Source organism: Lissotriton vulgaris, chromosome 12, assembly GCF_964263255.1.
Source record: "Lissotriton vulgaris chromosome 12, aLisVul1.2, whole genome shotgun sequence".
Classification (NCBI taxonomy): domain Eukaryota; kingdom Metazoa; phylum Chordata; class Amphibia; order Caudata; family Salamandridae; genus Lissotriton; species Lissotriton vulgaris.
This window is the reverse complement of record NC_141700.1, coordinates 681,618,111-681,906,468: the sequence shown is the minus strand read 5'-3', so window position 1 is coordinate 681,906,468 and position 288,358 is coordinate 681,618,111.

Genomic DNA, 288,358 nt, shown 5'->3' with positions numbered 1-288,358 from the left:
AATGAATTGACAGGAGTCTGATCACTTAGTCATGTTGTGTCCCTTAGGGGTTGGAGGCTGTTATGATAAATGTGGGAAATATATAAAATTCGAAGTCAGAAATGCTGGACTTATGATTTGCTTTGTTTTGCTAGCCTCACATCATTGGGATATTTGCTTTGTAAAAAACTAATATAAATGATAAACTGGCTAACAACGAACACCAAAATTGTGTGAAGGTAAAGAATACACAATTGGGAAGCTTGTGTTATGTAAATGTGGTTTTAATTGACAAAAGAACCCTTTCTTGTTCTGATATTAGTTACGTGAATATAGTTTGTGTTTGTAGTCCTGAAGAAGCCTCTTATGAAGAGAAAATACGCGTTGGCTACTTGAAAAATCAGATTTTATGAAGATTTGAATAAAGAGGTTTTAAAAAAAGATGTATTGCACATGTACAGGGAAGTAAAATTGTGTGTGCTGGTCACTCTTGTGCAATATTATTAGGAGGAATACTCCTGTGAGGAAAATTAGGAGACTGTTCTTGCTGATCAAAGCATCACATCAGTTTAACCAATTTCACTACATGTGATAGGTGCGATTTCTCTTGCCTCGTTTTCATTGTTTATATATCACTCATAATTACGTACGTTAACACAACCTCCACCACGTACGGCCTTTGGCAATGGGTGACGGGGGTGGCCCACAGAGCCTGGCAGGTGGGGTATGATGTGTGAGTGAGTAGGTTGCGCAGTTCCTCCGCGGATACCCGTGGATACCCACGGATCTGCGTCCTTAAATATCCATAAACGTCTTTAATAACACACTAACTAGTAAACCAATTTACACAAAGTTACAAACGTTCTCTTTTTAGATCAAGATCTACCTTTCTGTAAAATTTGGTGCAATTCCCTTTTGCGGTTCGGGCTGTAGTCTTGTCTAAAAACTGCAAAATGCCAATAGACATTTGAAAAAGACAAAGTTTCGATATCTATGGCCATGGTGGGTTCGCGAACCCTCCCGACCATGAGCTTCATTCTCATTGGCTGTCAACATTCCAAACCAGGAAGTGTTGGCAGCCATCTTGTGACTCGTTGGACCGAGTCAAAAGAAGACAGTAAAAAAACATTAAAAAAGAAGAAAAGGGGCGGGGTAGAAAAACCCTGACCACCTAGGGTTGCTCAAGGGGTCCCACAAGGACCCCTAGGGCAAAAAACCCAATTTATTTTTATAATTTCAGGGGAATTCACACTGGGGTCCCAAACCCCAATGAAATTATAAAAAACAATGAAGTGCGGGCTCCTGCGCTTCATTCAAATGAGGCCCCCGGGTGGGCAAGGTCCCGGGGGCTTTGCCAAAAAATAATTGGGGGGCGTGCGGGGCCCCCACAGCCCCATGAACTGCCATCTCCCAAGGGCATATTAAATCCAATGCAGGGGGGCACGCACCCCCCACTGCCCGGGTGACCGCCACCTCCCCTGGGCTTTTTTAATAAATAAAGCAAGGGGTCCCACCCCCCCATGCTGCCCCGGGGACGGCCACCTCCCTGGGCCTGTAATTAATAATTAGTGCGGGAGGGCTTGAGTCCCCCCACATTGCCTAGGGGACCACCACCTCCCCGGGGCTTTAAACGTGGGGGGCACGCAGCCCCCCTCATGGAGCCCTTGATGGCCCTTGGGGCCGTCATCCTCCCGGGCCAGCTTCTGCTGTGTCCCAGGGTGCCCACCCCAGGACACTGCTGTTTGCTATGCCAGGACGGGAGCCGTGCAGCTCCTGCCCTGCCATAGCAACCTCTGCTTTGCTTCACTTGAAGCGATAGCAGGGAAACCTGCTCTCGCTTCAATGAAGCAAAACTGGATTGCTTTTCCACAAGGGGAGCTGCATGTCAGCAGCTCCCCTTATGGAAAAGCAATGCCGGCTCCCACAGAACGCGGGGAGCCGGCAGGATCGTGGGGGCATTGGGGCTCCCCCCACGGTCCCCAACAGAAAAGGCCAGTCCTGGGGGATGGGGTCCCTAGGTCCAGAAGTGGTCTGGGAGGGGGGCCATGCAGCCCACCTCCCCGATTAAAAACTAATATATATATATATATATATATATATATATATATATATATATATATATATATATATATATATATATATATATATATATATATATATATATATATATATATATATATGTATGTATGTATATATATATATATATATATATATATATATATATATATATATATATATATATATATATATATATATATATATATATATATATATATCCGCAGTATTCCCTTTGGCGAATTCATCAGAATCCACAGAATCTGCAGTGACCATGACTCTCTGGCCACATGCCTTGAGGAATCCAAACAACGTTTCCTGAGAAGAGGGTACTCTATAACTATACTTGATCAAGCTTTGGCCAAAGCTTCATCAGTAGATAGAGTCTCACTACTTACACCAAGGGAGCCTACCACTGTTAATACCAAAAATACCCAGGATGACTCTCAGCGCACTGTCAGATTAATAACTACTTTCAGCTCACAGGAGCGAAAAATTAGGCGCATCATTGGCACTGAATGGCCTATCATTCGGACGGACCCCATTCTTGGCCCAATGCTACCTGAAACACCTACCATCACATTTAGACGTGCGCCTTCCATGCGTGACGCTCTTGATAGAACAGCACCAGAAAATCCACCCAAACTCACTAAGATTACCAAAATGGGCTTTTTTAAATGCACTTCCTGTCGTGCTTGTAATTTTGCCACCAATACTACTGAATATGTCACTGCATTTAGCGACACACCTATTCCCATCAGAGAATATCTAACATGTAGATCGGAGTTTGTTGTCTACAAGCTCAGATGTACATGTGATCTGGAGTACATAGGCAGCACCAAGCTGCCTGTTCACCAAAGAATACTTCAGCATATCAGTGCCATCGTCAACAGTGATAGTAATTACCCTGTGGCGAGGCACTTTGAGGCAGTCCATGACAAAAAGCTGAAGGACTTGCAATACACGGTACTTTGCTCGGTGTCTCAACCCAGTCGCGGTGGGGACCGCGAAAAATTACTGAGACAGCGCAAATCTCAACTCATTATGTCCCTCGATACCAAGGCCCCTAATGGGCTTAATCTGAGTGAGGATTTGAAAAGTTTCCTGTAATATCTAAACTGTAGATCTATTTTGGTCTTGGTCCCTGTCGATCTTTTTCTATACCTGCAATTATTATGTTCCTTTTTCCTTCTCTTGTTCAGTCAATGCGTCATTTATCGGTCTTGGCCTACTGCCACTCATTTGTTTTGACGCCTGCTCATAGTCATTTTTATGATAAAATGTTTTGACTAAGCATTCATGTCACTTTAATCTTATCTCGAACCACACATTTCTCTATTTCGCCTCAGCTGTTACTATTTTCCTTTTGCTTCTTTCTGGATCCCATTTTATTTTCACACATTTTAGGTTGGGCTTCTGTATCTTTTATCATTTTTTTCACTTTCAAATCTATCGTGTTTTCCCTATACACAGTTATTTTATGCTTTGCACTGTCTATGCAGTACATGACTTGTACCACTATTGTTGGCTTTCCTGTGAACATGGCGGTTTTTTATTTTAGCAACAGTGGCGTTATTGGGATATTCAGGCACTATGTCTTGAGTTGCTGGCATTCTAGGTTTTTATTATGTTGCTGGCTTTTATAAACCCCTGGAAAGCACATCCTACTGACTATGGCACTATGCCGTCACACTTGCTATTTTGCTTGTTTTTGTGCTTCCCTTATCACTCCTTTTTTGTATTTTATGCTAGCCAGCCATTTTTGAATTTATATGAACGCTTATGGTCAATGCTTGTATTTAACAGCTCTCATTGTAGTATCCTTGTTACATGTTTACCCGTCATACTGTGTATAAAGCTGTTTAAAATTGCCATGACCAGTATATAACCTGATACTTTATATAAGGTACATGTTTCTGCATATGTTAAATTAACATGTTTTACTTTTGCACTGTTTCTTTATTATAGCTGATTGGCTCTCCGGTGTCTGTCAACATTCTAAACAGTCCGGAGCGGACGCCATCTTGTCTCTCGGTAGGATCGAGAGAGAAGAAGAGGTGGAAAACGAAAGGGGAATTTAATGAAAGGGGGCAAGGTATCCCCCTCTTGACCCCCTAGGAATGTTGTTGGGGTTATTAAAGGGTCCCGTGGGGAAAATAAAAAAAAAATGATTTTTCACGGTAGAAGCGCGGCCGCGAACTGGTAGCGAAACGGGAATTCGCCATTTTGTGCTTCGTTAATTAAATTACTAGTTATAAGTGGGTGCGGGAGACGTATCCTAATCCCCTATGTTTCCTGAGGGTGGCTGAGGAGGCTGATATATGTTGATACATCTCTTCCAGCGGCTGTGCGTGAGCTTTTTTTTTTTTTTGCTGCGTGACAGTCCGGAGCGGCCGCCATCTTGTCTCTCGGTAGGATCGAGAGAGAAGAAAAGGTGAAAAACTAAGGGGGAATTTAATGAAAGGGGGCAAGGTATCCCCCCCTTGACCCCCTAGGAATGTTGTTGGGGTTATTAAAGGGTCCCGTGGGCAAAATAAAAAAAAAATTATTTTTCACGGTAGAAGCGCTTCACGGGCCGCGAACTGGGCCGCAAACTGGTAGCGAAACGGGAATTCGCCATTTTGTGCTTCGTTAATTAAAGTACTAGGTATAAGGGGGTGCGGGAGACGTATCCTAATCTCCTATATTTCCTGAGGGTGGCTGAGGAGGCTGATATATGTTGATACATCTCTTCCAGCGGCTGCGCCATCTTGCCTTTTTTCGAATGCCACAATTTTGTCGTGCACGGCAGCCATTTTAGATGCCAGGCTGGTCCCAGGCTATCACCTAACCCTGCGGATGTAGTTTATGGCCCCAGCTGTAGAGAATTCAGACATGCCAATCCTCCTGATTCAGGCGTGTGAGTACTGATTTCAGTGCTAGTCTCCCGCCTCCCGATTTCTGCAAGCAAAAACCCGGGGGCATATTACGAACAACTACCGATAATTTTTGTCTCTAACTTGTTTAGAGACAAAAATTATCGCCGCACATCGGCGATTTTTATCGCAGATAAACCTTGCTATTATCGCAGAAAAGTCAGCGATATTCATGTATTATCGATCTAATGCTCTTAGCCATGTTATCCACCTCCCATTGGATAACATGGCTAAGAACTGCTCAGGGCAGGTGAAAAGTCAGCGATATTCATGTATTATCGATCTAATGCTCTTAGCCATGTTATCCACCTCCCATTGGATAACATGGCTAAGAACTGCTCAGGGCAGGTGTTAGATTTTGGAGATATTCGCGCTTAGCGCGAATATCTCCAAAAGTTGGTAATAGAAGGTAGCGATGTTAGGGACTGTTTCCAGTCGCTAACATCTTGGCACGCCACTTTGCATGTCATTAGTGATAAGTATCACTGACATGCAAAGCGGGGCCCAAGATGGTCGCTATCTCCTTTTAGCTGTCACTAACTGGTGTTAGCGACAGCTTGGTAATAGGGAAATAATTTTATCTCCACTTTCATGGCTTTTAAAGCCAAAAAAGCGGAGATAAACCCCCTTGATAATATGCCCCACGATTCCTTGGGGGTTTCAGCTGACAGGGCTTGGTATTGTGTTACATGGTAATTTTTCCATGAAACGTCAGAGGGTCGATGCAGGGGTTCTAGAAGAGGTGATAAACCATTTAAGCCTCATGAACAAGCGCATGGTCTTTTAAAGATTTGTGAAGTACTCGGGGCGGCGGTGTGTGTGTGTCCTCTTTCAGGAGCGGGCGGGGGGGCACTGCCAGCAACTTGCCAGGTCAGGTAGTGTTCAACACGTGCATCACCCTTTCTCTGCCTGCTATTGCGCTCCATGCTTCGGAAAGGTAAGAAAAAGAACGTGCATTTGAGTTTGAAATGTCCGATCCTGCAGCAGCACACTTCCAAAGCCCACACATGACAATAACCCGATTCAAGGCCCCATTCACCCGTTTTTAAAAAAATAGATAACACTCCAACAAAGTAAGGTTATAAAACTTTATTAACTACTAACTTTAACGAACGGAACAAAAACTAAAAACATTTAAACATTTCTCAACACAAAAAGCAACAATGGTTAGAAGCTGTCTTTTGTGCGAATAGTCCCAAGGCAGCACAACGTGCAGAGTTCTGGACGGCACCCAGGTGATGTCGCCTGGGTGCCGCACTGGTTTAGGGATCCTACAATGCTGCTCCGAAAATTTGCGTGGGGCGTCCCGGGTGGGGCGGGGGGAGGCCTCGTCAGTAGCGGTCTGTTGTGCGAATAGTCCCAAGGCAGCACAACGTGCAGAGTTCTGGACGGCACCCAGGTGATGTCGCCTGGGTGCCGCACTGGTTTAGGGATCCTACAATGCAGCACAGAAAAACAGCGTGGGGCGTCCCGGGTGGTGCGGGGGGAGGCCTCGTCAGTAGCGGTCTGTGTCCAGTGTCACATGGCTGACACAACATGTACGACAGGCACCCAGGTGATGTCCATTAAACTGCCGCACTGGTTTTGGTATCCTACAATGCTGCTCCGAAAATTGGCGTGCGGCGGCCCGGGGGGGGGCGTGGGGGAGCCGGCGTGAACGGGCCTCCCCAGGTGGCGGCCATCTAGCTGAGTTGCGCTCGCTCTTGCGGCCACAGCGTCTCGCTCACCATGTTGTTGAGTTGCTCCCACTCTTGCAGTGCAGCGATAGGCGGCTGCCACATGGCTCTTAAAATGGCGGACAGCTCCTCGGTTTTAGGCCTGGTCCACTGAAATGGTCCTGGGACACTTTGGAACTCGGACGCTTGCCTGCTAGGGCTTGGGCTCCATTCTCGAAAAGCGTCCCCTCAGCCGTGAAGATTGTATAAAAGTCTTGGGGGCCCCCGACTCCCGCAGGCTTCCGGTGGGGAGCGGCTGCCATGATTGCTCGCGGAATGACCACGACAGAGCCACGAGATGGTGGTGCTCTCATGCTGACGCCAGCTTCAGTCTGAATGATCCAGAAACAAGGTGGGGCTTTCATCGTTTGGGAAAAAAAAATGTTCTAAACCAATGAAAAGTGTTATTTTTAGGTCATATGACCAAGCCTTCCATCTTTAGGAAACCAAAAGTAAAATGAACCAATGAAAAGTTTTATAAACAAGTCACATGACCTGTTATGCGGCATAGGGCTACAAAAAGCGTAGAAAATCCGTTGGCACGTGAGGCGGCGTCAGTAGCGGACCGATGTGCGAATAGGCCGAAGGCAGCACAACGGGCCGAGATCCGGATGGTACCGAGGTGGTGTCCAGCAAATTGCCGCACTGGTGTGGCCATCCTACAATGCTGCGCCGAAAGACGGCGTGTCCAGCTGAATTGCGGTCACTGTTGCGGTACAGTGACTCGAACGCGCCGAGATCCGGATGGCACCGAGGTGGTGTCCAGCAAATTGCCGCACTGGTGTGGCCATCCTACAATGCTGCGCCGAAAGACGGCGTGTCCAGCTGAATTGCGGTCACTGTTGCGGTACAGTGACTCGAACGCGCCGAGATCCGGATGGCACCGAGGTGGTGTCCAGCAAATTGCCGCACTGGTGTGGCCATCCTACAATGCTGCGCCGAAAGACGGCGTGTCCAGCTGAGTTGCGGTCACTGTTGCGGTACAGTGAGTCGAACGCGCCGAGATCTGGATGGCCCCGATGTTGTGTCCAGCAAGTTGCCGCACTGGTGTGGCCATCCTACAATGCTGCGCCGAAAGTCGGCGTGGGGTGCCCCTTTGGCTTATGAGGTGATGTCAGTAGTGGACCGATGTGTGAATAGGTCGGAACCAGCACAAGGCACCAAGATCCGAATGGCAAGTCTTGGATGTTGAGTGCCTCAGTTGAGAGTTCTGAGCAGTGCTTGTAAGACTGTCTGAAGCTTATTTGCACCTGCTGCAGCTTCACTAGGTCCGGCGGAACTTTTTTCCTTTTCCTTTCTGCTTCTTTTCCTACAATGCGTTTCATCTGAAGACACGACCAGGTCCCTGAATGTGTGCAGGGGGACGCTATTGATTGAATGAAAATGGCGGCTTGACACAAAGCTGACTCAAGCGTTACTGTTGGTGCTATACAGACAAAAATTGGTTTTCAGTTTGTACATTCTTCAGGTTTTTTTTTTCCATCCAAGTCTGATTGAGAGTTTGTAGAAAAATGGCTTCAGATTTTCCACATACTACTCTTCAACATTCTTCCTAAATGTAACAATGTGAAACTCACTAGGAGAACGGCTGTTTCTGTTTCCTTTCAAAATGCTGCCACCAATATTTTCTGAATGGAAGACACCATCTTGTAGCATAAAGGGCCGAAAGGGGTTCTGGTCTGGCCGATGGTTGGTGGAGACATTTTGACTATATCTTGGACCTGCCCGGCCTCGCCCAAAATGGCGCCGGTATAAATGGGACTCGTAACTCCTTGCCCGCAAATGTATATCTAGAAAATGTTATTGTAAGTGGCCCTGTCGTATTTTAATTACAAAATGTACGTCCACCGATTCCGCAACTGTTAGACACCTTTGTTCTTGTCACCTAATGGCCCGCTCGTTACGTTCTTCTACAATGTAAATGTCTCCTCATCATATACGATTTCAGTTTGCTCCGTGGCCGGCCCACGTGGTTATAGGCCCGTATTTGTATACTGACATTTTCACAATAAAGGTTTTTAAAACAAAACACGGTAGTAGTATTTACATTTGTAAAGTTTTTACTTTTAGTGACTGTTTTCGAATCAGTAAAAGGCAAGTGAAATAAAGCAGTCCAATTACATGACGGATAAAAGGTATAATATGTAGGAACGCAGTAAAGATAAATGGTCAAGGGCAGTTGTGTTTTTCATGTCTGCAACATAAAGTGATCGATAAGAATCTGATAATCAGGCGTATCGGCGACTAAGACAGCAGGCCGAATCTCTTTTACTCAACGGCTCCGTCATGGAAGGAAGAAACGCCCTTTTTCTCGAAAAAGGAATATATTTTACTTGCAAGACAGTTGTAAATTTTCCGGGAAAGTACATTAGCCTGGAATATTATAACATATGTTTGAAAAAAAAATATTGTTCGAAAATAATAAAAAGCGTAATTTTTAGGTCATATGACCAAGCTTTTCATCATTAAATTAACAAAAGTAAAATGAAGCAATGAAAAGTTTTATTAACAAGTCACATGACCTGTTATGCTTACGTTACGCGCTGCGCGCCGCGCCTCGGATCACTTCCGGGTGCGCTAACGCGGCGTGTCATAAAACGCATTACGCGACAACGTAGGTCAAGAATATAGTCTAAATGTCTCCACCAACCAGCGTTCAGAACACAACCCCTTTCAGCAGTCCAAAAAGTTCTGTTAAATGACAACAGAGGGGACAGGCAACAAGAACCATCAGTCAAAGAGGGGAGGGCAAGTTCTTCTCTTCCGGGTCATGTTGGGGCGCTACCGGAACTGATCGAATTGGTAGTCTATAGTGTTTCTGGATGTTTCAGACTAAAGCTGGCGTCAGCATGAGACCACTACCATCTCGTAGCTCCGTCGTGGCCATTCCACGAGCAATCATGGCAGCCGCTCCCCACCAGAAGCCTGCGGGAGTCGGAGGCCCCCAAGACTTTTGTAGAATCTTCACGGCTGAGGGGACGCTTTTCGAGAATGGGACCCAAGCCCTAGCAGACAAGCGTCCGAGTTCCAAGGTGTCCCAGGGCCATTTTAGTGGACCAGGCCCAAAACCGAAGAGCCGGCCGCCATTTTGAGAGTCCTGTGGCAGCCGCCTATCGCTGCAGCGCAAGAGCGGGCGCATCTCAACTACATGGTGAGCGAGACGCTGTAGTCGCAAGAGCGGGCGGTAAACAGCTGAATGGCGGAAGAGGCACAGTGTAGCAAAAGCGGGCGGAATGGCAACTAAAACGATAAAGGGGCGCCCCACTACAGCTTGTCTTCAGGTCAAACGGATTGTGGGACAAGGTCCAGAATTGAAGAGTCATCAAAAGGCAAAAAGTTCCGCCGGACCCCGGGAGCCGGCCGCCTATGTCGGGGGCGATCTCAGGCTACACCAGTGCTATAAGACTTGGGGAGGGTGTCGGAGCCAAGCGTCTTCTCCGAGTCCATGGCCATCACACCGCCCCTCAGGGGCCTCCGTCAAGCTGTTTAGGAAGGTAACATATCACATTGTTTTCTAATGCAGTCAGGTCCACAAACGACACTCACTTACTTTGAGAATAGTGAAGCTGCAGTAGGTGGAAATAAGCTTCAGACAGTGTTACAAGCACTGCTCAGAACTCTTAACTATGGCACCCAACATCCAGAACTTATGCTATTTGAGAATGGTAGTGACATCGAAGCATCTCAGGGACCAAAACCATTAACGTACTTTCACGTATGAAAATCTTACTTGGGGAGGGGGCAGGAGCGAAGCGCCCCCTCCCAGTCAGCGCCACCACACCGTATGTTGAAAATCTGAAGCCATCGTTCTACAAAGTCAACCAAACTTGGATTGAAAAATCTAGAAAAATGTACAAACTGAAAACCAGTTTTGATCTGCATAGCATCAGTAGCAACGCTTGAGTCAGCTTTGTGTCAAGCCGCTATTTTGATTCAACAAAGCACAGGCATTGAAAAAGGCTGAAATTCAGAACTCTAAACTATGGCACCCAACATCCAGGAGCTTGCCATCTGGATCTTGGAGCCTTGTGCTGTTTTCGATCTATTCACACATCGGTCCACTACTGACATCATCTTATAAACCAACGTTATGTAAATAGTTATTTAATAAAATGTTTTACCCTGTTTCTTTGCTGGTGTGTTGTCTATATTTTTAATATTTGCATAGGGTTTGTCGTTATTTTGTGCGGGATGGGTGATGGAGCCGAGCTGTCTTGCAGCCCTCATGGTGTGGAGCTCAGTTCATCTCACTATTTTCGTATTTCTCATGAAGGGTTGTTCCTAATATTTCTATTTTAGCGAGGTCAAAAAGAGATCCAATTAGTGGCCTACTGATTTTGCTCGATTACTTTTATTTTTTTACACGATTTTTCACTATCTGCAAAGACTAAACAGAGTATTGCGACTTTGTGCTTGTTTGTAAATAGAGAATGATCCAAAGAGAACCAATTCTAAAACAGTAAATGCTTGGACAACAATCAATCAAATGGAGAGACAAGGAGGCACGACGGATTACAACGGTGGTAAAGGCCTGCGTTAACTACCCTTCAGTATCTGCAAAGAGAGAGTACTACTAAGACAAAAGAGGGGAGGGGGGGGGGTGCAGCGTTCAAAGCACATCAGCGTGCATAAATACGAAAATGTTTTTATCTATCACGTACTTGACATTTTAAAGCTTTTCATATTTGCTATTAAAAAACCAATGAAATTCACAGAAAAAAACCATAGGTTATAGTGGATATATAGTTAGGAATTTGCATTTAGAAAACCTTGAAAATTCAATGAAAAAACCATTGGTTTTAGGCCATATATAGTTAGGAATTAGCATTTACAAAACCTTATTTTACTCGCATAAAACCATTGAAATTCCATATATAGTTAGAAGCGCTAACTATATATCGCGCACCCGCAATCCACTGCTGATGATGTCACATATTACATCATTCATGACATGGTCAGTGACATCACTGATGACATCACTGATGACATCTCAAATGACATCACTGATGACAACTCAAATGACATCACTGATGACATCTCAAATGACATCACTGATGACATCACTGATGACAACTCAAATGACATCACTGATGACATCTCATTTGTCATCACTGATCACATCACTTATGTGATAATACAATGAACCTCTTCAGACTCTAATATAACCTTACATACACTCAGTATAAACAGACACTCACAGACTGTCACTCATCCATGGAGTTACTCACACACCTAGTCAGTCATGCAAAGAATCAATCACACCTCCATTTCCTCAACTATAAAGTTATACACATCTTACTTATTCAAACATATAATAACACATATTTATTCTCTTATATAATCCCTGATACAAGCTCACAGTGATCGATACAGCCACTCACACATTCACTGGCTCTTATGTTCAGTTATTTATATATCTCAACTCTCACATGTATTGTGTTTTACATACGTACTTACTTGCACATGTAGCAATGAGAAATCCATTCACTCACCAACACACCCATGCATAGTCAACCGCCCATATAGCTGTTTCCACATGCACTCTTGAACTCATACTCCTAGTGAATCAACTGCTTACACATCTATGCACAGAGTCACGCACCTCCCAGCCACCCACACACACACTCAGCCTCCCATTCAAATACTTGGGCAACCAATCAATAACCCATATGGCCACTCTTATAGCTACTGATCAACACATGCAGCAGCTTACACAACAACAAACATACTGATGCACAAATTAAGACAGTTTAGTCACTAACCCATGCACTCAGTGAGACACATTTAATCACTCACTCATACAGTCAGTCATGCACCTACTAAATCCTTCATCCAGACACTTATACATCCACTCATTATTCAATATGTAAGACATATTTTAACTTTACAGAAACATACAGTCAATGGATGTTGTCATCAGTGATGTCATCAGTGATGTCATTTGAGATGTCATCAGTGATGTCATCAGTGATGTCACTGACCATGTCATGAATGATGTAATATGTGACATCATCAGCAGTGGATTGCGGGTGCGCGATATATAGTTAGCGCTTCTAACTATATATGGAATTTCAATGGTTTTATGCGAGTAAAATAAGGTTTTGTAAATGCTAATTCCTAACTATATATGGCCTAAAACCAATGGTTTTTTCATTGAATTTTCAAGGTTTTCTAAATGCAAATTCCTAACTATATATCCACTATAACCTATGGTTTTTTCTGTGAATATATATATATATATCTCCAAAACAAACCTCCCTCATGAAGAAGAAGCAGGAGCCCGAGGGGACAGGCAGGAAAGGCTTTATTTTCCAGATTACAGCTCCAGCGGTGGCGAATGCATTTTGGATGTCTCCTTCCTCAGCGCCCAACACCAGACAAGTGAATTACAGTGCATTCTTCCCTGCTGCCTGTAAGTAGTTGACATGGGTCCGCTCCTCCCCCTTACAATTGTGCTCACCTGTTGCAGGCCGTTCGTGATACTGCGAACTGCAACTCCCATGATGCACCATTAATATAGCAACTCGGGTCGGTGCAAATGAAGGGGAGAGTTAATGTGTAGAAAATTCACTGCTGCTATATATATATATATATATATATACATTACCTACTGACGGTCGCCAGTAGGTATATATATAGTTAGGACCTAGTTTCCATAGGAAATACGCAACATTCTATTGAGAATAACTTTGGCGCCGGTTGATGAATCTCCGCAAATGTCTCAAAGAAGATGGCCCGCTCCGCTCCGCTGCTTCCCTGAAAGTTAGGGGGGGATTCGTCAAGTGGGGGCTGAGAAAAAAGGGGGGGTCCCAAAACTTGTTTTCCCCATGTTAATTTCCATAGGACGTTTAGTCACGGCTACAGCCCGAACCGCTGAACGGAATTACACCACACTTACCAAAATAGTAGGGACTGGTACGCAGTAGGGCCTTTTGTTTAAATGGTGTAAATCCCTCCAGTAGTTCCTGAGAAAATCAAAAGAGAAAAAATGTGTTTATCTATAGCAGCTTACTGTAAGATTACTGTAAGCTTACTGTACTCTGTACCTTTCCGAGCACGAGCTGAATGCTAATTGGCTGTCAACTGTCTGTCAACACTCCAAACCAGAAAGTGTTGGCAGCCATCTTGTGCCTCAGTAGACTGAGGCACAGGAAAGCAGAAAAACAAACGTGTAGAACTCAAAAAGGGGGCAGGGTAGAAGCACCCTGACCCACTAGGCCATCATCAGTCATGTCATTTGAGATGTCATCAGTGATGTCACTGACCATGTCATGAATGATCTAATATGTGTCATCATCAGCAGTGGATTGCAGGTGCGCGAAATATAGTTAGTACAACTAACTATATAGGAACAATTTCAATGGTATATATATGTATATATATATATATATATGTTCAATGAAAAAACCATTGGTTTTAGGCCATATATAGTTAGGAATTAGCATTTACAAAACCTTATTTTACTCGCATAAAACCATTGAAATTCCATATATAGTTAGAAGCGCTAACTATATATCGCGCACCCGCAATCCACTGCTGATGATGTCACATATTACATCATTCATGACATGGTCAGTGACATCACTGATGACATCACTGATGACATCTCAAATGACATCACTGATGACATCACTGATCACAACATCCAGTGATTGTATGTGTCTGTAAAGTTTAAATATGTTTTACATATTGAAGAATGAGTGGATGTATCAGTGTCTGGATGAAGAATTTAGTAGGTGCATGACTGACTGTATGAAAGAGTGATTAAATGTGTCTCACTGAGTGCATGGGTTAGTGACTAAACTGTCTTAATTTGTGCATCAGTATGTTTGTTGTTGTGTAAGCTGCTGCATGTGTTGATCAGTAGCTATAAGAGTGGCCATATGGGTTATTGATTGGTTGCCCAAGTATTTGAATGGGAGGCTGAGTGTGTGTGTGGGTGGCTGGGAGGTGCGTGACTCTGTGCATAGATGTGTAAGCAGTTGATTCACTAGGAGTATGAGTTCAAGAGTGCATGTGGAAACAGCTATATGGGCGGTTGACTGTGCATGGGTGTGTTGGTGAGTGAATGGATTTCTCATTGCTACATCTGCAAGTAAGTACGTATGTAAAACACAATACATGTGAGAGTTGAGATATATAAATAACTGAACATAAGAGCCAGTGAATGTGTGAGTGGCTGTATCGATCACTGTGAGCTTGTATCAGGGATTATATAAGAGAGTAAATATGTGTTATTATATGTTTGAATAAGTAAGATGTGTATAACTGTATAGTTGAGGAAATGGAGGTGTGATTGATTCTTTGCATGACTGACTAGGTGTGTGAGTAACTCCATGGATGAGTGACAGTCTGTGAGTGTCTGTTTATACTGAGTGTATGTAAGGTTATATTAGAGTCTGAAGAGGTTCATTGTATTATCACATGAGTGATGTGATCAGTGATGACAAATGAGATGTCATCAGTGATGTCATTTGAGTTGTCATCAGTGATGTCATCAGTGATGTCATTTGAGATGTCATCAGTGATGTCATTTGAGTTGTCATCAGTGATGTCATCAGTGATGTCATTTGAGATGTCATCAGTGATGTCATCAGTGATGTCACTGACCATGTCATGAATGATGTAATATGTGACATCATCAGCAGTGGATTGCGGGTGCGCGATATATAGTTAGCGCTTCTAACTATATATGGAATTTCAATGGTTTTATGCGAGTAAAATAAGGTTTTGTAAATGCTAATTCCTAACTATATATGGCCTAAAACCAATGGTTTTTTCATTGAATTTTCAAGGTTTTGTAAATGCAAATTCCTAACTATATATCCACTATAACCTATGGTTTTTTCTGTGAATTTCATTTGTTTTTTAATAGCAAATATGAAAAGCTTTAAAATGTCAAGTACGTGATAGATAAAAACATTTTCGTATTTATGCACGCAGATGTGCTTTGAACGCTGCACCCCCCCCCTCCCCTCTTTTGTCTTAGTAGTACTCTCTCTTTGCAGATACTGAAGGGTAGTTAACGCAGGCCTTTACCCCCGTTGTAATCCGTCGTGCCTCCTTGTCTCTCCATTTGATTGATTGTTGTCCAAGCATTTACTGTTTTAGAATTGGTTCTCTTTGGATCATTCTCTATTTACAAACAAGCACAAAGTCGCAATACTCTGTTTAGTCTTTGCAGATAGTGAAAAATCGTGTAAAAAAATTAAAGTAATCGAGCAAAATCAGTAGGCCACTAATTGGATCTCTTTTTGACCTCGCTAAAATAGAAATATTAGGAACAACCCTTCATGAGAAATACGAAAATAGTGAGATGAACTGAGCTCCACACCATGAGGGCTGCAAGACAGCTCGGCTCCATCACCCATCCCGCACAAAATAACGACAAACCCTATGCAAATATTAAAAATATAGACAACACACCAGCAAAGAAACAGGGTAAAACATTTTATTAAAAAACTATTTACATAACGTTGGTTTATAAGATGATGTCAGTAGTGGACCGATGTGTGAATAGATCGAAAGCAGCACAAGGCTCCAAGATCCGGATGGCAAGCTCCTGGATGTTGGGTGCCATAGTTTAGAGTTCTGAATTTCAGCCTTTTTCAATGCCTGTGCTTTGTTGAATCAAAATGGCGGCTTGACACAAAGCTGACTCAAGCGTTGCTACTGATGCTATGCAGACCAAAACTGGTTTTCAGTTTGTACATTTTTCTAGATTTTTCAATCCAAGTTTGGTTGACTTTGTAGAACGATGGCTTCAGATTTTCAACATACGGTGTGGTGGCGCTGACTGGGAGGGGGCGCTTCGCTCCTGCCCCCTCCCCAAGTAAGATTTTCATACGTGAAAGTACGTTAATGGTTTTGGTCCCTGAGATGCTTCGATGTCACTGCCATTCTCAAATAGCATAAGTTCTGGATGTTGGGTGCCATAGTTAAGAGTTCTGAGCAGTGCTTGTAACACTGTCTGAAGCTTATTTCCACCTACTGCAGCTTCACTATTCTCAAAGTAAGTGAGTGTCGTTTGTGGACCTGACTGCATTAGAAAACAATGTGATATGTTACCTTCCTAAACAGCTTGACGGAGGCCCCTGAGGGGCGGTGTGATGGCCATGGACTCGGAGAAGACGCTTGGCTCCGACACCCTCCCCAAGTCTTATAGCACTGGTGTAGCCTGAGATCGCCCCCGACATAGGCGGCCGGCTCCCGGGGTCCGGCGGAACTTTTTGCCTTTTGATGACTCTTCAATTCTGGACCTTGTCCCACAATCCGTTTGACCTGAAGACAAGCTGTAGTGGGGCGCCCCTTTATCGTTTTAGTTGCCATTCCGCCCGCTTTTGCTACACTGTGCCTCTTCCGCCATTCAGCTGTTTACCGCCCGCTCTTGCGACTACAGCGTCTCGCTCACCATGTAGTTGAGTTGCGCCCGCTCTTGCGGTGCAGCGATAGGCGGCTGCCACAGGACTCTCAAAATGGCGGCCGGCTCTTCGGTTTTGGGCCTGGTCCACTAAAATGGCCCTGGGACACCTTGGAACTCGGACGCTTCCCTGATAGGGCTTGGGTCCCATTCTCGAAAAGCGTCCCCTCAGCCGTGAAGATTCTACAAAAGTCTTGGGGGCCTCCGACTCCCGCAGGCTTCTGGTGGGGAGCGGCTGCCATGATTGCTCGTGGAATGGCCACGACGGAGCTACGAGATGGTAGTGGTCTCATGCTGACGCCAGCTTTAGTCTGAAACATCCAGAAACACTATAGACTACCAATTCGATCAGTTCCGGTAGCGCCCCAACATGACCCGGAAGAGAAGAACTTGCCCTCCCCTCTTTGACTGATGGTTCTTGTTGCCTGTCCCCTCTGTTGTCATTTAACAGAACTTTTTGGACTGCTGAAAGGGGTTGTGTTCTGAACGCTGGTTGGTGGAGACATTTAGACTATATTCTTGACCTACGTTGTCGCGTAATGCGTTTTATGACACGCCGCGTTAGCGCACCCGGAAGTGATCCGAGGCGCGGCGCGCAGCGCGTAACGTAAGCATAACAGGTCATGTGACTTGTTAATAAAACTTTTCATTGGTTCATTTTACTTTTGTTAATTTAATGATGAAAAGCTTGGTCATATGACCTAAAATTACGCTTTTTATTATTTTCGAACAATATTTTTTTTTCAAACATATGTTATAATATTCCAGGCTAATGTACTTTCCCGGAAAATTTACAACTGTCTTGCAAGTAAAATATATTCCTTTTTCGAGAAAAAGGGCGTTTCTTCCTTCCATGACGGAGCCGTTGAGTAAAAGAGATTCGGCCTGCTGTCTTAGTCGCCGATACGCCTGATTATCAGATTCTTATCGATCACTTTATGTTGCAGAAATGAAAAACACAACTGCCCTTGACCATTTATCTTTACTGCGTTCCTACATATTATACCTTTTATCCGTCATGTAATTGGACTGCTTTATTTCACTTGCCTTTTACTGATTCGAAAACAGTGACTAAAAGTAAAAACTTTACCAATGTAAATACTACTACCGTGTTTTGTTTTAAAAACCTTTATTGTGAAAATGTCAGTATACAAATACGGGCCTATAACCACGTGGGCCGGCCATGGAGCAAACTGAAATCGTATATGATGAGGAGACATTTACACTGTAGAGGAACGTAACGAGCGGGCCATTAGGTTGCAAGAACTAAGGTGTCTAACAGTTGCGGAATCGGTGGACATACATTTTGTAATTAAAATAGAACAGGGCCACTTACAATAACATTTTCTAGATATACATTTGCGGGCAAGGAGTTACGAGTCCCATTTATACCGGCGCCATTTTGGGCGAGGCCAGGCAGGTCCAAGATATAGTCAAAATGTCTCCACCAACCATCGGCCAGACCAGAACCCCTTTCGGCCCTTTATGCTACAAGATGGTGTCTTCCATTCAGAAAATATTGTTGGCAGCATTTTGAAAGGAAACAGAAACAGCCGTTCTCCTAGTGAGTTTCACATTGTTACATTTAGGAAGAATGTTGAAGAGTAGTATGTGGAAAATCTGAAGCCATTTTTCTACAAACTCTCAATCAGACTTGGATGGAAAAAAAAAACCTGAAGAATGTACAAACTGAAAACCAATTTTTGTCTGTATAGCACCAACAGTAACGCTTGAGTCAGCTTTGTGTCAAGCCGCCATTTTCATTCAATCAATAGCGTCCCCCTGCACACATTCAGGGACCTGATCGTGTCTTCAGATGAAACGGATTGTAGGAAAAGAAGCAGAAAGGAAAAGGAAAAAAGTTCCGCCGGACCTAGTGAAGCTGCAGCAGGTGCAAATAAGCTTCAGACAGTCTTACAAGCACTGCTCAGAACTCTCAACTGAGGCACTCAACATCCAGGACTTGCCATTCGGATCTTGGCGCCTTGTGCTGGTTCCGACCTATTCACACATCGGTCCACTACTGACATCACCTCATAAGCCAACGGGGCACCCCACGCCGACTTTCGGCGCAGCATTGTAGGATGGCCACACCAGTGCGGCAACTTGCTGGACACAACATCGGGGCCATCCAGATCTCGGCGCGTTCGACTCACTGTACCGCAACAGTGACCGCAACTCAGCTGGACACGCCGTCTTTCGGCGCAGCATTGTAGGATGGCCACACCAGTGCGGCAATTTGCTGGACACCACCTCGGTGCCATCCGGATCTCGGCGCGTTCGAGTCACTGTACCGCAACAGTGACCGCAATTCAGCTGGACACGCCGTCTTTCGGCGCAGCATTGTAGGATGGCCACACCAGTGCTGCAATTTGCTGGACACCACCTCGGTGCCATCCGGATCTCGGCGCGTTCGAGTCACTGTACCGCAACAGTGACCGCAACTCAGCTGGACACGCCGTCTTTCGGCGCAGCATTGTAGGATGGCCACACCAGTGCGGCAATTTGCTGGACACCACCTCGGTGCCATCCGGATCTCGGCGCGTTCGAGTCACTGTACCGCAACAGTGACCGCAACTCAGCTGGACACGCCGTCTTTCGGCGCAGCATTGTAGGATGGCCACACCAGTGTGGCAATTTGCTGGACACCACCTCGGTGCCATCCGGATCTCGGCGCGTTGTGCTGCCTTCGGCCTATTCGCACATCGGTCCGCTACTGACGCCGCCTCACGTGCCAACGGATTTTCTACGCTTTTTGTAGCCCTATGCCGCATAACAGGTCATGTGACTTGTTTATAAAACTTTTCATTGGTTCATTTTACTTTTGGTTTCCTAAAGATGGAAAGCTTGGTCATATGACCTAAAAATAACACTTTTCATTGGTTTAGAACATTTTTTTTTCCCAAACGATGAAAGCCCCACCTTGTTTCTGGATCATTCAGACTGAAGCTGGCGTCAGCATGAGAGAACCACCATCTCGTGGCTCCGTCGTGGTCATTCCGCGAGCAATCATGGCAGCCGCTCCCCACCGGAAGCCTGCGGGAGTCGGGGGCCCCCAAGACTTTTGTACAATCTTCACGGCTGAGGGGACGCTTTTCGAGAATGGAGCCCAAGCCCTAGCAGGCAAGCGTCCGAGTTCCAAAGTGTCCCAGGGCCATTTCAGTGGACCAGGCCCAAAACCGAGGAGCCGTCCGCCATTTTAAGAGCCATGTGGCAGCCGCCTATCGCTGCACTGCAAGAGTGGGAGCAACTCAACAACATGGTGAGCGAGACGCTGTAGCCGCAAGAGCGGGCGCAACTCAGCTAGATGGCCGCCACCTGGGGAGGCCCGTTCACGCCGCCTCCCCCACGCCCCCCCCCCGGGCCGCCGCACGCCAATTTTCGGAGCAGCATTGTAGGATACCAAAACCAGTGCGGCAGTTTACTGGACATCACCTGGGTGCCTGTCGTACATGTTGTGTCAGCCATGTGACACTGGACACAGTCCCATCAACATCTCAACGCGTTCTGCTGCCTTGGGACTATTCGCACAACAGACCGCTACTGACGAGGCCTCCCCCCGCACCACCCGGGACGCCCCACGCTGTTTTTCTGTGCTGCATTGTAGGATCCCTAAACCAGTGCGGCACCCAGGCGACATCACCTGGGTGCCGTCCAGAACTCTGCACGTTGTGCTGCCTTGGGACTATTCGCACAAAAGACAGCTTCTAACCATTGTTGCTTTTTGTGTTGAGAAATGTTTAAATGTTTTTAGTTTTTGTTCCGTTCGTTAAAGTTAATAGTTAATAAAGTTTTATAACCTTACTTTGTTGGAGTGTTATCTATTTTTTTTAAAACGGGTGAATGGGGCCTTGAATCGGGTTATTGTCATGTGTGGGCTTTGGAAGTGTGCTGCTGCAGGATCGGACATTTCAAACTCAAATGCACGTTCTTTTTCTTACCTTTCCGAAGCATGGAGCGCAATAGCAAGCAGAGAAAGGGTGATGCACGTGTTGAACACTACCTGACCTGGCAAGTTGCTGGCAGTGCCCCCCCGCCCGCTCCTGAAAGAGGAAACACACACACCGCCGCTCCGAGTACTTCACAAATCTTTAAAAGACCATGCGCTTGTTCATGAGGCTTAAATGGTTTATCACCTCTTCTAGAACCCCTGCATCGACCCTCTGACGTTTCCTGGAAAAATTACCATGTAACACAATACCAAGCCCTGTCAGCTGAAACCCCCAAGGAATCGTGGGGCATATTATCAAGGGGGTTTATCTCCGCTTTTTTGGCTTTAAAAGCCTTGAAAGCGGAGATAAAATTATCTCTCTATTACCAAGCTGTCGCTAACACCAGTTAGTGACAGCTAAAAGGAGATAGCGACCATCTTGGGCCCCGCTTTGCATGTCAGTGATACTTATCACTAATGACATGCAAAGTGGCGTGCCAAGATGTGAGCGACTGGAAACAGTCCCTAACATCGCTACCTTCTATTACCAACTTTTGGAGATATTCGCGCTAAGCGCGAATATCTCCAAAATCTAACACCTGCCCTGAGCAGTTCTTAGCCATGTTATCCAATGGGAGGTGGATAACATGGCTAAGAGCATTTGCTCGATAATACATGAATATCGCTGACTTTTCTGCGATAATAGCAAGGTTTATCTGCGATAAAAATCGCCGATGTACGGCGATAATTTTTGTCTCTAAACAAGTTAGAGACAAAAATTATCGCTAGTTGTTCGTAATATGCCCCCGGGTTTTTGCTTGCAGAAATCGGGAGGCGGGAGACTAGCACTGAAATCAGTAGTCACACGCCTGAATCGGGAGGATTGGCATGTCTGAATTCTCTACAGCTGGGGCCATAAACTACATCCGCAGGGTTAGGTGATAGCCTGGGACCAGCCTGGCATCTAAAATGGCTGCCGTGCACGACAAAATTGTGGCATTGGAAAAAAGGCAAGATGGCGCAGCCGCTGGAAGAGATGTATCAACATATATCAGCCTCCTCAGCCACCCTCAGGAAACATAGGGGATTAGGATACGTCTCCCGCACCCCCTTATACCTAGTACTTTAATTAACGAAGCACAAAATGGCGAATTCCCGTTTCGCTACCAGTTTGCGGCCCAGTTCGCGGCCCGTGAAGCGCTTCTACCGTGAAAAATCATTTTTTTTTATTTTCCCCACGGGACCCTTTAATAACCCCAACAACATTCCTAGGGGGTCAAGAGGGGGACACCTTGCCCCCTTTCATTAAATTCCCCCTTAGTTTTTCACCTTTTCTTCTCTCTCGATCCTACCGAGAGACAAGATGGCGGCCGCTCCGGACTGTCACGCAGCAAAAAAAAAAAAAAGCTCACGCACAGCCGCTGGAAGAGATGTATCAACATATATCAGCCTCCTCAGCCACCCTCAGGAAACATAGGGGATTAGGATACGTCTCCCGCACCCACTTATACCTAGTAATTTAATTAACGAAGCACAAAATGGCGAATTCCCGTTTCGCTACCAGTTTGCGGCCCAGTTCGCGGCCCGTGAAGCGCTTCTACCGTGAAAAATCATTTTTTTTTTTTTTTCCCACGGGACCCTTTAATAACCCCAACAACATTCCTAGGGGGTCAAGAGGGGGATACCTTGCCCCCTTTCATTAAATTCCCCTTTCGTTTTTCACCTCTTCTTCTCTCTCGATCCTACCGAGAGACAAGATGGCGGCCGCTCCGGACTGTTTAGAATGTTGACAGACACCGGAGAGCCAATCAGCTTTCTGCGCGCAAAGTTCCGTTTCGCGAAAAGTAAGCGGACCGGATCGCTGCCCAGAGCGCTGTTACAGATATATATCTTGATTTGAACGTTAATTTCTCAAAATCCACTGAAGCACATATATTGAGACCTAGCAAAGGCACATCGGGCTAACAGTCCCTACAATTTTGCCAAGTTTCGTGCAAATCCATTCAGCCGTTCGAGCTAAAAGTGAGTCCAACCGCCCTATGGAAATTAACATGGGAAAAACGCGTTTTGGGACCCCCCTTTTTTCTCGGCCCCCCCTTGACGAAACCCCCCCAAATTTTTAGGGGCTGCTCAGAAACAAAATGTGCCATTTTCCTGAAAATTTCAGCCGATTCCGTCCACAAACGCCAAAGTTATTAGACATAGAATTTTCAGAAATGCCATAGGGAATTAATCCTAACTATATATACCTACTGGCGATAGCCAGTAGGTAATATATATATATATATATATATATATATATATATATATATATATATATATATATATATGTACATATATATATATATATAGAGAGAGAGAGAGAGAGAGAGAGAGCAGGCCCGGCCCGTGCAGGGCGTTATACCGGGCGGTGACGTCAGGCGGGGGAGGGGCAGGGTGGGGGGTTTTAAAATGCGGAATATGGACCATTACTGGTAAGTAACGAAAAAAATAAATAAAACGAATTTCGTTGCCTACCCTGCATCACATTTGGCGATGCAGCGCTGGCAACAAAATTTGTTTTATTCATTTTTTCGTTACTTACCTGTATTGGTCCATATTCCACATTTTAAAACCCCCCACCCTGCCCCTCCCCCGCCTGACGTCACCCCCCGGTATAACGCCCTGCACGGGCCGGGCCTGAGAGAGAGGGGCACAACCCCCGGGTGATGGGGGCCTTGGGGCCAATAATGGCCTCAGGAGGGGGGCTATGACATCCTCCTCCTTAAATGTATTAAACATGTGGCCATGCCCCGGGAGATGGGATCCTCTGGGGCCAGTAGTGGCCAGGAAGGGGGACCACGTTGCCCCCTCCACAAGAAATAAAAAAAATAAGGAAAGGCCGGCCCCGGGGGATGGGGTCCCCGGGGCCATAAGTGGCCTTAGGAGGGGGGCTAAGTGGCCGCCCTTGAAAATATTTCTTTGTAAAAAAAAATTTAAAAGCCATACCCCGGGGGATGAGGTCCCCGGGCCTAAATTGGCCTCGGAAGGGGGGCCATGCGGGCTCCTTCCCAATTTATTTAAAAACAGCAAAAAAGGGCGGTCAGGCCCTGGAGGATGGGGTCCCCAGGGCCACAAATATTGTAAAAGAAGAAGGACCACACAGCCCCCCTTAAAAAAAATGCATCTTGCGTTTGGCCCCTCCCCCTCCCTGCAGCACTCTGCAAACACGCCCTCTGGCGCGTTCTAAGTTGGGATATTAAGTCCGCTTGAATACTGAGGGTCCCTGGGCGCAAACTCGCCCATCAGGTACCTCCAGTATGTGCCAGAGAGCTGCACTGCAGAGAGGTGGTCTGAGGCCAAGCCACTTTTTACACCTCCCTGCAACTCAGCTCTGTGGCGCTCTCTGCAGGACCTACCCATTCCAAGCTCCAGCACTTAAAAAAAAAACTGACTTGAATCAGACTTATTCTAGTATCTTTTAGCAACAATTCTGTTTTTTTTTGTGTTTACTTTTGCACAAGAGATTCTGCTTTTACCATTCTTATTTGTAACTGTGTGACCTCTTTTATATGAAAGAGCAATACACCAGGCACTAGAGTTTCTAAAAAGTAATCCAATGCTGTGTGGGAAATAAAGAGAGTAGAACAGTGCCATATTTTGCTCCATAATAAATAAGACGTGGCGCTGTTTTCCTCTCTCCCTGTGCCAACTGCCATGAGCCATTGCATTTACACTTGCGCCATAGTGCTAGGTTTATGCATTCGGTAAGGAAAAGTTTCCAGTCTTCCAGTATAAAAACGATCCTTTAACACTGCTTCTGCTTTACATGTTTACTATACAATGCAGCACACATGCAAAATAGGTATCAAAATGAGGAAAAATGCAAACCTTTATCTGCTGTGCGCCTGTATCGACAAAGCATAGGATTATGGTGCAAATACCTGTCTCTGATTGTTTGTAAAAAGGGATTTGTGTTCAAAACGCATGGGTAGTGGTATGGGAATGCCCATGCACCACCCGCGGAATGCCCCTTTGATGCAGTGTAGTACAAAGCACAGCACTGAGTAAATTTGCCTTACTTTGGGAAAATATCCTATGCAAATTCTGATTTGCATAGCATAGTAAATCCCAATATGACACTTTGCTTTGGGTTTACATAACAAAAGCAGTGTACATCAGGTGCAAAGCATTAGTAAATCTGGTTCTAAAGATTGAAGTATTTTGTGGGAAAGGGGATGGTGTAACCATGGATTATCAGAGATAAAGTACCTCCTGAAGTACACTGTAAGGATAATTCAAGTATCTCGGCATTCTATTACCTTGTAAAGGAACTCAGCCTTCGGCCTCGTTCCTCTATATGGTCACAGAAATCCTCAATGACATTCAATACCTTATAATGTAAGGCAGTGGGTACTCTGTCTTTTATATATATAACTATATATCCATACTAGCAGCCCGCCCGACGTTGTCCGGGGGCAATGAGGCCCAGTGTGCAGTCCTCCGGAGCGCAACAGCCACCTTCAGGGCCCCAACAGACCTCCGGCAGCATGTCGCGTCTCGAATCCCAGTTGGCAATGAAGCTCAGTGTGCAGTCCTCCGGAGCGCAACCACCACCTTCAGGGCCCCCACAGACCTCCGGCAGCATGTCGCGTCTCGAATCCCAGGCCCCCAACCACCTGTGCAGCCGTGGGCCAAAGACCGGGTGACACTCACCGCTGCCGCCGCTCCTCAGCCTCGCGCTCCTGGCCGCTCCTCCTCGCGCTCATGTCCGCTCCTCAGCCTTGCGCTCCTGGCCGCTCCTCCCCGCGCTCCTGGCCGATCCTACCCCTGGGCATGTCGGACCTCTACCTTAGCCCATCGCGGGCGCCGCCGCTCTTCAGCCTCGCGCTCCTGTCGCTGCTCCTCGCGCTCCTGGCTGTTCCTCCTCGCGCTCCTGGTTTACTACCTGAACTTTACCAAAATGTCTGACGGTGATGTCAGCACGTTCTTCGTTAGCGCACACGCCCACCTCAGACATGGCACTACTTCCAAGGGACTACTTTGGCAAAGAACGTACTTTGCCCTTGTAACATATATTTTTTGCTGATATATGGCCTATGACCATCTGCTTACCCTGACCTTTCCCACGCTGTATTGGGTGTTTTGATTGGCGCAGTGGTTCCCGAGTTTACCCGCCTCAAAGGTTCACAGTTCTCTCTTTATAATAGTAGTATAGATAACTGCACTCATTGAAAGCCATAAATAGCTAAATTAACTTGTGTGGTGCAGGTAGATGCATGTATAAAAGTGTCAGTCCGCCAAGCTTCAAATAGAAGGTTGACAAATCGCTTAGACTAGTCCAACAGACCGACACTTGGTTCTTGCTGTGAAATTTAGATGTATGGGCTGACAATCAGATTTCAATTGGCAAAAATATATAAATGCCATTTTCTATTCGGTTGCACAACCCCGCGGTACTACAGCACTATGCCAATGAACGGCAAAGAAAGTGCATGCAATGCAGTTCAAGAAGGCTGTATTCCTCAGTGCAAATATAGGTCATTAATGAGTACTTTCCAGCATCTGTAACACTCTGTTAGACACGATCAATACCATATGTTTTACAAAATGGGATAATGCGCTTCTTCCATCTGCCCACACAGGGGCAATGAAGCATGGCAAACAGGGAGGAGCGGTTACTGAGCTCAGATTATGACTAACCTGATTGAGGAAGAGATTCCTAGACTCGAAGACTGTGCAGTGGCTCAAGTACACAAATTACAAAAGGAACACGTCTTTCTGAAAGCTCTCCGGCACCAGGCTTCTCTCAGATGTCGAAAATCAGTGGTTACTGACAAGCTGAGGAGGCAAAGCAATTCAGTATGCTTTCTATGGCAAGAAGGATGGTTGTAGCAGAGAAACATATTACATTTAGATCTATGTTGACAATAAAAACTGTTGTACTTGATCATATGTGCTGTTTAGAATTGCACAAAATAAAGTACAGGTTATAGTGTGTTGGAACAGAAAAAGCCTTCTGCCTTGAGTTCACCATAACAAAGTTCTGTAGGTTCTTCACTGTCGCCTCAGCAATCTTGACAATTATGTGTGAACTGAGGGCTTCCGACATCACAGAGTGGGGCTCCAGGGTGTGGAGGGGCACACCATAGGCACCCTGCTTTTGGCTGAGCATAACTACTGTGAGTTTACCAGATTGCTGAGGGCTCACAAGTGTGGCAGTGACAACACTAGAGTGGCAGCACAGAGTTGTTACCTACTGGTCTGCTCTTTTTTTACAAAAAATGAGTTTCCACTCCTCTGCAAACTGGTCCTTAGCTCCATCCATCTGGGACCTGTATTAGACATGTGTCGTGTTACTTCTATGCGTAGAGCCTGTGGACAGGTTATGATGCCTATTACACATGGTTGTGGTTACAAAAGATTCCAAAATCGAATTTATAATTATAAATGCACAAAAATGTCTAGTAACAATACAGTTATTAATAATGTATTAATATTTGCATAACACACAAATAAAATGTCTGACAAAGCCACATACAGAAGATCTCAGAAAGTAAAATGAGTATAAAACCACCTGGGATAGATGTACAGCAAAGAAAGTACAAGAAGTGAGAGAGCACGCTGGAAATGCAAAAAATATTATTCTAATGATTGTAACAGGAGACTAACTACAAACAAGTATTTGCAATGCAATCCGTCTCGCCTTTTGGACCTTATAAGCATTTACCTATGCAGCACATTAGCCTGAGTGCTGAAACATCTAATGCTCTTTAACATGGAGGGAAAGTAAGCACCAAAGTGTGTGACACACATGGAGATAAATATTGCCTTACAGCAGGAAATGGCAGAGTGAAGCTTGCAATGAGCGGAAGGGTGGACGCAGCATGAAGCTTGCAGTGAGAGGAAGGGTGGAGGCAGAGTGCAGCTTGCAGTGAGCGGATGGGTCGAGGCAGAGTGAAGCTTGCACTAAGAGGAAGGGTGGAGGCAGAGTGAAGCTTGCAGTGAGCGTAATGGTGGCAGGAGATTGAAGCTTGCACTGAGCGGAAACGTGGAGTGAGAGTGAAGCTTGCATTGAGCAGAAGGGTGCAGGCAGAGGGAACCTTGCAGTGAGTGGAAGGGTGGAGGCAGAGTGAAGCTTGCAGTGAGCGTAATGGTGGCGGGAGATTGAAGTTGCACTGAGCGGAAGCGTGGAGGTAGTTGAAGCTTGCATTGAGCAGAAGGGTGCAGGCAGAGTGAAGCTTGCTGTGAGCGTAATGGTGGCGGGAGATTGAAGCTTGCACTGAGCGGAAGCGTGGAGATAGAGTGAAGCTTGCATTGAGCAGAAGGGTGCAGGCAGAGTGAAGCTTGCAGTGAGCGTAATGGTGGCGGGAGATTGAAGCTTGCACTGAGCGTAAGCGTGGAGGGAGAGTGAAGCTTGCATTGAGCAAAAGGGTGCAGGCAGAGTGAAGCTTGCAGTGAGCGTAATGGTGGCGGGAGATTGAAGCTTGCACTGAGCGTAAGCGTGGAGGAAGAGTGAAGCTTGCATTGAGCAGAAGAGTGGAGAGAGAGTGAAGCTTGCATTGAGCTGAAGGGTGGAGGCAGCAAGAAGTTTGTAGTGATCAGAGGGGTGGAGGGAGAGGAAATACCTTTTTAAGCAGGCAGGAGATGGCAGAGCAAATCCTGTAATAAATGGACAGTAGAAAGCAGAGCGAAGTCTGTAGTAAACAAATCAGAGAAAATATAGTGAAGCCTGTAGTAAGTGGATGGATAATCAGAGTGGTCTTAATAAGCGGACTGAAAGACGGAGTGAAGTCGATAGTAAGCACCAGGAGATGGCAGTGGGAAGCCTGTAGTAAGTGGATGGAGAGATGGTGTGAAGCCTGTAGTAAGCGGACGAAAGTGACAGAGTGAAGCCCATAGTAAGTGGGCAGGAAATGGCAGAGGGAAGTCTTTAGTAAGAAGACGGGAGAAGGTAGAGCAAAGCCTGCAGTATGTTGATGGGAGAAGCCCAGTGGGGAGCAGCTCATTGAGTTTTGTAGCTAGTTCACACTTCACAGCCATCAGTCTTCCACTTCGCCGAGGTCCGGGCACACATTTTTTGGATGTGATTCACCAACTGCAAGAGCATTTGCCTCAACTGAGACATAACAGTGAGTGCAGGCTGCCCAGACAACAAACACAAGAGCTGCCCCTGTATTTCAAGTCTGCGACAGATAAAAAAATAAAATAAAGTAAAAATATACCTTGTTGGGAGGAAAAGAAGCTGCAAATAAGCTATCACTGCCACGATCGGTGTGGAGTGCATGTGGTGTACAGTTGGCCATCGGTCATCGGATCATTGCATTGTTGTGACCCGCTCCAGGGGTGGCGATTACAATCCCCCATGTGCATAACAGAATAGAAGTGGCAGGCGTATGCCTGCGAAAGAGTCTAAAGAGCCCAGGGTTTGTCCGGCCATGGTAAGTTGCGAGACCACCACCATACCTTCTGGTCCATATTGTCTTTCTGGTGCACGCTGCGGAGGCCTGCGCGCAACACTACATTGGTGACAAGGGGGCAACGGTGCCTGCGTGTGTCCTCTCTCCCTCCCGCACCACCAGCAGCGGTCTGCAAGGTCCCAGCTTCCCGCCAAAGTGGCCGCTGCATCTGACACTCTCGGGCCGTAGCGGGTGGCGCTTCTTCTGTTCTGTTCATGAAGCATCCCGGCCCACCAAGCTCAAAGGGTGGGCCCTCTCATCATGACAGCCAGTCCTGCTTCCCCTCCACGGCCATGCCAACACGGCACCAGCTGCCCAGACCGTCAGGGAGCTCAGCTGCATGCAAACTCATCCAATGTGCCACATTGGGCTTGCGAGAAAGAATTAAGGAAAAATAGTAACACAAGAATAAGTAGAACACCAAAAATGAAGAAAGGAAATACACTACAAGCTTAACCAATAAAAACAATAATTTGCAATGCAATAGGACTCTCATTTACACGAGACCTATTGCATTGCAAATGGGAGTGCGGGCAAGCGAGAAGGCACGAACAACGGGGGCGGGCGTGAAGGTACAGACTGTGGGAGGGGGCACAGGAAGAAAGCAGTGCTGTGCAACACTCGAGGTAAAGGGGTCAGTAGCCATGGAAGGACACAAATGACGACATGGCCATCATCAGGAGGGACTAACAAGCCTAAAACCAATCGTAAGGCAGTATTTAGGATACAAGCTAATGAACAAGATGGGTGGAGAGTGGGCGGAGCTTCGACGGGGGTTCCACTCCATACTGAATACTCCATGCCTCGCAAAGCGAGCAGAGCATGTGGGCTGCCGCTCTAGGTTCGACCTAACAATGACGTTGAAAATGTTGTAGAGCATAATCAAACCCCCAACATTACAGAAATAGAAGTAAGGGAAAGATGTATAACCATTGGCATTAGCGCCTCGCAAATTGCGAAAAATTGCGAGTCGCAATTTGCAACTCGCTAATGCCAATGTATGACAGGGTCAGAGACACTGTTTGCACTTCCCAATAGGGTAGCAAATTGCTTGGCTCATCAATATTCATGAGGCACTCGCAATTTATGACCCCATTGGGAATGCCTGGCCCTCCCAGGTATGGTGGCCTGCTAGGCTCAGCAGACCTCCATGTCTCGGACTGCTTTAAAATAAAGCAGGTTTTTAGGTCTCGCCTACGCAGTGTGCATTCGCTGCATAGGAAAAAGACCTGTAGCAATCGCTTTGGTTTTTGTCCCAAAAATGTGCACATGTTGCATTGCCTTCAATGGCAACGCTTGCAGGTTTGTCGATTCCCTTGGGGGAGCGAGCTTGACGCCATATGTTTGTAAGTAACTTGCAAACAGATGCTGCCCCTGGCTCGCTCCCGCAAGGGAAACGCTTTGTGAGCTCTCGGCCGCACTTCCCTCAACCCTCCCACTTTTAGCGGGAGGCGCGCACGCTTAGCAACCCGTCGCAAAGTATACCAATCCTACAGGCGCAGGGCTGGAAGATTTTTTGTAAAGATACAACAGCCCTCAAACCTCATTCTGATGCAAGAGAACTACTCCTTACAGGTCTCCAACAGCTTGGCTATCCCTGGGTGGATACAGTCTTGGCAAGCCTCCATTTTATGATCTTAGAGATACCGTTCCTACCAGTGAGCTGTGTTGAACTGTCTTCTATAATTTTTTTTAATTCTTTTAAAGCAGGCTTGCTTTAGCCGGAGCGACAGTTCACGTTTTATTGCCTTGCGACTAGTTTTAGAACTAAACCAGCCTTGCCTTTAAGTCAGGCCCCAGCCACATTTAAACTTAGATGGGAGTCTCGGTATTTGTGCCACATCTGTATGTGTCCTGGTGAACTTGACCTATCAACAACCAACTTTCAGAGCCAAGGGTGGAAACTACCCCTTGTGCTGGGATGCGCAAGTGAAGGTGCAAAGCACTGAGACATATACCACCGCGTTCCCCATAAACAGTGAGAGCAAGGCCTTAAAGGCAGTCTGATGTGCACACACGGAAGGACTAAATTAAGCGAGAGGGAGATAAAAAGTGCAGCCCCTGGGGAGGGGCAGGGAAGGTGGGAAGTGTGCCATCCCTTGCAGGCGGGCAAGAACCACCACATCAAAGGCAGCACGTGAAGCACAATGGTGGAGGCTAGCGCGTTCATGGCGGGGAGTCTGAGAGGGCCTGAGGCAGAAGAGTGACAGGTAACACCCAGAAAGTCTTCATACCAAAGGCACCCAACATCCATGAGCCCCCAAGTAAAGGTCATCAAATTAGCAGTGCGTCATCAAAAACACCAGACATTGCGTCAAGGACGCTGCCTTCCAGTCACGGACTTTCATTTCACACCGCTGATGCATTCTGGGAGTTGTAGTCGTAGATCACATCAGCTTTGACAATTTTCATTATATAATGACTTTGTAGAAGGAAAATGCGGAATGTTATATGGAGTGCTCCACAACATGGCGTCATCGTGTAACCTTAATCCAAATGCATCATCACGACCAGGTGCCCGATTAAGTCTGAGTTTGGTGTTTCTCTCCAACCAAAACACTGCTAGCAAACTTTCAGCTGGATGTTATGGGAAGTAAGATCTGCCAGCTTCATTGGTGAAGGTAGTAGATTTGCGAGTGGCACACTCCCCTGCACCCATTACTTCTTTCTCAACACATTATTAAAATACTCCCACTTGTTACTGTACTTTCTTCTCAACTTCTGTCAGCAGGCGCAAAGAGACACAGAGAACACGTTCCACCTCTAAAAATACCCTGCTGGCGATCACCACATTACATATGGGCCCACGCTGGTCCTCAACTTTTGTTTGTCATTACTTGATATATCTACAGCACAAACTGCCACTTGTGTGCCTTCAGGGAGCTTTGATGCAGTCGATGAAAGTGGCAGATTCACGTAATGGGACATTCAGTTAGAAACTGAAAACTGAAACACAACTAATGTGGAAAAAGTGGATTCAATAGATGAGCTTGACATACAAAGTTTAACTCCATACAATGTTGTCCACAATGCCACAATCAAATATGGAGGCGCCCCTCCATCGCACTGATTAATTGCTGCATCGAAATGTCACTTGGGCGGTGGTGCCAATTTATGGGAATGTAAGAGGATATAAAACTGTTAAGAACAGCAAAAGGCAGAGGGTTTCTTAGCCTTTGATCACGTTACAAGGCCTTTCTTTTACAGGCCTGAAGACTCTGGTTATGGCTCAGCAAACTATCCATGTTCTGCGTCCCCCATGGTAAGTGGCTAGGGGCTGAAGAGGTCTGCTTTTCCACAGCAGAGCACCACTCCCGCTGGAACCAGAGACATGTGGCTTTGGTTGGTCTAGCAAAATACAGTGACACACATGCTCCCTAATGTTCCGCACTCCATGATGTCAGGATTGGAGATTCCATAACTGCCAGAGCCTACATTTAATTATCCACTTCTGTCTTTAAAGACTAATCCTGAAATCAGACCACAGAACATGATTACATTACTACCTGCCAATGGAGAGACAGAACAGATTTATGTTAGAAACCAACAGGATGAGCTAGAAACTTCCAGTCTAAACATCATCTTCCGATGTATCTTGGTAGAGCTAACTGTTTAAGTAAAAGTGTGGGCTGAAAGCAGGCCTGACAGGGCAGTTACTGAGCACTTCTAGTTGATGGCAACTTAGTTAAATAACCATGCAGTACTTACCATTACCAATTACATCAACATGAGGTGGTACAACTACTGACTGCCTGACTCTTGACAGCTTTTCCAATTGAAAAGCTCCAATCATCAATTGCTCCAAATACACCATGAATGGTATGTGGGTCATTACCTTGTGTTGCCTTCTACATTATAGCACATCACTACATTTCCGGTATCCAGGGCAGTACAATATTCAACCAACACACAAATCAAGAAATATTTTTCAATAAGTGAGGACCGGAGCAATATTTTGACACTAGGGAATGGCTATATTGCTGCTCTTTGTAGGTTCTGTAGTTCTAAGCTAGCCACAGTCTTGGTTTATCTGATCCTAAATCAGGGTCTTATCTTCTTCGTGAGGGGGGTTAATTAATTGTCAGATGTCAGCTACAACATTTGTGTTTAAAGAACGTTTTTACGAGCTCAGACAGTGAGTGGATAAGAGCTAATTCGATCCTGCACAGACATGACAGTTTATATAGCTGTGGCGAAATTCTTGGGATGGGCTTGGACTATCAGAAGTAGAATGCTAGCAGATTAATATGTACTCATGGTGACAAATTAAATCCCTTATTTAACGTGCAGTAATTGACTTTTAATTGTGTAATGGATTTATGACTTTTAAATATAAATATGTGTATTTTTAACATTATTTATATTTCCTAAACTTGTATTTACATGTACAGTTGCTTTTATGACAATCGTCGAATAAAGCTTGTTTGACTTGACTTGAGTTGATAAGAGCTGGGAGTTAATTAAACGCCTTTGGAACAGGGGCAAATTTTGTGGTGGGGTGGGGGGGCAGAGAAAGATGTGTGGGAGGACCGCCAAAGAGCTCCTATGTGAAAAAAAAGTAAAACAAGCATTGGCATAGCCAATAGGTCTCCCCTTTGGCTAAACACTTATAAGGTCCCAAAGGCGAGACCTATTGGCTATGCCAATGCTTGTTTTAAAATGCAGCTTGTTTTCCTTAAAGGAAAATGGGATGCATTTAAAATAAGAAAAATTAAACGTTTTTGTTTAATATTTTAAAGTACAGGAAGTGGTCCCTGGGACCAATGCCTGCCACTAAAAAATATTTTCCCCTGCACTCACAAAGGAGAAGGGGTCCCCTTCCCTTTTGATAGTGCTTTCCACTCTCTTGAAGAGGGCGGTAAATTGAAAGTGCTTTTGGTCGCAAAACATTCTTACATAGGGTAGTGAGTAGCTATTTGGAAGGGATACCCTTGGAACGCTCCTTCCTAATTGCCAGTCGCAAACCCTATTTAGCGAATCGCAAAAAAATGGTGACAAACTAATTAGGGTTTGTACATGGCCCATTGGAATTTTTGCAAATCGCAAAATAATTGTGACAAACTAATTAGGGATTGTACATGGCCCATTGGAATTTTTGCATGCGCAAACGGGTTGCAAACCCGGTTGTGCATGCAAAAATGGGTCATACATCTGGCCCGAAGCAATGGACTGTAAGAACTCAAGGAAGTTAGTAAGAGTCCACCGCCACAATTTAAGAAAATATAATCCACAGTGTTCCAGATTATACCCCAGGCCACCTCCCTGAAATTTAGAATTTAAAAAGACTTATAGCCAGAACTAGAAAAGCAATTAGGGAAACACTTGCTGCTCCAAAAATGTCCAGTTATATAAATATCTCTGAAAAAGTAAACTTAACACACACAAATGACACTTTCCTTCCATCCAATAATGATAATAATGAGAAAAGATTAAACATTAATGCTACCAACAATAAACTACTAAACTTAACATGGAGCATAAAATGGATGATGGATAGCACGTTCAAATTATGCCCTCTACCATCACACACATCTATACAATCCATTAAGTATACCAAAACTCCAAAATCCCCTAGTTTACACGAAGTAAGGATCGACTTTGAGTAAGCAATGATTTCTACCATTATAAAAATATTCACAATTCATTTATTTTGTAACATTATTTTAATATGGTACAATGTCCTTTATCAATTGACCAAATAAGGTCTCTGAGGACAGTAAACACAAGGTCTGCCTGTCTCTAAATGAGGTGGGCGGACTGAAGGTTTGTCAGGCAGGTATTCGGCGGCATTTGCGACAGAGTACCCTGGCCGCAGTACCTGATGATCTGATTACTACTTTGGAAGCCTGCTCCTGCATTTCCAAACTTGTGTACGTACTGCCTACCAAATTAGGAATTTCCTTGTGTCTGGCAGGAATTTTGGGTTGTTCCACAGCAATGCCTCTGAAAATGGGCACAGCAATGGTAATGTCAAAAAGAGTTCCTGCATTGCATGGTATGTAAAGTCCATGCCGTGAAGCACTGGGGTGCATGCACACATCGGAATACAACATATACTCCTCTGCATGCACCCCATGGCCATGAGGCAACAGGGTGCCTGCAGGCCCCTTTTTCTTTCCTTTGAGCCACGCTTTTCATGGAGTAGGAACTGCCATGAAGACCATGGCTGAGAGGAAATATTTCTTCCTCAAGACCGCTGCGCCACCGCCAGTGAACTGCCTCCCTGGTGGCTGCGACAGTACAGTGGTGGTCCAACCACCAAAGTTATAATTAGGCGGTCAGACCTCTGGTGCACCGGTAGCTAGACCAGAACTACTGCAGGTCGGGTGGTCCTCGGACGATCAGACTCAAAATCAGCCCCTTCATCAGGAGCTTAATATTTTTTGGGGAGGGGTCGGAGAGTTTTATATAGCGCAAATTAGACCCGAAGGTATCAGAGCACTTTACATGAGCACCAGTTGCGTTACAGACAGACACATTCATTTTTGGGGTGGAACCGGGAGATTAATTGACTTGCCCAGAATCATAGGATATTGAGCATCCCTGCCGACACTCAAACCCGGTTCCCGAGCTTCAATGTCTACCGCCCTCGCTGTTAGGCCACATCCTCAATATATCTTCAAGCTCTACATATCTGTAGTTGGATTTTGTCCCTCTATTGAGAAGATTATATTACTGCAATGCAATGACTCCCTTCTATCTCCAGTAAAGATCTGACAATTTCACACTACCTGTGCTATCATAATTGCAATGTTTAGGAACTGGCTTCTGCACAATGTCCAATCCCAACTTAAAATTTCCTATGAAGTATGATGGACTGTATGCATGTTTTAGATAGGCCACAGTTAAGAATTGAATCTTTTTTAACTAAATCTGTAGGAAGGTGGCATTTATTCACATCCCCCAAAAATATTGGAACATTGGAATGTTTAGAACTCCACTGAAGACTATTCAGTGGTTCAGGTCAAATATTTGCTGCTACAGGCAATTGCTCCAACATTCCGATGATTATCTTCCTGTAGGTAAAATGTTACAATAGCTTTACTCCTCATGCTATAACTCGAGTTCGAGCCTTTAACAACTGTTATTGCCTGCAGTTCTCTCCCATTGTTAATTCTACTTATGGTATTTATTTATTTCTAAACAATGTCCTACAGAAATCACCGAACGAAGGATTACTTTTAGGTTGAAGTTTTATAGGCACGTTGATTGAAAATACATTGGCTGGAATAAAATGCATTCTTTGTCTGAATTTCCTTTCAACGACAAGGGCGACTTAAAGTGGTCTCATTTTTATTTCAAATGCATGTTTTTCATTGTCACAAAAGCCTTAACCGTTAGGCCTTCCTTTTACTTAAGAATAGGATCACACAGAAGATTTGTACACCTCAACACTAGTTTTTATGAAATGTTTTAGCATTTTTGCTGCTTTTACAACATGACAGCTTTAATTCAGGAAATGAACAATTGAAAGTTTCAGAAGTGCCATCTGCTGCATGACGGCTGAAATGCTCTGAGCCATCTTCCTTCTCCTCGTTGCCTATCTCAGCTTCACTTTATAGTTAGAACTAGCAGCGCGCCCCAGCGTTGCCTGGGGCAGGAGGGGGCTGGGGGCAGTATTTCAGACTTGCGTGCACTCCCGCCCCGGCCCCCGCCCGCCACAACATTTTCTGTGTCTCGGACAATGTTGTGGCGGGCGGGGGCCGGGGCGGGAGTGCACGCAAGCCTGAAATGCTGCCCCCAGACCCTGAGCCTTACCGAAGTTGTTCCGGGCCAACCTCCCACACCGGCTCCCTCCCGTCCCGTGTCCCAGAGTCTTACCTGAGCCGCCGCTCCTCCCCGAGCTCCTCACTTCACCGCCGCTCCTCCTCGTCATCACGTACGTTGCGGCCAGCGCTACTTTCAGGGAACTACTTTGTTTTTTAAGTTATATTTTTAAATTTACGTTTTATTTTTATTTTCTATAGCCTATGTCCATCTGCACACCCTGAGGATTACAACAATGTATTGGGTGTGTGGATTAGCGCTGTGGTTCCCGAGTTTACCTTGCCAAAAGGTTAGTGTTCTCTCTTTATAATAGTAGTATAGATATATATTATTTGCTTTCAGCACCTGAACCGACACATGACCTTTAATTTTATTTTAACAAATTTCCATGGCGTTGTTTGCGACGCAGCTAGAGAAGACATAATATAAAAGCTGGCATGATGGTTTTGTGAGTTAAGCACCCGCTGTTAATATATGTGAGGGGCCACCAGCCCAATTCCTGCTAAGGCCAATTCAGCCGGTTTCATCCTTTAATCTTCATATTTTAGTAATATTAACTTGCCTAATAATATTGACTCCTTATTTATTTTCATAACTGTCCACTAAAGCGACAGGGCTCACTTTGTATTAACCACTACAGCATAACACAATCATAACCTGAAAAAACATAATACGACAGAACCAAATGGTAAAATGTCTTTAAAAATATTGCACTCACTTGACTTTTCTATTTTCCTTCTTAATCTCAATGTAAGTATTAGAAGTCAAACACAGACTTTAAAACAGCATTTCACAACAATGCATTCCTGCATAGTGGACCTGAATGCTACTTATTTGTTTAGGGATTCGGTTGTGTACCACTCGTATTCTGGCTGTACAGAGTGCGAGGTATATTGACATTTGTAGCAGAAAACCAGAAACCTTACTGCTATCGTTTGGTTGCTGCCCTGACCATGGCAGGATTTAAGCTGAACGCTGGCTACAATTGATCAGTCTTGAAGAATGTTTTGTAGCAGAGATGCTTGAATCCCCTTGCCCTCTGGCCTGGGCTCTATTCTTTGAAGAGTGTGGGTCTCTGGATGCCCACTTATCTCCATCCATTTGTTCTGCAACCTTAAAACAAGCTAACTAGCCAGATATAAGTTGCCTGCACATAAATAATTTTCAGGGATGTAATGGGCTGCCAGGGGCTCAAATAGCCATGAGCTGAGCTTGGTTAAGTTTCTTAAGTATCATGCAAAGTTTTGTAAACTTGATTGACTCCATATTGCACTTAATGAGTGCTTAAAAATACTTTTTTTTACGTGGTCTAGATAATGCAATGTTTATACTTTGTAGTGTAGTTTCTCCTGAGATTTTCTGAGAGAACTAGACTTTGGCAATGCTCTCTATGTAAGAATCACTGCACGCCTCCCACAGAGACTTCAAAACATATAGGAAGCTGCAGCCAGACTCAAATCTTTGGCCTCCCCCAATGAACCCACATCACGGCCCTTCCAACTGTAACCAATGTCCAGTGTGAGTGAGTGAGAGAGTAAGTGAGTGAGTGAGTGAGTGAGTGAGTGTACAATTTCTGCAGGTATGGCCAATTTTGGGTCGACCACTGTGGTGGAGGTAGAGCTGGCCCTTAGCTCAAGGAACATTTAGAAAGGAAGCTTGTCAGGGCCTATCTTATCGAACTATAAAATCTCTTTTTTCTCTGCTCTGAAAGCTAGATGAGCATGTAGATATTGAATAATAGGGGACACTGACAACAGCCCTCTGGGACACAAAGTGGCAAACCTCATACAGTTGATGTATCCAATCCAATGTGCACTTTCTGGCATCTGTCCAAGGGAAAGGACCAGGTACTGTGACACCTGCTATCTGAGGCCACAGCAAGGAGTATCACCGTGTGCTGCTTGCCTCATTTAGGGTGATGAGGAAGCTCTGCCCGCTGTTACCCAGTGGGGTTCAAATTAGACGTAAGCACCAGAAGCCTAATTGTGGGCTTTGCAGGAGGTGAATCTGTTTTATGTATTTTTGTAGCTGATTTTTCACCTCATTCAAGACTTTGCTGTTTAGGATTTGCTTTGTAATTAGCTAACTCATATGGGCTGGCTGATGTTTCTTTAAGAAGTAAATGATGACCTGCGTTTCATCATGCAGGTGGCGTCTCCTGCAAGCGTTGAAAAATTTGTCATGTGGTCTTCAGGGATTGGTTCAACTCACAAGTTATGGGAGAGAGGTAGGGACTGTTTTTCATGTGCTAATAGTAGCCATGCAGCCTTTTATGGTATCTACTGGATGTCAATGGCATGTATATTTCCACTAAGATGTGGAACGTTTTAGGTTGCAGGCCACACTGGTATGTTCTGATATCTGACGGTCTGTTTCTTATCACATAGGGAGTTAGCATTTTATTTTAATTGAGAAGTCAGTTGGATTAACTCACTATAGTTCTACCTTTTGAATATGGATGTGTGAGTTAGCACAATTACTTTGTAGTGTAATTCCTATATTCCCAATAGGCTTTGCGGATTGGAATAATATATCCTATAGATGTGACGTAGGACTGAGGTCTACTAGGTCTCTATAGAATATATTAGACTTAATTGTGAGTACCAGCTAGCTCAGAGATCACTAGAAACTTTCTCGAATACACAAAAAGGGATTAGTTTCAGATAACCGCATAAACATGACAACTTTGTTTCCCAAGAATATGAAATGTATCTCTAAAGTCGGGAACCAATAGATAGTTATTTCACTCAGTCAATCGTGCATGCTTCGTTTCACCAGAGGTGCAGAGAAAATAGAGAGACGGGCGTATTTAACCCTTTCGATGCTCATGACGGAACGGGTCCGTCATGAGCATCGGTTGAGCTGTGCTCATGATGGAACCGTTCCGTCATGACCACGCCCGTTTTCATTAGGGCTCAGCACCCGGCGGTAAATCGTACCGCACGGATGTGGTTAATAAAAGGGTATTTATTGAACAGTCTTCTTTCTCATGCAGAGGAAATGAATTGCTACAATCGTAATACTGGTAGCAAAGTACAATACGTACAGTACAAAGAGTATTATAAAATAGTACTGCAAAAGCATGATATGGTTTCTAAGCCATAAAATACATAGAATGCATACATTAATAAATAAAGACTAAAAGTACTCAATTGGTGCTTCTAAAATACGCCTACCCCGGTGTACCTAACCTAGGTCTAGGACAAGGGAAGAAGTAAGTGAGGTGTAGCTTAGTTTTAGTATTCTTTGCCAAGAATCTATCCAAGAATTCTCAAAGGGTCTAATCAGCTCCGTACCTTGGTTTGGAATGAAGGAGGTCTGGTATCTCTCTCTCAGGACTCGATTTCCCAGCAACCCGCAAGGGTAGCCTGGAAACATTGGAGATGGATTTCTCGGCAAGAGAAAAGACAGCGTCTCTCTCAGTGCGTCTGCTGGAGGGTCGGCTTCCTTCGGCACTTGCTGCAGCGAGATGTGTCGGGCAAGTAAATAGTCGAACTGCTCCAAACCACCGTGTGTTTGCCTGGGCATATTTATACCTTGAAGGTGCCTAGTTTGACGTAAGGTTGAACATAATAACGTCATCAAAGACTCAGTTATTTGAAAACTCCATTAGTTTTTGGATACATCAATTTTCAAGCAAGGGGAAGTCCCTGACTGCTGAAGGTGGGTTTTTCCAAGAAATCGTTGTGGATTTTCAGAACTAGTAGAAGTAGCCATGCCGTATTTGGACTGCATAGGCTAAGTCTAAATATGGTTATGATGTCTATGCCTATATAAAGATAGGGTGATTTATACCTATATATGGGCATGAATCGGGAAAAGTACACTAGGGTCCTAAATTCATATACAACAACTTCTTCACTAAGGTAACAGTAATTGTCACAACTATGAAAACCATGCGAAATACCCTCATTTTCGATTGATGGCCACTTTTGCATGAAAATGGGGACTTTATCTCTAATTCTTTTTAATGGAAGTTTTAAATATGGTGTGTTGCTCACAAGGAAAAGCCAATTAAGTTATGCGCTCTTTTACAAAATGCTTGTCCATCTGTAAGACACCATTTTTTAGCACTTGGCAAGAAAAGCTAAGCAAGTTATGCATTTGAATGCACAAATCTCTCTGCTTACCATTGTGACATGGTTCCTAAGTATTCATAAGAAAAGGCTAAGCAAATAATGTTTGCAAATCTGTGCCAACATTCACTTTCAGGAGAAACCTATCTGAGAGTGTAGGTGTAGTCAAAATAGAAAATGCTGCAAGCGGTCTAATGTTTAGGAACTCTCCGAGACTACACCCTTGAAAGAAAATGTTCACATAATTTTCAGTCATACATTTTATTTTTCACTACTGTACATAATGTATTTATACAAAAATATAATAAGGTTGATGATTCACAGGTTGCTACAAATACCTGTATTTATTGCAGTGACTTGAAATTATTCCAAAACGTAATTTAATTGATACAGCAGTGACAGTTCCCAGCCATAGCACATCTTGAATTGAGTCAACATTTATTGTAGAAACCAATGTACCGAAAGCAGTTCTGGGAACTTTAACAACCATCTGGCTCCAACATTGCATAGAAATTCCTTATTTGCATCTTATGGTGTCTTATTTGTGTACTCCCTTACCATATGAAACCTTTGAATAGATATATCCCCTAAAGTCGCATGTAGCATATGTGACAAGAACTGTTGCTAAATAAGCTCATTTTTCAGATCGAAATCATGATTTGGAAGCAACTACCATCCAAGAACCCAATTCAATCACAATTATTTAAATTCCTATCCATGGCACATCCTAATAAAAGTTTGCTGGGTTTTCATCGACTGCGATCTACCAGAAAAAAATGGAAAGGAAGGGATTGAACCAGCGATTGCAGATGTTTTTGCGTGGCCTGGGTCAACAATTTCATGTGGTTATCTCATGGCCCCAAAACCTGTAATTAAGTATAAAAATGCTATACTGTAGGTAAAGATAAGGCATTGTAATCAAGCACCTGCTAAATCTATTGTTGTTTGCTGCCTTGTAATGGGTAAACAGTGCAGGCTTAATTTAAAATCCATAAATAATTGTTTTTTTTTAAATATTTTTTATTAATGACACAAGCAAAAGGGAAAAACAGAGAATCAATTACATAGACAAGCACGTAAATAATCCCAGAATCGTAATTTGATATAAACTTATCATTTTTGCGTAAAAGACAAGCAAAAAAAGAGAAAGAAAAAAAAAAAGAGCAGCCATTAAATTCATAGCGGGAGAAAAGTTCCCCAGATTTTATCTAATTTCTTAATCGATTGTGTCCTTCTTGTTTTTGCTAAAGAAAATTCCATGTCATAAATTTCATTCACCAAGAAAACCACCATTCAGTAACATAAGGTGGATTTGCTAGGATCCATGCCCTTGCAATAACCAATCTTGCGCATGAAATCAAAATGAAGAGCAGATCCGTAAGTAAACAAGTGGAGAACGAGATTCCAAGTAATACCATCTCAGCTGTAATAGAGATAGAGAGTTGTAGTTTCTGCCTCAAAATAGTTTCTATCTAATTCCAGAATACACGGAGCAATGGGCATGAGTAGAGCATATGCTCCAGATCCGCACCAGCAAGGTCGCATTTGGGGCATTTAGTACGGTCACTGGTATTAATGTTTCCAGACCACTTAGATATTTTTAGGGGGGTATAGTATAACTGACAAACCGTTTTATAAGCTTGTAGTTGAGGGCTAGAAGAATGAACTAAACTATTAATACGTTGAAAGAATGTTGAGATGTTGTTAGAGAGTATACGCCTCCCCATTCTAGATGTCCATTTCTCAGCAAGATGCGGGCAATCATCAGTCCTGCACTGGCTGAGACATTTGTAACCTACGATGATTAGGGCTTTGTTTTTCTCTCTATAAATACAGGATCAAACCTCAGAATCTATTAATTGTTTTAATTTCATTTTGCCTAACAGAAAGTCTCGGAATTTGTATATATTTAAATCACATTTGTTCTGGTATTTTATAGAGTAGTTTAAGTGTCTCAAACTCAAGTAAGCCTGTTGTGCCATATAAATCTCCCAGCCTGGTCACCCCCCAATTAGCCCATGATCTCCCTGCTTTTTTGCTAAAAAAGCCTGGCAATCCCGGGTTATCCCAAAGTGCCAGATTAGGATGAAAGAGGGAGGCTGCATCAAAAGCCAAAATTGCGATCCAAATGCGAACGGCATCCCTGGCGGTCTTGAATTTTTCTCTCTTGAAGTAATTCGGATCGTTAGTTCTGGCAAGAAATCGTATGGAATCTGGTCCTAGCATGAATTGATGAAAAAAAAAGTGGGTTATCTGAGTTGAAAAAGCTGCGCAATTGACCAAAAAGGTGGCATAAAAATAAATTCTAAAATCAGGAAAATTGAGCCCACCTTTGATAAAGGATAACTTCAAAAAAGATAATGCTCTGCGATTTTTTTTATACCCCCATATATAGCTGCCCAAAATTCCGTCAAGCTTTTTGAAAAAAGAATTATTCACAAGCAGGGGGATAGACCTAAATAAATAAAGACATTTGGGAAGAAAATCCATAAATAATTGTAGCTGCACGAGCATTGGGCTCTAAAGCTGCGTGCGCCTGGGAACAATACCCTTTCTGCGTCTCCCTTTTGACAACTCTGTATGTAGCCTAGGTACTTTCATATAAGTGACTCTCCTGTCTTTCAGTCGCATATCTCTGCATGATGTTAGACATGTCAGCCTTAGGGTGATCTTCCCCCAAACGTGTTGCCTACTTACCTCCATTTTTGGTGCTGGCATTAGTTTTTTTGGGCCTGGGACTCTTTGCACTTTACCACTGCTAATCAGTGCTAATGTTCTTGTGCTCACTCGTCTAAACATGGTTTGATATGCTTACACCTAATTGGTATATTCAATTTACTTATATGTCCTATGCAGAATGGTATACCATATACCCAGTCCATGTAAATTAAATTCTTCCAGTTGGCCTCAGCACTTATTATGCCACCCACTTAAGTGGCACTGTAAAACATGACTCAGGCCTGCCATTGCAGCCTGAATGTAGTCTTAAACTGCCAATTCAAGTTGGCAATATAACCCTTTGCCAGGCCTTAAATTCCCCTTTTATTGCTTAGAGGCCCCCCCTAAGAGTGGGTGGAAGGTAGCCAATAGAGCAGGGTGTATTGTAATTAAATGGTTGGGCATGTATGTTTAAGATGTGCATGTTCTAGTAATGAAACTTTTCTAAATTCGTTTTTCACTACTGTGAAGCCTACCTGGTCCGTAGGATAACATTGGAATTCCTTATTACGTTCAATAAGAGCTAACTTTTGAATAGGACTTGTATCCAGTTCATGTTTGGTATCTATAAAAGTGTAGTGAAAAATCATCTTTAATGGCAAAGTCCGATTTTGAAACACAATCTTTAAAAGCCACTTTTGGAAAGTTCAAATCATAAATGAGGGAAGGAAGAAACAGAGGTTTCCCTCAGCTTTCGACATTTAGTAATCAATAGGAGGTAATGACCCACACTAGTCTGTTTACCAAAGTCTTGAGGAAGATAGTTCCAGAGACCCTCAACCACACATGCACAGGTAGCGGTGTATATTATCTCCTCTCATGTGGTTTGGTGGAAAGTGTCATCATCAGCACAATCGCTTGCGTGTTCTGTTCTTCAATGATTCAACATACTCCACCAGGAGGGAAACTGTCTGGTAATTGATAGTGGTATAGCACTTAACATTATCTCCTATCTAGTGAGGGAAGTTTGAATATGAAGAAACTGGATAGGGATAACTTAAAAAACGGGATGGTGTATATGTGGATAGGTCACTGGTCCTCAACCCCTTTGGATCAGGTCGACATGTTTCGGCTAGTATTTTGCCAAACGGGTCTATGACCTTCGTCGGGACTGTATTTTGGAAGACCTAGATTATAGGAGCCTTCACTGGTAGTGTAGTTTCAAATATTTACTCACCAGTCTTTGTCTCAGAGCTCACTTTGCTCAAGACAAGATGGGGTTAGAGGTGCAGCTTTCAGCCTTTAACCAGGTGGGAATCAAAATAAAACATATTAACATAATTCAATGCATCTGTACATATAATAAATGATCCTCTGTGCACCTGGCATGACGCACATGAATGTCTAACTAGACGATTTCCAGTGACATTTATTCATAAATATATATTATGGTGTGAATTATTATGAACTACAATTTTGGCATAACTGCAAGCTACTCAGGAATATATGAGAACAAAATCAAAACAGAATATAATTTATCTTTAGCTTATGGTGTAAGCCACAAGGAAAAAGTACATTTACAAACATTAAAATCAAAAACATTCACTGTATTCAGTGTCATATTGCTCACAAATCTACATTACGGAATGAGTTATTCACCCACTAGGATTGGAGAGCACAAGGTTCGGCAAGGTTTGACCTCTAATGTGAGGACAAAAGGGAGAGGAAGGGAGCCTTAAAATGCCTATGGAGCAGTGAAGGGATTGTTGCAGTGTTAAGAAGCTGCCCTTTCCCTCACTTTACTGGGAGGCCATCCTATGCACTGTTACCACATCTCTCTCTCGTGCCAAATGTTGAAAATCAGTGTGTCAGGTGGAGCTTAAGAAGTGCTCCGAATAGCTTCTATCGGACCTCCTGCATAAAACCTGTGTCAGGTGGGAGATTAGAGGTTCTGATAACGTGCAGTGTTACTGCACGCCCAAAATGATGTTGAGCTGTTTTGGGAAGCAGGCAACTGTCCATGATTAAAAGGGACAAGGTAAATATTCAATCTGTAGGAATCCACACTAATATATCTCAGGTACTCAGTTTAATGTAAACAAAATTACAAATCTGATTACTGCTGTCATGAAGGAATAGTAGACTTAATAACAATAATTCTGTCTGTGAATACGGCTCATTATGCTTTATGCGTATCTATTATATTAATGCTAACGTACTGAAAAAATATATATCGATATACATCGAGTATGGTACTTAGTGTAAGGTTTATGGTGAAATATCGGGACCCTATGATGTTTTAAGGGAAAAATGCCATGTGTGCAGAGATTAGAGGGAGGCTTTACAAATAAGGAATTGGTTGGGATAGCTTGACAAGCATGTTAGTACCGGGTCTTTTTGTATGTTTGCCTCTATGTTAAAGGAGAGGGTGCGCAACACTTGGCATCTTGATGTGCCATTCCTGTTGTCTTTGAAGGGTCCTTTACAGCACTGGTAGCCTGACTTTCAAAATGTTTTCATCATGAGCCCAAAAATGCTCAGGTGGCAGTTTCGGAAAACATTCAGAAGGATGGTTTCACTTGAAATATCTATTTATAAGTTATGCCTTTAGATGTTCAGGTGGATGTTTCTTGGGTTCACTGAAAGTATTTTCCATATAAGTTATAAACCATTCTGTTATCGAAGCACATCTGATGCAGGATTGGTATCCTGTAGCATACAGAGGCTCATGTTGCCAGGGGTTATGAGAAAGAATATAAACTACGTCAGTGTGCAAAGGCAGAGATGTTCAGAGTGAGCATATAAAAACTGGTGATTAGAGTCCCATGGATTTCAACACTTTTAAGGAGTTTATTTTAATCGAATATTGAGTGGTTGACACATTTTGTATTGAAAGGGGTCTCGTTTTGATTAGGTACTGAACATTTGCATTAAATGTGGTCTTATCGGTTAAATGCGAACCAGGGAACAATATCATTTACCCCTTTGTCAAAGGTCCTGAGGCAGTAAACCCATCTTTGTTCTTTCTGAAACAGTACGCGTTCTGCGTTCTTGCTAGTGTCATATAGTGTTCCCAGGATCATCTATTCTAGGTCATTGGCTATGTGATGAAGAGAGAGGAAGTGTTACGTATCAGTGTGGTAATTTTCTTGCACCTGATATGAATGAATGAATGGGGATTTGTAGCGCGCAACTTAGCCCAAGGGCATCAAGGCGCGTAAAAACAGATATGAACGCGTCAGGTCTCAAAACACCGGGTCTGTGGTTAAGAATAAGCCTCTCGGAATATCCAGGTTTTCAGATCCCTTCGGAAGAGTGCAGGAGATGGTTGCCCTAACAAATGAGAGGGGAGGGAGTTCCAGAGCCTAGGAACCAGTGTGCAAAAGGCCCTGCCTCCCCATTTTGCCTTGGCAAATCTAGGGACTACAAGAAGATTTTTGGTGGAAGATCGAAGGGCTCTGCTGGGTAGGTAGGGAACTAAGAGAGACCTAATGCCCTCTGGGCCGGAACCATAGATAGCCCCATGGGCAAGGCAAAGTAGCTTGAAAGAGATCCAGGACTGAACTGGCAGCCAGTGAAGATCTTTCCTGGCCAGGGAGACTGAGGAGAGCCTAGGAAGATTAAGGACCAGCCTGGCCGCAGTGTTCTGGACCATCTGCAAACAGTAAACAAGACTCTTGTTCATGCCTGCATACAGTGCATTACAATAATCGAGTCTTGAGGAGACCAGAGCAACCGTGGCTTGCTTCCTTGCCTCAAGAGAGATAAGATCCGATCTTTCTGAGGGTCCTGATGATACCGCAGCAGGTGGACACTGTCTCACTGACCTGACGGTCAAAGGAAAGTGAGGTGTCAATCAGGACCCCCAGGTTCCTGGCAAAGGTTGAAGGGAAGGGAGAGGACAGTCCCCAAGGCAATCCGGCCACCAGTCTTTAGACCAGATATCCTGGCCACCTCCGAAGATCAGTACCTCAGTCTTTTCTCCATTCAGTTTTAGGAAGTTTTGGACCATCCAGCGGGAAACGGCCTCCATGCACGATCTAAAGTTGAGGGAAGAGTCATTCACCGACTGTGTTAGGGAGACCATGATTTGTGTGTTGTCGGCATACGACAACACCTCAAACCCATATGATCCCACTACCCTGGCAAGTGGGGCCACGTAGATATTGAAAAGAATGGGACTTAAAGAAGATCCCTGGGGGACCCCACAGTGCACAGGGATGGAAGGGGACAAATAATCTCAAAGTTTCACCCTCTGCTCCCTTTGATGGAGAAAGGAGGCTAGAAGACTGAGGGTGAGGCCACCGACACCTATCTCCCTAAACCTGGAAACCAGGACAGAGGGTGACAGGGTGTCGAAGGCAGCCGTCAGGTCAAATAGGACCAAAAGATTTATATGGCCCCTATCGACCTTCAAGCGGATGTTATTGGCCACTACAGTAAGGGCGGATTCCGTGCTGTGGGCTCGTCGAAAGCCATGCTGCAAACTGTCAAGCAAGTTCGAGTCATCAAGAAAGGTGGTAAGATGATGATTGAGGTTGACTTCCAATATTTTTGCAGGGGCTGGTAGCAGAGAAAAAGGTCGGAAATTTTTCAAGACTCTGGGGTCCAAAGAAGCTTTCCTCAAGAGTGGCTTAACCACTGCCAGTTTCCAGGAGAGGGGAAAAACACCCTCAGTGATGGCAAGGCTAAGCACCTCCAGAAGGTTTGCTCTGGTGTTCTCCTGTCCTAGTCTTAACATTTCTGCAGGTCATGCCAATGTATCTTAATATACAGGGACAGGTGATCACATAAATTGCATGTGTGGTGTTGAAATTTGTATGTCGCCTTAAGCTCCATTTGAGATTTTCTTCAAGTTGTAAGGCTTTTGTCACCTCTGTCAAATGGCATATCGCACACATGCCACATGGGAAAAGTCATATCACTGGTTTCAGGCCCCATGTAGTTAGGACTGTGTTTTTCGTGGCCTTTGTGGTTAGAGGTCGTGTACGGGCTAGTAGTTTGCAGATGTTACTACTTGTTTTGTGGGCAAATCTGGGTTTGTGCCATTGTAGATTGCTGGATGTTATTATACTGTAGAGTTTATTTACCGCTTTTTTTATCAGGTTATGAGGCCATACTGTAAGCTGTCACACATGTGAGGATGTTGTTCTCTGCGGTTTTTACTGTTGGTTCTAGAAAGTTTTCTTGATTTTGCTTCCTGGCGCCCTTTTGACATTTATTGATGATGCGTAGAGGGTAATCTCTCTCTTGTAGCTTTTTTGCTAGATCCTTTGCTTGCCTTTTAATTTCTTGTATTTCCCTGAAATGCTCACAAACTGCCATTATGGTAACTTTTCCCTCAGTGGTCGTGTGTGGAAACTGTTGAATGAGAGAAGATTGTTCTTGGCAGTGGGTTTGTAAAAAGTTTGAGTTTTGAGACTCGTGCCTTCAGCATAAATGGTAACATCCAAGAAGTCTAATGTAGTAGCATATGATGGATGTGTAAATTTGAGGAACTCATCACGTTCTGGTGTTCTGGGTGCCTTTGACACTAGGAATTCTGCTTCCTTTTTTAAAGTTCTAATAGTGAATCTCAGCTTCTTCTACCAGGTTGTTAATGATTTGACATAGTCTTGGAGTGGGACCCTCTTTCAGAGGTCTGTAGAACCTGTTGTCAGAAAGCAATTTGGTGCATTCTGCCTCGTAGTCAGTTCTCTTTAATGGGCCAATTTCTCTGCCCTTATCAGCCGGCTTTATGACCAGGTCTTGATTGTACTTCAATTCCTCTAGAGGGCTTGTTGTTCTTTTTTGTTTGTGTTGTGGAACACTTTCTTAGACTTAATGAGATTCTCGACTTCTCAACAGAGTGCCTGTTCAAACATGAGGATTTCCACTGCTATGGATGTTTGGAAGACAGAATATAGATTTACTTCTTAAGTTTGTTGTCTTCTGTTTGGGGGATGTCTTTATCCAGGAAGAATGCCTTGACTATGATCAGCAGCAAATTTTCAAAATTTTACAGTGAAGTTTGAAATTGTCCAGGGTTGGCATTGTCCCAAAGCCAAGCCCCTTGTTAAGGACTGATTGCTGATAGTCTGTAAATACAATATCAGTCAGGTTGAATACTAGCAACTGTTTATGCTTTTTCTGGGTTTTTCCTGGTCCTGGGTCATACTCCTTGTGTCAATGCCTTGGTCAGTGCCGTCCCACCTGACTTCTTTTTTCTTCTTCCCAAATGATTGGTTCCGGCCTCACCCTAAAAATGGGGGCCTAAACATGGCTGGAAATGTCGGTTGAGTTTTGGGCATATAGGGATTTAACCAAACACCAAAATGTGGCTGGAAGTAGGGTCCTGATTGTCCCCAAAAATTGGCCCTATCCAACCAGGTTGCCTACCATGTCCTCTGCCTCTTCCTCTACTTCGGCGTCTGTTGCAGTGTTCATTGCCACTGCTCTAGTCTGAAATTTCTGTGGATCTTCCACCTGAAGAGTCATAGTCACTCATATCTGTGGATTGATTTGTAGGAGGCATGTAGTCATCATGGATATATGGTTACGTCTTTTCTTGTGATTTTTTTTTCAAATATTTGCTTCGTTTTTGGGAGAGCGACAGATGCAGTAACATCGCGTAGGACGGCCTCCCAGTATGGTGCGTGAAGCGGCAGCTTTTTAGTACAGCAACAATCCCTTTTATTGCTCCATAGTGATTTTAAAAGCTCCCTTGGTTCCCCTGTTGTCCTCATTTTGGAGAACAAACCATGCTATACCTTGCTCACTCCAACCCCAGGGGGTGATTTAACTCCTTCAAAGTGCCAAACTTGAGGTTTTTAATAACTCATACCATTGTGTAGTTCCTAAAATTATATAGGATCAGTGAGATTAGACAATATAAACAAAGGGATGGTGTCCAGACTGATTACAGACACCCCAAAGGATCTGTCAGCCTTTAGGACAGTTAGCTCATAGTGCCACCATTAGCACCCTAACCTCACCAAGAAGCAAATACTTTCTGGCAACTATCAAACATGACAACCCTTGATCCTTCGAGGATCGTGGAAACCGTGCAGTACTTTGCCGTACTTTTCGCTCAGCCAATCGTGTTCACTTAGTCTCAGGGAGATACACAGAATAAACGATGGGGACATTTTCAATCAGCTCTTATTGAACCAGCTTCATTCTAGTATAAAACATGTGTGCTGTGGCAACCATTAGACAGAAACAGATGTATAAGATTACAAGCACTAACAGAGTAAGTAAAAGGTCGAATTCTATCATGGTGCTAAAACAATTAATATATGCAGGCATGTAGATACATGACAGTACTCAAGCATACTCCTAAGATGCTAACCCTCCCTAAGTGTACATACGTGTACCTTGCATGTATGTGGGTGTAAAGCCAAGAATCCCCTGGGAAAGAGCCAACTCCACTACCTGATGGGAAAGAATGAAGGACTTGACTTGCTTTTGAGTTGCATACCCCACAAGGGATGTCAGACCACTGCGTGCTGGAGCTTTAACAGGCTGGGACCTCAGTATCTAATATCAGCATGAAGCTTCTCCTCTGCCTATCTACTCTTGGTATGGTTTCCTTATACCAAAAAGATAGTCTTGGGGTTTCTTACATAATCGATGTGTTGTGAACACGATTATGCAAATGAGCTCAGAACAATACCTGTGAATATGCAAAGTAGTTCCTTAGCCCTAGGATGAAGATGACCATGACTTTTACGCAGAATGTGTTCATGTAGGTATGTATGTCATGTGGAAGGACTTTTCTAAGAATCTGCATGCATAATAAATGAGGCCAGCTACCAGAAAACTGATCAACATTTATACAGCACATAACTGGGTAAAAGGTTAGTGCTCGAACCATTATGCAGAGCAAGGTAGACAAAATCTAGGTAAAAGCCTGTGTAGCTACCTAGGACTAGAATGGGGTACATTGGGTAAATTACAATACCTTAATGTATATTTGTGAGTTATACGTCACTGTAAGAAGTACATATTTTTGATTTTATTGTCTGCAAATGCACTTTCCCCTCATGACTTACACAATAAGCCAAATATTAATTCTATTCTGTTTTGATTTTGTTCTCATACATTCCAGAGAAGCATAGAGTTATGCCAAAATTGTAGTTCATAATAACTCACATCATCAGATATATTTATGAATAAAAGTCACTGGAAATCATCTAGCTAGACATTCACGAGCGTCACACCTGGTGAAGAGGGGATCATTTATACTATGTAAAGATGCACTGCATTATGTTATTATGGTTTCTTTTTCTTTTGATTGTCTCCTGGTAAGGCCCAAAGTTGCACCTATAATCCCATCTTGTCTCGAGTAAAGTGAGCTCTGAGACGAAGACTGGTGAATAAGTAAACTCACCAGGGAAGTATCCTGTAATCTATGTTATCTACAATACGGTCCTGATGAAGGCCATTAGACCCATTAGGGCACATACTGATCGAAACATGTCAACTGATCCTAAGGTGTTTTGGACCAGTAACATATCCACATATACACAGACCCATTTTTAAACTTATCCCTATTCAGTTTCTTCATATTTAAACTTCCCTCACTGGATTTGAGATCATTTTAAGTGGTATACTGGTGTCAATATCCAGACAGTCTCCCTCCTGGTGGAGGTTGTTGAATCACTTGGAGAACTAAATACTCAACTGATAGACATTATGATGACACTATTCACCGAACCACACGAGCGGAGATAATATGCACTGTGAATGTGTGGTTGAGGGTCTCCGGAACTATCTTCCTTGAGACTCTGATGCACAGACTAATGTTGTTCCTTCCCTCCATTATTAATCATTGTTTCTTTTAGAAAGTTGTATATTCCTACCCTGACATGACAGGGTGTAGCTGACAGACTTTTGAATTCCTCACAGACAGCAAGACAATAGAGGAGTTAGGTGTGCCAGAGTGGGCCATCTGTTGGCAGGCTAGGGCATAGCTGAGCACCGCCCTACGTGCAAATGAACAGGATGTGCTCTGCCTTCACACAAAAGACCTATCAACTCTATATTGTCATTGCAGTCAGCTTGGAGCCAGGACAGGGAAGTGAGGAAATTCCATGCACTGCAAAGAACCTTTCTAGAAGCTTCTCCTTCCTTTAAGAGGAAGGGCACCAGGGTTTAAGAATAGGACCTTCAAACCCGCTCTTCAGTTCACTCCTGGACCTGTGGAAGGACTCTCAGGAGACTGCCTGCTGATGTGACCTGGTGTGAACCCTGCAATACTGTGTTGTTGTACCTGGATGGACTGTTTTGCTGCCTTGGCCAGCCCTGCTGTTGATCCCTGCATCTTCACCTGACTGGAAACCACAACCGGCCCTGGCAAAGTGTTTGGCCGCCCCCCCTCACTCCCCACTGGGGAGGGGGGGTTGGAGGTGCTGCCGAACTCTATGCCGTGCCGGTTTTCGACCGATTTGGTACAGGGCCGATTTTGCAGCTATGCTGCAAAAACGGTCCTGTAACAAAAACGGCCCCCAGGGGCCCAAAACCGGCCCCCACCTGTGCGGCGCACCGGGGGATTGCCCGGTGCTTGCTATGGCCAGTCCGGCCCTGAAGAGGGCAGTTGAAACCGTTTCTTGTAGCCCATACACTGGAGCTTTTCATGTTCGGCAGGCAGCATGCTGCTGAGCGTAATTCACTGAGGGCAGACATTTTGCCGGAATCCCCCTCATTATTGCCGTAGTAGTTGGACTGTTGAGGGTGTTGCTTAATTTACAAAGTGCATATGTGACCATACTCCAGTTGGTGTTCATTTTTTGTAGATGTAATGTCGATTTTCAAGTTTCGCTCAGCCATGCTCCAAGGTTGTTTTGTTTTGTACGCATTTTATCTTCTGTGACCTGAGCCACCATGTCATGGCCCTTTGCCTTGGGTAACGCCCAAAGGTCACAATTTTGGTTTTGCTTGCCTTAGCTATGAGTTTGTTCTTTATGTTATACTAGCAGCCCACCCCAGCGTTGCCCGGGGCAGAAGGGGACTAGGTGCAGCATTTCAGGCTTGCGTGCACTCCCGCCCCAGCCCCCGCCCGCCACGACATTTCCACTCCTCCCCGCACTTCACTCAGCCGCACACGTTCCACCTCCTCCCAGCGCTCCCGCGCTTCACCTACCTCAGCCCGACTTCACCGCTCCTCGTTCCGCCTCGTCACATCAGCCCAACTTCACCGCTCCTCGTTCCGCCTCCTCCCATCAGCCCGACTTCACCGCTCCTCGTTCCGCCTCCTCCCATCGCTTCTCTGAGCCGCACACGTTCCGCTCCTCCCTGCGCTTCATGTATCTCAGCCCGACTTAACCACTGCTGTCCGCCGCTCCTCCCCGTGCTAGATAATGTCAGCACGCACGTCCACGTTGTTAGCGCACACGGCCGGCGCTACTTCTTCTGGACTACTTTTTTTTATTGTTTATTTTTTTATAGCCTATGTCCATCTACAGGACCCCCCCCTTTCCAACTTTGTATTGGGTGTTGCGATTGGTGTTGTACTTTTCGAGTTTACGTGGCTCAAAGGACACAGTTCTCTCTTTATAATAGTAGTATAGATGTGTACAGGGTGTTATAGGCCTTTTGGAGCCCGACTTTTGTATGATCTAAAAGGACGAGGTCATCTGCATTTTGCATGAGGTTCATTTTCTTGTCTCTGATCCTCAGGATGGCTAAGTTCGCACCTGATAGAGCTGTGCCCAGGGCAGGTGTGTATAAGTTGAATAAAACTGAAGCCAACACACAGCCCTGTTTTAACTCTTGATTGGTGGTGATTTTTGCTGTTGCTGTGTTCCCCGAAAGCTTGACTCGCAAAAGTTCTGCTGTAAAGTGACATAATAGCACACAGTAATTTGGGGCAGATGTTCCACCTCTCCAGATTCTGCTAGATGATGTTCCGGACTACACCATCGAAAGCTGTGGCATAGTCGATAAAGCAAGTGAAAAGAGAGAGAGATGTATGGGGTTACAGATTGATGGGCTAAGTATGAGAGGGCGACAATGCTGTACGCTGTTGAACCTCCTGCTCGAAGCCCTGTTTCATAAAATGGTAGCAGCCCCTCGGCGGAAGTCCAGTTGGCTAGCTCCTGCAGTAGTACACTGGTATAGGCTTTGCCCTCAATCCCCAGCAGTGCTATTAGGCAGTAATTTGCCTCACAGTAGCCCACGACAGTCAGTGTAGCACACCAATAGTGACTTAGAAGCTGCTTCAATGACAGGGGAGTCAGGAGGATGAGAAGATGCGGCCTTCTGGCAAGAGCTGCCAACTTTGGAACTGGGGCACTATTTACCATTCCCAACGGTGGTTCAATGTCCTTTGATTCTGGGCAAATCCATTAATCTCCCAGTGCCTTAAAAAAATATGGCCCTGTGTAATGTAATCTGGTGCTCAAGAAAAGCACATTAAGGCCTGTGGGCTGAGTTCACCCTATAGAAAAACTGCAAAAAAATCATTCTCTTCCAAGGAGAATATAGGGGACTGTAAGTTTTGAAAAGTTGAGCAATATATCTCGCTTAAAAATAGCGGCCCACAGATCACAACTGTTCATATTCACTTTTGCTGCAACATTTCAAAACAAATATTGATCCCCAGAACAGAGGCCCACATGCATCAAGCACTTTTTCATTCGCAAACAGTGCGATTCCTTAAAATCGGCCGTTTGCGAATGCAAAAGTGCTTTTTGGGATGCATGAAGCAATTTTAGAATTCGCAACATTGTTGCGAGTTCTAAAATTGCGGGTGCTTTTAAGAAGTCGCAGATGTGCGACTTCTTAAAAGCAATGCATCATTACTTTGAGAAGTGGAAATTCGCAATTAGGGTTCCAAATTTACCGAGTGGTTGAACCACTCGGTAAATTTGGAAAAAGTGTTTAAAATGTTGAAAATGCTTTTTTTTCAACATTCATGTTACAGACACACATGTTCTTAGGACATGTGTGTGTGCAACATGATGCGAAAAATACATTTCAGGGGTGCATGGGGGGGTCCTTTGGACCCCCCCCTGCACCCATGAAATTTTCTAAGTGCCACTCGCAATTTGCATTGACTCCTATGGGCCTTTTGGCCCATAGGAATCAATGGGAATTGCGAAAATTAACTTAAGAATTCGGTATTTCTTTGGGATTCGGTAAAAATTGCGATTTTTACCGAATCACAAAGAAATACCGAAAAAAATGATGCGTAGCATTTTGCACTTCTTAATTTGCGATTCCTTATTTTTCGCAAATTAAGAAATGCAAAATGACACAATGATGCATGTGGGCCTAAATGTCGACTGGCATTGATTGTTTCAAATGTGTTTACAGTTACACAGTTGTGGGTGAACTAATTGCATTAAGCTATTGTATTGTCACTTGAATGTGTGCCCCTGTTTCTAACGCAAATGTTTCATCTTTACGGCTTACCTTTGGCGTTCGTTTTGACACTGAGCCCAGAATAACATTTTGATTTAGGAAACTGTTTTGAATTCTTCTAGATATCAAATTGCATTAACCAATAATGTATAAAGAGCCAGCCGACTGCTTTCTCACACAAAGTTGTAAGTAGTGAGGGCTAAACTCTTGAATTTGAGACCCAGGGACCCGGTTTTAATCTTGGCTTCACCACTTGACTGAAAATCATGTGATTCTCGGCAAATCACTTGCCTCCAATTGTAAATGTGTGAAATGTATGCAATTGTAAAATGTAATCTAAATATGTAAATACCTCCATGACAAGCACATGAATGAATGAGTCTCCTTTGCTTCAAACCTGGGCACACACTATAAAAATACCCATACATACAAATATCTAACTTATATTATGTAAGTCAAACTCATAAAGCAATTGCTATCTAATGTACTCTAAATACATACATACATATATATATATATATATATATATATATATATATATATATATATATATATATATATATATATATATATGTGTGTGTGTGTGTGTGTGTGTGTGTGTATATATATATATATATATATATATATATATATATATATATATATATATATATATATATATATATATATATATATATATACACTGACTCTTCTTTTGTTAGGTGGTGCTGACCTTAACCCTTTAAGAATGGTCAATGATTATTTCATAATTATTTCAGAGTCATTTTGCAATATTTGAATGATCTGCAATGTTTTGTTTTTTCGTACAAAAAAATCATTAAAGATGTAGCTCAAAGTTGGAACAATTTACAATCAATTGCCCTTGCGCGTGCAATATCTCATTCGTGTGAAATAAGAAGTGTTTTAGTTGTTCTGCTCCTGATCTGTGCAGAGCAGCGTTCAGCCTACCTTCAGAGACATAATTCAATTATTTCTCACATGTCCTTCTTCACAGTCCCTGGTCCACAATCCTGCAGGCTCTTGACCCCTAAACAATCCTGGAACAAATAATTTACCCCGAGGCACAAGTTACCTTGTTCCAGGCCTTGTGTTGACAACATACTAGAGTCATGCCTGCCTGGAGATACACCTCTGCTATTATGTGCAGATTTGGTTGGTCTTGTGCTCCTTGCATCACCCGTTTGAACTAACTGCGGAAGCACATTGGACATAATGATGTCGCGGTTTGTTCAGATGATGCACTCGGCGTTTCTGAATAGCTCTTGCAAGCGCCACCTGATAAACGAGGCCATTGTACTTAGCTTAGGAGCTCTTTGCCCGTCGATGCTGCCAGCATCTGTTTTAGAGCAGCACACAAGATGATAAAACATCGGGAGGCGCACGTCTCGTTTCTTTCAGCGAACAGCCCATCTGTTGGCGAGAGATTTGTGCCTTTCGGTGATTGTTCCATCAATTACCTTCGCGCAACTTTTCAGAGGGAGGCGGAGCACTGATCCAGCTCGTTATAGCCCTCGGTGTCTGAGAACAATGACTAACTCTTCACAAACGGAGACCCACCCCCCCCCCCCCCCCCCTCCCACCCCACCCACACACCCCTTCACCGTAGCGCACCTGTAGCTGACATCTGCAGAGGCGACAAACATTCTCTGGAAACTAGCTCAGGAAAACTTTACATGGCACTGCATTGATGGTGAGTGCCACATCTGGATCTGTTCACCAGTGTCTGGTCGTCTGGGATCTACGGGCTCGGATAGTCAACTCAGCATCTACCAGCTGGTCCAAAACCCATCAGGACAATGTCGAATCTCATCCTCCTTCAGATGTAGCTCAGCCCCAAGTTAACACACACCCCATAATGTTTATTGTGTCGCTGATTCCATGGGGGTGGTGGACTTTCCATAATACTATCAAGGAATGTGTACCTCTCAGACAGTCATTCGGTGCTGAGCTCCACCTCCGCGTGCCAGAGCTTACCAAAGGCAATGGAGCATGGGTCAGTGGAGGATTGCCCGTCATGGCCAAAGACATTGGGTGTTGTTTATTCCAGAAGGGTACAATAGGTGGCCTCGCCTAACAAACCTGATGCAGTGAGATGAGCACAACTACTATTTCCCACCTCTTCCTTCAAAGGTTTTGCTGATCTGCACCATACACTGAACATTCGGGATTTGAAGGTCTTTGCAGAGAAAAGGAACAAAAAAAGCAGCACAGATATACCCAGGGGCTAAAAAGTACTTTGCTAAGCAACATAGCAACCTACCTTGCCCAGTTTACACATGTACTTTGAAAGATCCCCTGCCTGGTGCACTCCAACCACTCAAGTATTCCACACTACACACCACAGACTCACATCTCCCAGTGAAGTGACAGCTCCCTATTATGTAGGACTGCGTTGCTTTACCAGACAGGACCAGTAGGCGCCCTACCCAATCTGAGGTGCAAGTAAAATTTCAAGTACCACACAATTATCAAGTAACTTCCGCTATAATACATGTACATAGAGATGCTAGTCACTGTTTCTAAAATGTGGACCACATTGGATGCTCGTCCTCTCCAGTTGAGTAATCTGGTAGGGAGAAACTTTTTTGAAAAACATGTTTGGCACTTGGCTGGGTTCTTGGCTGGGTTCTTGTGACACAGCTCCCTTGTAGCTGTGTTCACATATGCGTCTGTCACTTATGTTAAGCCCTTGCATGCGGCGCATATTTTCGCGCTGTGCGGGCAATTTGAATAGTGGGCAGAACTCGGATGGCCCCCAGCCGTCCTCCGCACACGACCACCGTGAAATCAGATTGCTGGGGCCATCCTGAGCATGCAAGGGGTTAAAACGAGGAAATGGTGGCATATGGTTACTGTGGTAAAGAATTTCAACCCTATTGCATTGCACATTTAAAATATGTTGAAATATAGTATTTGTTCAGGTCTACACGCTGACCCATAGTGAGGGTCCATGTCTTCTGTTGTCCAATGTAAAGGTGACTGTTTCCCGAAGCCAATATGTCACCACACATTTGAATATGTGGCAGGCAAGTGCCCTCTAGAATCTGCCATCTTCTTAGTAGGAACAAGCCAAAGGTGTGAAACCCTCCTTTCAGGACGAAATCTTCAAAGGATTGAGGAATACCAGGAATCTTGAATCCAATAATGGAACCCTTCAGGAATGACGAGTCAGGATCAGCAAGTGGAGGGAACGAGGAAGCATGTGAAGGAGCACAGCTTTATAGTGGTGCACCCTCCAACCAGATTAAAGTCTTTATATCGGAAAGGATAAGGAAAAGGAAATTACATTAAAGCATTGACTGGAAACTTAAATGAATGAGAAAATCAGGAAGAAACCAAGAAAGAAATAGCCATGATGGAAAAGGAAAATGAAAGATACAATAAACCTGATATGGGCTAGCTGCAGAGTAGCTTTAAAAGGCAGCTGCAAACCCTCAGACAGGTGACTACCATTTTGTAGCTGGAGGAGCAAAGAGCAGTAGCTAGGAGCTCTGGAGTATGAGGGAAGGCAGCCCCAGGTAAATGAATCTCACAGGGGCCAGCTTTGCTTTCATGGTTTAAAATATAAACATTTTACTACATTAAAATATTTATTTTTAAGTTTTAACTAACAGAATTCAATATTGCACAACTCTAACTCATTAAAATACCTGTGAATTAAATAATACATTATTGTAATTTATAAATAAAAATGGCAGCAATAATTAAAACACATTATTTCTTTTGTTAAAAGCTATGTGTTGAACACATTTGAAATTATTTACTTATTAAAAATAACGGTATACAAGTTAAAAATAAATATTTTACTTTAGCTTATTATTAGAATGTACAATAATACATATATTAATTATTAGTCACGTTTTATCCAACAAAAATATTTATATGAGTAATTTAAATGTCGCAATAATGTAAATCACTTACATTATATTCTGTCAGGTGTTATTTTATGTTCCTGCCTCCATTATTTTGTGTTCGTGTTGTCAGGTTTTTCTGAGTGTTAGCCGAAGAGTTCTGATGTCAACCTTCCTCATTCCTCAGAGTGTGTTCCGGTCCCTATTTGTACCGTAGAGGATGCACCTGACAGGGTCAAACACAGGCACGGCCCGTGCCGAACGTTATACTGGGGCGGTGACGTCAGGCAGGGGAGGGTCAGGGTGGGGGTTTGTAAAATACGGGATATGGACCATTAGAGGTAAGTACCGAAAAAAAAAAACCCAACGAATTTCGTTGCCCACGCTGCATCGCCAAATGTGATGCAGCGTGGGCAACAAAATATTTTTTTTTTCGGTACTTACCTCTAATGGTCCATATCCCGCATTTTACAACCCCCCACCCTGACCCTCCCCTGCATGACGTCTGACGTCACCGCCCCAGTATAACGCCCGGCACGGGCCATGCCGGGTCAAACACCGGAAGGCTAGAGGAATGGATAAGAGAGACAGAGGGAGACAAGCAGCATTCCAATTTCTTCTTTTGTATGGCTCTCTATGGTGTTTTGTCTCTCACCACAGTACAGTTACTCACAGAGACATTAAGGATGTTGCTTGGCTCAATAATCAAAAAAGTTACAAGCAGTGCTTTGGTGTTAATCAAAATAAACGATGTTTTGAATAAATATATAAAAAGTATGTATATTTACCAGCTTCAGAAAAGAACATGAACCTAAGCCAGGCAGAAATAAAGCTGAAAAGTCCCAAACTCAGGCAAACAATTGGGAAACATCTGAGCAGGGAAAAGCGGAGGGGAAAAGCCAAACAATGAAGCCACAACCGAGTTTAGAGATTATGATTAACATAACATGCAAGGGAGTCAGAGAGTCGTCTAGGTAAATCCACAGTAGAATGAAGGAGCCAAAGTAGGATATGAAAAGCAAGGTCAGAGCAAATTGTCAACGTCAATGGAAGAGTTTTAAATGGGAAAGACACAATAGTATGCCAAGGCCAAAACAGAATGCAAAGAGCAAGGTCAGGATATAAAGGCAAGGTACTGAGGAACCTTAAAGGGAGAAAATAACAAAGATGATTGACAGGAACCATGGCTGAACTAGCAAAAGCGAAGGTCCCAATGCAACACAAGGTTGCCATGCAGTTTCGTAGTGTCTTCCTGAAGTTTAAATCCTACCACTGCCTGTCGTGACCCACAAGTCCTGCCCTTGACCAAGGCTGGCTAGCCGCCTTAGGCCAGTATGCCACAGCCTGAAAGGCTATGCCCTACTAGTAGTCTTAAAGTCATCAGTGGCGTAACGAAAGTTGAGCCGCCCCCCCCTGCAAGGTACTCGGAGGGCCCCCTCTCCAGATTTAATACGGAACACTCAGCCTGAGTAGTGTGTTGAGAGGGACCCCCTGCAGCTCAGCCCCCCCTTCCCTACTGGGCAGGGGCTGCGGGGGCCTGTGTTACGCCCCTGGTAGACATTCTAAAAGCTCTGGCACCCTGCTGATTCCTGATATTACCCCCCTGATGCCTCCTCTTCCTGATGCTGTTTTCTTCTGGGTATTATGGAAAGAGGCCACTAAATTGAAGGTGTGAACTGAAGTTACTGGTTCCTAAGAGCGTGCTGCAGGTACAGATCACTTTAATGCTATCAAGTACTGTTATTGACTTTTCACTCTCATGGAGGCCACTATAGATTCTACCTCTAAATCTTGGCACCCATAACTAGTGGGGGAGGTGCTGATGGTTTGGATACTGCAGGTTTCATAATGGATACATAACACGCTAGGTGAACCATCCAGCCTATTGGGAGTGCTTAGACTACCACTGCTTGACCACCCAGTCAATTTATTGAGAATGGGCCTGCAAATGGATTGTCACAATTTGCTTCCTGTGCTCTCATACCCACCACCACGGGGCCACATAGTGGGACTTTCCAGTCTTCTAATAAGCTTCCAGACCCTCCCCTGCCGCATATCCTGACTTCCAGCCATTTGGACACTTATTGGGAACTGACATCCATTCCCAATCCATGCCGGGTTTTATGAAAGCCAGACTGCTTATACTTGAAGCCAGCCTACTCATGCCTGAAACTCTATTACCCAGAATTCCCTGCTCACTGCTTTGTCTCCACCGCTGAGGCCAAGGATGGGTGGAGTAATTCAGCTAACCTGTGGCTGGCTGCTGCTAGCCTGCTCACACCTGCTGCATGTGATTATTGTGAGCTCTTACAAGCCCCAGCTCCCTTCAAGCCAAGGTTGGTTTTTGTAGCTCTTTACCGGTGAGACCGATCCTTGTTTCCAGTGCTCCCTGAGCTTTTGCTATTCTTGTTTCCTGAGCTTTAGTTATGCCTTGTTACTGACCTGCTCCTGGTTGCCTTGTTCCTGAATTAGTACTGTCTGCAGTGCTGCCTTGACCCCTGAGCCTTAGTATTCCTTGTTCCTGAACTGCAGTAGTTTCCCTTCTCCTGAATTAGCACTGCTTGCAGTGCTACCTTGTTTCCTGAGTTCCTGAGCTATAGCTATTTCTTGTACCTGAATTAGCACTACTTGCAGTGCTACTTTGTTCCATGAGTTCCTGAGCTATAGCTATTCCTTGTACCTGAATTAGCACTACTTGCAGTGCTACCTTATTCCATGAGATCCTGAGGTATAGCTATTCCTTGTACCTGAATTAGCACTGCCTCCAGTGCTCTTGTTTCCCGAGTTCCTGAGCTATAGTTATTCTTTGTTCCTATTCCTGGGCTTCAGCTATTTCTTGTTCCTGATTTGCATTGCTTGCAGTGCTCTCTTGACTCCTTGTTTCCTGAGCTGTAGCTAATTCCCTGTTCCTGAACTAGCACTTCCTGCAGTGCTACCTTGACTTCTAAAGCCTTAGTAATTCCCTATTCCTGTACTAGCACTGCCTGCAGGGCTACCTAGACTCCTGAGCTTTAGCTCAAATCTTGTTCCTGCCCCAGCACTGCCTTTTATGCACTTTGTTTTCTTGATTCCATAACCTGCACTATTCTAGTATACCCTTGTAGCCTCTCCTTCTGTATATCCCTTTCCAGCCCCTGCCTTTCTTCCCAATTCCTTGGTTCCTGTTCCTAGTTTGCTGTCTTTCTATTCTGTTGTCTTGCTTCTGTTACCTTGTATGTTTGTTACCTGCTTTCTTCCAAGTGTGCCCTGTGAATTACTTTCTTTCCTGTTAAGCACTCCTCCTTGCTAGCTCCTTGTCTATTGTGCTTGTGTTTAGTTCTACCCTCTTGCTGTTACTGCCTTGCGTGTTCCTGTTTGATCACCAGGATCCGTGGGCACAGCTGACTACCTAGGTGGTGTTTCTTGTTCACTGTGAGTATTGTCTTTGAGTTACATTTATAACATCACCATAGGTATAAGCTCCACAGACCCTGCCTTTGCATGTATATCCTACATGTGGGTTTTTGCAGTCAGTATCTGTAACAGCAATTGTGGGTGAGAAACTTACTGAGCTTCAGTCTTACCGTGTGGAGCTCCTGAGTGCTTTACCCCACACTCCCCTTTATTGGTATTGTTGTATTATATATATGTCTTGCACGTCCGTCCTGCGTGTAGTTAGTCTGAATGCTAAATTGCCCCATGAGTGCCCTTCCTTTCTGAGTCTTATCCATCTCATTCACTTGTACAGGCTTCACCTTTGGATCCTTTTTTCTCCTCTGACTTCTTGTATGATCCTGGACAGCGCTGTACTCCTCTTTCTGTGTACCTTTTTCTACCCGCTTCCCAGTCCTTGCCCAAGTCCTTGACTGTGTTTCTCACATAGTCCTGGACAGTCCCTGACATGGATATAGGACTTTTGAATGAATACCAGGCATGAATAGAAGATAAGTTGGTAATCAAACCAAATCCCCCGCCTTAAATCTGGGTACCCTTTGTCTCCTATGTTCTGCAAATCAAATTCCATCTTCCATAGCTTGCTGTAAGGGTATGAAAGTGTTTGCATGTATAGTAGAAATTTCAGTTAGTTATATTCTAGCTCATTCAAGGTCAACCAAGTAACCCACTGGTCATGTTGGTTTATAGCATAGCAGCAGGAGAATTGTTCTGAAGACTTGTTGATTCTCTCCATCTACCCATCAGTTTTGGAATGATGACTGGCTGATTGAAAGTTGAGTATGCCCAAATGATGGATGTTCCAGAATTTCGAAGTGTATTGGAAACCTCTATCAGTCACGATTTCAGATATCAGGTCATGCAATCTTATAGTCTGCTTATGGAAAACCATGGCTAACTCTGGAACTGTAGGTATCTTGCACAGCAAAACAACGTTTTTATCAGGGACAAAAATCCATGACAACCAAGACAACAGGGTACATTTGAGATGATGGCAAATAGGACGTCCACTGAAATGTACTTGTACAGTCGATTTGGTGTATAGTGAGGAATTAAAGGACTAGGGGCTGTATTATAGAAAGTGTCATGGGGACACAATAGGCATGTGCGCCCACTTTGTGCTCCTCCGGGACACTTTAGTATTACAGAAGGTGCCGCAGATGCTTGTGCGGCCCCTCTGTAATACAAATAGCACTGGCACACATGAAGTGCCAGCTCTATCTCAAGTGGGCATTCCCTCATTTGCCTGGGTGTGTGGCCCTATGCATATGAGAAAATCTCTTTACCACTAATAAAGAAGCAGCGCAAAGGCAAATAAGCTGTCAGGGGGCGCAATTAGAATACACCACTAAAAGGTGTGCACACTGATGGCAGTCCTCTGGAGGCAGACATGGGGATCCTAGGATTCCAGTAGACATCCCCTTGTGGGCAGAAGCAGTCATTCACTGCACCCGCCGGCAAGGGGTAGTCTCTCCCCTCGTAAAAGTGAAGGTAGGTTGACATCTGCACAGTGAAAAATTGAGCTATTGCTTCAAAGCCGCTCCCTATTTCACATGAATGTCCTGCTCCCAGGCCAAAATGGGCTTTCAGCTACCCAGAGGGCAGTGTATTGAACATAATAGAGCAAATGTTTACTGTTTGCAAAATGTACTTCTGTTCAAAGGTGCGCCGTGGCGCAAACAGGGAAAGTGCAGCCTATATGTTATAGGACCCAGGAGTCTTTTGATTTATATGAACTCAAATATAACACTGCTAAACATAACTTTGAGCATCTTGTCTCACTGAAGGTCCTTAAAAATGTCTATTTACTTACTTTTGTGATTATTTTATAGATACAAATGCACTTGTTATTTGTTTTTTTGTCTGTCATTCGGCATGAATGAGTCACACAACATCAACATAACATACTTAAATGTTAAGGGATTCAGACACCCTTAAGAGTAAATACATATTTGAATACTTGGCCAGATATAAGTCTGAAATATGTTTACTCAAAGAGATATGAATTAGTGATAAGATCCTAGTTTAAATGAACAGAGGATGACTTTGGAATTTTGCATCATCCACAGCCATTGGAAGGAAAAACGGTGTTGCAATTTTGTTATTCCAAGAACTCTAGTTACAAATATTAGACAAATACCATGATCCAGATGGCAAATGTATGAATACTAAAGTTAAATTATATATAGTTAACCTAAAGTTGATTACCATTTATGGTCTAACTGCTGATGATTCAACCTTTTGGAATAATATCACTTCTGAAGTGATAAAGTTAGGTAATGTTCCTATTATTGTAGTTGGTGATTTTAATTTAATAAGAAATCCACAGGCTTCAATTCCATAAACAAAAATGCTCCTTTTTTCGAGCTATTATTGCTTACGACAGTGGAGAATATGGTTGCAGATGAGAGAGTGCTGCCGTGAGCGCTCCTCACCAATCATTAGGGAGATGGCAAGTGATAAAAAAAGAGACACTTTTATCCTGAAATAATCTGCTGGGAGTTCCCTGGGGTAAGGAAACTACCTTCGGCAGGTACGCTGGCTCATCCGCATCTCAACTAACTCCGACGAAACCTTCACCGCCGCCGAACACCTGCACTTCCAGATACACACTGACCCCAAGACCACCCTCCGTGGCACCCTCATCTACAGACCACCGGGACCACGCACACAATTCAGCGAAGACATCGCAGACTTCATCAGCCCGCACGCCCTCTCCTCCACCGACTACATCCTCCTAGGGGACCTCAACTTTCACCTGGAGAACAACAACGACAGAAACACCACCGCCCTGCTAAACAACCTCGCCAACCTCGGACTCAAGCAACTGGTGAACACCCCCACCCACTACGCCGGCCACACACTTGACCCCGTCTTCTCATCCAGCAAGCACATCTCCTTCAGCCACGCCACCGGACTCCACTGGACCGACCACAGCTGCGTCCACTTCAGCTTCAGAAGAACCATGACCCACCACCACCTGCAACAGGTCCCCCGCCGAAGCTGGAGCAAGATCACCTCCGAGCAGCTCACCGCTTCCCTGAGCCAGAACACTCCAACCAGCACAACGGACCCCAACGAAGCAGCCAGCAACCTCACCAAGTGGCTGACCGCCTGCGCCGATGACCTCGCACCACTAAAGAACCCTCCCAGCAGACCCGGCAGCAAGAAAACCCCCTGGTTCACCGAGGAACTCAAGGAATCCAAGAAGAACTGCTGCACCCTCGAGAAAGCCTGGCGGCTCGACCACACCACAGACAACAGGACCGCCCTCAAGCACGCCATCCGCAAACACCATCAGCTGATCCGCGCCACCAAGAAGACGGCACTCAAAGAACGACTGGACTACAACACCCACGACAGCAAGGAACTCTTCAGCATCGTCAAAGAGTTCTCCAACCCCAGCGCCGGAAACAACGACATCACTCCCTCGCAAGACCTCTGCAACTCACTCACCTCGTTCTTCCACCGCAAGATCGCCGACATACACAACAGCTTCGACGCACAGACCGCGCGCCCTACCACCGAACCAGCACCCGCCACCACCACCCTCTGCAACTGGACCCCGATCAGCACCGAAGACACCACCCGCACGATGAACTCCATCCACTCCGGATCACCAACCGACCCGTGCCCACACCACGTCTTCAACAAAGCCGACGCCACCATCGCACCCCATCTCTGAGACACCATCAACTCCTCCTTCCACACTGCCACCTTCCTGGAGAGCTGGAAGCACGCCGAGCTGACCGCCCTCCTGAAGAAACCAACGGCGGACCCCACCGACCTCAAGAACTACCGTCCCATCTCGCTCCTTCCTTTTTCGGCCAAAGTCATTGAGAAGACCGTCAACAAACAGCTTGCCGCCTTCCTCGAGACGAACGGATCCCTCGACCCCTCGCAGTCCGGGTTTCAGGCCAACCACAGCACCGAGACCGCCCTAATCGCAGCCACCGACGACATCAGAACCCTGATCGACAACGGGGAAACAGTGGCCCTCATCTTCCTGGACCTCTCTGCAGCATTCGACACCTTCTGCCACCGCACCCTAGTGAAGCGCCTCAGCAACGTCGGAATCCGACAGAAAGCACTGGAGTGGACCATCTCGTTCCTCACCGGAAGAACCCAGAGAGTCCGCCTCCCTCCGTTCAGATCCGAGGCCACCGAAGTCATCCGCGGCATACCACAAGGATCTTCACTCAGCCCAACCCTCTTCAATGTCTACATGAGCCCCCTCGCAGCCATCGCACGCCAGCACAACCTCAACATCATCTCCTATGCCGACGACACCCAGCTCATCCTCTCCCTCACCAACGACCCCACCACCGCCAGAGCCAACCTACACGAAGGGATGAAAGACGTCCCCGACTGGATGAGAAACAGCCGCCTTAAACTGAACTCAGACAAGACAGAAGTCCTCATCCTGGGATCATCACCCTCCGCCTCGGATGACTCCTGGTGGCCCCCGGCCCTGGGCACCACTCCCAAACCAACGAACCACGCACGAAACCTGGGCTTCATCCTAGACTCCTCCCTGTCAATGACCAGACAAGTCAACGCCGTCTCATCCCCGTGTTTCAACACCCTGCGAATTCTCCACAAGATCTTCAGATGGATCCCCACGGAAACCAGGAAGACCGTCACCCAGGCACTCGTCACCAGCCGACAAGACTACGGGAACACCCTCTACGCCGGAACCACAGCCAAACTTCAAGAAAGACTCCAACGCATCCAGAAGGCCTCCGCACGACTCATCCTCGACATCCCCCGACACAGCCACATGAACGGACACCTGAGAGACCTGCACTGGCTCCCCGTCAGCAACAGAATCAAGTTGAGACTCCTCACCCACGCAATAAAGGCTCTCCACAACCTGGGCCCCAAGTACCTCAACAACCGCATGACCTTCTACACGCCCACCTGCCAGCTACGATCGACCAGTCACGCACTCACCACCATACCACGCATCCGCAGAGCCACCGCCGGAGGAAGATCCTTCTCCTACCTGGCAGCCAAGACTTCGAACTCCCTCCCCACCCACCTTCGGCGAACCCAAGACCATCTCTCCTTCAGGAAGCAGCTCAAGACCTGACTGTTCGAGCAGTAACTTACCCCTCCCCCAGCGCCTTGAGACCCACCTGGGTGAGTAGCGCGCTTTACAAATGCTGTGATTGATTGATTGATTGATTGATTGATTGGCGGTAAACTTCGGTGGCAGACCTTGACTTCACATCAAAGTTCTGTATAGGCTTTCGAGCGAAGAGCCTTGGGCTTTCTGCTTTTCTCATTGATGAGACATTGTTCAAGAACTTTCCACCTGGTTCCCAACAAAGGAAGTTGGGCTCACACCAAAGAGGCATTAGCCAGGGATCGTGTTGCACTGAGAAGGTTTTCCTTCCATAGCAATAGCGGCAGCAGCAGTACTGGGCAAGTCTGCAAACACTGGCTGCAGGACAGTACGGTAAACTCAGGTTGTGCAGATAAAACTCTCCAAGGCGTGGGATGACCCCCAGGTGAGTGTACAATCAAAAATTAGTTAGCTGTTGCGCCAAGAATTTTCAATTCTATTAAGGACACGGAGGCGAGGATTATGCTATCTCTTTCTTTACTGTTAAAATCACAGTAGCCAATAAACACACAGTTTATTATGAAAAAACTACACTGTCCATGATGCTTAGCCTTAGCCACACCTCCTTAGCCCTCATAATGAGCCCTGGTAACAGTCCCAGCTTCCTCTTTCTTTGCTCGAACTTGCAGAAAAATTCCAACAACCAAACAGTCTTAATATTCTCCAACATGGAAATAACTGGAAATCAGATCCAACTCAAGTCTTCAACTGAAGAATCTTCATTCTTTTTGCTTGTCAGCGCCTAAAAAAAGCAAATATGAGCAACCAGTAACTTCTATCTAATATCAGTATAAGCTACGGCTGGTAAGCATGATCAAACATTGAACATACCGGGTGGGATAATCGTTGCATCTGTGTCCTTAATAGAATTGAAAATTCTTGGCGCGATAGCTAGCTAATTTTTTATTCTATTACAGGACCAGAGGCTTCGGAATATGCTAGTTCAACGCTTTATCAAAAACAACAGATGTAATGTCTCCCACCGGCTTATAATAAATATGCTTGAATGTCGACTCAGATGACCAGTCTGCACAATGCATAATATCTTGAATGTTAGCTCCTAACAAATATGACTTGGATGCCATTGCACCACATACCGAATGTGCCCCAGACAATTGAACATCAATACCAGCCTCTTTCATGATAAATTTGAGCCACCTGGCAATGGTGGCAGCTGACACAGGTTTGAATGCTTTTTGCACAGCAATCAAAAGTTGGGTGACACCAGTCGGACTCAGAGAACGAGTACATTCCTCGTAAGTCTTCAAGCATTGGGCCACACATAGTTTGGTATTATTGGGAAAAGCATTATATTCAACATGCCTAGATAGAGTTTTCGTACGACCAGTAATAGTAAAAGAAACTCCCTCCGGAGTAAATACTCTACCTGTAATCTCCAGTGCGCGAACATCCGATGTACGTCTGCAAGCCATCAAAAATAACAGCATAGCTAACTTTGCAAACAACTGCTTTCTTGATAGCAGGTTGTTAGAAGGCCAGGAATCGAAGAGTTTGATCACTGAGGAAAGATCCCAAAACCCAGAATACTTGGGTTTAGGAGGATTTGCCACTTGAATGCTTAAGTAGTTTGCATACCAAAAGATGCATCCCCACCGGTTTCCTGTAAAAGTGGGTGTGCCCCGCGGAAATGGCCGATTGGAAATTAATTACCGATCTATAGGTCAAACCACCTGCCGCCTTTTCTGACAGAAAATTTACAACAAGGGAAAGTCCTGCCCCCACGGGATCCAAGTCCCGTTCCACGCACCAACCCATCCAGCTCTTCCAGGCTGATGAATAAGGCTTCCTGGTGGATGCGGCCCAAGCCTGTTTGATGAAATCAGAAGCCGTTCCCGAAACTCCAAGCAAGTCCCACTGTTGCCTGAAAGCCTCCATGCCATCAGCGACAGTCGTTGTGACAGAATCAACTGATGCTGCTCCCCGAGAGGTCCCAGGAGAAGAGACTCCAACCAAGGGAGCATTCTGGGGAGGTCGCAGCACATCCCCAACAGAACCGGGAACCAAGGCTGCGACCTCCACAGGGGCGTCACTAACACAACCTCTGCTCTCTGCTTGAGAATATGAGAAGCCACTCACGGAATGAGAAGGAAAGGTGGGAATGCGTAGTTCACTGCTCCCGACCAATCCTGCAGAAATGCATCCGTCACTGCAGCCGCTGGGTCCGGCCTCCAACTGAAAAACCTGTTGAGTTGCCGGTTTAGCCTGGATGCAAACAAATCGATCTGGAACGGACCCCACAGGTCCCACAACCATTGGAACAGTCTGGGAAGAAGCTGCCAATTGCTGTAATCCCTGAGATGTCTTGAATTCCAGTCCGCTATGACATTGGACTGTCCTGGAATGTACTCCGCTATCACCATCGATCTGACGATTGAGGCAATAGTGCCAGAAGTCCTTGGCTATCTCCACTAACATGGACGATCTTGTCCCCCCAATTTGTTTATGTACCGTACCGAAGACACGTTGTCCATTCGAAGAAGAATGCAACACGAGGTCTGCTGGGGGGACAGGGACCGAACCGCGAACGATCCTGCGAGAAGCTCTAAACAATTTTTGTGTAAATCGAGCTCCTGAGGCGACCACCTGCCTCCTGTGGAAACATCGCCGCAGCGCGCTCCCCAGCCCCAACGGCTGACGTCGGACTCTATAACCACCTCGGGTTGAGAGCCGAAAATGGCTCTGCCGTCCCATGCCTCTACATGGCTCAACCACCAACGCATCTCGTCCCTCACCTCCTTCTACAGAGGAACTAGATCTGTATAAGCCAGACCTCTCTGAAGATGTTGTATCTTGAGCCTCTGAAGCGCCCTGTAATGAAGGGGACCCGGGAAAATTGCCTGTATGAACGACGCCAACAACCCCACTACTCTGGTGATCGGCCTGAGTGGGACCATCTGTTTGCCGAGAAGAGATACAATCTCCTTCTTCAGGTCCATTAACTTGGACTTGGAAGGCTCAACTGAGCCGAAAGGGAATTGATCACAAAACCCAGAAAATCCATCGACTGTGACGGGGTCAGAGCTGACTTGGACTGATTGATCACAAATCCTAGGTTGTGAAGCAATGAAATGGTCATCTGCAGATGTTGGGATACCAGCTCCGGACTGTGGGCCATGATCAGGATGTCGTCCAGATAAACTATCAAACGCACTCCCTGTTCCCGGAGATGTGCGACCAAAGGCTTCAACACCCTGGTGAAGCACCAAGGAGCTGAGGAAAGCCCGAAAGGGAGGGCCAAATACTCGAACCACCGACCGTTCCAGTGAAACTGAAGAAAACAGCGGTGAGGAGGATAAATGCGAATGGACAGGTAAGCGTCCTTGAGATCTAACCTGACCATCCAATCGCCTTGCTGCAGCAAATCTGCCAACAGATGGATCCCCTCCATCTTGAAATGGTTGTAAACCAGGAATTAGTTGAATTCCCTCAAATTCAAAACCAGCCTGTGAGTTCCACCTTTCTTCTGAACAAGGAAGATATTGCTGCAAAATCCGTGTGGCGTGTTTTCAAAGCAATTCCTTTATTTTGTTGTCTATAAAAACTCTCTCTTGTTGGGAAAAATGGAGATCCCTCGGTAGTACCTTCTGCCTGGGCGTTTTGTAAAAATCTAAGTGAAACCCCTGAACTGTCTGCAAAACCCACGCATCTTGAGTAAGAAAATGCCAGTTGTGAAGAAAAAACTGAATGCGACCCCCCAATGGTAAAAGGCAACAGTCTAGAGCGCTCACCTGATGAGTTCTGGGTGTGGAAACCAGCCCTGTCGCCACCTCCTTGGAACCTGCCTTTGGAAAATCGGCGCCGGGTGGGATAAAAGGTGCCTCCTCTCATAGAGTCCCAGTCTCCTCTACCACGTCCATATCCACCTCTGGGGGGACCCTGATTGGCGAAGCGGCCTGGTGAGCGTCCCCTGCCTCGCCCGACCTTGTTCAAAAAGGTCCTGCTTGAATACGCGCTTGATACCTGCGCTTTATCAAGGGAGGTGAAGGTGCCCACGTACTTAGAGACATCCTTCACAAAGCGCTCCCTGAACAGGTTGCCCTCGGCCAATGGACCTGGTTCTGCTGCCGCTAACTCAGTCAGATTAGTGTCCATCCGCATAAGTAAGGAGTTGCGTCTCTCAGTATTGAGCGCACAATTGGCATTGCCAAGCAAACAAATGGCCCTCTGGGTCCAACCAGCGAGAATGTCGGGGTCAATCGGAGTATGGGCTTCTTTGGCCGCCAAGGCCATCTCCAGACTCTTAGCTAGTGGACCAACCACATCTAGCATCTTGTCCTGACAACCGCGCCAGGCGCGGTCTATCCCCTTTTTTGGGTCATTGGCAAATTTATTTAAGAAGGTGAGCAAACTGACGTCAATCTCAGGCATCTCAGCTACCTTATGGACCAGATCTGGTCGAGGACACTCCAACCTCAGCCGGTTCCTAACCTCCTTATCAAAACCTTTGTGAAGGTTCTCTTGAAGATACTCTGCCACTTATGGCGCTGGAACCCAATCCGAAGATCCGAAGATCTGGGATGAATAATATCACTGGGATTAAAGGTAAAAGGGGTGTTAAGAGGAGGAGCAGAACCTGAAGAGGCAGTTTTCTTCGCCTTTGTTTTGGGAGGATCCTCCTCGTCGGTATCGGTAGTGTCAGGGCCTGTCATAGTGGTAGTATCCGTATCCACATAGACCTTCTGCTTACTTTTCGCCTTGCCGCTGGAAGCATATGCATGATCCTGACCCGGAACCTAAGGCACTAGTGTGAGGCCATTGACTATCCTTCCCTGACTCTGTAGCTGGTGGAGCATCTTTGCTAGCCATAGTCTTCGTAAACCCATGTCGTTTTGCAAAACTTTCAAGCTGCTTGGTGATCGGTTTCAGAGCAGCTGCCAATGCTTGATGCACAGTCGCAGGTACTGCGCTTTCAATTGCCTTATTGACTGAGGATTGGACTGAAGCATCCAGAGCCTCCACAATCTTATCCTCAACAACAGCCCCAGGCTGTTCCTCATTATATCCATCCTCCGCCTCCTCATCATAATACACCCACTCCTCCATAACCTACACTACAGTGGGGCAAGATAATATTAACAATGCTCACAGGAGAAAGGCAACTGGAGGAGTAATGGAGGGGGTGGGGGGGGGGGGGGGGGTCAGCCCAACTGCACACAATATATTAGAATAATGAAACCAGTACCAGACCCCCTCAGCAAAGCTGCAATCTAATTCTTGCAGCCCAGATGGGCGTAGGAGCCAAGAAACTAATATAAGGAGCATGTGCGCACTCCAGAATAGGCAATAAATACTGTGGCAACCAGTCAGGTGTCTTTCTCCACCAGCTCGATGTAAAAACGCGGTGAAAAGTGTGAAAACGGGCAAAGCCAGCGTGTGCAGCCCAATGCACACCCTCATCCTACCAAATACAAGCCAAATGGGCGCGTGTCATGCTGCACGTGCTGGCCGGGTGGTTTGCGGCTCCAGGAGTGCTTACGGGCGATTAGGGAGAGCCCACGCGCCACCTACTGAGCGGCGGACCCTCTAGCAACAAGGAAAAACGACTGCACCGCAGCCCGGTACTTTACGCGCTGGAGCACGACCTGGAGGGAACAGGAGCACAGACCGGAGCTCTGAATTTGAGTGCAGGAGCACTCATTAAGAAATGCCGTGCCCGGCGGTCCTCACATCAGATAAAGGCATTAACAGCGCGTGAAGCGCCCGCCACAAACATTGAGTAAGCACAAAACCACAATTGGATAATAACCATAACGGAGAATCGGGCAAACAATAGCACAGCAAAGCAGTGTCAAATATAAGCGCAAGGCGCTAGAATCCCACTACATACAGCAACATGCCAAAGTAAGATCATATAAGCAATAATGAGTCGAGCACTTATCTCTTGCTGTGAGTAGCAAAGGAAGAGGAAGCTGGGACTGTGACCAGGGCTCTTATGAGGGCTAAGGAGGTGTGGTTAAGGCTAAGCATCATGGACAATGTAGTTTTTTCATATTAAACTGTGTGTTTATTGGCTGCTGTGATTTCAACAGTAAAGAAAGAGATAGCATAATCCGAAGCTTCCGGTCCTGTAATAGAATCAGAGGAGCATTGCTGTATTTCGAGGACTGCTGGTTCTTAGTTTGTAAGTGACTTGTTTACTCCTGCTATAACTTATAAAGCAACATTGCGCTCAGAATCTGTCAAAGATAGTGGAAAGCTCATTCATTCTAATCATCCCAAGAATTTTGGCTCAGGTTCAAGTTGTTTAACAAAGGATATGATAGAAAAGAAGCGAGTAGCAAATATCTGATCCCAAAAGATGGTATTAGATGAGGTCCACAGGGCTAATGACAGAGGTTTTGGATGATATAAATAAGGCAGAGACTGCTATTAGGGAGTGGGCTGAGCAGGTGTTCTAAGATGTCATCATGTAAAAAGAGTATGAACTAGCCAAAAAACACTCAGGAGCGCCTTATACCAAGAAGAGCAACTGGAATAACAGCAGGACATTCTATCTGTAAGCCAACATAATCTTTGGGAACTTACTCTAGGCTCATAGGAACTTCCCGGCTAAATACCGGGATCCTGGAGGATAAAGTACAAACTGTAAGAGATAGAGATGGGCTTTAGATGGCAGGCAAGGATGGACTAATGAAGGAAACATAAAACAGAAAATGAGAAGGAGATGGGTGGATCTCTACTGGCAGAGAGGTGAGACTATGTATGGCTCAGATTCGGTAGATAAAAGTGGTGGGGGTAGTCAAGTACTGAGAGAGGTTAGAGACATGCAACAAAAGAAAGGCAGTGGCAGTTAGGCAAGAAAATGTGTGAGCTGCTGGCAATGGGGATAAAGGTTCAAATTTCCTGCACTCTTAAAGGTCATGTGGAATAACAAAATGCATGTTATCAAAAATGAGGAGCAAGGGAGCAGTCTGACCTCGTCCAAGATGGCTGACTTTCAGTGAAGCTCCTCGACAGCAGTGTGCCCTCCCACTGGCCTCTTTCCACCACGGGCATGTCATGATCATAAGGTTGGCCTAACGGCAAGGGCGCTCGACCTCGGACCTGGGGAACTGGGTTCGAGTCTCGGTAACGACGCTAAACATCCTGTGATTCTGGGAAAATCACTTAATCTCCCCGTGCCTAACAAAAATGAATGTGTGTCCTCATGTAACGTAACTGGTGCTCATGTAAAGCGCTCTGATACCCGATTCGGTTGCGGGTCAAGTTCGCGCTATATAAAACTACAAAAAAAAAAAAAAAAACATGACTGGAGCATGTAGGGCCTCAGCCAACACCTTGTGACCCTGTGTAAGAGGTCCTTGACACTATCAGAGCCTCCGGATTGGCTGCAGCCTGGACCCCGCCACTCCTAGTGATCATCGCAGCGCAACCTGCACCATAAGCATGCCATCTCTCTGCTGCGCTCTGGACCCCCGCTTCTCTCCACATCTTTTGCATGCATCCTGACCGCCACTGAAATTGGACATCTGGTGGGCGCACTTAATACCTGCACTTGATGTTATCCTCAGGGCCCACAGCAGCCCCTGCGCTTATCACAGTGTGACCTGTGCCACAGCCTCACTGTCCTGCTGTGGCACTCTGGGCATCCTCACCCCTCCACACATGTCACCCGCATATTGGCAGCTATTGGGAACCATATAGTGACCGCTCACACCTGCACTTGACTTCACCCTAGGGCCCTCACTGCAGCTTCTCGAATATTTTCACTACAGAGGAGGCGAGGGATGCCTTCTCTATTCATAGACTTTACAATTAGGCTGCCCCTGGGACACCCCCTCCTTCTGCTATCTTCTGCTCATCAGTGGCAAGTCACCAGAAGCAGTGAGCATCGTTGCAACATCACCCACCATAGCCCTGCACAGGACCAGCTGGGGATTATACTGGAGACTCCCACGCTCTTCAATGGACAATCCCTGGGGCGCCACTGGGTACTGTTACCCTGCTGTCAGCTCTGGTGACGGTTTCGTTGTGGATGCCCAGCGGGAACACTAGGTGGGGGCCTCTATTCTAGCCCACCCTCCCTTGAAACTTCTTGATTCCCTCATGATCACTTTGCTGCCCATATCTCTTTCAGGACTGTGCACTTGCATGCTGCTGCCTGTAATTAAAAGTAAGCCTGGGCAGAGTGACAAAACCACTCAGCCAAGCTATGCAGAGTTCCACAAGTGGCGCAGTGGGTTAACTTGCACCATTCACACTGATTTAAGTGCACAGTGCAAGAGGGTGCTGCTTCTTTCTGGCACTTAAGTAGAAGTTCTACTCAAGCAGCAGCTTCCTCAACGTGAGGTTTCTCAATGCAAGTGGAAGCGACCTTCCCCCACTGCACCGCGTTGAGAAATCTTGCTGGGAAGTGGTCTAGCGGTGCATTTTCCTCCGTCACTTTCAGAGTGCAAGCAGAGTTTTTAGGAACTCCGTGGACCAGGGAGTGCAAAAAACTCTGCAAACTCCTCGAGCGGAGCAGAGTTCACCACCCAGGCTTAATTAAAAGGATTACTCAACCTCTCTACCTCTCCCCCCCTTCTGTGATAATCTTGGTCAATGGCTCGAATGTCCAAGACTAAGTTCACGCATCAGCTTCTTTTCACAGATTTCATGACTGCTCGGTTAAAACGACTCCCGGCTACCATGGCTGAAGTTACTTTGGAAGTGCTCATGAAGGTGCTCATGAAGCTACTCACGAAGGAATTCCAGAGCATCACATCAGCTATGGATTCGATGCACAAAGACACTAAATCTGCAGCAGCAGAACTGAAATTGCTGCAGAGTGACCTCAGAACCTTTAGTATGTGGCTTGAGACCTGAGATCTCGGAGTGGAGGCCATGGGAAATCAGGGCCTGGAAATAGAGCATGCAGGCCTGCAATTGTCACCCCGGTTAGAACTCCAGAGGGCCACAGAGTATGCCTAAGAGGGGATATTTGTCGAAAAACTCATAGGGGAAGGGGAGGTCACATCCTTATGCTGCTTCCTGCCTGAGTACATCTTATGGGAACCTGCTGGGGATCTCACACATATATTTGGAGGGCACTGTTGTGACTGTTTGCCTTTGCTCCGGTGTATCCCACAGTGCCAATGTATAACTGAAGCTCTACCAGGGTTTGGCCATGTCTGGATTGGACCTGGATTGATGTTTGGTTGGTTTGTGTTGGGGGCACTGGGCGGGGTCAGGGTACGAAAAGTATACTCACCCATTTAAAGTAAAGTAAGTTAGATTGTTTTTCTTTTTGTTAGTTGCCTGGAGGCAAACTAGGTCATCCTCCTTTGCATCAACAGCCTTACACACTATACCAAATGGAAGAAGGTAGTCACTCATCTTGCTTCAAAATCGCTATGACATATTACTATTACAGGAAACACATATCTCGGCCGTGGAATTGGATAAGTTGCAGAGGGATTGGATGGGACGGGTTATTAGTAGCCACTAGCTCAAGGGCCCCCACTCGCACTCTGACACATCTGAACGCTTCTCATCCACGAAAACACAAAAGGTAGCCATTCTCATATGTAAAACCTCTGTGCCATTCTGAAGAGATGGACCAGCGTACAAGGTAAATATGTCTTTGCAAAACAGACGACTCTGAACAGAACCTTGGTAGTGGGGTTAGTATATTGCCCCGATTGGGACAGAATGCCCTTTCTTTCACTCCCCCCCCAGAGTTGTAAAACGATTCGGCAATGTCAAGGTGATTATAGGCTATTATAGGTGATTATAGGTGAGGTTTGTAACCTAAAGCTCATCCCCCATTTGGACAGATCTGGTCCCCCAGATAAGTCTAACGCATGAGACATCCTACTGGACCACAGCTTGACTGACCCTTGGCACCTAACATAGCAAGGGACAGAAAGCAAACTTTTCTATCCACAGGGAGACACAGCAGGGATGACCCTTATCTCATTGCTGTTTTTACTGGCCCTTGAACCCCTGGCAGCAGCATACCACAAGACAGAAAATATACTTTTCTAACACAAGGGGAAACGGCAGGGATGCCCCTTATACCTGGAAAACCTGGAGGCAGAAGTCGAGGAACAACATAGCTCAAATCCAGGTTACATCTGGAGAGATTTTCATGGACAGTATTGAGATTGGTAGAGCCTTTCAATAATTTTATCAGGAACTATAGATTGAGCAAATAAGGATGGGCCGCAAGAAAGGGAAACTTGGCTAAGATCACCAGATCTACCAATGTTGGCCCCAAATGACGAAGAAGACATTACACAAGAGATCTCAGAAGAGGTAATAAGGGACATTATAGGTAAATTAAAAAGAGGTAAAGCCCCAGGCCCAGATTGGTTACTGGGAGAGTTGTAAAAAATTGTAGACAAGAAAATAATATACATGTGGTTGGAACTGTTTAATTGTATCTTGTATAAGGGCCTGGCTCTTGGGGACAGGAAACAATAGTCGTTATCTGGAAACCAAATAAACCACCTTGCAAGTGCAAGTCTTCATTATTATATAGTAATTATAAAATCTTTGTTTGATAGACTCATCGATATTGGCCGATAGACCCACAAGCGTGGTGGGTGGGGAAATTGATGAGAGATGACCAGAAGGAGTTTATTTGGGTAGACAATTGAATGAATTGGACCATCGGATAATTAGAGTAATTGGTTTAGCCAGGACATTGCAAGTACTGAGTTTTTATGGACCATTCTAAAAAATCATAGGCTATTTTTAAAGTTTATTAAGGCTGTTAAAGACTTGCACAAAAATCCCTCTACTAGAATACCGGCCAAAAATACACTCATACGAAGTGTGGAGATAGGGAGAGGGACACGACAGGGTTGTTCTCTTTCACCTGTCCCTTACAGGCAATTAGGGAGGAGTAAAGGGTAGAGCCATTCGAGTATTATGGCTACAGGAAAAAGGTATCACTTTATGGGGACAATTTTATAATCTTTACCACTCCTAAAATATAGCTAGGACGATTTTTTAATTATTATGGAACAACAAAACATTCCCATTATCAGTCTCATTATGTATATCCAATGCCAATTCAATTGTATATTCTTCATCAGTATTCAAAGTAACAAAACCTGCTATTCTTGAATTAGATACTTTATTTCATGTAACTACTGTAGATTCTAAAAAGGTTTCCAAATGGTATGGTATAACTCCTCTGCTAAACCAGATTATATTATTATTTTTTGTGAATGTTTACTTTATGATCATTTATTACACTGATATGTGTCTATGTGGTGCATTTTGTATCTTTTTTACGAATTGCAACATATATTTTTTGGACCTTTATCAGATTATCATAGATATGAACGCTATTACAAGTGAATTTTAAATGTATTTCCAAATGCTTTACCTACCACAAACATTTCCGAATTGTAATTGTGCTAAGTTAGATTTAACATGACTGGACATACTACGCGAGGGAGATTTCGGTCGTGTGCAGCCAGATAAATGCACTTAGGCAGCCTGGCACAGAGGGGACTCTGCAGGATTGGGTATTGATCTGGGGTAGGCCTTATAATGATGGTGTACACAGATAGGGAAAGTCAGTGTGGTTTGCTGTCTTGTTTGCAGTGACATTCGGCTATGCACTTACGGAGAAAGCTGCCTTAGAGTGCAGATTTGCTTCCCCCTGGTCTACAGACACCTAATTTGTATCGAATTACTGCATAATCTGTTTAAAAAGGTCTGCAAAATCCAAATATATATTTATACAGCTTATGGGTCATCAAGGAATGTCATATTTCCCTTGCTGCGATGGGTTAATTACTTTTCACTGCAGCAACAGGAACAAAGGCTTCCCCTCACAAAAGGGGAAATTTAAAGTACTTGCATCAGGTCCTGTGAACTAAAGAGGTGGGGTGGATTGCAATGCATCAATCAGCCTACTGGCACCCTGTGCCAGGAAGGGGGCCTGTCCAAGCCCACTAGAATTTTTACTGGGGAAGTCCTTGTAGTGATGTCCATGACGGGTGGAGCTGAGACTCCCAGGGCAGATGTGGCAAGAGACTCCTGGGTGAAGCCATTTTTCAAATATCCCAGCAGGCCATGCAGGAAGGTTGGGACAGGGGCAGAGAGGTGATGTGGCAGCTCAGAATAGGCCAGAGGTGCATCCCTGCTGGTTCCTCCCAACCTCAATTAAATGGTCTAGTGCATGGGGGAGAGCTCTCTCTTGGTTGCCATGTGGACTAAGGACACTGACTTCAATTGATCCCAGAACCAGTAGGGGCTCTCCCCGGGACCAGTGAACCTGGCCCCCTTACACTCCCTGGGGACTAGTTGAGGGAAAGATTGGGCTTCTGCACAAGAAGGAGAAAGGCTGGAGAGAATACAAGGGGGAAGGCTGGCACAGGGAGCCAGTGAAACCAACTCCCCTCAATGTATGTCACCTTGGAGGCTAAGAGGCGTGTAGAAAGTGTTCCACGTGACTAGGGCTTGCCACCAGGAGCAAAACAAAACCAAGACCGTCTGTCTCGGCCCAATGGGACCCAAGATATGGTAGTATAAAATGTTGGTGATTTTGGGGCCCCAGTGAGGCCCAGAGCATGTGGAGCTCTGCTGCCAGAGCCTTTCTACCCCCTGGGGTTGGGTAGGGCTTGGGGGTCACCACAAGGAAACATCCTTTTCATAATGAAGCCTGGAGAGGGCCGGCGTAGTGCCCCCTCTGTGACTCTCTCGAGAGCCTGGGGATCTCAACCCCTAGGCTACTTTTATACTAGAGGAGCCCAAATCCCCCTCTCTGGGTCCCCAATCACCATAAATGTGGAAAAGCAATGCTGCACGTCCCCCACCAGAGGAAAGATGTTGAAGGGGCCAAGGACCTCATCCCTGGGTCCCGACAACCAAAGGCATTAGAAGGAGTACCACTGCACTCCCCCAAATGTGATTGGGACACCCCGTAATATGTGCCCGTTATTGGGGGAAGCAGGTGGCCACTACATTAGTTGGTGCCTGCCAGCAGGACCAGTTAAGCATAAAATAGCCAGCAAACAATACACTGCCAGTGTGGGGAACCAGTTAACCCCAGGCGGAGCAGGCGGAGTTGCCCTACGCAGAGCTCTACATAGCTAGGCAAAGAATCTGTGGAGCTCCAGTCCGCGCTTCCCACTCCCTGAAATAAATATTTTTAAATAAAAATTACAATTAAGGTAAAATAAAAGCCCACTTACCTTAATCACGGTATCTCTGGGCTGCCCTCCTCGCTGTAATCCCCTACATCAGATGTTATTCATGGTAGGACGGCATATGCGCACGTATGCGCAGTCCTACCATGACGTGCACCACTGTAACTATCTGTTGTAACCCAGACGTTCGGCCCCTTGACCCAGGCTGGCTAGCTGTTCATAGCACCCCTGCCGCCATAGGCATACACCAGAGTCTTAAAGGGATACGCCTCACCATTCTTCTCGTAGTCATTCTAAAACCTCAGATACACTGCTGATTCCTGACAAGTGGGTTGCAGCACCTGTGAATCAGCATGAGTGGTGCTGTATTCACTTCAAGGCTGAGCTGGAGTACCATTAGACCTGTTGTGACACCTTTAGTGCCACAATATCTTTAAAAGTGTACTTTATGATTATTAGAACATTGGAATGTTGGGAGCTCCATTGAAAACAATGGAGTGCTCTGGGCTTATAATGGCTGGTATAAGCCTGGAGCTCCAACATTCCAATGTTTCTTTGTTCACAGCTCTGGCTGTGAACAAAGGCTTCAGGGAGCTTGAGGGGATTCCAACCCCCTCACACTTCCAAAAGGCTTTGTTTTTTTGTTAGAACATTCTGTCCTCTAGTGACAGAATGTTCTAATAGCCTTATAGCCCTTCGTAGATGGGCTATACCGCTATTAAAGTCCCTCTCCCTTGTTAAAGGCCCTCGCCTTCGGCTCGGGGCCTTTAACGCTGGAGAGGGCCTTTAATAGCCGGTATAGCCCTCTACCGCGGGCTATAAGGCTATAGTAATGGTCCCACTTTATTGTGGGTGTGTGTTTATATTAGCAAAACCCTCCTAACATTTCCCTACCCCCTACCATTTATTAGTAAGTATTCCCCATTGTCCAGCCAATTCCCTCCACTTTAACTACTGAAATATAACCCACATGTGTCACAGAGAAGATAGGCAAGGCAGAGGTCTATGTTTGTGGCTAGCATTTCGCAGCGCGCAAGTAATACTTCTGTTGTACTACTTTAGGTAACCCAAAACATAGATTGTGAGTCGGCTCCAAAATGTTTTTCTGAGCATAATCAAGCTGCAAGATGGCAAATCTCTTTTTTTCAAGTCAAGCACCCCAAAGCACATGCTTTCAACAACTTCAGACAGTATAGCAGACTGCTGCTCACTTTGTGCTCGGCGCGCAGAAAAGGACACTCAACTCCACTTTGTGAAATCACAAGGCCCGCTCCTCATTGCAAGTATATCCTGCTCTGAAAGCCTTTTAAGTGACATTGCACTCACGGTCGCTCACCCTGCTTCAGGTGTTGTCAGTCGAGAACGATAAAAGTCAGTCATGCTGACATTGCCACATGTTATGAGGGTCATTCTGTCCTGGTGTTCAGCCAACAGCCCTGATCATGCTGCGCCTTGTAATCCCATTCTTATAATGGGAAAAGCAAATCTATGCAGCGCGGCGTGATTAGCACTGAGCACCGACTAAAAGGACAAGCTGAAAGTCACACTTGAATTTAATTTTATTTCGAATGGCCAACTAAATAAAATGCTTATCTGACTTGGAGACTTGGAACCAATGTGGACCTTTTTACTTAACACTAATCTATTGAAAAATAAAGTCACATTCGTGTTGTGGCCAGTGCCAGGGCCCTGCCTAGGGGTGGGTGGAATTTGCGTAATCGCATTACGCAAATCTCTGCAAAACGGTAAAAAATCTCTGTGAACATGCAGAACTTTCGCGAAGTCGTCCAACGCAGAATTTTGGGCAATTTCGTGTTCTCAGCTGAACGTGAAATTACCCAAATTCTGCAAATTCCGCGAGCGGAATGGAATTTAGCACCCAGGCTCAGCCCTGACCAGGAGGCCACTGCAGCTTGCACCACCCATTGCTCTGTCATCGCTCCCAAAACAATAACCATCTCTCTCACCTGCAAGTGAGACAGTTCAAATTCCAGGTCCCTAATGCTGAAGGAATGGCTGGGGAGGCAGGTATTAACATTTTTTAATGTGTATTGTATTCATAAACACCTGTTGTTATGCTTATCTCTAAATTTCATGAGCTTCTCCACCATGTGGCAGCCCGTGCTGTGTTGACAATTAAGTGCCAGCGAGGAGCACCAGAAGCCAATTAATTGGCGGTGCAGAGCACCGGAAACCACCGGCTCAAATTAAACATTGTTTTTTTGCTTCTTTAGTGGATATTTATGATTGAGAAATGTGTACATCATGGATGGTCACATCTTCCATACCAGGTAGCATCCTTTACTTAGTGGTAGATGTAGATAAATCGCTTCCACCAGGCTATAAGGAGCGATTCCACCATCCTTTATAAACTAATTTGAGAGCTAGATCTTCACTGGATTCTCATTCAGGTAAGAGCTTAATGAGATGTTAAACCAAACAGAGTTTAGTCACTTAGAGGGAGGTTCAATTTACATTACACTTTAAAACATGACAAGCAATGGACAAAAATGAGGAACAAATTAAGGGAGGAGTAGTGAGTTATCGGAATTCATTGGAGATGCATCAATATACACGTGCTGCATACGGCGAACTCACTGCCATGTTGCAAATTATGAATTGATATAAGTGTATTCCTAAAAATACCGCAAACATTACCACGCTAAAACCAAATTAGTTCACATCGCTGACATAGCCTATTAGGTTAGTCCGACTGATTTCCTCCTGTTGGTCAATCATCCCTCTCAAGCCCTTAACAGGCATTTTGGAACAACTAGGCTGAGTGTGAATCAAATGTCACTGTCATTACAAACTGCTGTGCATATTTGAAAACACATGACTTAATGATAAAACAGAGCGACAAAATCCCATGACTGACAGGTTGTCTGTACCAGAGGATGACAAGTCAAGTTGGTAAATTCATCATGTAATTTTAGCAAAGGGTACGATTGTGGTCACCTTCAATATTATGGATCAAATGTTTCACGGATGATGACTGCTACCCACTAAGACCATGGATGCTGATGCTAATTTATTCTCTTAATTAGGGTACAGCAAAGCTCAGTTGCATGAGGCGACGGAGTTGGACTTTTCGAGCAAATTAGAGAATTGAGCATCAAGATATTTTTCCAGTGATTTGCCGGTGGAGAGAAGCACAGTAATTGGGTTGTAATTAATGGGATAATCAGGAACAAGATTCTCCTTTTGCAAGAGTGGTGTACACACACCAATTTTCAATTCGGCTGATGCTTCTTCTGAGGTTTGGCTGTCATGAACAACATGGTAATACTCCTACCAAACAGTGTGCCAGTATGTGCAAAACAGCAGCTGGGTAAGGTCAAAGTGGAAAACTTGATCTGACCCTGTCAAGTCGCTCTACCAGAGGTAGCTGAGTTGCATCTCAGTCTTTGAGAGCTCGATGGCCTTTTCGAGTGAAGTATGACTTTTCTCAACAGAATTCCACCTGGCTAGAGTGGACCTTGATCTCTCATAAAGCTTCATACAACTAAGGATTTTTATGCGTGGGGACTCTGCTGGAGTATTGTTTTAGGTGCTACAGTAACTACGGTCTTATTCACACAAGCACGGAGCGGGTCAAGCATTTATTCGGGATCAGAACACTCAATCAGTGCAGAATCTTGTAAATTCAATCTTACCAGAGCTGTGTCTAGCTTTATTAGGCCCAGTCGGGCAAGGGTGGAATACGTACCTTATGCAGTTGAATTTCTTACCTTGAAATGGATTTTGTGCAGGGGCGTAACGCAGGCCCCTGTATCCCCCATGATGCAGGGAGACACCAAACCCTCCAGGGCGCGTCCAACCCTTCAAGGGAGGCCAATTCAGCCCAAGGTCAATGAACATCTGCGATATCAGAGATTCGGAGATCCCTCATTACATTCTGCAGGGGACCCCATCCTTACGTGTTATACCACTATTTCTGTGAAATTAATTAGATGGTGGTCTGCCAGGCTGGAATGTAAATGTTCATATTTTGGGTAGCTCTAGCACAGGTCCAAATTAAGTCAAATATATTACCTACGAGATGTGTGGCCTGGTCACTAGCTGGTTCAGCTTAAAGGAGACAGTGGGTTTTTCCACATCAATTACTGTATTGTCCAGCACAGCCCGTGCAGGTAAGAGCGGGAGGGATGTGTGGCCAGGTTGGGGGGAGATTCGGCAGACGACCACAAGGGAAAATTAAATACATAATTAATTTTCCCTCATCTGTCGAAATCCACCCCCCCCTCCCCCCCCCCGGCTAGGCCCCACCGCTCATACCTGCATGGGCTGCCGCTGGTATTGTTTAAAAGATCGTCTATGTGAAGTTTGAAATCCCCAAACACCACTTATGTACCAGATTTCAAACATATTACTCGGGACAAAGTGATGAGTCACTATAGCCTTATAACCAGCAAAGGCAGCTGATAACTAGCAGAGGGGTAATGAGTTGTGTGGGGGAGGGTTGACATGGCAAGTGTTTCACAATATGGAATAGGTTCCTCCATCTGCAGGGTGCCCTTTCATTGCACTGCCACCTTGTTTTCCTGTTCTGTTCAAAGATTATAATGTTAAGAATTGGAGAGGACAGGCTGTGAAGGTGCCTGCAGCAATTGTCTTTAAGCATTAAGATATCTCATAAGTGAAAGACCAGTAAATCACTGACTGGGTCTACTTTGAAAAGCCCCAATACTGGCCTTTACTGGTGGATGCAAAATGTTGTTTTGTCTCTACCCGGGTTGTAAGGTCTTGTCTCCAAACTACTTTATCCGGATCAGAAGGAAGATTAGCTTAAAGTTAAGGCCCTCCTACACTTCTGAGGCCTGGCTCGAGTATACAATGCTCCATGATTTCAGGCATCTAAAGAGTATAATTTTTATCATCGATAGTATGTCACAATATCAACCACAAACATATTGTAGCACAAAAATATTATGTCAACAAATATTTATCAAAAAAGAAAGGAGCTAAAGGGGGAAAAGGTGGAAAAAATGGGCACACTTCACTCAACTAGACACAACAACAAAATACCACTTTCCTAACATCCCAAAGAAATCTCTGATGTACACTGGGGGGCCTATTTACACGCCTCTTGCACCATTTGTACATCCCTTTCACCCACATTAAAAGTTACTTTCTGGTAGCGCAAGGGACTTGTGAATAAGCCCCTGGTGCCCTTGTTTATTATGACAAATAAGGACCCACTACCCCAACAAGGAGGATCCTTAAAAATGGACTCCATTCAAAAATTCCAAACAGATGTGGCATTAGGCGGTGACAGTCAGAATAATGTAACAACATGTAAAGAAAAAGTGAACAATGTTGATAAAAATATATATGCGATGCTTTACGTAGATAACCTCCATGGGCCTGTCTAAGAGTACCGACTGGCTAATATCTCATCATTGGCACTTTCCAACAGATGCAGAAAAATTTAAAGAAGGCCAATCCTCCAAAAACTACTTGCAGGGGGAGACCTAGGATGTATATTCAAAAGAACCACTAATACATTAGTGCATGTCTCCAAAAAGGTCCTCAAATGTACTGAAAGTACTATTGTCATTTACTTGGTCACATATGGCCAACAATACTGTTAAAAAACCCTTACACATGCCATCTGTTACTTTATGGTCTGATCATGTCTAGGAGCCAGATGCACGGCCATTACATTTTGTGACTCGCAAAGTGATAATTTTAGCGACTCCCAGTTAGTGAGTTGAAAAATGAAATGGGACCACTTCCAGCTCTTAAAAAACGTTTTTGCTGCTAGTCACAAAGGGTAAATGGGCCTCTACCCATTTGCAAGTGGCTTGCCACCTGCTTCAAGTATTTAGGGAGAAAGGAGTTAGGTCCTTAGATTATGGGGAAGGCTGGACCTTTTAAATATTTTAACACAAAAAATTACCGCCCCATTTGTTCCGTTGGCCCTTAGTTATAGGCAACACATCAACATTAGTTGGATATGTTAGGTATATTTATTTACCTTTGTTTTCAAATATTTTTATGAAAAAAATCATAGATTCACATGACAGAGAAGGAACACTGCACGTATAACATATAAGTACATCAACTGAAATACAACATTTATCAAATGAAAAAAATCACAAAGTGAAACATACATTGACTATACACAACAAAACAACTATACCAGTTTCAGACTGTTCAAAAAAGGCAAGTCAAATTTACAAGCCTCAATAACCATCAATGAATGAGATCTTAAGAACAGTATTGGACAAAGTCACATTTGCAAGGAGATATCACAATGCACAAATGATATAAATCAAAAGCTCTCAATGATGATGAATTTTATCTCCTTTCCTGCCGACGCGTTTCGAACTCCAAACAGTAGTTATGGGTTCTCTTCAGGGCCTTGTTACTTCTGTCTGTATGTGTGTAAGAAAAAGGTAACAGTGTGTAAGTGTAACTGCCTATGGCCTCATTGTATTATACTGCTTCTGGTATCCAACATCCAAATACCATAGTACCTTGTTTGTAGCCGGAGTTATCCTATGGGTGTTTGTGCATCATTTGGAACTGCAATCTAAAGGAAATTAAAATCAAATTGTCATTTTCTAGTAAGGTTCAGAGCTAGCCCTACGGTAACCTATTGCCAAAACACTGCTGGACGTACCTTTCACTGTTTTGTGGTCCGTGTATGGGCTCTCCCTATGGTACGGTGAAGTTTTTGGACCTGGGGGGAAGGCGGGGATAGTGTTACTATCGTTATGCTTATATCGTGGTCTCACTCGGTATAGTAGATTGTTAGAACAATCCTACCTTGTACGTGTGCACCGCGGGCTTAGGGAGCCGCTAGCTCCATTATCAGCTGTTAGCGCTCGGGTTCTGTTTAGACGAATCCCGTGTTTGGTCCCGTAATATCCTTTCGTGTCGCGCACTATTGAGAAAGGGGAGAATGAGTTTATGTCCCTGTGGCGGGGAACATTCTTTCATCCCGTAATCTCAAACCCTCTGTTGGCTCACCTCGTTCTTCGCGACTTGCTCTCGCTCAAACTCCGTTCACAATGGAAGGCGGCGGCCCGGTTACCTGGTAACTAAAAGCAGTTCCTGGACCGTGGGTGTTCTGGGATATGTAGTTAATTGAGAATGCGCTGAGCCCAGCACATTGCTGTGTGGCTTCCCCAATGTTCTACCCTTCAGTCAAAGGGGCCATCACACCCCCGTGGAGCCCCACGCAATTATGGCATTATAGCCTAGACACTTCAGAGAGTGAGTTTAGTCCATTTTGTGTGCTATTGAATTTTAGAATGAGGTATGCCTCTTTCCTAAGAAGTGTTTCTTCAATGTCAATTGGACCTTTATTGCCAGTTGGCGCTATTGTCCAGAGTACAGTCCATTTGAAGTCCATTTCACTGTGGTTTAAATCCAGGAAATGTTGGACCATGGGAGCGCTCAAAACTTTCCTCTTAATTCTTGATCTGTGTTGAGTGACCCGGCTATTTACCTGTTGGGTAGTTTTTCCTATATAGATCTTCTGGCATACGCAAATGATTGCGTAGACCACGTTTCGTGTTTTGCAATTAGAAAAACTGACATGTTTACATTTGACTCCCCTGTGTTCAAACTCAGGCCCTTCAATTGTGGAGTCACATGATATGCAATTTCCACACTTGTGGTGCCCTTCAATTGGCTTAAGGCCCCATATTGATAATAAATCGCTTTTGGGCTTTGGAGTTAACACGTCTGCTCTGATGACGTCCTGGCCAATACTTTTGTTTTTCTTATATGCGAACAACGGTCGCGGAAAGGGGCATTCAAGTCCTTCAAGTAGGTGCCAGTTTCTCAGGACCATTTGTCTTACTTTATGTGTGTCTGGTCCAAACGTTGTCACACAAACCAACCGGTCCATATCTTGTTTAACCGTTCTCTCAAGTAGGCACTCCCGAGGGGTATATTGTGCCCTTTTCTTGGAATTGTTTAGTAATTTCTTAGGGTAACCCCGATTCTTCATCTCATCGCAGAAACGAGTTGCATGTTTTTCATATTCTGTCACCTCGGAACAGTTTCTTCGGATCCGAAGCAACTGCCCGTAGGGCAGATTATCTCTCAAGCTTCTTGGATGTGCACTTCGGTGGTGGAGGATAGTGTTTTTGTCCATCTTCTTTCGAAAAAGAGAAGACTTCAAAAGACCATCCGTGCAACTTATCTCAAGGTCTCAGAATGTCATCTTCTCATTGCTGGACTCCAGTGAGAACTTAATATCACGGTGTCTACCATTAATCCACAGGTGGAAGTCCACCAACTCTGCGCGGCTCCCCTGCCACAGGAGCCACATGTCGTCGATGTACCTCAACCATTGTTTAATGTGTTTGCAGAAGGGGTTGTTGGAGTAGATGAATCTATTCTCATACTCCGCCATGTAGAGTATGGCCATCTCCGGCGCATACGGACAGCCCATGGCCGTACCTTTGATCTGCATAAAGAATTGGTCATTGAACCTGAAGTAATTCTTTTTAAGCGTTATTTCAGCTAATTTCAGGATAAACGAGGTGGGGACCTGATGGGGCCTGTCCCTCTTCTCAAGGTATAATTCTAGCACTTCTAGTGCTTCATCTTGGGGAATTTGGGTGTACAAGGACGTAACGTCCATTGTCACCATAAATTCAGTCATAGGGTCAAATTGTGTTCCCTCAATTTTTAGTAAAAAATCGGTGGTGTCCTTCAAATACGATTTTACATCACCAACAAAGGGCTTCAAAAAGAAATCAATGTATTTTGAAAGGGGTTCCAAGCAAGACTCGCACCCGGAGACAATTGGTCGTCCTGGGGGCTCTTCCGGGTTCTTGTGGATTTTAGGTAAAAAGTATAAAATCGGCGTTCTAGGAAATTTCTTTATTAAGAACTCACTTTCTTTTTGTCCCACAAATCCATCTTCCACACCGCACTTTATTATTTCACAGATTTGTCCCTGGATGGCCCGAACCGGGTCCTCCGGGAGTTCTCTGTACCATTCGGAATTATTTACCTGTGTAGCACCTTCCTTAAGATATTTATCCTTAGACCAGATCACCACCGCTCCGCCTTTATCCGCGGGTTTAATGACGACCGACGGGTCGTCTTTCAAGTTTTTGATGGCTATGCGTTGGCCTTTGGTGATGTTTGGTTTGGTATATTTCTTATTCTTTTCTAGTTTATTAATTGCTGAAAGCATGACCTGTTCAAACGCCACCACCTGCTTCGGGATGTTTTGGTAAGGAACAAAAGTGGATTTGTTCCTCAAACCTGTTACCTCTGCGTCCATACTTGGTGGTTTATTTGCAAAAAAGGCTCGCAGACGGATCTTCCTACAAAAGGCAATGGTATCTAGTTTAAGTCTGGTGAAGTCTGTTCGCTGACTAGGAACAAATTTAAGACCAAGGTTAAGGACAGCTTCCTCATCTCTAGTAAGTACTTTGGTGGAAAGATTCACTATTGTCGATGGTGTGGGTTCTAGGACTTGTAAAAGTTTCTGCGAGTGCGCATTTCCCATTGTGGTTTGAACCGAGTTTTTGCCTGCGGGCCTTTGTCTAAAAAAGGCCCTTTCTTGTTTGGATTATTCCCTCTATCCTCGGGGCCTGATGAGTTTGAGGAGGATGATGTATCAGAGAAAGTTTTATAGCGATTTCTTGATCGACCCTGGAAATTGTATAGGGCTCCACGTGACTCTGTTTGAGTGTAATAGTCCTCCTTGAGGAATGGGTAGGCCCTCTCTAATGTAAAAGCTTTTGAATCCCTCTCGTATTGTGCAGATTTAGAGTTGATAGTTATGTCTCTAAAAGTTTGAATATTTTTCTCAATTTTTTCGAGCAGTGCTTTGGCGTCAGAAACCGCTGGGCTTTCCTGAAGACTTTTAGTCAGAACCTCGATTTCTTCTAATTCCTTTGCACATAGTCTTTGAGCCGTTTCGATGGTATGGACCATCAGGTCCCGGCTGCACTTAGTGTTGATGCAACTAAAACCTTTTTTATATTCACTGTCCTCCGTAAATATAACAGGGACGTTTTTAACCTGAAGGCCCCATGGGATGGTCCCACCCCTAAGGTGTTTCAGGAGAAAATGTCCGTGAAGTTCGGTTCGAATGTGTTTTTTCTTAAGTCTGATAAGTTTGTCCAACTCGTTCTGTTGTTGCGCGGAGGTACTCAAGGTGATATTATCAAAAGCAGATGAGGCACATAGGTTCTGAATATGTGCTTCAGAGAAGGATAAAGTGTCTTTCTCTGCCATCACCTTGGGAGGACCTCAGGATCCCCCCACGATTATTGTGATGGGTAGTTAGGGCGTGAATTATATCGTTTCTGCGATGAGATGAAGAATCGGGGTTACCCTAAGAAATTACTAAACAATTCCAAGAAAAGGGCACAATATACCCCTCGGGAGTGCCTACTTGAGAGAACGGTTAAACAAGATATGGACCGGTTGGTTTGTGTGACAACGTTTGGACCAGACACACATAAAGTAAGACAAATGTCCCGAGAAACTGGCACCTACTTGAAGGACTTGAATGCCCCTTTCTGCGACCGTTGTTCGCATATAAGAAAAACAAAAGTATTGGCCAGGACGTCATCAGAGCAGACGTGTTAACTCCAAAGCCCAAAAGCGATTTATTATCAATATGGGGCCTTAAGCCAATTGAAGGGCACCACAAGTGTGGAAATTGCATATCATGTGACTCCACAATTGAAGGGCCTGAGTTTGAACACAGGGGAGTCAAATGTAAACATGTCAGTTTTTCTAATTGCAAAACACGAAACGTGGTCTACGCAATCATTTGCGTATGCCAGAAGATCTATATAGGAAAAACTACCCAACAGGTAAATAGCCGGGTCACTCAACACAGATCAAGAATTAAGAGGAAAGTTTTGAGCGCTCCCATGGTCCAACATTTCCTGGATTTAAACCACAGTGAAATGGACTTCAAATGGACTGTACTCTGGACAATAGCGCCAACTGGCAATAAAGGTCCAATTGATATTGAAGAAACACTTCTTAGGAAAGAGGCATACCTCATTCTATAATTCAATAGCACACAAAATGGACTAAACTCACTCTCTGAAGTGTCTAGGCTATAATGCCATAATTGCGTGGGGCTCCACGGGGGGTGTGATGGCCCCTTTGACTGAAGGGTAGAACATTGGGGAAGCCACACAGCAATGTGCTGGGCTCAGCACATTCTCAATTAACTACATATCCCAGAACACCCACGGTCCAGGAACTGCTTTTAGTTACCAGGTAACCGGGCCGCCGCCTTCCATTGTGAACGGAGTTTGAGCGAGAGCAAGTCGCGAAGAACGAGGTGAGCCAACAGAGGGTTTGAGATTACGGGATGAAAGAATGTTCCCCGCCACAGGGACATAAACTCATTCTCCCCTTTCTCAATAGTGCGCGACACGAAAGGATATTACGGGACCAAACACGGGATTCGTCTAAACAGAACCCGAGCGCTAACAGCTGATAATGGAGCTAGCGGCTCCCTAAGCCCGCGGTGCACACGTACAAGGTAGGATTGTTCTAACAATCTACTATACCGAGTGAGACCACGATATAAGCATAACGATAGTAACACTATCCCCGCCTTCCCCCCAGGTCCAAAAACTTCACCGTACCATAGGGAGAGCCCATACACGGACCACAAAACAGTGAAAGGTACGTCCAGCAGTGTTTTGGCAATAGGTTACCGTAGGGCTAGCTCTGAACCTTACTAGAAAATGACAATTTGATTTTAATTTCCTTTAGATTGCAGTTCCAAATGATGCACAAACACCCATAGGATAACTCCGGCTACAAACAAGGTACTATGGTATTTGAATGTTGGATACCAGTAGCAGTATAATACAATGAGGCCATAGGCAGTTACACTTACACACTGTTACCTTTTTCTTACACACATACAGACAGAAGTAACAAGGCCCTGAAGAGAGCCCATAACTACTGTTTGGAGTTCGAAACGCGTCGGCAGGAAAGGAGATAAAATTCATCATCATTGAGAGCTTTTGATTTATATCATTTGTGCATTGTGATATCTCCTTGCAAATGTGACTTTGTCCAATACTGTTCTTAAGATCTCATTCATTGATGGTTATTGAGGCTTGTAAATTTGACTTGCCTTTTTTGAACAGTCTGAAACTGGTATAGTTGTTTTGTTGTGTATAGTCAATGTATGTTTCACTTTGTGATTTTTTTCATTTGATAAATGTTGTATTTCAGTTGATGTACTTATATGTTATACGTGCAGTGTTCCTTCTCTGTCATGTGAATCCATGATTTTTTTCATAAAAATATTTGAAAACAAAGGTAAATAAATATACCTAACATATCCAACTAATGTTGATGTGTTGCCTATAACTAAGGGCCAACGGAACAAATGGGGCGGTAATTTTTTGTGTTAAAAAACCTGCTTCAAGTAGGCAGTAAACTGTGATTCTTTGCGACCGTATTCCGGTCACAAAATGATCATACATACCCTTCTTACCTGCTACTAGGAACAGATGCCCTTGGCATGTACCCGTTCCTAATAGCGACTTGCAAAACCTGGTTTGCTAATCAGTAATAGTTTACTGACTCACAAAATAGTGTTGATACATGCCAGAAGCCGTTTTAGTGGTCGCAAATGACCCGATTCTGGCCCTAAGTGTTTTTAAACATGCATCGAAGGCCCATCTATTAAAAAATGTATTTGTGTACTTCGGGCACATTTTGAATCGTAATGTTAATGATTTGTAAGCATGGGCGGAAAATCCGTTTCGCTCGCGGATTTTGCGGATTTTCGGTAGTTTCGCAATCCGCGAGGTTCGCGAATTTCCCGCAAAATCCGCGAGCGGAACGGATTAGGTCAAAAGTTCAAGCTGACTTTTTGTAACTATTTTAGAATGGCGCCGGCAAGCTGCCAGAGCCTCTAAAATAGTTACAAAAGTCAGCTTCAACAGGAAGCACTAATAGATAAAGTAAAGCAGGTGCTAGAGTTGAATCTCAAATTCAGTTACACAATCATTAGTCACCCCCAAACTTAGGGTGATTAATGACTGTGTAACTTAATTTGACCTTCAACTCAAGCACCTGCTTTACTTTATCTATTAGTGCTTCCTGTTGAAGCTGACTTATGGCTGAGGGTAGAAGGGCACAAAGTGGGACAGAGGGCATGAGTTAGGCAGAGGGCAGAAGGGCACAGAAACCAGTTGGGCAGAGGGCAAAAGGGCACAAACAAGAGTGGGGCAGAGAGCAGAAAGGCACAAAAACAAGTGGTACAGAAGGCAGAAGGGCACAAAAAATGAGAGGGTGGCAGTGATGAACCAGGCAAAAAAAAAACTGCGAACACGCAAAGCGCCCCGCGAATACGCAAAGTTCCCCGCGAACACCCGCGAACACGCAAAAATAAAAAATCCGCAAATTCTCACGAATTTGCGAATTTTGCAGATTGCGAATTCGCAAATCCGCAAATTCGCGGATCGCGAATTCGCAAAATTCTCCCGTACTTAATGATCTGTTATCCAGAGGTTAATGGTAGGTAGATAGATAGCTTTTCAGAAGCACTATAGACATGTACATCTTTGCCCTTTGCCCTGACGTTTCAGGAAAGAAAGTTCAGTGGTTTAATGTGACTGTTGCAGAAATCGATGTGATCTATATGTCACAAGTTCAGATTCCGTTCGAATACATGAATTAGTTCAGAGATGCATGTACAACCTGGAGTCACATGTTTGAATGCCAGCAGGATAGATCAGCAGATGAAAGCACCAGCTGCAGAGATCAGCGTGTAATTTCATAGTGAGAGATGTTAATTCTAACACGAAAGCTCAGCGGACACAAACTGGGGAGAGGATGTAGCCTTATGGCTAGAGCGGACAACCTCGAAGCTGGGGAACTGGGCTCCACAACGGCGCTTAACAACCTGTGATTCTGAGAAAATTACTTAATCTCCCCTTGCCTACCAAATATGATTGTGTCCATCTGTAACAAAACTGATGCTCATGTAAAGCGCTCTGATACCTGATGTTTTCAGGTCTAGTTTGCACTATATAAAACTCTAAAAAAAAGAAAAACAGCATGGGGCCTATTCAGAAAGGCATTTTGGAGTACGTAAAGGAGTACTCATACATGCCTTTGTGAACAGAACCCAAAACAGCCAAAATTTGACTTTCAGGAGCAGAATCACAAAGGCTCCTATAGAAATTACTTTCATAAGCATAAGTATTTTTGTGAACCACCTCCCTTATGCAGAAATCTGTACGTAACTTGAAAGAATCCGCAGGTAGGTGACTGAATCTTTCCTTTTTTGTGGTTGATCAATAGATATCATTCAGCAATTGCACCTCTATAGCATTGGAACACTGAGGGAAATGGATTTAGTGGTTTATGCGCTTTGAAAAGCTCAATAAGACTGATCTGAAACAGAATGGAGACCCCTCCATCCCTGACAAAATGCTACTGACCTGCTCAAAACTTTGTAAGGATCTTAACTTCTTAATTTTACTTTTTCACAGGCTTGCTACTTTCTTTCATGTCTAGAAATAGGAACCTTTTGATTGGCTTTTTGCATTAGACACTCACTTGTGCGTATTTGGTACCAAGATGCCTCTCTAGTTCCAAAGTTAGACATTCACACCTTGTTGTTGCTCCAGTGTTGTATATCTTTGTACGTTGTTATGCAACAGAAGCACCACCAGAATACAAATATTTCAATCACATCCCATAAAAATTATGAATTTTACCATGCATTACACTGCTAAATGCCATCTCCATAGCTGAAAAAGTTATTCTCAGAATGCAAAGACTACTGTCATGACTGCTTAATCCCAGCCAGCAATAAGGTCTTCACTACAATTTACTCACTAGACAGGATTTTCATCATGAAATTAACCAATATTCACATGCAGCAGGACATGAAGGCTGGTCCACGCATGTCGACAGTTGCACCAGCGACCACTCACCCACAAGCACAGCCCCACCGCCGAGCACTGCCGGACTTCGTCATGGCGTCCCACCAAGAAAGTCAGCTGGTTCTCCCCAAATCCTGAGACTCCAAAAGGACCTGCAGACAACTCAAAAAGCTATTGAGGAACTCCAAGACCCCAACAGACCTCGACAACTTCAAAACAGCTACCACCGCCCATCACAAACTCATCAGACTCTCCAGGAAGAAAGCCCTACTGGACAGAATCTCCACCAACGCACAGAACAGCAAGCAACTCTTCAGCATCATCAAAGAGTTTGCCCAGCTCAACAGCTAGACTACAGACATCCCACCCTCCCAGGACCTATTCGACAGACTCAGCAATTTCTTCCATCACAAAATCAAGACCATCTATGACAACTTTGACAACAATAACCCCCACAAGGAACCCCCTCCCACTGCTCCAAGCACCACGTAACCTACACTAGACAACTGGACCACCTTCCGCATCGAAGACACCCTGAAGATAATGAAGACCTTACACTCCTGGGCCCCCACGGACCCCTGCCCCTTACCACATCCAACGCAAAGCCACAGACATCATCACCCCATGCTTCAACAAACCATCAACCGATTCCTCAAGACCGCCTTATCTCCCAATGACTAGAAACACGCTGAGATCAACCCTCTTCTGAAAAAACCTTCACCGGACCCCACCAACCTCAAACATTTCAGACCAATCTCCCTGCTTCCTTATCCAGCCAATGTAATCGAAAAAGCAGTCAACAGCCAACTCACCACCTTCATAGAAGAAAACAACATCCCGACCCATCCCAATCAGGCTTCAGGAAGAACCACAGCACTGAAACCACTCTCCTGGCGGCAACAGACAACATCCACTCCCTACTACACAGGGGATGGTGGCCCTCATCCTCCTGATCCTCTCTGCGGCCTTGGACACCATCTACCACCGCACCCTAGCCCGCAGACTCCACAAAGCGGGTATCCGGAACAAGGTCCCCGACTGGTTTCACTCTTTCCTCTCCAGCAGAACTCAACGAGTTACACTCCCACTATTTCTCTCAGAACCAACCAAAACCACCTGCGGAGACTCAGAAGGATCCTCCCTCAGCCCGACCCTGTTCAACATCTACATGGCCCTGTTCACATCCATCATCAGATCACATGGACTTGAACATCACATCAAACAGACGACACCCAACTCATCCTATCCCTCTCCAATGAACCCAGCATCACCAGGAGCAACCTCCAAGATGGAATGGGAGTCGCCACCAGATAGAACAACTGCCTACAACTCGGACAAAACCGAAGTGCTTATCATTGGCCCACAACCCAACACCTGGAATGACACCTGGTGGCCCCTGCCCTTGGGACCCCCCCGGACCACGCACGCAATATTGAAATCATCCTGGAATCCAAACTCAAAATGAACCACCAGGTAAACGCCATAACCTCCTCCTGCTACCACACCCTCCGTCTACTCCGAAAGACTTTCAACTGGATCCCCCACGAACACAGAAAAGCCATCACACACGCCCTCATCAGTAGCAGACTGGACTACGGCAACACACTCTACATCGGGATCAACAAGAACCTCGCCCGCAATCTCCACAACGTCCAGAACACCACCACCAGACTATTCCTCAACCTACCAAGCCACTGCCACATCAGCCAACACCTATGGACCCTACACTGGCTCCCCATCGAGAAGAGAATCACCTTCAAACTGCTCACCCACACACACAAGGTCCTCATCAAAACCGGACCCACCAGCCCTAAACACTGACTCACTTCCCACGCTCCCCAACGTTCACTCTGCTTGGCCCAGCTCGCCCTCACGACAATACCTCGGATCAAGAAAACCAGAGCAGGAGGACGCTCCTTCTCCCTACTCGTAGCCAAGCATGTAACTCCTTCCGCTCCACCTCCGACAGACCACATCACTTCCTAATTTCCTAAAGGATCTCAAGACCTGGCTCTTCGATGAAACTCAGTGACCCTCCAGATTGCTGCGCCCCTTTCCCTCCACCCCCCCCTCCCCAGCGTCTTGAGCCCCTTCCGGGTGAGTAGTGTGCGCTATACAAGCCCATTGATTGATTGATTGGCATACTCTGTCGTCCTGAGATCAACCACCTCATGAATGACACCAGGAAGAGCAACGTGGTTTCCAAAATCAGAAAAGGAGCCCTACTTCTCTCTTACCTGATTGCAGACAGAAGTAAATCCAACACGTCAGTCCCTCCTGCTCCATCAAGAACAGGGTTCTCCAAAGTCGGTCCTGAAGGGCTGGATCCATATCAGATTTTAAGCATATCCTCTTTAGATAAATGTAGTTATCTTAAAAATATGGCATGGATCCGGCACTCTAAGACCGACATTGAAGAACCCTGGTCAAGAAGGACAATGCAGGTATCTGAATTAGACAGATAAAACAGGAGGAGGCAGTGGAGGGAGGGGTTGTTCATTTGTTTGGATTGCTTGTGGTTGGTGTATGATAGAGGCAGGAAATTAACATTCATTCTGAATTCAAGAGGGGCAGGGACGTGGAGGTAATGTATGTGTGTATCTATGAATGTATTTATTTATTTTAGAACACCGTCAACAACCCAAAAGAAGTTCTTGAGAAGGGGCACCCTCAAAAAGTCAGGTGGGCCGTGTATAAAGCTGTAGCGTGGCATGGATCAACTAGAGAGTAGCCAAGTCCACCTCAATGGACTTATTCACCTTGCGTGGTAAGTATTACTCAATACCTTATTATTTTCTTTCTTTTCTTACTTTTTTCAAGATCTGAATCTCAAACGAGGTCCACAGTCTATTTCAGCATTTTTTTATTACAGAGAAAAAAAACATTTTGCAAATAAAATATTTGAACAAAAACATTTTATTTCATAGCAGATCAGAACTACCAATTACCATCCTCACAATAAAACCTTAAAAACTGCTGGGTGCAAGAAGTGCTGTGCTTAATGGACAAAACAGTACAAGACTGGACAGACAGCAGACTTTTCATAAACAGAAATCCAAATCTACAAACGGGAATTTTCCCTAAAGGAGTCAATAGTCCGTTACTACTGTGCTCTACAATTAAGTGATAACACCCCCCTGATTCCAGAGTATTAAACTCGAGACCTATACGAACCCTACAGTAAAAGTGTTGGTACGTTCTAAGATAAGTTTAAGATTTTTTCTTTTAAATAGTGCATTGCATATAAAAACATTATATTTATTGCAGCAGTTATCAGAGAACGAATTTCCTCTACCGAACACACATTATGCTTAATAGTAAACAGTAAATCTTTCTTTATTCGATTTTCAAAGTACATAAAAAACCATAAAAGAGTTTCAACAATATATTCATACATTTCATTTATCTTTTAAAAACTACAAGTATTTATCCTAAAATTCACTTTAGAACCAGGTACCATACATAAAAAGACTATAAGGACCTTAGTCAAACCGAACGTTTAAATGACATTCCTGCTCTTCATCAAATGGCCAAGAGTTTTTATGTCAAAGATTTACTCTCTGTTTAAAAATACACTTTAAAAACGTTCTAATACATTTAGTCACCAGTTCAGATTCTAGGAATTGCAAGCGCAACATGGCTGGGCGGCATCTTCTGATGCCCATTGTTTTTAAAAGAGGAATCAACCAGAGTTTGCGATGAGAAGAGTAAAATTTGCAGAACAGGATGGTATGAATAGTTGACTGTTCTGAAACTTCATCGCATGGACAGGGCATTAAAACACGTTCCCTACTGTTTTTAACTGGGAACGCCACCAACCTGTGGAATATGTTCAATCTGAATCTAACAAGGAGAAAACGTTCAAATTGTGACTGAACATACATTAGATAGGGTTCGATCTCTAATGTGGTCATGATTGCCATAGAATGAAGAACTGCTTGCTTCCTTGCCTCCTTAGCAGCGCGCAGCTCTTCTACATGGCTCAAGGCCCGCATTTTTAAATCTTTCCTGGATATTTCTCTGATTTCTTCCGGATATAAATAATACCTTCCTAATCCCAGATCAACCAGAAAATTTTTCACATACAGAAGCCATTTGATTTTGCCAGAGTTGTCCAAAGACATACAGTCTGTAACTATCTGTTTAGTGAATAGATTTTCAGTGGAGGTACAAATACGCCTCCAGAGCAAGATTGGTTGTATTTTTGCCAAGTCCTCCAAATGAGAGATTCCCAGCTCTGCATGGCAGGCAAACGTAGAGACAGATTTGGGTGCCGCCAAAAGAAATCGTAGAAAGGTATTTTGAGCTACCTGTAGGGGGTTTGTGTTGATGTGCCCCCATAACCCTGCTCCATAAAGTGCGGTTGATTGGCATTTTGCCCTATATATACGTAATAACTCTACCGGGGGTCTCCTTCCTAGCTTCTGGGAGAAACTAATAAGTGCTGCAATAGCTCGAAGCAAGTGGTGCTTTCTTGCCTCAACAGCTGGTTTCCAGGACATTTTTTCATCGATCATAATGCCGAGGTAGGGATATTGGGCAGTAGATTCAACCTTTTCCCCATCAAGCAGCAGTGTGTTTCTCTTTTTCCTTCTGGATCCTGCTACCATAATATATGTTGTTTTTATATTTATACGCAGGTCGAGGGAGCCCATAAATCTAGAGTACCTGTCTAGCGCATTCTGCAGTTCTCGCGGTGTTCGGGCCAATATCACTGTGTCGTCCGCGTATAGTAGAGCGGGTATCGGTCGCTTTCGTACTTGGGGAAAATCCTGGCCCCCCCTCAACATCTCAACCTCAAGCCCGTTTGTATATAGAGAGAGAAGAGAAAGGGGGCCAGGACGCATCCCTGTCGGACGCCACGCTCCACTGCGAACGAATCAGAGAGTTCACCCTTTACACCGAAGCGCACCCTAGCAGAGGCGTTCGAATACAACTCTCTCAGAATTGTGATGAGAGAAGACTCTACTCCCATCTCCGCGAGAATCGACCATAATTTCGAGTGGGAAACGCAATCGAAAGCAGCAGACAAATCTACATACACCATATATAGGGAGCCCTGCTTTGCTGAGACATATTTACCCATCATTAATGCCAGGTTTAGTGATTGCTCTGTTGTCCCAAAGCCTTCCCGAAAACCAAATTGGAGATCGGAAAGGATCCCCCCATCGTCAGCCCACTGCTGGAGTCACTGGAGCACTACTCTCCCCACTACTTTGCCCAGCGAGTCCAGCAGCGAGATTGGGCGGTAGCAGGACACAGCCTCTCTATTTCCTTTCTTAAATATCGGGACCACAGTGGATTGGGACCAAGATTCAAAAACCCCGCACTTCATTACTGAAGAAAAAACCCTCGTTAAAATGGGAGCCCAAAGTTCTGTGTTGTGCTTAAAAAAATCCACTTGTACCCCGTCTGGTTCGGGGGCTTTCCCATTCTTACTCTTATTCAGTGCATCAAATACCTCTGCTAATTCGAATTCCAGAGGAATGGGATAAACTTTTGCGCGTGAACTGTCACTGCGCGCTCCCACTGACGATTCAACTTCCTCAGGGATTTTGAATATTTTGGAAAAATGGCTTACCCACACTGGACCCTCAATAGCCACCTCAACCGATGGCTGACTTTTTGAGTCAACCAGGAACGGGGCTTTCAGCACCTTCCAAAACGCCTCGTTATTTTTATTCAGTGTGCTTTCGTGCAGCTGGTCCCACAGTGCTTGCTTCAACTCCACCTTCCTAACCTTGCATGCAGTACTCTAACTCTTTCTCAGGGTCCTTATTTCACCATGATCTCTGACAGATTTTGCTAGGGCCGTCTTTAGTTTTTTGTGTGCTGCTGAGCACTTGTGGTCAAACCATCCTTTGTTTATGTCCCTATTTCCTTTCGGCTTAATGGTTAGGAGTTCATTAATTTTTTCTAGGATTAACCTAAAGTATGAAGGACATCCTCTTCCTGTGTATCTAGGTCGAGGCACTTCTCAATAGCTGAATATACAGTGTTTACCACCTTTTTAGTTATCTCGCCTGCATCTACCTTCCCCCACTTTAGGGCGTAACCGTTCAATTTGGACAAATGGAGATTGTTTTGGGCGAGTGCACTAGATGTAAAGTACAAGGAGCACTGTCACTGTTCAATAGTCAGCCCCACAGCCAGAGCGGAGTGATCGCTCAGAGTGTTAACTAGCACTCTGAAGTTCTCAACTCTGCTCACCAGTGTTTCTGAGGCCAGGATGTAATCCACTGTGGACTCACTTCCCCTCCCCAGATAAGTGGGGTCTAAATGCTTGGTAGTCGTGTTTATTTTATTTATAACCACCAGGCCCAACTCAGAAAGTGTTTCATTATGGTACTCTCCCACTATATTATGCGAGAAGTAGATAATCTGCTCTTCTTGCTCGCCCGCCAGCCCACAGATATTACTATCTCCTCTATCACATGGGTGCTGATTAAAATCCCCCCCCCCCAGATAATGCTTATCATTCTGTCCGGGTGCGACCTCGTCAACAACTTTATAAGTTTTTGGCGAAGTGCCCCGAGTATTTTGAGGGCATCAGCTTCCAACAGGTTATTATAGAAGTTTATGAGCAGGATACTCTCCTTCTTTCCAAGTGAGAGGTTTAGTAGCTGATAATTTGAGTCCAGATACAAGGGTAAGACCTTTAGCCCTGGTATGGTATTTGCCACAAATACAGATAATCCTCCCTTTGCTCTACCAGAAGTAACTGCAACCGCTGGGGTAAACGAAGTTTTATAACCCAGCAGATGCAGTTCAACAGTAGACCAGGCTTCCTGGAGGCAGATAACATCATGATTTTTGACAAAGCTAAGGGCACTTCCGTCCTCAATCTTTGGGCGGAGTCCCGCAATGTTCCAGGACAAAAAGGACAAGGTTTTCCCCTTCACAGGTTCAGGATGGAGTACTTCTTCCAAACAATTGGCCACTTAAATTTGGTCGTTCTCTTTTACCATGGGGCCTTCTCTGCTCGTGTGGGTTACATCTGCAGGCACCGCTTGCTTTATCGGGGCGATTTCTGCCTCCACTACCCTAATCGGGGTATGTTCTCTATGGTTTATGTCACCGGGTGTAGCTTTTTCACTAAGCTCACTCTCCTGTGTAGGTGCCCCTTTTACCTCAACAGATTCAACCAACCCTAGGTTTACTATAGTTTCTTGCTTATTTACCCCTCCCCTAGAAAACGGGGAGCGTCAATCCACATCATTCAGTCCATAGAGTACTGAGAAATGGTTTGCAGTGGGTAGGTTAAAACCCTGTTGAACAGGAAAAAATTTATTTGGGTGCCCCTGATACAACTGTGGTCCGTGGGGATAATTATAGAAGTTTTGAATTGGGGGTTGACATTCCAGTCCTCGCCACTTAAGAGGGTACCTTCCTGCTGCGCTTGCCCTCACCTGCGATACAGGCTCCCGTGGATAAAAGTAACTGACATGATGGGTGGAGATAGAATCACCTCCTCTCCCATCGTACCAGTCACCAATGAATCTCACGGCCCTATGATCTTTGAAGTTAACGATGACTACATCCCCCTTCTTATACTTTGGTCTTGAGCTTACCCATATTGCGCGCCTCACCGCTAAGATTTCTCTGTTGATATGCGCAGGGAGAGGTCTATTGTTAACCAACCAGTGTATTACTTTTTTTTTAAAGCTTGATGATCCTCCCTTAAGCCTTCAGTAATTTCTGGAACTCCTGACATAATGATAGCGTATGGTGCGGCCTCTGGCGGGAGATCTACTACCCGAAGGTTACTTCTCTCGTATTTCTGGGTAGGCTTCTCCCGGTTTGCTTTTGCTGGTGTAACTTGGACAGGCCTTAGTTGGATCCCCGTGGCCCTTTTATCTTCCAGCTGGGGAGTCCCCTTTGTTTCGGGGGATTTGATTCTGTTGGCTTTGTCTGTACTTGGGGGGTTGTTTTTTTAATAGTTTTAGCCGGGGATTTTTTCCCGAAAGCAACACCAGTTTTCGGGTTAATAGCGCTGGTCGAGGGTTTATCAGCACACAGGGCAGGGTTAACAGGAATACTCTCCGGGGTCTTTTGTGGTTGTACCCTTGCTAATTCTGCGAGAGAAATTGTATTTTCCCCCATCTGGTGGACAAGATGGTCTAACTTTGAGCTAATTATCCTAGTTCTCTCAAGGAGGGGAAGCAGAAGTGACTTCACCATGACTTCTATCATCCCTATTAGCCCTCCCTCTGAAGTGAAGCCATGGGGCGAGTCAGGGCGGTTCTGAGGAAGTGGGGAATCATCTATTACTACCTGTGGGACTGATGGGAGAGCTTCAGTAGGATCTATCTTCGTTATTTTTGCTTGGCGTTTCTTTAGAGGCCCCCCCCCTCTTTTCCTTGTATTACGTTTCGCCTCAACTGTGGGGTGATGGCTTATGGCTGGTGAAGAGGCGGTTAATACATTGGGTGAAATAGACAAACTAGTAATGTCAGCGTTTTGAGACAGGTTCTGAGAGGACGCATCGCTGCCAGAACTGAACAGCTCCTCGTCCCCGTCCCCTGCATTTGTAAGTTGGATTGCCTCCCCTAACTGAATTATCTGCTTTGGGGGGGCTGCTGGCCCTATCCCTCCCAAGGACTAGCGCTTTCCCCGTTATTAAGTCTAGCGAGAGTCGCTTTTCCACATCAAAAATCTCTTTTTCCAAGACAGTAGACACTCTTTTGAAGAATTGGTCAATGGTACCAATAGCTACTGTATTACAGGTTTCAAGGGTAACATTACGTTTTTTCGCCGTCTTAGATGCCATTGTTTCAAGGAAAATAAAAGAGCTATAATACTTTCAATTCATACACGCCCCAAAAGAAGTTAGTATTATCTAAGATAAATAGTAGCTAATTAACCATGCGAGCACAATGATGCCGTGTGGCAGTATTAGGGGGGTGGCCCAGCCCGGCCTTGTTTGGCCTTGGACGGCCGTAGACGGCCCGCCCTTTGCCCGGGCTTAGCCCGGCTAGTCCCGCGATGCGTCCCGCGATGCATTAGGGGGGGCGTGTAAATTATACAACAGTAGACAGGGACGTCACGGGAAGAGGCACCAGCTGCAGGTCACTCAGGAATGCTGGTCCTCGCAGTCCCGGCGTCCCGCTGCTGTAGTCCCCGAAAGCCAGGCACACGATTCCGCTGTCACCTCTGCCCCTCCGATGCTGTGGGCGGAACAAGGAGCATAAACAAAGGGTCCGGTGTGGAAACAGGCAAGAAATGTCAAAATGCTACTGCGAGCGGCGCCCCCGAAGCGGGAGCCGCGAGTAGTTAAGGGCTGGTGAAAGTAGGCGTGGACGTCACGGGAAGAGGCACCAGCTGCAGGTCACTCAGGAATGCTGGTCCTCGCAGTCCCGGCGTCCCGCTGCTGTAGTCCCCGAAAGCCAGGCACACGATTCCGCTGTCACCTCTGCCCCTCCGATGCTGTGGGCGGAACAAGGAGCATAAACAAAGAGTTCGGTGTAGAAACAGGCAAGAAATGTCAAAATGATACTGCTTAAAAAAGGTCTCCAATAAATATAACGCTGTTGGTGCAAAGCTGTGCAAACACAAAATGTGTGTTCTATATCATGAATGCAGTTGTGCCAAAGATCACACACTCTTACCTTTACCTGTAGCTTTTGCCACGCCGCAGTTTTACAATCCAAGGGTACAATGTCCAGTCTTACTAACATCATGAAACGCCGGGCTCCAGGATCAATATTTCCAGATAAATATTTTGAGGAGTCCTCATCATACATGAAGAGGATATTAATTAAAATCTATTCTATTCATTCAAAATCCCAGAATCCCTGGCCAAATTCAACCTCCCAGAGTCTTGTTTTAAAAAACTTTTAAATGACTAGCTGAACAAGTGAAATACGTTTCCTGCCTTATATGAAATAAATTTAAAGCAAAAATAAAATTCCTATAAAACGCCAACTTTTAACTCTGCCCTTCAAAAATGTCAGCACACAATAAGTACCTTAATGAATTTTCTTCACTTAAAATTATCTGATGGCCCAACGAAGCACTGCCGATGGGCTTTGCACATACGCACTAACTATCTCACATTTTAATCATCCATATTGCTTAAACAGTCTCTAATGTATTTAGGTTATAGGTTTTCCTTAAGACCTGACTCTGAATTTATTTAAATAGTACCATTTTATAACGTCAGTAGTTTCTACCGCCTACAGTAAGGTTGTAGGTACTTTAGCTCTAGATACAGATAACAGGTAGAAAAAGTGTAAGTGACCTTCAGCATTGTAAAAAGCTCATAGCCCACTAGGCTGAGCCATTACCCTACTAGATTTATTAGATAGGTGCTTCTTATCAAGCAAGCTACTAGTAAAATTCTTAAAATAAATAATTTTCACAGCTTCCAATGTTTTATTCTCAATATACCAATAAGTCTTATAGGGGTTCCCAGGCCTAATATTCTTAAAAAATTAAATGTTTCTTTTAGATGCATTAATTTAAAAAAAACTCACACTGGTAAAGCAGAGATGAACAGGTATTAACATATTTTGGCCTTAGATTTAGGATAACAATATAATCAGAATATAATAAACAAGGGAGAGGACCACTCCTATTCTTCAGGGATTCCCCCTTGCCGCTGTTAAGCACTTGAGGGAGCAAGAACTCTGATCTCCTGGTCGGGGACCTGCTCTCTCACCTGCTGCCACTGGCCCCGCCGCACCACCATTCATAGGTTTGAGTCTTCCCCTGGGATTGTGCCCGTTCTGGTTCCTTGTTTGTTTTTTGATTTTGCTGAATCTGATTGTGCCCGTTCTGTTCTCTTGTCAGTTTTTTGGTTTTCCTGCATTCTGCATTATTTTGCTTATTGTATTATGTCCGTTCTGTTCCCGTGCTTGTTTTTTGATTTTCCTGTATCTGATTGTGCCCGTTCAGTTCTCTTGTCTGTGTTTTGGTTCTCCTGAATTTCGGCATTGTTTTTTCTATTGTATTTATTCTGTTTCTGCTTGCCCCCTCAGTTCTGTCCTTCGTGCCTGCTTGCTGCCCTTTCCTGTCGCTGCTGCCCCTGCAACAGGAAAGGGCAGCAAGCGGGCACGGAGCAACCCCACCCTGCCAGTTCCCTCTCCCACCTCCCAGCTGCATTTTCATTCCCCCTTCCCTATTTAATGTTGGCCACTGCACGGCTGCGCAGGCAAGCTCATCTGCCCCCATCCACGACTCAACCACGACCAGTGCCAGGGACCTGGACCAACCACCCACGCTTTGACTCAGCTTCCCTCCCCGCACTCAACCCTGTAAAGAACAACAACTGCCAGCAGTCCATGCTGAACAACAACCACTGCCAGTTCTCCTGCCGCCACTGCAACCAAACTTTCACCAACCTCCGCACCACCACGTCTGCCGCACCACGCCGAACAGCAACACCCCCTGAACCCTGAAGTGCATCCTCCTCAATGTGCGCTCCCTGCACCTACATGCCATAGAGATCTGGGACCTCCTCGACAACTTCTCGCCAGACATCGCCTTCTTCACAGAAACCTGGACCAACTCCACCTCCGCCCCCGACATCGCCACCACCATCCCCAATGGATACAAGATCCAGAGGAAGGATCGCCCCAACTGCCCAGGGGGGGACTTGCCATTGTGCACAAGAGCTAAATCCGACTCATGACCTCCAGCTCATGCGACAGCCCGACCATGACCGAACACCTCCATTTACAGATCCAGACCAGCCCCAGAACGACCCTAAGAGGCACCCTCGCCTACAGGCCCTACAGACCTCAAACTGCATTGGCCACCACCATCGCCAACCTCATTGCACCCCATGTCATTCCCTCCATGGACTACATTCTCATTGGAGACCTCAGCTTCCACCTCAATAACCATAGCAACCCCCAAACACCACCACCCTCCTGGAGTTTCTCGTAAATCTCAGACTGAAACAGCTCATCAACACCCCCACCCACAAGGCAAGATACACCCTCAACCCATCTTCACAGGAGGCAACAATATCCATTTCAGCCAAACCACGTAACCCCCCTGGACAGACCACCACTGCGTACACTTCCTCGTCAACAATCCAGCCCCCCCAATCCTTCACCCCGCCCTCTGAGAAGGAACTAGAGCAAGGTCACTGGGGAGCGCCTCAACTCCACCCTTAACCATGATGCCCCCTACACCTTGACCAACACCAACAGCGCAGCCAGAGAACTACACAGATGGTTCTCCAACCGCACAGATGAACTCACACACCCCTGCAGCCCCAACACTCAGCACCCCGGGAAGGCCACCTGGTTCACCGCCGATCTTTGAGAATCCAGGCGCACCTGCAGACATCTCGAGAAGAACTGGCGAAAAGGCAAAATGCCGGAAGACCGCACCACATACAACTCCATGACGGAACACCATCATCTCATCAGATCAACCAAGCGAACCCTCATCCAGAACAAGATCTCCACCAACACCAACAACTTTAAAGAACTCTTCAGCATCATACAAGAATTTACCAAACCCTCCAGGGAGGACACAGACTCACCCCTTCCAAGGACCTCTACAAGAAGCTCTGCTCCTACTTCCACCTGAAAATTAAGGCCCTCTATGACAACTTCAAAGAACGAGCCCTGTACTTCGAAACCACCACCCCCTCCGACAACACCAACCAACCCCCCATCTTGGCCTGGACCCCAGCCACCACTGAAGACACCAAATCAACCACGAAAAGCATCCACTCAGGAGCACCCATGGACCCCTGCTTTCCAGACATCTTCCACAGAGCCGCCGCCAACATTGCGCCGGGCTATGACGCACCGTCAACACCACCTTTGAAACTGGCACCATCCCCGATGATTGTAAATGCACAGAAGTCAAGCCCGCCCTCGGCAGACCATTCAGACCTCAAGGACTACCGTCCCATCTCCCCCCTTCCCTTCGTAGCCAAAGTCACTGAGAAGACTGTCAACACCCAACTTATAAAATTCATCGAAGAGAACTCCATCATTGACCCCTCCCAATCTGGATTCTGCAGCAACCACAGCACAGAGACTGCCCTACTCACCGCCACAGATGACATCTGCACCCTCCTCGACCAAGGACACACCATGGCCCTGATTCTACTAGACCTCTACGCAGCTTTCAACACCGTCTCCCACCACACACTCACCACCAGACTCCATGACCCCGGTATATGGGGAACCGCCCTCAAATGGCTCTGCTCCTTCCTCACAGGTAGGAGCCAAATAATCAAACTGCCACCCTTCCTCCCCAAATCCACTAAGATCAATTGTGAAATGCCTCAAGGATTATCACTCAGCCCTACGCTATTCAATATCTACATGGCCCCCCTCGCCGCCATCGTCGGACTGCACAGACTTAACATAGTCTCCTTTCCCAAAGACACCAGCTCATCCTCTCCCTCACCAAGTACCCCGTCACCAGCAGACTCAGCTTTCAGGAAGGAATGAAAGATGTTGCATCCTGGATGAGCAGCAACTGCCTGAAGCTCAACTCGGAGAAGACAGAGGTCCTAGTCCGCGGACCCTGCCCCTCTGCATGGGACAGCACCTGGCAGCCCAATGCCCTAGGCAACCCACCCCCACCAACCACCCCTGGAACCTCAGCATTATACTCGACTCCTCCCTCTCCATGACCCGACAGGTCAACGCCATCACCTCCACCTGCTTCTACACCCTCTGCATCCTTCGCAAGACCTTCAAATGGATCACCCCCAATTCTAGAAAAACCGTCACCCACGCACTCATACCAGCAGACGCCCTCTACACCGGAATCTGATCCAAACATCCAGACCATACAGAACACTGCCGCCAGACTCATCCTCTTCATCCCTCAGCAAGAAAACATCATCCAACACCTGCAAGACCTCCATTGGCTCCCCATAGAGAAGAGAGTTTCCTTCAAGATACTCACCCATGCCTTCAAATGCCTCCATATCACCGGACCCTAATATCTCAATGATAGAATCTCCTTCCACATACCCATACTCTGATTCACGACCTCACCCTCCCAGAAACCCAGCACCTCAGCAGAACCAGAACGGGCAGAAGGACCTTTTCCTACATAGTGTCCAAGACCTAGAACGAGCTCCCAGTCAACATCAGACATACCCCCTCACTAAACATCTTCAGGAAGACACTCTAGAGCTGGCTTTTCAACTGAACAGAGTTGCGTATACCCCCCAATCCCAGCGCCTTAAGACCATCACAGGTGAGTAGCGCGCTTTGAAATTTCCTGATTTATTGATTGATTGAGGTAAATCTATTATATGAAGAGAAGGGAATAGGGGCCAAAAGACACCCCTGCTTTAATCCATTGTATGTCATAATTGTGGAAGATAGGCCCTGTTCCCTCCCCTAAATAACTTAGCAGCAGGTAAAGGAATATAAATCCATGATTAAACACCATAAATAGCCAGTATCCCTAGTCTTTGCAATTTTCTCCAAAGTGTTTGGCCAATCCACCCGGTCAAAGGCTGTAAAAAATCTATGAATGCTGCATAGACCGGTTACCCTTGTATAATAACATATTTTTCTGTAATCAGCTACAGCATAGCCACATTGTCTAGGGTACCATAATACTTCCTAATTATAGCTTGCACCAATGGAATTAGGTCCCACTGATCAATCCATGTGTGGAGATGTTCCAAGATACTTTTTGCAAATATCTTACCAACCGAATCTAACAAAGCTTTTTGACTACAGATGTTCGGTTGATTCCTTGGACCCTTTTTATGGAGTCGCCCTACGACACTCCCTGTTCAAGATGCAGGGTCTTAACCTTGTTGACAGCAATAGGTAAATTCTGGAGTTAAGAAAATGGACTTGCGCTTTACCACTCTTTTTATTATTAAGAAAGGGATTTCATCTGGGCCCAGTGAATACATGTTTTTAATTTCCCTATTTCCGGAGGGCCTAAACTTAGATTGCGTAACCAGCAGCCACGGCCCGTGGAGGGAGTTGCTGTGGGGCAGAGCGGCGGGGCGGGGGAAGGGGCAGAGTGGGGGGTGCTAAAAACCGGCATATGGATCATTGGAGGTAAGTAAACAATTTAATTAATAAAACGAATTTCGTAGTGTGCCCTGCAGCGCAAAATGCGATGCAGCGCACGCTACAAAATTCATTTTATTAATTAAATTGTTTACTTACCTCCAATTATCCATATTCCGGTTTTTAGCGCCCCCCACCCCCCTCTCTTACCCACTGCAACTCCCTTCCATGGGCCGTGGCTGATAACCAGTGAGTCTGCCATTCTCTAATCCATTGGCTCATCGCCAGAATTTGGGGCATAAAGCTCAGAGATATTGTTTCCTATTGATCATACCCACCGGAGTTGGACTTACTCCGATTTTACTCCCTCAACCCTCTGAGATAACCTCCCAAAAGTTTTGGGCATCTTTAATATGGGCAGCTTCTCTCTTGGCAGTCCATTTATGGCTGCTTTCCTCCTATTGTACTGTTTCTATTAGTCTAGCTCTTCTGCTTTCTAAAATGACAATCATGTTTGCCATTTCCAGAGGATATAAAATACATTGCCTTCTAATTGATTCACCTGTCAATCTCTCTTTTTAGAGGAGTTAATCTTCCTATACCTCTAGTATGAGTCTGAAGGGAGGTATAACTTGTTGAAGAATGTCCCCCTTCTACTGAATTTTCTTTAACTGCTGTCACCAATGCCTTTGACAGTTTAGCAATTTATTAGGTTTCCAATGCATTCTACTATTGGACTTACTAAAAACAAATGATTCTCTTGTATAATTCCAGTAGGCCACACCTGTCACTGAAAAATGTAACTTAGATACAAGCACGAGTGACCACTATAAGGAGATTCAATACATCATATCCACAACCATGCTAAATATTTCATACTGGATTGAGTGGTAGTGAATTGTTACAATGCAAATTGGTGAAATACTAAAATTTTTCTGTGACCTGATTACAGGCTAATCCTTCTAAATAGTGCTTCAAAAAATGTTATGGGTAGAATATTGAGGACCAAAATATCAACAAGGTAAGAATATATAGGTATTTGTTGGACTTGGCCTTGTGTTCAGGGTCACCCCCTAAAAGTTGCCTTCTCCCCTCCGTTTTTCTAAATTTAGTTTTCAGGGCATAAGGGCCCTGTGCACTTTGCCACTGCTAACGAGTGCTAACATGCTTGTGCTCTCTCCTTTAAACATGGTAAAATTTGCTTACAACCAATTAACACATTTAAATTACTTATTAATCCCAAGTAAAGTGGTTCTACTTGTACCTAGGGCCTGTAAATTAAATGCTACTAGTAGTTCTGGAGCATTTATTGTGCCATCCACTAAAGCAGCTTAACAAAAATGTTACAGGCCTGCCATTGAAGTCTTTGTGCAGTTTTAAACTGCCAATTTAACCTGGCACAATAAACATTTTGCCAGGCATAAACTTCTTAAACCCTAAGGTAGGCCTTAAATACCCATCAGGGAAGGGTGCATTGGAGACGTGTTTTTAAGTATTACATGTCCTTGTTGTGAAAACTCCCGAATTTGTTTTTCACTACTGTGAGGCCTACCGCTCCCGTAGGATAACATTGGGTTACCTTATTACGTTTAATATGTGCTGACTTTCAATTTCAATTAGGAACGGAAATGTAATGTTTTGTCTCAAAGGATTTGTAATTTCAAATCCGTTTTAATGGTAAAATAGTAATGATAAAGTCTGATTTTAAGTCACATTTCGGAAAATGGTTCTTTTTGAAAGTAAACACAAGGAAATGATGGATGGGCCACTGAAAATTTTCAGACACTCACCCCCAGTCACAGATCTGGGTTGAATCCATCATCGTTCATTAGCCTTGTGTTTGCTTTTAGGAAGTAAGCATTCTCTTATCCTAAATATTTAGTGCCTGCATTCTGTGTCCTGGATTACGTGACCATGGATAGTTTAGCACTTGGTCTTTGTATAATCCTCTCAGACAATGATACAAAGGGGTATTAGCTGTTGGCAGGATTGACCGTCCTGTCAGGATTGTGGGGCAGACCTTTTCCCTGCCCCACTTAAATTTCATAGGGCTGCCTCTGGCACTTCCACAAATGAATTTGACACCTGCCTATTGCCACCTTAGACCACCTTGAGCCTGTGAAGGAGAAGTAACTTTCCAGAACCAGAGGAGGGGAGAAGCCTAGATGTTTCTCTCACTTCATGTGCTGGGTCCAGGCACAAATATTGGACCCTCAGACCAACTCTACAGTACACTCTTGGACCCCACAAGGACTGCCTTGTACGTGAAAGAGCTGCCCCGCTGATTAAGGCCTGCAGTGTACAACAGTGGACTGTCCTGCTGCTACCAGAGGACTTCCCTGCTGCTTAATGCCTGTCTTGATCCCTCAGAGGACTGCTCTGTTGCTTGACATCTGCCTTGCTGATTGACTCTAGGATTATCAGAGTGACTCCAAGGGCTGGTTGGCTGGCTGCTGTGTGAGCTAAAGTAATAAGCTCCAGAGACTTTGAACCCTGAACCTGGCCTCTGCTCCAATTAGTACTGCCCCAATTAGTACACAGCCAGTCCTGGATCCTTAGAATTGGTCCTAAAGTTGCTCCTCCACCCGAAACCTGAGACTTATAAACCTTTTCACTAAAAAGCTGCCTGAGATCAAACAGAAGAGCCTGAGATCAAACAGTAGACCTATCTGATCACAGACCTGCCCGAGGTGTATCAGTGGTTGGTCTGACTTTGCAATAGCTTCCGCTAAGATTGTCTTTGCAGCAGCAAATTGTTTTCAGTGGGAACTCTAAGCATCAGTATGCAGCCTTGGGGAGCCCTCATTGGCTACAGCCTGGAGCCACATGCAACTGGATATTTTTGATTTCCAGTAAAGTAACAATGTCAGACCGTAGAACTCTTCACCGCTATTCCATCCAGCGGCTCCCTGATGATAATGCCACTTCCTTGGACACAGCTGCCTGCCTTGCCCCACTGAACTTTACCTTCTCTGGAACTCTTCTTCAAAATTTCTTCCAAGTCTGAAGGTAAGCCGAGACCGGAGGAAGTCCAGCTTGTGTTGCCAAGCTGCACTCTATCAGTGTTGGCCTTAACTTCTGACTTCGCGCCAGTCTCGTGCAACCAGATACCCACAGTTGACACTCTGATCTTTTCTGTGCTATTTTTCTATTAAAACTTTACAAATTATTGTAATTTTTTTATTACATTTTACACTATTTTTCTAAAGTGATACAGGATATTTCTAGCATTGTATTATCCATTTCCAAGCTTTATTTTGATCTTTATAGACCATGAAAGCAAAAAATAAAATACATACATCACTGAATTTGGGCAGTAAAAACATCAATAAACATTACAGGATATAGTCATGTACAGTAAGTTGAACAAATTTCATAGCAGTTAAAAAGATATTAAAGTTTAAAAAGCGAATTAAACAATGATTTCATGTATCAGTAAGATCAAAATATCAAAATAGTAAGAAATGGCAAAGGAATATTTAACATGTGCTGGGGGAGATTAAAAACTTGCTGCGCCTATGCCACATAGAGTTAAGGAATGGGACACAGCAAAAACAATTGGGGGATGATTGTCGGTTATCAAAACTCTAAAGGTCTCTCGTGACTGTCTATACCCCAGGTACCTGCATATTGGTTAGAGCCTATACCTCTCTGGTACGTTATATCCTGGACAAAAGAAGAAAACGTGAATGGGTGTGTGTTGTATATCTATCTTTCCTCTATGTCCATGCTGTATCATGGTTCTTACCTGTGTCATTCATTCCAGAATGTAGATGGCTCTGTCTCCTCCTAGTGTTCTAGGTGGTGACAGTTTGTGCCTGGCCAGCTTGTGTTGAGGTTGTTCTCTGCTGTTTTCCTGCAATAAACCGCTTGTGGTACATCTGTGGTCTCCAGCTATCTTACTACAATTTTGGCGACGTTTTATGTGCTGGCCAGTACCTTTGAAGACCTGCCCTTGATGCCTGATTTCTTCAAGACATCGTACCAGTAAGCAACTTGCAGCGGAGCATCCTCGACAGGAAACGAACCTGCTGCGTGTGGACTCTGTCAATTTCCACTTGGTCCGCTTCAATTCTGGCTGAAGACGCCCATTTGGTGAAATTGTGAGTAATTTGAGCTCTTCCGCGAGCGAAGCTCGAGGGCAACCAGCTCCGACGTCATCGTACTGTCATTGTTGTCTGCTGTTGCCTGGGAAACGCCTCGCTCTGACTACGCTCAGCCTACGCTCAGCCTTGTGTTCCAAGCCTCGTTTGGTTCTATTCCAAGCCTCGTTTTCGTCTCTTTCTGAGCGGCGGCCATTTTAGCTTCCAATGTTTGCTTTTCAAGCCTCGATTTCGATCGAGTTCCGGTGGTGGCCATCTTAAGTCACCTTAACGCGAATTTTCCTCGTAAAAATCCTAAACTCCTGCTCATTCCTGTTGCAGCGCTTAAACATCGTTTTCGGACATTTGCCAGATCCTCAAGCAAGAGAGGTACGTTACTGCTATAATTAAAGATTTAACTAGTTGTGCAAAATTTTCGATTTTCCTAATTTTGACTCTATTATATTTTGAAAAATGGCACAGCAGTTTGTAGTTAATTTACCTCCTCAGTTCTTACCCGAGCCTGGGGTTCCTGACATACCTTGGGAGGACTGGTACATAATGTTTGACAATTACCTGGAAGCGCTAGATGGACAGGAATTTTTAGCCAAAAGGAAAAAGGCTATCCTTTTAAGTACTCTTGGCAAGGAAGGGCAGAGGGTTTTTAGATTCTTGCCGATCACACTTGGAGCTAGTGGACATGACATTGATGAATTTAAAGAAGCGGTTGAACGTCTGGAGATCAGATTCGCTAAGGAGGAGAATTTGGTTATGAACCGCTATAAATTCTACACACAACGCCAAAAAGATTCTGAGACAATAGATGACTTTGTGGCCAGACTTAGAGAACTATCTATAAAGTGCAAGTTCGGTGCTATGAACGACGAGCTCATAAGAGACCAATTAATTGTCCAGTGCTCAAGTAAGAAAATCCAAGAGAGACTATGGGCTGCTAAGAACCCGACCTTGAAAGATGCTATTGATCTGGCCAAAGTTATTGAGGAGTCCAGCAAATGCATGAAGGTCCTAGATTCACATAAGTCTTCTCCTCATCAAGAAGTCTCTGTTGTTTCTGACAAAGGTAGTGTCGCGGAGTGTGAACACTGCTGTGGAGACAATGTTGCTGTAGTGAAAATCAGACCCAGACCTCCTGCCAAAAAACCCTCCACGAGCAGAGTCTGCAATAGGTGTGGCAGTAGTAGCCACTCTTCTGATGCGAGGTTTTGCTTTGCCTCAAACAAGGAGTGTTTGAAGTGCGGCAAAGTTGGTCATTTCTCCAAAATGTGCAAGGCCAAAGCCAGACAAAGGGTAGCTATCGTTGATGACTATGTTGACGATCCTGGAGTTGAGCCCGATAGACTCCTGGTCATTGATGATGTGGATGTCATCTGCGATGATCCAAGACAAAACAGACCCAAAGCCATTTTCAAGATTGACTCCCATGAGGTGTTGTTGATGGTTGACACTGGTTCTCGTCATACCATCATACCTAAGTCTACTTTTGATGCCTTTTGGGAGGGGGTGAATTTACATGACAGTGATATTTCCCCCAAGGGTTTTAATGGCCAGAAAATTGAAATCCTTGGTTTTTTCGAGTCTGAGATTGTCTTTGAGAAGAGGTCTATTTTTGGGAAGGTTTATGTTTCAATTGATGGTCCTCCCATTCTGGGATGGGTACATCAATATGACCTCTACATAGTCATTAATCCTAGGGCAAAGAATCAAATAATGGTGGTAGATGACAACTCTATTGAGTTTATCCTTTCTGAATTTGGGTCTGTGTTCAGGGAGGAGTTGGGTGAGCTTCGTGGGTATGCCCATCTCATAAAGTTGAAAAAGGATAGTTTGCCTGTGCAACATCGCGTAAGGAGGATTCCCATTTCTATCCGCAATGAGGTGAAACTCCTAATTGAGGAGATGCTTCAATCTGGGGTAATAGAGCCTACAGAAGCATCGGCATGGGTTTCGCCCGTCGTGATTTCTAAAAAATCAGACGGAAAATTGAGATTCTGTGTGGACCTCAGGTCCCTAAACAAGTGTGTCGTTGCGGACACCTTCCCCTTACCCAACATTGCTGAGATGGTTTCCACTCTTCAGGGGGCTAGATATTTCTCTAAACTCGACCTGAAGAGTGCCTATCATCAGGTCAAGCTCCATGAATCCTCGAAGCATCTTACGGCCTTTATCACCCCAGAGGGGATTTTCCAATTTACCCGTCTTCCCTTCGGGTTGATATCGGCAGCGAGTGTCTTCCAAAGGTTGGTCAGCGAAATCTTCAAGGGGCTCAAAAACGTAGTGTTCTTTCAAGATGACATCTTGGTCTTTGGAGACTCCGTGGCTGATCACAATCTTGTTCTTAGAAATGTGTTACACAGAATCTGGGACACTGGCCTTACCTTACATAAGGAGAAGTGTTCTTTTCTTGTGGAGAACATCGAGTACTTGGGACATGAAATCTCAGTCAACGGAGTCAACCAAAGAAGAATCTTCTTGATGCAATACGCCTAGCTCCCTGCCCGTCTGACAAGGACCAGTTGCGGTCATTCATGGGCTTAATCGAATACTACTCCAAGTTTGTGGAGAGGTTCTCAGAGAAGACCTTACCTCTGAGGGCTTTGTTGAAGAAGGGTTGCAAATTCACCTGGGGTCCTGAACTGGAAATGTGTTTCAATGAGATCAAGGAAGCTATCTGCAGTGCTAAGGTGCTGGCACCTTTCGATACTGCCAAGACTTCCACTCTGTTGGTAGATGCCAGTGCTCATGGTCTTGGTGCAGTTTTGGTACAGTCTCACAAGGATGGCGACAGGCCGGTTGCCTTTGCCTCACGCACTCTTTCAAAATGTGAACAGAATTACTCTGTTATCGAGAAGGAGGCTTTGGCTGCTGCGTGGGGTGCTCACCATTTTCGACCTTACCTATGGGGCATTCGATTCAACCTTAAGACTGACCACAAACCCCTTATTCGCATTCTTTCTCCTGGGGGGGGGGCTTTGGGTCTCCAAGGTTGGCAAGGTTGGCTTCCAAACTCCAGGAATATCATTTTGACATTTCCCACATCTCTGGGTGGAGGAATTTCCAGGCTGATTGTCTGTCTAGGTTGGCTGTTCCGTCTGGTGCTGATGCTGGTTTCAGTCTAGAGGGTTTTGATGAGAATGTTGCATGGATTGATGATGTTCTTCTACTCACTGAGAGCTCTTTCTCTCGCTCTGAGTGGGTGGATGCTATGTCCAGGGACAATGTCTTACAGGAAGTCATCCAGTTGATAAAACTGGGTCCTCGCAGGGAGAGTTGTGTCCATGTTTCTGTTCGCCCTTTTCTTAAGGTCATTGATGATTTGTCTGTATGTAATGACAACGTTGTAATGCGTGGCGATAAATTTGTGCCTCCTGTTGATTTGAGACCCAAACTCATTTCTTTAGCCCATGAGGGTCACCTTGGCCAAACTCTGACGCAACAGCGCCTTAAGTTGAACTTCTGGTGGCCAGGTATGGACTCCATGGTATCCTCTTGGGTTGAAGACTGTTATACTTGCAAGGTAGGTGAGAAGAGACTTAAGGTTTCTGTGGGGTCCCAGATGGGTGTGTTGCAGTTCCCTGAAATTCCGTGGCACACTATCTGTTTAGATTTCATAGGTCCCATGGCCGAGCTACCTCTTTCGCAGAGGTTTGCTGTCGTCATCGTGGATTGCCATTCCAAGTGGTTGTCTGTGGAGTTTCTCAAGGATATCACCACGGTCACTACCATAAAACATCTCAAATCTGTTTTTTCTAGGGAGGGTTTTCCTAGTGTTCTTATAACTGACAATGTCACACAGTTGGTTTCGCATGACATGCAAGCCTTTTTGGCTGATTGTGGGATTTCTCACCATAGGACTTCCCTCTACAATCCCCAGGGGAATGGTCTTTGTGAACGCCTTAATAGATTGGTGAAAGGTACTGTTCAAATGGCCCTCTCCAGTAGTTCTTCTGTCTCTTCCCTTGTTAGTGAAATGGTCTATGCGTATTGTACCACTCTTCATGGCTCTCACCTCAAGTCCCCTTTTGAGATGATGAGGGGTAGGGTTCCCAGCACCAAGCTGATTCCCTCTTGGCACAAGGACATGGTTTCTCAGTCTGTCTTTGGTGAGGTTTCGAGAGTGGCTCCAAAGCTTTCTTGTAAGAGTCCTGTGGGTCTGCCTGCTAAGTGTGCTTCTAGTAAGAGTTCTGTGAGTCTGCCTACTAAGGGCGTTTCACGTAAACTTGCTATAGGCGATAAGTCTTCTTCTAAAGTTGTTTCTAGTAAAATCGCAAAGGGTGACCTAGTCAAGGTAAAGTCTGGTCGCGTTTCGGGTGGTTTATCCAAATTCCGTGGTCCCTTTCTTGTAAAGATGGTCTATCCTCATTATGTTGTCCTCTCTAATGGGGAGAAATGGAATTTAAGGAGGGTCGCCCTCTATCAGAAGGCTGGTGCATGTCCTGTTTCTGCTTCCTCTTCGTCCTCCTTTCCTCCCTCTGTTTCTGCCCAGGATCTCTCTTCTTCAGGGTTCATGTTTATTCCTTCTCAGGATCCAGCCCATGTTGTGCCTGCTCCTGTAAATAGCTTGGTGAGGGGCGATGGTGGAGGGGATGCTCCTGATCCCGTTGTATGTGATCCCAGTCCTCTCTTGCCTGCCACCAGACCTCAGAGGTGCCATAGACCCCCTGCTTACTTGAATGATTTCTGTTGCGATTAGGTTTTTAGAGGGGTGACGTGTGTCCCTTTCATGCCTAGTTTTTATTGATCAATTGTTGTGTTTTATTGCTCAATCTTTATTGCTCAATTGATTTTTGCAACTTATATCGCTGTTTCGTCAATCTTCTTTAGTTTTGCGTTAAGTTTCCTTTCCATGACATGTTTACCTTTTGTTTTAAGTTTCCTTTCATGACATTTTTCCCTTCTTTATTCTACGAGAGGAGATGTGTTGTATATCTATCGTTCCTCTATGTCCATGCTGTATCATGGTTCTTACATGTGTCATTCATTCCAGAATGTAGATGGCTCTGTCTCCTCCTAGTGTTCTAGGTGGTGACAGTTTGTGCCTGGCCAGCTTGTGTTGAGGTTGTTCTCTGCTGTTTTCCTGCAATAAACCACTTGTGGTACATCTGTGGTCTCCAGCTATCTTACTACAGTGTGTCTTCTTGGCTATTGCAGGCAGGACATCCAACAGGGGAAGCTTTTGACCATTTGTTTGTAAGTGCATGGACCGGCAGGCAACCCGATCTAAACTGAGCATAGAGTTTCCTAGCCATGAGCGTAAGAACATCATCAAGGAAGGCCTCAAATAAATACTGATCTTTAAGATTGAGGAAGCCAGAGGTTAAACGGCCTGGATTTGTACTCCCTTGGATCACAGCCAATCTAAACTGTCTGTATGTTTTGACTAGTTTGAGCCGTGATGTTGTCGAGGACACTTCTTCAGGGTGCTTCCATAGATTTGGCAAGCCTAGTCTAAGGCACAGATCTTTTTTGTGTATGGACCAGGATAGTTTTCCCGGCCCTGGTAGCCCCATGATCGCCTTGAGTTCTGGCTGGTAGGCTATTAGCTCGGGAGTCGCCCATAGCCTACGCCAAAAAGTCAAGGGTCGCAGTCCGATCTCCTCATCTATGGGTCTAATCCCGAGGTCCATACGTAGAGGGATAAGAGGGGTGCTTTGCAGTTGGCCCCAGAGCTTTCTCATAAACTTGTTCTCAGTTTTAACTAGTCCACCTACAGATACGTGTCCCCAGAGTTCTGCTTCATACATTATAGCACTCCTGATTTGGACTTAGTATATCTCAGGCAATGGACCCGGATGTCAAAATGTGGCATTCCTGTATAATTTTGATATTCCCCCGGCCATCTGTGCTAACCTTAAGCCTGCCTTTTCTTGCTGTGGGCCCCACCCAAAGGTTTCTGTCAGCTTAACACCCAGATAATCGAAGACAGCTATCCTCTCTAGCTGGATACCATTTAGGGGAGGGTTAGGGCGAGATGTTTTACTAGGGTTAAATACTATGTACTTGGTTTTTAGTGTGTTAATCTCTAAGGCCCTATTTTTGCAAAATAAAGAGAAGCTGTCAAGGGTCCTTTGGATGCCCATGGGTGAATTAGATAGTAACAAGGTGTCGTCCGCAAACATCATTGCTTTCACCTTGCCACGGGCGAGCTTTGGGGCATCAGTGTTAATTACCTCATTTAATTGGTCCACCAGGGCATTAGAAAAAAGACAGAACAGTGTGGGGGCCAAAGCACACCCTTGCCTTACACCCCTATTCACTGGGAAGCGTGGGGTCAATTCCCAGTATTTCCCATATCAGACCCGGGCAAAATTTCCAGTGTGATCAAAGAGAGCAAATAGGGCGAAATGCCCAGTTGCTCTAGAACTGCCCAAAGTTTGTCACGAGGCACCAAATCAAAGGCTAATTTAAGATCAATGAAGATCAAATAGAGGCCCCCACCCTCTATAGTCATCATCTTCCAATATAATAATTGGAGCCTAAACATTTGGTCAATGGTAGAAATAATTTTGCGGAAGCCTGCCTGGTACGCACTCAGAATCACGCACTCATCCACCCAGGACTGGAGGCGCTCCAGGACAATCCTGGCAAACAACTTCTGAGTTACGTCAATCAGGCTTATTGGCCTGTAATTAGTGGGCAGGAGAGGAGAGCCCTTCTTGTATACTTTGAAGATTTCTGCCCCTAACCAAATATCCGGGACTTTCATGCCATTTAAAATTGCATTAAATATTACACATAGATATGGGCCCCAGATGTTGGGCTGCTCCCGAAATAGATCCCGGGAATCTTATCTAATCCAGGGGCCTTTCCAAGGGGAAGCTTTCCAATTGCACTCAGCACTTCAGTCAGGGTAAACCCTGCATCGTCTTTGAGGGGATTCCCCACAACAGTTGGCAAGGTTCCTCCTTTGGGCTCTATAATGTCCTGAGTGGAATACAACAATTGGAAATGGAGTTTACAAGTGTCTGCAGCAATATTCGGCTCAATAGATGAGCTCTCTGAGGAACTAGCTGTTCGAAACAGGATCCAAAACGCCCTCATATCTCTATTAGTGAGAGCCTGTTTATTTGCATCCCATCTTTCAGACTCCCACTCCGTCTTGGCTAACTTTAATCTATCACTATATAAGGCCCTCCAAGTTTTTATCAGAGATCTGTCTTTTGGTTTTATGGCGTCAATGAGGGCACCCTTTGCCATTCAGCAGGAATTGTTAAACCAAGCGGATTTAGGGGTCCTCTTGCCTGTAGAGGGTATCAGGGGATTAAAGATGTTGGTCAGGCTAGTGGTCAGGTCCGCGTGGATAGCCATAAATTGAGCGATAGTGCCAGGAGAGTTGAGGGTCTGTGCAGCCATCTCCATTACCAATAAAGGTGGAATCATTAGGGAATACAGGGCAGCAGCATTGCCTGGTGACTGCTTCAGGGTTTCCCACCTAATTCTCCTCCTATTATTGTCTAAAGGTAGGTTGGTACCAGACTGGGGGCTAGTGATTGGGGGACTATGAAGTTCCGGAAGCTTAAGATCAAGTACCAGAGCGTTATGGTCGATGTCGTGTCTTGGCCAAACAGTGAAGTCGACTACCCAATGCCTTATACTTGCTTCCACCAAAATGTAGTCCAGTAGAGATGCTTGCCCCAGTCTATTAAAAGTAGGTTTTCCTGGTTGGTCTGACTAAGTACGACTGCTGCATGCCCTCAGTGCGTGAGTTAGTGTGACTGTATTGATCTGTAGTACCAAGGGGGTCCAAGCTGTCACCGGAGGAATCAGCAGTTCAGGAATTAGCCAAAGGGAATTCTCTGCAGTTTGCGAAGGGTCAGTAGGGAGGGCTAGGGGCTCAAACTGACAATTAAAATCACCTCCTATCACCATCCTAGTGTTTGGGGGAACTAGCTCAATGAGTGTGGTGAGCATGTCTATGGTCTGGGATTCCTGGGCAAAGGTCACCGGACGGGAATAGATGTTAATAAATGCAATTTTAATCCCAGCATTAAAAGTAAGGAGGGTGCACTGGATATCATTCGAAGATGTGTTCAGCTGTTCAACAGTACAGTCCAAATGTGTAGCAACCCACGTGCCTAACCCTCCAGATGGTCTACCTCTGCCTCCCATAGTTGCTAGCACATTTAAAGTTGCAAAGCCCCTCATGACAGAGTCCTCTCTAGCCCAGGTCTCCTGGAACATACACACATCATGATTTTGTACAAATTGTATCCAATCAGGATTTTGAAGTTTGTTTTTGATACCGGCAATGTTCCACGTCAGCACCCTCAGCTGGAGGCCCAAGTTCGAGGTGGCATCATGCACAAAAGGACCAGAGGGGTTCGGAATTTGTGTGATGTTTGGCTCGATCTTGGGTCTGGTACTTCCACTTCCACTAAGGATCTATTCCTGTCCATAGATGCGATTATAAGTTCAGAGGTAAGAGGGGCTTGATTACTTGATACATCTAAGGTAGCACCTAAAGAGCCTTGGAGTACCAGGTGAGATTTATGATGGTGTTCGCCTGAAGCATCTTGTGTCGCACCAGCAATGTTTAGGGACTGCAACCCAGTGATTTTCGGATTAGGCTCTCTTTTGGTCCCCCCTAGCGCCTGGGTAGAAGAGGGATCAGATGGGGTTGAAAGTCAATCTACCTCTTCAAGGGCCCCAAACCTCTTTGCTACTGCAACATTATACTTTATTCTGGAGGATTGGCCAAATGTAGGAAGGGGTTGTAACCAGTGTGTTGGAGCTCTAGTGCAAGAGGTCCATGGTGATGGGTAGTTACAAGAATAAAAAAGGCCAAGGTCTGTAGTTGGTTCACTGTGGGCGGTGCATGAAAGCTGGGAGACTGGTCAGCCAAAATTCTGACTGTCCGGGGATTACTGAAATTAATAACTATACAGTCTCCTTTGATTGTCTTAGGGTTCTTGCCAACCCAACCCACTCTCGGAACTAGTAGTATCTCACCCGCCCTATCATAGGTGAACTGTCCATGCCTGGTGACCCAGAAAATTCACTTATTTCTCAATTCCAGCAATGCTTCATTCTGTCCACTTTTTATTTCAGGTACACCAGTTAAAACTGTAACATAAGGGAGTGAGGCTGGGGGTAAATCGATTACTGGGAGGGCTGAAGGACTGGGCCTGTGTTCACATTATCTGCTGAGATAGGAACTTCCCTATCCATCATCTCATCATGATGTTAACTTGCACTCTGCATGCTAGGACCCCTGGTGCTAGGAATGTCTCTCCTTATTTGAGTCTGGTATGTACCTGGTTCCTTACCAGGAGAGTGAACATTACCCTCTTGAGCAGCGCTAGGAGCCCCTGTCTTGACAGCACTCATAGGGGCTGGGCATGATGGACTGGTGGAAGTGCCACCTCTAGCTAGTGGAGGTTGCCCTACTTTGTCCGTCTACGAACAACCGTCTTTCTTCTCCACTGGAGTCGGCAAAATATTAACCAAAGGGTTGCCCAGTACACACGGGGCAGACATCTGGCCGCTAACTCTACTCCCAAGGTGGAGCGCTAACTCTTCTTTAACAGTAGCTCTCAACTGTGCCTCTAGTCCACTATCAAGTTCCTCACCGATGAACGGCATTCAGAGGTTTTGTGAGAGTTTGAGGGGGGGTTCTACCACTCTTCCCAGTCTAACTGATTCGCCCTTGCTGAGGCTAATTTTTGAATTAGTCTTTTTATTTGGTCCTGTCCCATTGCCTGTTTCTCGCCTCATGGCTTTAGGTAAAGTAGTGTCTGTTCTACGTTTGCGGGTTTTCCGTTTTCCTGAAGATGGTTGTACGGGTAATGACAAAGTCTCGCTTGGTCCAGGTAAGGATTTTAGTAGGCTTAAGATAGAACCCGGACTAGATTGTACAGAAATAGGTGACTCTGAGGATTGAAGAAAGATGTCTGGGTTTAAGGATAGTCACCTCTCTGTAAGCTCGATTTCAGTCGAGAAAACACCAATAGCTCTCTGAAGCATCCTATCAATTGAAGTTTGGGGGAGTGGGGCCGGTATTAACGCCGAAGGATTTTCTTTGGGTGCAGAGGCACACTTCCCCATATCCAAAGCAAGAGGAGAAGCAATCATACAATAATGCAAAAAGTAAACTAGGTAAACACAGAACCAAGGGTCGGGTTGACAAATAACCAATCAACTGGATTTCAGAGTTAGTGAGAAGCCAAACAAAATCTTGCCCCTGAGGACAAAAGTGTGATGTGCTTACTATATTTAGCAGCAAAAGGGCATGTAAACACAAAACAAAAAGTGCAAAGTGCTGAGGCTAGCAAGACCTGGCGCCAAAGGACAAAAGTGCAACGTGCTTAATATGTTTGGCAGCAAAAGGACATATGAACAAGTTACTGTCAATACAGTGAGTCGTACAATTTTCCCGTTTTAGGTATATAGCAAGTCCAGAGGGTCCAAGCAGCCCACACTGGACTAGAAGGTGATTGTTAATGTTATGCCTAGTCAACTTTGCCACAGGACATACCAGTTCCAAATGTCTATGTGAGGGGAGGGGGGGGGGGGGGGGGGGGAATATCAACTGCAAAAGCAAGGGCAGTTAAAGGAGAATCTCACAGTACCTCTCAGCCGACTCTTGTAGAGGACGAAGACATGGGCCGTTAAATGTAAGAGGGGTGGCCCTGCCCTGCCTCTTGCTGGCAATGATGGGCAAGGACGGGCCCGCCCTTGGCCCGGGCTTTACCCGGGCAGCGCCCGGGCACGCCCGCGTGCGTCACATGCTGAGAGAGGGCTGGTTGCTAGTTATCGCACCACCTGGCGCCACAATGACGTCCTCAGCGAGCGTCTGGCAGTGCCTGCTGAGGGTTGTGGTCCTTGTGCCTGGAGCCGTTCCCCTCACAGCGGGACCTGCGGGCGATTGACCGATAAGCCGTTCCCCTCACAGCTGGTATCAAGATAGTGTCAGGAAGAGAGAGGTGTGGGAGTGGGGAGAAGCCGCTCCCCCTCACGGCGGTGCCAGCAAGCAGGTATCACTTTATTACTGTTTGTGTGCTGCATAAATATTTTGGACATTGCCTCTAAGTTAAGCTGGACTGCTTTTGTGCTAAGCTACCAGAGGGTTAACCCCTTCCATGCTGATGACGAACCCCAGCCGTCATGCATTACGGTGCTCATGTGCTGATGACGGCTGGGGTTCGTCACGGCCCGCCCCTGTTCGTGTTGTTTACAGCACACCAGGGGAATTGCGGCCGCATGGAAGGGGTTAAGCTTAGGTTCATTTAGTGACTTTAAAAGTTCGCTTTGAAAAGGATTGTGATTGTTGTTTGGGGAGGGTTTTACCCTCGCTCAACCAATAACCCCATTTCGTACTGTATCTATGGGTTTATTTTATTTACGCTACATGTGTATATATGTACCTTGACAATATATAGATCTGCATAGACGTGGAGTTAAAAATTGTCAATTTATATTAATTTCTATGTACATACCTTCTCTAAATGTTTACCACTATATTATTGTACATGACACTTATGAAATAATATTTTGACTTGCAATTAGAGCACATTTTTGCCTTTCCCTTAATGTCACCATAGTTCTCTAGTTAAAAGGCTTAAAAGCATGAATGTCAATTAGGGGTCACAAAGGGCCACAACTGTGATCCCTAGGCAACATGTTGTGACAGCTGGCAGTTGTTAGTAAAGGAGTGTGTTTTTTATGAAATGTTTTGAATTTAGCAACATTTACATATAATGGCGCAAATGTTACCTGCAGAGGAAAATTCATGTTTATTCACATTTAGATTGACAATAGCTAATCTAGGCCTACATTTAAAATGGCTAAAGTTAGTTATCCTCTTGGCTTTGTGACACTTGAACATTTTATTTGTAGTCGAGCCGGAATTCTAATTAACGAATGCAATGTTCTCTTGTTTTCTTTCCCATGTGAAGAACTGTTTTCTTCTCTCTGTGATAATCGCAGAATGTTTTAATGAATAGCGCATTCAAAAAGACACCTGCAGGGTCCAGCTTGGTAGGTGCATCTCATCTTGTTACAGATAATGAAAGTTTCAAGGACGCCGAGAGAAGCCTGTATTGTTAGGAGTGCTGAGAACCTAACAAGCACATAATTGTATCATCTTGCTTTAACGTGATTGGACAGTTTTCCTGACAACAAGAGCATAATGTGTAAAATGTTAGAATTGTATGCAGTGTAGATTAGAGAGCAGGGACTTATTCGATGCACTTTAGAGCAGAGCACAGTAGGAGATTTACAGTATTCTCCCATGTGAGAGAATTGACTTTTCTTTTGTATTTTACCTTGAGACGACCTTATACTGGTTTGTTCTCTGATTATATGACTTTGATACTTTAAAGTCAATATTAATTCAAGCTTATGCATTTTGATGATTGACGCCCACCTGACTTTTTCCTTCAGTAATTATCAATCTTTAATAAACTTATGGTTTGAAACGTAACTACTCTATGTCCCTATTGGGGACTCTAATGTGCTTCACAATATTTGACTGTTTAATATGTTGATCGAGACCAGTTGTGAAATTGGATCCACCCAATAGCCGTTTTTGGTCCCTGGAATCTGCATACAGAAAAGTGCTAATATTTAATTTGCTTCGCATTATTTGACTGTTTAATATGTTTATCAAGACCAGTTGTGAAATTGGATCCACCCAAGAACGATTTTTGGCTTCACGTGGCTGGAATGAGCTTCCTGTCTCCTTAAGGAAGGCCAACAGTCTCCTTTAGAAAGGAGTTGAAGACCTGGCTTTTTTCTGTATGATCTCCTGCGGCCTCTGCGAGTAGCGGTGTTGTGTTTTCTTCCTCAGTTCTCTTTGCCAAAGCGCCGGGACACCCCTCGGGGTAGATAAAAGAGACACTACATAACATAACATAAAATTTTTGGTCCCTGGAATCTGCATACAGAAAAGTGCTAATATATTCTACCAGTAAATTCACTGGCGGTGCCTCTCTCATTACAATAACACAAATATGCCCCTGTGCTGACTGGCAGTGCTGCCAGGCTTCCCTTTGCCTTAAAAGGAATAGTTCATCGCGTGAGAGCAGCTGCACTGTGGCATGTGGAGCAGCATGCTATACAGTTGTGCATATGTGCAAGTATGGGTGGGTGGTCATCGTCCGGCATGGGCAGTGGTGGAACGTCTTCTTCTTTCTGCATAATTACAGATAGTGAGAGCCACTGCAGTCACCCAAGCATTGCATCTATGATTTGTAGAGCCAGTGCCACTTCCTCTTGAGGAATAATAGAGGGTGGCAACAACAACACTGACGTAAGAGGGTTGTGTGACTATGCTACAGTGAGTTTCTGCAGCTGTGTCCTAAACCCTAAGACCCAGTCCCAAAGGTACATGTTGGGATGGTATTGCACACACCGGTAGGCCATGGACCAAGATGCAAAGATCACAGCAGGATAGGAAAATGTGACACCACATTGTATTCTGTTATTTCAGAAATGCATAATTTGGGCCTGATGTGGATGGGGACGGTCTCTGATCCCCAGACCAGGCCAATCTCACAGATTGACAGCAAGAAAGAATGGGAGGAAACTACCAAAATAGGCAAATCTTATTGTGTTGAAATGCGCAAATGCATAACTTCTTTTAGACAGTTGGGGGACATTCACTACGGTTTTCTGTCTCGGTTGCGTCACTCTATGGCCCAGCCCATACAAAAAGTCCTTTTTGGCATTTAGTAAGCCAAGCAAAGCCATCTTGTGAGCTTTGCGTGGTTTGGCAAATACAAAGTAACGAAAGGCAGCGCAAAGAACTGTCATATGTTACTTTGCACCAGGAAGACGTTACATGGGTGTTGCATGGGCGTTTCCATGCTTCCAAACATGTATTTTGGTGCATTCAAATATGTACAAAGACTTGAAACCTGGTATTACAACAAAAAGGTACGCCTCCCTGAAGCAGGTATACTGAGGGGAAATATCTTTATTTCTCCTCATTACTTCTTCTTTCTACAGCACACATAGAAAGAGGAAAATGCACGTAAGGCTTGGTTTGGAATAGAAAGGTGTCCCTTCCTGCACAAAAACAATCCAGCCTTCAATGCAGGCCTCCTTCCACTATGGTGCAAGGGTTCCTGCATTGGCGCTAGGGAGGCACAAGGGCACAAGCACAAGGAAAGAGCTGAAGAGCATCATGTATTAGCAGATATGGCTCTTTTCAGCTCTCTTCCTTTCAGTCAGCGCAGCCACTTGCCGTGCTACACGGCATTACATGAATTATAAGTAAATATGCCCCATATTTGAAAAGCATGCTACTATTAACATAATTTGTAAGCAGATACTATTGTCTAAAGGTATTACATACCTAGGATCATAATAAGTGCTACAATGCCAGAGGCCTCGCTGTGAAAGTAAGAGAGGGGAGTTAGGGGAGAGGAGTTGGCCTAACGGCTAGGGCGGTCAACCTTGAATCTGGGGAACTGGGTTCGAGTCTCGGCAATGACGCTGAACATCCTGTGATTCTGGGCAAATCACATACAGGTAGATGCATCAAGCATTTTTGCGAGCGCAAACGGTGCGAATCGCAAAATTCGGCCGTTTGCGCCCGCAAAAATGGCATTTGAGATGCATCAAGGGTTCATGCACTCGCAATTTAAGAATTGGCAAATTATTGCGAGTTCTCAAATTGCAATTGCATTTAAGAAATCGTAATTTGCGATTCCTTAAATGCAATGCATGAACCATTCCAAGATTGCGAATTTACATTCTGGGGTCGCTACTTACAGCGAATCCAAACTACGTGGTAAATAGCAAAAACTTAGAAATATGCACTTCAGTGCATTTTTCTAAGTTGTATATTACACACACACAAATGTCCTTGGGACATGTGTGTGCGCGACACCAGTGAACATTACCATTTCAGGGGTGCAACAGGGTGTCCTTTGGACACCCTGGCACCTTAGAAATTGCGGCACATTTGCGATTTGCTAATTGCAAATCGCAAATAAGGAATGGCTTTCCCATTCATTCCTATGGGCCTTTAGCAAATAGCGAATCGCAAATAAGGAATCAGTAGGAATCGCAAAAAACATTGCGATTCCTACATGCATCCTGTTTTGCGAGTCTTTAATAGCGATCCCTTAAAATTCGCTATTAAGGACTCGCAAAACATAGCTTTGATGCATCTGGGTGTTAATCTAACTGTGCCTAACAAAAATGAATGTGTGTCCTCATGTAACGTAACTGGTGCTATGTAGAGTGCTCTGATACCTGATTCGGGTCAAGTTTGCGCTGCATAAAATTCTGTAAAAAAAAAAAGTAGAAACATGTTGAGCTGTGCGACGATAATAAAGTGATTGGTGTCTTCTAGCAGGGCTTTGCATCCTTATCCAGCCCAATTTTGAAATCCTTGCCAGATAAAAACACCAATCTACTGATTTCTCAATGACTGTAAAAACCTTTGCAGTAAATAATGTCAAAAATACAGCCCATTTCTCACTTCACATGTTAGTTCATCTTGCATTCCTTAAATAAATTAGCTTTTTCGAGATACTATGTTTCTGCAGGTTCATGCAACATATGACTGTTGAGTAGTGCAGTTTTTAAAGTGTGTCATCTCTATGTGTCTGTTTGGGAGGTGAGGATGGAGTAAAATAAGACTGTGTTTCCCACAGTGCCTGTCAGTGAGTCATGTAGGTGTTGTGATCGCATGCCCATCCAATCTTTGGCCACTTTGGAGAGCGTTGGTTTCATATGTGCCAACTGTGAATGAGGCACAGTGTGTGAAGGAAGTTCACAGCGGTAGATACTCCAAAGAAACAGATCATACAGTGCCAATAGGTAAATGGGCGAGTTGTGTGTGGAGGATCGTGAAGTGATGGACATGAAACTAAGTACTACAGTAGGAGAGAGTGAAACTATGGTGCTAAATAGGAACAAGATAATATGTGAAATATGCAGTCGAAAGATGTGAGGAGAAACAGGTCACCAGCATTGACTAAGTGAATGGCTGCAGATAAAGTGTGTACTGGGGATTAAAGCCCTGATTAAGACATTCCAAATACAACTACCACTTCCACAGACCTTGGTAAGGCTTACTTCACAGTGTCACATTTTATAAACTGAAATATTTTCTATTCTAATTATTCACAACAAAATTATTATTATTACTCATTTTGTTAATACTGCTAACAAGTATTGGCAAAAGCATTGTTTTAGGCATAGGTCCATTGTTGTCTTATATGTCTGGATGCAATGCCTCACAGAGAGCCCCAAAATGACTGGTCATGGCACTCAGTTTGTGGAGTGCAGGATTGTAGTTTACATGTTTTAAGCCATGTCCTTAATTACATGTGCCACGTGTCTTGGAAAGAACCTGTACAAACATTAGGAATACAGATTTCCTAATTGCAATGTTCGCCTGATCGCAATTAAGAAATCTGTATTCCTAATGGATGAAACTCATTGAGTTTCATTTAGGGATTCAATGTGGGTTGCAAATCAACCTACCTCATGAATATTAATCAGGTAGGTCTCAGTCTACGACACATTGGAAATCACAGCCATTACAGGGATGGTAGCCTGCTGAGGTCAACAGACCACCATGTCTGTGATTGCTTTTTAATAAAGCATTCTTTGTTTTCTTAATGCAGCACTTTTTCATAAAAAGGAAAATGGGATGCATATAAAAATTCAAAAATTAAAATGAAACCTTGAAGGAAATTTTTTTAAGAGTAGGCATTTGCCCGTGGGACTGCTGCCTGCTCTTAAAAAATATGATAATTTCTATTCTCAAAGGGGACCCCTTCCCCTTTGCGAATGGGCTACAATCAGTTTTCAAGTGGTGGTAAATTATTACTGTTTTGCAACTGCAATTCCCAGAATTTGGTTGCAAAACAGCCACACATACTGTTAGTCCTGGCACCATTGGCACAGGTCTCCCCTGCATTTTTTGCCTTTACCTCCTGTGTTTTTGCTGTGTGTTGTGTTTTGCTGGTCTAGATGCTTTGAGCACGTTTCCACTGCTGCTCAGTGCCAAAGTGCAAGTGCTCTTTTTGTAAATTGTTGTTATAGATTGGTGTTTCCATGATTGGCTGATTTGATTTACTAGTCAGTCCCTAGTACAGTGCACTGTGTGTGCCCAGGGCCTGTAAACCAAAGGCTGCAATTGGGCTTGCAGCACTGATTGTGCCACCCACATCAGCAGCCTGTAAATATAACTCTGGCCTGCCATTGCAGAGCCAGAGCTAGTCCTGCCATATCGACTTGACAAGTGCGCCCACTTGCCAGGCCCTAACCTTCCCTTTTCCCACGTTAGTCACCCCTAAGGTAGGCCCAAGGTACCCCTGTGGGCAGGGTGCAGTGTATGTGAGATGTAGGACATGCCCTGATGTGAGTGGCATGTCCTGATAGTGAATTACTGACATTTAATTTTTCTCACTATTGCAATGCTCCCGTTCCCATAGGACAGAATGGGTAGTTGCTTATAACCCCTTATAAACATAACTACCCCTGGGAACAAGGTAGTAAAATAAAGTTTAGTATGCCTGAACTCAGAATGTTAAAATGGATCTTTTAGTGAGGGTGATTTTGGCATTCTGTGTTTGAAAATACCCCTTTTAGAAAGTAGGCATTTTCTTGCTTAGCCATCCAGTGTGCCTCTGCCAGGTTTGTGTATTTCATGTCTGGCTCTGGGATGACAGGGGCTGGGGAGTAGCAGTGGCTCCAGAGAGCCTGATGAGTTAGGGCTGGGCTGAATAGACCTGAGTTGCATTTAGAGTAGGGGAGGAGATTTCCTTTCACCTGAATAGGCCTGTTCTGCCTAGGACAATGCTGTATCCACGTCCTGCCAGGAAGCTGCACCAGAGAGGACAGAATCGGTTTGACTGAGCAACTAGCTTCTCTGCCACCAGAAAACACAGGTTTTTGTGATATAAATATTGGGGCCAAGACTCCTGACTTTTAGATCATTTCTGGGAATCAAGAGGAACCTTTGCCAAGGAGAAGAGCCAGAGAAGCTGAGGAGGAATATTCCCCCTCTGCTGTTTGCAGTCTGGGGATGGCCTGCTGTGGCTACTTGCTGTAAAGGAAAGGAGAAAAAGACTTTGTTGTTTGCTGAGTCCCCTGCTTGAAGAAGATATCCAAGGGTTTGAAACTGAGCTTGATTCCTGTTCTGAATTCTCAGTCACACAAAGACTTCACCACCAGCTCCCCTGAACTGCCTTGCTGGAAGTTCTGACCTGCAAAGAGGTGCCTGTTGTTGTTTTGAACCTCTAGAGACAGTTTTCCACTGGGAACCAGAAAATAAATGCAACACCGAGAAGTGTGACGCATCCCTAACTTTTTCCGATGCATCGCTGAAGAAACCGTCGCAGCACATGCCACGGCGCGAAAAATCGCTGCACAGCGCATCGAGTGCAATGATTTCCAAAGTCTGAGATCACCGCACTGATTCCGACGCAAGCCCTGCTGTGCGGCTGCAAGAATCTACGCATCGTTCCGGATCGTCGCATCGCATCAAGGCGCCAAGTCTGTCACATCGTTGGTTGAAACAGTAAAAAACAGATGCATCACCTCCACATGCAGTAAAAAAACTGATGCGTCACCTCCTCTCCAGTAAGAAACCAACACATCACCATCCCTGAGTGTAAGGAACTGACGCATCATGTACCTGTGGCCTATTTTGTTTGTTTGTGTGACACATCCAAGGTACTTTGAGTAAAAGGTGTTGCATCTGCAATTTGCTATGAACTGAACTATTTGTACCATCTGAAAGTCATATTTTTATAACTGTTTTGTAGATTTTTGTCGTTTGGTTTTGTTTTGGTTTAGATAAAGATTACTTATTTTTCTAAACTGGTGTGGTGTCCATTTGTAGTGTTTTCACTGTATCACTGTATGTGTTCAGAAATGCTTTACATTTACAGACTCCCTTTGAGATAAGCCAGTCTGCTTGTGCCAAGCTACCAAGGGGATGAGCATGGGTTATTTTAGAAGTGTATCCCCCTTACCCTTACTAGAAGCAAGGGTCCCTATTTGGACAAAGTTACCTACCTCTGCCAACTAGAGACCCCCCCATTTCTAACACATATGCTACCATTTCAGTATTTGGAAGGGAAGCCCTAAACACGCACCTTGCAAATACCGAATCACAAATTCAAAATGTGATAGGGTAACAATGCCCAATCGCATTTCGCGTTTTGAAAAATAACTTTTCTGGTAGCAAAAGGACGATTTTGTGACTGGAAAATTGCTTTGTACATCTGGTTCCTGGTTATTCTTATTAGGCTACGTCACTTTGGAGACACCCACTTTTGTCACCCCACATAAAGCACTCCCTGCTAGCCCACTTACACTGTGGCTGCTTATTGTACGGTGCAAGTGCACTGAAGAAGTGCTTTCTGTATGAGCGTTGGAAGGTGTGTAAATCATGGAAGTTACATTTATTTCATATTGTGTGAGTTCAACCTGGCCAGCATATTTCCATTGTTGTCCACTGTTTAAAATATTCTTAACCAATGCTGCATTATCTCAACTCTGTCTGAAGATGATGTCTGATACTGACAAAGCATACAGGAGCATTTTCAATACGATTGGAAGAAAAGTATGTTTGTTCTTGGAGGATTCCCTTTGTCTCTACTTGTGATTTACCGCCACTATGTGCGCTGCAATTAACCCAAAGTCAGAAGTTATGTTATGTTATATGCTGTTTTATACCGCGCTCAATTACTACCGGAGTATCCTGGCGCGAATAGACCGCTGGGGAATCCGTCCTGGCTTTCCCTGTGAGATGGTCCCTACTGGGTATCTCCAAGGTGAAACCAGGGTCCTGGCTTTCCCTGTGAGATGGTCCCTACTGGGTATCTCCAAGGTGAAACCAGGCATCCCCGGCATATGTGGGGGGCCGTTGTGGAGATGAGGCAAGCTAATGCCCAGAGTTGCCGAGTGTGATCCCTGGTTAGAGTAGGCACCAAAGTGAGAATTATCGAGTCCGCTGACCCTGGTCCACGACCCTGCCGCATCGGGAATTGAACCCTGGTCCAGGGCCGTCCTCTGCTTCTGGGTCTGCCGCCTCTAGCCAGTGAGCCACACCACTCCACAGAAATGCCACTGTGATAGTACCCAGCCAAAAGGTTGTGCAATGCCACTTCATTTGATCTCACGGTATTCCACTGATGTCACTCCCAATGATGTCGTGAGGTCAAAGATCATGGGATGTCCCTTCCTGTGACATCATTAGGGGAACAAAGGACATGTGATGTTACTTCTGCGACCCCAGCATTCTGGTGAATCGACGCCCATGCACAAAAGCACTCCTGATATTAATCGAAAGGTGATGAAAGATTAAATATATCTTCCACGAAAAATTTTACCAGAGACCCACAAGTTGCACACAGATCATTGTGGGTGGAGGGCATTGGAGGTCTCCTTCTCTTCTCCCCTCTTCCTCCTGAAAACTCCCAGAATCAGGCTACGGGTGCAACACTGAACTAATTTTGAGGATCAAAAAATGCCTGAGCAGACTGCATGTAAACAATGCCTCGCAGCCTATGTGGTGCTTGAAATAAAATCGGATTTAGCGTAACCGTGATAAGCAAGCAGCTCTAATAATTCATGCATCTCTCTGGCCTCTCGGCGGACCTCTCCGCTGTTTACATTACAGCACAGATAGTTTATTTCTCCGTCCTATTCACTGCATATTATTGAAACTGATTGGACGGGAACTCCTTATCGCCGAGAACGATTCCACTTCTTACGCGCCTTTTATGTTTCATGTACTATTTCCAAAGCCCCCAAGAGCTCTTTCCCGGCAATTTATCAGCACTGCAGGTTCAGACCGTCTGCACTCGTGGCTTCTTCTCTGCCGCTCCTAATTTGCTTCTCAGTCAAGGCTCGTTTCAAAGGCAGGAAACAAGACTGACAGGTGCAGCATGAAAAAGACGGGGTGAAAGTGGCCAGCCCGGCTGGATGTAATGGAACGAGCGGGGGAGCAGCTGTAGGCGCGAGAGGCCTCTGAACCCGGCCGTCAAATCTAAATTCAATATCTGCGCCAAGAACTCGCAAGGAAAAGGGTGGAACTAGGCAGGTGGAACAAAGAGCAGCGTGTAATGAAAATAAAACGGCGAGGAAAAATGTGTTGGTTTTTTTTTTGCCGGAAAATACTTCCCAGAGATTGTTCTCAGTGTCCAAAGTTGAAAACCTTGCCCTTCAAACCACATTTATTTTCTGCTGCCTCGCCATTTTTCAACAAAATGATGTTGCCCTCTCGAGCGTGCAACGATGTTGCAACCAGTTGGTAATAGCAATACGAATTATATGTGTCCTCGAAGTTTCACAGCTGGTTAGTGGTATTTCGCCACTTCCCTGCGCCACATTTTCCCGTTTCCTCATTTTCAGTTTTGGCAACATTATGTGAAGCTCCTGATCAAGAGGGGCCCTCGAAATACAAATTGGTGAACCTTGGGGACACCATTTTAGTCTGTGTGCCCTCAGAGGTTAATATTTTTTCTGGACAAGGGAAAACCCAAAAGGAGTAACACTAGGGTCCTTGGGCAGTAATCTATTGTACAAGACAGAGGAGCCTAGTTATTTAGGATCATACAAAGGAATAGACATATACTGAATAGTATATAACCTCTGTCCAGCCGGACAGGATTTTATTATTTAGATTTTTTATAATAGTTCAGGTATCTCAACATTTATACAAAAGTGGGCACAACCTGTGACCCACAGGGGACAAGACAAAACAGGTGACAGGGTGTTATGTAAGAAACGCACAAGGCGGTCTGCACTGTTACTCAATATAACAGACTGAGATTCATTTTGAGCAACCCATTGTTAACGACATTTCTTTAAATTCAAAACAACATATGGTGCTTTTAGAGTCGACGACGTTTCGATGCAATTCAGAGATACATGCATCATCTTCAGGACAGAAACATTAAGTCATGTTTGTCTTAGAATTATTTTGCATATGCCACATAACCAATATAGATCGGCCAGATCTGGAGATTACCGTGAGTTGATAAAAAAGATCCGAGTTCGGGAAAGCGGCATTGCCGGGCTTCCACGTGGGATGTGTGAAGGGTCTTGCTCGATGGCAGGACGGATGGGGTTCTGGCGGTGATTACCGCCAGAACCCCATCCGTCCTGCCATCGAGCAAGACCCTTCACACATCCCACGTGGAAGCCCGGCAATGCCGCTTTCCCGAACTCGGATCTTTTTTATCAACTCACGGTAATCTCCAGATCTGGCCGATCTATATTGGTTATGTGGCATATGCAAAATAATTCTAAGACAAACATGACTTAATGTTTCTGTCCTGAAGATGATGCATGTATCTCTGAATTGCATCGAAACGTCGTCGACTCTAAAAGCACCATATGTTGTTTTGAATTTAAAGAAATGTCGTTAACAATGGGTTGCTCAAAATGAATCTCAGTCTGTTATATTGAGTAACAGTGCAGACCGCCTTGTGCGTTTCTTACATAACACCCTGTCACCTGTTTTGTCTTGTCCCCTGTGGGTCACAGGTTGTGCCCACTTTTGTATAAATGTTGAGATACCTGAACTATTATAAAAAATCTAAATAATAAAATCCTGTCCGGCTGGACAGAGGTTATATACTATTCAGTATATGTCTATTCCTTTGTATGATCCTAAATAACTAGGGTCCTCTGTCTTGTACAATATATCCCTCAGAGGTTAAAGCATCCCTTGGTCTCCCCACTCTGCAGTCTCAATGGGGAAGCCCCATTTATTCCCCTGTACACAAGCCATGTCTGGTGGCTGCTTGAACACTAATAATTGGGGTGCAGCAGCTGCAAACAGAGACTGGCCTATATGTGCAAAATAGGGACCTAACGGCCAGATTCATGACGCTGAATTGCGCTCGCAAAGCGCAATTATTGCATTTGGGATTCATCATCCTAAATGCAAAAATTGGTGAAAGCGAATTCGCTAATTAGCGAGGAATTACATATAAGGAATCCCTATTTGAGATTCCTTAAATGCAATTCATCATCCATTTTTAAATTGCGAAATTGCAATTTCGGGCCGCTATTTACCGCGAGGTCAAACCTCGTGGTAAATAGAGAAAACTTAGAAAAATGCTTTTAAAAGCATTTTCCTAAGTTGCATGTTGCACACACACATGTCCTTTGGACATGTGTGTGCGCAACACCAATGCAGATTACCTTTCAGGGGTGCTACAGGGTGTCATTTGGACACCCCTAGCACCCTTGAAATCGCATCCTTATTTGCGATTAGCAAATTGCTAGCAATTTGCTAATTGCAAATAAGGACTGTGTAGGAATCGCAATTTATTTGGCGATTCCTACACGAATCCCGTTTTGCGAGTCTGTAATAGCGATTCCTCATGAATCGCTATTACAGACTCGCAAAACGGGTCTTTGATGAATCTGACAGTAATTTTTTTCTTGGTGGTGTAGATCTACTCTGTTGCAATGGTGATGAAGTATACATAATGCCAAGATAAAGATCCGGTCGCCCGATTTAGATGCTGGCAGAGCACAGGTTTAATAACAGCGAAGACTACTCATTCTCTGCTGTGATTAAACCCACTGACGGCCCTGTCAGAGGCAGACATCTAATTCTGCCCACCTGATTTAGATGTCTGGAATTAGAGATCAGGTTTCACTGTCTGTCAGCTCCAGGAAAACCATGTCTGTAAGGGGCACTGAAAACTGCTAAATGCACAGCTCACGTAGGAGAAGGCTCCCATGGCGTGGGAGCGTTTTATTTTTTTGTTTTGAAAAACAAAATCCCGTTGTTGGATTTTTTTGGAAAATGAAAAAGAAAACAGTTTAAGGAAGTGCTCCATCCTGTTGACATAGCACTGCACCAAATTGCAAACAGCATTGCAGGAGCCGCTGTGACGGCTGTTCCTGCCTATACTTTAGAAATGACCCCACTTTGCGGTCTTTTTTAAATTTGGCGGGCGGCACCTCCGCCAGGGCCACCTGCAAAGGCCATGACATGAGTATTTGTAGTAGAAAGCAAAACCTGCTACTTAATGTTTATTAGGACGGAAGCACCATGTAAAAACCCTTTTGAATGCCTGCAAATGCAGGAGTACAGACCTGCAAGGAAGGAAAATCATCAGTCCCGGTTTCGGAACACTTAGTAGGATTTTAAAGGGGCCAGTGTAACTTAAAGGGACAGCTGCTACTAAAAAAAAAGTTTTTCTTAAAACCACCTTGATATAAATATCCTGAGTTGGCAGAGGTATGCACCCTGTCCAAGTAGGTACCACCACTCTAGTCAGGGTCAGCTAAATACACACTAAAAGATAACCTGCACTCACCCTCTGGTAGCTTGACACAGAGTAGTCAGGCTTATCTATGTGTAACATATTTGTGCAACACTCTCACACAGTAACACAATGCAAACACCACAAAACACTCCACACAGGTTTAGAAAAATAGACAATAATTTTATGTCTAATAAGCCAAAAATGACAAAAGTAAAATAAGTAGAAGTTGAGTTATGAATTTTAAAGAATAAAAAGAGTTCTAGCACTTAGAGGCAATAAGCACCAATGAGGATTATTTGGTTGCACTGCACCAGGACAACATCAAGAATTCAAGCTGACCATGATGGAGCACTGGCCAGGGACAAGAGCCACGCAGACCCAGTAAACAGAGTACCTTTATTCTGATCATAACAGTGAGATGCAGGGTGCAGACAAGCAATAATTCATTATAGAACCCTCAGTTGAGGTGATGTGCTGATTTTTTTCACACAGTAGCTGTACTGCATCAGGTCTATTGAGTGAAGCGCCGGGTCTGAGTGCAATGGTTCTGAAGGTGATGCCCCAGGTTAACCAACGCTCGAGGGGTGACATGTTTATCTTCTTCACAAAGTGGTGGTGATTCATTGATTCCGAAGTGGTGGTTTGGAATGTGATGTGGCATTTTCGAGTGTGATGCAACTATTCTACTCCCACAACAGGGTTGAAGCGCCGATTCTGTTACACCCAGGCTGGAGATGCATTGATTCCTCTGGTGCAAGTATATGAGTCCACTTGCAGTGAACCAGGCACAGCAGCAGGTGTAGAGACGTTGATAATCCCTTGGTCTCAAGCAACAGGAGGCAAGCCAACATGCTTTTGGAGGTCACTTTGGTGCAAGGCAGAGTTCAGCTCTCCTCGGTGGGGTCAGCGAGCAGCACGCAGCAGGGCAGACCAAGAGAAAAGCAGGCAGGCCTATCAGTCAGCAGTCCAGCAGAGTGTCAGTCTTTGATGCAGCACAGCTGTTTTTCTGACAGAGTCCATTTGTGGGTCCTGAAGTGTCTGTTTTGGTGTAGTCCGAGCCCCATCTTCTGGGTATCGGTTTCTGGAACTGGATGTTTCAGCTGCCACGGAGGAGAAAGGTAACCCGACGCCATGAATGATGCAGCTGCTGGCTCAGTGTCCTTAATGCACAGCAGAGGGCACCACAGAGGGCATCGCTCCACTTCGCACCGCAACCCTGGTCTCACCGACGACACCATTTGATGCACCCACCAAGCCACTGCTTGCACTGTGACCTGTGGGCACCGCACTTCACACCGCTTCACTTCACACCGCTGCCTTGGCATCCCCAATGACACTGCAATGCCGTCAGTGATGTCGCTTACTGCACCGCGACATGTGGACACCGCTTGTGGGGAACACAAAGCAACATACCTCTTCACACCTCAGCCCTGGTCTCACCGATGACGCCGCTCCAAGCTGACATCGATGTCACTGCCTGCACAGTGGTCTGGGGGCACTGATCGTACGTTACACAAGGCACCGCCCCATCCCACACTGCAGCCTTAGCCCACCAATGCCAGCAACTTCCATTCCAGATCATAAACCAACATCGCAGCTTGCACCGTGACCCGTGGGCCCCCCACAATGCATTGCTTAATCCAGCACTACAGCCTTTGGTCTATTGACGACAGAGCTTCAGCAGTGATAATGCTGCTGCTTGCACTGTGACTTGTCAGCACCGCAGCGAGTACCACCCCACTTTGCACTGCAGCCCTGGTCTCACTGATGCCGCTGGACGACTGTCACCAAGCTGCTGCCTACACTGCAACCTGAGGGTACTGTACGTTGCACCACACTGCTTCACACCATAACCCCGACACAGGCCCACGCTTCTGACGTCAAACTCACAGAGTTTAACCTGCAACGCCTGTGACTTCAAGGGCCCAACAACTCCTTCACCGACTTCCGGAACAGATGCCGCTCCTCCGGAGCTCACTGCAAGGTCTGACACCATGCATCTCAAAAGGTACTGTTTTACCGGTTTCCCTGACACCGTAGCTGGCCCGTGATACCATGACTTGCCGGAACTATTGGATTTGTTTGCTCATGATGCCTTGATAGCCCCGGATGGAGCTATTGAGTTCAAGGAACTGTAAATAAAGTCTATTTTTGCATTATTCATATTTTTATCAGTGTATGTTAGATTTTTATCGTTCAGGTCTTGTTTTACACTGATAAAGATTGGATATTTTTCTGAAACTGGTGTGGTGTCCGTTTTTAGTATTTTCACTGTATTACTGTTAGCTATATGGAAATGCTTTACACATTGCCTCTGAGATAAGCCTGACTGCTTGTGCCAAGCTACCAAGGGGGCGAGCAGAGGTTATTTTAGACGTGTAATCCCCTTATGCTGACTAGAGTGGTGGATTTTGCTTGGCTTAGGTGCATACCCTAGCCAACCAGAAACCCCATTTCTAACAGTAATGTTAAATCCAACTTTATTAGCAAAGAGGATTTATCACTACCATTCCAATAACATAAAACATGACAAAGTCACTCCTTTCTAATCGGGAATTACAACTTCAAAGTGCATTGAGGAATTATCACTGTAAACCTATGGGAGTAGTAGGCCTCACTGTAGAAAAAAATTATTTTGGGTGTTTGTTGCTACCAACACATGCAAAACCTAAAAGTACATGTTCTACCTTTTTCTTACCCTGCACCCTGCCTTACGGGCTATCAAGGGCCTACCTTCGGGGTGACATATGTATAATAAAAGGGGAGTTTTCTGGCTTGGTAAAGGGTTAAAGTGGCAGTTAAAGTGGCAGTAAGCTGCACACAGTCCCTGCAGTGGCTGATCTGAGAGAGGTTTGAAAGGCTACTTTGTGGGTGGCACAATCCGTGCTGCAAGCCCACTAGTAGCATTTAATTTACAGGCCCTGGGTATATGATATACCACTTTTTGCAAGGGAAATACAAGCAAATTAACTATATCATTAGTGTATACACCAATGTTACCATGTTTAGGGGAGAAGCACATGCACTTTAGCACTGGTCAGCAGTGGTAAAGTACTCATAGTCCTAAGGGCAACAAAACGATTAAGCAAAAAGAGGTAAACAAGCAAAAAGTAAGGAGAATGACCACACTGAGGCTGGCAGGTCCAACTCACCTCCTAGTTGTACTTCATGGATGGTCACAAAATAGCTGTGGGACCCTCTGTTTTTGTAAATAACTGGCTTTAGAATCACCAGGCACCTCTGCATATCAGACCTTTAGATACTTATTTCTTTTAAGTTGTGACATTCTTAAAATGAATTATTTGAAACTCCCTCGACCTCTATGTTACAGAGATCTTACCTTAGCCCTAATTATGCATAAGTAGTTTACTGAGTCATGTTTTCCTTGAATCCTAGTTTTTTCAACTTTGCTCACTACTTTGGAAAAGTAAATGCAGTAGATGCAGAAGTACAAAAAAGTGAAATAAAAGATCAATTTTAGCCATTTTACTCAAATGATGCAAGTACCAGTTTCTGCATGCGTTTTAAAAACTATGGGGACAAGTTACAAAGGTATTTATGAGCACATGAAGCAGTAGTTCTGTTTTCCTACGTTACATATTCATTAATGCTTTTGTCAATAGTTCTCATAATGTTTAAGCTAGCCCTCAATTAATGGTGCAGTTTTGTCAGTTGCTGTTTTAATGATCACTCTTTTGGCACACATTAAAATGATTTTGCATGTCCTACTCTATTCCAAACTATGGGCCTCATTTACAAGGCCATTGTCAGTGCATCACTTTTTTTCCGATGTAACAGTGATGCAGTGGGCCTGTCCATATTTACAAGGCCTCGTAAAGTCACCTTGCTGTACTTTTCATGGACTTGTAAATGTCGGCCTATTTCATTTATTAGTCTGTGTGAAAGGGTGTTTCATGGGTGCTGCTGCGGGTGTCCCAAGGACATCCCATGCAACCTGACACATTCCCAGATTGACAAAGTTTGTAAAGCTTGGAATGCATTAGAACCCTTTGCCTCACCAGGGGAGGCATAGGAGTGGCGCAACGAGGAGAAAAACTTTTATTTCTCCTCATTTTTTCCTCTTTCTATGCATGCAGCATTTTGCAGCACACATAGAACGAGGAAAATACCATCAATGATTTTTATTTTTTCAGAATGGTGTCCCTTCCGACACAAAAACAATCATCGCCGCAATGCAGGCACCCTTGCAACAGGATGCAAGTGTGCCCGCTCTGGTGCATGGAAGCCAATTGTGCGCCAGCACAGGGGAAAGCACACAAATGCGTTGTGTTGTTGTTAATACAACGCACCCCTGTACTTTTAAAATGACGCTACTTGGCGCAGAAAAATAGCTTGCCTCGCTGCGCTATTTTTTGTAAATGAGGTCTTATGAGTACATTTCTGAATTTGTTAATTAGTACTCCTGTGCACAACATCTTGCTCTAATATAGTCTTGTAGCCCACCGTGATTATAGTCTTGTAGCCCACCATAATATTGTCTATTAGCCCAAAGGCATGAAAGGCCTACTCCAGTGTTCAGCTCGGGCCTTTAACAAGGGAACGGGCCTTTAATGGTCGATATAACCCACTACTAAAGGGCTATAAGGCCATTAGAAAATGCCGCCTCTAGAGGGCAGAATGTTCTAATTTGTAACTCAAAGGCCTCACGGTGCCCAAGGGTATTGAAATCCTCTCAGGCTCTATGGGGTCTTTGTTCACAGAAACAGCTGTGAAAGAAAAACATTTGAAAGTTTATGCTCTGGGCCTCTACCAGCCATTAGAAGCTCGGAGTACTCTATTGTTTTCAGTGGAGTGCTCAACTTTCGAATGTTCTAATAAAACTAATACATACTTTTGTGACTTGGCCACTTTTATAGGCAATGTAGTCACATTAAATTTATTGATCCACTAAATTTAATTTAAATTATTGATCGATTTAAATTAAACCATCATACTTGATGCAGAGTCTGCACTTTACTCAATCACGAAAGGAACTATATAGTTCAGCTAAGACTGGGGCAGAAAGAAGGGGAGAGTCGGCGAGTGAAATACACAGGAGACTTGAGTGCAGATGCAAAGAGGTGTGTTTAAAGTTAAATATCACCAGCCTAGGAAATGGGCTGCTGTCTGCCAAACACAGAAGGAAATAGAAGTGGGCTCTGTATGGAAAAAGGAGAAAGAAGAGACATGAAGGAAGCCAGAGTTGATTGAAAGTGATACCATGGAAGAGAATGAGTGGAAGCAAAGAGGGTCAGATAGGGATGCTTTGGCTTCACATGGAGAACGTCAATTGATTATGGACTACATTTTGTAGAGGTCCAAGCTTGGCATGGAAAGAAGTACATACATTATTTGCATCACATGTTCATTCCTTTATGGATCCCTTCTTCTCCTTGTGAGTCTCTATTTCAAAAGGATTTGCTGTAATTCCAGTTACTTAAGTGAGATTTAGTGCGATATTCTGTTTGAGATGTAATGTTACCATGTTGATTTATGATGAGATAGCTCAGTAGTTTAAATCCCATTTGTAAAGGGCTGTCTATAATCGGATGATCACAGGATAAAATGCTAGTAGAGCCTACTCTGCCTATCTTCAATTTAAGTTAAGGAGAACAACTGCTGTAAAAAAAATAATTTCCCGAAGGTATTACTATAAAATGAATAGTTAAGTCTGGCACCATCTCTCAACAATATAATGCATTCTGGGAGTTTTAGCTTGGATTCACTTCATTTTTGCTAATACAAACCCAGTGGTTTCGCTGAAAATAAAAGTAAGGTTTGCAGCGCCTACATTTATTAAAAACTGCAAAACTAAACAGAATAAATTCCTGTTTTTGAAATCCAGTGTGTGTGTGTATGTACGTTGGTGCTTGTGTCAGTGTGTGTGCAAATGTGCAGAGGGGTGATGTGGAAGTGGCAAGCCATTGACATAGCTGGCATGTGGACACTTGTCTTGGGGGACTGACACGTGGGTCCATCGGGGCTTTGTAGCCAATATCACTTTGCATGCTGGGACGTAAGAAGAGCACTTCTAAAGCATTATATTACACAAAGAGGGTAACAATTGATATTCACTTTATGTAACAGCTATAGCTGCCTTGTTCTATTCATTTATAACGCACCACTCTGCGTGTCACTCAAAATATATTAAAATGTCACACATAAGCCCAAGGAAACATGAAATGTCACACAAACCCTAACTGAAATTCTGGCAGCTATGATGACTGGATCTTGGTACTAGCCTGTAGGTTGGCAATATGATGTCTCTCGGTTTCCTGCATTGTGCTGGAAACTGCATTGCAATGCAGTCTTTACACAACATATTGGAACCAAAAATATTGTGGGACAAAATAAGCTTGTCAACAATATTGGAGACACAATTATTGTGAAGGTAAGTTTCTTTAGGTAAGCAAAGGTTTACTACATATAACTGCACATATATATACCTTAACGAAAGATATATCCTCAAGGTACAAAGATGTGGATTTAGGAATAAACCTATTTGCACTTACCTTCTCGATATTTCGGTGCTTCACAGTTTTGAAACGATATTCTGTCCACACAATTTTTTGGTTCTGATATTCTGTCAGTGATCCCTGTATGCAATAAATACATGCTTTTTTTTAAGTTTGAAAAGCTTTATTGAGTTGAAGAAAACAATGTAAAACATCAGTACAATAGCACAAATAAAGAGCAGTAGGAATTAAAATAATTGTGGAGAATAATGTGCCAATAAACAAGAAAGGCCCCAAAAGGGGAAAACGTTATACAAAGAAAAAATGCTTTTATAACTTTTCATTTTGTGGGGAAGGTAGAGAGAAAGAAAGAGGGAAGAAAGGGGAAAAAAAGGGGGGATGGAAGGGGAACAGCAATAGAAAAATATATGGTAAGAGAAATAAAGAGGTATGAAATATAGAGAAGTTCACCGTAATAATAATAACAGTAATACTAAATATAACAATAACGTGTGATCAAGAGGCACTTTTAGATAAAAAATCCGTTAAAGGGGACCAAAGTAAATCACGTTTTATCAACAATGGAATAGAAGAAGCACATGCACGATCTAGTCTATGATGATGGCAGAGCAAATTCCACCAAGCATTATAAACCACGTTTGTAGTGTCTTTCCAATTAGTTGTTATAATTTGAAAAGCGATAGCTATGCAAAGATCAATAAATTTACAAGTATGGAGTGGGACATCCCAAACTGGGGCCAAACCACCCAGGAATACTGAAGAAATAACAAAGGGAACATTAGTAGATAAAATCTTATTAAGTGTAGACCAAATGTGGGACCACATAAGTTGGACCTTAGGACAAAGAAAAAACATGTGAACAAAGTCACCAGGAGTGCATGAACAGGACCAACACTTCTTAGTGTCTAACAATTTAAATTTAAACAAGTCACAGGGAGTATAAAATAATCTATTATAAAAAAAAATAAAGGGTTTGTGTGGTACTAGCGGAACGAGAGGTGGAATGAAGTCTGGACCAAATAGAGTCCCAGGTAAGTGAGGGGAAAGTTTGATTGAGGTCCGATTCCCAGATAAGTTCGAGATTAGTTTTAGGCCTGTCAATAAGTGAGGGAGAAAGTAATTTATAAATAGCAGAGGCCTTAAGGGGAACCTGAAAGTTAGGTGGGGAGGCAAGGAGGGGAGGTGAAGAGGATGAAGGAGTGTTGTGTAGGATAACAGTGGATAGTTTGGGTAGAAGTTCATGAAAGTGTATGTAGTATTTGTTAGAGATACCGAAGGAGTCACGAAGTGCTGGAAAGGTTAATAAGGAATTGTCAGAAATAAGATGGCGGTAAGTGAGAATTCCTTTGTCAATCCATTCCTTCCAAAAGAGCGCACGATTGCGTAATTTAAGAGATTTATTATACCAAAGTGGGGTATTCATAGGAAGAGTAGATGGTACAGAGAATGAACGAAAAAGGGCGAGTGTTAAAGCTTTGGAGTGTTTGAAAATAGGAGAAAGTAGTTTAGGAGGTGGTTGAGTGAGATTGGAGGCAGTAAGGAAGGAGAAGGGGTGAAGTTGAGCCAATTCCAGAGAGCTCCAAGCCGTAGTAGGAGGAGACGAGGTATCAAGAAAAGGCCAAATTTGCTTGAGAGTAAAAGCAGAATGAAAGCGTGAGATATTGGGGAAGTTGACACCACCAAGATGTTTAGGTTGTTGAAGACGGAGGAGAGAGACTCTAGCCTTACGCTTATTCCATAGGAATTTGGAAAAAAGACTATTGATGGACTTAAAAAAGAAATGGGGGAGAGAGATAGGAAGCATGGAGAGACAGAAGTTCACAATAGGAAGGAGCATCATTTTAATAGTGAAGAGACGACCCCACCAGGAAAGAAAAAGAGGGGACCAACGTTCTATTAGAGAAGAGAGCTTTTTAAGGATATCGGAGTGATTAATTTTGATAGTTTCTCTAAAAGTGTTAGCATATAAAACGCCAAGACATTTGATAGAGCCAGAGTTCCATTGGAAACCAGAACCCTGAAACATGTGAGGAAGACAGAATTTATTGAGGGGAAGGACTTCAGTTTTATCAATATTTAATTTATATCCAGAAACAGAGGAATAATCATGTAATAAAGAAAAGAAAGCGGGAAGGGCAAAAACAGGGTTAGAAATGTAAAGCAAAATATCGTCTGCATAAGCAGTAAACTTTATCTCAACATCTTTATAAAGAAAGCCAGAATAGGAAGGGGATTGTCGAATTTTCTCAAGGAAGGGTTCGAGTGCCAGAATAAAGAGAAGGGGGGAAAGTGGACAGCCTTGTCTGGTTCCTCTATGAAGGGGAAAATAATCAGATTGCATACCATTAATCCATATAGAAGTGGAAGGAGCAGAATAAAGCAACCGAACAAATTTAAGAAAAGTGAGACTGAAACCGTGCCAGCGATGGGCGCCAAACATAAAATCCCAGTTGACACGGTCAAATGCCTTCTCGGCGTCTAGAGTAATGGCAGCCAAGGGACTGCCCATTTTAGCAGAAAGATGAATGATATTAAGAAGGGTTCTAGAATTGTCTGTAATGGATCTTCCCTTAACAAAGCCAGATTGATGAACGTTGACCAAATCAGGGACAATGGAATGAATCCGTAATGCCAGAATTTTCGCATACAATTTACAATCAGTATTAATGAGGGAGATGGGTCGGTAATTTTTACATAGGGAAGGGTCCTTATCTTTCTTGGGGAGAAGAACAAGCATAGCCTGCGAAAAAGAACCTTTAGATTCACCAGAGGAGAGAAAATGGTTAATTAACTGAAGAAAATGAGGAATGAAGATAGATTTAAATTGGAGAAAGAAACGAACAGTAAAGCCATCAGGGCCTGGTGTCTTATCTTTGGGGAGAAGAGAGAGAGCAGCAAGAATTTCCTTTTCTGAAAGCGGGGCATCAAGAGAAGAGAAATCCAACAAGGATTAGAAGATTTAGGGACAGAGTTAAAGAAAGAGTCTAATTGCTCTGCAGAGGGGGAAGACTCAGGAGTATAAAGAGAAGAATAAAATTGAACAAAGCAATTCAAAATTTTGGCATCAGAAGACTGGAGCGAGCCTTGTGAATCTTTAATCGAGACTATTTTCGATTTCTGTTTTTTAATTTTGAGATAATTTGCCAGAGCCCTACCAGCTTTATTGCGACCACCGTATATCTTCGCATTAAATTGAAGAAGCTGATTGGAGGCCGATTCCCAGGAATGTTTATTAAATTGCAGTTTAGCGGAAATGAGAGAGGACAGAGAATCAGGAGAGTTAGAAGTGTAATAAAGATGCTCTAGTTCTTTAATGCGTTTTAGATAGGAGGAAGCCTGGGATAGTGCTTTCTTTTTTTTACGTGAGACAAAGTCAATAATACAACCCGAGCAGTGGCCTTGAAAGCATCCCAAAGAAAGTGAAAGTCAGAGGTGGAGTGTAAGTTGGTAGTGAAAAAGTCATCCATGAAATGAGTGAAGTGTTCATTGAAAGTGGGATCAAGTAAAAGGGAGTTGTTAAAGCGCCATCTGCGGGCCTGAGGCGTGGGAGAGGGGTAATCCATATCTAAACTAACTGGGGCATGATCTGAGATGAGGATAGAGCCTATTTCTGAGTTGGTCATAAATTGGAAAGCATGGTGGGAGAGAAAAATATATTCAATACGGGAGAGGGAATTATGCACAGGAGCAAAAAAAGGAAAAGTCCAGAGAGTCAGGGTGGGACAACCTCCATGAATCTATAAGGCCTCTGGAGGAGATGGCTTTGTGGAAGGACTTTTGCATTTTGTTGGGAATGTAGCGAGCTTGTGATTTGCGGTCCAAAAAAGGGTCCATCAATTGATTACAATCTCCCCCAACAATCAAATCTTCATTAGCATTAGAAGAGAGAAGGGAGGAGAAATCATTCCAAAAGGAAGAATCAATGCCATTCGGACCATAGACATTACAGAGAGAGAGATGAACATCATTAACAATGCAATCAAGGAGCAGCCACCTGCCATTAGTGTCAATAGTTTCATTGAAATAAAATAACAACACCATTTTTGCGATTAATAGCAGGAGGGCAAAAAACATCCCCAACCCATTGTCTACGTAACATCGATAACTCTTGAGTAGAAAGATGTGTTTCTTGTAAAAAGGCAATTTGACATTTTAAACGAGCAAGATGAGATAAAATACGTTGTTTTTTGATAGGGTTACGAAGACCCTTAACATTCCAGGAAATGAGTCGGAAACTTTTCATAAGAGGAGATTAAAGGAAAGTAAAAAAGAGAGAGTAATACAGGTAAAACGAGAGAATATATGGAGAAAATGTCAAGGAGAGATGGAAACTAGCTAGATGAAGTAAAAAGAAGAACGACGGAAGTAATAGAGGAGCCCAAGTAGAGAGAATAAAAGGAAAAAGGAGCAAAGCCATCATAGGAAGGTGAGATGAGAAGAAGAGAAGAGATAAAAATGGAGGAGAAAGGGAAGGAATGACTAACATCACAGTGCCAAAAGAAAGGATTAGAGGAGCAAAGTAGGGTGAATAAAGTTGAAAAAGCCGAATAGGGTAAGAAAGGAAAGGGAAGGAGAAGAAAGTGAAGCAAGAAGGAGGAGAGAGGGAGCCAAAAGCAACCCAAAAGAAGACAGCAAAAAGAAGGACGGCAAAAAGAACCAAGGTGGTTCTAGCCATACAGAACATGTAACAGAGAAAAACAATGAGGTGAGAGCGGGAGCAGCAATAAAAGACGACCAAAAAGAAGGGAATAAGTCGAAAACACAGTCCAAGGAACGAAAGAGAAAGAACCGAAGGAGAGAAGAAAAAATGCACGGAGAACCTGGGACTGAGTACGACATAAGAACAAGTGAAGGAGACTTACCAAACAGATATGCAGGAAAAAACAGCATACTGGGATGACGGAGACGTACGATAAAACAAAACAATTCAGAGGAGGACTTTCGAAACATCAGGAAACGCACCTAACAAATAAAAAATAAAAAAAAAAGGTGAGGTGATGTGAGGAGAAACAACAAGCCATAACAGACAATAGAAGAAACACAGAAAGGAAACAATAAAAGAAAAAAAAAAGTTAGGAGCTGCTTTGTTCCATGGAGTCCTCTCTGTGGGAGTGGATGAATCTGCGGAGGTCAGCCGGGTCTTCGAAACTGTAGGACCGTTCCTTGTATGTAACCTTGAAAAAACAGGGATGAATCAAGCCGTATCTGGCGTTCATGGTTCGAAGTGTAGGCCGCAGATCCAGGAATTCCTTACGACGCGCCGCTGTCTGTTTGGAGACATCCTGAGAGAAAAAAAGTTTATGGCCGGACCATATCAGTTGCTTGTGTTGTTTAGCTGAGTGAAGGATAGTCATAAGGTCAGAGTAGAGGAGAAAATAGGCGATGATACCACAAGGTTTCGATGAAGTGGAAGATGTTTTGGGACCCAGACGGTGCGCTCGTTGAATATTGGCATCCACATGTTTCGGCAGGCCAAGAATCGGTAAAACTTGTGTCTTCAGGAATAGAATGATGTCCGACCCTTCAAAATTTTCCGGAACACCATAAATACGAAGGTTGTTGCGTCTATTTCGATTTTTCAAATCCTCAGACGTCTTCTTGAGGACTTGAATCTCTTTGGTGAGGGTATCCACCTTGGCAACAACATCTTGTGCGTCACTGATTTTCTGTTCAACTTCGGTGACACGTTTATCAAGGTTGGACCACTTATCGTCCACCTTTGCAATGTAGCAGTGGTGTCCGCTATAAAAGGGCAGATTAATTTGAGTTCCTCCATTAAATCCTCAAGGGTAACGGGAAGAGGAGATTTGGAGGGAGATGGTGGGTCCTTCTTGAGGCGTTTGCTCGCAGGAACAACGTCTTTGCGTGTAGCGGCAGCCACATTAGAGGTCTTAGAGGCGTATCCGTGCTCCATGATGTAAAAGCCTGAGAGAGGAACAGCTTGAGGTATAGAAGGAGCGACGGAATATGGTGAAAGGCTGCAAAATCTTCTGAAAAAAAACACAGAAACTGTGAAAAATGGAGACCACCGTCAAGCAGAGTCAAGCTGGATATCAACAGAGCGCAAAAATGAAGAAATTATGAGTGCGGAGGAAGCAGAAAAGCAACTGCGCACCGACAAGTCAAAAGTTGAGGAAAGAAAAAACTGCAGCAGAGGTCCAGCAAGTTGAGGAGAAGTAAAAAGGATTCAGAACGACATATTAGATGTCAAATAATCGTGGAAGCACTGCAAAATTGAAGGAGCACAGCCAGGAGACAAGAAGCATCAGCAGGTAAAAAAATAGAATCATTGGAGAGAAAAAAAAAAAAAATTCACCAAAAACGATGATGAAAAAAAAACAAAATGGCGGCTGTTTCCAAGGAAAAAACATTTGTGCAAATTATAGCCTCAAAAAAATGAAGGCGGCGTACAAAAACATACCCAGTTGTGGGGGGGCAGTTCCGACGCACAAATCAGCCGTTTTCGGCAAGAAATGCAGCCCAGAAGCGGTCCCTTCGTCTGAAAAGCGCCGCCGAAATCGCGGAGCTCAAGGGGGAGCGGCCATCTTGTTTGCCGCGTCGCGCGCCCTCCAATACATGCTTTTAAGTGGGTATGCAGCTGAATTCTGCTTGTTGCACCTGTAAGCAATAAACTTGCCACCTAGGCCTCCCATGGTGCGTGAGGAGCATGTTGCACGGAGAGAGCTGTGGAACTTAGGGTTTGGTGTCACCAAGAATGTCAAGTTTTCCAAAATCCACTCTCTTTGTGTAGCCTGCTCCACCTCCCGGCTTCAGCTGTGTTCAACGAACTGTATCACTATTCCGGTTTGGAAAAAATATGCACAGTGTTTTTATCTCCAGTCTTAATGCATTAAGATGGCCAGAGGGTCTTCTCCACCTTTTGGGACAGATGGGGGCCCTCCAATACATTTTTGGAGACATCAAAGATCTGTTTGACTGTCCTTTTTTCAGTCGAAATCACTAGTTGTGTGGTGTGTGAATTGTCAAGTAACATTAAAATGGAATAAATTATTGCCAGTAGTGTCAATGTAGTGTGTGGGATGGTGGCTTTTCAAAGTAGTGCTGTTTGATGGATTAGGGTCTCCAATATGCAATTCAAGTTGGTGGGTTAGCATACATTTATTATTGTGCAGTGTGGTGGCCTAATGTTCCCCTTATGCAATGCAAAATGGTGGGACAGTGTGAATATGATGCTGCATGTTGGATTGGATTACCCAGTATTCGGAATAGTGGATTTGTTAGTATTTCTGAGGTGCACTGCGCTGGGTTACTGCATCCTGGGTGAAATGCAATGCCACTATGATGCAGGGCAATGTTCATATTGCTGGCAATAGGATAAAGTGCAGTGGCTCAGTGTTCCTAATATCCAGTGTAGTGTGATCGATTAAGGCCCTTTTACAGTAGAGTCCCCAAGATGCATTGTAGCATGCTGTGTTATTGCTTCTATGGTGCCATGATATATGTGTTTTAGTGTCTTAGAATGCAGTGCATTATTGTGAATTTTTCTCCCATGTATGAAGTGCAGTGCAATCAACCAGTGCCCCTATTGGTGAAGAGCAGTCTGGCCATTTAATATATCTTGAGATTGGTTAATCAACACAAAAAATATTATATGGAATGCTTGACTTAATCTCAACAATTGGTATTTCCTCTGGAAAATGTCTCCATTCAACCGCATACGATTAAGTGATGGACGCAGAGAGATGCAATAGATCGAAATGCTAGTCCTCACCCATTATGAATTATTATTGTTCCAAAGATTGTAGTGTGCACAGCTGCCCGAGGAGTTTCCAGGCGCAGGGTGAAAATAGGGAACAGAGAGGGAGAAGTCTGTAAACAAGATTAGAAAAGCCAGGTCTTTCGACCCTTGCCGAATGCAAGAAGAGATGTCAGGTCTCTCAGGCGATCAAGCAGGGAATTCCATTGTGTCAGCCCGAGGTAGGTAAAGAACGACATCTCACATGGGCCAGTCGGGTTTTTGGTACCAGAAACCGAGTCTATCGAGCAGATCGCAAGAGATGGGGGGGTGGTATAGGTGTACTAAATCCCAAAGATATTTAAGAGCAGATCCAGTTTTGATCCTAAACAGATAGCAAAGTGCTTTGAACTTGATATGGTTAAACACACTCAGCCAATGTAAGTCACAAAGGATGCCTGAGACCGAGGTGAACTTAGGTAGGTGGTAGAGAAGCCTAGCGGTTGCGTTCTGAACCAGTTGTAGTCTATGGATAGTGGATTTGTCATCTCCCAGATACAGGACGTTATGGTAATCCAGTCTGGAAATCACCAGAGCTTGGAACACCGTCCTCCATGCTGAGGGATGAATTAGCCATAGGATATATTTTAATCATTTCAGGACTGCAACGCAGGTGGACAACACCTTGGCTACTTGTTGTTTCATGGATAGTGACCCCTCCACAATGAACCTCAAATTCTTAATGCTGCCAGAAGGAGTGGGAATAGCTCTCACTTTGGCGGGCCAGTGCTGCAGTCCCCAGAGATCAGGCCTTTTGCCTATTATCATGACTTCAGTTTTGTCTCTGTTGAGTTCGAGCAAGTTATTCTGCATCCAGAGAGAGACCTTGCTCAAGACCAAACTGAGGTCCGAGGGCCCATGTCCATGCATTGAAGAAAGGGAGAACATAATCTGGGTATCGTCTGCGTTGGGAAAAAGAGACAGTCCAGCATTTTCGACCACTTCAGCTAGAGAGCAGATATAGGTTAAATAGTAGAGGGTTCAACACCTAGCCCTGTGGAATTGTACAGGGAAAGGTTTGAGAGTTCCATCTGGCTGATGAAGAGGAGACCTGGAAGGTTTGGTCCTTAAGGAAGGACGAAAACCATTTCAAGGTCATTCCATCGAGACCCAGTGTCTGCAGTACCCCCAGAAGAATATGGCAGGACACCATGTCAAATACAGCGCTAAGATCTAACAGGATGAGTGCCACAGTTTCACTCTCATCCAAGCGGTGCCTTAACATTTCTGTAACCCCCAAAAGGGTGCATTCAGTAGAGAAGCCAGCTCTAAACTCAGATTGGGAAGGATGAGGAAAAGTCTGGGTTTCCACCTCTTGAAACCAGCAGAATATTTAAACTACTGCTCAGCTCCACTCATTGTTCCACAGACCTCCATGGCGGCTGAATCAAGTATCGAGGAGGGTCCTAGACCTTGACAAATTAAGTGGGAAATTTCCTAAGGGGGGTACACTGTAACACTGTCCTTCCACCCCACTGCTGGCAGATTCTCACAACCTAGCATGCGGGTCAGTTTTTTAAATCACTTTTGTCTTCTCTTTTAACTTTAATCACAAAAAGTGTGACTACAGGTCGGGCCCCCACATGGAACTCATGGGGCATTGTCCGGATATTGTCTGAGTAAGATATTTTGCTTTTCCCGCATTTGGTTCAAGTCACATGATGCACCACACTATGGGCATCCTTGATTATCACTTTGTACAGCATAAATTACCAGGCGTCTACTTTAACCAATTACGCCACACTCCATCCTCATTGTGCCTTTAACCGCTTAAGAGCACGGACACTCCACTCCCAAAACAAATACACCATTTTGTTAAATGTTATTCGGTATGTTTGTTTGTCCTTTTCCTTCCCCACAGGAAAGCGCCATTAGAGGAAATCCTCCTCTACCAATTGCCACACCTTAGCGCATGTGTCACATTTATGGTCTTCCCATAACACATTTTTAGGCCATTCACTCTGCACTACACAGAGGTCCTGAAGAAAGCCATTCCTCTAAGAGAGCATGGCTGAAAAATGTTGACCAACTAGGATATTGGAGTTACCTAACATCTCCTTATATATCCGCCTCTCGTTTTTATCGACTGCCAAGGGCCCATTTATTAAAATAGTCTTTTTCATCCTAGGGACACTTAGGACAGCTTTTATAACATTCAATCACTCCTTCTCACTGCACTCTCAAGGCACAATCCCAGCTTCGCTGTATCCAGGTGTTGTAGCACACCCAAGGTGCATTCTGGGCCTTGGGTGGGGCCTGATGATGAAGCATGTCACCAACTAGGTTGGTGAGTGAAGGCTTTACTATAAGCATAATGTGTTTTCTTTCCAAAACAAACATATGTTAGGAGCACCCACTCCAAAGCTAGTTCTCTTTGATAAAACATATATACCAGGGGAAGTGAACTGGCTCCAGTACCTTTCATCCCTCTCCTTTTGATTCTCGATATTAGTATCCTACCATCTAACTAGGTCTACATGTTTCAGCCGTCTACAGGGAGCACAGTGGGTCTGTGCATCAGGACTGATTCTGTTTAAGTTACACAGGATAAAAATAAAAAATACCTATGAATAAATCCTGCACACCAAAACCGATACCACGTTTTTTGTCACATTGGATTCTATCAGAAGTTTAGATTACTTGAACTAAACCCAGGAATAGAAGGGGTGTCACCCTGTAGTGACACTTTTGTCAATGATAGAACACCCCCACAGTTAATACCCCTTTCATATTGCCGCTGGTATGGTGAAAAAAAAACATTGTTATCTGTTAGTTTTGGTATCCTCCAATAGCTCTGTTCAGAGATGTATTTTGAGTAGTGCATATGTTGCCACACATGTAAGTTTACTTGGAAACTTTCAAAAGAATACTCTTTGCATCTTCTCAATTACTCATCATGAGCTTGATTTAGTTTAGATTAACTTTTATTTTGATTGAGCTTTATTGACTTGGTTAGGCTCTATTAGTTAGTGCCTAGATTAGTGCCATGCTTAGATCATCCCCAGACATTTCCCAACACAGTCACAATTCAGACAATGTCTGCTTCTGGTATAATCTTGAACTTACATCCACATTAACTCGAGGAAACATTTATTGTGGGGGATGGGGAGATTATAGTTAGAGGATAGCTGTATTAGACCACTGGAGATCCACCCCCCGCTTGTTTACATTGTTTCTAGGAACTACACATGGGAAAGGAGGACAGCAGCAGACTTGCTGCATGCCAACTTGTGAAGTTGGATTTAGTCTTCGGACAACTTACAATTTGAAATGCAACAGAAGTATGTTTTTATCAAAAATACATGAGAAATAGTAAGTCTGTGTAGTTGTATTAGACCTGAAATCCTTGGCATGGTTTTCTCCCTAACTTTTTGGCTTCAACCATCATGTTTTGCTGACTTTGTTTTTGCTGGCCTTAGGACTCTGCTACTTTACCACCGCTAACCAGTGCTTAGTGCTTGTGCTCTTTCCCTAAAACATAGTAGAATTGGCTTATACACAATTGGCATATTTAATTTTCTTGTAGGTCCCTAGTAAAGTGGCACTACCTGGGCCAAGGGCCTGTAAATTAAATGCTACTAGTGGGCCTACAGCACTGATTGTGCCATACACTTAAACAGCCCTTTAAGCATGTTTCAGGCCTGCAATTGCAGCCTGTGCATGCAGTTTTTCAATACACTTTTTGCCAGGACCAAACCTTCCTTTTTAATGCGTGGAAGTCACACCTAAGGCAGGCCCTGGAAAGACCAGAGGGTAGGGTACAATGTATTTAAAACGTAAGATATGTACTTTTAAGTCTTACATGTCCTAGAATTGAAAACCTCTCAAATGTGCATTTCACTACCGCAAGACCTACCTGTCATATTGGATAACATTCAAGTTACCTTCCTACATTTGATAAGCTGTAATTTCCAAATGGGAGCAGGTACCACTTCATGTTTCTTGTCTTTGAAATTGTAATAAAAATTCCTCGCTCATGGCAGAGTCGGATTCTAAATAAAAATTTTTGAAAATGCCACTTTTAGAAAGTTTGCCTGAGTCCCTATTCTTTACCAGCTTTTTTACTTATTGCTTATGAGCCAAACACATTTCGTTATGTTTGTACCTATATTTAATGAATACCTTTTTCTTGACTCTTATTTCTATTTTTTCATTAAGTATTTTGAAGTGAAAAGGAACCAATGGTGCATAGTTTACATATATTACAAATACATTTACATTCATTTTCATTAGACCAATTATACTTACTCCATCACAGTACATACAACTATATACAAAAACCATAAAAAACCAATTGTGACTTAGAGTGCAACTTATACAGTGAATCAATCAATATACCATAGATTTTCAAACAAATATCAATGTAACTATTGGAGCATATAGTCATTGAACATATAATTCATCAACATAGGAAAGAAATCCCTTATTCTTCTATGCTCTTTTTGCCGACGCGTTTCGAATCATAGGTAGTAAATGTCAAGATTCTCATCAGGGCTCTCTGGTTCTCTGTGTAAGATGCATAAAAAATATTTTAAAAAATTCAGTGAAAAGAAATCAACCTCTAAAGACTTCTACTCTCTCTCCATTCAACTCTCCTTTTTTACCTTAGGTAATGTAAATTTTCTTATCTGTTATGTCTCTCTCGACTGTTTTCTTTAAGTTGGGAGTTCCCCTTTATTTGAGGGTTCTCTGCTGTGATCTCGTGATCAGCATGAGGTCATATCTGCTTATGTGCGAGTTAGACTCTTCTTTGTTCTTTCGATCTTATCAGGCCACACTCTCCCTATCTTTTTGTTTGTTCGAATTTGGCAGACAGAATACGCTCTGTTCATGAAGAATGTCACCAGCCGGCATTTGTCCTTCTGTAACTCGTTCTGTGTAAACGCGGCTCGCCTCACTTCTGCGTATTTTGGGAATATTTTTCTTTACGATGAATCACGGATCCTCGTTTCTCAGTTGTATTAAAAGCCCATTTCACTGAGAAATGAGGATCCGTGATTCAATGTAAAGAAAAATATTCCCGAAATACGCTGAAGTGAGGCGAGCCACGTTTACACAGAACGAGTTACAGAAGGATGAATGCCGGCTGCCATGTTGAGATTTATCCTTCAGAAGGTGGGTTGGCAACCACACTTTACAAGAAAAAGTCTGACAGGAACAAAGCATTACACTTCACGAGTAATCGTCCGCGAAGTCTAAAAGAGAATTTGCCCTTAGGGCAATTTCTCAGAATAAGAAGAAATTGTTCTTTTAAGGACGAATATATGTTTCATGCCAACAACTTAAAGGAGAAACTCACATCACACGGGTATCCCAAAAAGCTTTTAAAACGGGCAATGAAACAAGCCTGGTGGACACCCCGGGACACCTTATTAACAAAAAAGAAAAAAGTCCAGTAGATCTGATAGTGTGTGTGTCGACATATTGCCCAACGTCCAATTGGCTGAAGAAATTGATCAATCAGAATTGGCACTTAATCATGAATTTGGATTCAAACCTCATTGAGGCACCACTGTTTGCATTCAGAAAAGACCAGAGCATTGCTAATCAAATTGTAAGAGCTTCGCTACCCAAACAAAAAACTGCCACCTTGCGGGACTATGTAGGCGTACCACCAATCAAAGGCCATCACAAATGTGGAACATGTATCTGCTGTGCTCTAACAATAGAAGGCAACGTATTCACACACAATGGAATATACTGGAAACACGAACACTCTACGAATTGCAAATCTAAATATGTGGTTTATGGGATATTGTGCCCGTGCAAAAAACTATATATTGGGAAAACCAATCAGAAAATCCGACACCAGATAACACAACGTAAGTCCAGGATAAAAAAGATCATACAGACGGCCCCTCTAGTGAACCATTGGCATACTTATGCCCACACTGATAAAGACTTGAGATGGACTATAATCTCGAAAGTAGAACAAGATGCAAGAGGAGGTGATCTGGAGATCAAACTGACCAAGATAGAAGCCACATTAATCATGAAGTTTAATATAGCAGTTGATGGCTTAAACGAGCTATTGGAAATTTATCATCTGTAGACCAATCTTCCATAAGGCAGACAATTAGAAGTTACAATCTGTAAATCCCATTTGAACTGTGGTTAATGATATACTACATGATCCTTTCTAAAGCTTCCAGTGAAGGAGCAGACTTATAATATCAGGGTCACCAGATTTTAAGAAGAGAACTCCCAAACACCTGATGAAACAAAACATGTTTAGATCCAGTTTCCTGACATTAAAAGGAAAATAGCCAACGGCCATTTGACAACTGGGCCAAACGAGTTGTGTTATGAACCATTCCGAGAATTTCACATGAAAATGTTTAAGGCGTGCGTTTGAAAATATTGTCACCACTATCGACTTTTGATCCTCGATCTGCACGATGACCTCTGAATAACAACACATTTGAAGAAGGGTCAAAAGCCTGAAGGCAGGGATAACCTGTGGAAAACAAAAAATGCACTAATAATTTTATACGAGCCATCGTTTATGGTGAAGCAATTGAAATCTTTGTTAATCCAGACACGAGAAGCTATTTTCTTTTATCGTTTTGTAGAAAAAAGCAAAGATAGCAAACCGTTTAGTGAGTTTGAGTTCCATCGACTACATTTCCCAGCATTCCTTACTGAGATGACGCTTAAAACATTGCGTTGCATAACCGTGCTAGTACGCGACTAGCCAGCGTTATGAGCGGAGATTGTTCGTCCGCGTTGTTAATGATTGGAGCCTTCTGATAACGCGCCAGGTAGGAATTTTGAGTTGAGCTATTAGTTTGATTTAAGTGTAGCTTAGTATAACGGCTCATGAAGCTTCGGCCTCCCCATGAGCAATAGTACCGTTCACCCACTCCAAGAGGATTTAGATATAGAAAATAGCGCAGCCACTGATTTGCGGTCGATTCTATGTTTAGAAGGCAGACATTTCTGAAAGATGTTCAAATATGGCCCAGGGTAATCCGTAAACACATTCTGAGCACTCAGGCTGTTTTCATGCAATGTTACACAAACAGCTGATATATTCAACTCTTGTGTTCCTGCAGGCCCGGATTGGTTTCATTCGACCTGAGCAAAGAATACTATGCAACTTGGAACAGTGTTTCTCCGTTTAAAGGGTATATCCTTTTCCTTCCAAATAAGCAATCTCTTGGCTAGATCTTCAATTCAAAGTGGATGTTTGACATATTTTTATTGTCCTATAGATACTGGACAAAGACATATTTGAGAAGCTCATCTAAGCAGTGCCCTGTATTCATTCTAACCAAGCAAGAGATTCACAAAATTATCTGCTTTCACAATGGAAGGCCAATATTAAGAGTAGTCTTGACCAGAGCTTCTATGTTTACAGATTTGGACACGGTTCTTCCTTTTCCAGACAACAAGGTAAGATGTGAATGCTGAGAGAGTGGAATAGATTATGGAGGTGTATTACAGATCACATGAAGTAAGACAGTTTTTGTGTTTTTCTTTCAGGAATTTTAGGTCCTGAGGAGAATCCCTGTAGTGTGGGAGATTCAAAACGCGTGGACCAGTGTGTTGCTTAGGCCAATCTGTATTGATTGATTTTGTTGCTAAAGTTTGAATTATGTTTTATTGGGTAGATGGCCTGTATTCCAAGCTTACTAGTTTTTGTATATATAATATTGAATTGAGAGTGCTACACCAGAAATAGGGCTTTGTGAAGCTATCCCAGGGTGGGCATTGCATGTTTGTAGGTTGTGAGAATGTATGGATGGATGTGAGGAATAGTGCAATAGTTGTATGACTCTGACACGGTATATATTTTGTATATAGAGTTTGTATTTTAAAGAGTGAATGTGAATTCTGAAAGGAGCCCCAAAAAGAGAACAATTCCAACAAAGATTGTAGAAATATAAAAATAAGTGTTATCGGACAGATATAAATAAAGTTTTTTTATCAAATTCAAACTGAAAGAGTGGTTTTACGAGGGCAATTGTTTTATTCATTGTTCCTTGAATTTATGGCCAAATAACAGTGCAGTCTTGGCAATTTGCTTTGTTTATTTATTGCTCTGGGCAAAAGGCAGCGAGGGGGGAAGGGGCTCTCAAAGACCAGGTGGCATGAAACCCCTGGACGACGCCATTTTGAACAAACCCAGAGGCCTGGGTAGGATGGAGGCAGCATGGGCAGCGTAGTGATGTATTCCTGTGTGATAGGGCAAACAGAGACTTCCTGCCAGCCGCCTCCTCAATTCTTTAAAGGAAATTGGATGGGAAGAGGAGCTCTCTCTGGGGTGTGGACTGCTGAGGATGACTGGTGCTGGAGCCTGGCACCAGGGGAAGCTGGAAGGAAGAACCTCCAGACTGGCCCAGCATCCTGCCTTGTGCCAAAAGAGGAGTCCAGGACCAGTGAGAAGAAGCCTGGGCCTCAGCACAAGGAGAAGAGTGGCCCAGGAGGAAAGACATGTGAAGACTGGTGCAGAGAGCCAGTGAAGACCGCCCCCTGCTGAGTGTACCCTCTTGGAGACAAGGTGGGTGAAGGAGAGTTCGCCCAGGAGCTAGAGAGAACCACCCGGAGCACGAAGTGGCCAGAAATATGAAGATCGGACCTCTGGGGGCTGAGATATGCCCCCCAGAAGGTAGGCGACTTTGACCTCTGGCAGACCGACAACGAAACACGTGGGGCTCTGCCACCGGTCTTGGAAATGCCCCCAGGGTTGGTCAGATCCCGGGGGCTGCCCCAACCTGAAGTAAAAGGAGGGGGCGCCATTGCGCCCCCGTGGAGAGGTCTCTGGGGGTCCGGGAACCCAACTCTGAGCCCCGAAGCGCAGCCGGGGAGTGCCATCACGCTCCCAATGAACAAGTCCCCCATAGGGTGGCAGGAGCCCACCCTGGCCCCCGGTGAAGAAGCGCAAGATGGGGAGCGTCAGTGTGCTTCCCATGAAGAGGAGGAGGGGCCCGGGACCCCATCTCCAGGCCCCGATGCCCAGAAGTAAAGCCGGGGAGCGCCAACATGCTCCCCGTGAAGATCGCATGAGGGGCCCAGGACCCCATCTCTGGGCCCCGAAGAAGAGGCAAGTCGGGGAGAGCCGTCACACTCCCCCGAAGACCCGCCAGTCCAGCAGTAGCCACCTCAAGAGTGCAGGCCGCACCAGGAGCCAGACGGAGCAGCCGGGGGTGGGCTCCCCGGGCTGCACTCACCTCTACAAGTGCCGGAACAGGAGCGTGGGACCGGGCCCCCGCAAAGAGGAGGGAGAGAGCTGGACAGAGCAGCTGGGGGTGGGCTACCCAAGCTGCAATGACGGGTGGAACTGGGCCCCCCGAAGGAAAGCAGATTACGCGGTGCTCCCTGGCACAGCAGGAGAGCTGCTGTTCTAATATGCACGGGGCTGGAGGAACACCCCATAATGCTTTGTAGGCCGGCCGGCAGGCCAGCAGGAAACTGCCTGCTTGTGTTTCTACCTGTGGTGGCCCCAGGAGAATGGGTTAACCACCAAGTGAGTGCAACAGAGCCGTCGGTGCTGCAGGAAAAGCAGAGTCTCCCCCAGCACGAAGAGCAAAAGTCGCCTACATGGGGGTCGATTCCGATTCGGGAAAAACCGCTCCGAATAGCCATTCAGAGCGTTTTTCCCGTACGAATCATACCCTGCAACGTCCCCTGTAGGTACGACGAAGTACGATTCGTACCAGGAGCTGGACTCCGTACAAATCGTACAGAGACTGTACAAATCAAATTCCCGTACCAATCTCCCTCGGAACCCGCTGTACGCGACATCTGTACGGTTCGCGGCAGGTTTTTCCGACCCAGCAAGTACGATTCGTGTCGGGTACGCACCGTAAAACCCTTTTTCTACGGGAGCTGAAAACAGCCGTAAAAGCAGAGTTCGCCCCGAAACAGGTACGGAACGCCCCCCCCCGGGTATGGTGCGTACACCCCATGATTGCAGGGGTACGGTGCGTACCCCTGAGATCGCAGGGTGTACGCACCGTATCCCTGCGATGATGGGGTGTACGCACCGTACCCCCATGTTCGCTGGGTGTACGGTGCGTACACCCTGCGATCGCCCTTACCTGACGTGGACCGTGCGAATCGGGTCCTCTTACCCCGGTCGGATCGTACTTGTCAGGTCATACGGCATGTTTACGATTCGTACGGAGAGGGCTCCGGATACGAATAGTACGGAGGGTTTTTTTCCAGGATTGGAATCGACCCCATGGTCTCTGGGGACTCTGAGGAAAGAACCCCTCAAGGGCTCAGCCTGCCTTGAATCACCTCCTGGGCTGGAATTTTTGTTCCACAGTTGGGGGTGTATTGTGAAGTGCATAAAGGGATGAAGGGCGGAGTTGGGGATGTCTGGAGAATGGCATCCCTGAAGGTGGAAAGGTGTAACTGCAAGTGTAATGCATTTACTAATGTTATTTCTTTCAGAGGGACTGAGGGGCACATGTGTAAAGTGAAGTACCTGTGTAAGGTGATGTCTTAAGCCAAATGGAGTTATGTTGCTAGACATTGCTGCTAGGGTGTCTGGCTGTATCTGCTTAATCCTGTGATTGCATCTGTGATGCCTTTTAGAGGTGGTAATTGCAAAACATTACAAATGTTATCAAGTCTAATAAGTACCTCATTTTAAAGGGATGCCTAAACATGTATTTTTGCTGCTGCGTTAGGTGAAGAAGAACCTAGCATGTTAGCCCCTAAGATGTAGAGGTATATACTTCATGGTCAGTATGGGCTGCTCAGTCAGAGTTATGTGTCACCAGGGCAGGTGTGCCTATTTTAAATGCTGGTTAAGATAATGGGGTGGGTCACCACTGGGATGGTGCCAGTGCCCAGGGCCCTCGCTCCAGATTATGTTCAACTAACTGCATTAGGGGGCAAGATGATGTGCATACATGGGAAAGGTGATACTAGACCCCACCCCCCCTGCGGGAGGGGGGAGATGTTATGCAATGTCACAAAGTAATTCCAACAGCTTATGCATATTTGTAATTTGGTGCATAGTATTTTGTAGCGTGTGTTTAATAAATGTGCTCTTACTTTTATAAAGAAAAGTACAGACTGGACAATCAATTATTGAGTGGTATTTCTGCGTACCTGTAAATGGTGATTACTAGCCCACACCACCTCCCTTGAGTAAGCCTTAGACTGCTCTGCAAAGCTACCCTCTGAGAGTCAGGCACTACACTAGGGTGTTTGGTTCCCAGTGAAGGACAAATGTGACATGTTATTTGTTCAGGCCTTACAGACACTGCCTCATTTTCCAACAGTCTCCCACATAGTTGCTAAGATGTTACAGTTGGCCGAGGCATGGCTCATGGCTTTGTGAAGTTTGATTGTGGCATCACCTAAAGTGTTGGCTGTAGCCAACGTGAGCCCATGTGACCTCAAGCATGGGAATGCTTGATGATGATTGCGTGGATGAGTGCCTTTGAATTCCCAGTGCAAAAGCTGTCCCAAATTGGTATTGGCAGATATACAAAGCCCTATTCTTCTTTACTGTGTGTTTAGTGTTTGGAAAAATATCCATATAACAAAACACAGCCTTGAATTGAAATTAATCTAAGGATGGCTTTGTTTTCCTCAGCATTTTCAATTGTGGTACTAGGGGTCATATGTATCACGCCTTTTTCCCGTTTGCAAACGAGCCGATTCTCAGAATCAGACCATTTGCGAATGGGAAAAAGGCCTTTTGGGATGTATCATCCCAAAAGGCCATCGCAAAATAGAGAATCGCAAAATTTGCAATTCTCTATTTTGCCAAAGTAATTAAGGAATTGCAAATTGCGATTCCTTAAATGCAATTCTGGAAGCACCAGAAATTTGCGATTTTCTAGAAAAAACACTTTTTTGCTTTTTTCAAAGTGCCTCTAGGCCCATAGGAATGAATAGGAAGGTATTCCTTAATTGCGATTCGCATTTTGCGAGTTGCAATTAAGGAATATGTAGGATTCCATTTTTTTTTGCAAACCCTACATACATTGCATTTTGCAATTCTCAAATTGTGAATCGCTAAAAATCGCAATTTGAGAATTGCATAACTCTTTTTTGATACATATGCCCCTTGGTGCAGAGACAGAATATCGAATCAAAAATATAGAGTTGCACAAATATCGAGTTGCAAAGATCGTGGGTCAGAAATATCAACAGCAAGAATATAGTGGTCAAGAATATCGACTTACAGTAAGTGATATTGATTTGAAAAATATCGAAGTGTTTAATATCGTTTGAAAAAATATAGTTGTTCAAAATATTGTTTGTTTATTAATGTTCTGTATTTTAGTATATATTTTGTATGTTTTTTGTATGAGAGTTTGTATATATTTTTGATATATGTGTTAAATTTTTAAAAGTTATTAATTTTTTTTATTTGAATTTTGCATTTTTAGTTCTGTAGCGGGTTGAGGGTTTGTAGGGGAAGAGGGTGGAAAGTAATTTAATTATATTTAATGTATTGATTATTTTTATTCATAAATTTTTGTTTAATTGAGATGTTATAGTGTTACATGTGTAAAGTAAGGTATTATAAATTAACAAATAATTGGTTTTTAATAAATTTAAATTAATTAATTTATATTTAATTATGGTAATTGTGTAATTAATTGTAGGTGTTTGTTCTGGTGTCGAGAGGTGTTAAGGGTGGGAAGTAATTTAGTTTTAATTGATGGATTAATAATTGACTGTTAATTAATTTACATTAATTAATTGGTCATTAATTATGGTAATTGTGTAATTAAGTTTAGGTGTTTGGTGTGGTGTTTATAGGTGTTAAGGGTGGGAAGTAATTTATTTTTAATTGATGAATTAATAATCCAATATAAATTAATGCCATTAATTAATTGGTAATTAATTATGATAATTGTGTAATTAATTTTAGGTGTCTATTTTGGTGTTTATAGGACTAAAGGGTTGGAAGTAATTTGTATTTAATTAATTAATATATAGTTGTTAATTAATGTTAATTTGTTGATATATATTTTGGGTAATTGTTTATTTATTTCTGTTGTTCTTACTTTTAAAGGGGTAAAGGGTGGTAATTAAACACATTTAATTACTTTATTATTAGTTGTTAATAGTAATAAATACTTTTTAATTTTGTTTTATTATATTAGAGTTTAATTTTGGTGTGTGTTGTGGATATCATAGTGTTAAAGTGTGTGTAGTAAATTAATGCTTATTAGTTTTTTAAAATTAATAATATTTTTTATTTGATTATTAATTATGTTAATTTTGGAAACACATGTAATTAACAATGTTGAAGTGTTTTGGTATTAGTGTGGTGTTTTAGAGTAGTAAATAAAATACATATATGTATGTATTAATTAATTAATTTGTTTGTAAATATTATCCCATTAAAAAGATTTTTTTATAAAGTTATTTCTTATTTTATATTATATGTTATTAGTAGAATTTTTTATATGTAATTAATATTATCATTTTTTTCTTTTTATATAGTTAATATGTTTGATTTCTCATTTTTAAATGTTGTTTATTTACTTTTATGATTTTTTTAATAATTTGTTATTTTTGTTTTAACTGTTTGAGTGTAAAAAGTAATGTTTTTCTCTTTGCTATCCAACACTTTCCCTAATGTTGCACAGACTGGACTGGAAATAGTAATTTTTACCCTTCCGCTATCCAACACTTTCCCTACTGTTGCACTCTTTGGAATGCAAATAGTGATTTTTACCCCTCTCCTATCCAACACTTTCCCTACTGTTGCACTCTTTGGAGTGCGAATAGTAATTTTTACCCCTCCGCTGTCCAACTCTTTTCCTACTGTTGCACTCACTGGAGTGTGAATAGTAATTGTTGCCCCTCTTCTATCCAACACTTCCCAACTGTTGCTCTCACTGGAGTGGGAATATTAATTTTTACCCCTCCGCTATCTAACACTTTCCCTACTTTTGCACTCTTTGGAGTGGGAATAGTAATTTTTTTCCTCCGCTATCCAACACTTTCCCTACTGTTGCATTTTTTGGAGTGGGAAAAGTAATTTTTTTCTCTCCGCTATCCAACACTTTCCCTACTGTTGCTCTCACTGGAGTGGGAATAATAATTGTTGCCCATCCGCTATCCAACACTTTCCCTACTGTTGCACTTACTGGAGTTGAAATTGTGAATTACATTATTTTGCTACCCAACACTTTCCCTACTGTTGCATTCCTTGGAGTGGGAATAGCAATTTTTCACCTCTGCTATCCAACACGTTCCCTACTGTTGCACTCACTTGAGTACCAATAGTTATTTTTTCCCCGCTATCCAACACTTTCCCTACTGTTGCTCTCACTGGAGAGGTAATATTAATTGTTCCCCTCCGCTATCCAACACTTTCCCCACTGTTGCACTCACTGGAGTTGGAATATTAAATGTAATTATTTTGCTATCCAACACTTTCCCTACTGTTGCACTGACTGTATTGGGAAATTTAAGTTTAAATCATTTTTAATAGTTTCATGTTTTAGTTTATTATAGAATGTTTTTTATATTTGAAATTATTGATAGCTATACATATTAGTTTTATATAATTTTATAGTTTTAAAATAAATTAAAGATAATAGTGTATTAATGATTTTAAATAAAAAAAATATATATATATAAATTATTATGTTGGTGTGTCTATCTTTTTTTATTACGTTTATTTGTTATATTTTCTTAAAATGTATATTCAATTTAATTCATTTTTGTTAAAATTAATATTCATATTTAATATATTTATTATATATTATTTTATTTTTATATATATATATATATATATATATATATATATATATATATATATATATATATATATATATATATATATATATATATATAAATCGATATTTTTTTCACAACACACATCAGGATTAATGCTAGCAGAGAAAACATGAGTCTGAGCTAAGACACTGGTCAACTGCCTGTTAAAATTGTGGTTTTCTATCACCATTTCCAGATCTCAGTAAGTCAGACTGCACTTGAACGTTTTCAGTTTTTGCCCTTCAGATTGTTCTCTGTCTTGTTGTTCCTTTTTGTTGATTTCATTCCTTCCTCATGTCTCCTTGGAAGTAGATGGTGGTGCACTGGAAATAGCCTGAATGACAGCCAATTCCCTCTTGCTAGCACTGTGATGAGTTACTTTACTATCCCTGTGACACTATGATGCTGTATTACACAGTCTGTGCAGAAGGTCCCTGCACCTGCCTGCATGAGAAAATCGGGCCCGGAGGTCCTTTTTTCCACCCTTCCAAGGGGCAACCTTGGAGTCTGCTCACTGACTGTGATCCAGCTTGATGTGGTGCAAAATCAATGCTCCTGCTGATGGCCTCTTTGTCGCTGCACCCTTGTATGTAATGTTGTTCAGGGGCAAAAGCAAAAGGTTTCCTGATTTGAACGGTGCCAGATTCAGTGCATGTGATGGAATGGCTTCTTGAAATTGCATAAGTGCACAATTGGTGCCAGTGCGATCTGTATTACAAGCAAGGGTTGCACAAGACTGTGGCCACTCCTATAATAATAAAGTCCCCCATGGGTTACATAAAACAGACATCCTTGTTGTTGCATCTCTGGGGTACTTTTGATAATAAAGCCCCTGTTTGTTAATTAGATTCTGAGTGTTATAGGAATGGCTTCACCAAAAATTAGATGAGCCTGTGTTCTCATATTTAACTAAAGGTGGATGAAAGTATCATCGTTATTTACCGGAGTCTCTTTCGAAGTTCAAAGATAAAATTGCTCCTTGGACGACCAAGCCCCCAGCTCGACAAACTAAAAATGCCCCCTGGTTCTCTGAAAAATTGAAAAAGGCTAAAGCACAATGCAAATCTATTGAACGAATGTGGAGGAAAAACTACACCCCAGAACTCAAAGAAAAGTATAGAACCGAGCTGAAAAAATACCAAAAATTGGTACGATTAGAGAAGAGTCTCTATTACAAAAGCAGAATTGTGGAAGCCAAAAACCCTACCAAAGAATTACTCGGTATCTACAGAGAAATCACCATACCATCTCGCCTGGATACTAAAGATACCTACTCCACAGAGATATGCGAACAAATAGCCGATTTCTTTGCGGTAAAGGTAGAAAAAATTCATGCCACGTTTTCCAGCAGTACCAGGTCAGATAATAATAAGGTAGAGACTCCAGACGCCTGCCCTCACAAACCCCAGTTTACCAATTTCAGGACCCCCAATAAACAGGAACTGATGAAAATTATAAACACTATCTGTTCAGGCTCCCCTATGGATGCCTGCCCTCCGGAACAGTACAAAGCGGTCATGGAAAGCGCATTATTGAATCATATAAGCAACATGATCACTACTTCATTCCGGGAAGGCAATGTCCTGAGAAACTGGAAATCTGCCCAGGTAATACCACTAAAAAAGAAACCGAACATTCCAATTACCCAGCTTCAAAATCTGCAGCCAATCTCTCTTCTCCCTTTCTGTGCTAAGATCATAGAAAAGGTGGCCAATCTCCAACTCATGGAGTTTTTGGAGAAAGAATCACTCCTCCACCCTTCCCAATCAGGGTTTAGATCAGGCCACTCAACGGAATCAGCCGTTCTGTTTTCCACCGAACAGATTCGGAAATTGGCGGATGAGGGAGAGACAGCAGCACTGGTCCTATTGGACCTAAATGCAGCATTTGATACCGTGCTGCACTCTACGCTGCTGTCTCGGCTCTCAGACATGGGAGTAAAAGATTCTGCTCTCAACTGGTTCCAATCATACCTCACTGACAGAACTTTCCAACTTCATTGCCCACCCTTTAAGTCATCTCCTCGCAGTGTTAGCCATGGGGTTCCACAGGGCTCAAGTTTGAGCCCTACCTTATTTAACATCTACATGGAACCCCTGGCACACATAGCGGAGGAATTTGGGGTGGGCATTGTCAGCTATGCTGACGACACCCAGTTGGTGTTCAAAATAACACCAGACAGTAGAGACTTAGCCTCCAACTTCTCTAACTGTATGCTAAGGATAGCGACATGGATGAACGCCAACTGCCTCCGTTTAAACGGAGATAAAACAGAGGTACTGATTGTAGGGAAGGATCCTTCTGTCTGGTCACATGCTTGGTGGCCTAGCGAATTGGGAGAACTACCTGTGCCTGCAGAGAAGGTGAAGAATCTCGGAGTCATGCTTGACGCAGATCTCTCAGGCAGAGCCCAAGTAAACAAAGTGACAAGTAAATGCTACAGCACCCTAAAAGTACTGCGCAAAGTACTTGACCTTCTTCCGACTGAAGCGAGAAAGACCATAGTCCATGCCCTAATATCCCCCCATCTGGACTATGGTAATGTTCTCCTACTTGGTCTCAATCAAAAGAGCCTGCACCAGTTACAATGCATACAGAATTCTGCAGCGCGACTGGTGCTCGGTCTCCCTCGGAGAGCCTCGACAAAAAATGCGCTTGCCAAGCTTCACTGGCTCCCTGTCAAAGAGAGAATTATATTCAAAACTCTCTGCTACGCACATCGCATTGCCCAAAATAAAGGCGCTAGCTATCTAAGAGGCCTCATCACCATCCACAGGCCGATCAAAGATCTTAGATCAGCGGGCATGATGCTATTTAAAATTCCCCGCATCACCAAAGCTAAAATGGGAGGAAAATCCTTCCGCTATTTAGCCACCAAGCTCTGGAATGCCTTGCCAATTCAGCTGCGGATGGAGCCATCTGAAATAAGGTTCAGAGCCAGACTCAAAACTCACCTATTTCCCAAAAATTAACTCCGTTCGCCCGACTCTTGGTCTTCTTGATGGTTTGCATTTGCAGTCAGCGCGGGGACACACAGTTTTGTGCAGCCAGGCGCTTAATAAATGCTTATTATTATTATTATTTATTATTATAAAAGGAAAACAGCTTAGAGGGTCCTTAAGCGAACCTCTGTTCAATTTGCTTCCCTAATTCAATGGATGAGATTTTTTGCCTGTAAAAGATATAGGTTCACATGTGTCAAACATTTTGCATTCACAAATGGTGCGAATCAGTAATTTTGCCAGTTTATGAATGCAAAATAAATACCCTTTCAAAAGCTTTGTAGTCACAATTTTAGATAATCGCAAAAATTGTGATTACCTAAAATTGCGACTACAAATAGGGAATCACAATTTGCGAAGCCCTTAGCAAAGGTACCATGCATTTTCTTAATGCAAAAGGTAAATTTAGGAAATGCTATTACCATCGACTCCAAGTGGATGGTAACCATGTGCAAATTTTGAGAAATACACACAAAAATGCCTTTTTCCTAAGTGCCATGTAGCACACGCAAGAGTGCCCTTTACATGTGCACATTTTTATTTGGGGTGCTTCAGGGGGGCCTTAGGCCCCCAGGGACCCTTGGCTTTGCATTACCTAATTTGCGATTACCAATTAGGTAATCGCAAATTAGATCATGCAAAACCATTCACACCTATGGTCCTTTGGCCAATAGGTGCCTTTAGGCCCATAGGAACGAATGGAGTAGCATTACCTAATAGCGATTATCTGATTATAAATGCAAATCTTTGTGAATCGCTATTAGGCAATTGCTATTTTCTTACATAGCATTGTGCATTCCTTAAATAGCGATTTCCCATAATCTACTATATAAGGAGTGTAAAATGCATTTTTGAAAAATGAGGCCCATGATATGAGATGCAGAGTGGACCTTGTTGTCTGTTGCAAAAGTTTTCTAAATACTTTACAGGGGGAAAAATGCCAGAGAAGTAGAATAACAGGATCCTCTCCTGATTAAATGTATTGCTTGAAGAAAAGTCAGAACCACAGTAAAATAATCATGATCAATGAAAGAATATTCTTCAAGAGGTGAATGGAGGTCTTCTATACTATGCAGGCATTCATATCTGCTTTCGCAGGTATTCCTAGGGAGTTGAAAAAATCCTTCTGCATAACAAACGTTAATGAGGTAGGTTGTTTGCGACTTCCTGCGATTGTGCATTTTGCGACATGACTGCTTAGTACATCAGTGGCACCGCAAAGACAAGGAAGGGTCACAAACTAGTTGGTGTGCTTAAAACACCGATTGGTTTGCAACTTGGTCTTAGTACATTAGGTCCAAAATCTTTAGGGTATGTACAGAACATGAATAAAGTGAAGCACTCCTAGTGCAAAACTGAGCGATTTGAAAAAGCTGTCAACAAATCGCATTCTGAAAGTCACAAAAAAAATTCTGGGGTTCAAAACATTACCAACTTGCAACATTATAAAATTATGTGGCTAGCCTAATTACAAACCTGCCTATTGGACTTAAACATTAGTATACTTGTTCTGACGCAGAACAGTACATGTTTTTGCATGATGCAAAACGTATATTGCGTGAGGAAGTAAGTAAGTGTGACCATTTGTGCTGCTTTTCATCATATGATTACCAGCAATAAACATTTGTAAACTGGCCCTTAGTTATGTGCACACACATTGAGCATCATGTGTTAGGCCTTTTCATCATGTGATAGGCCTTTTCATCATGTGTTAGGCCTTTTCATCATGTGATAATAGGCCTTTTACCAGTATATATTTCCCCTTTTGAAAATCATATTTTAATAGTGCTGAACATTGCCTGAAATGTGCACTTTTCCAGAAAAACAAGCAGGGAAACTGTCATCGGCAACTTTCCATATCCGTAATCATCCCCTGTGTGAAGACAGCACATGGAAAAAAGACAACTGCTTACCAAGGAGCAGATTTGCTAAGTTTTAAAGCAATACAGCAACAAATTTGCCTTTTAGGTTTGCAGCGGTTGACTTCCATGCACTGACACTCTTTAAAGTTGCTTCCTGTGATATACAGCATCATAGGATTTGTACTGGAAGCATACCTATCCAGTACAAATTCCCAATCTAGACAAACATGAAAGGACCCAACACACTTGATATGTGATGTAAAACATACAAGTCGCTGGCTTTTTTAAAAGATGAAAATATGTCTCATTGTTGCCTTCTCCAAAGGATAATTTGTTTTTTTCTAAATGCCTAGCCTGGTTCTCCTAGTAGATGGAGGAGTCAAAATCGATGGCAATGTACTGCCTCAGAAACACCCCACTGGTGCAAATTGACAAAGCACTTTTGCCTTAAAGAAAGTACACCTCTCCTGCGCAAAATATTTGTTGGTGGTAGTCACTGTTGTCCATGCATAATCGCACAGATCTTACTGCAGGAGTAAACCCAGTGCACACCCCAGCTCCTGGGTAGTCCCATATGTACACTACAGTAGTTTCACTTCCACATTTCCTGGGGAAATATAGGCAAATATTACTTCAGTGTTGGGAATGGGGTCTCCAGTTGGCAGTGGTGTACACCCTGTCCAAGTAGGTACCCTTCCTTCTGGTCAGGATGAGTAAAGAACACACCTAAGTGTGCCTGTTCTCATCCTCTGGTAGCTTGGCACAGAACAGTTAGGCTAAACTGTAGAGGCAATGTGTAAAGCATTTGTGTATAGCCCCCAATAACACAGTGAAAACACCACAAATGGACAAAACACCAGTTTGATAAAATAAAAAATTGTTATCTAAACCAAACAGGACCAAAATTACAAATACACAGCTCAAAATATGATTCTTAAAAGGTAGAAAACAGTTCTGGTCTTATAAAACTTTGAATGCATGAATTTTGCACAAAGTACCTCAAATGCGTTAAAAATATGGGATGAAAACAGGCTCAGGAAAGGTGATGCGTCGGTTCCTTGCTCCAGGTGACGTGAGGTGTTGGTTCTTTACTGAAGAGGAAGTGATGCGTCACTTTCTTACTGAAAGCCCAGCCTCATTTTGAGTTTGATGCCCAGGTGCTCTGCATAAGAAAAATTGCCCGATGTGGGTCAATGAATGTGGCCGTGATCCAGGTGCTGCGTCAATTACTGTAGCCTCTGACAGGCAATGCGTTGATTCTTTTAGCCGCACAGCGGGACCTGCTTGGGAGTCTGTGGGCTGATCTCGGAAGTCAAAGATTGAGGCATGAGACTCAGCGTGTGACGGTTTTCCAGGCCATGGGCAGGTGCTGTGCTGATTTCTTCGGCCACACAGGGTGGTGCACCGGGATTCTCTCCTGCATGGTGGTATAGCATTGAATAAAACAGCTGCAAGAAGATAAATTCTAACAAAAAAGAATACACCTGTCTTCGTTTTGATTTACTCTCTTTTAATTATTTAAATTGATTTAGAATTTTTTTGTTTTTGAAGCCACTATCTGAACACTCATAATTGATGTTTTGAAACAACGATTTTACAAGTTAAAACAAAATCGCTTATAGGACGCTTAACTTTAAAAACAATTGCTACCCAAGCCCACAAGGTATATATTCTATTAGACCTATCATCGGCGTTTGACACGGTAAATCACGAAGCATTATTGACCAGGCTGCAGGACAGGATGGGATTGTCCGGAAATGTGCTGAAATGGTTTGAGTCCTTCCTACAGAACAGAACACAACGATTCCTGGTCAACCAATTGATTTCACCTCCATGCCCTAACTCAATAGGAGTCCCTCAAGGATCGACATTATCCCCAGATCTGTTTAACTTGTATGTTGAACCTCTCACAGAAATTCTCCGAAAATCACAGATATCCTACCACATGTATGCGGACGACACACAAATTTACATAAAGATCGCCTCCCTTGATGACATTGGAATAATGAATGAGACATTAAAAATGGCATTGCAATGGTTAACCACCAATCATCTAAAGCTAAATGCAAACAAAACAGAGTTCCTACTAATTTCAATTCCAAGGAGCAATATGGATATAAAGGAATGGACCAAAATGGTGACTGCACTAAACTGCACCCCAAACCTAGTCAACTCAGCTAAATCGCTAGGTATCATCTTAGACGAGAACCTGGACATGAAAGCCCATATTAATTCAATGGCGAAAAGTGCCGCTTCCACCTGAACTACTTAAGAAAATTGAAACCTTTCATCTCAGAAGCGGATTTTAAACTAGCAATCCAATCTCTAGTTATTTCTAGAATTGAATATGGCTGCACCACCTTAGCTGGCCTACCAAAAACGCACACAGCCCCACTGAAAGCATGCCTCAATGCAGCGGCAAGACTCATCATTGGATCAAGAAAATTTGATCATATATCTCCCCACCTGAAAGCTTTAAACTGGCTACCCTATGAAGCCAGAATCCAAATAAAGATATTATTTATCACTCATAAAGCGATCCATTGCAATACTCCAAAATACCTAGCCAAGAAAATTGAGCTATCTGGAGGCAACAGACCAGCTAGGAGCGCCAAAGAGTTGCTACTGCGGCCAGCCCTCTTCCGAAAGAAAAGAACCTATGACAGAGCATTCACAGGAGCGGCCCCCAGACTCTGGAACTCACTCCCCCCTAACATCAGGAAGATTCATAACATTGTAACATTTAAGCGGGAAGTGAAGAGCCTTTTGATGAGTAGATTCCTTACATAGGGAAGCCTACTAATCAATATTATGGTCCATTGCGTCTTAACACTGAACATTTATGTCACCAGAAGGGGAAGACCCGACATAAATTGTAGGATGGCTAATTGAGGACACCTGACGGACGCCTCATTTAAGACTACGCTGTATCCCTACCGTTACCCCATGTCAATATGAACATATAACCGTATTTCACATCCAAAACTATTCAATCCTCTACCTCAATTTATAGGTGTTTATACGGCTTATGATATAAGTTAAGTCTAACCTTACCTCCTAATGTAAAGTGCACATGCGTGAGTATCGTAGATCATCTACCTCATCTATGCTTGTTCTTGTGGAATTGTTTGTATATTTATTAATCTCCAATTCACTTAGGTGTGTTTTTCAGGGCTTATGACATAAGTTAAGTCTAACCCTACCTCCTAATGCAAATTGCACTTGCGTGAGTAACGTATATTATCTACCTCATTTCTGCTTGTTTTTGTGGAATTGTTTGTTTACATATTAATCTCCAATTCACTTTCTATGTTAGGCGCTCTGATACCCAAGGGTCTTGTTTGCGCTATACAAAACACTATAATGAATAAATAAATAAATAAATAAATATTGGGTTGCCCAATAAATGAGAACACTTTCTAAAAGGGCATTTTCAAACACACAATTTAAAAACTACCTTTACTAAAAGGTGTGTCCTTAAATTCTGAGCTCTGGGAACATACGTGCATTTCTCTATTGTTTCCCATTTGGAAGTTGCACTTGAAAAATGTTACAAGGCAGCTCCAACGGTCCCCTATGGGAAAGACAGAAAGCCTTTCAATAGTGAAAAACAAAATGTGCAGTATTTCAGTATCAGGACATGTAAAACACACCACTACATGTCCTACCTTTTATATACACTGCACCCAGCCCATGGGGCTACCTTGGGCCTACCTTAGGTGTGACTTACATGGAAGAAAAAGGAAGATTAGGGCCTGACAAGTGGGTGCATTTGCCCGGTCAACAAAGCAGTTTAAAACTGCGCCCGCAAACGCCACAGTAGCAGGTCTGCAACACATTGAAAGGCTACTGGTGTGGGTGGCACAATCAGTGCTGCGGGCCCACTAGTAACATTTGATTTATAGGCTTTGGGCGCGCACCATGCACTTTACTAAGGACTTAACATAGCGAGCATATGCACTTTAGCACGGAACAGCAATGGTAATGTGGCCAGAGTCCCAAAGCAAAAGAAAACAGGTCAGAAAAATAAGAGGAAGGAAGAAAACAGTTTAAGGTGAACCCTGCAGAAAGGGTCAGGTCCAACATTAAGCAGTAGAAGAAATACCTTTCTTATGGGAAAGGCAACTGCAAGCATTGTTGTGCAACTGCTCACTTTACTTCCAAGTCAGACATCTTCAATCAGCAGTGTTTTTTTGCTTTCCTCCTGGTCAGCTGTGCCATTAAAATATAATAAAAGAAAATTCATTTTTTAATAGCTGCTCAATGGGCCATGAAATTCCTGTTGCATTGTCAAAACTGAGCAATAGGGACCGCTTTGTTCCCAGGGACTGATGTGAAAATTCGAAAATGAAATCTCAAACAAACATTGGTGATTTTTCTCAGCGTTTACTTAGGATGTTCATAGGAAATTAACCTCAAGTCCTCGATATTTAGCAGGTGCAGCATACTTCGCTCGCTCACAACAGAGGCATATGTGGCAGTCGTGCCGCGCGGAGCCCAGGAACAACACGGCTCATTTCAACGCTATGACTATAAATATGCAACCCAACCCAAAATAATATGACAACTGTATGCAAAATAACACCAGGTATTTATTGTGCAGGCTGCAATTTCAGCTGTTTGAAGCCTGCCCTTTGTTACCCTCTCGGTACAAATATTAACCAAAGCAAGTGCACTGTAAAAAACAACTTCCACAAGAAAACGAGAATTAAAAAAGGCATTTCTGAATCCTTGACACACACAATGGGGCATATTATCAAGGGGGTTTGTCTCTGCTTTTTTGGCTTTAAAAGCCAAGAAAGCGGAGATAAAATTATCTCCCTATTACCTAGCTGTCGCTTACACCAGTTAGCGACAGCTAGTAGGAGATAGCGACCATCTTGGGCCCCGTTTTGCATGTCAGTGATATTTATCACTAATGACATGCAAAGTGGCAGTGCCAAGATGTTAGCGACTGGAAACAGTCACTAACATCGCTATCTCCTATTACCAACTTTTGGAGATATTCGCGCTAAGCGCGAATATCTCCAAAAGCTAACACCTGCCCCTGAGCAGTTCTTAGCCATGTTATCCAATGGTAGGTGGATAACATGGCTAAGAGCATTTGCTCGGTAATGCATGAATATCGCTGACTTTACAGCGATATTCATGCATTTCGGCCGATTTTTATCGCTTAGGAGATAAACCTTAATAATAGCAAGGCTCCTGAGCGATAAAAATCGCCGCAGCTCGGCGATAAAAATATCGCCGCTAAACCAACATAGCGATAATTATCGCTAGTTGTTGGTAATATGCCCCAATGTTTCTTGTTTTATCACTGTGTTTCTTTTGAATGCCTAGGTTAATGAATGGATCGGTTTTTTTAGGTCTGTGGGTCTGTTTTATGGTCTGGTGGGTCGGTTTTTACTACTGATTTCCCGAATAGTACCAAAAACATTGCCTGCAGCAACAAAAATGCATGCAGTCTACGACGCCTATCAAAACACGTATACAAATCAGCTTTATGAGTTTAAAATTAACCTAATTGCATAACTGTCCGATAGGCTAATGGTGCCTGTATTTATTGTGTATGATTGTGTGTGATACCAATACTTGCCTTAGTTGGAGTCCTTCTATTATGCCAATATACTATGCATTTTTGTTGAAGGTACTCCTTTTTTTATGTCTATAGTGTCATAGGAAGTTCCAACACATCTTTCCCTGGACATGAAAAGCACTGGCAAAGCCTATAGGTCTGGCCTTGGTAAGCTGGTAGGTAAGCTGGTGGAATGGTATATTTTTAATTTTGTATTGTAATCATGTGCTACAAAAATAAACAAGCATTGTCAAAGTCAATCAGTCTGGCCTATTTTAGGCATTTGTTGCTTTTTGTAAGCACTGCAATAATAGTTGCTACAGTTTCTCAGACTAATGCAAGGCTGAGTGCATGAATGGGTCTGCTAACTTGTATTACCGCCCACACATAGTGCATGCATCAATGGGCCCATTAATGGTAGTGTCAGAGGCCTTACCCGATTCACCACAGGGGCCATAATCAAAAGAGGAGCAAAGCATTCAATGCACAAAGAAAATTCAACATCCCCACTCGGCCTGAAGCCCACATAGAGAAAGGAATGAGAGAAGACATGAACAACACATCCGAGAGCCAACACCTTTGAGGATCCCTGTCTTAAAGGGGCAGCTAGCTCTTAATCCCGTTCTACAAGGAAAGCAGATGGAAAAGGTAAAAATGGATAGTGGGAAAACGAAACAGTGGAGCCCTTTACGGAGAGATAACCTAGAGACCTCAAATTGACTAAGCTGAAGCCGAATCTTTACATTTCACGTCTTGCTTCATACTACGTTCCGTAAGAGCATTTCCTTTTCCAGATGTGTTTGTAGTTTTATTTTCATATAGCATCTTACTCTAATAAAGGACACATTCTGAACTGAGTCACCTTCCAGTCTGGGTGGGTTTATAGTGTTAGTGGAGGTCAAAGGTCAAATTGAGGAAATGGCTTTTCCATGGGAAAGTTGTCGAGATTGGAAAGCAGGATCCATTTTGGAAGTAGAAATCTTGGGAGATTTGCAGTTAGTTGAGAAATGCTCAGGAAGGAGGTGGGAAATTTGCCCTAATAGTGCTTCTTGAATTCTCTAATCAGTGGCTCGAGCATAGGATAGACTGGGCCGTGCAACCATAGCCTTAGAACATTCCAGAATGGCTTTCCCAGTAGCAAGAAATCTGAGAAGTTTAGAGTCTAGTTTAGAGTTTAGCAGATCTACTTCATCAGAAACGTGGTGATATCCAGATTGAGAGCCTAAGGCTGAAGTGAGTGTGAGTGTCTTACAGTGCGTGCCTGTGGTTCATTCAGGAGTTGAAACTAAATGCACACCTGTTCCTTGATCTCTCTGGAGAGGTGACGGGACAATCGTAATATAAATGGCAAATAAAAATGCAAGCACTACTATGCGTTTGCAACTAAAGGACGGGTTATAGACAGTTTTGCATGCCCATGTAGGCAAGGTTAGGCCAGAGCTGTACGGTCCCTCTTCTCTGGAAATCATTATGAAATCGTCAAGTTGCATTCTCTTCATATCTTTCCTCTTTAGTATCATTTTTTACTTTATCAACTGGTTCAGACAACCCACCTGTAAGTCCCTAGTACATGGTAGGGCATGTAGGTTTAGAAACACCAGTGGACTTAATGCACTAAACTGTGCACTACTGTGGTGTGTAGTATCATTTAAAAGCCACCCCTGCTTTGCAGGCTGGTTTTAAAATAAAACGGTGTCTAAGTTCGACTTTGGAATTAAAAGTTATGTTATGTTAGGATATTTGAAAAGCACATAGCTTTCCTGGCAAAGGGACGTCCCAGCAATGATTGCCAGAAAAGAGGATGGGAGAGGAAGCTACTGATCAACGAAAAAGTCAGGTCTTTACCCCCTTTCAAAAAGATAGAAGAGTGGGGTGCTTCTGATGGAAAGAGGCAGAGAATTCCAGAGGGTCAGCACAAGCACCTTGAAGGAACGCCCTCATGCTCTGGTTCTATCAAACCCAGGAACACGTGCAGATGGAGGTTGGCCGAGCGTAGGACACGCGTCGAGATGTAGGGACAGCAAAGATCACTCAGAATCACAGGGCCTGAGCCTGCAAGAATTTGGTGCGTAAAGCAAAGCACTTTAAAATGCATTATTTGCTCTTGAGGCAGCCAGTGAAGGCAACGCAGTAGGCCGGAGACCGAGCAGTGCCTTGGTAGGGCAAACAGCTTATGGGTTGTCGCATTCATAGTGCACTGTAGCCTTTTGATCACAGACTTATTGGAGCCAAGCAACAGACCAGACGTTACAATAGTCCAGCCTGGCCAGAACAGTACCTTGAACAATCAGCTGGCGGGTGTGAGGTTAAAAAAAATCAGTATGGGTTTGAGGCTGCGCAGCAAGCAAAAACAGGTCTTTGCAACAGACTTGGCTTGATCCTCGAAAGAAAGGGCGCTATTGACCCAAATGCCTAAAATGTTTATGACGGTTTTCGGTAGAGCGGTGCGCCGAGCTTCAGAGGCCACCAGTTTCTGCCCCTTAGATGTATTTCTCTACCTAGAAGGAGGATCTCAGAATTAATGGAGTTCACCTGGAGGCAATTAGCCTCCATTCAAGCAGAGATGGCGGTCAGGTCCTCCTGAAATTTGGTGTCATCCTGGCTAGGGTCCTTGGTAAAGTAGAGTATTAGCTGTGTGTCATCCGCATATGACACCAGAGAGATGTTGCAGGCTTTGGCCAGCAGAGCCAGCAGCCGATGTAAACATTGAACAGGGTCGGGCCTAGTGCCTATCCCTGAGGGACGCCGCAGCGTAGGGAATGCATCTAGGAGTGGAAAGGAGCGGCGATGACTTGAAAGGACCTGTTGGTCAAAAATGATGAAAACCAGGTGAGGGCTTTGTCAGAAATGCCAGAAAAGCTGGATGTCGTAGGATACAATGTCGAAGGCGGCACTGAGATCATGCAAAATCAGTGCCAACATTCTGCCCTCATCCAGGGATGCTCTGAGTTACTTAGTAACTGCCAGTAGGGCTGACTCAGTGCTATGACATGGCCTAAAGCCATTTTGAGAGGGATCTAGTATGGTACAAGATTCCAGATACTGAGTCCGAGTGGTGTTTACATGGGATTCCGTGATTTTAGTTACAAAAAGAAACAAAGGGATCGGACGGTAATTCTCCAGGCTTGAAGCATCTAATGGCAGCTTTTTCAATAGTGGAATAACGTTTGCATGTTTTCAGGATTGCGGGGACACTGCCGATGATAAGGAGAGATTGATAAGATCCAGACAACTGGGTAGGGGACAGTCTTAGAACTTAAGGAGGAGTTCAGGTTTAAGGGGGTTGTCTGGAGACCCAGATTGTATATTAATAAACAAGGCCTGGATGCCTTCAACTGTGATTAAGGACGTCCAGATCATTGCTCTCAGAGCAGAATCTGTTATAGAAGCCCTCCACCTTGTTGAAAAAATAAGTGGCCAATACCTCACATTGGGCATTGGAGATTTTGCTGTTTTTGGGTGACATAGAGGATTTCACCATATCCTTTAGTAAAGAGAATATTGTTTTAGAGAGGTTATTGCTGGCATTAATTTTATTGGCAAAGTAGGCCGCATGAGATTGCCATATCAGTTTATGTTAGGCTTTAATGGCTGTTCTATATTCAAGTTTAGCAGTGGTTCTAAATGAGCATCTCCAAGTGCGTTCTAACACTTTTCAGTTCTTCCTGGCTGTTGTGAGTAAATCATTAAGCCAGACAATGGCAAGAACTTTCTTGGGATGAGTCCATTTGGCCGGGACACGTTTGTCTAGAGCCTGATTGACCCACTCCTTGAAACTGTCTCGATGTTAGTGGGAAATGCCGGTTGTATGATGCCGAGAGTGTCTCGGAAAGTAGTATGTTATGCCAGTTGCTTTTAATATAGGATTGTGAAGGGCCTGGGGTTTGGAGCATGCTGAATGTATTGAGAACAGGACAAGATTGTGGGCAGTCCATGTTAAGGGAAGGGGTGGCGGAACCTCAAAGGGTGAAATATTGGAAAAAACAGAGTCAAGGAGGTGGCCAGCCTCGTGTGTGGGCCCTGGAACTAGTTGAGATAGTTGGCAGGCTGCCATATCACCTAGGAAGTTTCTAATATCAGTGTCATTATGAGACTCTAAATGGAGATTCAAATCTCCGAAAATTGTGAAGTTGGCTGATTTAAGAGCTAAAACGTTGGCAGCATTGACAACTGCTTCTCTGAAAGGTTTGGAGGGCCCTGGGGGATGGTAAATGAGTAATCCAGAGAGTGTGAAATTATCAGTTAGAACCATTTGAAAAATAGCACTTTTGCAGTCCTGGATGGTTTCCTGGATAAAGCTACACGTATAAATAGCTTTATAAATCACTGCAATGCCCCCGCCTCTCCCTGTCCCTCTATTCACATTTCTCATGGCATAACCTAAAGGCATAGGCAGGGCGGGGATGGCAACGGAGTCTTGAGAAAGCCAGGTCTCAGTCAGGAATACAAGTCAAATACTTCTGCATGATGCTTGACTAACGAGCAGCAGTTTAAATTACCGATTTTGTATTTGTGTTTCTTTCTAAATGGCGGGTGGCTAGGGCAGTAGTAAAATCGAAGGTTACATTGGCTACTTTCAAAGTCCACAACTACCTTTTTATCACATGTAAGTCACCCCTAAGGTCTGCCCATGGTGTCCCAAGGGTAGGGTGCATCATTATAAAAAGCAAGGACATTATAAAAGATGTTTTATATGGCTTGGTGAGGGAAAAACTGCCAAAGTCATTTTTCCCCATTGTAGTGCTGCTAGCTCCATAGGTTAACAAGGGAAGGGTTTATTAAACTTTAATTCAGTTTAACTTTGACAGGAGTTAGCTAGCAACATAATTCAAAGTATCAAAATAATAGTTACAATAAAAACAGCAACTTGCCAAAGTCGGATTTATTATAAATATTGCAGAAAGTAGTTTTAGAACTTACTTTCCGAAGTTACCTAAAAAACAGCCCTGTAGAAACCTCTTCTGATTAGCCAACCTCTGACGGCCTGAAACAAGATGCTCATTGATTCATTGATTAGGTGTGAAAAGGCCTGAGACTTAAACAATACAGCCATTTAGTGGATGCAGATTTGCTTCTTGGAGAAGCAAGGGACAGGAAGGGGTCTTGAGAGATAAACTGATCTTTAAAGGTGGAAGCACAGATGTGACAGGACCCAGGCCACCCCCCACTTCCTTGATCCCAGCCAGATGGGTGAGCCTGTGTGAAGGTAAAAATGTTGACCGGGCCTAAACAGTTATTGTATACAACCTGCACTCCATTGCAGTATGCCTGAAACTTTGACTTTGTCCCGGTCCAGCGCGACCAGATAGCTGCGGTTGATGCTTTACACTTTTACATGCTAGAAAGCACATTCTTTTATTCAAACTTTAAAAATTCATATTTCCAGTTCCCTACATTGGAGTTGTTGTCGTTTTGGTGTAATTTGATACATAGAAATATTCTCTATTTTAATATATTGGTGTTGGATTTTTTTTATTGTATTGTGTTTTTTACTTATTTACTGTTTTGATGATATTGAATGCTTTACACACCTGTCTCCTGAGATAAGTTTGACTGCCACATTACCAAGGGTGGAGCAAGGATCATTTTATGAAGACTTGACTGAACCTTATTTGTGATCGTGGAGTTATTACTGGCTGTAGGTATCTATCTGTACCTACTAATAAACCACCTTCCAACACCTAAGATCACATCATTTGATCAGAACGGGAAGCTGGGTTTGATACCAGACTTTCAAGTTACACAATGTGGCCTCTAAATGGGCATATCTTACCAGCATCAAATATTAACACCTGTTTTTTAAATCCCAAAGGATAAGGTAAGACCCTGGTTACAGGTAGACTCCACATTTAATTGTTGGCAGTTTTACATAGCGCAAACCTTGTTCAAGATCATAAGAGCACTTCACAATGGGCAGAGACTATTTTATGCACTGAGATTTTCTGAGGTTTAATGGGATTTTGAAATATTTCCTGATAATATTATTAAGAGACAGCACCTTATCTTACTATTATTTATAAAAATTGCAGGGCACTCAGAATGTCTTAGAGATGCCAAAACCACGAGCACTACAGGCAATGATCAAAATAAAAAAAGACAGGCCTGCCTCTCCTCACCACATTGGTTCATTCACTCTGGGGCGAGCAGACCAACCACATGAAGGACAGCCATCATAGGTAGCACGTTCGCACCACACATGATTGACGGTCTTGCCTTGTGTGGTGAACAGGGCTATGCAGAACCTTGGAGTCTACATAGAGAATGTAGACCATCCTGCGGTACTGTTGGATTCTCAAATTATTCCACACAAAAGGGGAACTTAATATTCAAATGTACTCAACTCACCAGGAGTGTTTTTTCCAATAAATGGTAAGCTGATTGAACACGAGCCACCAAACATATTGTGTCCGCTCGGCTGCTACTACCAACTGGCTTGGATCACTCATAACGCTATCTCCAATAATAATCCAACAGCAAAAATTCTTGCATTCTGTTTAGAACATCACAAATTGTTTTCTCATTCTTCATAATCCTTTACTGCTCCAAAGTAGTTCATGTCTTGATCTTAGAACAGTAAAGAATTATTTAATTGAGAAAAAAGTTGGCCACCATTGCAGTGCTTGTATCAGATGTGGCTCACTGTAAGCGAAAACAAGAGGCCTAAGAGCAGTATGTGGCAATCTGACAGTCCCTTGCAGAAAGGAAAAACATAGGGGCCCATACGATGTCGGTCGTTTGTTTCCGGCCGCCACCGTAGCGGAGATTGGGTCCGATCGCCATGCATGCGGCGATCCCGCCGCTGGTATTATGATGTGACCGCCGCATAAAAGGCAGTGATTGGGTCCATCCACCATGCTTCCAGCAGTCCCGCCCATTGTATTATGATGGGCCAGCCAGTGCAGCGGTCAGATTCCGCAGCTTTAACATTGTGGCGAGCGGTGCTGGCAGCAACACTGCTGCGTAGCGAAAACAAGAATGTTATGCATTTCACTGCACTACGTGGCAGGCACTGCACTGTGCCTGCCACCTGGTGCAATGAAATATAGGGGGTACCATGGATACCCCATAGTGCACCCATACCCCTCTAACATGAGGGGGATCAGCAACGGGCCTCCAAACACAATCCCCGCCAGCGTTTCCATCTCAGAGAGACCGACGTGGAAAATCTGTCTTCCGCATGCATCCTAATCCGGACGGCGGAAAAAGCTAGGCACAGGCACAATTGTAGCAGTTTAGCTCCGCCCGCCAGGCCATCAGGCAGATTTCTACCGGCGGAAAAGCGGCAGCCAGATTTTCACACCACCGCGGTCACCACCGCCATCATAATCTGTCCGGCAGTTTTCAAGGTTACGATCGCGGTGCAGAGGCCATAGCCAGCCCAGCAGTGACAATCCGCCTGCCATCATAACTAGCCCCATAGGGTGTGCAAGTTAAAAACAATATATATATTTAAAAAAAGAATAAGTTGGCTCACCACTCTAGGCCTGATAGGGACACATTTTTAGGCTGATGTGCATACTGTGCACAAGCAAAATGCTGTCTTTCACGCACACCGAGGAGAGCCAGTGGGTGAAGTGAGTAAACCCATTGTTCCATTCTGTATGACGCAGTGGGCATAAGCAACATTTTCACTGACCAATGGATGAAGACTGCTAACTTAAAGCACCTTTTTGTAGGTATGTTAACACGATATTTTTATGAAAAAAATAAGCTGGAAAGACATCTAAAGCATTCTCAAAGGCTAATCCCAAAAAGGAAAACATAAAGTATGCCACCACCTAAATTTACATGTCTAATACCTGTGATAAAAAAAATTGGGGCCTTATTTTTCAAGTCCAGTGTGCTGTTGTAACATTACTTTTTATGACGTTCTAATAGAACACTGGGCTTACTCAGTTCTACAAGGCCATATAAAACCACCCTGCATGTCTTTTCATGGCTTCGTAGATATGGGGTAAGGCAATTGAGCACAAGTCACTGCGTTGCCTCACAATGCGATGGGGAGGTGTGCCATGGGTGTTACGGTGGTGTTCCCACGTAACAACCATGGCATTGAGCAGATTCCCAGATTTACAACATGTTGATAACCTGGGAATGCATGAAAAGCCTACTCCTCACAAGGGGTGCCATAAGGGTTGTCTTTTGTGAAGGAAGGTGTCCCTTTCACCAAAAAAAAACCCACCATAGTACAAGGGTGCCTTTTTGCCCTCGTCAGTGGGAAGTATAGGCAGCAGTAAGGCAAAGTGTGTGTAGGGCAATACATTGGCAACCTGATGCAAATACAGCTTACTCAAGATATAAACAAAAGAAATTAAGAGGCTATGGGGCCCACTGGGATGTCACCGCCGACCCGGCGGTGGCAATCCGCCCGCCATCCATCCTTGATTTACCCCTGCCACATTAGTATGGCTGGGGGTCTGCCGCGGATAGGAAGACCCTCTGCCGCGTTTCCGTCGGTCGACAAGTCGACCGGGCGGAAAACTGCCACAATATGGTGGCCTTGTCAGTAAGACACTGCCATCCATATTATCATGAGGGCGGAGATGAGCCGTTCCATGGCGGCAATGCAGTCTTTGCTGTTGGGGGCCCGTAGCAGGCCCCCAGGATGTTGGGAGGTGCACAGGTACCCCCCTGCATTGACATGGACAAGGTGGCACGCATCGCGCAGTGCCTGTCACCTTGTGCATGCCAATGCACAACGTGCATTCCCAGCATTGTGGCGAGCGGTGCTGTGAGCACCGCCCTCCACAATGCTGGGAAACGGGGGAAGCCAGTGCCACGGTGGCGGTGGCATCCTAATTGCAGGTGCGGGACCGCCGCACCCCTAGTGGACGGTCCCGCATTCTATTACAGCCGCCATCATAATGGACCCCTATATCAGGTCCAGGCTCACCCAGGAGTGATGACAGAATCTTTCCAAAAATTCCCTGCTTCAGTAACAAAAAGAAAATATTGCTTTCTGAATTTTAGACTTGAATGGAAAGGAGATTTGATTGAGACAAAAAGTTTAATGGTTGACAGTTTTGTCAATGATGTTAAATTGTTCCCCTACCCAGCAATTAAAATACATGATTGGAGACAGAAAAATACATCTAAAAAGTCAAAAGCCCTATGTGAGAGAGATGTGCAGCTCTTGGCTGAGCCAAGTTGTGATTGACAAGGCGGTAAGCCAATGGTTGGAAAAGGCTTGTCAAAATAAGCCAATGGTTGAAAGGGGCGAACTCCCTGCCCCCTCCAGGTTTATTAGAAGCAATAAGTCTGTTTGACAGCTGCAGTGTCAAACCTCAAACCTAAACTGCACTGAAAAAAATATTGGCCATTCATTCCAATAGTGTCCTGCACCATCAGAGGAATTGCTCTTGTTGTTACTGAACATAGAAGTTAACAAAGATGTATGGAAGTTGCATAGTTGCTGAATGCATTTGTATCTGCCGGTTTTCATCATGCGTTGACTTCTGCTGTGGGGAGTGAGGCGTTTGTCAATTTGCTGCCTTCCCTAAAAGTAGTTATTTGCAAGACACATGAAGCAGAAATGCCTGTAATTGCTACATCTGCACATTAAGATATATCAAAGCAATTTCGGCCATTGCAGTAACCGTCTTGAGGAAGTCTGCAAGCCAGAGCCGTCAGCCACTGGTCCTCTAGCATCCTCGCTGGAACCATCCACATTCCTGCCTTTCCCACCGCAACAATGCAAATGTGCCGCATATTGAAGTTTATTATGTTTACTCGGTTGTAACTGATCCAAATTGGATCCTATTCCCCACGTACAAAGTATATGAGAGAAGTCTGACAAAGTGTCAGTAATGGAATGTACAGCACCTGCAAATGTGCCGCGCCGCAGACACCGCGGTGATCTTGAATTAATGCGTTTTCCAAGTCAAGCATGACAACTCCAGCTCTGTGGCTGGCACCAGGCTAGACTGCCACGTTCAGCAGACTCCTGCGAGCTTCAAAGCCCCCAAAGGACAATCTAAGTGACAGGAGGCAAAACCAGCTTATTATTCTGCCTACAAATAAAAAGTGTATATTAATAAATCCTGCTCAGGTGTGCAGTCATGTTGAAGTTTCAAAGAGAACTTCACTGATATTATAGAGGGCTACATAAATATAAAGGTATGGGCCACCCATCAGACTTGATGATTTGTATCAATATGGCCTTCAGTATAATCTTTGAAACTGAAGGGTGGTTGAGACGTCAGTAAGGCTTATTGGTGTCAAAAACGTTTTGTAATGTGTCCGAAGAGACTAAGGAGAAGGTAGCCCATGATGACAAATGTTTTTTTTTGTGGTAGCTTATATTGTTAGTGTTTGAGGTAGCATATATCCCTATTTTTCTTGAATTATTCGAGACATTATGTGCAGGGTTGTTTACATTTAAAATCGTTACGGGTAAATTGGAGTTTCTATGACAGCTGGCTATTTAAACTTTGGAATCATTATTTCAGATGGTTAGTTGTCCTTTCTAGCATAGTTTCACGAAACCCAATTTAAAAGAATAGAGATCTTGTCTGTATGGTTTCTCGTTTGCGTTGGACAAGGTGAGAATGGGAGAAAAGGTTTCTCCACCTACTCTCAGAAGTCTTTATAGATGTAGGGGCCTATTTCATAAAGCTAACTTTTGTTTTTGAGGAAGTTCACAATTTTCCAGTATTTGCAAATTCTGAGTTTAAGTTAACGCTAAAAAAAAACAATAGTAAGTCCAGCACTACACATGGCCAACTGGAAATTGCCAGGCAGAGGTCTCCACCCCAACTGCTCAGTGTCCCTGAGATGAGATATAGGTGTATTCTAAAAAAAAAAAGCATATCATTCAAAAGTAAACATTACAATCATTTTTAAGTTAAGTATTGATATAAATGCATTTGATATATTTGATTTAAATGTAGGACAAAATAAAATTTGTTACTGCACCATTACATCAGTTTTTAATTAAAAATGGCAATTATTGGAAATATATTAAATGACATTTCAATTTCAATTACTTTCCTGAAATATAAATAAAAAAGTAAATTCCCACCTGAAGAAAAAAATATTATCAGTGTGCAATAATAATAATTTAAAGTGATGTATAGAATTATTTAAAATTAATGTAACTATTTTTGAAACCCATAATAGGTTATTAAAATATATCATAATAACAAAATAATATTATATTTATGTGTGTAGTGTTGAACTGTCAGGGCGAATCACTAGCAAACCCCAAATTAACCTGTGTTTAATCCTCTGGTAGCTTAGCACACAGCAGGTCCAGTTATTTCAATCAGGCAGCAGGGCATCAGGGCAATAGGGTAGCAGTCTTTTTTGCACAGCAGCACAGCAGTCCTTCTGAGTCTTCCACAGGTCCAGAGGTGTACCGAACAGCTGGTTCTGAGGGACCAATATTTATACATGGTGCTCACGTTTAAGTAGGAGAAGGTTCTAGAGATTTCCACCCCAGAGGTGCTTGGAATTTCCAGGCCTTCCTGACCTGGCCCCAGGTTGTCTGAGGTCACAATAGACTAGTGTCAAACCATTTTTGTGTGTGCTTAGGCAGAGTTTTTGTAAGATACAACTGTAGTTGGTGATAGGTCCTCCCCTCTTCCAGTCAGAAATTGCCCACCGTGCCAACACCTATGCTCCTTTGTCTCAATGCCTGGTAGCAATATACAAAGACCAAGTGCCAGCTACACCTAGTCATGTGACCCAGGAAACAGGCTGCAGACACCAAATGGTTAGAACAAGAAAATGCCAACTTTCCAAAAAAATGGCATTATCAGAATTGTGGCTTAAAATCCAACTTTACCAGTAAAGAGGATTTTAAAATACAATTTTTAGACACCAAACTCGAAATTCCTACCCTCTTCCAATTGAGAGCTATCATTCATTAAATGTGATAGGTTAACCCATCCTAGAAAAACTGCCAGCTGCCTGCCTGGCATGATGACAACTGTGCTAGCGAGAGTCACATCAGGCAGGAAAAGACGCGGTTTTATTAAAGAAATGGAGATGCTAATTGCTTTTTGCAATTACCACCCACATGGCTTTACAAAATTGTCTCTCCGCCCATTGTCAGGAACCACCCTTGCTGGTTTTAAGCCAATGTTACCATGTGTAAAGAAAAGAGCTCAAGCAAGTTAGCACTGGTTAGCAGTGGTGAAGTGTGCAGAGACCTAAAACCTGCAAAACAGAAGGATGGAAGGCAAAACGTTTTCAGGTCCAACACAGACTTACTACTGTTTTTTAGTAGTAACACACACTTGGAGTTTGTGAATACTGCAATGTAGTAACCTCCCTTAATAGTGTTAACGTACCCAAAAGTGTGAGATACCTTTGAGAATAAGGCCCTTGAATGTCTAATTTAAATCATTATTGAATGTATTTGCTGTTCCATTTGTATGTGTTTGGGAATGGGATGAGCAAGTTGTTACACAATGCCAGATTCTCACACTTCAATTGTTCAGGAAAGGTGCATAAGTCTAGGGTTTGCCCTTGAGGTGACTGAGGCAATTGAATCAAGAATTTAAAACAAGTGGCCTAAATAAATGTAATGTTTAATTTTATGTCTATTTAGATTCCTAACTTATTGTCGGAGGGATATGCTGGTGTATTTTAAGTGGTATGTAAAGGTTATCTGCCAAGTTCAATTAGAGAAAATTAGGAGACTTGCATGAGATATTATTTAGCAATGATCAGCTCAAGGAGGGTAGATTAGAGTTTAGTGTTGCAGAACATAGTTGTACTGGAAAAATTCATTAAGAAGAGGAAGTTGGAATCTCTGAGGAAAATTTGTTTGCTAGAGGAGAATATTTTACCTAGTGACCAGTAAGTGATGATAGTCTTTGGAAAATCCATTGATGCTTTGGTGATGTTCAAAGTAAGGCATCGAAAGACAGTGCATTTGTCTGGGTACATCCATTTGTATTTCAAAAGTTAGTATTTTTAAGGACAATCTGCCACCCATTCAGTTGTATCAGCTCTGAAAATGATGTTGTAACCTGTTCTTGGCATCAGACTGAAAAGGAGTTTGGAGGCATTGAAAACTGTGGGGCATATTACCAACAACTAGCGATGATTATCGCTCTGTTGGTTTAGCGGCAATATTAATATCGCCGAGCTCAGCCGATTTTTATCGCTTAGGAGCCTTGCTATTATCAAGGTTTATCTCCTCAGCGATAAAAATCGGCCGAAATGCATGAATATCACTGTAAAGTCAGCGATATTCATGCATTACCGAGCAAATGCTTTTAACCATGTTATCCACCTACCATTGGATAACATGGCTAAGAACAGCTCTGGGCAAGCGTTAGCTTTTGGAGATAATCGCGCTTAGCGCGATTATTTCCAAAAGTTGGTAATAGGAGATAGAGATGTTAGCGACTGTTTCCAGCCGCTAACATCTTGGCACGCCCACTTTGCATGTCATTAGCGATAATTAACACTGACATGCACCTGGTCACCCCTGCCACTCCACCTTGGGGATCGCTGGAGGCCCCAGTGGTCTGCCCCCGGGAGTCGGCGCTAGCAAGTTCCTGCACGGACGAGGATCAACCGAAAGCCATACAGAGGCAAATCCTCCAAGGGTGTCGAGACAAGGCACTGAGAGGATCGATACTATGCAAACCAGGGATCTCACTTGAGGACATCCTAGTGCTGGCCAGGTCCCATGACCTCTCGAACGTCAGGGCCACCGCCATGGAACAAGCCCTCCACAAACCCCAGGGCAAAGCAGAGGCCATCAAAAGTGAACGGGCAGACGCGGTGAGGACCCAGCCACGTGGACCACCCCAAAAGGAGTACCGGAAAGACCAGTCCCGGGCACGGTGTGGGTATTGCGGGCACGAGCCCCACGCGGTCAAAGACTGCCCCGCCCAGGGCAAGACCTGCTCAATCTGTGGGTTTCCAAACCATTTTGCGACAGTATGCTGAAGAAGGAACACGTCAAAGACATTCAGGAAAGCACGCACACCTACCAAGGCAATTCGGCAGCTGTCGTTAGTTGAGCCACCATCACTGAAAACAGAGAAACACCTACCCACCGTGGACGAAGACTCGGAGTCCGAGGATAAAGAGGCATACATTGTCTCTTTTGCACGGGAACTAAAACAGCGGCGGCGGCCACAGCCGACGTGTATTGTGCAGATGGCTGGAAATGAAGTTAAGGCAATAATCAACACCGGGGCCGCCATGAATGTCATGGGCTTGCAGCAATTGAGGAAACTACGCCCACGCCCCCAGGTGCTACAGTCTAAAACGAGGATATTTGCATCTGGAGCGGATACACCACTACCTCTCAAAGGCAAAATTACAATACCAATCAAGGCTGATGAATCGAAGGTGGTGGCGACAGTCCACATAATTGACAGAGAGGCTGACACCCTGCTAAGCAGCCACACGGCTGAAGACCTGAAGTTAATAACGTTTGCCAACCGCCTCAGAGCACACCAGGTGGGCGAGCTACTGGGACGATTCCCCGAACTCTTCAGGGGCCTGGGTTGCCTAAAGTGTGAACCAATCAGACTACACATCAATAAGTCCGTCACCCCCACCGCCCTGTGACACCGTCGGATTCCGTTCCACTTACGTCCACTGGTGGAGAAAGAGCTCGAGAAGCTGAAAAGCTTAGGCGTCATCAAAAAAGTCACCGGACCCACTCCGTGGGTTTCACCAATGGTCATTGTGGAAAAACCTAAACAACCGAGTGAGATCTGGTTGTGCATTGAAATGCGACTACCGAACAAGGGGATCCGGAGGGAGAGACACCTGACCCCTACCATGGACGATTTTATTGCGGACGTAAATGGGTCGAAGTGGTTTTCGAAGATTGATCTGAACGCTGGATACCACCAGCTACCATTGGCGGAGGAGAGTCATTTCATCACCACTTTTAGTACCCATCTGGGTCTACGACGATATAAGCGGTTGAACTTTGGAATTTCCTCAGCAGCCGAGGTGTTCCAAAACACCATTAGAGAACTTCTGTCTGGGCTGCCTGGGGTAATCAATGTCAGCGATGACATCCTGATCCACTCGGCCACCGCTTCGGACCATCACAAACACCTCCGGGATGTACTGAGGAGACTGAGTGCCCATGGAGCAACACTTCACAAAGAAAAATGTCAGTTTTTCCAGCCCTACATAGAATTCTTCGGGTACGTCTTCAATCAGGAAGGTATCCAGGTAGACCCGAGAAAATCCAAAGCCATCAAGGACGCCCTAGCGCCAAAATCCCCAACAGAATTAAGAAGCTTCCTCGGGATGGCCACTTATTGTGGCCGATTCATACCGGGCCTAGCTACCTGGAGTGAACTACTAGGGGAATGACCAAGGCGGATGCCGTCTGGCAGTGGGGTCCGAAAGAAGACGAAGCATTTCAGGGGATCAAGGACACTCTCCTGGAGAAGGCCACCCTGTTGTATTTTGACCCCAAGAAGCGCACAGAGGTGTTAGTGGACGCCAGCCCGGTGGGCCTCGGCGCAGTGTTGATCCAGGAACACAAACCCAGCCAATGGACAGCACTAGCATTCGCCAGCAAAGCCCTTACCCCAACCAAGACCAGGTATGCCCAGGTTGAAAGAGAAGCCCTAGCCATTAAGTGGGCCTGTGGCCATTTCCATTTATACCTGCGAGGACATCCCTTTGTCAAGGTCACCGACCACCAACCCCTGGTGTCCCTCTTCAAGGGAACTGCTCCACATCCGCCACCTCGCATAGAACGATGGGTGATCCAACTCCAACCATACAAGATGGAAGTCATCTATCGACCGGGAGCCAAAAACCCTGCGGACTTTCTTTCACGCCATCCATCCCTGACTGAACCAGAGTCGGTGGACGACGAGTGTGAGGAGTATGCCCAATGGGTGGCACTCACTTCATGTCCCCAGAGCTTCACGCTAGAGGAAGTCAAAGAAGCAGCTGCCACCGACAACGTCTATCTGAGGTTGTTGAAAGCGGTTCAAGAAGGCTCGTGGGCTGAATATCTCCGCCCCTCGAACTCCTGGTCAGCTGAGGACAGAGAATCCCTCACGAAGATGTGGAGAGTCAGACATGATCTAAGCGCTACGGAAGAGGGGGTGTTACTGAGAGGGTCGCGCCAGGTCATTCCCCAGAGCCTGAGGGGCAGAGCGGTGCAACTTACCCAAGGGGGCACCAAGGCACCACGAAGATGAAGGCACGCATGAGGGAAAAAGTATGGTTCCCGGAGCTAGAGAGCATGGGGGAAGAACACATGCGGCAATGCATGGCCTGTCAGCTGACGAGTGACCCCGAAAGGCCCCTGCCTGTGATCACTGAAGAAGCTTGCACATCTCCCTGGACCAAGGTGAGCATAGACTTTGGGAGTTTCCCGGGAGAAGGACACACTCTAGTGGTCATCGACTCCTACTCGAAATATCCACTAGTAGACAAAGTAGCTCCACTGCATTCACCCATGTGGAACCGGCCCTAGAGAAGATGTTCTCCATGTTTGGAAACCCATCGGAGATACGAAGTGATAATGGGCCACCGTTCCAAGGAGCTGAATTTGCCACCTTTCTCCGACAAAGGGGAATTCAACACCGCCGTATCACACCCCAATGGCCTCAGGCAAATGGAGATGTTGAAAAATGTATGCGAACCCTAAACAAAGTTTTCCGAATAGCAATGGTAGAACAGGCCTACCCGGAGCAGAGGCTACATGAGTTCCTGCGGGAGTATCGGGGCACCCCTCACTGCACCACCCAAAGCAGTTCGTGGACCCTCATGTTTCAAGGACCACGAAGAGACCTTCTCCCCAAAGCCCAGGGGTGGACATCACCCCCAGCTGACATCAGTGAGGCCCAGGAACGGAGACGCCAAGGGAACCAACGAGCTAGTTGCCGCAGGAAGGCCACCCCCAGAAGAATTAGCCCGGGGAACCGGGTGATCATATGGAACAGACGCCCAGGGGGAAAGTTCCAAACTCGGTATGAGCCTGGCACCTGGACAGTCACGGCCACGAGAGGCACCATGATCACGGCACAGAAGGGAGAAGAGGAAGTGTCAAGGAATGTCTCCTGGTTCAAGGCTGTATCGTCAGGAAACAGACAAGTCTCAGAGCCAGACGGGGTGAGACCCGACGCAAGTGTGTCGACAGCCCCCAAAGGAATAGAAGAAGATGCGCTGATGGAAAGGCAGGTAAAGGGACCCGAGAATGCATCAGTGTCCTTGACACCGCCCATCACGACCAGCAATGTTCGTCAAGTGGCTGAGGGTGATAGGGCCAACTCACAGCGATACAACCTGCGGCCCAACCCGCCACCAAGCCAGAGGTGTCAGGAATACGCTCCACAGGATCCGGTTGTAGCTCAAAGGGGTCCACCTCCTAATGTTGCCAACTCCCTGATTAGTATATACTGGGAATTCGAACCATTAGGCGAGGGAAAAAACAGGGAAGGGGAAGGGACTGCTGGGATGTTGGGCTCTGAAAGACATAAACATACAAATAACATTAAACATAGCATAAGTCATAAAACTCTACTCTCATCAATTCTCGCTATGAGGAAGATGCAAAAGGAAGAATGGAAACACACCTCCAACTGTGAACCAAGTGTCAATCCTCAGCAGATCAGAAAACAAAATAAAGCATAAACCCAAATACACAACAGACAAGAAGAAGGATCTTGTCTTGTAAACCAAAGAATGGGTTTGGATAACTCTCCTATAATATGACCTGGAGAAGTTAGTTGCTAGTACAACGCCTGGCCATTTGTCTTCCTTGCTGTCACAATATATTATAGTTTTCATATATCGTGAGTAATACTTTAGTTCCACACTTCAATCCAGACAGTAACGTGTGGAAACGTTCCAGAACAAAAAGTAGTGAGGTCAACTCCAACCTAACGCACATGAATCACATATGAACATCCAGTAACGGTAACGCATGGCGGAATACACACTGCACTCCGTTTGTCATCAGAAACCAATAGTTCATCATCCAGTAACATGTAGCAGCCACTACAATGCTCTGTGACAACATCCAAGTGATCGCTAGTAGCTACAACGGAAACGTGTGGTCCGACTACTCACTACGTTCCGCTTAGGGTTCATCAGCGCAGCCGCGCCGGAGGGACATCAACCAAATGAGGAAACCAGCCGGTCTCCAACTTGCGGAAACGGTAGCGCGTGGTCGGCCGACACACAGCGCTTCGCTTCAAGCAGCAGGGGCAGCCGCCCCTACAATACACCAGACAACAGAAGCGGTACCTGACAGGAGAGGACACGGGATCTCCGAGCAGCACCAAGACATCGAAGAGGAGCGTTCGCTCGCTGAGAAGACAACCAGCCAACAGGAACAAACACAGAATAACGCGCATGCTCCAAGCGCGAGCAGGCAGGAAATACCCCATTGCCACAAGGGCACATGGGAGTTGTAGTCTTAACCCTAGGTAGGTGTGGTAAGAGGATTCCTGATAGTAGGCCCCCCTTCTCAGCGCCTCCTAGGACGGGGTTTGGCAGGATACCTTGCATGAAAGCGTCGCACAGCTGCAGGAGCATTGTCACAGGGTTCCCACAAATCATCCTCCGCCGAATACCCTTTCCATGCCACCAAGTACCACAAAGCACCCCGCTTCCACTTAGAGTCATGTATGCACTTCACCTCATACTCCTCACCACCATCAATGATGACCGGAGGGGCGGCCCTACGAACAGGCGACAAAGCAGGCTTCAGAAGGCTTACAAGAAAAACAGGATGAATCTGAAGACTAACAGGCAACTTCAACCTGTAGACCACAGCGTTCACCTTCTTGGTTATCACATACGGTCCAATGAAGCGAGGATGGAATATACTCCGCAGCTTAAATTGGATGTTCTTTGTAGAGAGCCATATTCTGTCCCCCACCTGGTACTCAGGTCCTGAACCACAATGCTTATCCGCCCACCGTTTGTACTCAGTCTTGGCCTTAACCAAATGTTTGATGAGCTGTTTACGTACAGCATGCAGTTTTCTCATCCTGCTATACACTGAGGGTTGTTCTGATACACTGTCAGGGATGGACACTGGGAGAATGTTGGCGTCAATACCGTAGGTAGCATAGAAAGGAGACACCCCAGCCGAACAGTGCCAAGCATTGTTGTAGGCCAATTCAGCCATCCACAACAAGGAAACCCAAGAGTCTTGGGCAGCAGTTGCAAAACAACTAAGATATTTCTTGAGAGTCTGATTCAGTCTTTCCGTCTGTCCATCGGTTTGGGGATGGAAACTGGTGGACAATGAAACCTTAATGTGCAAAGAGGAACACCAGTGTTTCCAAAACCGAGCAATAAACTAAGGTCCTCTATCAGACACTATCACCTCCGGCACCCCGTGTAACTGGATGACTTCAGAGAGAATCAACTGCGCTGTTTGCCCTGCTGTTGGAAGATTAACACAAGGAATGAAATGGCCTAGTTTGGTTAAGCTGTCCACCACTACCAGAATAGCGGTCTTTCCTTGATCAGGTGGTAATCCTGTAACAAAATCCAGGCTGAGGGTTTGCCAGGGTTTTCGAGGAGTAGGCATGACCATGAGTTTTCCTTTTTGTTTACCACTAGTGTTCTTGGCGCGAGCACATACCTCGCATTAAGATACCCATAAGGCAACGTCCTTGTTCTGAGTGGACCACCAGAAGTGTCTCTGTAACAGATGTACCGTTTTCAGTACGCCCTGATGTCCCGCCAATGGAGATACATGACACCACTGAAAGGCCTCCTTCTGTAAATCAGCGGAGGGCAAAAACAATTGATTATTCACAAAAGGCAACCCCTGTCTTATGCATCTTGTATTGTCTTTGGCAGCCCAGGCAACCCAGAGGGCCAGCGGTTTTGTGTTTCTCACCTTTTCTATGAAGGTTTCAGCACTGAGGACACATATCACCTTTGAAGGCGCAACTATAGATTCTTTAGCATGAGGTTCTGAAGAGTTCCCCTCTTCCTGCCTGGACAAAGCATCCGCCTTCCGGTTTTCACTTCCGGGGCGGAAGGTTACGACAAAGTTGTATTCTGCGAAGAATAACATCCATCGCATTTGTCTTTGGGTTAGATGTCTAGCTGTCTTCATGTACTGAAGATTGCGATGGTCTGAGTACACTGTAACGGGGTATTCTGCACCCCAAAGATATTGCCTCCATTCCTGAAAATCTCTCTTTATAGCCAGTAATTCCTTTTCAGAAATGGTGTAATTCTTTTCGGCGGGATTAAGCTTCTTCGAAAGGTATGCCACTGGGTGTAACTGGCCTGTCTCTGGATCTCTTTGTGACAGTATGGCCCCTATAGCTACTAGTTTACTCTCCCCTGAGGCGAAAAGCCGGGGGTTCTACTCTCTATTCTTTGGTGAGAAAAGCGGCATTTTTTAAACTTTGCAAATATTTTAACCTGTTGCGCTCTTAATTGGCATTTTAGCACCGCGCTCTCGTGTGCAAGATTACATTGCACCGAGGCACACTTTAATCACCTTCTCCTCCCGGCGTGGCTGATTTGGGGCTCACATCGCGGAGAAAGGCGCCATCTTGAAGGGAGGAAGGGTTGGCGGTCCAGTGGCAGGACGCCTCCCGCCCTCCAAGGTATTTAAACAGCTTAGACCATAACGCAGTGTACTAGTTTACTCTCCCCTGAGGCGAAAAGCCGGGGGTTCTACTCTCTATTCTTTGGTGAGAAAAGCGGCATTTTTTAAACTTTGTAAATATTTTAACCTGTTGCGCTCTTAATTGGCATTGTAGCACCGCGCTCTCGTGTGCAAGATTACATTGCACTGAGGCACACTTTAATCACCTTCTCCTCCCGGCGTGGCCGATTTGGGGCTCACATCGCGGAGAAAGGCGCCATCTTGGAGGGAGGAAGGGTTGGCGGTCCAGTGGCAAGGCGCCTCCCGCCCTCCAAGGTATTTAAACAGCTTAGACCATAACGCAGTGTACTAGTTTACTCTCCCCTGAGGCGAAAAGCCGGGGGTTCTACTCTCTATTCTTTGGTGAGAAAAGCGGCATTTTTTAAACTTTGTAAATATTTTAACCTGTTGCGCTCTTAATTGGCATTGTAGCACCGCGCTCTCGTGTGCAAGATTACATTGCACCGAGGCACACTTTAATCACCTTCTCCTCCCGGCGTGGCCGATTTGGGGCTCACATCGCGGAGAAAGGCGCCATCTTGGAGGGAGGAAGGGTTGGCGGTCCAGTGGCAGGACGCCTCCCGCCCTCCAAGGTATTTAAACAGCTTAGACCATAACGCAGTGTACTAGTTTACTCTCCCCTTAGGCGAAAAGCCGGGGGTTCTACTCTCTATTCTTTGGTGGGAAAAGCGGCATTTTTTAAACTTTGTAAATATTTTAACCTGTTGCGCTCTTAATTGGCATTGTAGCACCGCGCTCTCGTGTGCAAGATTACATTGCACCGAGGCACACTTTAATCACCTTCTCCTCCCGGCGTGGCCGATTTGGGGCTCACATCGCGGAGAAAGGCGCCATCTTGGAGGGAGGAAGGGTTGGCGGTCCAGTGGCAGGACGCCTCCCACCCTCCTCTACAGACTATAAAATGATGAGACCATTCCGTCCGCGCAGCGGGCGGGCGCAGCGGGCACGCCTTTGGCGCGCCGAAGGCGCGCCAAAGGCGAGCCCGTCTGCGCCCGTTCGCGCCAGACACGGGCCTAGGGCCACCCCCCCTGGCCAAAATGCCCACGCAAGCCTTATATCTTACCCGCGCTCAGCATTGATCGATCTCCGCCCACAAGCCTTGGAAAATTGTACAAGGTACAGCCCTGACTCCTTGCTATCTAAAACTGTATTGGACTGTAAACATTGTCAAATGTCTATTCCCCTATCAAATAAAAGAGCAGGTAGCGAAAACGTGAACCAAACAAACCAAATGTTCACGATAGCCCTTATTAATGTGCGCTCATTAGCCAAACATAGGCAAGATGTAGCCGATGTACTCACCGATAGGAACATAGACATAATGTTCCTGACGGAGACTTGGCTGGATAAAGCCTCCGACCCAGACCTCGTAATAGCCGTTCCACACGGATACAAATGCTATAGACTAGATAGAACTGGTAAAAGAGGTGGTGGGGTTGCTATAATTGCCCGTGATTCTTTTAAAACTCGCACCACTGCCATACCCTCAAAGGCATGTGAGGCGCTTCAATTTGATATTTATCTCTCCCCTTCATACAATTTCAAAGGCATATTACTTTATAGAAGACCAGAAACTCGGGCGGACTTCCTGACAGAAATACTCACCATCCTAGAAACTTCAGGTACTGACAACTCGGTAACTCTGCTAGGTGACTTTAATTTCCATTTGGAATGTAGCGAAGACAAGGACACCATATCATTGCAATCCGAAATGGAGGTTTTTGGTCTATCTCAGCTGGTGAAAGGACCCACTCATAATGCAGGCCATACCTTAGATGGTATTTTCAGTAACTTGGAAAATATATCAGTGACTGATGTCTTGCCTATGACTTGGTCCGATCATTATCTGGTATTGGCAACCATTCAAATCAACAAAACCACAACCGCCTCTATATCTCCCACACGAGAACTGTTCAAGGTCTGGAAAGACATCCGCATTCCTTGTTTTAAGGAGGCGTTACTAAACTCTACACCTATATGGGCTACTGATCCAGAAACCGTTATTGAACAATACCACACATGGGTAGGCCAGGCGGCTAACAAATTGGTACCTGAAAAAAGAATGTCCAGGAATAGAAGTTCCCCCTCAGCCCCTTGGTATACCGAAGAGCTTAAAAAACTGAAACAGCAATGCAGAAACAAAGAGAGAATCTGGAGGAAAAAGTATGATAACGAAGACAGGATAGTGTACAAGGAACTGTTAACTCAATATAAACTTCTAATTATAGAGACTAAAAAGAAGTTTTACACTGAGCAAATCGAAAGCGCAAAAAATTCGAATAAAAAGCTTTTCGAAATAACTAAACATCTCGCGGGATGTGCCCCAGACCTCAACCCTCCTTGCTCACAAGAATTCTGCGATTCATTAGCATCCTTCTTTTTCACTAAAGTAAATGACATATTTTCAGCATTTAATCAAGGCGAAGATCAATGCCTTAGAAAAATAAATACCCCTCCTTCAAGTAACAATCTTTCTTGCTTCGCAGAGGTTACAGATGACAATATTCAGGATATCGTTAAAACAATTAAATCCGGATCAGCCCTGGATCCCTGCCCTTTAAACACTCTTCGGTCAATAATAGACGCTGTAATTCCAGCTATTACTCAAATGACTAATCTCATGTTCCGCACAGGAATCTTCCCTAACCAGTTAAAAAAAACCTTACTTAAACCACTCCTGAAAAAACCAGGCTTGGACAAAGCAGAACTTAAAAATTATAGGCCTATAGCGAACCTACCCTTTATTGCCAAGGTAGTTGAAAAAGCCATGAATATCCAACTCGCGGAATTCATCGAGCAATACCATCTGCTCGATGAAACACAATTTGGATTCCGTAAGTTTCATGGAACGGAAACAGCCCTCATCAAGGCAGCGGATGACATCCGACTAATCAGAGACCAAGGTGGAACAGCGTTATTGGTGCTCTTAGATTTATCAGCTGCCTTCGACACGGTTGACCATAAGATCTTAGTCAACCGTGTCGAAAAGATGGGCGTGCAAGGCCTAGCAAAAGACCTAGTAGCGTCTTTTCTAGCAGAGAGATCCCAGGCAGTCATACTGGGCCAATTTGAATCCGCTGAATTATCGCTGCCATATGGGGTACCTCAAGGTTCATCCCTTAGTCCGACACTATTTAATATCTATGTGTCGGACCTCGCTAATACCATCAAAGCGCACGGGATGAACCTCACCTCATATGCGGATGATACACAGCTGATATTGGCTGTCAGAAATGATGGGGAAACAGTGGCGGAAAATTTCAAGACAGGTATGCTGGCCATTGGAAAATGGATGTCAGCAAACTGTTTGAAATTAAATTCCGACAAAACCGAGGTGGTCACCTTTAGCCACCTCAGCCCTAGTTGGTCCCCTACCTGGTGGCCATCATCTTTCGGAGCTGTGCCTAAACCAGTTACGAAAGTGAGAAACCTAGGTGTCATCTTTGATGATAACCTAAATTTCATGGCCCACGCCAATCAGACGGCCTCCAATGCCTTCTACAAGCTACGATTGGTAAGGAAGATTCTTCCTTTTCTTCCTACCAATGTGGGAAAGACATTGGTTAGCGCAATGGTCCTATCAGCGCTGGATTACTGCAATGGCTTGTTTGCAAATGCCCAAGTTAAGACAATTAAGAAAATGCAGACAATCCAAAATGCAGCAGCCAGACTTCTCCTCAACATTCCCAAATTCAAGCCAATATCTGAATCCTTGAGGAGTCTCCACTGGCTACCTTTTAGGAACCAAATTAAATTTAAGACGTTATGTATCGTCTACAAGGCACTACACCATCAAGCGCCTCAATTCCTGTGCGACCATCTTGTCCCGTACATTCCCACCCGAATGTTACGATCTGCAGGACAGAATGACCTGGTAGTGCCACGGACCAGACTGGTCAATTGGGGAGACAGACGTTTTCTAGCTGCCGCCCCAAGACTATGGAATATGCTTCCACAATCCATAAGATCAAGCCCAAATCTATTGTCCTTCAGGAAGAAATTGAAAACCTGGCTATTTAACCTCTGAAAAACAGCAAAGATCATATAGGAGGGTAAAACAGTACAGTGCCGAGACGCCTGCGGGCAATTGTTCGCGCTTAATAAATGCCAAAAAATAAATAAATAAAAATAGCCTCATCGGAAGCATCAGCTTCAACGATGAAGGGAAGCGCTGGATTGGGGTGGGCCAAAACTGGAACAGTAGTAAATACTTCTTTCAGACACACAAAGGAAGCATCGGCTTCCGGAGACCAATGAAAAAGCACTCCCTTTCTAAGCATACGAGTCAAAGGCACCGCCACCTGTGAAAACCCCACAATAAAGCATCTGTAGTCATTTGCGAAGCTCAGAAAGCTTTGGACTTCTTTCACATTCATGGGCGTAGGCCATTCTTATACAGCTAGTACCTTACGGTCAGACATGCGCAACCCTTCAGGGTGGAGCATTACCCCCAAAAACGCAACAGACGTAACTCCAAACTCGCACTTGCTTAACTTGCAGTAAAGCTTGTGTTCTCTCAATTTCTGAAGCACTAGAATGACATGATTGGTGTGCGTATGTACCTCATCAGAATAAATCAGGATGTCATCAATATACACCACTACGCATACATCAATGAGTTCTCGCAGGACATCATTTAGAAAAAACTGAAATGCGGCAGGGGCATTGCAGAGCCCAAAAGGCATCACCAAATACTCGTACAAGCCGTAGTGGGTTTTGAAAGCTGTTTTCCACTCATCCCCTGCCCTGACGCGAACCAAATGATAAGCCCCTCGCAAATCAAGTCTTGTATAAATCTTTGCAGTGCGAACCTGGTCTAACAAAACAGTAATCAGGGGGAGCGGATACCTATTGCGGATTGTGATCTTGTTTAGCCTACGATAATCCACACATGTCCTCAGATCACCATTCGCCTTTGAGATGAAGAACAAAGAGGAAGCTGAAGGTGATCGGGACGGACGGATGAAACCTATGCGTACGTAGTGATCCAAGTATTCCTTCAGGTACTTAGTTTCAGGTACGGATAGGGCATAAACCCTACAGGTAGGAACAACAGCTCCATCCACCAGATCAATTCGACAATCGTATTCTCTGTGTGAAGGGAGATGTTCTGCCATTATTTCACTAAACACATCTTGATAATCACTATAACACGGAGGCAAAACCACCTCTTGCTCGGCTGCGGTCGCTACGCAGTACGAGTTCAACAGGGCTACCACTTGTGTGTCATGATTTGCTATGATATGTTCTTGACATCTCAAATCTAGAAACTGCAGTGTTTTTTCCCTCCATTGTACCGAGGGATTGTGGTAGCTTAGCCAGGGCATCCCCAGAATCACCTCGTACTGTGGTGCATCAATAATGTTCAGTCTTATCTCTTCTCTATGTGTACCCCCGCTCACTGGTATCGATAGGTACAGAAGTTCTGTCTGTTCTGTAATGAGGCCTGCCTTTAGGGGTTTACCATCTACCGCCCACACTGCCTCAGGGTGATCCCTGCGCACTCTATGCAGCTTCAAGGTGGATACCAAACCGCTATCCACAAAATTCCCGGTGGCACCGGAACCCACCATGACCATCACTTGATGTATCTGATCCTGTCTTTCAAGGGTCATGGGAAGCAATATATGGGACTCATGATCCCTTATATTGGAGGCAGTAAGTGAAGGAACCTTCCAGTTGGTCTCCTCCCTTATACTCGGGGTATGTTCTTTAGCTACTACAGTAGATACCGCCACCTTTTTACTCCTTGCCCAGGTCCCTGAGTTTCTTGGTTTCACAGGACATTCTTTAACGTAATGTCCTTTTTTTCCGCAGTACATACACATACCCAGGACTCTACGGCTCTCCCTTTCTGCTCTCGATAGGGGCGCCCTTACTGCCCCGATCTCCATAGGTTCGCTGCTAGGTTCAGGAGGGTTACTGGTCTTACGTGAGGAATACTCTGGTCTATAATAGTCCGCTCACTCTTATGTCTTTCTCCTCCTCTCTCTGTAAGCCTCCCATCCAACCTAATGGAAAGGTTGATCAAATCCGTACAAGTGAGGGGCTGAGGGTCTATTTGGGAAATGACATCTTTCAGGCCTTCTCTCAACCCCTGGTGTAGTGTAGTTCCTAGTTTCCCACTAGGCCCTGCGCATTGGAATAACATAAACAGTAGTATCGACGTGGAACTGCAGATATTCCAGGCCTCCACTGACTATGCTAAACTTAATTGGGTTGTGTTACCAACTAGCTCAGAGGTCACTGGAAACTTTCTTCTCTGCATAGGAAGTGATCAGCTTCCTTGGCACAGACAAGAAGGGATTCAGTTTTCCAACAACCGTGCAACATGACAACTTTGCTCCTCAGATCAAGAGTCAATCTCTAGGGTCGTGTGAAACAATAGACATAGATTTCACTCAGTCAGTCTAGTGCAGTTTACTTTCACGAGATGTAGAGAATAGAGAGACGGGCGTGTATCAATAAAGGGTTAACATTTATTGAACAGTCTTTCTTCTCGTACAAGAGAAATGTATTGCCACAATTGCAATAATTGTTATTATAAAAAGTACGTACAGTAAGATAAGTATTGCGAAATAGAACTGTAAAAGCATTGATATGGTTTCTTAGCCATACAATGGTTTAAAAGTAATAAAACATATATACAGTCATATATACATTAGGCTAACATACTCAACTGGTGCTTCTAACTAAGCCTAGCCCAGTGTGCCTGACCTAAGCCTAACACGTGAAAGGGGAGTAAGTAAGTAGCTTTAAGTTAAGTTGGTTTTGCCAAGGTTTGTTTCAAGAATTCTCGTCTAAGGGTTTAGTCAACACCATACCTCTGAATAGAATGATGGAGGATTGGTATCTCCTTCAGGGGTCTCTCTCGATATCCCAGTCACCCGTGAGGGTAAACCGGAAGCGCCGGGACTGGATTTCTCTGCACGAGAAAGGCAGCGGCTCTCTTCAGCGCGTCGAGGAAGGAGGGGGGACAGCGTCCGCGGGCAGCTGGAATCTGCTGGATGTCTTCGCAGAGGGACGGCTGTTCAGCTCCTTAAGCGTACTGCACCATAGTTCGCGCTGTAGCGGCGATAATGGTAATCAGCAGCTTCACCACCACAGGATAGCAGGCTGCAGCGACAGAGTGCTAGATTTACCAACACAGGGTCATGCAGGCAGCTGGAATCAGCAACAGTAGCTCGCATTGCTTAAGGCAACGTTGGTAATATTTATACCTGACAGGTGCCGGGTTTGATGCAAGTTTGCTGGACATAAGACGTCAATTAAAGATGTCACTAGGAAGTGACAGTTATCAGTTGCTCATTAGAGTTCCATTACTAATCAAAACATAGCAAGCGGGGATTTCCAGGTTTGCTAAGTTTTTATCTTGTTGAAGAACTCGGAGTGTTATCTAGGAATATCAGATAGTGACTGCTGCTCTGTCATTGCACTAATTGGTCGCAAAGGAAGTAGCAGAGAGTCATGCTGGAATGTGGCTCTGTTCGTGTGAGGCCAGAGATGACTTTTCAGAAAATCGCACTTGAACGGTTATGCCAATATAGGGAATAAATGGATTTATAGCCGAATAGGGGCATAAGGTCACAGTATCGATCAGGAACCTAGATAAGCACGCAACACCCACTCCACGTTTTCATGTCCATCAAAATTACTAAAACTAAGCAATAAGATGCATGTGTAACATTGCCCACCCCAAAATACATAAATGCATTCGAAATAGGCGTACTTGTAATACATGGAATTTAGGTACTGTATGTTTTTTTAAAGCATATTAATCATTCAAAAAATTATTGCATATGAAATCAATGAACGATTATGCAAAAAGAATTACACATGAAGTATCTCTGACAGAAGAAAGGCGAGATAAATCATCACATAAAAATGCATTGTAATAACATGTGTGCTAGAGGCTGGTGTAATGTTGTTATGTCTCTAGATATGTTTAGAAATAGAAGTGTGAAGCTTCTGTTCTCTAAGAATAGCTTTTGCGTTAAGCAAAGAATTGTTCGTGCCAAAAAAGGTCAATATTAGAAAAATTGTCCAATTCAAAGAAAATAGATTTTCCAAAGCTCCTGGCAGTTTTTGTTGATCAAAACTGAAGGCCGAATTCAGAGTTCATGGGAACGCTGTGTGTCGGAAAGCTTCTCAAAAAGTTATTGTTTCTCTGTGGGTGAGAACATCGTATCAGACAGGCTCTCAAAGAATTGGTCTACAAATTCAGGTGATAGTTCAACCAAATTAGATAGCGCTGTAACTTGGCAGGTGTGAGAATGATTGCTGTCATCGAAGGCAGGACCAGCAATGCTCACAGAACGTTGTACCTGGATGATGTTGCTTTTGTCACTCGCTCCACTGTTACCACTTGGCTGTAGTACAGGAGTCTCCACAAATGCCGTCATCAGGATTGGTAGCCGCTGGGGACAACACAATGCGTGAGCCGTTATTGGACTGAGCAAAGTATCGACGTCCATTGGTACTGCTGATGGAAGTGAAAGACAGATGTCCAACACGCATTCATCGCCGCAAAGCATACACCGTAGCACAGGTAAAATGCAATTTTGCCATATCGGTCTGAATGAAAGGAACCAGGTCATGTTTAGATCTCTCAGCCTGGCCAATCCAAGGACGTTAGTTATCCTGTCCCTGTAGCGCATTGCTAGGATTGTCTCTTCCATTCCCATGGGAGCTATGTCTGAGCCGAGGCTTGCCATAACGTAGCAGGAGGGTCAAAAATAGAATCCCTGCAACGAGTCCCAAAGATAGTGGTATGCCGCCAAAAATGGAGTGCACAAAATTAGGAAAGATTACCAAAATTGCCTGGAAGGGTGTTAGCAGTCCCGTAAAGACTGTCTTAAATATGCCTGGGATGCTTGTTGCACTAGACATGTTAAGGAGTTGGCTGAACATTTCTACGAAATGCACGGGGCAATTTGTTGATAAAAGGTCATGAACCTCAGTAGCCGTCCTTGCGACTAGAAGATCATACGTCTCTTTAGATGACGTTATAGGCACTGTTGTCTGTAAAAGTACAGATTTCATTTTGCTTAATGTATCAATTCGTATAGAATAGAGATTCAGACGAGGCCAGAGGGGAGTCACTATGTCTGGAGGCCTGCTCGGGAACAATGCTTGCATACAACATTTGACCATGGACGTAACTTGTACTAGATAACTTTTCCCTGGCGTCAGGCCACAACATCTGTGATCCGTTCTAAGAATGTAACTCCCGTTCGCGAGTTGCATAAAGAAGGGCTCTATCTGAGTTGCAGGTGTGACTAGCTGGTGGCATGAAAGGTTGTTTTAATTTCCATCACATGCTCCGTGTAAATTAATACCCTGACACAAAAGTATACCGCTTAGTGAGTGTTTACAGTTGTCACCACTAAGAAATACATTTTTGTCACTGTCACTATAGCAAGAATGAGTGTATGGTAATTTCCATTCGGATTTTACATATCCCTTACCCAATTGTTCATACTGGCCAGCAGGTATGTACTCAAGGCACTTTTTAAATCGGAAAGTTGTTATCGGAATTGTGATAATTCCGTGTATTATCCATTCAATGACAGGACTCTCTGACATTGTCAATGGTAATCTCTCGAGTTTTTCGATGCTCAGAATTGTATAGTCTGCTCCTTTCTGTGCCAAACTGATCTGTTTATCAGTAAGGTTAAAACTGGAAAATAATGACGTTGTGTTGATTAAACGCCAAGGCACATAGCCTGAACGAAGATTTTGCAGCGTCCAGCCTAATTCTATAATAGAGCGTAATTGAGACTGGCCATGTTGTAACATTAGCAAATCTCTGTCTATCACATCAAAGGCAGAGGATACAATATTGTCCAAAGAATATATTCTGGAAGACAGAGTCGTTAACCCATTGTCTACCACAGAAAGTGATTTCTCCAAATTAATACGATCAATTTCTCGTATTTTTTCAGCAGTTTCAATTTGCTTTACTTTCCAAGCCTCGTTGTAAGCAGCATAGATACTGGTCGCTATGAAACGCTTTTGACGCTGTTTGCGTGGTCCAAGACTGAAATCGCGCAAATCAGCACCATCTTTTAATAAAGACAAGTGTTGCTTAATTTCAGCCAGTGTGGATGTAGTTAGCCATTCTAGGCAGAGTTTCCCTACACTGTATGTTGTTATAATCCCTGGATGTTGTCTCTGGGAGTATCTAGGGTCTAATCTGGTCATTTTTAACCCCTGTGTTTTATTCAGGAATCTATCTTGACAGCTATTTGTGTCTGTAGGCCAGATTAACCACTTTTTCCAATCAGGATGTGTTCTGTTGAAATGTAAAATTTGTGACACGTCTAATTCAATATCTGTGGTTGTATTCTCAGGTATTGGCTTCGGAATAGACGGTGTTTTAAGGTCTTTGATCTTAGCTAGGCCAAGACAAGATGTTTGGTGTATTGTATCATTTAAAAATAACATTTGTTCTGGTATCATGCAGGTTCTAAATAGTGCTTCAATGCCTTGCACCTGCCAATCTTTTGTACCCCAAATTGTTTTCGTTTCAATATTATTTTTCCAATAATCAAAACCAAATGTCATTATTTTGTCATAAAATGCTTCTGAATATATCAATTTAGAATTTGTCAGCATTGTTTTCATTCCTGTTTTATCTAACAGTTTGTAATAAAACGTTTCTGCATTACTGGTGTTAAACCCTGAGAAGTATTTGAATTTCTCAAAAAATGCTTTAGAACTGCTTTTAGGTGGTGTAGAACAATGTTCCCATTGATTATACATAAAAACATTTCTAGGCTGTGCAGATTTATGCAAGTAATGATCCCCATAGTGGGTGTAACAGAATAACTGCTCATAACTAGATGAACCTTGTAAATAATCATGATCTGTGAATCTAGCTGACATTACTAAATCAGACATCATGTCATTAATACTGTTAAAGTCCCAATCATCAGAGAGTGTACTTGGTGTCACAAAGTCACTTAAGGAAACCTTTAGTTGATGAGGATACTTCAGGATTTTGACCGGACCATAGATCTCATAGTCTGTTTTCTCCCATACTACCCCACCAGGTATTGGAATTGCTGTGACATTTACTGTTGACAGTTCTCTTTTCTTCACGTGGGATGATCTGTGTGGTTTCAGGACTAGGTTGATGTTCTGACTTGCTGTGTCCATTGTAATATATTTTCCTTCAATGAATTTTCCCAAACACAGTACCATGATGAGCCAAAGCAGGAGGAAAAATACACCTAGACCGAACCAGAACTCTAGCCAAGGGGAAATAAGGTAGATTTCCTTCAGTTGATGAAAGGGTTCTGTTGCTTTTTCTTTAAAAGACTTTTTTGTTTCTGGCATCACTTCGGGGTCGTTTAAATCTTCAGTGAAGTTGTCGAAGTTGATGAAATAACCAGAGGCAGTTCTGTCAATTGATGGGATTGTTCTTTCAATCTGTCTTTCGGTAGCACTTTCTGATGCCACATCATTGTAGACTGGTGTTGTTTCTTGACGAACTGTTTCAATCTGTGTTTCAAGAGGCACGAGTTCCATGGCATTATTGCATAGTCCTTCATTGTGCACTGCAGGCTGATCGAATGTGATTAGTCTTTCAGTTTGAACCTCTTGGATTGTTGCAAGTTTGGGTATTCTGTTGTTTCTTGGGAGTCCACTGGGCCTACTGTTGATTATAGGCCACATGCTTGTGGTTTTACCAGATCGATAGACACGACTCTGTTCTCCTTTTTACCAGCAAGGGGCGGTAGCACAACTGATCTTGTTCCGGTGACTGCTAAGACAGGTACTGCTTTTCTGTAAGAAGGCCCAAATTCCTTCTTAACCGCGATCTTTTCTCTGACTAGATCCCCAATCTTTGGAATCCAGACAGGCCTTGCTGGGGCTGTTGCGGGTGGTGCCTCGTCAGTGGTACTTGGCTGTTGCTTTAACTTTATGTTGCTTAATGATTTTCTTGTTTCATTCAGTTCCTGTAAAACAGCCAAACGGTCTTTTACATCAAAGTGCGTTGTTTCTTCTTGTACCACTGACATCTGACTATCCAGGTCCTGAACGTGCATTCTAATTCCGAACAATAGTTCGTATGGGCTGAAACCTTTTAGAGAATTTCTTGGCATGTTGTTAAGACTAGTTTGGACACTTATTAAATGTTTGACCCACCCAGCGCCTGAACCTAATACCTTCGCTGTTATAGATTGCTTTATGTCACGGTTTTTTCTTTCTACCACACTATTCCCTTCGGGGTGCGACGGACAAGAATACCGCAACCCAATTCCCATGCTGGCCATGGCCTCCTTATAAGCTCGAGAGCTGAAAGCAGGACCCTGATCAGAATGGAACGTGGTAATTGCGTATATGCCGATATTGACTCGCAAATCTTTTATAACCGTTCTAGCGTCAGCCGAGCGCTGGAGGCCTCATTTTTTTAAGTGCTTTTCGTCTTAACTGTTAATAGGACGCAGGATGGGGTGTAGGCAGCGTTACGCTCTTTCTGACTGGTAGCCGGTAGCAAGGTTCGCTACTGCGATCCCTATTGCAGTTTTCACAGTTGTTTGCATATATTTGGTGTTCTACACTCATTCCCGGCCACCAGAATACTGATTGTAATTCAGTCAGTGATTCCTTGATCTCTCTGTGCCTTAGACCCAAACCCATGTTGAAGGACTGGGTTCTTTTGGACCCAGCGGTGCCAGGGCACAACACCTGAAACCTTCGTGGGTAACCTGCTCCGGCGTACAAGTCACAGAGACACGGGACACTTCCTCTGACGTCAAAGATTCAAGGTTTATTTGCTGCAGGGAACACAGAGATCACGACAAGTACACAGCGTGCAACTTGGGGAGACTGCTTCAAATTGGTTCTGTGGATCGCTCCTTTTATACAGTTTTTACCCATAGGATAACATGATACACAAAAGTTTACAACCCGGTTCCCACAATTATCCCCCAGAGGGGTCGCTTTGGTCACTTTGAAACACACAAGGTCCGGAACATAAGTGCGGAAACATTTGGCGGTTCCCAACTGTAAAAACCCATCTTCCCACTATTAGCAAATTCCAATCAGCAGTAAAACAGATCGAAATAGGAACGAAGACAGGTGCAGAGGAAGACGGAGACAGTGGGGAGATCGAAAAGGGTGTAAAAGGGGAGGTATCGGGAAACACGAGATACAGGCATCAAAGGGACGTGCCTAATGAGATGCACGGCTGAGACAATAAGTCCGTGCGGCAAGATGAGCCTCGAGCGGCGCCATCTGCCTTACAGTAGCATCCCCCTCGTCATAAAGACACTTTCAAAGAACATGTGTCTTCCGCAAATATCTCGGGAGTCCCAGGGTCGCGAAGCGGACAGCGTCCGTTCGCTGGCTACTTGAGGGCAAGAGACAAAATGGATGCCGTATCTAAGATGGAACCCGTGGGTACAGATGAAAAACCCACATAACAAACGAACGGTTTAAGTTAGCACAGCGAAACTGAGCACACTTACTAAACTCGTCATTTGCGGTTCGTAGATACCAGACTCGACCATATTCGTGCGAGTCGAAAACACCACTGACAATTGTCACGGAACCTCAGACGCTCCTTTTGCCCTCATGTAGGCAAGCACTAGTCGGAATCATATTCGATATTCATCAGACCCTCGAGATGTTGTTGTAGCATAGCTCTGTCCAATCGAGTCCCCTTGGTAACAGATGGTTGTCTCATACACGTTGTAGCACAGAGGCCACATAAGGCAGGACCACACTGCACGCAAAGGCAACACGTGAACAGGAACACTACCACAACTCCGATGATCATCAGAATTTTCCAACCCCAAGTCGACATCAGGCCCCAAAACCATCCAAGTAGCGTCCAATCCCCTACATCCACGTGTATGGATTCGGAGATCTTATGCAACCTCGAGATGGCTTGATAGACAGTAGGAGCATTATCTGGAATGAAAATGCAGCAGCTCGAATGGATCACCTTACATACCCCACCGCGATCTGCTAAAATGACATCTAAAACCATACGGTTTTGTAACGTCATAAGTCTCTCCGCCTGAAGTTCTGTGGTGATATTACCAAGGGCACTGGCAGTAATATTAGCTGTCGATTCTACCACTCGAGTCAACTGTCTCAGGTTCCTACTGTTAACCATAGGTCCCCAAAACGGGAGGAAACCCTTGAAAAAGTCTCCTGCCTCTTGACCGGCAGTATCCTCTTCGCTAATTACGCCTCGCACAACTCTAGTCTTATGATAATCAGCATCTACAGTGAACGTCGGAGGCAACAGATTTGCAATAAAACATGAGCCCATGAAGTCTGCGGGCAACCATGTGTATGCACGATCATAACAGATAAAGTAGGTACCCTTGGCGGCCAGAAACACAGGGGACGAGAACATTGGCAGAATGTAATTTTCAGTGCAAGCACTTGCTCCAAGTCGGGCTTGCGATCTTCGGCCACGACCCATAAGACAAAAATTACCAGTGTGGGGTACGACCCATATTGGAGGCGAGCTTTTAAGCTGCTTTTCACTAGTGAACACACTATATTCACCTCTACTTAGGACCTTGTAGGCCTGAACCTCTTCTTCGGGAATAAGCGAAGGATCATAGATCTCACTATCTAAGTCCTCTATGGCTATCGATAAAGGCTTCTGATACGAGGTAGGACCAGAGTAGGGGGAACGTGGTTCTCGAATGGGGTGGAAACCCAGTGCGCTTCGAAACATTGTTTGAAATGCTCGAGCTGACCCTTGGGAACTATACGGTAACACCAGATATGGGATTCCCTTATCCGTAGTGTGTGGCATCAACCCACACACCCAACAATTAGTAGTGTTAACCACTAACTGATGCTGATGGAGGAGCTGAATAAAGGAATTGTTGCGGAATTCTACACGTCTAGCCTGCTCGTGTTCCGGTAACATGTGAAAGGAATGGGGAGAAACAGTCGAGGTAAGATTAGGGTAAGGAGTAGGAGTAGGTGTAGCAGGTAAGAAGTAAGACATCGTGTAATACACCCCACCCGCCAATAATGCAGAAGCAGTCAAAAACAATACAAACAGTTGGAATATAAAACATTTGGTACGACTGAGTTGCTGCAGCTTGAATCTATAGACTTGAGCCCCTTCCAAATCATTCAGCTTCGAGAATGCCATTCCCTATGACCGTCCGCAACGTTTCTTGACGCACTTCGTTCTGTGCAGCAATAGTCAGTCCCCAGGAGTTCCTAGGAACCGACGGCCTTTAACCTAGCGTCAAGACCTACTGTCCAGAAGGAAGTACGCGCGCGGCCCTACGGCCTTCAATACACAATATGTATATACAAGCACAAAGTCTCTCGGCTATGGAAGTAAAAAGATGCAAGGAAAGGAACTCAATGTATATATATGTACACAATTCACAGTGATACGAATGTTCAAAACTGATCACGGGAAACGAGGATAATGCAGTTGTCAATTTCAGCAAAGCAAGAAAAAAATTTTATTTGTCCTTAGTGCGAGATCGCAGAGAATATCTGTGTTTCCCGGGACGTGTCTGCTCGTCGAACAAAGGATCCGTTGAAGAGACAACGTCCTGCTGATCAGTTGATTGTTCTGGTCTTGAGTCTTTTGCTGACAATGTTTCAACAGTCGCTTTCTGCTGCGCCGAGGATTCTCCAACAGGCTGTGCGTCGCTGAAAGGCACAAACGCTGGCAATGTTTCTGTTTCTGTTGACGCAATGCCTTTCCTTACCCACGGGTCTGCCGGCAAAGGAATAGGGACTCGCTTACAATGGGTACCATGTACCCAATTTTTCCGTCCCTCGAGACGAACGGCAGTCCTCGTGGCCAGGAGCACCTGGTAAGGTCCGGTAAACCTTGGGTCCAGATTATTCTTGCGTGAAAAGTTGCGTGTTACCACCCAGTCTCCGGGCTGGAGCTGGTGGCCTGGACCCTCCGTCTGCGTCGGCAATGCGTCGTAAACCTGTTGGTGAATTAACCTTAGTTTAGCAGTCAAGTCATGTAAATAGTCAATCAACATTGGATACTCAAGATCAGAGAATATTCCTGGCCTAGGAACCCCCCACACATTCGCAGGGCGGCCGAACACTATCTCATAGGGACTAAGCCCTACTCGGGAGTGTACAGTCGCCCTAGTTGACAGTAATGCTAAGGGTAAAGCGTCAGGCCACGAAAGACCAGTCGTAGCCTGAATCTTTGCCAACTTTAGTTTAAGGGTGCCGTTATACCCCTCAACTAATCCAGCTGACTGGGGATGATTGGCGCTGTGGAACTTCTGATTAATTCCAAGGCCCTTACACACACTCTTCATCACACTTCCAACAAACTCACTTCCGTTATCTGACCACAAGACTCTAGGCATTCCATACCGAGGAAAATATTCCTTCAGTAGGATTTTTGCAGTAGACAAAGCAGTATTGTCTTTGAGGGGATAGGCCTCGATCCATCGGGAGAATGCGCAAACCACTACTAAAACGTATTTCAGGTTATTGCATCGCTCCATATGGATGAAGTCCAATTGAATCACCTCAAAGGGACATGAAGGAGGAGCAAAACTGCCAGGGGGAGTTGGGGTTCCTTTGCCAGGATTGTACATTATACACACCATACAATTCTTCACCAGACGTTCAGCACATTTCGTAATGCCATCATTCTTCCACACAACAGCCAACAACTTGCAAATACCTTTCGCGCTAATATGTGCTAACCCATGTGCCATTGTCACAACGGCCAGCACATACGCATCAGGCAACATCCATCTTTTCTGATCCGACAAATCAATCCAACAACCATTCGCATCCAACTTTCCCGTACTTTCTTTCCACTTCGTCTTTTCAGTCTCAGTGGCCTCATTCTGAATTGCTTTCACGCTCTCAATAGTGTCTTCACACATACTCGATTCTGTAGGCCACCTAACCGAACTCGTCACATACATTCGAGTGCTAAGGTTCCGGGCAGTCTCCTTAGCAATCTCGTCCGCAAACGCATTACCACGACCGACATCATCCGTCACTTTACGATGCGCACTACACTTAACAATCGCAACTTGCATAGGCAAAGTCAATGCATCCAAAAGGTCGTTCACAAGCTGGCCATGCTGTATCTTCGTACCGTGCGATGTCAAGAAACCACGCTCTCGCCACAAACGTCCAAAACTATGTGCTACACCGAACGCATATTGACTATCAGTGTACACATTCACACGTTTCCCTTTCGCTAACACACATGCTCTAGTAAGAGCGATCAGCTCTGCAGCCTGAGCAGAATTCTGATTCAATCTTGCAGTTTCAACAACAGTGTTCAGTGTTACAACAGCATAAGCGGTAGTCACATCGCCATTCGGCAACTTAAAACATGACCCATCCACATACAGAGTGCCATCCGGATCTTCCAATGGGGTGTTTTTAAGGTCCACTCGACCTTTCGTTTCCTCTTCCGTCCTCAAGTAGCAGTCATGTTCTGCTACTTCATCTGACTCTGTGCTAATTGGTAACAAAGTTGCCGGATTTAGGACATTACAACGTTTTATCTGAATGTGGCTTGCCAAGAGCGTCAATTCGTACCCAGACAGCCTCGCACTCGTCAGGTGCTGAGTTTTCGTACGATTCAGAAGAGTATCGACTGCATGCGGAACCATCACCGTAAGCATATTATCCATGACCAATCCTGCTGATTGTCGGATGGAGACCGCAGCTGCCGCTGTTGCTCGTAAACAACTCGGCAATGCTCTAGCTACTGGGTCTAAGGTCGAGGAAAAATATGCACATGGACGTTGCTTACCACCAAAAGGTTGCGTTAAGACACTCAAAGCACAACCTTCCCTCTCGTGAACATATAACGTGAACGGCTTGCCGTAGTCAGGGGTACCTAACACAGGAGCCGAACACAATGAATCACGCAGTTCAGAAAAACTTTTCTGACATTCTTCCGTCCATGGTAAAGGAGTTGGAACATCCTTGCACGTAAGAGCCACCAATGGTTTCGCTAGCAATGAAAAATTAGGAATCCATTGCCTGCAGTACGACGTGATACCTAGAAAGGCACGCACATCTCTTTGGGTTTTTGGCACAGCCATTCGCGCAATCGCTGCAATTCTCTCTGGGGTCAATCTCCTTCCCTCCTTTGACAATAAGTGACCTAGATAGGTCACTTCTTGACAACAATATTGGAGTTTAGAAGGTGACACCTTGTGATTTAACTCACAGAGATGTTGCAGCAATGACACTGTAGCAATTTTGCAAATGTCCTGCGTATCGGCAGCCACCAGTAAGTCATCGACGTATTGGATCAAAGCCGCACCAACCGGCAACCGAAACGCATCCAGTTGACCCTTCAAGGCTTGACTGTAAATAGATGGACTTTCACAGTAGCCCTGAGGAGCGCGTTTGAACCGGAAGCTACGTCCACCAAGAGAGAAACCGAAAAGGTCCCTGCTCTCTTCGGCAATCGGGATGCTGAAAAACGCATTTTTCAAATCAATCACCGAAAACCATGATGCAGAAGCTGGAATCAGAGTCAGTAGCGCCGTGATGTCAGGCACAACAGGAAATTGGGGAACCACAATTTTATTTACCTCCCGTAAATCGATAACAAAGCGATAAACAGGCGATTTTGTAGGATCCGTACGTTTAAGAATGGGCAGTACAGGGCTATTGCACACGTTTCCCCGAGTCTCTTCAATAACATCTTTCTCGATCAGATCATAAATGATCGCTAACAAAGCCCGTTCACCATCAAGGGAGATACGATACTGGGGAATACGTGGCAATCGCACATTCGATTTCAACTGAACAACATAGGGGGAGATATCAAGCAGGCCCACATCATTTGGACCCGTCGCCCACAAAGACGCAGGAAGAGAACTCAATTCCGGTGGAAGCTTATCGAGGGACAAATACATGGGAGAGACTACCCTCTCTCCTAACGTAAGCTTTACACCCGCAGGAGAACAATACAAAGTTGCATACAAACGTTTAAGCAAATCCAGACCCAAAAGATTTTCACCACAACCAGTAGTCAAAATCAACGGAGCTTCTAGCTCACGTGGCCCAATTTGAAGGGGCAAAGGGCGCGAAACTGGATTGCTAACGGGGGCGCCAGAGAATCCAACGGAAACATTTGTTAAGCCAGACAAAGGTGCGCCAGGGAGTTTCGAATGCATGATAGAACTTTTCGCTGCACCAGTGTCCAACAGAAAAGGCTCAACGACGCCCGATGTAGCAACTGCGACGTAAGGCCCTCTCTGATCAACCGGAACTGATACCACTCCCTCTCCTTGTCTTTGGCTGTCCTAGTAATTACTGTCGTCGGTTCCCTGATCGACGTAATAATCGTCTACATTGTACTGCGCAGATCGTCCTTGCGATGATCCACGTTGATCAAAACAGTTATTAGAATTAGACGAGTTGTCTGAGCGATCGTTTTGAGCACCACGACCTCTACCACGTGATGCCTGCTGTGAACCCCCACGACCTCCTTTAGACGAGTTACCACTATTACGTTCATTTAGAGCAGGACAATTGAATTTAATGTGTCCCTCTTGTCTACAATAAGCACATTGATTGTACCCTAACGAGGATCTTTGGAAGGAGGAATCATTACGGGTTTGGGATCTGTTCGATTGTGGCTGTGATCTATTCTGTTGGGGCGCATTCTGATTGGAACGCGGCGGATACGCTTGTTGCAACAACACTTTAGTTTTTAGTTCTTTCGTCTTTTTGTCAGCACGGTCATTCTCTTCTTTCTCTCTATTCTCATAATATTGTGCCGTTGCCAATATCTGAGCTGAGGTAGAAACGGCCCATGCACTCTCTGAATTCTTCAATTTATTGCTCAAATCGGGCAACAAATTCGAAACAAATTTATCCACAAACAACCTTTGTCCACCCTCAGTACTCATATCCTGTCCACTATGATCAATGAATGCTTCCTCAAACCTCGTAAAGAAGTCTGATACACTCTCATCTTTCTTCTGCTTACAGGCTGACAACTTGTCCCAATTGACTCTCATGGCTGGCATAAGCGTTTTCATTAACGTTATGATTCGTTGAGGAAGAGCAGTAATCAGCTGCTCAGGCTTAGCGCCACCAACTTGCAACCCATCTGCCGCTACAATGGCCGCCCAATCACCACCTAGTTCGTTTGCGTGATTTTCCTGACGAATCTTAGCCCATACCGGTTGCGGTACGACATTACCAAACAACATGTCGATATCAGCAAGATTCATTACCGTAGCATCTACGAGCTGCGATAATTCTTTGTAATACCCTGCAGGATTTTTGCGAGGGTCAGGCAAAGATTGCTTCACCTGTAATACTTCCGATCTTTTCCATGGGAGGTGTATCCATACTCTCTGGAAGAATGGCGGAACCGGGGGGTTTGCCCCAGGATTACCTGGCATCCAAACTGGCGGAACTTCACGCATAGGGTATTGGCCAGATTCGTCTCGTTGTTTTTCAATATCCTCAACAAATAATGCATGAGGTATCGGAGCGGGACGGAAAGATAGCAATCGCTCAATAGCACGTCGGACATTAGTATCTACTATCAGTCCAGTTGCGAACTGAAGCCGAAGCTCAGACAGGGCGGTCAGCACCTCGTCAGGCGCATCGGCCGCTATCTGATCATGAAGGAACTTGCACATTTCGTCAAACACATATCTCTGAGTTGGTATGTTGAATTGACTAAATGTTTCGAGGACAACACGGGGTGGATTTCTAAGAGGGTTCACCATCCAACCCATTGCCATATTATATAGCGCAACGCGTTCTCTGTTACCAGGAAGCTGACTACGTCTCTGAGGACCATCGGAACCAGCAGACCCATGAACAGGTCCGAGCGACTGAAAGAAACTAGCTGCAAGAGGAGAATTACGACTACGAGTAGAGGGGGAGAGATACGACACAGGGCTAACAAGAGAAGGAGTAGAAACAGTAGCAGCAACAGGGGTTAACAAAACAGGAGCAGTAGCGGGAGCAGGAGTATGTGGAAGCGGAGGAGCAGTAGGAATAGAGACAGACAAAGGTGCAGGAACAGACGGAAGAGCGGGTGCAGGTTGAGGAACAGGCGGAGGAACAATAGGTGGAAGAACAGGTACGGCAGGGACCACAGGAGCTGCGGTACCCTGTACGTACGGAGGTGGCGACTTCATAAGATAAGACATTAAAGGATCCTCAACTGCCTCTTCCTTCTTATCCGACTCCGTAGGCAAAGACGGATAACATTTATCTATGGACATACGCTGTAGTCTGTCAAACACTTCCTTATCCTTATCCTCCTTATCACGCTGGAACTGCTCAGCTTTCTTCACTATGGTAGCAACATTATCTCGCTGACTACGTTTATTCTGTCTGATCTCTTTCTGTCGGGCTTCTTTGCGCCACAACCGAAAGGCATCAAACATGGCCGGCCTTGATTTACGTTCGAACAATTTCATTTCTAGATTATCTAAGATCGACGCCTCGAAGCTACCGTGAGGTGGCCAACGAAGGTCGCCGTCTTTCTTTGTATATTTAATCCAATAATCGTTAAAGGTAATCGGGCCTAGCCCATGTTTGCTATATAAGTCATAAGTAGGAGTTCCAACCGGAGGTATCGGACACGAATCCTCCAGTCGGGAATCCGCACCACAAGGTCTAAAACAACTGAACAAAGTACTGCGACCAGGCATCTTGCACACTAGCCGAGTTTCACAAACTTCAAGGGTTACGGGATTTACCAAGTCCCAGCAAAGAACAAAACCCTCGGTTTTTGGCGGCTGCAGTCGTCAAATAATACAACAACAAAGTACGCTAGCAAAGTGTCACCGACAAAAACACTCACACAGCGTGAACAACAAAGACACTCGCTAAAGTGTCAACAACCAAGAACTCTGGGAGCGACCCACAAAATACTTAACTCAAAGATCGATGGCGTCACCAGGAAGGCCCGTCAATCGTCTCGCTATACCAAGGTCTACGCCAGGCGCCAAAACAGGTCTACAGTCAGGGCAGCAGTCCGTCGCAGCCGTCAGGAGGCGGGAATCTTCACGGGAAAAGTCTTCGGGCCACTTATTTCGACAACAGGATCGATGAAGCGGAGTGCACCTTCCCTCGGAGATTTCACACGAAGTTCCTCACGATCGTCGGGCTTGGACCGGTACCACTGATGCAGCCCCACGAAGGGCGCCAACTGAAGGACTGGGTTCTTTTGGACCCAGCGGTGCCAGGGCACAACACCTGAAACCTTCGTGGGTAACCTGCTCCGGCGTACAAGTCACAGAGACACGGGACACTTCCTCTGACGTCAAAGATTCAAGGTTTATTTGCTGCAGGGAACACAGAGATCACGACAAGTACACAGCGTGCAACTTGGGGAGACTGCTTCAAATTGGTTCTGTGGATCGCTCCTTTTATACAGTTTTTACCCATAGGATAACATGATACACAAAAGTTTACAACCCGGTTCCCACAATTATCCCCCAGAGGGGTCGCTTTGGTCACTTTGAAACACACAAGGTCCGGAACATAAGTGCGGAAACATTTGGCGGTTCCCAACTGTAAAAACCCATCTTCCCACTATTAGCAAATTCCAATCAGCAGTAAAACAGATCGAAATAGGAACGAAGACAGGTGCAGAGGAAGACGGAGACAGTGGGGAGATCGAAAAGGGTGTAAAAGGGGAGGTATCGGGAAACACGAGATACAGGCATCAAAGGGACGTGCCTAATGAGATGCACGGCTGAGACAATAAGTCCGTGCGGCAAGATGAGCCTCGAGCGGCGTCATCTGCCTTACAGTAGCATCCCCCTCGTCATAAAGACACTTTCAAAGAACATGTGTCTTCCACAAATATCTCGGGAGTCCCAGGGTCGTGAAGCGGACAGCGTCCGTTCGCTGGCTACTTGAGGGCAAGAGACAAAATGGATGCCGTATCTAAGATGGAACCCGTGGGTACAGATGAAAAACCCACATAACAAACGAACGGTTTAAGTTAGCACAGCGAAACTGAGCACACTTACTAAACTCGTCATTTGCGGTTCGTAGATACCAGACTCGACCATATTCGTGCGAGTCGAAAACACCACTGACAATTGTCACGGAACCTCAATGTGTGCGTCTGCTATTAAAAATATTCTCCTGTTCATGTTTGGAATTACTCTGTCCCCCACTCCAGGGCAAAATGGAGCAAAAGGAACGGAGTTTGCATCGATTATGTATGCATAATTGAGTGGATAGTTTACGGGTAGTGCTGCACAGTCGCCTTTTACGGTCGTTTTTACTGCTAGCATGGTTTCCCCGTCTATGTATTTATCTGTACGCTTTTCTGTGGCTACGGAAGCCGGTTTAGTTGCTTCCGCGGTGGCTGTATTAGCCAATGAATTCCCTGCAACGTGAACGCCATCACGTTGAAGACTCTGTGCGTGAATCACGTGAGTCTTTTGTAGTTCTTTGCTTAAAAGAGCTACCTCGTTCCAGAGCAATTTATGCTTTATTGTGGCACCTGTGTCATCTTTGTAGTTGTTTTCGATCCAACTCTGCAGTTTATTGTTGTAAGAGTTGACGCAAAAATGAGAATCGCACACTATAAGTGTCGGGAATTCGCGTTCTGCATTTTCGAGCGCCATCTTTAAAGATCTGATTTCAGTTCTCTGAACCGAACAGTTTCTTACAGATTCAGTTTTTGTTACTTTCGGTCTGAATTTACCGCACAGCCAACGACCTTTAATGATCGCACACGCTGCATTGTAGGATTTTCTCTCTACGTTGAAATGCTGTAAAAAGCTATCTGTATAGATTATACAGGCGTATTGTGGGAGAGGCAGAATTTCGATTGGCAGAGGATATTCTTCTTCATACTCTAAATCATTCAGTTCTTCAAATTGCGGGGCGAAATAGTATTTCACGTCTTCCGCTCCTAGAGAATCTATGCACTGTATCCATTTCGGATCCAGTGACACTGTAGGCAGGTTTACTGGGCTGAATAGCGCCTCGAAGGCGGATTCCGCTGTAAGGATATTAATCCGTTTGCCGTGTGCTAGTTCTCGTTCATTTGCTAATGCGATTTGCACTGCGTTCACAGTTCTTTCTGTGCGACTGAATGCTTTTTCTGCTTGTGTGTACAAGTGAGATTTAATTGAAATTGGTACCTTTTCTCCCTCATTAGAGGTTAGGTACGTGAATCCGCATCTTCCTGGGATGACTCGGATTACAAGATCGATCGTGTTGTCACGTGTATCTAATTTAGTTTTTGCTAACATGTCTGTTTGCAGTGATCTCAAAATTTCAGTGTATTTTTGAGTCCAATTGATTTGTTTTAAATCAGGTTTTATTAGTTCGTAGAGAGGTTTAACCCTCTCTGCGTAATTTAGTATGTAAGTTCTTCAAATTCAGAAAACCTAGTATGGATTGTAAATTCTTCAGCGTTTTTGGAGCTTGGAGTACAGCGCACTTCTCTAAGAAGTTGTCCGCTAGGCTTTTTCCTTCACTTGATAATTCGTACCCTAAAAATAGTACTGTCAGATGGGCAATTCGGGACTTTTTAAAGTTGAATTTGTGACCCTCTGCTGCGAACCCAAGTATAATGGTGTTCACTCTTTTCAAGTGAGTATCCAAGTCGTCGTCTGTGAGATAAATATCATCTACGTAAGACAATGCTTCATCATCATAGATTTGTAGTAACTCTGTTACCCTAGCTGAGAATAGTCCTGGGCTGTTCTTGAACCCCTGTGGGAGTCGACAGAATTTTTTCTGTGACCCAAATGCGGAGAAAGCGGTCAAATATCTGCTTTCTGGTGCAATGTTTTGACAAAAGAAGCCATTAGAAATGTCTAATGTTGTTTTATATTTTTTCCTAACTATGTTATTCATTAGGGCTGCACTATGCGAGTTTTGTACTGCAAAAGTTTTGCAACATGTATTAAGATGTCTGTAGTCCAAAACTAGACGATATGAATTGTCTGGCTTGGAGACAGGAAACAAAGGATTGTTCATTTGAGAGGTGCATGTTTCAATCACCCCCTGGTACTCAAGTTGATCTAAGATCTCCCTGACCTGTTTTGTAGCTTCTTGCTTTATGGGATACTGCCGTTGGGCAGTTGGTTCACTTTTTAATTGGATTTTGTGAGGCGGTGAATCCTCATCCCATCCTACATGATTTTTATATAATGCAGGTGCCTGGGCTACTGCCCATTTCCTTGCATATGTATATTTTTTGTGAATCGGAATGTGATTCGAGAAGGCAGGCATAATCACTTCTTCGCCACGAGGGCACTCCCTGACAAACTCTGGGGGCCAATCTTTTTCAGCTAACAGAATATCATAGCCTTTTGAGAGCTTATCCCAAAATAGACCCTTAATTTTCCTAGTCTTATCACCCTCTATACGCAATGTTATTTCGTATATTTTATGGGGCTCGCTAAGTCTGGCGTCGGCAGTTTCAACCTGAATGTATTCATTCGTGTCCACTGTCTCCAGATGACTCATCAAGATCTTGCGCGCTATACTTATTTCTGCTGCACTGTCCAACATTGTCAATGCCCACTCCCCGTTTTTCAACTGTGTCCTCAGTATTCTCGGCATGGTTGATTACTCTAATACTGGCTACCTTCTTTTTCTGAAATTGAGATTTCTTATTTTGAGCAGGTTCCTTGTCTTTGGACTTGGTGTGCTCTCCTGGGTCTGACCGTCCTCTTCTTTCCGAATTCTGTGGAAAAGATCGAGAGGGACGTGTATCAATACTTTGATATCTATCAGGTTTTTTTATATTATCCCTATTTCTAAGGTTATATCTTTTCTCAGAGGGCTCCCGCTGGGGAGACCGGCGTTCTCGAGTCGGAGTTCTTTCCCTCCGTCGAGGAGACCTTCCTCTGGACTGGAAAACTTTTTCCTTGGGAGTGGATTGTTTATTTCCATCCCAGCTCTTTTTAGGAGTGTTTGAATTATTTTTAATAAATAATTTTTCAGGATTTTCGAGCAGTTGGGGCTTAACTGGTTTTCCACCCAAGCTGTCTCTACCTAATTCTTCATAGCATTTTTCTATGATTTTTGCAAGCTCAACAGGATCTTTTACATCTGTTTCCTTCAACTTCTGGCGAATCGCCACAGATGCTGCTTCTCCTCTAATGTTGGCTACTAATATAGCCGTGACCTGCTTGAAGTCTTTCAGTAATTTCATACCTAGATTTAAAGCGGGCTCTGGACCGAATTCATTTTGAATCTGTTTTAGCACTTCTGGTATTACCGCCATAGACGGAACACCGTGTGTTTTTGTGTAAATGGAAGCAAAGACTGTACCCCAAGTGTCACAGTCCTCCACGTGTGGTGCGATTCCCATAGGAAGGCAGATGGTCAAGATTCTGTGTTTCTCAATAGGGGTAGTATCAGGAAATACTGCCTCTATTTGAGTGATTTTCTGTGCTAACCAGAAAGGAATTTGTTCCCGTTTTACGGGTGTTTTACCAAGACATGACTGTATGTTCTGTGGTGTAATTTTATTTGTGTTCCCCTGATGAGGGGTCAGCTGTGGTGTATTAACAGCTGGCTGGACTGTTGCAGTCCGCATTACATATTGGACTAATTGCCTATGTATTTTTATTAATGTGTTTAGCTGTACTAACAGCTCTTCTCTAGACATTTTTGCAATGTCAGGATGTGGTGTGTAGCTGGCTAGAACCGGCCACGTGGCTCCTGGTCTACCTAGTGGACCGAGCCTGGTAATGTGATCATTGTGTTTTAGGGCGCCATTAAACCAGAGCAGGTGCTCTTGAAATTTAAGTGGAATTTCAATCTCCTCGAAAGGAGCGTACTCTTCTGGAGGTTTCTCTATTTTGTAATAGTGAAACTCTTTTGTTATAGCGTTTACCGCTGGAAAGTTTATCCATGAATAGAATACCTCTGTCTGCCGATACTCGTGAGCCTCTATCACGAAAATTACTGTACCACCTTGTGGTGTCAGTCCGTTTTCTATAAGTTTTAACGTTATAGATCTTCTTAAGTGGACCGGGATGATAATAGCATCCGGGTCTGTGTATTCGGGACCTTGCTGAGTCGCATCTGCTGCGGCCCCAGGGGTTCCGTTATTTTCTGGCATTGTAAAAATGCAAGGTTTGCAGAGTAGGTCTCCAAGGAGACAAAGATTAGATGCACAATATTTTGGAACACTGTATCCTTCAACGTTGAATAAACCAGAGCTTTACATAGGAATCTCTTCCTACTAAGGTCGGGCGGATTTTAACCTTTCACCCACTCCAGACGTCTATTGGAGTATTTACGGGAGAAAGGGGTGTGAAATATGCACGACTGAGTTACTCTAAAAGTCTTGCGTTAGTTTATCGCCTTACCAAATGTTTGGGCGCCATGTAGTGTAGTTCCTAGTTTCCCACTAGGCCCTGCGCATTGGAATAACATAAACAGTAGTATCGACGTGGAACTGCAGATATTCCAGGCCTCCACTGACTATGCTAAACTTAATTGGGTTGTGTTACCAACTAGCTCAGAGGTCACTGGAAACTTTCTTCTCTGCATAGGAAGTGATCAGCTTCCTTGGCACAGACAAGAAGGGATTCAGTTTTCCAACAACCGTGCAACATGACAACTTTGCTCCTCAGATCAAGAGTCAATCTCTAGGGTCGTGTGAAACAATAGACATAGATTTCACTCAGTCAGTCTAGTGCAGTTTACTTTCACGAGATGTAGAGAATAGAGAGACGGGCGTGTATCAATAAAGGGTTAACATTTATTGAACAGTCTTTCTTCTCGTACAAGAGAAATGTATTGCCACAATTGCAATAATTGTTATTATAAAAAGTACGTACAGTAAGATAAGTATTGCGAAATAGAACTGTAAAAGCATTGATATGGTTTCTTAGCCATACAATGGTTTAAAAGTAATAAAACATATATACAGTCATATATACATTAGGCTAACATACTCAACTGGTGCTTCTAACTAAGCCTACCCCAGTGTGCCTGACCTAAGCCTAACACGTGAAAGGGGAGTAAGTAAGTAGCTTTAAGTTAAGTTGGTTTTGCCAAGGTTTGTTTCAAGAATTCTCGTCTAAGGGTTTAGTCAACACCATACCTCTGAATAGAATGATGGAGGATTGGTATCTCCTTCAGGGGTCTCTCTCGATATCCCAGTCACCCGCGAGGGTAAACCGGAAGCGCCGGGACTGGATTTCTCTGCACGAGAAAGGCAGCGGCTCTCTTCAGCGCGTCGAGGAAGGAGGGGGGACAGCGTCCGCGGGCAGCTGGAATCTGCTGGATGTCTTCGCAGAGGGACGGCTGTTCAGCTCCTTAAGCGTACTGCACCATAGTTCGCACTGTAGCGGCGATAATGGTAATCAGCAGCTTCACCACCACAGGATAGCAGGCTGCAGCGACAGAGTGCTAGATTTACCAACACAGGGTCATGCAGGCAGCTGGCATCAGCAACAGTAGCTCGCATTGCTTAAGGCAACGTTGGTAATATTTATACCTGACAGGTGCCGGGTTTGACGCAAGTTTGCTGGACATAAGACGTCAATTAAAGATGTCACTAGGAAGTGACAGTTATCAGTTGCTCATTAGAGTTCCATTACTAATCAAAACATAGCAAGCGGGGATTTCCAGGTTTGCTAAGTTTTTATCTTGTTGAAGAACTCGGAGTGTTATCTAGGAATATCAGATAGTGACTGCTGCTCTGTCATTGCACTAATTGGTCGCAAAGGAAGTAGCAGAGAGTCATGCTGGAATGTGGCTCTGTTCGTGTGAGGCCAGAGATGACTTTTCAGAAAATCGCACTTGAACGGTTATGCCAATATAGGGAATAAATGGATTTATAGCCGAATAGGGGCATAAGGTCACAGTATCGATCAGGAACCTAGATAAGCACGCAACACTGGTAGTACAGAGACATTCTCTTCTCTTCTGGCCATGCTGTCTCAGCCACCAACCTGTTAAAGGTAGTAAGATAAGAAACCAAATCCTGCCTCCCTTGCTTTAACTCTAATAGTTCTCTGTCAGCGCTATATGTAGTGGCTCTCCTGTCGAACACTTTCTCGAACTCTGCTCAGAATGCCGTCCTATCATTCAGAATGGCATCATCTCTACGTACCAAAGGTACAGCCCAGTTGGCAGCGTCCCCACTTAAATAGGATATGGCAAAAGCTACCCTTGAATGGTTGGTAGGAAAAGAGGACGGTCTGCAGGAAAAATGCATCATGATTTGTGTTAAATAAACCTGTGTCTTTAATGGATCCCCTGAATACCTTTCAGGGGCAGCTAGGGGAATAGGAGGGGGTACAGCGACCTGAATCTGGGGAGCGGTGGAGGAAGCATCAAAAGGATTCCTGGCTAACCTATCCACCTTTTCTCTTAAGGCTGCAGTCTCGTTTTTTGAGGAAAGCAGTTCCTGCTGTACCACAACCAACGCTTGGAGGACATCGTCCATGGTAGCCATGACCCCTATACAACGTATCAGGTGGAACACTATTCGTGGGTGCGTTATTCTGTCAGGAATACGCTCAACAGGATCCGATTGTAGCTCAAAGGGGTCCACCTCCTAATGTTGCCAACTCCCTGATTAGTATATACAGGGAATTCGAACCATTAGGCGAGGGAAAAAACAGGGAAGGGGAAGGGACTGCTGGGATGTTGGGCTCTGAAAGACATAAACATACAAATAACATTAAACAAAGCATTAGTCATAAACTCTACTCTCATCAATTCTCGCTATGAGGAAGATGCAAAAGGAAGAATGGAAACACACCTCCAACTGTGAACCAAGTGTCAATCCTCAGCAGAGCAGAAAACAAAACAAAGCATAAACCCAAATACACGACAGACAAGAAGAAGGATCTTGTCTTGTAAACCAAAGAATGGGTTTGGATAACTCTCCTATAATATGACCTGGAGAAGTTAGTTGCTAGTACAACGCCTGGCCATTTGTCTTCCTTGCTGTCACAATATATTATAGTTTTCATATATTGTGAGTAATACTTTAGTTCCACACTTCAATCCAGACAGTAACGTGTGGAAACGTTCCGGAACGAAAAGTAGTGAGGTCAACTCCAACCTAACGCACATAAATCACATATGAACATCCATTAACGGTAACGCGTGGCGGAATACACACTGCGCTCCGTTTGTCATCAGAAACCAATAGTTCATCATCCAGTAACATGTAGCAGCCACTACAATGCTCTGTGACAACATCCAAGTGATCGCTAGTAGCTACTACGGTAACGTGTGGTCCGACCACTCACTACGTTCCGCTTAGGGTTCATCAGCGCAACCGCGCTGGAGGGACATCAACCAAATGAGGAAACCAGCCAGTCTCCAACTTGCGGAAACGGTAGCGTGTAGACGCCCGACACACAGCGCTCCGCTTCAAGCAGTAGGGGCAGCCGCCCCTACAATACACCAGACAACAGAAGCGGTACCTGAAAGGAGAGGACGCGGGATCTCCGAGCAGCACCAAGACATCAAAGAGGAGCGTTCGCTCGCTGAGAAGACAACCAGCCAACAGGAACAAACACGGAATAACGCGCATGCTCAGAAGCGTGAGCAGGCAGGAAATGCCCCATTGCCGCAAGGGCACATGGGAGTTGTAGTCTTAACCCTAGGTAGGCGCTGTAAGAGGATTCCTGACAAGAGGCTAACCGCCTGATTCATGAAAAATGGGATTAGCGAATCTGTAATAGCGAAAAAAAGCGAATCGCTATTGAGAAATCGCTAATCAGAATTCATGAAGATTAGCGATTAAAAAAACGAATCGCACGCGGGCGCAAATTCCGTTTGTGATTACCGATAATCGCAGAAAAATCGCTATTTCCGGCTACCCGCGCCGGGATTGCGAACTCGCAAATAGCGATATCGCTATTTGCGATATCGCTATTTGCGAGATCGCAAACTCGCGAGATAGGGAAAACGGGAAGTCGCATTTCGAGCCCAGTGATGACATCACAACCAGGAAGCAGCCAGTTCCCACCCCCATTCACCACAGTGAGGCAGACCTCGAGGGAGCAAGTGGGAGAGCTGCTGCAATTCTGGTGATTTCTACACATCTACTACATTGCTGCCATGTCAGAGGAACCTGTTCCTGGCTCCTGCAACAACTCAGGGCGCAAAAGGAAGCTCAAATTTTCCGAGCAGGAGCTCGAACATTTGATTGAGGGGGTGGTGGCCAACCACGACAAACTCTTAGGAAAAGACTCCAGGAGGCTCCCGGAGCAAGAAAAACGGAGGATCTGGCAGGGGATTGCCTCCACTGTCAACTCCTTGGGAGTGGCCGATAGGTCCCTAGAGGAGCTGAAGAAACGATGGTACAACCTCCGAGGTCGTGCCAAGGAGAAGGTGGCGGAGCGCCTTGGAGAGTCGTCGGGCACTGGAGGTGGCGGACCTACAGTTCCTCCCAACACACCCATGGAGGACCAGGTGGAGGACACCCTTGAGAGGGAGGCCTGCATAGGCTTCACACGTCTCGACTCATCCCGCACCACCCAAGACACCCAAGGTAAGTGGCATGCGACTGCGACCCTGCCCCCTATGAATGTCCATGACCAAATAGGCTCCCCTAATGTCCAATAGGCATGCCATAGTTGCACATCAGGGAATGCCCTGAAGCATTGTGGGAGATGTAGTGTGGCCACAATGTAGTTGTACCACAATGCAGCCAGACAGGTTCCAAAGTACGCAAAGCCACAGCCATTCAGGGAATGTCACCCAGCATGCATGTAGCAACTGCACGTCTGCCAGATACATGCAACTAATGATCCTCCACTTACCCTCACAGGTGGCGGCGAAAGCAGCGACAGTGAAAGGCTGCAAATTGATGAGGAGGTCCAGGAGGAGGAGGTGCCACCACCAACCCAGGCACCAGCCCCTGCCGCTGCTACAACACCAGCAGCCAGGTCCACCAGCAGTGTTCCCCCTGCGACTGGTGCAGCACCTACAGCCGCAGCCAGGCCAGCTACTATTGTGCCCCCTGCAACAGCCGCACCACCTAGAGCCGCAGCCAGGCCAGCTACTATTGTGCCCCCTGCGACACCCGCACCACCTAGAGCCGCAGCCAGGCTAGCGACTATTGAGCCCCCTGCATCTGGCGCACCAGCAACGCCAGCTGTCACACCACCAGCAGCTGTCGCAACAACATCTGGGCCCGCGGCAGTTGCGACACAGCGGCCAGCCACAGTGTCAGGCCAGCAGGGCAGGCGTGGCAGGTCTCGCCAGCACACCACTCCAGCAAGCAGGAGGGGCAATGGACAGGGGCTGGCGCGTTTGAGCGTCGAAAGACGCGTGTTGAGAATACATCAGCGCCAGGCACGACAGCAAGTTGCCATTCAGCTCCAGCTCCACAAAATAGGGCGCAATGTGGCCGGAGTCGCTGACCGCATGGACCGCATGACGGCGGCCTTGGCAGGTATGGGGGAGCACATGGACAACATGACTGCAGCCATGGCAGGTGTGGGTGAGGGAATGGCCCGCATGACTGCAGCCATGGAGGCCAACACTGCTGCGATGACCACACAGCGCAGTGCAGCACGCCGCCGCCACCATCAACTCATGAGCCGGCTGGCCTCCTACAGCAGGTCGAATTATGTTACTGCCAATGCAAATTCACAGTTGTCCCGACGGTCATTAGCACAGCAGCACCAACTTGTCCAGTGCTGTGAGGACATGACCCGGGTCCTGGAACACCTGACCACGGCGGTTACGGCACTACACCCTCCAGCAATGCCAGCCACTGTGGGGGGGTGATGATGTTAGTGAGGGGGCATCCAGCATCAGCAGCCACTCAGCCTCACAAATCCCGCCACTCAGCCGCAGCACCAGGCCCACGCCAGGTCCAGAAGCCCCGGAAGAGGATGCGCCTTAGAGGCGCTTGGGCGGAACGCGCAGGAGGCGCACTTGAGTACATTAGACAATAACAGGCACAGGCTGACTTTAAGCCTGCCCTGTCCTATAACACTGCAGTATGCTGTAATACTGTTAGTGGGAGATAGTTGAACTGATCCCTTTTTTGTGATTTGAACAAATACATTTATTTTGCTACACACATTAGCGTTGTGTCATCATTACATTTTGCATGCATTATTGATTTGTGGGGTGATGGAAGAGGGTGCACTAGAAACTGTTCACTGTGATGTGGTTGCAACGTCTGTGGCCTTCAGCTGGGTTCTCCCCGCGTGCATGGCGCGCATGTGCTGGTGGCCGGTTGTCCCCTTCAGATTCACTGCCAGAGATGTCGACAGGTATCCGGCGCTTGGTTGCTATGTTATGTAGTATTGCGCAGACAGCCACAATGCGGCAGCACACTGCAGGACTGTAATACATGGCCCCACCTGTCTTGTGCAGTATGCGGAACCTGCTCTTGAGCAGGCCAAATGTCCTTTCTATGCAATTCCTTGTCCATATGTGTGCAATATTGTAGCACCGTTGCTGGGGTGTAGCAGGGTTGAGGTATGGGGTCAGGAGGTATTCACGGAGGGCGTTGCCACTGTCACCTGAATGAGAGGAGCAGATGGTGATTGTCTGTGCTGCGCTGTAACATCTTAGCAATGTGACATTGTCGACAAAGTGTACTTAGGAAGTAGGTGTCATTCCCCAAACTCTCCCCTGACCAGTCGTGTGTGGAGAGGCCGCTGTGCTGGAATATGAAGGAGTCATGGCTACTCCCTGGGTACTGTGCGACAATGTCAGTGATGTATGTCTTAGCATTGCAGACCATCTGGATGTTGAGGGAGTGGTAGGACTTTCTATTGCGGAACATATACTCCATGGCAGCTGGTGGGCAGATGGCGACGTGGGTAAGGTCTATGCATCCGAGCACATGTGGAAAATGGGTTACATTGTAGAATTGTAGCTTGGTCATGTCCAATTCCTGTTGGCTGGCGGGGAATTTGATGTGACGGTGTAGCTGGGTGAGCATGGCGTCAACAAAAGTGTGGAGGCAGCGTGACATGGTGGGCTGGGATATCCCCCCAGCAGCCGCTACTATCCCCTGGAAACTCCCGGAGGCCAGGAGGTGCAGGCTACACAATACCTGCACATGTGTAGGCACCGCATTGGTACGGCTTGTTGGGTGCTGCATCAGGGGGTCAAGGTCCTGTATTAGCTGCATTATCATTTCCCCATTCAGCCTGTATTTTGCATATATCTGCTCTCTGGTTTGGCCCAGCAAGGTGACCCGCTGGCAGAATATCCTGTCCTGGATCCTGCGTCTCCTCTGTGCTAATCGCTGTAGCCTTCGACGCCTCACCACCATGTACATTCCTGGCATTGTGGAACTCCTAATGCTGCTGCTGATGATTGTCCTTATGTGTGATTGGTCAGGCCTGAACCTGTTGGTGATTGGCCAACGGTTTTTTAAATGTAATTTTTGCATGGCTTTTATGGTTACCACCTGCTTTGAGTTGTCCTTAATTTGCGCGGCGCTAAATGCGATTTTTGGGTTTTTCGCTATTAGCGATTTTTCTTGAATACCGATTGCGATTGTATAGCGAATTCGCTATTTATTTAGCAGAATCCGTGGTTTCTCGCATTTTCTGATTCGCTAATGCTCTCCTGCCGGGATTCTGCGAATATAATAGCGAATTCGCTATTATGTGTTTGCGAATTCGCTTTTTTGTTGTTGAATGCCGATTCAGGAAATTGCGCCCGCAATTGCATTTTCGCTGCGATTGCGGGCGGAATTTTACTTCATGAATCAGGCAGTAAGAGACTATGCCTGCCTTCTGAGACCCTGAAGTCATCACCAAGGGACACGCAAGTACTCAGGCGTTTTGTTTTCAAATGTTATAGTCCGGGACTGTCTTTGTTTGTTTTGTAAGCAAAATAAAAACAGTATATAGTTGGATAGGGATGTAACATCCCCAGCGGTCTAGTGGTCGCACGCGCACACGCATCCACACAGCCGCAGGCCAGGCGTGGCCTGCGGGGTTAAATAAAAGGAGGACGCCCGCTCGAGGACGTCACTTCCGACTGCAGCACTGTGTCGGTGTGGTTTGCCTGCTGCTGCGCGACCTGCCCCCACGCTGCCTCATGAGCCAGAGTGAGGCCTGTGTCACCCCCAAGAGCAGCCCACAACAGTATTGATCGCATTCAATATAAGACAGCTGGAACTCATCCATTGAGCCAGTTTTACAATGCAGGGTTTGAAACAAGCTGCTGGCTCGCTCTCATCCTCGACAAGAGTAATAAACAATTGAGTGTCTTTGGCGCACGACACTATGGAGACATTGTGCTTGCTGATGACATCTGCCAGGGGGCACATACAGATGATGAGTAACGTAGAGCTTAGCATAGAGCCCTGTGGCACCCCCTGAGTAAGGGGAAACTCTTCTGAAGTGTGAGTGAGGGGTGTTTACTACCTAAAAGGTATGCCCTTGAAGGGAGTAAGCTAGACATTTAAGGACCCGGTAAAAGACCTCATAGCTGCTCAGTTGTTTAAGTAACAACCCATGAGAAACAGTGTCAAAAGCTGCACTTCGGTCCAACATGATCAAGGCAGCAGTATGACCTTTGTCTGCCACATCTCGCCACATCTCTGAGTGATTCTGAGGCCAGAAGCTGCACCGATTCCGTGCTGTATTGAGCACAGAAGTCAGATTGAGACTCGTGCAACAGATTTCTGTCTTAGATGAAACAAGTGAATATTAACATGTTTTTCAGCGACTTTGGCAGAAAATGGGAGAGCAGAGCTGGGTCTGAAATTTTCCGGTAAAGCAGGGTCTGAGGAGATTTTTTTTAGAGGGCACAACAATGGCGTGCTTCCAGCATTTAGGCAGCATACCAGATACAAAAGAGATATTGAGAAGGTTGCTCAATCCCTGCAAGATGGATTCCATGGCTAATTCCACGATTTTAAAGGGTTCAGGGTCCTTTGGAGAGCCTGATTTCCCCATGGTAAACAATGCTAATAGTTCCTCCAAGGAGGGATGGACAAAACTGGAAACACCGTCCGTACCGCCTGGGTCTTTCCCCAAGCTTCATGAATACCAAATACCCTTCAGATTTTGGGAAAGATTGATAGATACTGGACACCTTGTGGAAGAATTGAGCAATGGTGTTAGGGTAGCCTGCAAGGAGACCCAATCAAACGACGCCAGAGATTTGACAATAGAAAATAATTCCCTTGCCGAGTTATGAGCCGAATCAATTTTGATGGTGTAAAATGTCCTCTTGGAGGGGCAAATGCTTTTATGATAAGATTCCAAGGTGGCATGATAGTCCTGTTTACTAGTGGCAGTTTTCACTTTGCACCAGGTGCGCTCCAGTTGTTTACAAGTTTTTTTTTAAGATAGGAGCTCGTCATTGAACCATTCTGCAGAAGGCTTAGACCTGCATGCTCTATAATCTTTTGATGGGGCAACCCTATTGAGGGCCCCGGTAATACAGTTTCCCAGTAGCTGGTTGGCTAATTCACAATCCTTCCCCAGCAGGTGCTTCTTGGTCTGTAAAGCTTCTTTTGGAGACTCTGAGGAGACCATGGGCAACTTCCTGTTCTTTTAGTTCCTACTGGTCTTATGTATCATAGGTGGACTAGTGAGCCCTCCCTGAAAGGGAACCACATAATGCTCTGACCACAGGGTGTGAAGGAGTGTTCCAACAAACAGGGCCTGTGAGTTGGCAACATTGTGTGTATCAGTGAGGCAGAGTAATAGAGGCCTGCAGGTTCCAATGTGGAAGCCACTGGTTCCTGTGCACTAGATGGAGTTCAGATTGCTTTCCCAGATGGTAGCGGTATATATTGCAGCTATTATTAAAACTGTAGGATGAGATGTAGACACACAAGCAAGGAGAGAGGCAAAATACCTCCCTTAAAAATTCCATTAGGTCCTTTTGCTGAGAGGGGCTGCTGATTAGTCTTCCTGTAGCACTGCTATTTGGTAGGTAGTGAAGGTGACAGATTGTACTATACAATTTCTATTATTAAGGGTGAGAAGAGTCCATTAAGTGAGGCAAGCATTTTATATTTTTCCTGATCACTCTTCTTTGTGACTGTTGAGTTAAGTGTGCCAAGCTCACACCCCTTTGTGCATTTGTTATGGGTGCTCCAGGCTGGAGCCTGTTGTCAGTAGCATCTATGCACAAAGGCTACGTCTGGAGAACTGCCTGCAGAGAACAGGTGAAAAGAGATCCAACCCAACCTGGTTCTGAAAGTGCCGAAGGGAGAATCAACATTGCTTCTCTATTTAACCTGTAAAAACATCAGTAACTGACCCACTTCTTATTCTAGTTATAAGTTCTCTTCAACCAAGGGTAGTAGTGTCCCTCAGAGTACTCAAATGACACTGTGCAACTAGAGCTGGTGTCTGCCTGGCAGCTATGTTCCCAATGTTGAGAGGCTATCACCTGGAACCTAGACTTGCTGGAAGAAGCAGGATCTCTGTCCTCAAGCATGCTGAAACCACCTTGCTGCCTAAATAGGAAAGGAAGTTGCCAAATCTGAGGAGGTTAGTCTGAACAGCAATGCAAGAGCATCTCAATTACTGAGTGGGTTCACCAGCTTAGGTTAAACCTGAGGAGAGCGATTTGTATGCTTGGGGTTTGTGGGCAGCTGTCTCTTGGCGAAGTGACTCTAGGTGGGAAACAAAAACAATTTTCATAGCCACTGCCATCAACAAATGCCGGCCATGGGCCAAGCATGTGACTGGCAAGGAGTGAGCTGCCACCCTCTAGTTGTTCCCAGGTGTACAGTGCCTCCACCATCCAAGCCTGTGGCCTAGTTGTACTGTGTCACTGTGACAAATACTCAGCTGTGGCTGCCCTCATGCCGCTGTGATCTTTGACCATGACAGCCTGCCTACTGCACCGCAATAGTGACACTGAAGAGAGTCCACTGGTACCAGCTTCAGGCTTACCTGTACCAGTGGAGCCCACTATCATGCTGTCACCACCCTCCACCAGACTGCCGGCCACTGGTACCAGCTTCAGGCTTACCTGTACCAGTGGAGCCCACTATCATGCTGTCACCACCCTCCACCAGACTGCGGGTCAAGTCTCTAGCTAGCGTATCTCTTCCCAGAAAAGGGAGTGGAGCAAGGTCTGTGTTGCAGGCCTCCACCAAATGCTGGAATGCATACTGTGAGGTCGGTGGAGAGAGAGTACAATAGCAAATACTTGTTTGAGAACTGAGTAATAAACTGAACTATGGAGTAATTTGCACATAAGCCTCGACACATGCCCCAGGGTCATAATATGAGCGACCCAGAGACATCAAAGGCTTCTATGGCAAAGGCCCAGTAGGGACTGCTTGCCATGTGACCCCCAAACATGGCCAGACAATGGTATTATAAGGACATCAGCAAATTGTCATTTTTTGCTAAAGGATCCCTCATAATGAGCGTAGGGAAAATAGAGAATCACTGTTGAGACAGAAAGAGTCAAGATATATATGGTGGAATATAAAGGAAAAACCTAAGGTCCATTTGGTAGGCAATTGAAGGGAGAGGTAGTACTTGCTGGGTTGCCCTAGGCCTAAAGAGCCTTGTAAAATCACTTTTCTTATCTATATTTTGTTGTAGAGTTGTATGTTGATTTTTAAGAAGATTTTCTCCCTCTCTCATTTTTACGTTGACAGATGGAAAGGAACAGAATTTCAACTGATATACTGCCCATATGGGAAGGAGCCCCTACACTTTTCCTCTTTCACATTATTGGATGCTGTGAACATTTTCTGCAGAAAAGATGGATTGGTTTAAAAAAAAAATCTTTCTATGTTTTTGTGTTGGCTGCCCAGGACTATGATGCTGTATGATCGTTTAAGTATTTCTCAAGTGAGTAAGGTGGTTACAGAATATATATTTTCTACAGGAGGTAACATATGCCACTATAATTTCTTTGCTATTTTTAAATTATAGGAACTGTACTGTTTGATGGTGATTTCTCCCTTTTCTTACCTTCGCACGCCCACATGGACAAAATGTGAAGCTGTTATGATATCTATTCATTGAATTGTGCAGGATTTAACTTTCTGCTAGGGGCCACAGTGTGTTACTATCTCTTTATGTATTGTATAATGGATATGCAACTCTGCCTGTCACCAATATTCTTTGTTTATTGAGACTGAGATGGACGAGAGAGAAGCAAACTGGGTGCATATATTGTATAATACTACTTGCATGCAAGTTGTTATATTTTTTACCTTTCACTGAACCAGTTTCCTTACTTTGGCTTATATTTTCAGTTTGATGGTTTTTTCCATACTTTTATAATGGTGCAAGCATAATTAAAAAACAAAAATGCTACAATTAGGATTTTATGACAGACAATAGATTTGTGCTGTGTCAAGTCCCTTTTTGGTAAATTAATATATAGCTATTACAAGATGGCACGCATGAGTGACGTTTGTCCTGTCACAATGTTTATCACTGTTGTTTGTTTAAGAGAGGAAGGGCAGCCACTGCTGGTCATGTGATCAAGTCCGCAATTTCTAGATGTGTCATGAGTGTTTGACAGCTTATTTTCTGAGCTTTCTGGAGGCTGTATACATGAATATATTCACTGAAAAAAACGTAGGTTCAGGAACCTTATAGTTTGGCTCAAATTTAACTAGTCAAAAACCAGTGAAATTCAGGAGTTATACCTGAGCTACTTATAACTTATGCCCCCTGCAATGTACTACTTGCGACCTCACATGGTACATCACTCGTGGTGTGGTCAGTGACATCACTGATAACATCACACATGACATCCTAGTCTGTTTTATTGCCCATTGTTTCTGTTTTGTTCTGTTGTCTGTTTTTAGCTGTGTTGTGTTATTTCAATATGAGTTGAGGGTGGAAAGCGTCGGGACACTCCCTGTGAGTAGCTGTACGCTATACAAAAGCTCAATAACATAACATAACATAACATAACATCACTGATGACATCATCAAGTGAGTGTACATTTTTCATGAATGTTTCTGAGACGTAAAGAAATATACTAAACTACAATATAAGTCAAATTACTATCCTTTCTGTACTACTAATGAGCGATACTTTATTTTAACATGTCATCTGAGTGGCTTTGTGACTGTCTGTTTCAGTGTGTGAGTGGGTGTCTGAGTGGCTGTTTGGTTATGAGTGGGTGTTTGAATGGCTGTGTGGATCTGTCACTTGGTGTGTGAGTAGCTGTATAGGTCTGTCAATGGGTATATTAATGGATGTAAGGGTCTGAAAATGAGTTTGTGGGTGATTTTGTGTGTGTGTCAGTGGTAGTACGGGTGTGTAAGAGGGTGAGTGGCTGTATGGGTATGTTAGTAGGTGTCTGAGTAGCTGTGTGGGTGTGTGCATGGACGTGTGAGTGGCTGTTTGGGTGTGTAAGCGGGTGTGTGAGTGCTTGCATTGGTTTGTGACTGGATTTGCAGGTGTGAGTGGCTCTATTGGGGTGTGAGTGGGTGTGAGTAGCTGTGTGTGTCTGTGAGTGGGTGTGTGAGCAGTTATGTGGGTGTGTAAGTGGGTGTGTGAGTGGTTGCCTGGATCTGTGAGTGGGTATGAGGGTGGTTGTATTGGTGTTATATTGGTGTGTGAGTGGTTGTATGTGTGTGTGAGTGGTTGTGTGGGTGTGTCAGTGGGTATATTAGTGGTTTTCTAGATGAAGTCATCAGTGATGTCATTTAATATGTCATCTGTAATTTCATCAGTGATGCCACTGATGGTGTGCAGACAAAATATAGTTTTTAATATTGACTGACAGAAATATCGAGTCATAAATATCGTGAGAGAGAAATATCGACACCAAGAATATCGTCGCCAAGAATATCAAATGAAGGTACGTAATATTGATTTTAAAAATATTGAAGTGTTTAATATCATTTGCAAAAATATAGTTGTCTAAAATATCGATTGTTTAATTAGTGTTATGTATTTTAGTTTATATTTTAAATGTATGTGATGTATTTTTTTGTATAAGAGTTGTTTATATTTTGTAATATATGTGTTAAAGTTTGAGTAGTTATTAATTTTATTTTAATTACATTTTGAGCATTTTAGTTCATTTTTTTTGTCAAACATAAAGATCCCTTTAATTACAAGACAAAAACAGTTAAATAGAAGCAATACTTTTTCTCACATCAATTGCTTTTTTTTTTTAATCTTTATTGCAGAAAATGTTCTTAACATTTTATATCACCCCCCGCCCACCCACCCCAAAAGAGGCAATTTTCCACAAAGCTAATAACTAAAGCATCGTCCACTACATAAACTAGACATAAAAAAATAGAACAATTACATAAACACAAAACTACTGAAGTTTTCAATAAAATAATTAAAGTCGTTACAGTTCTAGACATTCGATCCAATGTGTGAGTGGGAACCGGATATCTAGTCCCTTCTTTTTCTTTTTCATGCCCTTCCTGCTGTATATTGTTTTTTCCAGACTATGGGGTCGATTCCGATTCGGGAAAAACCACTCCGAATAGCCGTTCGGAGCGTTTTTCCCGTACGAATCGTACCCTGCAACGTCCCCCGTACGTACGACGAAGTACGATTTGTACTAGGAGCCGTACTCCGTATGAGTCGTACAAGACACCGTACGACTCTAATCTCCGTATGATTCTCCCTCAGAACCTGCTGTACGCGACATCTGTACGGTTCGCGGCTGGTTTTTACGACCCAGCAAGTACGATACGTGTCGGGTATGCACCATACGACCCTTTTTCTACGGGAGCTGAAAACAGCCGTAAAATCTGAGTTCGTGCTGAAACAGGTACGGAATGGCCCCCCCGGGTACGGTGTGTACCCCCCATGATCGCAGGGGTACGTGCCGTACCCCTGCCATCATGGGGTGTACGAGCCGTACCCCCATTGTACGATCGGTGTATGAGCCGTACCCCCATTGTACGATCGGTGTACGATCGGTGTACGAGCCGTACCCCATGTACGATCGGTGTACGAGCCGTACCCCATGTATGATGGGGGTATGGCTCGTACACCGATCGTACATGGGGTACGGCTTGTACACCGATCGTACATGGGGTATGGCTCGTACACCGATCGTCATGGGGTACGGCTCGTACACCGATCGTACAATGGGGGTACGGCTCGTACACCGATCGTACATGGGGTACGGCTCGTACACCGATCGTACATGGGGTACGACTCGTACACCGATCGTACATGGGGTACGGCTCGTACACCGATCGTACATGGGGTACGGCTCGTACACCGATCGTACAATGGGGGTACGGCTCGTACACCGATCGTACATGGGGTACGGCTCGTACACCGATCGTACATGGGGTACGGCTCGTACACCGATCGTACAATGGGGGTACGGCTCGTACACCGATCGTACACCGATCGTACAATGGGGGTACGGCTCGTACACCCCATGATCGCAGGGGTACGTGCCGTACCCCTGCAATCATGGGGGGGTACGCGCTGTACGGGGTGTATGTAATCATGCGCTTTTCCGTACGAATCGCCCTTACCAGACGTGGACCGTACGAATCGCGTCCTGATTCCCCGGTCCGGATCGTACTCGTCGGGTCGTACGGCGTGTGTACGAGTCGTACGGTTCACAGTCTCAGCCTTGCAATACGTACGGATCGCGACGATTCGGACGGATTCACGGAATGCGGATCGTACTACGCGACTCGGACGGACGGGTACGATTCGTACGGAAAGGGCTACGAATACGAATCGTACGGTGGATTTTTTTACCGGATCGGAATCGAGCCCTATATGTCGATAATAATGGTGCCCGTCATTGTTGAAAAGATGGAGGAACAGTGTCCAGCCAAGCCGAAGCCAGACAGATTCTAAGCACAGCCATAGACACGAACAGAAGTCCCTTTCTATTGTCCACTCGGATGTCACTGTCTACCCCAATATTATTTCTGACGTAGTAATCTCCATTTTAGTCGCAAAACCTTCCGAAAGAAAATTAGAAATCTCGCATCTAATGGTGCGGAGTGCCCCACATGTAGCAAACATGTGTATTAGATCAGCTTCTGGCATCGCGCATCTGGGGCATGAAGTCCCTTTACCAGTGCTCCATTTTGCAAGCCTATAGGGGGTGTGATATAAGTGGAAAAAAGTTTTATAGAATTGAGCTTGCAATTTAGAGGACATTAAAAGTGACTGAGAAAATTGAAGTGCATTCTGTATGGAGCTAAATGAAGTTCCAAGTTTAATCTGCCAGTTCTGAGTATGTTTATCCAGGTCATCTGGAAGATCAATAATTAAATTGTTATATATTTCCCCAATTTTCACACTATTACACTGAATAACAGTTTCGATTAACTCAATTTTCTTGATTCCAACCCGACCACCCCCCTTCTTCATAATGAAATCCCTAACCTGTAAGTATTTTAAAAAGTCCCGATGTAGTAGGCCAAATTTATGTTTTAAAGATTCAAATGAAGTAAAGCCATTTGGCTCATACAAGGAGCCAATTTGGTATATACCTGATCTGATCCACCTGGTCATACATGAATCCGAAAAAATCTCTGGGAGGTTTTTATTACTGATAAGAGTCATGTAATACGAGAACCTACCTAGCCCCAGATGTTTCAGAACATAATTCCAGGCGGCATAAATGCCTTTAAGAGTTTTGAAGCGCACTTTCTTGAAGTGACAATCGTAAGTCAGTCGCCACAAATGTGCGCTCGCTTGCTCACCTAGAATAAGTTCCTGAGGAGTTGGAACTAACCGCTCTGGGGTATTATCCTGATGTGAAGTTAACAGCAGTCTACTATATTTAAGGACTGTCGCCCACCAATAAACTTTAAGATTAGGGAGTGCGAGACCTCCTCTGTCTGTCGGCAAGGTGATAAATCTATTAGCTCTACGAGTTCTTCCATATCCCCATATAAAGCGGGCAAAAATACCATCAATTTCCTTAAATAACAGTGGTTCAAAGTTTAAGCAGATTGTACGAAAAAAGTATAAGAATCTTGGAAAAAGTAACATTTTAATTAAATTACATCTTCCGATAATTGTTAAGTGCAGATTATGGAGTTTTTTTAGACTTTTTTCCGTTAGTTTCATTAGGGGGTCCATGTTGAGTTTTACAAGATTATTTAAGTTAGCAGTAAGATTAACGCCAAGATATATCACATTCTCCGTCACTCTTTCATCCGCATAATTACATTTACTATTGATGATGATTTGAGTTTTATTCCGGTTCAGTTTATATCCGGAGATTTCTCCAATTTTTTTTTGCCTCTTGTTCCATTGCATCTACGGAATTATTTGGATCAGCAGTGACTGTAGCGATGTCATCGGCGTATGCAAGGGACTTAGTTTCACCATTAAGGGTCTTATTGGCATGATAGATATATTCGTCTCTAACATGTGGATAAACGGGTCAATAAATATAGCAAAAAGCAAAGGGGAGCACGGACACCCCTGCCTTGTTCCTCTAGATATTTTAATAGTAGCTGAGTTTTCACCATTGATCGAAACCACTGCTTCTGGCTTGACATACATCATACGAACCGCATTAATAAATACATCCCAGATCCCACTCCTTGACATAGCAGTCCAAAGATATTTCCAGGAGACCCTATCAAAGGCTTTTTCGGCATCTAGAAGTATTAATGCCATAGGATCTCCTGTATCGTCTGCTATGTCAAAGAGTGTGATCACCCTTTGGATATGATCGGTAGTGGATCTTCCTGGAATGAATCCGTGCTGTCGGGCAGAAATTATTTTATGAATTACTGGGGCGAGTCTACTGGCGAGTAATTTGGAATATATTTTGGCATCTTTATTGATTAATGTGATGGGGCGATAGGCCCCTAGATCCGTTGGATCTTTATTCTTTTTTAGAAAAACAATAATCTTGGCCTGATCCCACGATTTGGGTGGTCGACCCCCCTGGAAGACATGATTAACCAGCTGGTTTAACATTTCTTTTAATTGTTTGTTAAATCTGGCATAGAATTCCACCGGAATTCCATCTAGGCCCGTTGCTTTACCGGTTGGGAGGCTATTATTAGACAGAAGAATTTCGACCCATTGTGGTGCCTCTGCAAGGGTATCTTTATCTGTTTGGGGTAATTAAACCCCCATGCCACAATCCAAATATGTATCTATTTTAGATTGACTCTTCCCAGACTCAGTGTATTGGTCCTCGTAATATCTATGAAACGCAACCCTAATCTCTTTGGAATCACAGGTAAGGCCAATAATGGCATCTCTAATTTCTTTAATTGTATTATCGCTATTCTGCTGTCTTGTGCGGACGGCCAGTTGATGTCCAACCTGCTCGCTAAGCTCATAAACTTTTTCCCGATTCGGAGTGGCTTTACTTATAGCTTTAGTAGTTAGCGTTTCCGAAATTAGGTTTCTTGCGATTGCAACATTTCTTACCGCTCCTTCAATGTTGATATTACCCCGAACAGCTAACATCAGATCTTCTTCTTTACTAGCAAGGCTATCCTGTAGATTTATACATTTTTGTTTTATTTCCTGATTATTTTTGATAGAAAACCTGAGGGTTTCTCCCCTTACGCCAGCCTTTAGTGTATCCCACACCACCTCCAGCGGGGCACTCCCCAGGTTATACTCCAAAAATTCGGGGATCCAGTTTTCCATGAGGTTACAATATTTAACGTTAGTCAGTAAAGCCCTTTCAAATGTCCAGTTACTACGGTCTACTTGCTGAATCCCTATTTTTATGCTAACGATTAGGGGGTTATGATCGGATAGAACCCTCGGTAGTCTGTCAACCGAACAGTTAGATATAATGGTATCTGATACAAAAACATAATCCAATCTTGCAAATTTAAAATGGAGATGAGAGAAAAAGGTGTACCCCGGGTTACTTGGGAATCTCATTTCCCAACAGTCAGAAATTGCATGTGTATTACAAAGATCCCTAAAGGCACTAAATGTTTTGGGTTTCCTACCCTGGTAGCTAAAATTATGAACAGATGACCACTTGGACGGGAGAGTTAGATTAAAGTCGCCACAGACAATTATCGGAACCGGCCAATATGCTAGTTCATTAGTTAAAAATTTCAGGAGATCGGGATCGTCAGTGACACACCCATATATAAAGCAGACTGTAAGTTTTTCTCCCTTTCCATATCGGCACTCAGAGATGGCCCATCGGCCATATTTATCAGCTGCATATCTCATAAACTGTACCCCTCCACCCCGCGCTAGAATAGCTACCCCTCTAGTTTTGTTTGTCTGAGTTGTAGCAATGACAACTCTATATCCTAATGTTTTCAATAAATGTATTTGAGTCCCCTCAACATGAGTTTCTTGCAGACAAACGATATCTGCCCGATTGATTTTAAGCTTATTGCGGTTCTTTGTCTTTTGTTTATATCATTTAGCCCACAAATGTTTATGGTCAGAGTTTTTCAGCTTAGCCATTGGTACCTATAGGGTCTGTCTTATCTTCTAGAACTGGTCTCTTAATGCTACATCGAGCTATAGCTTCTACCTTAATGTCTTGCCTGTATGTCCCCCCCACCACTAAAAGACACCCACCATAACTAGAGGCTTCCTGGGTCATAGGGCACCCTGGTGTGGGCGTCCGAGTGATGCATACGTCACCGCTCGCTAAGGTTGCCTGAGATGACAATAAAGGTGAAGTGGTTACGAAGAAACCTGAAGGGTGGAACACAAGGCCACTCTTGTTGCTATTTCCTAGTTGCTTATTATAACTTTCTATTTGCACAACTAGAGTAGCAAAAAAAAAAACAAAAAAAAAACCTCCGGCTCCTCTACCACCATTACAGATTGTACCCCAAGGATTATAACATATTTAATATTTGAGTTATTTTTAGATCTTCGTAGAGTAAGTCCTTATTTTGTTTCCCTCCCCCCCGGATTTTCCTGGGCCGGAAAGTTCATGTAGATAAGCCTCCGCTTGAATCTCACTAGTAAAGTTCTTGGTCACTCCTTTATAGATCACTCTTAGCCGTGCAGGGTTCTGCAGGTATACTGTTACTCCAATCTGCTCAAAAAGGGCAAAGAGTTGCCGCATCCTCCAGCAGCGTTCCACCGTTGCATGGGCAAAATCTGGGCGTGCAAAGAAAATAGATCCTTTGTATTCTCTTTTACTCGTTGGTCGGGCACTGTCATAAATGGCCTCTCTTAAGAGAAAATTTCCAAAGCAAACCAATATTGCTCTCGGTATTGATTTGCTCGGTTGGTATGTTTGGGAAGTGTTAAAGGAAAACGATGAGCGCGTTGAACTTCTCGCTCCAGTTCCCACGCTTGGAGTTCAGGCAGGGCAGTTTTAACCCCTTCGCTGCTCATGACGAGCTCAGCTCGTCATGCAGTACACTGGTCGTGTGCTTATGATGAGCTGAGCTCGTCATGAACAATGGGGATCATGCATATGCAGCACAGGAGGGGAAAACCTCTAGCAGCCAAGGTGTTAATAAGATTGATTATGAAACCCTTTGAGTCATTACCTTCCGCCCCTTCTGGGATTCCTAGAAAGCGGAGATTGTTTCTTCTGCCTCTATTTTCGAGATCTTCTACTTGGGCCATAGGTCTTCAATAATACCGGCCTGAGCCTTACCACAGGTTTGGAGGTTGATGACATCTGACTCAAGGTTTTCGGTGCGGCTTTCGACCGAGGCCATTCTATCCACAATCTCTGAACAGGTGTTGTCCACTTTTTGGATAGCGCCTTGAAGTTGTTGTATAGCAGCGTGATTCCTTTGGCTATCCATTTTCATATCTGTGTGGAAATCCTTGATGGAGTTAAATACATCACCCAATGATGGTTCAACTGGCAGTCCCGGATTACCATGCTCTCTGTGCGAACTTTTTAAGCCCCTCTCTATCTCCCCATGATTCTGCAATTTACCGGCAACATCTCCTGATGTTTTGGGGGTTGAGCTTTTCCGTATAGGCTTCGGTTTTTTCCTTGCTTGATCCGGGTTGCTCCCCTGGTCAGTCATTTCATCTTTATTTGATTTGTGGAGTCTTCTTTGTTTTAACCTCTTTTTTTCCAGTCTTTTTCTTAGGCTTATATCTTGACCTGACGCTTTGGCATCTTTTAAACCTGTATTATCGGACTCCTCTAGCAGAGTTACATCAGGTTTGTCCTCATCACTTGTTGCGCTTGTCCCTGTGGTCTCACTGGAAATAGACAGCCCAGTTTCATAGATATCGGAGTTGGACTCCTCAGAAGTATCTTCCTGCGTTGATAGTGGCTTTTTACCGATGATAGTGGTTTGTCTCCTGGAAGAGATATATTCGTCCTCTTTACATAGATCTTCAGTTTCAGGGGGATCATGGCGCTGTGAAAAGTCAGCCAATATTTCTATCCCGGTGCTAGGTAAGTCTGTACTTGTATACACACTTGTTCCACTTTCACTTATTTGATCTATAGCGCCATTTTGCTTCTTTTGTAAATCCGATGTTATGACTTGCTCCTTCCCATTAATGTTGACGTTATGTGTACTTTCCTTAGGTAATGTAGCGAAAATATTGGAGATCCTTGGTTGAGTCGCGCCGGGTTGGCCAGTAGTTTTAGCTGTGGCTTTCAAGTTTTTGATAGTTTGTAGCCTTTTGGCTTTCTTAACCATGAGTTCCGACTTTTCATCGACCTTGTCATCGGTTTTATCTTCAATATTACAATATTTCTGATACTTCTGTTGCTCTTTTGCCTGCTCCAGTTTTTTTATTTTCCCCATTTCTTTATCTTTCTCCTTCTCAACATTCTTGTTCAAGTTTTTACTTCTTTTAGATTTCCCATTGAGCATTTTAGTTCCGTAGTGGCTTGTGGGTTTATAAGGGAATAGGGTGGGAAGTAATTTTAATTATATTATTATTTTTTTTTTTAATTTAAATTTGTTTTTATTGTTGCAGTAAAGTATATCAGTACAGGGTAAATAATCCGCCGACGTGGCTTCAACATTCAGCCACGAGCAGCTTTGTGTGCAACGTTTTCTCATTTTATAAGACTGGTACACATATGTATGACTTCGGTTAATCAATGCATTATGATCGCGTAAAGGCGTCTGTAGGCTAGGAAGCGGTGGAACGGTATCGCCATAGGGGCGATGAATAGGAACAGGCGGGCACATTCCTGCCATAACTGCGCAGGATCTGTGTCTGTAATGTGCATATAACGGTGTTACCAGTGAACTGAGGGGGAACGGAACTGTGGGAGGGAAGCTTGTAGGCGCTAGCAGGGTCCAAGCAGGGAAATGTTGGCGGCGGGTGTCGAGGGGGGGGGGGGAGGGGGGGGATTGGTAAGGGGGGTTTGATATATCTCGGGTCAACAAGGCGTTGGTCGGGTGGCCGGACACACGAGAGGTCGCTTAAGATGTAGGGGGTTATCCGGGACTCGGCCCTGGGGCGGCTTACATTAGGTAAAGGCTACGGGTCTGCTCGGGCGGGGGAAGGGGAAGGGTCAGGTGTGTCTCCTGCCAATGTGGATTCCCGGAAGCGGTGAAGGAGCATGGCCCATTCCATGGAGATGGGGAATTTACGCGCGCCCTTGGCTTCTTCTTCCCTCAGGGCGTCTTCCTCTGCTTCCGCCCATTTACTAACCGCCCCCTTCCATTGTGCTATGGGGGGCCCTCCGGGGATCGCCAGCGCATGGTTATGCATCTATTGGCCAGCAGGAGCGCTAAGGACACGAAGCGTCTATGCACCGGTTCTTGCTTAGAGACGTGGAGGATGCCCAGTGCGCTGGACTCCCAGGTGGCTAGTGTAGTGAGACCCGTAAGTTCCAATAGTGTGTTGTGTACCGCCCGCCAAAAGGGTTGAAGGTTGGGACAGTCCCAAAACATATGACGGAAATTTGCGGCAGGGGAACAGCATCTGGGGCATAGGAATGGTGTAGAGGGGTAGAACTTCTGTAAGCTGGCTGGGGTGAGATATGCCCTGTGTAGTATATAGTATTGAATGTTTTTGAAGCGGGCGTTCCTAGAGACGCGTTTTGGAGCCTCGAGCGCTTTAGTCCATTCCGAGTCGTGCAGAGCGCGGCCTATGTCCTCTTCCCAGGTAGCTCGTAGGGTCGTCAGGGGAGCGTGTATGAGTTCTCGGATGGATTTATATAGCCATGTGACCAGGTGGCGACCCACCCCCATATGTAGGATAGTGTGTATTACTGGATGCGTGTCTGGCTCGCCAGTTTGGAGATTGAAGTGGGGCCGGTATCCATCGAGCAGTTGCCTATATCTAAGGAATTGGCCCGGGGGGAGCCCGTATTCTGCGATCAAACGGTCAAGTGGCTTCAACTGACCCTCCTCGAAGAGCGACTCCAGGTCTGTGATGCCACAGTGGGACCATTCGGCAAACAGTGGAGCCGTGAAGTAGGAGTCTTGCCTGGGGCTGCCTATCAATGGTAGCAGTGGGGAGTACGGGGGCTTATCGGGGGATAACCGGTGGACCCGCATCATGCATCGGCGCGCTATCGCTACATGGAGGGGGTATGTGCGCCGTGGCTTGGTGCCCGGGAGGAGTAGACGGGTGAGCTCCGGAGTCGCGATTCTGCCGCGAGGGGTAACCGTCTCCTGAGGGTATCGGTCCGCCGTCCAGTAGGACAGCCATTGGAGCTGTGCCGCATGGAAATATGCCTCGAAGGACGGTGCTCCGAGTCCCCCCTGCGTTGTGGGGAGTTGAAGAGTTTTCAAGGCGACCCTATGTCGGCCTGCGCCCCAGATAAGGGTCCCTAGGAGGGAATCAACGTCGCGAAAGAAGGATCTGGGCGGTATCACCGGCAGGTTTGTGAAATGGTAAAGGAGCCGGGGCAGCATTACCATTTTAGCAAGGGCTATCCGCCCTATCGGGGCCAGCGGTAGTTTATTCCAGAAGGCGACTGTCGGGCGCAGACTAGCTAGTACCTTGCGGTGATTGCCTTCAAAAATGTCTGCCGGAGAATGGTACAAGCGGACGCCGAGGTAACGGGGGGCTTCCGCGGACCATAAGAGTTTATGTGGTCCGAGCTCGATTTCCGGGGGGGGTAGGTCCGGGTGTAGAGGGTAGACTGTGGACTTGTCCCAGTTGACTTGTAGTCCCGAGGCAGCCGCAAATTCCGCCAGTGTTGCCCCTATGGGGGTTAGGTCCGTTTCAATGTCTCGGACATATATGAGAAGATCGTCCACGTACATGGACACACAATGGGTGCCGTCTGCAAGCGGTACGCCCCAGTTTACACCTTCCTGTCGCAGTCGAACCGCCAGCGGCTCGACCGCCAGTGCGAATAAGAGGGGCGACAAGGGGCACCCTTGTCTTGTGCCTCGTCGAACCTCAAACGCCGGTGAGATACGTCTCCCGATACGAACTCGAGTGGTGAGATCGGTGTATAGGAGGCGTGTATATGCCATGAGCGTCGGGCCGATATTGAGGCGCCGCAGGACCGAGAACAGATAGGGCCAGGTGAGGGTGTCAAACGCCTTCTCTAGGTCCATAATGAGGCAGGCGGCGCGGGGAAATCTGTCGCGCACTTGATCTTGGATATGGAAGACTCTGCGGAGGTTCTGGGAGGTGTTTCTCCCTGGAACGAAGCCGCATTGGTCGGGGTGGACCAGAGGGCGTATGATCTGCACGTATCGATCAGCCAGGATCTTCCCTAGAATCTTACAGTCAGCCGACAGGAGTGTGATGGGTCGGTATGATCCCATGTGGAGCGGATCTCTGTGAGGCTTGAGAAAGGTGACAAGTACGGATTCCCGTAGCGACTGGGGTAACCTCCCTAAATGGAGTGACGCCCCGAACATCCGTGACAGACGGGGGACCAGCAGGGGAGAGAATGTTGAGTAGTATTCTAGTGGGAAGCCGTCCAGTCCCGGTGCTTTATTCCGGGACATGACGCGTATCGCCTGGGTAATGTCAGAGGGAATTATCCTGGCGTCCAGTGTGCGCTTGTCGTCATCCGATATTGTGGGCAACGTTAGAGGGTCTAAAAAATGATCCACGGAAAACGGGGAGTAGTGGGCCGGGGCTTCGTATACTTGCGCATAATGGCGTTGGAATGCCAGGAGAATCTCGGCTTGTGACTGCACTAATACACCCTCCGGGTTGATAATGTCTGTGATTGGCTTGATTTCGACGTCTTGCTTCGCCATCCAGGCCAGCAGCGCCCCGGTTTTGTCTCTGTCCTTGTGCACCCTAGAGGCGTATGCTCTGAAATTGTACTTCCGGAGGTCAGCGCAGGCAGTCTGATACTCCGTTTTAGCCTCTGCCGTAAGCACGGCGTGTTCCTCCGAGTCGTCCGGTCGTTTAGTGAGAGCAGCTAAAGCTTGCTCTGTAGTTACGAGCGTCCGCTCTAAGGTGCGGCGGACCCCCACTATCTGCTTGATGCATTCTCCCCTCGCTACCACTTTATACGCGTCCCACTCCACTAGTACCGACGACGCTGTGTTCTCGTTGTGTGTAAAGTAATCGTGTATGCTGGTTTTGTGCGCGTCACTGAAAACTGGGTCCGTTAAACAGTCTCTGGGGAGGCGCCAGGTGGGGACCGGTGGGTGTGGGGGGTGCCAGGTAAGGCGTATAATGTGGGCGTCGTGATCTGAGAGGATCCGTCCTAGATAATCTGTAGATGTTATCTTAGGGAGGATTGGAGCAGAGCAGAGGAAACGGTCTAGGCGGACTCGAAGGTTGTGTGGAATCGAGTGGAAGGAGTAAATGCGAGCCAGTGGGTGTAAGTGGCGCCATGCGTCAGTGAGCGCCCAGTGTGTGGCCCATGTGTTGAAGAGGGCTGCCTTTCGGGGGTCTGGGGAGTGTGTGGGGGGAGGGCGTGAGCGGTCCAGCAAGGGGTCTAGTGTGCAGTTAAAGTCGCCTCCTAGTACCAGCGGGACTGTGGTGAACTGGGCTAAAACGCCCGTAAGGTGATCCCAGAACTGGTCCTGATCCGTATTAGGGGCGTAAATGCTGCCAAGGAGTACCCCTTGCCCCTCAAGAATTCCCTCCAGCAGCGCGTACCTGCCTTCTCTGTCCACTACGCGCCGGAGCGTCCGGAAGGGAGTACCTGGCCTCACCCAGATCAGTGCGCCGCGTGCGAACGCTGAATATTGCGTGGCACAGATGGTCCCTCGCCATTTGGCTTGTAGGCGATTGAGTTCAGTGGCGTTAATGTGTGTCTCTTGTAGAAACGCTATACCGGCTGACATGCGCCGAATGTAGGAGTACACAGAGTAGCGCTTGCTGGGTGTGTGTAGGCCCCGTACGTTTAGTGTAAGGATATTAATGTCTGAGTGGGGGACAGCCATTCCTAGGGTGATGTGGTTGGGGAAGGGGCCCCTCAACAGTTCCCGTGGGTCGCCTGTGTGTGTGTGTCGTATGTGTTCCTGCGCGCCAAGCTTCCTGAAGCGTGGGGGGGGGACTGGGGGGGTTAACAACAACTAGAACTTCGGGTGGGTAACTGTCCCAATACTGGGGATACGTCACTGGGGGTGGCATATCCAAACTAGTGTCCCACTAGGGGAGAAATTCAACAGAAATTTGCGGGGGTGGCAGCATGTGTCGCTGCTGGGCCTGTGCGCGGGTCGGGCTCTAGTAGGAGAAGTGTCTATCGCTCGCTGGCGCTTACAGCTATCTGGCAGATTAGTCTAGGCTTCTAGACGTCGCGCAATACAACAGGCAACCATGAGAAGGATATATCAGATAGTTCAGCTTCTTGACGAGGAGGTGGCAGGCTGGCTGGCCAGGGCAGTGTCCAATGTGAGTGCCACAACGAGGGGGGAAGAGACCGGGCCAAATCCCGACATAGTTCCATCACTGTCTCGGTCTTTCTCAGGGGTGAACAGGTGTGGCTGACCTTCCAGGTCCGAAGCTGGGGGCGACGAGTGCAGTCCGGTCGCCGCCCGTAGGGCGTCTCGCCGCTCCTGTATGATTTGTGCGAGGTCGGGTGAGCCCGCTTGGGAGGACGCCTGGCTCTTGGGGTGTCCAGATCGCCCGTGGCTTGCGCCCCGTCTCCTGGATCGTCTGGAGTCATTGTTGCGTGTCTTCTGGGGTCCGGGTTTAGGGATCAGTGGGCAATGAAATTCAGTCCAATCCTGCGCGTCCGCCGCCGTATCGAAGAAGAGGGCTTTCCCTTTGTGGATTACCTTGAGGCGGGCAGGAAACAGCAGGGAATATTGAAGATCGTTTGCGCGGAGGCGCCTTTTGACTTCCAGAAACGTGGATCGTCACTGTTGGATCTCTCGGGCATAGTCCGGGAACACCATAACGTGCTGGTCTTCCACCCGCAGGGGGCCCGCCGTCCGGGCTGCGCGAAGCACTGCATCCCGGTCTCGGAAGTGTAGGAACTTGGCCAGCATGGGTCGTGGGGGAAGACCAGGTTTGGGCGCCCGGGCTGGGACCCTGTGGGCCCTTTCGATGGAGAAGAACGGCGATCGGTCGCAGTCTGGGGTGAACGATTTAGTCCAGGATTCCATGTAGGTCAGGGGGTCCGAGTTTTCGATCCCCTCCGGCAGGCCCAGGACGCGAATGTTACAGCGTCTCGAGCGCCCCTCTAAATCCACTGTGCGTTCCTCCAGGGTCGTCACGCGGCGCAGGATCTCCTGCATGTCTGCCTCCTGCGATTTCACCGCTGGTTGTAATTCAGTCACGATCCGCTCACCCTCCTTCACCCTGTCTGCCAGTTTACGGTGTTCATCCCGAATCAGGCTAATGTCTGTCGTCAGGGTGCCCAATCTTTCCTCCATCGAGAGGCGAGACATTTCTATTGCTGCCAACACCTGGTCCAGCTTCGCTGATAGCGTAGGGTCGGCTTGCGACGTATTGGTTTGCGTCCATGCCCTCGTCTGTGGCATCTTCTCGACGGCTGTTTCCGGGACCGCCGTCGTCTGTGTGGCTCTCGGCTTCCCCATGGGTGCTGCTAGGAGGGAGAGGGGGGTTCCCCCTGGTCGTCGTGTGTCCCGAGGGAGGTAGGTCGTCGCCACGCAGTGTTACCGGGTGGGCGGCAGTTGGGTGCTGGTCAGTTCCCTCGGTCCTCTCCGGGCCCAAGGCGAGGCCTGTTCCACCTCGGGGAGCCCCCACCAGGGGCGTCAGGGGAGGTTTGCGGTTGCCAGGGGCCGGCTGCTCCGACCGCGTGGGGATCCTCTCTGCTCCGTGGGGTGGGGTCGTGTGCTCCGGGCACAGCAGGTCGACGTGGCTGGGTCAGGGGGTAGTTTAATGTCAGCCGGTCTCTCCTGTCCCCCCAGGCTCTGGGGCGGCCTCCCCTCGTCTCAGGGGACGTGTACTAGTGCAGGGCGGCAAAGGCGGTCGGGGCTGACAGTTCCGGTGTCAAAAGGGGGCATGCGGGCCTCCCCCGGCGTGTGGCACAGCGTCAGTATCGGCCGGGAGGGCCAGAGGGCAGATGGTGGGAGTTCGAGGGGGTTCCAGTGGTGAGGCTCGCGCTGCTTGCGGTGTTCAGGCCTCTGTGGGCACCATCTTAGGGTCAGGCGCTTGGGTCCGATGGTCCGTGCGGGGCCGTGGGGGCACCCTGGGTCCCCGAGTTAGCCAGCGGCGTGAGTCTTATTGTCTTGCTGAGCCCCCGAGGTTGCAGGGGGGGCCACAGGCACCAAGTGTCTCGGGGGAAGGGGGGGAGAGAGGCGGTCACTCACCGCCGCTTTGCTGGTACGTTGCCGGCCCTTGAATGGCACACCACCACGCCGGCAGCACGTCCGCCGGTCCTCCGCGCCTCGCGGCGGCGGAGCGGTTGATGCCGGAGAATGTTCAGGCTCCCGGTGAGGCCGCAGCGTCAGTGTGGCGGAGCCCTGGTGCGGCGGCCGCCATCTTGCGCGCCGGGGTGGTGGATCAGGAGAAGGTGCCGTCCGGTGCGCACTCCGGGGGGGTCGGTCTCGCTGTTGTTCCGGGATCCCTCGCAGGCGGTCGCCGGTTCCGCCTCCTGGGGTCTTCGGTCACTGGGTCGGCTCCTGGCGGCATATGCGCCCGCCGGACGGAGCCGCGCCCGCCATCTTGAATTGAGGCGCCCGGCTCCGATTTTGGAGAATCGGCCTGTGTTGCTTGTCCGCCGCTGTCAGAGGTCGTTGGAGCGGCACCCCAGTGCACGGGGGGAGTCCCAGGTGCTTTTCCAGTGGGCTGAGGCTCCCGGCGATCTCGTGAACTGGGCTGGATGCTAGCCCGATCGCGGAGCCTCAGCAGGACACAGCCGCCATCGTGGCTTGCTAAGCCACGCCCCCTTTAATTATATTAAATTAATGATTATTTTGTATTTATTATTATGTATTTGATTGAGATCTTATAGTGTTAATTTTGTAAAGTAATTTATTATTAATTAATAATTGAATGTTAATTAATATTAATTCATTCATTGGTAATGAATGATGGTAAATGTTTAATTAGGTTAGGAAGTAATTAGTGTTTAATTATTATATAGTTGTTAATTAATGTTAATACATTATTTGATATTTATTTTGGGTAATTATTTATTTTTTGTGTTTGTTATTTACTTTTAAAGGGGTGAAGGGTGGGTATTAAATGAATGTTACTTTCTAATTAGTTGTTTAATAGTAGTCTTTTCATTTTAAAATAGGGCAGAGGGAACAACCTGGGGTGGCTGCATTTACCCCCTCCCCAATATACATATTATATTATTATAATATGCCTCCTGACCCCCTGGCAGCCAAGAAATGGTATTGTACATGGATGGTGTAGCCCTCTCATTGCCCCCTGCTGCCCTCCAATAGGAGCGTCACTGGTTAGATTTAAAAGCATTATTTCTAATCATGTTTTTTTTGCTTTACAGCAATTAATAAAGGCATGTGAGCCAAAACGCGTCTTGCTGTTGCTGAATAAATGATGGATTATGAATTAGAAATACGTCTGTGAGTTCCTTGGATTTCTCCTTCCCCGAAAAGTTTTTGTTTGAAATACGTATGTATATATATCCACACGCACACACACAAAAACAAAGGTTAGAAGTAATTTACAGCTAGGGGTTCTTATAATAGAACAGAATTAACAGCACATTAACACTTAACAAACTTTAGATATACAATAAAATAGTTATAGTTGTTTTTACTGTCTTTAATTACAGCCCTATTTTTGCAACTTATATTGGGGGCACAGAGTAACATCGAATGACAAAGCCACTCATACAGGAAAGCAACTATAACTTGCCACATTATTAGTATATGTAAGAAAGATATTTGCAATACTTTATAATATTGTATTTAAAGATGGCTAAACTATTCATTTATGTAAAACAGGTCATGACATACAATAAATAATAATACTGCAATTGGCGAGTTATTGTAGCTTTACAGTATGAATGATAGAGTCATTAGATGTTACACTGTGGAACATTAAGTTTAAGCAATAGAAAGCAGTATTTTAATATACTTTATTATTGTTGAGCTTCTGAGGTGATCAGAAATATTACAGTCGGTCTGCAGCTTTCCCTGGGTTTGACTGCTATTTTCCAGCATGGCAAAAGTGGAGAACGGAATGATGTTGCTCATGGTGCAATGGTATTGGGAGGAGGAGGCCATTTCCCTGGAGGAGCAAGAGCTGGAGCTTAGAAAACAGCTGAACTAGTCAGTGGTGTGGCGGTTGTTTATGATTCCAGCAGGGGAAAAAAGTGAACTCCCAACATGTGACATGCACCTTATGTCACAAAGTCATCCCGGCGGGGGAATCTGAGGCAGTCGGGCCAGTCGGAAAGCAAGCATAATCCATTTAGAACTGCATTTCCGCCTTCTGGATTATGATGTTGGTATCCAACAGCCAATCCATGTTGGCCTATCCGTCTTGGATTGGCTGTCTGAAACTGACTTTGGGGGCCCCTAGCAGGGCCCCCTCCCACCCGGCCCTCCACATTTTGGCCTGGGGACACCTATAGTGTCCCACTAAACACCCGTGAGGTGCCAGCCACATGGTGCAGGGATGTTTACAAACTTACATTTTTCAATGGGAGCTTGTGCTGTGGGTGGTTTTGGCCCACAGCACAAGCTCCCATTGAAAAATGGAAGTTTGTGACCACACCATGTGCGGATGCATCCTAATGGGGTTGTCGGAATTGCCGAGCTATGGTCGGGCAGTTCCTTCCCCAAAACGGTGTCGGTCGGAGGCAACTCCGACCAACATCATAATTAGGCCCTTGATTACTAATATATGCTTTCATTAATCGCCTAAGAGATGAGCATTATAATTTGTTCATCATAAAACACTGGGGAAAAACACAAATCTAATCGATTGTTGAAAAACCTGCTTCAATACTGTGCTTGCTCAACTGTGAGTTTTTGTCAAACGACAAAAGCATTTCATAGTAACGAACTACATTTCTTACCTAAACCAATTGATTTTTCACAAGTCATTAACCATGCTAGGCCAAATAATGAGATATCTACTGTTGATATTACATTGTGAATGTGGCCCACATTTCACATTTGTAGTAATGTTGGAGTTAGAATCAGAAAGCAACAGTTAGTTACATTTTTGGCCAATATGTGTCTAAATGTTAATTTAGTGTCATCACATTCAGTCCATCCTGTATTGTTCCTTAAATATAATATGTAATGTCCTGAAATAGTATTTTATCCATGGTGGAAAATAATTGCGGGACAAGTAAAAGTGTGACACGAAATGGAAATTTGTCTAGCAGTGAATTCAGTAATTAAGGTATTAATTTATATACTATTTGGAGCACTTCTTTGTAAAATACTTTATCGCCATAGTACAACAAAGTTTTGAGACAACCTTTGCGCCACAGTTTGAACAAAAGTTAGAGTGCACAGCTTGATATATTTATTTCTTAAATGAGATTGATTTACAATCAGGAATAGAAAGGTACACACATCTTCAAATTCTGTGACTGTTGAGAAATCATTCAAGCATTGGAAACATTCATGTTCCCAAAAGTAGCTTACAGAAAAAATATCTGGATGTGGGAAGGACTCATTAGCTAGAATTTCCAGAATAGCCATTCAACATTCCTGGGCATGCTGTTGCCGGTTTATAGAGAAGCAAGCCATTCATGTAGAAACATCACCAGTATCTCTTATACCACTTGTAGATTGGCACAATTGTTTCTCTGATTGAAGTAGGGAATACAAATGAGGTACCGTCGCACAAAAAGGTCCATCTGTATTTTCAAGAAGTAATTATTTTACTAAAGGTACAAAATCAGATTTACAGTCACATTACTTTAGCAGTTAATAGCATTTTCATTACTCACCTGAGAGCCTAAAATTTGAAGGTGGTATTCTTTTTGATTTTTGGCACAGTTCCACATATTCTAAATGCTCATTTGAAGGAGTATATTTATATATATTTTTCTTAAACAATTATTTTTTCGCAGACACTAGAAGTGTCTGCATTAATCTTGGTTTCATCTAAATATATAGTCCTTACAATGTTTTCACATGTGATGCACCTCCATATGCCATACCCGCTTCAAAAACAGTTGCGTCTATGTTAATTAATGCATAATCCAAGCTTAAACCTTGAGATATATATATTGTTACAGCATAAGCTAAACATAAAGGATTTTTTTCTCTTCAAATATATGTCTTTCATTAATAAAACTTTTACTGTTGCTCTTGCAATTATGTTTTGGTTCCTTCATATTTTCAAATGTTATAATAACAAATTCAATTTCATCATTAGTTTGCATTTCACAAACTGGAGTATATGTCCCATACCTCCATTTACAAGTCAATGTTCTACATCCATATTGTGTTGTAAATGGCACAACAGTTGTTGCACAGAAATAAGTTATTTTCTAATCCGTCAGTTTTTGATAGAGATTTCTCATATTTAATGCTCCTTTCAAATATTTTTTTGTTATAGGAATATTTGCTCCATGAGTTTCAAAACAATCTTTACGGGGATAATGCATAATCTTTTTATTGTCCATTGATAACATATTCATATTTAAATCAGAGCATTCTTTTGAGGGTTGGCATCAAACACGCAATGGGTAGTGTCTTCAAAAGAAGATAATGCATAACTTGTGCTGCCGTTTTTAAATGTGGAAATAAAGTAGATATGCTTCTTGTTGCAAGCATTTTATTAGCATTTTCAGTTATAATTCCTAGCCAAATATCTTTTAATATTCCTCATCATCTACTTGTCTCATATTTTTGTGTAAATTCACTATTAGAAATGTAACCAAATATTCACATGGCCTATACTTCCCACTAATTTTTTAGTTTCTTTGACTGTGGCAGTTTTAAAAATTGGCTACCCTTTAACAGGAGTAAATTGAAGTAGGTCACATGTTTCCCACCAAATAGCTTACCATCTGATGTCTTCAGCATTTCTGTCATACCTAAGTGAACAAAAGCAATCAGTACATTGGAAACCATGCTAACCTTGTTTATAATCCTAACCTTCTCTATAATCAGAATCCACAATTTTTTGAGAACTCTATGAAGTTCCTCATAGGTATCAGAATTTAATTTTAAATATTTTAGTTTCTTGTCATGTTCCACTGGTAGTAGCAGTAAGTGTAGTATAATGCCTTTAATATTATGCACCACTTATCCAGTTGGAGCAGTAACAATACATGATACGTTTGAATTTGTTACTTTTTTAAGGTAAGCAGCTATGACTTTTATAAGGAAACTTTTTCTGATACCTGCCTGCCCTTATATATATTTTGATAAACGATGAAAATCTGATCATATACATAAACTGTGCTCATGTTGAGGTCCATGACCGACAGTTGTTTTTGATGTTTTCAAATATTGGAAGTTGTGCAGTATTTAATTGTGATAAAGGTAGTCAATGTTGTAATCATCCTTATACATTTTGCCCACAGCAATTTCTACCTCACCCATTGTAACAGTACCTTGATTACCAATATTTGGTTGTCCAAGTGTGTATGCTGGTGTAATATTAGAAAGGTTATTGGTACTTGCAGTATTTACATAATTTTTTGGATTGGATTTGTTTTTCCACTAAAATTTCTTGGACCAACAAGTCAACATAAATCTAGAACTCTGATAACGTAATATATAGGGTTTGTGCTCATAGAAAGCTTCTTCTTATGCTATTGATGTTCCAATCAATTCTTTCTCTTTTCCCCTTGGTTTGAAAAGTTGTAAGAGTGGCAAAAAACCCAACTCTTTATTAGCAGGATTACATATGTTAATTTGCGGTGATTCATTAAGTTAGATTTGGAATGACGTATCAGGCAGCTGTCTGTTCTATTGACACAACATTTTCAAACTATTAACATCCTCAACGATAATATTTCTGTAAGTATAAAATTGAGCTACTTAATATAATGATAACTGTTCCAATAAAGTGCTTCTGTTAAGGTAGTAAATGTCTAACAAATGTGTTTTCACAATGTTTTTGTTTTCAGGCTAAAAGTGTGCAAGATATTCAATTTCTGGTAAACGTTTTAAAACGCTTCTTCTAGAGGACGGTAATCTTAACCTAAGCCATGTAATGGCCTGAGATTTATTACATAAACTTGAAGAATTGAAATGGTCACACGCCTCATAACTGCTTTCCTCTCTGTGAGATAGTATTTGAACGCTAAATTGATATAGCCTTTTAGATAAATATTGCTCCAGAGATATTTCTTCCTATACTTTCTTCATATCAGTTTTCTGAGCTTTAGTAATTTATGAAGTCATGGACCGGACAACAGCTGTTGAATTATCAGCAACCAATAGTATATCGATATATGCATTCCACATATGCAGTATTAAAGGTTTGCAGGGAATGTGTGTGTTTTATGGGTACTTTCCTTTAACAACATGACTAGCAGAAGACATAGGATTGTTGACTTTATTTAAAACTGGCCTTGGGAAGACAAAATGGCATTTAGTGTAGTGTTTTCAAACTGGACACCCCTTAGGGTCGGCTTCTGCTATGTCCCGGGATGTCCAATCCCAGGACATAGCTGTTTGCTGTGACTTGGTGGGAGCTTTAGCAGTGACATCTAACAATGGACTCAATGTCAACACAGTAATAGGCACTCACTCATCAATACCCTCCTCTTTGGAGCCCTTTTACTGTGGCTTATGGTGAGCACTGACTATAACGTTATTAGAATATATTCCTACCCTGCATGTTGTTTATTCACAAAGTGTATGCACTGTTATATGAGATCATTTACCAGAAAATGCTTTTTAAGAACCTGATTGCAAATATTGATGCTATTTATTCCACGAAGGGTCTGATTAACAAAGGTACTTACACGTAGTAAGGTTATGAGTTGACAGGATCTCTGCATTTAGGGCAGCCTTTCCACACTGAGAACTGCAGTGCAGAGATTCCATCCTGAGTGCAAGAACTCTGCCACAAGTACGGAGGCACCGCCCTCGTAACTTTACTATATGTAAGTACCTTCGTGAATTGGGCCTATAGTGAATAACAATACCACAGGGTTCGTTATTTAACAGGTGCGAAAAATAGCACGTGTCATGGGTGTCTGTGAAATAACATGCAGATTTTTGTGTTTTACCGACCAAAATCTGCATGATACAGTAATTACTGTATGGTTTTCCTGTGTTAAATTTTGGCAGTTTTGACCTGACGAAAGTTAACAAAGGTTGAGTTGTTTAACGCATCTGATTTCTATTGGATATGGTAAATTCCGTCAAACTCATAATTCCAACGCATGCAAACACAGGGGTTTACACATTGATAGGAATATAACAAGCACCTCATAATCAGGGACTACCTGTGGATCTGATGGTCTACATATGCTGTGTCTTGCATCGCAGCCATTTCTGAAGCCACAAGTGAGTTAAGAGATTCAGTAGGCTGAAGGTCGATGAGGCAAAACCTGGTTCTGTGAATGAGGCAAGACAAGCTCTTTCCATATTTACGATTTGTGATAGAGAAATTTCCCAAGTCCTCTTCAGCACAATTGCTTCATTGCACATGTACAAAAACATGAATGTCGACAACTAATAGCTAATGCAATATAGGTTCACAGGAATGCTCACATACATATTTCCCAGCGGTATCTTAACACGTACATCTTCACGTGTGAGGAGTCAATTCACTCAATTGCTTGTCAATTTTTTACTTCAAGGTTGCACCAAGATCAATGTAATAATGACATGTCTTTTATCCGCAGTTGGTCACTTTCTTAATACTCTATTCTGGCTTTGCAGCAACAAGTGTTTATTTCCAAATTGTAGAATAAATTGACTCAAATACTATTTGAAGCAGATCCTTTAATTGGCAACCCAGGTACATCTAGCAACTTACAAAGTGCACAGCTAAAGCCCAGACGATTGCAGTCACACAACCTCGTGTATGGAACACAGAACTCTATATTCCACTGCTAATATTCAGTGGCACAGTACACTATTCAACTCTATCCGCGTTGTAGAAGATCAAGGAAAATTATAACCTCATGTAAAAGGTGCAGCTGATGCATTTAGAGAATTGTTTTAAAACGTATTGATTGAATTGGTACAAATACAAGCTACATTATTTGAATACTGACATTGGTTGGATTAAGAAAAGCAATATTTGTCTACACTAATTTAACACACTATAGAATGAACTGGTTGTACTCCTGCATACACAGGTGAAAGTTTGCTTGAAAACAATGAAAGGGAAAAATGGTCAATTCCATCCCCCAGCTCCCTTTTGGAACGTGTGAGTAAATTTGAAACTAAATGCTTTTCTCCTTTTTAAGTTACTACAGTTTTGTGCCAGTGCTCGGATGTGTAGGTTGAAACAGTGCCTTATTTCTTTACATTAATACAAAACTTTACCACTGGCATTCTTGAAATGTATTTACTGTGGGATTTAAGCACGTAAACAGGCTGCATCTCATAGCAAAACCTACCAGGTAAGCAGATATCTTCGCTTGAACAGTAAATTGTAATGTTTTATTTTAATGTGTACCTACCAAGAAACAATATTACTTAACACTTTAAATACTATTTCCACAAAATGTAAAATTTGAATTGCCAGTTACATTCCATTTGGCCTGCTACAGATGGAATCTAACGTTTGAAATACAAGTCTGTATCTTTTTTGGGGGAGAAACAAATCAAAACATAATTTTGTGTTTTTGCTTCAGTTTTCAGAAATGAGATTTCTCGCTGCTCACCTACTTCCCACTCCAACATGCGTATTCAGCGTGATCTCCTGCACACCTGTTTTCCCTCCTGGTTTTTGATGTGTCTACAGTAGTTTTAGGTAACTTGGTTTGATAGATTTGTTCTTCATCTCTTTATGCACCATTCAAATAGTTTAATAAGACCACATTTTCCGTGCTTATACCTTTCAAAATATGTTTTAAATATAACATAAACCACCTGAAAGTTGAAATAGTATCGAGTGACCAATAGGCACTTTCCTCACATTAAGGAGGATCTTGGCCTTGTCCCAATATGCTTGTGATAGAGCATCAGGGTAGTTTTACAAAACCTGAAAGTGTAAATTTAAAAGCATTGTAATACTTATAGTGTCAGAAATGACAACTCAATTACGTTTCTTTTGTAGCAGAAATGTGAGTTTTTTCTCTGGAGACCATATGGATTTGGATTTAGGTGCGGAAGCGAGGTGTGTGATGGTTTTGTTTTATTTATTTCCTCTAATGTCAGGTAACAAGCCACCCAAAAGTCATATTAAAACAAAAAACACATCTAAGCGATAACTACCTTTTTAACTAACAGCAGTCAGCTCCATTGCTAACACTATTGATGGCACTCTCTCCCCCTTGGCAACAAGGCCTTGTTTATGCAGCCATTCCTGCAGCAGATGCCCATTTATGGTGGTGGAACAAGACAGTTGAGTGCAGTGAATTGAATCACTTATATGCAGTTAATTTATTCTAGCACCAACCCTGGATAAAAATGACTCCGATAGATCCTGTCACTGTTACTGGTGTCAACAATATTTCTTGTCAACAACTCTCTGGAAGGAGGTGCTTTTATTTATAAATTTGTCTCTTACCCCCTCTCTTAAAAATAAGCAAAACCACCATTAAACAGCTGCAAGTCGTTACACTCTCTAGAGTGTGCAGGGTGAGGCTGGAAGGTGAAGGGGGTATTGGGCGTGTAGTTGAAGTACTGCTACATAGTACTTTTGTTATATCAAAAATGTAACAGTGCAGGGGTGTGATGTCATGCCTTTGGATTCAGTATCTGAGGAGACACCAGGGTACAGTCATACTCTTGCTATTATACAGCTCTATTTGCACAAATGTTTTGGTAGTATGCAGTTCTGTTCCTCAATTTTTATGAATTAAAGTGACAGGATATTTCGGCAGGTATCCCTATAGTTCCCACAGTAGTTACTCTTCAACATGATTAAATGTTTAAACAGGGTAGTGGCTCAATGTTGAATATAATTCCTTTTTTAACATAATCAAAGCTTCTCTTAGTGATGACAAAAGATTCACCTCCATAGAATGAGTAGAGTCAATGAGGGGATGGAGGGTCCCCCTTCCATGCATCTCAATGTTGTGTCAACACAACAGTATGGTCATTTGTGCTGATTGTGAAGGCATCAGAGGTTCAATGGTGCTAACACAAAGATAGATATTAGTAAACATACTGACAACAGCACTATTGATTTCCTATGCTGCTGAGTTATCCCGATTGTGTTCTGAGCAGTAGAATCCAAGAGTCCGGGTGGATCTACAGGTGGAAAACCACCAGCTACTCGAGGTAACAGGAAACAAAGTGAGAACACTGATGGCTCAAAGATTCAACAAAGCTAGATGGTTAGGCCTTTTTGATGAAAGTCCTACCAAAGAGAAAGTGGAATCAATCCTTCTAAAAGATTCATAATAAATAATTCAATCTCTCCTGGTGTTGCACTCCAGTCTGAATCACGATCTCCCGACTGAAAGTCGTTATAGTTAGGTTTTTAATCACCGAAATATCGCTGTAACATGTGTAGTTGTATTCATTGTTTTTAACATACCAGTATCATCATGTTTTCGCACATTTTTAAATGTATGTTTCAACTTCATAAAACTATTGTCATATTTTTCGAGTTTTCACCAATTCTCGAATCTTTTGCAGCTACATCGAAAAGCAAAATACGTAAGATTGCATTCATTACTGAAATTTTTATCTGAAAAATTACAAAAGGAATGACCGTGATGTGCCCGGAGATTTTTTCAAGGTGGTTCTCGGCAGTGTAAAATTTACATCAGAAGATGTGCTGTAATTAGGGCAGACAATCCATCTTCAGCATAGTGACAGCAGTCCTGTAGTGGACTAGAATGTGCTTCAGTGGAGCTGGCGGAGGCTCCCCGGTGGCCAATCAGCGGTTCCCCAATCTCTAAATGGGACATGGGAACTACTGGATGGGAGAGGGCGAGACCTCCTTCAATTTGTGGTGGGCTGCAGCTCTGATGAAACCTAAACTAGTCCTTCTCTTCACAAGTTTGATAAATGATACAGAATTCAATAAAGGACGGGACATTTGTAGTTTCCAACTTATAAAACTAAAAAAATGAGCCTTCTGAAGACACAGAAAGGGTTTTCAGTTTATTTGTAATATGGTATTGTTAACAGTGCTAAGGCACGGCATACAAATGATATTTTCTAAGCTTTGATGAAGCATCAACATTTGCAAAATGTGCGGGTAACAAATGACAAAGGAACAGTCTGTGAACGAAGTTCACCTAAACCATACACCATCGATGGAAAGATGAACAAAACTAGTTGCCATTTGGAAATCTTTAATAAATTCAACTAATGAATGAAACCTAATTAACACTTGTGCATTTTAAGATGAATGCAACTTGGTGGAATAAAAAGTGTTAAGAGTGAAAGCAAACAGATTTGTCAATTTGAAGTAAGGATAGATTTGAACTTTTAATGAAAGTTGCTTGTTTAGTGAGGCTATTGAAACAGTCAATACATTTTGAGGGAACCGTTTATGTTATTATATTAAAAAATGAAAATATTTGTCAAGTGTCTGGCCAAGTGCATTATTCTAAATAAACACATAAACAAAATACATAAATAACAATAAGTTCATAATTCTAAAGTAAGCTATCTTAGGTCTTACCACAAGTGAACTGATTCAAGAGATTGCCTTTGTGATTCCATTTGATACTGTTTTGCTTCCAATGGACTTGTTTGTTGTTGTGTGTTGGTCCAAATGCAATATGTGTGCCATCATGTGATATGTGATCATCCACCATGACTGAAGACTAGGATGCTTGATTACGGTCCAGGAAAGACATGGCTTGGCAGTTCGGGCTGGACTGTCCCCATGAGGCACAGGGTTAAGGCTGATTTGCATATGGCATGTCTGAACTGGGGTGGTGAGGAGTGCAAAAAAACGATGGATTTAGGCCCAGATCTCTGTACTGGGGTGAATGTATGACATTGTTCTGCATGCTGTCCATCAATTGTTGTTTTTGCATCATGTGATCCAGCACAATGTTGTGTTGTGCCCAAGTCATGCTCTCCTGCCTTCACATTGGCTAATTCTCCATTGTGTATGAACTGACTGTAGCTGTTGACGTGTGTCCTCTTTGGAGTCCAAAGTGCTTGAAGCATAACACTGATATTTGTTTGTGACATTCCACCAGATGCAAGCAACACTGGATTGAAATGACCCTGTGGTCAGAAACTATTGTCCTGACATGTGTCTCTTTTTCTTCATTTGATGTACGATTGCTTTTCTGAGGTAGGCACTATGTATCCAGTAGATCTAATTAATTGTTACCTATTGTGTAGGATATTGTCAGAATGATCCCCGTCGTCCACTTTGTGAAAGTCTTTAAGTGATTATGTGATGATTGACCCACACTAACTGAGTCATGTCTTATTTGCTATGTTTCTGACATTATGTCAGCCTATAATTTGAACAATGCAATAAAGATGTTTTCAGTCCGGACACTTGTATGAATGTGTTGTTTTGACATGGTAGTGGTCCTGAGTTTATCATTGTTTACATACAATATATCTATGTTTCCAGAAGTCTCTAGCTTTGACATTGCAAACTTCACCTGGTAGTACATTACCATTGTTATATGTGAGAATTACAACTGGAGACAATGCTTTGGTGACGTGTGTTTTAATGAAGTGAACAATGATAAGATAAATACATTTTCTTAAAAAACAACAGTGTAAACAAAAAGTGAAGTCTTCAGTCATGGTGGATGAAACCATTGTAGTAGACTCTAAAGTCCTCTCTAGAGTCCAAAGCCCAACATACTCCTCCCAACAGATAAGGAAACTTGGGCAGGAATAATCCAACAAAGTGAATGTGTTGCACACACAGTAGGACATTAGAGTCGATCCTGGCTTTTTGCATGGACGTCCTCTCCCTCTGACAGGAGGAATCTGGAGCTGTTGAGATGCATCCGAATCTGTAAAACGCAGAGGAAAAAGAATTCCATCATTTGCATGAGGCACACCCCTAAGCAAATGATGGAATGCCCTCTGAAGATATCGCTGGCGGTTTATGTGCACCAGCGCTATCAGTATTCCAGAATGGGCTGCACAAGCATCTTCTGCACCTTATGTAATACCAAGGTGCCCCAGGGGCATGCAAATCGGGCGAAACGTCTGTTGCATCCCTGTGGCACTTGTATAATACAACCCCTGTTAGACTCCCAGGAATTGGGTGATGACAGCCTAGATGTCCGTGGCATGTGTGGGCTCATTCTCCGGACCCACAGTTACCCTCCCCCTATGCCTACCCCCACGGCCCTTGGCACAAACTACACCCTCTCACCGGGTCCTGATTCCTCAATGACTGTGATGTTAACCTTCTGAGAATCCAGAACTGGGAGGCACAGGATGGGACTCACTGCGCTAGGTGCACAGGTTAGGGGGCAGTGTTTGGCTGTGATGTTGCAGTGGTGGTGGGAGGTGTTGTAGTGGGCACAGTGAGACACAGTGTTGGCATCTGCCCAGGCTGACCAGACAGCCCAGGCCCGCCAGCCCCGTCCACCTCTTCAGGAGCATTGTTATCACTGAGGGCTTTGTCCTAGGGTGGAGGGGAACTCTGTTCCATTCCAAACCTCTGCGCCGGTGCAGTAGTTGACCGACCTATTGAGAGATAGAGAACATTTTTAATGGTGGAAGTGAGTTATCCTTATGTTTTATTTATTTATAAAGTTTTGTACAGTGCAAACATGACACAGGCTGGTATCAGAGCGCTTCACAATTAGGATACGTAGGATATAATAGTGGGAAAGGACAAGTGTTGTATATGCACAACACAAGCAGGATCCAAGAGGGTATCAGAATACACCACATTTAGGGTAGGACGGACACAGTACTGGAAGAAGAAGATTCGTTACATATATGTGCGTAGCAGACGAGCGCTGGGATTCACAGGTGTACACCAATCTATTAGTCAATCAAGGGGTAGTAAGTAAGCAGTGGAGCCACAGTATTGTAAGGCAAAAACTTGTTCATTAGAATTTTTTGTACTTCCCTTTTTAAAGAAGCCGTTGAAGAGATTCGGTAATCTTCCGGTGGAAGAGAGTTACAAATCTTCAGGACAGAGACTGAGAAAGCTCTGTGACTCATTCTCTTTTTGTGGAGAGCAGGAGCAATGAACTTGCACTTCATGATGGTTTACAGCCTCCAAATAATTCAAATTGTTGAGTAAGATAAATGGGGGTCTTGAAATGGAGGGCTTTGTGAGCCATGCAGGCTATCTTTCGCTGTATTGCTGCTTCGTATGGCAGCCAGTTTAGGGATTTGAGGGCTGGGGATATGTGATTGTTTCGTATTGTAGCAGTAATCAATCTGGACTTGGCATTAATGGAGGCCTTTAGAGGGGCAAGGTTATATTTCAGAAGTCAATAGAGCATAGCACTACCGTAGTCGAGCCTAAGCAGTACAAGAGCTTATACCTCCACCTCCTGTGGAAGGAATGGTTCTGCATGTTCAAGTGCATGTCTAGTATGATTCCGACGGATTTCGCTGACTCAATAATGTGGGGAGAGCAGTTGATGGCTGTGAGGTGTTTCATCCAGGGGTCGATTTTGGGAGTGTGATTAGGAGGCGAAATGAGAAGCAATTCAGTTTTGGCAGTGTTGAGAATGAGGTGGTTCTCGTTTAGCAAGTTGTGAGTATTCGTCAGGGTAGAGTTGAGTGAAATGAAGTCTTTAGGGGAGGTGATTTTCAAATAATGTTGAGTGTCATCCATATATATATGAAAAAAATGTTTGCGGAGTTCAGTGCATTTGCTAACGGTGTGAAGAATAAATTGAAGAGTATGGGTGATAGGGCGGACCCTTATGCAACCCCCATAGATACTGTAGAGGGCTGAGATAGGAAGTGATTCCCCTTGACTCTTTGGGATCTGTTGTGAAGGAAGGAAGTAAACCATTGCAATACTGGTCCTGAAAGCCCCATCCTGTGTTTAGAATGGATAAGAGGTTGTCATGATTAACAGTGTCAAAAGCAGAAGAAAGGTCAAGGAGAATCAGGAAACATGATTCGTTTTGGTCTAGCATTTTTAAAATCTCATCCATAATGAGTGAGACTATATTCTGTGCTGTGACCTCTCCAAAAACCAGATTGATGTTGATCCAGAAGTTCGTGAAGAAGGTATCTACATCCACGTTGTTTGTGTCAAGGTAAATGGGGACCTAGAATGGCACAAAATAGATATAGATTAGTATTGTCATCTATTTGTTTGGTTTTTAAGTTGGCTACTAGATATTTGTAGATATTCAATAGATGTGGTCGCTTTCATCAGCTCATTAGCGGTGAAGATATGTGACATTTGGCTTTAGGGATAGACATTTCATCAGCTCATTAGCTGTGAAAATACGTGCCATTTTGGCTTTAGGGATAGACATGACATCTCCACAATTCTGCTACACACACAATGTAGTCATAATATGTATTTGTCCATTTGAAGACCTAGTTGTGTCTAACACAGGCAAATACCCAGCTTGGTTGTATATGTAGCATTGTTCATCATGTGAGAAGTGTAGAGTCAAGGAGTCACCTGACACTTCTAATCAGCTGAGTTTCCTTCATGGCTGACATAATTTAAGGGTACACCGTTGTTATGGTGTCACTCAAGCCATCAATAGTTTGAGTTGATGGGTCCAGGACACCAGCAAGCAAAGTATGCAGAACTATGTCTGAGTGGAGCATTGTCTGTAAATTGCACAGTCCACGAACACTGTAGATTAGTAGTGACATGGCAGACAAGTGAGAAGGGGCACAAGGAGTCTAGCATCTTGGTTAGAGTTGGAGTGACAAAGGCCTCATGGTAGTTGTAGTCACATCAATATCACTTTACCAGCACTTGACAAATGGTAACCTGCATAATAAGTTAACATTAGTCGTAACATGGCAGACAAGTGAGAAGGGGCAAAAGGAGCCTAGATTCTTTGTTAGAGTTGGCGTGACAAGGCCTCATGGTAGTTTTTAGTCACTTCAATCTCACTTTAGCAACACTTGACAAATGGTAACCTGTACAATAAGTTAACATCAGTAGTAACATGGCAGACTAATGAGAAGGGGCAAAAGGAGTGTGGCATCTTGGTTATAGTTGGAGAGGCAAGGCCTCATGGTAGTTGTAGCCACTTCAATTTCACTTTTGAAATACTTGACAAACGATCAGTCTACATTAGTTGTTGGCAACTTGCATTTGGGATGGACCATATATTTTCATTTTCACTCATATCATGGGTCATGGATTGATATTTTGATGGTAATGCACTTACAGACAGCATTGCAAAATATGGCATGTCATGGAGATGGATACATGTGGTCTTAAATGCAACAATACACATTGCCACAGACAAACCAACATCTCAGATACTTTGAGTATTGCATGTTAGGAAGTAGATAGAGAACACAATAGCAAAAGCGGACTTAACAGTAAACAGGACATTGTGATATTGTTGCAGTTATTGAAGTGTAATTTAACAGTCTCCACTCCCTCCCCCCCCATTCCTGTCAAGCCCTCAGAATGCAGAATGGCCAAGACCTTCTCCTCCCAGGGTAAGAGTTGTAATGGTGCGCTTGGAGGGCCACCTCCAATACCCTGAATATCCAGGGGTTGGCTGTTGTATTTGGAATGTACCCTCAGCCTGAGGTCATTCCACCTCTTCCTAATGTCCCCCTGTGTGTGCAGGTTGGTACCAACAACATTCACATCCTGTTTCACATTTCATTTGTCCTACTGAGAAGAGTTAGCTTGACTTGGTACCCAATAACGTGTGGCTTTAGTCTAATGATTTCATCCATCATGACTGTAAACTCTTGCTCGGTGAAGCTTGTTTTTTGTGAGTGAGTATATATATGAAAAACAAACAAGTGATAGAGGTAAAAAGGCGCAAAAAAGATTACAGGTGGTGGACAGTGCTTTCAGAAGACGAAAAAAGGGGTGCCTTATCTGAGTATGCAGAAAATGTTGGTACCTGTCTTGCTGTGCTGCAGATTGGAAGCAAAGCATACTGGTCAGGGTTGGGGTGCCTTTTATAGTGTGATGTGCAGGCGTGTTTACCTGCTAAAGCACATCAGGTGTGTAGTTTTTAAATCATCCAATGGTCACTGTTGAGTTATTTGTTTACATATACTGTGGTGGTCAACCACAGTTGGGTAACCGCGATTTGTTGACCACTGCTGTGAGACCGCAGGTATGACTGTGTAGTCGTAACACGCTCTGAATGTGAACTGCAGACCTGGTGTCATTGTTGGAAGCACCACCGACATTGCAGACTACTGCAGTGCTGGCGGGTAGACAGCCGTGGCCGCCGTGGGCGCTTCAGACAGCACAATTCATAATACAGTGGGCAGTAAATCACCAGCACAGAGGTGGATTTGATAACGAGATTCTCGTGCGGTCGGACCACCAAACTTGCAATCATAATGTAGCTGGAGGAGATCCATCCTAGATTATAATTGCTCTTTTCCTGAGAGTGTATATTAAAAAAAGTGAAAGTTAAGTTTTATTTTTTAATGAAAAATGTATAATCGATCTTCATTGTTCGTCTACCTGATGTATGTGTATGTAATGGAGTCTGGTCTATGGAGTGGTGAGATGATAATGGTTTTAAGCTAAAACATAGAAGCACATTTACTAAATGTTTGACAGCCTTTTCTAGGTTGTAGGATAAACAGGGTTCTCCATGTGTGTTATCTACAGCCAGAAATCTGTCTACATTTTGCATAGAAAAGTCTCCAGTGATAATAACTTTGTGTCCCGTGTGTTGACGTATTAAGTCCTCCGGGTCCTGCTAATGCATTCTAGTTTCCTTTTTCTAATCACCTTCATATTAAGGTAAATATTCATGATAAATAAAGGCATTCTTCTGGCTCGAATCAGGCAAATATCTAAGGTGACTGCTTGTAAAGAGTTATTAGACAGTTGGACGCTTTGCTCCTATCCTGTGCTGGAGTGTGTTACTTATGAGCTGCGACTGTCAGTTCTATGTTTCATAGAAGAGTTTAGGGCAGAACTGCTGAGTCAGTGTTAGATCGACTTTACTGTTGATGGACTACTGGGGATAGTTCTGGTCTGCTTGCTGACATAGTACGTTGCCCTGCAATTGAAAATTGGATATTGTTGTTTAAATACAGGGGGTTGTCATTTTTTTTAATTATGCATGTGGAGAATGTAAAATTATGTTCTTGCTTAGTGCTGCTTTGAGTGGTGAGACACTGTGGATCAACCTTGGTGTGAAGTAATATCAATCTTCTGAGTGCTTTATTTCTCTTTAGAAATTTTATGCTTTTTGTTCTCTTTTCTGGTAATGGATTAAGAGAATCGGTTAATGCCGTTAGTCCACTTCTGTGTACTTGTTGTAATTTCCTTCTTCTGAGTGGCTGCAGAATATGTTATGCCCAAATTTACATTTGGCTTACTATCAGTCCCGCATCTCACCGGCATGATAGTGACTTTAAAGGTGGGCTACGAGCCAACTGTTCCCTTAGAGGATCCTTAGTTCATCCTTAATGTTGGTTATTTGTTGAATGATTTGTAGATCATTATAGGCTCTCCTCTTTAGCAGGGGTAAAGGTCTTCAGCAAAGTGTACTGAGTTTATCCACAATTGGATGACAAGTGCACCTCAAATTCAGATCAGGTGGTATGTTTGTAAAATGGTTAATTTTCTTCTTTAGCTCTGAGATGTGAAAGTCTTTGCTCTCCATCAAGTGCACTTTCTCCAAAAGATCATGATCTTTTTGCATATATAATAATATATATAATTTGCTGGCTATCAGGATAATGTTAATTAATTCAATTATGTGGGTTGCCAATGATTGCAACAGATCCACTTGGAGTTTCAATGTATGGGGTTGCAATGTAAGGACATTGGTAGAGGCCAACAATATCTTCTTTATTGAAATTAGGAAACCATTTGTAAATTTAGTTGTAGTAGACTGAGTCTGAGGGTCACTATTTGTGTTTAATTCCGTAGATTGTAAATTCTAATAGCGGCGCTGCGGCGCTGCGGGACCCGCGAAGCGGGTCCGGCGAGGTTTCTTCCACAGCAGAGTCAGCAGAGTCCCAAGCACAAGGTGAGAGGTCTTTAGGGATTGAAGCAAAAACCGGAGTAAAGGGTTAGATTGTAAATTCTAATAGCTACTTTGGCTATTTCAATTTGTTGTACATTGGAGAAATCCAGGTGAAACCTCCAACCTCAGTTAGTCTACTCTCTCCACAGAGATACTGGTACTTGTTTTGTGTTGAGGATCTGTTTGGAATTAGCTCCTTGACTGGGAATGAGAGCTCAAAGATGGAATGCCGAGATGATGTAATTTGATGATGATGGATTTGAGGCACTGTTTCAAATGTATTCAGACATTCTAAATAAACTGCTTGCTCTCTTTGTCTTGGGAATGTAAAGAATACTTATGTTTGATTGCTATCAATTACTCCATTTGTTTCAGGAGTAAGAGAAAATATTGGGATTTGCTGTTCTGGAGCTGCAAACAGTTGCCTTTAACTTTGCGAAGCAACACCCTGCCTAAGGGTTTGCATTATTACCAGTTATTAGATTGGTGCATGTGATACCTAGTAGTTTACTAAATTTGTATGATGTGGCTGCTTGATTTAAATTGATGCTCTCCCTCTTCTATTGAGAACAAAGATGTGGACTTCAAGAGTCGTAAGGCTGATCTCCTGTTTAAGTAACAGAGATACAACAAGCTACAAGAAGCCCTTCCTACATCTGCCCATTCCAGCTGACCAGTTCCAACTGGACCTGCCTGGGACCATGATGTTGGCCTCCGCTGGAGTGAGTCCCAAACCACCTCGGTGATTCCGGAGGTCCTGGAACCCCAGTATGTGTAAAGCCTACTCCATCTAACACCCTGAAAACCTGGTTACATTGAAAATGTTTTACTCCAAGAAGGCCGGACTAGCCATTCCAGACATCGGACATTTTCCCGGGTGGCTGGAAGGGTGGGGTGGAGTTTACTGGGTGCCATTTTTGTAGCAGTGCACCTGTTTCAAAATCACCTTTTACAGAGTTCCTTGTATATGCAGTAGTTTTCAGGCAACAATAACATTCTCAAGATAACTCTGTTGATTAATCTATCTGCTGGCAGGGCTTAATTTGAGCCGGAGCTTGCCGGTGCTCAGCACCGGCACTTAATTATGGGGGCCGGGTCTATCACTCGGCATTAAGTGCACCTGTTCTCCTGCCTTAGATTTTGATTTTTTAAAGTTGTGCGTGTGTTTGCGCACTGACTGGTGACTCTGGCAGCAGGCACACACAGAGTGTGGCTGTGGCGCTGCTGTGTTACTGCTGTCACTGTTGCCAACTTGCCAAACTTGTTGACTCTGACCAGGTCGTCAACGTCGATGATGCATGCAGCATACAGCTGCCCTGCTCTCTGCTCCCAGTTTACTCTCTCTCTCTCTAAGAGTTTCACTTCCCGGCCGCGGCGCGGATCAGGGCCCCAGTGGGCGGGACGTGTTGTTTTGTTACTTGTTTGCAGGGGCCAGGGCACTGGGCAGGGCTTTGCTGCAGGGGTTGGGGCTGTGCGTGCCAGAGGAAGCGCCGCGTGCGCAGATTGCATGCAATTGAATGCATTGCACGCGCATTTTCTCTGCCCGCCCCAGCATACCTGCACCTCTTCCCTCGCCGAGTATCTAGGAGGTATTCGCCGCCCAAAGTTTCTGGTGGACTCAGAGTTGGGAGCGGCGAGCACTCAGCAGGTGAGGGCGAGGTGCGAGCGAGGCAGGGCAGGGGGCCTGGCAGTGGCGTGATTAATTTACTGGTGGTGGTCAGACCAGTCAGGTTTTTTAAATCATCCTGATTGGTCTACCTACCACTGCTACAGCAGCGCCTGGACAAGATGGCCTGGGCCCTGGGGGTAGGCCGGCGCCGGCTGAATTTCCGAAATGATCTGCGCAGCCGCAGGCAGGTGAGGTGAGGCGAGGCAGGCAGGCCTACCACAGCCCCATTTAGAATGTAATCGTTCCACTTCTGCCGCTAATTGCAGCAATCAGGAGACTCCTGATTCATGGAATTAGTGTCAGAAGTAGAACACGCCACGGAAGCTTAAGGGGGCGGGGCTGCGGTGGCCTGTATACGTGTGTGTGTGTGTGTGTGTGTGTGTGTGAGTGAAAGAAGCAGGGGAGGGGATGGGTGATGGGGGAGTGATGGGGGGGGGGAGGTTAGAGCGCGAATCCGTACAACATTCTACTTTTAAATTGCTTTGATGTCATCAGAAAATGTCCATCTGCAAACGTCACGGTGCCAGAAAATATGCATATACATGCCTGCTAGTAACGGCGCTGAATGTTTGTGCAGAGCTGAACGAGGCAGATGAGCTGGAGAGGTGAAATCACCTCCAGTAATTGCAGATGTATTGAAATGCACTGATGGTGGTAAGCCTTGCAGCATCTAGCAGAAGATGTGCATTTATTTACTGAGCTTACACTCCTGTTGACTCACATGGTAACGCTAGATCCCTGTAGATATTTCTAATTTGAGCTGCAGGCGGTTTAAAATGATTTAATCAGTTGCGTTTAGTATGTTTGCATTGCAGAGCTCTCGAGGTTCCCAGTTCCACGAGTTTGGGGTTTTATATTTTTATTCTGGTGTTTGTAGTGCTAGTCACCCCATTATATTGGGGCTGCAAAACCCACAATGCAAATAAACAAATCTGGCCTGGATGTGCTACTCACATGGACCTAGGAAATGCGGGTGCTGTCAGTACTATTTGATCTGTTCGCCCTGCTACAAACCCAGGACTGCAAGTACCAGAATGCAGTGCAAGGAACTGGACCGGAAGACCCGCTTTCCCCCGATGATGGGGCTTGTTGAGTTCCGGTGCCAGGAGCCGGTTGCTTTCTGAACGGACATGGGTTTAGTGTTGAGGGTGAAGGCAGGAAAAGGTCATTTGAATATGTTTTATTCTTGCGGGGCTCTGTCCGGTCCGTTTTGTGTGTCTTCCTTTTGTTTGTGCCTGAGGTGTGTTGACCTACTTTTTCTGCCTACTTTTTGCTTGCTGTGCTCTAGCCTGGTTTGTAGGTTTTTGTGGTGCGCTGGCCCACTTTTGCTGTGACTTGTGGCGCATCGACTGTCCTTTAATTAGACACACTACACCGCCCACAAACGCAGTTAAGTTTATGCTGTAAGCAAGTGGGCGGGCCCACCTACGGTTAATAAGGGTCTCACCCTCACCCGCTCTTCCTTTTTCAAAATTTTCCCTGAACCCCCCCCCCCCCAGGACGTTCAGGCTCGCCAAAGTGAAGTACAACAATTTGTTACGCCTCAACACTTTCAAATGTCACCAGCCGCCACTGCACACGCTTCCTGGTCTTCAGTCTGACACTTAAATCCACAATACCTTTACTTAAAAGGAGTCTACTCTGCAACTAAATTATAGAAAAGAGTTATATAACAAACTCAAGTATCAGTCGAGGGGAGGTGAGGCGCGAGTGTAAAGATGAGATTGAGGCTAGTGTTCCCTAGTTCCCACAGTGTATATGATTTAATTTACCCCCAACAAACACCTGGCTGAAGGAACTATGAATAATGTCACTATTACACGTAAGGTTGGCATTTAACGGACAGGAGGGTTCTTTTTTAGGTTACAGAGAAATGTATTGTGCTAACTTTACATCAGGGCAAAGTCAACAGGCACATCAATTTGCACTACTTGCGCTTTTTGTGTAGTAACTAATCTGTCAAATGGCATGCGCTCCAATGTCCTTCTGGCACTGTCATAGGCCAGTCCGACTCTGGAAAACCAAGTATTAATCGAAGGCTAACACAATCTTGAATATGTTACAAGGTCCATTTGCATAACGTGCCTGCATGTGGGGGCAAAAAATGTCTGCTTCATGTGAGTGCATGTAAATCAGTCACTTCTCCCAGCTTTAGTCATGCAGGCGCCATTTTCTCCAATCACATTCTCTCTATTATAGAGCAGCCGCAGGCTCCTGCGAGCTGCTAAGCGGAATGTATAAGCTGTGTGTTCATTCGTGTGTATTTGTGTGGCTCAAAATAATACTTTTGTTAAGTGGGTTAAATCTAATAATTGAGTTGACACTACTATAGTGCAATATTTGTGATACTTTACAAAGTGATGGAAACTAGCGTAGGAAAAAAAACCTTTCATGAGCTAGATAAAAATTATTTAAAGGGCACAAAACCTCCTAGTGTCAGTGTGCATGTGAGTAAACATAGGCACAATGGATGAGTAGAGGTGATTAATTGTAAAGCATTTAGGGTGACAGACCAAAGATCCTTTGCTTAATAGCTTCCATTCAACATTCCACACAAAAGCTGGCATACAAATTGACCATTTATATAAGTGTGCATATTGTATACGACTATGCTTATAATGCTGGCACTGATTCTCACACTATAAAAGTATATAATTCCTTCTTGTTGTATATAAGCTCTTCTTTGTGACTGTTTCTTGACCTGTGGATTTTTGCCAGCCCAACTATGCTACGATCCCTGAAATTGGGATAGTCGGGTATTGTCACTGGGCTTCATGATTGAATGTCTGTCAGGGGCCCTCAGAGTTTCTCGTTGCTCAAATGGGTGTAATTTCTGCTAATTTTTTTCCTGGTCTTCATTGCTTAATTTTGCCTGCGAGAAACTGTCACAGTGGTTGGAATGCCACTCATAATGACACTGAAAATATGAAAATGCCACACATAGCAATCTGAAACCTTGGCAGCTATGTGCACCAGGTAGGCAAAAATGTGAATCATGACACAATAAGAAATGGATGAATTGGGTGGAGTCTGCCTGAAACCCCGTAAGTATATTACACTGTTAGAAACCAAAACATGAATATAGAGATGATGAAGACACAGGAGAGGCTGAGCTCTGCAATCAGAGGGAGGGAGCACCTTTTCACGGACTCCCTTACTAGTGGATTTCAGTTTTTTAGAAAATGCAAACGCCATGCAAGAAGGGGCTTGAGAAGCCTGCCCTTGTGAGAAGATGCAGTGAAACGATTACATTATTTCCCTGCTCATTTTACTTCCTAAAATTCAGGGACAAAAACAACTGTTATCTGTAGCACTGTTTTCGTTTTGGAGTTGTAGAAAACACAGGGTCAGCTGCATCTCTTCCATTAGCTCTTGTGCAGCTTAAGCTGGCTGCGTGCCTCCGACCTTCGTATGTTCATGGATCTTAGTGGCAAAATGTAGGATTTTAAACTGCTTTGTACAGGGTAAATAGGTGTTACCTTAACAGTATTTTCCTATTGTTTTTGATTGAGTACTTTTGAAGCATATAAAATTCAACCCAGTGGTAAAGATATATGAATCAAATACACTCATTAAGTTTTTAAAAAAATGCCATTGTTAGGACAAAAGGGTCATTTGCATGACTGCCAATGTGCCCTGCCAGCTCTGCATGCCCAACCTGCATTCCAGTGATCCTAGGTTTCTGACTTTTGCCATGACACACACTAATCCCATGTGTGTAAATTATCTAAGGAACAATCTTTTGATAATAATAGGTTCTGGACCCGGTCCTGAACCGGTAGCGTTGCACCAAGCATCCTGACCCTATCGTGAGTTTACTGGTTTCATGCCTCGAGCGCGGAAATGGCCGTGTACAATGATTGTTGAATTACAGTGGGTGGCCTGTACCTGTGAGGCGTGAATACACAATTAGATGCGCAGTCATGTGAAGTTCTGCTGCTCACGATGATTCTGGAGTCCCTGAACACAACATTCCATGCGTTGTGCATGTTTGTATGTGTGTGTGGATTGTTGTGCGTGTGTTGTGTTCGATGTGCCTGGAGCAGCGAGACACGCTTCTTGCACTCCCAATGTTATTTACCTTCTAGTAGGTCACATTTTTCGCGTGTCCCTTTTAAATGCATTAGCCGTTTTAGCTACTTTACTACAAAATTGTGCTTTAAATGCACTTTTCATTTAATCTTTTTCAAAATGTTCACAGGACAGGGGGACCTCCTTTAAAATCCTTACTTGCGGGAAGGCTCCCTTGCTGAAATTCAGGTCGGGTATTACATCTGACTTTCAGCTCTGCCAGTTGAGGATGTGGGCGGAGCCAATACAGTAATTGGGTAGAGAAAGTGGGTGGAGCCAGGGAGGAAGTGGGTGTGGCCTCCGAAAAAATATTGAGCACCTGGACTTCATATTTTACAAATTAAGCACTGTCTGCTGGAGAGAGATCAGAGTTTCGTCTGGTGGCAGTTTTGACTCATCTAAGGTAGGGCAGAGGGTTAATATGCCTGTAGCAAAGGACATGTACCATGTAGATCACAGAACAGCGTTTTATGTGCATAGCTCAATGGGTTACTGACCTTTTTGTTGCTGTGCAGTTCATAAGTTACAATCATAATGCAATATAGTGAGCTGTGAAGTGTGAAGTGTCATCAAAGAGTCACATGCTAGCTACATGCTAGCTACATGGGTTATAAAGTTATGTTTTTTCTGATTCGTTCATTATCCTACTCTTGCTAAAAAGGTTTTGTTTGGGGAGAAATACATTCTTATTAGTAAAGCTAACTCTAACCATGGTGTTACGTTCTGCATCCTGAGTTTGACATTTTCAAGACCAAGCACTCTTAAAAAATACCTACCAGTATGGATGACATGTATACTACACCTTCAAGTCCCCTTTGTATTATGTAACATTTTCTATACACTGACTTATACATGTATGATTCATTGTCTCTGCATTTGTGTGTGATGTAAAGTGCTCCAACACTCTACACTGGTATGGGAAGTGCTATAAAACAAATTAAGTACATGTGAGAGGAGCTATTGAAAGATGGAGGGTGATAGTGAGGGGATCATTGAAGAGGCCCAACAAAGATTACGGAATCCTGATGCACTCTAGGGTCATCATTTACTATGCTTACCAACACAATTGAATGTATATTGAAAAATGTTTTGTAGAATATGCCATTTTTGCCCCTCCCCCAAGCCCTCCTTGAAGTGGTCAGGCTGACTCTGTGCACTCAGTATGAATCGTACAGGGACTGGTATGACAAACTTTGCAAGGGCTGCTTTGGGTTCCCAATCTGGCCTTGTATTCCAAAGACCTCCGAAAGACAAGGACAAACCTGCCAAGTTGATTCGATGAATATGTGTTGCCGCTGAGCTGAGGATTCAGGGTTCCCCTGCTCTGAACTTTTCACAGCAACAAATCTGATTCAGTGGGAACTCTTGAAGAAGGAATCCACCCTCATGGATCTCTTTTCGACCACAGCTTGCAGCCTTGCTGGAGGATTCCGAGCTCTAAAAAACGGACTGAGCGCAAATGTAGAAATCGTAACTGGGCGACGGCGCCAAAAGAATCCAGCCAACGAGGGACCTCGCTTTGGTGCAAAATTCGAATATCTCCCACTAAGGCTTTCCCAACAAAAGTCAATGACTTCACCAGGACCTTGTTTGATGGATATCTGATTTCATGAAGCCCTTCTCGGCCACAGCCTGCTACCTTGCCCCACTGAAGACTTTCCATTTCAGAGATTCAGTTTGAAAGTAAATCTTCTGGCCCAATGGAACCTGATTTCTGTACCTGGCTCGTGCTAAATTGCTGATGGCCTCATATCACGCCTAGGTCCCAGTCTACTGCAATCAGTTGACTGTGGCTTTGTTTAACGCCTTTATGTACAGTTTTTATTTAAAACATAAAAAAATCATATCTCTAGTTGCCCTTATTGGATTTTCATTGCTATCATTCTAACTATGGGGGTCATTAGGATGGCGGACGGACCTGTGTCTGTCCGCCACCCCGAGGTAGAGGGACCGTCCACATGGGCAGTGGCGGTCCCTCCATGCAAATTAGGATGTGACCGCCACCCTGGCGGTCACATCCGGTATCTTTAACCTTGCGGCGGGTGCTGCTTGAAGCAGCATCCGCCGCGAGGTTAAAAATGCATGTATTTTATTTACATGCACAAAGCGGCAGGCACCTTGCGGTGCCTGCCGCTTTGTACATGAAAATGCAGGGGGATACCATAGGTACCCCCCATGTGCACCCCCTGACACCCTGGGGGCCTGGAATGGGCCCCCAAACTGAAAAGACCACATGCTTTTCCAGCCCCATCCTAATATGGCTGGCGGTGTCTGATAGACACCACCACCATATTAGAGCTTTACCGCCACGGTCGGAAGGCGACCGCGGCGGAAAAGCGGCGGACTATTTTCCCGTCCGCCGATGACCCCCCAGCCATCCTAATCTGGTGCGGTGGCTTCCGCCGGCCCGGAGGATGCGGAATCACTGCAATCCTAATCGGCCCCTTGGTTTGGGAGTTTTCTTTTTGTATTTTGACGTTACTACTATTTTGGCATGCTATAAATACTTTATACATTACCTCTAAGCTAAAGCTAAGCCTGTCTGCTCTGTGTCATATTTACTAGAGTTTTGGCCTCAATTTTACTCAGTGACTTTAGTGGTTAACTTTGAAAAATATTGTGATTTTTATTTGAGGTGGTTAGTTACACCCCTCAACTAATACTCCAATTTCTTACTGTAATAAATCACTGTTGCACACCATTACGCATACTACATACAGTTTAGCACTCCACAATTTGCAATTCTGTAAAAGTGACAAATTACAAATCTCAAAATTGAATGTTTGTAGATCTGGCCCATAGTTCCGAACCATTAAGAGCCTGTCAGTGAGTCATCAACTCCACACAACTTTTAAGCTGTCAGTAGATTTGCTTTGTTCATGCACCACTTTTTAGTTTTTCGATCAAAAGCACATGTGCTGTTTTACAGGATGGACAGGGTGTTGCTCATACCATTAGGCCCCATCCATTCTTTGTGCCTCTTGTTGATGTGTTCTCAAATATCTCTCTGACTTCTCACGAGATAAAAGCTCTTGTCCCTCTTTTCTTCCGCTTCTAGTGCTCACTTGAAAATAAACCCATAATGCTTCTTAAACACTTTCCACTTTTCTTCAAGAATAATGTTTTCTCCAAAAGATCCTGACAAGCTGAATCCTTGCAAAGCCACCATTCTGTTGATTTTTCTTTTATTTGCAAGTAGAGTTTGTCACTGTGGATCATTTGTGCGCATTGTCAAACACTGACAGAGACGTACATTTTAGAGGTTTATTTTTAACAGCTGACTCAAAGATGACATATATCATACATCCCAAAAAATATTTCATTCAATCAAAAATCATCTAACAACGACACCACTTCTATCCCTCCACTATCCTTCTCCATCCAAAAAACAGTCTAACATAGCCACCGCTCAAATTGCTTCATATTTCACTATACTATTTCACCAGTAATCCTTTATGGGTTCCCCAGTTACGTACTCTCTCCGAAAAAGCACTTCAGCACGTCATCAGCAGTAGCAAGCGCTATATAAATGCAAACCCTTTTTTCTCTTCCATCCCTCCACTATGCTTTTCAATCCAAATCACTGACAAACATATCCTCCGCTCAAATTACTTTCATATTTTCACTATACTAATTCACCAGTAATCCTTTATGGGTTCTGGAGTAGCGTGCTACTCGCCAAAAAAGTGCTTCAACATCCCATCAGGGGTAGTAAGCTCTATATAAATGCAAACCTTTTTCCTCTTCTACCCCTCCACTATCCTCCTCAATCCAAATAACTGAATAACAAATACACCGCTCAAATTACTTTCATATTTCACTATACTAATTCACCACTAATCCTTTATGGGTTTCGGAGTAGGGTGCTACTCACTGAAAAAGTGCTTCAACGCCTTGTCAGGGGTAGTAAGCGCTATATAAATACAATTACCATACAATACAAAACCATGGAATTCACATAAGAGTCCCACAATAACCACCAATAATCAGTGCTTAAGTACATCAATTCCCCGTTAAACTATTCTGTGTAGCTGTTACATCATGTCTAAAAGTCCCATTTACATTCAAAGAAATTGTATTTTGCCATTTCTAGCAGGTAGAAGGCAAGGATGTAAATACTTGCCGCCTGATTAATGTTTTTCCTTAGAATAGCGCAGTATGAATGCAATCAAAGATGACTCAGTGTTTTATCCTACTGAAGACGAAAAGAGGAATATTTATAAGTTTCAGTCATGAACCAATGACAACACCGTTCGGTTTTTGGCCAACTGGGGCTGGGTTTTTTAATTGAGCGCCCAGTTCCAGGCGCACCCGAGTATTTCCTCATGGGTGCGACTGGGGCAAACATTAAAAATGCACCAATGCAGAGAGTTAGTAAATGGTATTTACTAACTCTCTGCATTAGTGCTTGCAGTGGTGAATCAAAACAGTCTCTCAAGTCAATACGCCACGTTTTCCTGCTGGCAAATCCTATTTGCCTTTTGAGGAGGAAGGGCGCCCTCTCCAGCGAGAGGCGCAGTCTGTGTCTGCACCCTCCTGCCTAGACTGGTGCCTGGGTGGTCCATTGCACTGTTTGGGCTGTTCCTACCTCCTCCCAAAGGAGGCACAATAACTTTGAACCATTTTCTCGGTGACGTACAATTAGTTCGTCTCTCAATTAATTACTGAAACATCTTTTTAGCTGAGTATCAAGCACTGGCTTAGAGTGCCACACATGAAATGGACTACTTGGCACTATGCATATGGATGGATGAAATGTAAAGCAAAACAATTAAAATAGAAAAGGAAACTTACTTTTCACTTAATTTACAAGTACCTACTATTCCGTAAAAGTGCAAATCTCTTGATCACTGTCTTTCTCTCTCTCTCTCTCTCCATCTCTCTCTCTCTCTCTAGCTCTCTGTCTCACTCTCTATCTCTCTCTCTCTCTCTCTCTCTCTCCCTCTCTCTCTCTCTCTCTAGCTCTCTGTCTCACTCTCTATCTCTTGCACACACCCGTCCCCTCCGCCTCCATAAAAACACACATACGCACACCCCAGCTTGTGTGGATGCCTGGGTGATTTCCCAGATAGCAATTAGACCAATGATGTGGCGCTCTAGTCCTTGGGTTTCTTTTAATTCCCTAAGGGATTTTGGGAATTGTAGTATATCAGACTGAATTGACCAATGATTTTTAGAGGAAACCAAGGACTGGGACATTGTGTCATTTGCTACATAGAGTCATCTAGTAACTCAATGTCTGGTGGCACAAGATATGCTGGTGCTTGCTGTAATTATGTGACAAAATACATTAATGTAAGCGAGAAAATTATACCAGGGAGTTCGCAGGTGATAGCAAATGGCTGTCTTGTAAATATTTGCTGTCAAGAGATAGCACTCAGTGCCAGAAAGACACGTTGGCCATAATGGAAATATAGCACACGCTAAACTCCTAAATCGCAAGAAAGCAACAATTTGTGTTTCTTATATATTGCATATGAATGCAGCAAACAGAGGACCAAATTATGCTGTAGGATTCACAAAATTATGTGGCAAAAAAAGACAAACTATTTGACATAATGTGACACATTTTATGATAGTATTACTTCAATATTTTGTCATTTTTAGGTCTTGCTTAGAATTGCAGCGCATACGCTGCCCCCTTTGCAAGGCATGCTGTATTCAGTATAGTGTGGAAGCTTCGTGGAAGCTCTGCCCATTCTCCGCCCATCTTTTTGATTAGCTTGTATCTTAAATGCTGCCTTCTGATAGTTTGTAGGCTTGTTAGTCCCTCCTTCTGACGGCCATGTCGTCATTTGTGTCCTTCCATTGCTATTGGCCACTTTACTGCACAGACTACTTTCTTCTGCCCCGCCCCCTCCCGCAGTCCGATGCCTTCTCGCTTGTCCCTCCCCCCCCCCCGCAGTCTGTGACTTCTTGGGGCCCCCCTCCTGAGCACTCCCGGTCATGCTCGTGGCTTCTAGAGCCCGCCCACACTCTGATTTGCATATGGCTGGGTCCAAACTGGAATGGCATGGTGAGCAAAAAAACGATGGATTTGGGCCCAGATCTCTGTACTGGGGTGTATGTATGATATTTTTCTGCATTCTGTACATCAATTGTTCTTTTTGCAATTGTCTAAAAGCACAGCACTGCTGCTTCTAAATCCTCCTTCTAGATACTACACTAGAAAAGTAATTGCCTTTGAGTGAGGTTTTCCTTTTGGAAGGATTGGGTCATAATCTATCTAATCAAAAGACAAGTTTTGGGTGTGCTTCCATATGAATTTGTGAGTCTGGCCCCTTAAATTCACAGAATCGTAAAACTGTTAAAATGGGTAAATTAAGAAAAGAAACTGATATAAGATGATTTATATATATAAATATGTCCACACTGTTATGTTTTTAATGGCAATGGAGGGGGGTATATATGCGCATGACTTCTAAACTGTTTGCTGAATCAATGGATTTGGACTCACGGATTCGTTCCACTGAGATGATCGAGAGAAAAAACCATAAAGTAGCAGGCCATTTTTAAAATTTCTTTCTTGAAACATGTGAGGGGGGCCATGCAACCCTCCTCCTGGGCCAATGTTGGCCCAGGGTACCACATCCCCCGGGGCCCGGCCTGTAGAATGGGAGCCCTCATCCCAACACAGGGCACCCACTGTCAATGTTGGGGACCACAGGGGGAGCCTGAAATCCCCTGCGGTCCTGTGCCGGCTGCCTGCATCCTGAGGAAGCCAGCATTGCTTTGGGATCCAGGGAGCTGCTGGCATGTAGCCCCCTGGATCCCAAAGCAATGTGTCTATTTCCCTGCTCACTTCACAGCAGGCAGGGAAACAGCCACATGCTCTGCTTTCAGCAAGCAAGAACAGTTTGTGCTTTAGTGTGCTGAAAGCACATCTCTTCTTTACTATGGTTTGGCAGAAGTAGTGCCTCAGCCAAGCCATAGCAAACTGCAACGTCCAGAGGGGTGGCCACCCTGGGACATTGCTGGAGCTGGCCCTGGGGGCTGGCAGTCCCAATGGCCATATAGGGCTCCTTTGTGGATTAATTCCGGAGAGGTGGTGGTCCCCAGGGTAGCGGAGATGCCTTAAGGCCTCCCTTGCATTGTTTAAAAAGCAGTATACCATGGGACAGTGGTGGTCCCTTGGGCTGCAGGGGCCATGTGCCCCCTGCATTTCTATATCTAACCCCGGGAGGTGGCAGTCATCGGGTCAGCATGGGACAGCGTGCTCCCTGTATTTCAATATGTCTAGCCCCAGACAGGTGGTAGACCCTGGGGCTGTGGGGGGCCACTCACATTTCTTTTAGGTGTAGCCCCGATTAGGCGACGGCCCATGGGGCTGCAGGGGGGCCCTATCATTAAAAAATAAATTTGATTTGCCCTGGAGAGGTAGCAGTCCACAGGGCATGGTGTTGCTGCTACAGCAACCCTACATAAACATTTTAAAATGTCCTGGGGCTTTAGGTGTTCTAGGAGGGGGACCCGTGCTCCCCCTTCAAAACACTTAAACATGCCCCTGGGACATGGCCCACCCGGGGGCCTACATTAAACAAAGCGCTGGAAGTTACGCTTTGTTTTTTTGGGGGGCTGGAGTCACTGATCCGAGGTGACACCCACCCAAAAACAATTACCAATGCTATTTCGGCCCTGGAGGGTGCCTGTGGGAAACCCCCATTCCCCCGCACCCCCAAGAGGCCTAGTTGCACAGAAGGTGTGCTTTGTGGAGAGGTTGCTAAAGTGTAATATGGTAATGAAATGGATTGATTAGCACTCCTCGATTAATCGTGATAAACTCCTATAACTTTATATTGTGAATAAATGTAAAGAGTTTCTTGCGTGCTGATGCGTATATTTAGGAGAGTACCCTCCTCCCAAAGAGTAGTACAATCAAAATAATGAGTTTTTTCCAAGCAAAAACTGCGTGTCGCACAGCTGCACAGGCCCTGACTCAGGCCTAATGAATGTTTTACTGTTTTACTATTTTTTCAATTCACTTTCTTCAATTTATAAAATATTAGTAAACATACTCAAAAATGAAATTGCTTAACATTTATCTTTATGCAAAATGTGATATATTCTCACTCTTTTAGGTTGCAAAGATCATTCTTTCAACAAAATATACAATCTGATAAACGTTCCAAATCGTTTTTTAAAAATGACAGCATATTAACAAACTGCAAACAATAACTTTTCCTTTTCCCAATGCATTTCGGGTTCAGGAATGAACCCTTCGTCAGGGGATTAACAAATCACAAAATGAAACATAGTTGAATTCAGAAGATTCCGAAGTACTTCACGTCCAAGTCTTCCGTAATTTCGATGGTAGACAAGAAATCGCCATGACCCGCTGCCTCTGTAGAGTCGCCGTGATAGACAAACATTGAACTAGTGCATCATGTAGACTGCCAGCTGTATCTGAAATCCTGAGTTCATTTACTGTGGCGTTCTGTCCCGCCGATCTCCGTTCAAACCTCGTGATCACGTGTGTGAAAAAATAGTAAA